Source organism: Leucopleurus acutus, assembly GCF_964270905.1.
Source record: "Leucopleurus acutus genome assembly, chromosome: 8".
Classification (NCBI taxonomy): domain Eukaryota; kingdom Metazoa; phylum Chordata; class Mammalia; order Artiodactyla; family Delphinidae; genus Leucopleurus; species Leucopleurus acutus.
In genome coordinates this window covers 108989966-109259177 of record NC_139151.1, presented here as the reverse complement: position 1 = coordinate 109259177, position 269212 = coordinate 108989966, and the positions used below count along the sequence as shown (strand labels likewise).

At 60.8% G+C, this 269212-nt stretch overlaps 16 protein-coding genes across 22 annotated transcripts in view; 9 read left to right on the top strand and 7 right to left on the bottom strand.

The window, feature by feature from the left end:
- DEAF1 (DEAF1 transcription factor) overlaps positions 1 to 18681 on the bottom strand; it is a 26168-nt gene extending 7487 nt beyond the window's left edge. Inside the window, exons 1-10 of the mRNA XM_082844451.1 lie at positions 18360 to 18681; positions 16096 to 16193; positions 14565 to 14694; positions 14133 to 14279; positions 13492 to 13631; positions 12543 to 12608; positions 8956 to 9082; positions 8092 to 8220; positions 7603 to 7731; positions 5749 to 5996 (exon numbers count right to left, since the gene is read on the bottom strand). Coding sequence (XP_082700577.1) covers positions 5749 to 5996; positions 7603 to 7731; positions 8092 to 8220; positions 8956 to 9082; positions 12543 to 12608; positions 13492 to 13631; positions 14133 to 14279; positions 14565 to 14694; positions 16096 to 16193; positions 18360 to 18648 — 1503 coding nt within the window. The 5' untranslated portion in view covers positions 18649 to 18681. The remainder of the gene's footprint in view (positions 1 to 5748; positions 5997 to 7602; positions 7732 to 8091; positions 8221 to 8955; positions 9083 to 12542; positions 12609 to 13491; positions 13632 to 14132; positions 14280 to 14564; positions 14695 to 16095; positions 16194 to 18359) is intronic.
- Positions 18682 to 20958: 2277 nt separating this feature from the next.
- On the top strand, positions 20959 to 24419 carry TMEM80 (transmembrane protein 80). Its single transcript, XM_082845155.1, has 4 exons — positions 20959 to 21607; positions 22465 to 22558; positions 22647 to 22739; positions 24079 to 24419. The coding sequence occupies exons 2-4, from the start codon at positions 22486 to 22488 to the stop codon at positions 24282 to 24284; spliced, it is 372 nt and encodes a 123-aa protein (XP_082701281.1). The 5' UTR covers positions 20959 to 21607; positions 22465 to 22485; the 3' UTR covers positions 24285 to 24419.
- A 2545-nt stretch (positions 24420 to 26964) lies between these two features.
- Positions 26965 to 44556, top strand: EPS8L2 (EPS8 signaling adaptor L2). Of its 2 annotated transcripts, none has more exons than XM_082845806.1 (21): positions 26965 to 27083; positions 29504 to 29596; positions 29734 to 29789; positions 30589 to 30653; positions 37611 to 37772; positions 38184 to 38333; positions 38423 to 38502; positions 38606 to 38748; positions 38831 to 38907; positions 39076 to 39202; positions 39395 to 39483; positions 39584 to 39658; positions 39870 to 40018; positions 40137 to 40269; positions 40384 to 40496; positions 41827 to 41932; positions 42559 to 42672; positions 42941 to 43010; positions 43136 to 43316; positions 43429 to 43561; positions 43648 to 44556. In XM_082845806.1, the coding sequence occupies exons 2-21, from the start codon at positions 29583 to 29585 to the stop codon at positions 43729 to 43731; spliced, it is 2121 nt and encodes a 706-aa protein (XP_082701932.1). In that variant the 5' UTR covers positions 26965 to 27083; positions 29504 to 29582; the 3' UTR covers positions 43732 to 44556. The 2 variants fall into 2 exon arrangements, with proteins under 2 accessions (XP_082701932.1, XP_082701931.1); XM_082845805.1 differs by having other exon boundaries at positions 29504 to 29626.
- Positions 44557 to 60787: 16231 nt separating this feature from the next.
- Positions 60788 to 69565, top strand: TALDO1 (transaldolase 1). Its single transcript, XM_082845847.1, has 8 exons — positions 60788 to 60904; positions 64467 to 64590; positions 66237 to 66344; positions 66573 to 66704; positions 68478 to 68653; positions 68742 to 68939; positions 69133 to 69278; positions 69361 to 69565. Exons 1-8 carry the CDS (start codon positions 60808 to 60810, stop codon positions 69391 to 69393), a joined length of 1014 nt encoding a protein of 337 aa, XP_082701973.1. The 5' UTR covers positions 60788 to 60807; the 3' UTR covers positions 69394 to 69565.
- Positions 69566 to 70728: 1163 nt separating this feature from the next.
- GATD1 (glutamine amidotransferase class 1 domain containing 1) lies at positions 70729 to 77441 on the bottom strand (the record flags this gene model as incomplete). Of its 3 annotated transcripts, XM_082844657.1 has the most annotated exons (8): positions 70729 to 72546; positions 72629 to 72740; positions 72909 to 73002; positions 73705 to 73799; positions 74709 to 74816; positions 75182 to 75287; positions 75740 to 75816; positions 77364 to 77441. In XM_082844657.1, 8 exons carry the CDS (start codon positions 77425 to 77427, stop codon positions 72540 to 72542), a joined length of 663 nt encoding a protein of 220 aa, XP_082700783.1. The 3 variants fall into 3 exon arrangements, with proteins under 3 accessions (XP_082700783.1, XP_082700784.1, XP_082700782.1); XM_082844658.1 differs by lacking the exon at positions 70729 to 72546 and having other exon boundaries at positions 72625 to 72740; XM_082844656.1 differs by lacking the exons at positions 70729 to 72546; positions 77364 to 77441 and adding an exon at positions 76671 to 76785 and having other exon boundaries at positions 72625 to 72740.
- Positions 77442 to 85177: 7736 nt separating this feature from the next.
- CEND1 (cell cycle exit and neuronal differentiation 1) lies at positions 85178 to 85618 on the bottom strand (the record flags this gene model as incomplete). The annotated part of the gene is made up of 1 exon (XM_082844722.1): positions 85178 to 85618. The coding sequence occupies one exon, from the start codon at positions 85616 to 85618 to the stop codon at positions 85178 to 85180; it is 441 nt and encodes a 146-aa protein (XP_082700848.1).
- A 2368-nt stretch (positions 85619 to 87986) lies between these two features.
- On the bottom strand, positions 87987 to 92386 carry SLC25A22 (solute carrier family 25 member 22). Its single transcript, XM_082844450.1, has 9 exons — positions 92251 to 92386; positions 92029 to 92154; positions 91746 to 91801; positions 90868 to 90958; positions 89985 to 90103; positions 89695 to 89869; positions 89458 to 89612; positions 89290 to 89365; positions 87987 to 89212 (listed from the first exon to the last, which is right to left on the bottom strand). The coding sequence occupies exons 1-9, from the start codon at positions 92268 to 92270 to the stop codon at positions 89062 to 89064; spliced, it is 969 nt and encodes a 322-aa protein (XP_082700576.1). The 5' UTR covers positions 92271 to 92386; the 3' UTR covers positions 87987 to 89061.
- A 3697-nt stretch (positions 92387 to 96083) lies between these two features.
- On the bottom strand, positions 96084 to 100988 carry PIDD1 (p53-induced death domain protein 1; the record flags this gene model as incomplete). Its single annotated transcript, XM_082844172.1, has 14 exons — positions 96084 to 96451; positions 96650 to 96849; positions 96959 to 97072; positions 97151 to 97269; positions 97347 to 97470; positions 97564 to 97931; positions 98047 to 98194; positions 98273 to 98452; positions 98608 to 98733; positions 98805 to 99006; positions 99169 to 99223; positions 99309 to 99518; positions 99835 to 100248; positions 100685 to 100988. 14 exons carry the CDS (start codon positions 100986 to 100988, stop codon positions 96193 to 96195), a joined length of 2823 nt encoding a protein of 940 aa, XP_082700298.1. The 3' UTR covers positions 96084 to 96192.
- Positions 100989 to 104153: 3165 nt separating this feature from the next.
- On the top strand, positions 104154 to 106352 carry RPLP2 (ribosomal protein lateral stalk subunit P2). Its single transcript, XM_082843771.1, has 5 exons — positions 104154 to 104295; positions 104481 to 104604; positions 105110 to 105158; positions 106029 to 106127; positions 106232 to 106352. The coding sequence occupies exons 2-5, from the start codon at positions 104482 to 104484 to the stop codon at positions 106306 to 106308; spliced, it is 348 nt and encodes a 115-aa protein (XP_082699897.1). The 5' UTR covers positions 104154 to 104295; position 104481; the 3' UTR covers positions 106309 to 106352.
- A 2356-nt stretch (positions 106353 to 108708) lies between these two features.
- Positions 108709 to 114607, top strand: PNPLA2 (patatin like domain 2, triacylglycerol lipase). Of its 2 annotated transcripts, none has more exons than XM_082844339.1 (10): positions 108709 to 108816; positions 109572 to 109909; positions 111695 to 111927; positions 112010 to 112075; positions 112432 to 112641; positions 112888 to 112948; positions 113064 to 113240; positions 113354 to 113486; positions 113693 to 113815; positions 113910 to 114607. In XM_082844339.1, exons 2-10 carry the CDS (start codon positions 109723 to 109725, stop codon positions 114178 to 114180), a joined length of 1461 nt encoding a protein of 486 aa, XP_082700465.1. In that variant the 5' UTR covers positions 108709 to 108816; positions 109572 to 109722; the 3' UTR covers positions 114181 to 114607. The 2 variants fall into 2 exon arrangements, with proteins under 2 accessions (XP_082700465.1, XP_082700464.1); XM_082844338.1 differs by having other exon boundaries at positions 113064 to 113249.
- Positions 114608 to 117544: 2937 nt separating this feature from the next.
- CRACR2B (calcium release activated channel regulator 2B) lies at positions 117545 to 120626 on the top strand (the record flags this gene model as incomplete). The annotated part of the gene is made up of 9 exons (XM_082845451.1): positions 117545 to 117709; positions 117788 to 117899; positions 118326 to 118509; positions 118974 to 119120; positions 119249 to 119339; positions 119479 to 119571; positions 119781 to 119947; positions 120140 to 120211; positions 120443 to 120626. The coding sequence occupies 9 exons, from the start codon at positions 117545 to 117547 to the stop codon at positions 120624 to 120626; spliced, it is 1215 nt and encodes a 404-aa protein (XP_082701577.1).
- Positions 120627 to 121755: 1129 nt separating this feature from the next.
- Positions 121756 to 126547, top strand: CD151 (CD151 molecule (Raph blood group)). The gene is made up of 9 exons (XM_082845154.1): positions 121756 to 121868; positions 122826 to 122894; positions 123758 to 123842; positions 123934 to 124125; positions 124552 to 124626; positions 125095 to 125199; positions 125302 to 125460; positions 125617 to 125703; positions 125788 to 126547. The coding sequence occupies exons 3-9, from the start codon at positions 123759 to 123761 to the stop codon at positions 125845 to 125847; spliced, it is 762 nt and encodes a 253-aa protein (XP_082701280.1). The 5' UTR covers positions 121756 to 121868; positions 122826 to 122894; position 123758; the 3' UTR covers positions 125848 to 126547.
- A 1266-nt stretch (positions 126548 to 127813) lies between these two features.
- On the bottom strand, positions 127814 to 129283 carry POLR2L (RNA polymerase II, I and III subunit L). The gene is made up of 2 exons (XM_082845804.1): positions 129106 to 129283; positions 127814 to 128067 (listed from the first exon to the last, which is right to left on the bottom strand). The coding sequence occupies exons 1-2, from the start codon at positions 129198 to 129200 to the stop codon at positions 127959 to 127961; spliced, it is 204 nt and encodes a 67-aa protein (XP_082701930.1). The 5' UTR covers positions 129201 to 129283; the 3' UTR covers positions 127814 to 127958.
- A 436-nt stretch (positions 129284 to 129719) lies between these two features.
- On the top strand, positions 129720 to 149298 carry TSPAN4 (tetraspanin 4; the record flags this gene model as incomplete). 3 transcript variants are annotated; one of them, XM_082845675.1, is made up of 9 exons in its annotated part: positions 129720 to 129829; positions 134109 to 134203; positions 137527 to 137606; positions 145162 to 145353; positions 146615 to 146689; positions 147581 to 147682; positions 147780 to 147911; positions 147982 to 148065; positions 148822 to 149298. In XM_082845675.1, 7 exons carry the CDS (start codon positions 137544 to 137546, stop codon positions 148888 to 148890), a joined length of 717 nt encoding a protein of 238 aa, XP_082701801.1. In that variant the 3' UTR covers positions 148891 to 149298. The 3 variants fall into 3 exon arrangements, with proteins under 3 accessions (XP_082701801.1, XP_082701802.1, XP_082701800.1); XM_082845676.1 differs by lacking the exon at positions 129720 to 129829 and adding an exon at positions 130681 to 130803; XM_082845674.1 differs by lacking the exons at positions 129720 to 129829; positions 134109 to 134203 and having other exon boundaries at positions 137325 to 137606.
- A 2253-nt stretch (positions 149299 to 151551) lies between these two features.
- CHID1 (chitinase domain containing 1) lies at positions 151552 to 174293 on the bottom strand. The gene is made up of 13 exons (XM_082845673.1): positions 174244 to 174293; positions 171558 to 171711; positions 170900 to 171049; positions 170509 to 170641; positions 169909 to 169953; positions 169026 to 169132; positions 168551 to 168612; positions 165614 to 165706; positions 160553 to 160654; positions 159867 to 160022; positions 152082 to 152162; positions 151863 to 151905; positions 151552 to 151707 (listed from the first exon to the last, which is right to left on the bottom strand). Exons 2-13 carry the CDS (start codon positions 171666 to 171668, stop codon positions 151609 to 151611), a joined length of 1182 nt encoding a protein of 393 aa, XP_082701799.1. The 5' UTR covers positions 171669 to 171711; positions 174244 to 174293; the 3' UTR covers positions 151552 to 151608.
- Positions 174294 to 182756: 8463 nt separating this feature from the next.
- On the top strand, positions 182757 to 246284 carry AP2A2 (adaptor related protein complex 2 subunit alpha 2). Its single transcript, XM_082845664.1, has 22 exons — positions 182757 to 182914; positions 207657 to 207725; positions 216277 to 216419; positions 217788 to 217981; positions 221458 to 221587; positions 224690 to 224791; positions 228690 to 228798; positions 230110 to 230260; positions 231094 to 231262; positions 232395 to 232532; positions 233443 to 233625; positions 234207 to 234304; positions 234694 to 234925; positions 235033 to 235206; positions 238324 to 238484; positions 241087 to 241169; positions 242713 to 242804; positions 243461 to 243582; positions 244537 to 244653; positions 244743 to 244812; positions 244957 to 245091; positions 245885 to 246284. Exons 1-22 carry the CDS (start codon positions 182848 to 182850, stop codon positions 245960 to 245962), a joined length of 2817 nt encoding a protein of 938 aa, XP_082701790.1. The 5' UTR covers positions 182757 to 182847; the 3' UTR covers positions 245963 to 246284.
- The last annotated feature ends 22928 nt before the right edge of the window (positions 246285 to 269212 follow it).

The following is a 269212-nucleotide window of genomic DNA, read 5'->3' as shown; positions in this document are numbered from 1 at the left end:
GCATTACGGGGACTCTGAGATACTACTAAGTTAGCTTGTCCACTGTCCCTACTTTAAAGAACAAAATACTTACAGGAAAAAACCGAAGTCTGTAACCACACATAGAAATTCCTCCAGGGAGAGCAAAGGTCTCACAGTTAGTGGGAGCAGAGGTGCGGCTGCCCGTGAGGCTGGAGGCCCCATGGACCCTCCTGCCTCTCAGCTTGGAAGTCCTCAGGGAAGCGGCCTCCTGTCACACCCTGTCCCCCACGAGCCCGCGAGTCCCGCTCACCTGGACCTGCCATGTTGGTGCTCCTGGCACCAGCACAGTTCTTGGAAAACAGCCACCGCTCAATAAATACCTCTTAAGTGCATGAAGAGCCTGTGTCATGAGCAGACCTTGTGGAGCGGGAGCCGCTCTTGTGCGGCAAGAATTTCCGACCCCGGGCTCCCAACACATCCCCTTGGGAATTACTTCTTAACCCAAGCTAACCTGGGGCAGGAGATCTGGCTCAGACACGCCGGCTGACACACAGACAGAGACGGACGGGCACAGAGACCCTCGGGGCTGTGTCTGCGCACACCGGTTACAACCCACACGGCTCCGTGCTGCCAGCCGAGAGGGCCCGGATCTTGGTTCCTAAGAGCATTCGTTCTCCAATAAAGGAACCAGGCTCCCTGGAGAAACGGCCGATTCCAGGGCTGGGGTGGGGAACCCCCAAGATGGGCCTGGAGCGTCTTCCAGCACCAGACAGGAGGGAGGTGCTCTGAGAGGCACTTAAGGGACGCGGGAGCCGACAGAGCTCCAGCCGCCAAAGCCAAACCGGATGTGCAGAACAAGTAACACGGGTGCCGTGAGCCCCTCTCGATAGAAACAAAGGCACAAACAAATGTACAAGAGGCAGATCCCCCACGGAGAAGAATTCTGGAAATATTCCTAGATCACCGCTGTCCAGGAGGGGGAGCGCCACCCCGGGTGACCAAGGGAGGAAAAGGGGCAATCACTCCACAGATGGAACCCTCCGACCTGCCCCAAATGCGCATGTGCTGGGCCTGGGCCCTGGGGCCCTGGAGTGAGACGAGTCCGCGACGGGGGGTCGGGGGCTGATGAGAAGAGAGAAGCCAGAGACCTCCCCCCGCCCTGGCTCGGCCAGGAGGCATGTCTGCAGCCTGGAAGAGGTGTCACCGGACTGACCCGTGGGCACCGGCTCTCTTCCAACGCTGAGAACAGCGTCTGCGGTGCAGCCAGAGGCGCCGCCCAGACCGCCCGCCACTGCTACTCTTTGGGCCACAATTCCCTCTAGAAAAGGATGTTGGGAAGATCATCGAAGGGCTGAGAAGGAGCCGGGAGGCATGAACAGAGGCCAGAGCACAGGGATGGGGCCCAGAGTGCGCGCGCTCCCCCAGCCGGGGCCGTGGCAGGCGGCCCGGCGCCCTGCAGCCACGTGGCTGGCTTGTGCTGGATGGACACAGCGCCCTTGACGGGAAGGGCGTCTGGTCTTCCGCCCTGTTTAATCTCTGCTGAGCTAACTATATACACACAGCACAAATGCCCCATGGTTAAAACTGGCAAAATCTCCTTAATAGTTCAGCAGGGCTAAAATGTGACTTTTCAAGAAATTCCACAGACAGCGTCCAAGCAGGCAGCCCTGCTTCCCCCCCCCTGGGCCGCCAGCACCTGCGCCCTCCCAGGGAGCCAGGGAGCGAGGGCTCAGCCTCCTCCTAGGGGTCCCGGGGCCTCACTCGTCCGGTCCTCCCCACCAAGCCCCAGCACCCTAAGGAGGCTGCCGTGGACAGGACCTTCCAGAAGAGTTCTCCGGGGCAGCCCTCCCCCAACCACCCAGCTGGGGGGCTCCGTCTCACCCTGGCGACGTCAGGGTGTCCAGCAGCCTCTCCACAACAGCCACCGGTGCTCCCCACCTGGCCTCCTGGCTCACTGTCCCCCGGGCCCCGCTGGCCACTTCTCGCTGCCGCCACCTGCTTCAGGGACACGTTTTGCGTCCCCTCACTCACATGTGACTGAGGTCGGGGCCTCTCAGCCCCCCCGAGCCCCCTGAAGCCCCCAGAGGATCCTGGGGAACAGGCTCTCCGAGGAGTCTGGTTCCCAAGAACCCAGTGTCGAGGAGCTGTGGTCATCACGGGGCCACAGGGATCAGACACATTGCCGTTACGAAGGGTAAACACACAGGGTGCACAGGGTGGTCAACCCACGTCTGCAAGCAACTTAACCAGGTCACCCGAGGAGCCTCGTGACACCAGCACACACAAAAGGACACTGGCGTCCACCCACCGGTGGCACTCGGACAGGACGGATGCCTAGCTTCCCCCCGCCATGTGATCAGCTTACAGGAAAACTACTGGAGGACACGTCACACCTACAGCTCCGGAGAGAGGACAAGCACACCTGTAAGAGCTCCAGCCATTTTCAAAGCTCCGGGTGTGGGAACGTGTCGGATGCCTTGGCGGGGGAAGTGGGCTCAAGCCCCTCACTAAAGGCTGAGCATCCTTCCGCCAAACAGGATTTTAAGGATAAAAGGATTTCACGTTGTATTTCTTCCTTAGAAATTCATAAAATTACAAATGAAATGCAAAGCCCAACCTTTCACGGTGGGGAACTCAGCGATCCAGCTGCGGCAGACGCTCCTGGCTGACCCGACGGACACGCACGTCAGCACGTGTCCCACGGTGGGTCGAGGGGGAAGTTCTGCACAACAGGAATTCAGCTCCTGGACCCTTAAATGTGGGATGAGCGTGGCCATGACTGTGGGCTATTCCTACGTGAAAGACAAAACGCACGCAGCTGACTCAACACGGTGCCCTGAAAGTAACCTCGGGACCGACCAGGTGGAAACACCTCACTCCGTCTTTTTCATGCCACCTGTCTTTGGAGAATTTTCACAGAGGGGAAGGGATGTGTCTGATTTACTTGTAATTTTATTCTGTGAAGGAAAGGTCCACAAAAATTAATGAAAAACGTAAAACTGAAAGTTAAACCGCTTTCCCGTTGCACTTCCCTGCGGGGATGAGGTCCGGCTTTCTGTGCTGTCGCCGCCACCCCAGATCCGAGCCACCCGCCCACCCGCTGTCCAGCCGGCCTGATGGGGGGACCCTGTGGTCTCCTCCACTCCCAGAGTCTCGGCAAGAGGGCATCCTCGCCACCCCCGGGGGAAGTGAGGGTCGCCCCCCCGCCGTGCTCATCAGGGACAGGTGGTGGTGAGGCCGTGGGCAAGGCACACGGCACACACGGTGGTGGATGCAGGATGGGCAGCCGCCCTGGCAAAGTCTGGTGGCTCCTCAGAAAGTGAACCCTGAGCCACCGTGGGACCCAGCGGCTCTGCTCCCAGGTACGCACCCGGAAGTGACAACACACGTCCACACAAACGGCTGTGCAAAAATGTTCAGGGCACTGTCCACAAGGGCCAAGAAGTAGAAACAACCCGAATGTCCACCAATGGCTGAGTGAAAAAACATGCGGTGCGACAGCTAACGTTTAGCCATAAAAAGGAATGAAATTCTGACCCAGGCTACGTGGACGGACCCTGAAAACACTCTGCTCTGTGGAAGAAGCCAGACACAAAAGGCCACATGTTGTGTGACTCCGTTTCCAAGAAACATCCAGAACTGGCAAAGCCACAGAGACAGAAAGCAGGTTGGCGCAGCTGGGGCCTGCGGGTGGTGGGGAGTGACGGCTCCTTTGGGAGGGGAAACGATCTGGGATCAGATGGTGGTGGTGGCCGTACAAGTTGGGGAACAAACTACTGGACTGTGCACCTTAAAGGTGTGAATTCCACAGTATGTGAACATATTTCAACGAAGAAAAAAATGCCCTTTCGTTATGCACATTGGGGACTTTTCTGAAGTGTATGATCAGAAACGTGTGAACATGAGTGCATTCTGCGATTAAGACGTTGGTTATAACCGCAAGAACCAGATACGGTCAAGTATTTTAGAAACAGGACTAGTGAACTGTTGACAAACATGGAGCACGCAGACATTAAATGTTTGAAGAGCCGGCGGCTGAGCAGGAAGACCGCACTCCTGCCGCGCGCGCGGCCTCCAGACCCAGAAAGGAGGGAGCAGCTGCCCTTCCGGCGCCCAGAGCAGTCTGCAGGGCTGAGCCCCGGGGAGGGGCGGGGAGAAAGGCCCAGGCAGGTGGGACAGGAGTGGGGGGCGGTGGAGCCAATCCCGGGGGGGGGGGGGGGAGGCCCCCCGCAGGCGGGGCAGCCTCAGGGCCTCCCCTGCCCACCAGGTGTGTGGGGTCACAGCAAGGGGCCGTAGTCACCTGGGCTGGGGGGTGGGCAGAGGGCTGAAGATGGAGCTGCCAGATGGCTGGAAGCCAAGGGAGACCGAGATCAGCACAGATGGCCACAGGCACCTGCCGCCCCCATGCAGCCAGCACGGGGCTGAGCCAACAGAAAGAGCAGCCCAGAAGGCGGCGCTGAGCAGGGATCTTGGTGCCCCCCGCCCCCAGAAGGGCCTGCATTCCCGCACGTGACCCAGACCAGGACTAGAGATGTGACGGGCAGAGGTAACCGAGACAGACTCCCCCTCACACAATAGAGTTCAGGAGACCAGCCAGGAGCTCAGCTGCTTCTGAGAACCAAGTCCAGCACTTTTCAGGGGAAGAGAGAGAATCCAACAGAACTCAGAGCTTCTGCCGTGAATAACCCAAAAGGTCCAACAATCAAAATGACTGGAATGTGAAGGAAGGAACAGAGCTTCCAGTCAAGAGGAAAGGAGCGAAGAGAGGCAGATCCTGAGCTGACCCAAAGGTCAGTTATTAAAGAAGCGAAGATGAAGGAGGTCAGTGAAGTGCAGGAAGAGGCGACCATGCGGAGCGGCTGGCTGGGCGCAGCAGAGTAAAGGCAACTCCATAAAAGACGCACGTAGGCTTTCAATCCACTGCCTCTCGGCAATGAGAGCCCCCTACTTACGATCCAGCAAGCCAGGCGGCGCGGCCAAAAAAAAAAAAGAAGAAAAAGGAAAACTGCACCTGAAAAGCTCTTCTTTCCCCTTTACCTATAAAAAGTAGTACTAACTGAAATTCTTTTTCTTATATGGATTTGGTGGAGATAAACCAATTCGACTCACCTACAAACCAAAGTGACACTGAAGACGCATCACTGTCCATCCTCCCGCCTCCAGCCACTCCCAAGAGGGCTCTGGGTACCAAGCAGCCCGGCCCGCCCTCCTCCGGCCCCAGATGAGCCCTGGGCAGTGAGGACACACCTCCTCTCGGCTTGGGCACCTGCTCCACATCACCTGGAAGACTGCATCCCAAAAGGCGCCACACGGCTGAGGGACCCTGTGCTGCAGGAAACGCTCTGGGCGCCAGGCTTCCCGAACCACGGGGACCTCATCAGCAGCGAAATACCTGTGACGGCTCCTCTGGGGCTGAGAAGCCAGTCCCCGTGGGGCTGAGATGCGGCCACAGAGCTGGGTGCCTGGAGGGGCTGGTGACCGCAAGACACACACCTGCCCCGACCTCTGCCCCAAAGACACACCAGAGGACGCTCCTCCAGATTTGATAACACACGAGACCCGTTTCCCCGGGAGGAAGACGGCCTGACCAGGTGAGTGACATCTACAACAGGCGGGCACTCAAAAACAATGGCTGGTGCGTGTGAGGGACAAAAACGCCCGACAGGTAATGGTGGCCACTTGTCTATCAGAGAAGCTTCACTTGTACATGGGCCTCCAGGTCCCCCTGCCCAGGAAGGTGGGCGGGCTCTGCAGGTGGCAGCCCCAGACCCGCTGCGCAAATGGTACCTCTTTCCGCTCTGCATCCGCCTGGACTCTGGCCTGGGCCGCGGCGGCTTCTCGGTAGGAGCTGGCCTGCTTGGCCTGTTCAAACAACGTCTTCAGCTGCTGCGCGGTGCTGAGCAAGGAATTGACCATCTCCTCCAGGTACAGCCAGCTCCGCTGTTCCGACATCTCCAGCCCGCTGACCACAGCGGGAGACACGGCTTTGGTGGGGGTGGAGGGAGGCACCGCCAGGGCGGGCAAGGATGTCAACACTAGCGTGTGGAAAGCAAAACACAACAAGAACTTAACCCATCTCCTGGCTTCAAGGTGCCTCTGCACGCTCATCAAACGTGGGAAAGTAGGGTGGCGAACAGATCACACCCACGGCCCCCCTTCAAGCCACCCGTCCATGGATGACACAACAGCTGCAGGTGAGGTGACCATAGAGCTTGTGCAGAGCCAGTGTGGGGCGGGGGGCTGTTACATCACATAAAAAGTAAAGCAGACGGAAGAACTAAAACCTCCTGGTTTCGTTTCTGCTCACACAGAAAGCCTTCGGGGATATCTGTGGTCCCCGGGGGGCTGATGAGGGATGTAGGAGACAGGGTCCCCTCAGCTGGAGAAGAAAGTCATGGAGGCGGGAGGGAACCTCAAAGGGACGCTGTTCTGGACGGGAAATGGAGACTCGCACACGCGGACGCGCAAGGGCTCCCCACTCCTGTCCCAGGGGGCCTGGGGGCAGAGACACCCAGGCTGTGCTGCTGAATGTCTAACATCCTCCCAGAGAAGAACACCTGACGGTAGCATCGCCCGAGTCCTCGGTGTAGAAGCCCCCAGCTAGAGGTCACTGGACACAGGCTGCAGGAGACACACGGGAGCCGGACGAGCAACGCCTGCCCCCTTGGCCGTGCCCCGCCCCCGCAAGGGCAGGGCCCTGGGCCCGGACATAAGGAAGCAGGCAGCGTGACAGGGTGGACAGAGGACGCAGCAGCCGCTCTCGGGGCCCCTGCCAGCCAAATCAGGGACCATCCCAATACAAATCATCCCAGCAACAGGTTGCAACGCCCTGAATGAAACAGGAAGCCACGCGTCCACGCTGAAACAAGCAAACAAGCAAGCAGACGGGGGACGGGTCGCCCAGACCTCGCAGTCCTGCTCAGGGCACGGCCGACCGCATGGGGCGGGCACTCCCCATCCAGGCCCTGCCCAGACCCCGCAGTCAGCAGGGCCACAGCCCGGCCAGGAGGCTCACCGGGCCCGGGGCCGGGGTCTGAGGCAAGGTGTGGGGAAGAGGCAGAACAGAGGCGAGCTTTAAGGGTGGGAGGGGTGTCACAGCAAGAGGAGAGAGCGGTGAGACAAGAAAAGGAGAAGGAGAAGGGGCGTTTTCTAGAACTCGGGGACAAATTTCTATCTTGCTGTCTTGTCTCTGGCGGAAACTGTAAAAAACACAAAGGTCCACCAGCTGGGATTACGATGCTCCCTGTAAAAAAGTGTCCTGACATAGCAATGTGTCCAAAACGTGCCGTCAGTGACAAATCGCTCAAAATGCACACGTGGGGCCACGTCCCCATTAAGCTTCAGGCGGGGCGAGTCGCAGACTCGCACACACCCTCTCGCCTGAGGCCACCTGGGCGAGCGCCCTCACGGGACAGACCCCAGGCACAGTGTCCTGGTCAGAGCCTAGCCGAATCGCAGGCTCTGCAGGCCAAAGGCCGCTACGCGAGCAGCCTCACCCCACACAGAAATGAGCAGCAGCTTCCAGTGAGACCTGCTGTACAAACACAGGCCTGACGCCCCGCACCCACTTCACCTCGCAAGCCTTTCAGAAGGATGATTCTGCACATGACGGCCACTCGTGGAGAACTCTTCCACACTGACCTATTTTGGGATGAGATGTCGGCAACGCGGCCTCCGGAAACGGTGCGATCTGACAGCTGTCCTGATACCCTGGGTAGTGGGGCTCCGGGTGGCCGACCCTGCATGGGGGCTGCACGCCTGCTTCTTGTACTGTCAGGGGAGAGGGACATGATGGCGTGAGACCCAGCTGTGCTGCACGTCCAACAGGGCAGCTCCTGAGCCACGGAAGTGGAGGACGTGAACTGTCAGAGGGACAGTATTTGGGATGTTCTGCATGAAATAAAACACAGTACAAAAGCCAGTTTCCGCTGTTCCCTTTCACTTTCCGGAGGCGGCTACCAGAACATTCCACGTGCACATGGGGCGTTTCTGCCCCCCGGCGCCCGTCTAGGCTCCGTGAGCAGCCTCAGCTTCTCAGGCCCTGGTCCCGCCGCCCCTGCCTGCGGGGGTCCCCACAGCTCCTGCCAGCGACCCGCTGGGGCCGCGTTGCCAGGCGCTGAGACAACTCACCTGTGGCTCCCGCAAAGACGTCGCCCTGGGCCGGACTCTCCGAGATGACCGCGGTGGCCTCCACGGTGGACGCCCGGTCGAAGGTCAGCGCGCCAGAGGTAGTGATCTGTCCTGAGGGGGTCACGGTGACTGGAAAAGCAGGAGAGCTGTCACTGCGTGCTGGGCCCACTGGGCACATTGCAGAAAAACCCAGGGGTCGGGGCGGGGTGCACGGGGGCCACAGCAGCGTCCGCCGGCCCACAGCCACCTCCGCAGGGGCGGTGCCTGGGGGGGGCCAGAGACGCCTACCCCAGCAGACGCAGCTCCTGCTGTGTGTCCTGAGCACCTGGATGTACTGTCTCGTCAGAAGGCAAGAGATAAAATTTAAAAGAACGTAAGAAGGACTTTGTAGCTTGAATTAAGAAAAAGATTTTTGTCAAAGCTGAAGAGAAAACACAGCGGGGCCCCCGGCATTCTGGGGGCTCTGTCTCCTCCTGCCGACCAGCCCCAAGGACATGGGGCGCCTCCCCTGCAGGAGCCGTCAGGCTGCTGACAGCCCCTAGCGGACCGGGCGCCTCCCAGGCCTCTCCCACCGCCGCAGCCCAACTCAGCCCAACTCGCCTCCTCCCAGTTTCAGAAGCAGGCGCCTCCCCCGCCTCCGCCCTCCCTACACGTGCCCCAGCCGCGCCTGCCCCCGGGGCGGCGAGAGGGCCTGAGGGCTGCGCGAAGTGAAGTCCGTGCCAAGGACAGGCCGGGACCGAAGAGGCCAGGGAGCCCCATGAGCGGCAGCCGTGCCTGCTTTTGAACCAGACCCCTCGGCCACACGCGTGAGCAGGACACGCTAAGAGCATGTCGCGTGACGACAGCTGCTTCACTGTGACTCACAGGTGGTGGCGGCTGCGGCGGGAAGCAGGGTGATGTTCTTGGGGGCATCCTTCTTGACGGGTGTGGCGGGCAGCTCGCTCTCCTTCTTGCGCCTCTTGTAGGGGACGAAGAGCCTGACGGGCCCGCTCTGGGGGAGGGGGGGCGGGAGGCAAAGTGAGATGCGTGGAAACGCCACCTGGGACTCTTCTCCAATGGCGACCTGCCTGGAGACATGCCCAGACTGCGGCCAGAAGACGGAACCGTGCAAAGCTCCCTTAGCTCCCTTTAGGCCCCAAACGGCTTAAAATAACAGAAAAGGTACTTTCAGAGAGAACGTGTGAGTTAACAGCACTTCCAACAGGAGAGTAATATCAACACCGAATTTTTAGGAATCCCCGGGAGACAGAAAACAAGTGGGGACCAAGGAAGGAGAAGGGAGAGGGCCCACGGGGAGCAGGGGGCGTCCCGCAGACCCTGAGGCCCCGACACGCGGGAGGAGAGAACCTCGATGGGGCAGAAACAGCAGGAAAACGTGAAGATCAGGTGAGCCTCCCAGCTCACGGCCAAGACCCCTGTGGGCTCGCTGGCCCTTCCTGCTGCCCATTCAAACCTGCTGTGGACCCGCAAGTGAGCTTCTGTCCTACGCGTCAACCCCAGGATCTCCCCCGGGCTCTCCGCGGTGGCTCCTCCCTTTACTGATTTTCTCCACGTGTTGAGACATTGCCGTCACCTTCTAGGCTGAACTGTGTCCTCAGGACCACCTGTGAGGCCCTGGCCATCAGGGTGGCCGTATCTGGAGCAAGGAGGCAACGGGCTCTTGAGGGTTAGGGCCCCGGCCCGCCGGGGTTAGCGCCCTTGTGGGAGCATCTGAGTAAGCGAGGGCCCACAAGCCAGGAGGAGCCCCGCCAGGGCCACACCAGCGCCTTGACCTGGGCTGCCTGCCTCCACAACTGTGAGACGGTCAGCGCCCGCTCCTGAAGTGCCCCGCAGACCGAGACCCGTGCTGACGACGCTTTGACGTGTCTCCTTCAGCCCCGAAGACACAGAGGCTGCTTGGAGGCCTCGTCTGCTGCCCCCACCACGGGCAGTGCCTGCGTCTGCTGCTTTGCTTCTGTGTGGTTCACATATCCCTGGCCCTTTACAGGTCTCACAATTTTTGCTGAAACTGGACATTTTAGGTGCTGTACTGAGTGGCTGTGCAGATGACTCCCCTCCCTCCAGGGCTTCCTGGCTGCAGTCCTGGACAAAGGCCTCCAGGCGGCAGTGACCCAGCTACCGCACCAGCTGTTGGACTCAGCCACCTAACTGCTCTACCCTTTGCAAACGGCTCCACTGTCAGATCGTCACGTTAGGCTCCTGTACTGGGTGGCTTTCAGGACAAACCTTTGAGGAGGCTTCTCAGGGTGATCACTTCCCGGTGGGAAGCTGAGCCGGCTGCCCTCCTGCATTGCCGGCCTCCTCCCCACGGGCTGCCCTGGAGCAGGGCAGAAACGGCACTCAGGCCGTCAGCCCTGCTCGCCAAGCCGCTTGGTCTCGGCTGGCCTCAGCTGCGTGGACCTCCACCCTAGGGACAAGCGGGGCCCGGGACGATGGAGCTTCCCTGGGCTGAGCCAGAGGGATGCAGGGAGGGAGCAGGGCCTGACGCGAACGCCAGACTCACAGGATTCTCCTGGATAAGTGTTTCTTTTTTTGTTGTATGCCCCCAGGACAATCCCCAGAGACCTTAAGTGGTTGCTTTTTATCATCTTCACCAGTTAGGGTTACTTGTCCGGGGAGTGGGTCCCTGGAGCCCTGCACAGCACTACTCCTGAGGCAGAAGCCGCAATGTTTCAATTTGATGAAGTCTGACCTATGAGTTTTCATTTCATGGACTGTGCCTTTGGTTCCATGTCGAAGGTCTAACCCTAGATCAGGGTAGATTTTCTTCTACAAATTGTAGTTTAGTTTTGGACACATTTGGCTGTATGATCCATCTTGAATTCGTGTGTATATAAAGTGTGATGTTTAGGTCAAGGGTCACTTCTACGCCTGTGAGTGTCCGACTGTTCCCACACCTGCAGGTCCGTGTGTGGACGGTGGGTCTGCTCCTAGATCGATGGGTCCCCCTCTGCCAAACACGGTCTTGGCCGCAGAAACAATACAGCAAGTCTGACAGTCAAGTGCTGTGATTCCTCCACTTGTAGTCTTCGTCCTCAAAACCGTGTTGCTACCCCTTTCCTCTGCCTTTTGATATGAATCTTAGAATCAACTTGTTGATGTCTACAAGATCCTGCCGGGGCTCTGAAGAGACCCGTGTTAAACCCACAGACCAGTGTGGGGAGAAGGACGTCTTCACTGCATCGCGGCCTCCAGCCCGCAGGTCCACGTCTTCTCGGAGTTCTCTTGCTGGCCATTTCTAGCTTCAGTACACATGTCCCATACATGTGCCGTCAGGTGACACCTGAGGGTTTCGGCGTTTGGAGTGACCGTAAACAACCGTACCAGGTACTCCATGCTTCCCGATGGGGCTGACCCCCCACTCTGCTCCTCTTACCCCTGAAGATCTCCAAGAATGTCACCTACCAATCTTCGCAAGCAAACTTTAAAAGTGTCTTATTCTCACACAAATATTCTACTGGTCATTCTACTAGACTCATGTGTGATCTACACATGAACTAGACAATTTTAGAATATTTGGTTTTCCCACTCAACAACATCTCTCCAATTAAGTTTTCTTCCATAGCTGCTGCTAATTAACCATAAAAAAAGAAATCTCATTATGCAGCTTCCTAGTTAATTTTAGGACATTTAAAAATAATACTCAACAATAGAAACATTGAAACAAAACTGGTAGTCCACATATAACAAATTAGTGTCACACTTTGAAAGCTATAGAGCAATATACGTTCAAACGAATGCAAATATCTCTTTTATTTAAAGTTAAGAATTTAGAATAAAAAAGACTTCAAAAGACATTAAAAGTTCTCTATATAAATCAGCTCAGTGTAGTTTTTTTATAACGTGACATTAAAAATGAAAAACATAAAACAGCACATATATACTTGTCGTCACCACAAAAAAAAGTACGGTTAAGACGATGACATTATAGGGATTTCCCTGGTGGTGCAGTGCTTAAAGAATCCACCTGCCAATGCAGGGGACATGGGTTCGAGCCCTGGTCCGAGAAGAGCCCACATGCCACGGAGCAACTAGGCCCCTACACCACAACTACTGAGCCTGCACTCTAGAGCCCATGAGCCACAACTACTGAAGCCTATGTACCTAGAGCCCGTGCTCCGCAACAAGAGAGGCCACCACAATGAGAAGCTTGCACGCCGCAATGACGAGTAGCCCCTGCTCGCCGCAACTAGAGAAAGCCTGCACGCAGCAACAAAGACCCAACGCAGCCAAAAATAAATAAATGAATAGATTTATAAAAAAAAAAAAAAACGGTGACATTATAGGAGCTTTCCGTTATTTAAGAAAGTTTCCCTTAACGTTCTTTGAGCAGCCCCAGGGCCCACTTGAGGCCTCACTCATCAGAGTAATGGTCAAAACCCAGAATTTGAGGAAGAAACTAAGCTGGAAGCAGCTCTGAGAGGAGCTGATGGGAGCAGGGGCCCACTCACCAGGGTCATGTCATCACAGCAGGCGGCACAGGTGCAGGAGGCGGCATGAGGGTTTAGGATCCCATCCTGAAATTTAAAAAGTACCGCAACACGTGAGAAAGTCGGCTCTGAAGTGAGTCAACAGCCCCAGATCTCAACCAGTTTCACCCCGATCCCCCTGTGAAGGTAAAATCCCACCATTTCCAGAACCTTCTCTCATACACATCTCTGCTGGTGGCAGCATCTATCTCTGCCCTGCCAGGGAGTGTAGGCGTGATTCCTCTATCAACCTCCTAGAGCTAAACCGGAAACAGCAACGAGGAGCCCTCTCCTCTCACAGATGAGCTCAAGGAGAGAGAAGTTAGGTGTCTTTTAAAAAGTCACGGGCAGGGCTTCCCTGGTGGCACAGTGGTTGGGAGTCCACCTGCCGATGCAGGGGCGCGGGTTCGTGCCCCGGTCCAGGAAGATCCCACATGCCGCGGGGCGGCTGGGCCCGTGAGCCATGGCCGCTGAGCCTGCACGTCCGGAGCCTGTGCTCCACAACGGGAGAGGCCACGACAGTGAGAGGCCCGCGTACCATAAAAAAATAATAACTAATTAATTAAACATCACAGGCAGAGTTACTCAGTTTTCCTCAGTCTCTCCCATGTATACGTGTTATTAAACTTCCGTTTGATTTTCTCCTGTTAATAAATAAACAAAAGTCACACGCACTCAAGCGGAAGCTGTTACGCTGCCTCATCCACTCCTCACTGCAAGGTGTGGAGCAAACACCCTCAACATCCCATCTGGAACATCAGGAAGCAGATGGAAAGGTGACGTAACTCACACAGCAAGTGAGCGGGGGACTCGAATCGCATCTGACTCCAGCCTGTGAACCCTGGAAAGCCCTGCGGCCGATGCTCCAGGAGCCGGGCCTGCGGCTCGCGGCTCTGAGCAGGGAGGGTGGGGAAGCGCGGCACCTGGGTACCTGGATGAGGCACTGCAGCGGCCGCCCCGCATAGCGGATGCTTCTCTTCCAGTCTTTGCTGCTGGCCCTTCCTGCCATGGCTTCAAACTCGGTAGGACTGTACCAGTTCTCCCCCTGCTTAATGCAGCGCCCCCGGCCTCCTGAAAGGACGAAGCCACCCGCTGTAGTTCCCGCTGACACTGGGCCAGGCCCATCTCCCCTCCCGCCCACCCCCCCTCAGTGTCCTGGGCCTGCCTGCTCTCAGCCGCTCCCTCAGTGCCCCACGGCGAGCCCACATCTGCAGGCAGCGCTTCCCACCGCATGCCTGAGCCCCGACCTGCCGTCCACGGTCACCGCACACTCCACCATATCCCACACGGAGCTCATGACGTCTTCCCACTTGCAGAGCCTTCTACCTACGGGTCACCCAGCTGACCCAGGACCTTAGGGAACATGGTCCAGCCCTGCTCCTACCACGGGCCACCCCATTCCTCGACCTGCCCGTTTGCTTAACTAGTTTATGCGTCATTATGGCCATCCTTGGCCCCAACTTACAGTGGGGGATGCAAAAGGAAGGCGATAAGCAGCAGCCTGGGCCCACCCCACGCAAGCCCACCTGGGCCCACTCTGTGCACACCTGGGCCCACCCCGCACGCGCCCACCTGAGCCGAGCCTGCTCTTATACAAGGTGCCACTGATGTTCCGACAGCGCACAGGCAGCTCACTGTCGTACACCGATGGGTCCCAGTTGTACTTAGTTCCACCTTTCTCTTGGCCGGGAGCCAAAGGAGTCGGAGGAGACTGAGGGCCTTGAGCAAAGAAAGCATCATGAAAATGAGAGACCTGAACGCACCCCGAATAACAGAAAGGCACAAAAAACATCTTGATTCTAACAGGTTCTTCCCCCAGCTCTGCAGCATCGCCCCCTGTAACTCTGGGCAACTCTTCTGTTGCCTGAAAAAATCCACTTTTTATACTTAAACTAACTAGTATTTGAAATTTGAAATTCACCACAAGATAAAGTTCACCCCCAGGATAAACTCCACCAGCTCTCAGAGCGTTTTGCCCCCGAGGCCTGGAGCAGGAGGGCATACCGGGGGTGAGAGGGGCAGTGGGTGCCTTCAGCCCGGCGGTCTCCACGATGCTCCCGTCCGTGTGCACGACGATCAGCGTGGCCTTCTCGGTGTTCAGACTGTCCCCGATCTGAAGGGCTGTCCTGCCCGACTGGGGGAAAGAACACCAGTAGTCTCAAGTGACAGCGGCTGGCGCACACCTGCACACCGGGACATGGTCCTACAGAGAGGTTCCAGCTGACACCGCCACCGGGGGCCCACCATGCCTCATGCTTCTCAGATGCAGAGCCAAGGCCAAGAAGAGGCGACACTAGGTCTGCATGGCTCTGAGCGAATGCTCACATGGCTTGTCCAAGTTAAGGGATAAATGTGTTCCTGGAACAGGAAATGCCCTCCCGTCTGCCTGGGCAGCCTCTGAGGTTGCAGGCCTCAAGGGAGGGTTTCCGAGAGGCCAAGCTCATAAGCACAGCCAAGGCCCAGTGCAGGACCCCTTCTCATGCCCGAGCCCAGCCAGACACAGGGCTTCCCAAGCCACGCTGCTTACATGCCTCTCCACTGGGGCTGGATGCTGCCGTGACCGCGCCTGCCTCCTCTGGGCCAGCCAGATGCCCCTTTCTTATCCCTGCGGGCGCTAAGCCCACCCCAACTGCCCACAGGCACACGCTCATAGCCTCACTCAGACAGCCCTGGAGTGGACTAGAGACCCCGGCGCATCCCGTCCACACCAAGGCCTGGGACACTCTCGTGCTTTCACGCTGAGGATAAAACTAAGACAAAGACCTTTTCTTACATCTGAAAATGTGGCCTTCAAACCAGGGGAGGTGAGTAGAAGTTTATCGTGGGATTGCGGGCCCTCCACCCGGCGTGCGCATGCACACACCTGGCCTGCTCTCACAGGCCTGCAGGGTCAACGCCTCAGTAAGGGCGTCTACACTACCTGCATCTGAATCACTGCACTCGTACAGCTCTCGACCGGAACAACAGAATGTTTTGCGTTCATTCGAGAACCACAAAGTATTTTTCTCATGAAGGCATGTGAGACATGTCGATACTTGAGACCCCCTCTCCTTGTCAGTTTCCAGAAGGATCACACTAGTTTCTGGGTCTTCTTGTCCTCAGAGCCCGCTGACTTGGGGCCGCCCCTAACTCCCCGACCCTCTGGCTCCAGCCCCTCCTAGAAAACGAGAACGTGACAGAGTCTGCTGTCAGGCAGGACACCGGCCAGAGGCACCACGTCACTGCCTGGCTATCAGCTTGCGTGCATCCTGATACCAGAAGAAATAAACCAAGACTCTTAGATCTGCACCCCTGAGCCCTTCACCAACCTGCTGCCCTTATACTCAGGAGCAACACTTTTCTGTCTGTCACTATCTCAGTAACAACAACTTTGCTTTCAGGTGTACAGCGTCCCAGGTGCGTGATCCAGGCTAGAAGGAAACCGTGAGATCTCCCCTCCCCTCCCCTCCCCAGGCAGTAGGCACAGGGCAGGCTCAGGGTCTCTGGGGGACGGGCCACCCCCCTCGGGGCCGGAAGCGCTCCCGTGGCGGCTTACCAGCACGTGGCCCGAGAGCGAGGCAGCGTTCGCCACCGACGTGGTGAAGACATTGTCCGCCGAGGCGCCCACGTTGGCCACTGTCACGGTGGTCACCTCTGCAACACAGGAGCCTCACTCAGGGCCCAGCCAAAGGCCACTGGGGACAGGGCGAGGGTGGGGGGCAGCCCACGGTGGGTCCAGGTCAAGTACCTGAGCTACCGTGGGAGGCCTCACGCTGTACACGAAACGCCCGACCAACGTTTCTAGACCAGTCTGAATGACCTGGTCCTTCCAAGGACAAAAGGCCACCTCTCCCTCTCCACAGAGCCTGCCACGCACAGTGTAGACCACAGGGCACGCCTGCCCTCACGCACCCACTGAGCTGGCCACAGCTCTGCCCTGGCATCTCGCTCCCTTCTACTTAAAACCATATCCCAAAGAGGCCCCTAAAATCCTAGAGTTCCCTCCCTTCCGGGTGGGGATCCTCCTGGCCCCTCTCCTGCAGGTCAGTGCAGGAAGGCTCATGTCTATCCCTCCCTCCCCTTCCTTCACCCCTACCTGCCACGGACCTCTTCCTCCTGAAAAGCGGCAGACCTGCCTGTGCCCACCCCACGCGCCCCCCAACTCTAAGCCCGGCCCCTCCTAGCAGCGTCTGTACATGGGGGCGCCGCCGCGCCCCGCCCCCCGTGCTCCCCCCACTGCCCATGGCTCACTCCTGATGGGCTGCCCCGGACAGCCCTCCCTTGATGCTCCCCCAGCCACCAGGGGTGGCGCTGCCTTCCGGAATGTCCCAAACCTAGAGCGCCTGTGGCCTGGGGGAGGTGCTCAAACTGACCGAGAGTCCTGCACATTCCATCAGCCCGAGCTCACTTAAACTGCTCTAAAAACACCTGCTCCCCATCTGTCTCCTCCACCGTGTCCCAGGGAGCCCGGGCCCGAGGGGTCTGAACACAAGCTCAGGTCTAAAGAGCTCGCCAGCAGCCCGGGAGGCAGCCTCAAGCCAGCACCCTGTCCTGCTGAGTTACAGAAACCCGGGAATCACCTGGCCTCGGTAATTCACAACCAACAAGTTTTAACACACTGGAAAAACACAAGGATAAAACTCTGCAGGAAAGAAACACGTGATGTCAATACGTGTCTCCAACGTGTGAATAGCATCACATTCCCTTTCTGCATTCAGAAAAACCCGTGCAAAAACAACACAAAGCTGAAGAAAAACTTCACCATCCAAGATCTCAACTTTAAACCAGAGTTTAGCAACGAAAATGGAACCCTTTAAGGGCCACAAAGCCTTCTTTCCCTGCCTTTTGCGAGGATCCCGGACAGACCACAGGCACCGGGGCAGTGAGAGAACGGGCTGCAGGCCCCACGCAGCTCCTCCAGGGCCGGAAAAACCGGAGCACTGGGTGGGGAGGCCGCTGTCCAGTTCTGAAACCCATGAAATTCCCTAGGGGAGAAGAGCCTTAGGATGCTCCCCAGGGGTTCCAGTGCCCGGCTCTGCCGGCCACACGGGAGCCCAAGTGGGAGGGAACAATGCTTAGGAAAGTCTCTACCTCCTTCGGGACGGTGCCCCGGGGAGACACAACCTCTAAAGGGCGCTTTGGGGCATGGCTCACGAACCTTGAAAATGAGAATGTTCTGTGCGGCAAGAACAAAAGCGTGGGCCAGCAGCCCGGGTGGTGCCCGAAGAAGGGAAGATCCATAAAGGAGGAAATGGGGGCCCCACGGACAGGCCAGAGGGGACTGCCCCCAAAGGCTGCGGGCCCTCCCAGACTAAGTGAGATGCCTTGCTCCCCAGGGCTAAGGTCACACCTGAGCAGGCCCTCAGGATTCTGGGTGACCAGATGCACCCAACCCCGGGCTCCTCCAGGACAGGACCCGTGTCTGACCCCTGTGTCACCAGCACCCAGGACAGAGGAGGAGAGGACACGCAAGGCAAGAGGCAGGTACTGAGAAGGTTCTGGAAGTAGCGCAGAGCACTGAAAGGAAGGAAAGGAGTTCAGGGAGCAAGTATGCGGCAGGGCAGGGCCAGGATGCTCCCATGGGGCAGGTGTGCAGGGACCACACGGCACACAAGGCCGGTGCGAGGCATGTGCTGGGGGAGGATGGGTGTGCCAGTCAGCCAGGCGTGGGCAGGGCAGGTGCGCGTGGAGGACAAGTGTGAGGAGTGCGCGCGGAGCAGGTGCCGCCAGGTCGTGTGGGAGTGTGCGGGGCAGGTGTGCAGGGCAGGTGTGGGGCAGGTGCGGACAGGTGCGCGGGAACCGCGGGCGGGCGGCACTTGCCTGCGAAGGCGGCGGCCGCGGCGGCCTCGTCGGGGCCAGGCAGGGCCTCGGCGCCCATGTCCATGTGCCCGGGCTCGGCGGCCATCACCGCCACGGCCGTCACCCGCCGCGTCTCGCGCTCCGCCTCCGAGTCTCCGTCTTCCTCCGAGTCCTCGTCCCTGCTGAGCACGGGCTCCTCCGCCTCGCCTCCCGCCGCGGCCGCGGCCGCCGCCGCCACAGCGGCCGCGGCCGCCACCGCCGCCGCCTCGGCCAGGCCCAGCTGCTTGGCGGCCGAGTCCGAGTCCTCCATCCGGACTCCGCCGAGCCCGCCCGAAGGCGCCGGCCGGGGCCGCCCGAAGGCCGGGACGGAGCCCGAAGCGCGCCGCCCGAGCAGGCCGCCCGAGCCGGGCCGAGACGGGCCGAGCTTGACCGAGGAGGGCTGCCCGAACCGAGCCGAGCTGAGCCGAGCCCGCCCGAAGCCGGCCGCCAAGCCGAGCCGGGGCCGCCCGAACAGGGCCCGAACCGGCACGAAGCGGCCTGCTCGAGTCGAGCCAAGCCGAGGCCTAGAGTCCGGAAACGAGGGGGGCCGAAGTGGTCCGAAGCGCGGAGCCGAGTCGGTCCGAATTGGTCCGAGGCCGCACGAGGGTTTCCGAGAGGCTCTGCGCTAGCCCTCCTCAGGGCCTAGAAGGCCGCGTCGGCCGTGGTCCCCAGTCATCGGGGTCCCCTACTGTGAGGCCGATTCCGCCGGACTCCGACGCAACGCGACCCGGCCTAGAGAACCTTGCGCTGCAGGCTCCGCCTGCACCCGCCGCCCGCGGGAGCCGAGCCCGCCCGAGAAGGAGCCGAGCGGAGCCGAACGGTCCCGAGCCGGGATCCTCACGAGCGAGCCTCGGCTCTCCGCCTCCTCCTGTCCGAAAGTGCCCGAGCGCTGTCGGACGGGCTAATCGGGCCTCGGCCACAGTTCGGGATCAAGTCCCGAAACGCGACGCCGTCGAGCCCGTTCGGGAGCAGAAGCGAAAATGGCCGAAGGGACGCCGTTTGCGTCCGGCTCCGAGAGGATGCCGGGATCGCGGGGCGGGCCGCGGGGCGGGCCGCGGGGCGGGCCGCGGGGCGGGCCGCGGGGCGGGCCGCGGGGCGGGCCGCGGGGCGGGCCGCGGGGCGGGCCGCGGGGCGGGCCGCGGGGCGGGCCGCGGCAAGATGGCGGCCTCGCGGCGAGGTGAGGGGCTGGGTGCGTTTACGCGGAGGCCTAGGGGGTTCTCGGAGGTCGCCCCGGGAGAGGGGTTCGGTTGGTTCGGTTCCTCCTGTTGCGGGGAAGGCCGAGCTGCGGGCGCAGCTCGCCGGGGTCGTTAACCGGTGGACTTCATGTGTCCACAAGGTGAGATCCTGGCCCGGAGAACCCGTCCCGGGTCCGCGCCGCCGCTTCCCGTGAACGCGCGGGGCAGTGGAGCCACGGCGGTGAGGTCACGGCCCCCCCGAGGGGACGGTCGGCGCCCCCCGACCCAGTGGGCCGGCAGCGAGCGGGACGGGCTCGTCCGGGGCCGGCAGGAAGGGGACACCCCGGTTTGGAGTGGGCCCCGCCTGCGGGCCCAGTGGGACCGGCTTCTGGAAAGAAGGTTTGGATTTTCGCCGGGATTGCCGGCTCACGGGCTCGTCCTGTCTCGGTGGCGCCCTGCGCGGGGCGGCGGGGGGCCGGCCGGTCGGCAGCCCATTCGAAGTCCTGACCGCTGGGTGTGTAAGAGCCCGCACCGCACAGGTCGTGGAACCAGAGCGAGGTACGCGGGCGGCCCCGGGCGCTCACTCGGCCGGATGGAAAAGGCCAATTTCCACATCTCAGCTGTCAGGCTCCGAAATTACTCGTGCGAGGAGAGGCTGGGACTAGACGGGAGCGGTGAGCTGGCCAGCTGACAAAGAAGCAGACTCTGTGGTCTGAGCTTCAGACAGAGTTTCCCGGCACCGGGGTTCCCAAGCGCCAGACCTTTGTGCAAGGCCACGGGTACTGAGGTTCGCGCGTTTTCATTTGGTGGAAAATTACGTTTACACCAGAGCTGTCCGCTTCACACCCTCGTATATCACCCAAGGAAAAACATTCTTTCTCTTTGCTTTCACATTTAACTTATGACGGCCACATTGTTATTACAGTGAATCATTGACAAAAAATGCGAAGTTCTAAAAGCCACGGTTATCTTTAGTCAGAATGAGCCTCTTTCTGTAGGTCTGAAATCGTTAGCGCAGCATATCTAATTGTAGCTACCCTTCCTGTCAATTATTTAAATCCCGTGGCGCTGAAGGTTTTTCAACAGCGTTTTTTCCCTGAGCCCCATCATCTCAAGCATAACAATGGGTAGCTGGCAAGTAGATCTGAAGTTCTGAAGCGAACTGTCAAGAGAAGGGTCAGAAGGGAGCAAAATCCCGATCAACGTGAAAGCCACTCAAATAATGACAGGTATCGAGGCAGCCTAGTTTAGCTTGGGCCTGGGAAAAGAAGGGATCGGGTTTAGAGAGCACTCTTCCCATATCGCGATGAAGGTTTATTAATGATCTGTGCTCAGCACGTGCTGCCTCTCCGTCACCCGTGTCCTGTGCTGACCCAGGTAAGACCCCCACCTAAGTGAGACTCCCAGAGGACCTCGAATCTGCCAAGGAAGCGAAGGCTCACCCAGGCTGGGAGTTTCTCTCTTGCCCCCTGGGGACTAAGGAGGAAATGGAGTAGGAGAGAGCACCGTCCTACTCGCTGCTGGCAAATTCGGAGTCGTTACTGGCGCGTCACCGTACACTGTCATCTGAAGACGCGGGCAGAATGTGTAACTGCTGTGTGGCGGGAGAGGGTTGGAAAGGGACTAGATGGCTGGCTTAGGAGATTCTTATTCGGGGAGGGATATTTGGGGCCATGAATAGAATTCCAGAGGAAAGCAAACATCTGTTATCCATGACAGAGACTTGTAACCTGAATCAAAAAACGTTTTCATCTATGTACGTGTGGCAGATATGAGATGAGAAAAGCTGTGTGTCTGGTTTCTCTCCTGGCATCTGACCTCAGGTGTGGATCTGGGCTTCGCCTGTGGGTACGCCCTGACTCCCAGCCTCAGGTTCAGAAAAGCAGATGGTTAGATCCTCCCTGGAGGGACAGTGGGTGCAGAGGTGCTGGAAAGGAACCTAGCTGCGGGCCATAAATCCGCGGCAACAGGAGAACAGGCCGCTGGAGCATCCTGGTAGGACTTGGGACCTCTCTGACTATACCTTCTCTTCCAGGGAGAGCTTCCTCCACAGTGGTATCCCGCTGCTGCATCCCTGTGGCCCTCCATCAGCCCAAGACTTAGGCCTCCCAGGCCCCTGAAGTCGGCTCTCCTGCTGCCACATCCCTGTGGCCCTCCAGGCGCCTGAAGTCGGCTCTTGGCCCCTGCCTTTTGCTGCTTTAAGCCCCCAGCCCCCAGCCCCACCTTCCCTATAAGTTCTGAGTAGTCATTCCACTGAGTGGGAAGGGCGTCCACTAACAGGTGGAGAGAGTTGATACAACCTCCTCCGCTGGTGCCTCCTGCCCAGCCCCTCGCCGAGGGGTGGCTGCCTGACTCCCTCCGGGCCCAGGGGGGCAGGAGCGCGAAAACCCCTCACTTGGAAAACTTACAGACTTGTTTTAGCGTAAACAAATACGAAGTGTTCAGAGCTCAGGCAAGTTGCTAGTGGGTATTAAACTGCCCCCCAAAAGAGAGAAAGACATTTTCTTTGAAGAAAGTGAAAAAGGTCACTTTTTGCTCTCAATGTTATAACTGGGACCTAGGTCAGGGTGATGCCACCTGAGGAAGCCGGGGTGCCGAGGCCGTCCTGCCTGCAGTCACCAAGGATGTGCCCGGTCCTCTTGCTCTAGGCTAGGATGTCCCCTGGGGGGGAGCCCCAGCCCCACCCCGGAGCCCACAGGAGCCCTGCCAGGTGTGGTGGCACCAGGAGGGGTGTCAAAGGAAGCCAGGCAGGGGGCTGTCGGCCACGTCTTCGTGGCCATCCGCAGGTGCCTGGGCTGGACCCACGTGTTTGCAGGGCCTCTGGACAGGTGGCGGAGCAGCCCCTTCTCCCCAGGTGGGTGCCCTCGGGCAGGGTCATTTGCTGGGCCTGAGAGTCCTTAACCGCTGGCCAGCTCTCATCGCTCCCTCTTCAGATGCTGCTCTACCTGAGTGGAATGTACTATGCCCTGTATTTCCTAGCTACGCTCCTGCTGGCCGTGTATAAAAGTAAGTCTCGTGCGAAAAGGCAGCTCAAAGGTGTGGGTACCCTGCGTCCTGCAACAGGGGCTCAGCTTTGTTGCCCGTTTTTCTCCAGGCCAGGTTTTCACTTACCCTCACAGTTACCTGGTCCTCGACCTGACTCTGCTCTTTCTGATGGGGATTCTGGAAGCAATTCGGTTATACTTCGGTGAGTTGACTGAAAACCACATAGTACTTGAGATTGTTGCTAGGTTCATGTATGAACCTTTACACGTTGATCATTTTGTAACGTGGTTCTTAGAGACACTTCTGATTTAAACTGCTTACGCGTGGTTTTGCAGGCCTCACCTTACAGTGTCATTAAGTATTAATTTGTCCAGAAGCTTTGTCCACAAGACGAAGAATATTGGCCACGTCCTTGGTGGGGATGCTTCCTGTTTGGAAGCATGTTGTGCACAAGCTGCTGGGTAACAAACAGCACTGAGGTTAGAACCCAGTGGGTTAGCCCCAACCCTGGGGCCCTAAAACACTCACCCCCACCCCCTTCCTCCCCTTCCGTTGGCCTCAGTGGTCAGGAGGAGAAGGATCTGGAAAGTTCTGTCAGGACCCCACCAGGGCAGCAGGGCCTGGAGGGTGAAGGCTCCCTCGCCTCCCCAGTGCGGCTCCTGGACGCCCCCAGCCAGAATCTTGCTCGGCCGAGTCCCCTCACGTCCTGAAGCTCAGACAGTATAGGAGCCCCGAGAGAGCTCCCCCGCTCCCTCCACAGCTCACCATCAGGGCCCACGTCTCCCCATTCCCAGCCACAGGCACACAGACGTGAGCACATCTCTTCTAAACGGGATCACGCTGTGTGTTCCGCTGACGCGTCTGAGAAACGCTCCTGCCCCTGGAATGGCTGATAGAACAGCCGGCACATCCCGGGCCCCTGCACACGCACACCCCCGACACAGACAAGCCCGTGCCCATGGGAGGGTGGCAAACGGCACTAGAGTCGCTGGGCATCCGCAAGTCCCTCACGCTCCAGGGGCACCCTGGGCACCCGTGGCCGGGACAGCTGGAGATCAGCGTCTTCCATGCTGACCCATTTGTTTGTAAAACGTGCAGTTGCTTTGTTTTTTGTAAATGTGCGTGAAATTTTCCACGACGACCTTAGCCCAAAGTGAACTATTTTTGGAAATTTTAAACAAAATCTTCCCAGTCAATGTGGAATTAGGAAAAGGTGTCAGAATACAGTTGGAATTGTCTTTAGAAAACCAAATTCCCTCTCCCACCCACACAACTGACCCAAAGACCAAGAGTAGAACATCACAGCCTCGGTTGGCTTTCTTCCTCACTAAGGAAGACATGCCCCTTTTTGCGTTTGCTTTCCGACACTTTGAAGAGTCCCCTGCAGTGGTCACAGTGGGATCTTTCACTCAAGTCCTCAAGCATCACATGGTGGTCAAAGCTGGCACAGGTCTCACGGCCACTCTTGAGGGGGTCAGCGCTCCCGGGCCCGTGCGTCCCAAAGCCCGGCGCTCACCCAGCACGTCTGTTCTGCTTTCCAGGCACCAAGGGCAACCTGATGGAAGCCGAGGCACCGCTGGCCGCCAGCCTGGTCCTCACGGTGGGCGGTGCCCTGCTGTCCGTTTACTTCCTGCTCTGGCAGACCCTGGTGCTGTGGGCAGACTCGGCCCTCAGCGCCGTGCTCCTGGCGCTCCACGGCCTGGAGGCCGTCCTGCAGGCGGTGGCCATCGCCGGCTTCGAGGGCTAGGTGGGTGGTGCCCGGCCCATGGGACAGCCCTGGGCAGGAGACCCTCCTCAGAGCCAGACTGTGCCCCAGGCATCACCTCCCCCACTGACAGTTGCTGAGCGGGAAGGACATCTTCGTGCTGACCTGCCTCAGTGTTTGTTAGAGGGTCAGATGGTGTGGAGGGTCTGTGAGGTGGAGGTGGGGTCGGGAACCAGGGCAGAACAAGGTGCTGGGCAGGGGCTGGGTGTGGCGGAAGCGGGGGTGGGGCTGTCCCCGCCGGTCTGCGGGGAATCGCTGGGACATCTCGGGCTGGTGGGGGTCTGGCTTCAGCAGCCACCGACATCCGGGGTGCAGAGGGGAACGAGGCCTTCGGAAGGCAGGCAGCCAGGCCAGTGCCCTCGCGGTGTCCGTGGCATCTCCCTCTCAGGCCGGGATCGGCCGTCTCTGCTTTCCCTGCAGCTTCGGGGTGGCACAGGGACCAGGGGTCCTGCTCTGTGGGCCGAGCCCCGGGCAGGTGGTGCGCTCTGCCGCGCACAGGAGGCACCTGCCGAGGGCCAGGCACCTCGGGGCTGGGGGGTTTCCTTTCCCTTGGGGGCTCTGGAGAAAGGCAAAGGTGACCTGGAAGCCCCAGCGCAGAGCGGGGGAGGAGAGCTGGAGAGGCCCCCGTAGGGGTGCTGTCCGGCTCCCAGGCCCTCTGCAAGTGCTCCTGGAAGGGGTCTGCGCCGATGTTTCCTAGTGACTTCCCTTGGTCTCAATTTCACATTTTCTAAGTCTCGAGTAACGTTGTGTTTGAGCATCTGGATAGTCTCTCTTCACGGTATTTTTAAATAAAGAAGCTTCTCTACCTCTCTGAACTGCTCCTGGCTGCAGCCACCTGTCTCCTCCAGGGTTCTCCCTTCATCCCTCAGGGCACAGGCCGCGTGCCCGCTGCAGGCCCCACGCAGCAGCCCTGGAGCTGCGCTTCCCCAGCCTGGGCCTCCCCGGGGCTGGCCTCAGTGAGGGGGACTGGTGGTGTCAGCCTCGTCAGTCTTACCCTTAGGGGGCCAGTGGGAGCAGAGAGCTCTCTGCTCCACCAACTTCTTTAGCTCAGGACCAGCGTGCGCCTCTAGCCCCGAAGGCCAGTGGGGGCGTCCCCCTGCTTACCCTCCTATGCGCTCATCAGGGCTCCACCCTCTCCCGCCCACATGGGCTCGCGGAGGCCGTGATGGCCACACCTGCTGTCTTTGGGAACCTCAGCCCCTCCCCTGCAGACCCAGGCAGCAAGATGCCTGTTGTCCTCCCGGTTCACAGCCTGCCCGAGAGTCTGGGCCAGGCCCTTGGCATCCCCATTGCTTTGGCCACGGGGCATACCACACCCAAGGTGGCCACCGAGCAGCCTGGGACTCGAGGCCCCCAACTGTATTCTTGAGGGCATCAATGCTCCCAATCACGTTGATTTCAGAAGCAGAGAACTCCCACCTCAGCTGCTCCCCTCCCTGCGTGTCTCCCACATTTTGCCCTTTCAGGCTCAGACTCCTGGAAGGGCTGGCGTGCCGTCCCCTGTGGGGACGTCGTCAGCAGAGGGGAGACGGAACCAGGAAGCCAGGCCTTGCCAGGGCTCTGCGGCAGGGCGGGGCTGGAGGACGAAGGCCACTCCCTGTACCCCTGTGCGAGCTCACCAGTAACACCCCAGACAGGCAGGAAGGCCCTGGCGATATGGGGAGGGACAATGCCGCTGGCCTTCCAGGACACTGTGTCTCCTTAGCTGGGGCTCCTGGCAAACACCAGCTGCGCGGCCTTCTAGGACCACGTCCTGGCACACCTTTCCTGCTCCCCCCACCCCAGGACAACAGCGGGAGCCTTGGGGTGCCTGGGGGTGCCCACCACCACCTGGCCTGCCCTCCTTACCCAGCTTGGTGGGCACGGCCATCCTGGGGGTCAGTTCAGCAGGAGGAAAGACAGAACGGCGGGCAGAGCTTGGGGCCTGGCCTAAAGCGGGGGTCACTGCCCGGAGCACCCTCACACCAACGCTGCCCTGGCACTCAAGGACAGCATAGGCCACAGGCGTCCCGACGCCCCCCTCCCCGGCCGTGGGATAACCCCGCTCCTCAGGGGGTGCCCACACTGGGCTGGGCGACACAAGGAAAGAGACTTCAGGAGTTCCTAGATCGTGGAGGAGGTATCCCCGCCCCCGACCTGGCAAGCTCAGGGAGCTGGACTGCAGGACCTCTGGCCCATGGTCCTACCTTTGAGACTCACTCAGACTAAAGCCTGGCCCTAGCGCTCCCTCCAGACCAGAGGGGCCCCAGTGGAAGAGGATGGGACTCGGCCCCGGGTCCTGGGGCACCTGAGACTGGGGGCACCTGGCAGGGGCAGGTCTGACCTCCCCAGGACTCCACGCCACTCCTCTGGGGTGCAGGCAGCTGGGCTTGCCCCGGGTAGATCTCAGAGCAGCGTCGGGGCGCGCTGTCGCCCAGAGCACCCCAGCGAGGGATGGACTCCAGGCCCCGCCCACCCGTCCACCAGCGCCCCCGCTTTAGGGGTGGGGTTTGCGCAGAGGGACCCGGGTGGCTGTGGGGACCGTCCGCGGGGAGCCGCGGTGGGGGCGGGGTCTGGAGCGGGGGCGGGGTGGGCGGGGCATCCACGTCCCACCTCCGCCCCTGCCCAGTGCCCGCCCGCGCACGGTGACTCTAACCTGCCGCTCAGGTTCCTCCCCGCGCCCCGCCCCGGCTCCTCCGCGCGTCCCTCTCTCCTCTGGAACCAGGCTCCGACAGACGGGCGGACGGACGCGCGGACTAAGGGACCAGTGGGCGGCCAGGCGCGGGGCCGCGAGAGGAGCAGGTGAGTGCCCCGCCTAGCGCCCGCACCCGCTTCGGCCCTGGAGCCACAGGGGAGCCGAGCGCACGGAGGGCGGGCTGCCCGGGCCTCAGTTTCCCCAGGTGGCAGCGCGACGCGGGGCCCTGGCCTGGGTCTGCAGGCCGGGCCGGGGCGCATGGGGCATCGGGCGCGAGGGGCCGCGCCGGGCCCGCGGGCTTTCCCTGGGCTGGTGGTCGCAGCCGGGTTCCTGCGGCCTGGCCCGCCCCGTCCGGTCCTGGGGCGGCGCCGTGCGCTGGGGATGTTTGTAAGCCAGTGGCTTCTGAGTCAGCCGGCCGCCTCCCAGCCCTGGGGCTCGGTGGCGGGAACCCCCTCCTCCAGTGAAGCGGTGTTGAGGAGGTCAACCCCTGCCCCTCAAAGGATCTGCACCACTGTTGCCGGCGCAGGCTGGGGGCTCCTCTGACGTGCTAGCCGGCTTCCTGTGGGTCAGAGGCAGGCTGAAACGCAGGGCCAGGGAAGCATCGGGCCGGGGTCAGGCTCTCGGTTAAGGTTGGGGTGTGGGAGTTTCAGGGAGGAGGCTGGGGGCCGAGCTGCCGGGGCCTGTGTGCCTCCAACCTGGGCTGGGCTGGCCTGGGGCAGCCCATGTGCCTCAGGTGTCCCGGTGGCAGGGGAGGCGGGTGAGCAGGGATCCTGGTGCTTCTGAAGTGCGCCACCGACCCCCTGTGCCCCACCCAGATGTGGTCAGCCCCAGCTGCGCTGGGAGGCCCAGCCCAGCTGGCGCCGCCTCTGCTCCCGCACCTCCCCCACGGCCTGTGGCGGGGCCTCTCCTGGCCCTGCCCAGTGCAGTCAGGGGTCCAGCGCCGCCCAGCTCTCCGCCTGCCTCTGCCTCCCAAGTGCAAGCTCGGCGCCCTGCTCCCCACCTACAGCGTCCCAGGCGTTTCCCTCCCCCAACCTGCAGGGCCCAGACCTGGGCACAGCCAGAGCCCCAGGGTCTCCCCCATCCCGGGCCCCACCTGGCTCCCTGGGCCTTAAGCTGACTCCTCCCCAAGGTCGGTCAGCTGCGAGCTGGAATTTGAACTTGGAGCTGGTCCCTCTGCCCTCCCTGCCCTGCTGGGCCTCCTCCCCCTCCCCTGCCTGACCAGGCACCATACTCGGCCTTCCTTTGCACCCGGAAAATGACCACAGTGAAACCAAAGTGCAGCCTGGGCCCTGGGGCCCTCAGGGCTAGTGTCATCCCCACCCCAGTCAGCTGAAGAAGCCCCTTACTCCCCGCTGGAGCCGGCCTGTAAGTGGCCTCTCCCCCAGCTGCTCCCCAACCCAGATGCCTGGACCCACCTCCCTGGCTGGCCCTGAGGCCCCCCACCCCGCCCCCTAGGGGAGGCCGAATGTCACGACCTAGGTGTCTGTGTGCTCACAGGCCGCGGTTTCGCCCAGGTGTGTGTGTGTATCTGGACACACGTGCCCAGCACCCTCGGCTCAGCCCGCCAGGAATCCCATTAAGCAAACACTCGGGCTCACCTACTGAGGTCATGAGCATTCCGGACATTCTCCACGGACAGATGGACAGAGGAATCTGGCCAAGCCGGGACCCTCGGTGGCATGTGGGAGGGGGTAGCCTGAAGCCCCCGGGTCCCTCACACCTCCTGGGAGCCTTCCCTGTAGGTAGTACCTGGTCAAGCTACCAGGCACTGGTACAAGCTACCAGGTACCAGGTACTACCTGCCCTGGATACCAGCACCCCTGGCTTGCGACCCAACCCTGCAGCCCCCTAAACACTGAAGCCGCAGATGGATGGCATCACTGGTGACATCTGATGCGGCACAGTGTGGACCCAGAGGTCCCCACAGAGCACAGAATCCCACAGGACATGTCAGCCTGGCCCAGGGGCACCAGGCTCTGCTCACCCCTCAGAGGGTGGGCTCTGTCTGCGCTTCACTCTGGGCTCTGGGTCCCCGGGCCCCCTACCCTTCGCCCTGGGCTCCAGCCTCATCTTTTGCTGCCTTTCTCCCTTGTCTGGCTCCCACCTGCCTCAGGGCCTTTAAACATGCTGTTCCTTCTGCTTGCAAGGTGCCTCTTCCCCCAACCCCGCTTCAGAGCCTCCAGGACATCTTCCTCGCAGCCCCACTCCAGACAGCCTCTGGGGGTGGGACCCCTCTGCTGGCACGTCCTGGGGGTCCCTGTAGAGGACCGAGGGTCCAAGGAGGGATGGGGCTGCAGTGAACACCAGCTGGGTTGTGGAGCAGGGGTGGTCCTGGTGTGTCCGGAAGGCAGGGCTCTGCTTCCTGAGGACTGCCTGCCCAGGCACCCTGGGGAATCTGGCCAGGCCATCGGGGCTCCAGGCCCTGGATCCAGGGAGGGATGGGGAGGGGACCCAGACCCTGTGCTGGGGTAGCAAGGCCCCGGCCAGGTCACGATAAGGTGTCAGCTTGGCTCCCCTGTGCACTCAGGTGTGGGCCAGGCACTAAGCCCTGGACTCAGGCCACTCTGAGGTCTGCCCTCTCACCGCCAGCCACCGTCGAGGACGCCATGAGCCAATCAGGGTCCGTGAGCTGTTGCCCGGGTGCTGCCAAGTGAGCCCCCACCCCCACCCACTAGGCCCCCACCACCCGCTACCCACCCGTAGTCCCCAGGGAGGGGTGCGGCATGGGCCCCACCCTCACCAGCCCCTCCCCTGCAGTGGCAGCCTGGGCCGGTCTGACGGTGTGGCCAAGATGAGTGCCAAGGACCTGTTTGGTGAGTGAGGTTTGAGGACAAGAGGCCTTGGGGGCCAGCTCGGCTGGGAGGGTCTCGCCCACTCCCTTCCCCAGGGCTGTGCCAGGCCCCCACCCGGGGAGACGCAGGTCAGCCCTGGGCACCCAGAGAAGGCCCCAGGACCCTAGTCAACCAGCAGGTGCTCAGGTCCCTCCCCCAAACTCTGGCCACTGAATAGCCCTCCCCACAGTGAGCCAGTAAGGGGAGAGGCCTTACTAATAATTCAGGGAGCATCAATATTGATTCTCTGTGCTCTTCTCCGCCACCCGATCCTCCAGGGGCGGGGGCTCCTGCTGGACTGACTGCCAGGTGTCTGCTCTGGGAGGGCGGGGCCTGGCTGGCCCCCACCTCCCCCAGTTCTGACCCTCCCCCAGCCATGCAGTGCCACCTCTGGAAAGCAAGGACCCCCAGGGAGGGACAGGGAGAGGCAGGGAGATGGGAGCTGGGAGCTCTTGGAGTTGGGGGAAGCCCTGGACCAGACCCCTCCCCAGGAAGGTGGGCAGGGGGCCTCCAGGAAAGGAGGCTGAGCCTCCTGCATCCGCTCCAGGACAGACCCCAGACACAGTTGTGCCGTCACCACTCTGAGCTGGGGGTCCCTCCTGGGGCCCGAGGGAGCTCCATGTTCTGCCAGGAGGGGCCATCCCTCCATTCTGTGCCCTGTGTCCTTCCTGGAGGCCACAGAGGGCCCACAGAGCAGCCCTCCTCCCCTGCACTCTGCCCTCCCTGCGGCCCCATCTGGGGTCCCGCCGTCAGGGGTGAGTGACCGTGTCTCCTTATTCAGAGCAGAGGAAGAAGTACTCCAACTCCAATGTCATCATGCACGAGACCTCCCAGTACCACGTCCAGGTGAGCCCCTCACCCCACGGGGCACTCCTGTCCTCTGTGCTCTGGGGTCCCCGGGCCTGTGGGGAAACTGAGGCCGGGGGAGAAGTGGTCCCACAGCAGGCAGCCTGTACTGGGCTCACCCCCAGAGCCTCCCTCCAGTCCTGGGGAGCTCCCGGTCTGAGGGGCACAGGAACCCTGGGGCTACATCAGGGAGAGGGATGCCAGGGGCAACACAGGAAGGCAAGGACAGCTCTGGGTGCCCCTGGAAACCCCAGTGGGAGGGAAACTGTCCTCCTGGCCTCACAACAGGGAGCCAGACTAGGAGGGAGGAGTTTCTGAGCTCCTGCAGGGGCGTCCTCGACGGCTAATCCCACTCAGCCTGGACAGTCGAGATGGGTAGCTGCACTCTAGAGGAGCCGCCAGCTCCGAGGCCTTCGCTCCTAGGTCACTTTTAATTCACACTTAGAACTCAGGAAATACGTTTTTAAAATGACCTTCCTGCTCGTGGCAGCCGGCCAAGTTCCTGGTTCCTGGTCATCGTCCAAACCTGCAGGACAGCAGGGCTGGGAATGGCTGAAGTGGGAGGAGGCAGGGGGACCCAGGATCAGGAAGGTGGGGGGCCTGGACCAGGAAGGTGGGGAACCTGGACCAGGAAGGTGAGGAGCCCTGGACCAGGAAGCAGGGAGCCCTGGACCAGGAAGGTGGGGAGCCCTGGACCAGGAAGGTGGGAGGCCTGGACCAGGAAGGTGGGGGGCCTGGACCAGGAAGGTGGGAGGCCTGGACCAGGAAGGTGGGGGGCCTGGACCAGGAAGGTGAGGAGCCCTGGACCAGGAAGGTGGGGGGCCTGGATCAGGAAGGTGGGGGGCCTGGACCAGGAAGATAAGAACGTCCCTCCCCTTAGAACCCTCCATGCCCACAGAAGCCAGGTGAGTCACTGCTTTCTGAGCCTCAGTCTTCTCCTCTATACAGTGGGTGCAATGAGGCATGGGAGTCCCTAGGGCTCTTGCATTGGGCTGTGTTGCCGATCAGCCCTCGCTGCCAGCCTGGGCAGGCAGGGGCCATCTTGTGTGGTCAGCTCATGACTGCTGCAGGCTCAGCGTCCAAGGGCCGCTCTGCCACCTCTCTGTGGGAAGGACTTTGCCCTCCTTGGTGAGGAGCCACCTGTGCCAGCGGGGCCTCCCAGCCCTTCTCCTAGACTTTGGTCCAGGCTAGCCTGTGGAAGGACCCCAGGCTGGGGCCACCTCTCCTGCCTGCCCAGCAGCCAGCAAGGCTGGGGATGTGGGCAGGTTTGCTCACCCCTCCCGGATGATGAAGCTAAGGCCAAGAGGGAGGGTGAGAGGTGGTGGCAATGGGAGGGGGGGCACCGAAGCCTTGTGGGTTTGTTTATTTATTTATTTATTTATTTATTTATTTATATGGCTGCGTTGGGTCTTCGTTGCGGTGCACGGGCTTCTCATTGCGGTGGCTTCTCTTGTTGCGGAGCACGGGCTCTAGGCGTGTGGGCTTCAATAGTTGTGGCGCACTGGCTCAGTAGTTGTGGGGCAAGGGCTTAGTTGCTCCGTGGCATGTGGGATCTTCCCGGACCAGGGCTTGAACTCGTGTCCCCTGCATCGGCAAGTGGATTCTTAACCACTGCGCCGCCAGGGATGTCTCAGCATTTGTTTTATACGATTGAATTTTTGTGTAGTGATTGAGTATCCTGAGACCTTGCTGAATTCATTTACTTGTTTCAGGAATTGCTTATAGATTCATTGGATTTTTTTATGTACGCAATCATTTTGTCTGAAAATACAGTACTTAATTTCTTAATTTTAGCCACTTTGTTTTCCTTGCTTTATTGCCCTGGCTAGAACTACCAGGACAGTGCTCAATAAAAGTAATGATAGTGGACATCCTTGCCTGTGTCCAATCTTAGAAGAGAGTATTCAGAATTCCCCGTTTTATAAGCTGTATGTTTTTGTAGATACCCTTTACTAGAATGGGGAAGTTCCTTTCCATTCTTTGTTTGCTGAGAACTTTTATCATGAAAGTTGTTGAATTTTATCAAATGCTTTCTCAATTGAAATGTATTTACTATAGTTAATGTAATGAATCATGCTGATTTTTTAAAATGTTGAACCAACCTTGCATTTCTAGGATAAACTTCATTTACTAATGGTTTATTATCCTTTTCATGTATTGACTTGACAAGACTAATTTGCTACTATTTTGTTAAGGTTTTTTTTTTTTTTGCGGTACGCAGGCCTCTCACTGCTGTGGCCTCTCCCGTTGTGGAGCACAGGCTCCGGACGTGCAGGCTCAGCGGCCGTGGCTCACGGGCCCAGCTGCTCCGCGGCATGTGGGATCTTCCCAGACCGGGGCACGAACCCGTGTCCCCTGCATCGGCAGGCGGACTCTCAACCACTGCGCCACCAGAGAAGCCCATTAAGGATTTTTTTGCATTAATATTTATTAGAACATTGGTCTACAATTTTCTTTTCCTGCAGTGCCCTTGGCAGGTTTGGGTATCAGAGTTCTGCTGGCCTTATACAATGAGTGGAGAAATGTTCCTGCTCCTCTAGTCTCTTCAGAGAGAGTTTATGGAAAGTTGCTGTGATTTCCCTCTTAAGTATTTGTTAGGATCCACCTGTGAGGCCCTGAATACAGGGCTTCCTTTGGGGGAAGTTTTCTTTTATTATAAACTCACTTTTATGCCCGTATGATCTGTAGTGATGTCCCCTCGCTCCTTCTGGTTATTGATCATTTGTGTTTTCTCTATTTTTTTCTTGGTCAGTCTTGCTAAGTGTTTATCAATTTCATCAGTCTTTTCAGAACCAACCGTGGGCTCTGTTGATTTTTCTCTGTTGTTTGTGTATTTTACTAGTTCATTGGTTTCTGCTCTTAGTTTCCTTCTTTTCACTTACTCTGGGCTTCATTTGATTGTCATTTTCTAGCTTCTGAAGAGGAATGCCCAGACCATTGATATCAAGTCTTTCTTCTTCTCTGCCATTCATTTAAAGCTATAAAGCCCCTCTTAGTACTGCTGTAGCTATCTTCTTCCACAAGTTTTTTTTTTTTCTTCCAGAAGTTTTGATGTGCTTGTTTTTATTATTGTTCAGCTCAGAATATTTTCTTTTTTAAAATTTTATTTTATTGGAGTATAGTTGATTTATAATGTTGTGTTAGTTTCAGATGTACAGCAAAGTGATTCAATTATACATATACATGTATTCCTTCTTTTTCAGATTCTTTTCCATTATAAGTTATTACAAGATATTGAATATAATTCCCTATGCTACACAGTGGGTCCTTGTTGGTTATCTATTTTGTATATAGTAGTGTGTGTACGTTAATCCCAACCTCCTACTTTATCCCTTCCCCACCTTTCCCCTTTGGTAACCATAAGTTTTTTTTCGAAATCTGTGAGTCTGTTTCTGTTGTGTAAGTAAGTTCATTTGTATCATTTTTTTTAAATTAGATTCCACATATGAGTGATAACCTATGATATTTGTCTTTCTCTGTCTGACTTACTTCACTTATTTATTTTTTTTAATAAATTTATTTATTTATTTACTTATTTTTGGCTGCGTTGGGTCTTCGTCGCTGCGCGCGGGCTTTCTCTAGTTGCGGTGAGCGGGGGCTACTCTTCGTTGCGGTGCGCGGGCTTCTCATTGCGGTGGCTCCTCTTGTTGTGGAACGCAGGGTCTAGGCTCATGGGCTTCGGCAGCTGTGGCACGCAGGCTCAGTAGCTGCAGCGCACGGGCTTAGTTGCTCCGCGGCATGTGAGATCTTCCCAGACCAGGGCTCGAACCCATGTCCCCTGCATTGGCAAGCAGATCCTTAACCACTGCGCCACCAGGGAAGCCCCTGACTTCCTTCACTTAGTATGATCATCTCTAGGTCCACCCATGTTGCTGCGACTCAGAACATTTTCTAAATTTTCTTGTAACTTCTTTGACCCATGGGTTGTTTAGACTTCTCTTCTTTTTAAGCATTTAACCATGTAAGCATTTATAGGTATAAATTTCCCCTTAGTGTTGCTTTTGCTGCATCCCATAAGTTTTGATATGTTGTGTTTCTATTTTCATTTGTCTCTAGATATTTTCTTATTTCCCCTGTGATTTCCTCTTTCACTCATTTGTTGTTGAAAAGTGTGCTGTTTAACGTCTACAAATATGGACCCATGATTTATTTAGAAGTGTGTTGCTTAATTTCCCATTAATAGGGATTTGTAGTTATCATTCTGTTATGGATTTCTAATTGAATCCCATTCTGGGCAGAGAATGCGCTCTGTATGTTTTCAGTCATTTGGAACGCACGGGCAGCATGGGTGGGATGGTTTGGCTGTGCAGTATTTTGCTGACGATGCGCCTCATGCAGACAGACCAGCTGCCTGATAGTCATTGCACGTTTCTGCCCACTCTCTTTCTTTTCTTTTCTTTTAAAAAATATTTATTTATTTGTTTATATGTTTATGACCGCGTTGGACCTTAGTTGCTGCACACAGGCTTCTCTCTTGATGTGGCGTGCAGACTCTAGAGCACGTGGGCTTAGTTGCCTGCGGCATGTGGGATCTTAGTTCCCCGACCAGGGATGGAACCCACGTGCCCTGCATTGGAAGGCAGATTCTCAACCACTGGACCACCAGGGAAGTCCCTCTTTTTTTTTTTAATATTTATTTATTTACTTATTTATTTTGGCTGCACCAGGTCTTAGCTGCAGCATGTGGGATCTTCGTTGCGGCATGTGGGATCTTTTAGTTGCAGCATGCAGGCTCATGGTTGCGGCATGCTAACTCTTAGTTGCAGCGTGCATGTGGGATCTAGTGCCCCAAACAGGGATCGAACCCGGGTCCCCTGCATTGGGAGCGCAGAGTCTTATCCACTGGACCACCAGGGAATTCCCCTGCCCGGTGTCTTTCTAACCTGCCCATGGACATGTAGGTTGGCCTCCAAGAGTTGTGCAGGGAGCAGCCTTGTACCCGTGCCACATTCTGCACGTGTGCAGGTTGCCTTGATATTGTAAGAGGGAAGCATGTGGGCTGGTCCAGTGTCATCAACTCCTCCCCAGAGCAGCCAGGCGAGTGTGGAGCAAGGGTTCCTCCTTCTTCACGTCTTAACCAGCCAATGTAACCCACAAGGGCTTGATAGTGCTGGGCAACAGAATAAGCGAAAACTCATTCCGAAAGTCATAGTCTCCAGCTTCAATTTGCAATTCTTGTATTGAATGAGTCTGCATATATACGTGTGTGTATATATATATATACTTTTGGCCGCACCGTGCAGCCTGTGGGATCTTAGTTCCCCAACCAGGGATTGAACCCGGGCCCTCAGCAATGAAAGCGCAGAGTCCTAACCCCTGGACCACCAGGAAATTCCCCTGTGTATAATTTTCTATATTAAAAGGTTACTTATATTTATTTTCCTACAGACTCTGTGTTCATACCTTTTGTCAATTTTTCTATTGAGCTGTTAATCTTTTACTTATTTACATATTCTTTCATTCTTTTTTCATTTATCGTTGGTATCCTTAATTATTAAACAAAATAGGGCTTTTAACAAAATAAGAACTGTCATTGTAATGCATGTTGGCCTTTTCCTGTATCAAGAAAATTAGCCTACATCACCTCCATTATATCTATTATTATATCTGTGGGGTTTTTTTTATATACTTTGTATGTGGTACTTTTTCTCAGGCCGAAATTTTTTTTTTTATTAAGTCAAATTTATTGGTCTTGTATTTTTATTACCTTTTTTTTTTTTCGTGGCCCCACCGCGTGGCATGTGGGATCCTAGTTTCCTAACCAGGGATCGAACCCACGCCTCTGCAGTTGAAGCTCAGAGTTATAACCACTGGACCACCAGGGAAGTCCCGGCCTTGTCTTCTGAGCATCTGGATTTTCTTCCTTGCTTAGCAAAGTCCCCCAGTGAAGAAGGCCTTCCTGAGGTTATCAGAAGTTACCTAGTATTTCCTACTAGCACTTTCATGCTTCCATGTTCTGTGGTTAAGCCTTAACTGCCTGGAGTTTCTGTGAGTATTCACCCAGCTGCCCCAGCATTGTCTACTGAATTCAGCAAAGGTCAGCGAGGACACATGGGGGATCCTGGAAGGAGGAGGGGCCTGAGCCAGCCTTGGAGAGAGAGGAGCGGGGCGGGCCAGGGGTCCCCATGGGCTGCTCGTTCATTCCCATCACATTCACTGGGGGCCTGCTGGGGGCCCAGCACTGTCACAGGCGCCGGGGAGGCAGCAGACAGAAAGCAAACGAAGAAGCATGTCGTGTCCAGCATAGAGTCGGATGATGATAAACACGAGGGCAGGTCAGGGGCGTGCTGACGGTGAGCCCGTGGCCAGGCAGGCAGGAAGGTAGTGTCCGCGCACAGTCTGGAAGGAAGAGCGGGCTGGGGGAGACGGGGCTCGGGCAGAGGTGGCATGTGCCAGGGCCCTGTCGTGAGCCTGCACCAGGGCTGCTGGAGGGGCAGGGAGCCTGCTCCCGGAGCCCAGTGGCAGATGTGGGTGGGCTGGGGGCTGTGTGTGTAGGGCTGCCAAGGGGGTTGCCAGGGCACGTCCATGGCCCCCACAGACATCCCCCAAGGAGAGCAGAGGACCCCCAAGGTGGGGCTTTGTCTCTTCAGACCCCCAGGGCAGGGATGTTCCCCTCAGACCCCCAGGGTTAGTTGTGAGCCCCTCAGACCCCCAGGGTTGACTATGACCCCTCAGACCCCCAGGGTTGGCTGTAGCCCCTCAGACCCCCAGGGTTGACTGTGGCCCCCTCGGACCCCCCAGGGCTGGCTGTGGCCCCATCAGACCCCCAGGGTTGACTATGACCCCTCGGATCTCCCAGGGTTGGCTGTAGCCCCTCAGACCCCCAAGGTTGGCTGTAGCCCCTCAGACCCCCAAGGTTGGCCCTAGCCCCTCAGAGCCCCAGGGCACAGCCCCTTGGCCCTGGTTCTTGGCACCAAGAGGGCTCCACCCAGAGTGACCCCCTGCCTGCCCACCCAGCACTTGGCCACGTTCATCATGGACAAGAGTGAGGCCATTGTGTCCGTGGAAGATGCCATCCGGAAGCTGGTGCAGCTGAGCTCCAAGGAGAAGATCTGGACACAGGAGATGCTGCTGCAGGTCAACGACCAGTCGCTGCGGCTGCTGGACATCGAATCCCAGGTATGGTGGCAGCAGGAGGGAGGGCGTTCGCCCATTCTGCAAGGCAGGCACAGGCAGTGACCCAGACACACTGGGCCTCTGTGGGAGAGGGAGCAGGCCGAGGGCCGAGAGTACAGGGGAGCCACGTCACACAGGGACACGTCCACCTCGCAGAGCTTCTCCACCGGCTGTACCGAGGCGGGGCCCGTTGTGTGCACGTTGCCCCGTGGGGTCCGTGTCCATGTCCAGGGCACGTTCCTTTTCCGTGCCATATCCGTGGCGTGAACGCCACAGGCCACGCCCACAGTCAGCCCGTTTCCCCGGCATCCGCTCCTCGGGTCTTCCCCGTGCCCATGGCCGTGAGCCCTCCTCCGTGTCTGGGACTCTCGCCATGCACCATGGCGAGCCTGGTCCCAGCCGCCTGTCCCCCAGGAGGAGCTGGAGAACTTCCCGCTGCCGACCGTGCGGCACAGCCAGACGGTGCTGAACCAGCTACGCTACCCATCGGTGCTTCTGCTTGTGTGCCAGGACTCAGACCAGAGCAAGCCCGACGTCCACTTCTTCCACTGCGACGAGGTGGAGGTGAGGGCCGGGCAGTGGGGGGCGGGATAGGCGCGGGGCGGGGAGCCCAGATCCCTCCGGAGAGCCAGCCTGATGCCCCGTCCCCCCAGGCGGAGCTGGTGCACGAGGACATCGAGAGCGCGCTGGCCGACTGCCGCCTGGGGAAGAAGATGCGGCCACAGACCCTCAAGTAGGGGGGGGGGAGGAGGGGCGGGGGGAGGAGGGGCGAGGGGCGGGGCCGGGCCTGGGGCTGGGGCTGCGGCCAGGCTCAGCGGCCCTTCGTCCCACTTCAGGGGCCACCAGGAGAAGATCCGGCAGCGGCAGTCCGTCCTGCCCCCGGCCCAGGGCCCAGCCCCCATCCCCTTCCAGCGCTACGGGAGGGACTCGCCCTCCACCAAGAACCGAGTGGACCTGCCCATGCCGCTCAGAGACCCAGGTGGGCCGAGGAGGATGGGCTGGGGGCGGCAGCAGGGTTGGGGTGGGGGGGCTCAGTCAGCAGCCGCTCTGCTCCCGAACAGGCTTTCGCACTTGGGAGTCGCAGGCGCAGGACGAGGAACCGAGGGCCGTGCTGGCTCAGAAGATCGAGAAGGAGACGGTGGGTCTCGGGCCGGCAGGACCTCCCACCCACTCCGGGCTCCTGGGGCCAACCCCCAGCCAGCACCCACCCCCTCCCCCAGGCCAGGGGCCAAGAGGCAGCGGGTGGGGGTGTCCCTGCAGCGGGTGGGGCTCCGGAGGCTGACCCCTGCCCCTGCTCTGACCCCAGCAAATCCTCAACTGCGCCCTGGATGACATCGAGTGGTTCGTGGCTCGGCTGCAGAAGGCTGCTGAGGCTTTCAAGCAGCTGAACCAGCGCAAGAAGGGGAAGAAGAAGGGGAAGAAGGGGCCGGCAGGTGCGGGGCAGGGGGTGGGGGGCACCGGACAGGGGAGGGGCATCGGGGTGGACACAGGAGTGGAGGTGGGGAGCCCAGTGGCCACTGAGTGGAGCAAGGCCCAGTCTCAGCGGGTGGGGAACACTAGACTGAGGCCAGACCCGCCGGGGCAGCGACGGGCCGGCCAGGCTCACCCCCCAACCCCCTGTCCAGAGGGCGTCCTCACGCTGCGAGCACGGCCCCCCTCCGAGGCTGAGTTTGTTGACTGTTTCCGGAAGACCAAGCTGGCCATCAACCTGCTCGTGAGTACAGCGGCCCACCCCATCCCTCCGAGCTGATGTTGTGGGTGGGGTGCCTTGTCCCTGGTGCCACCCCACAGGTCGGCCTGCTCCCTGCCCACAGGCCAAGCTGCAGAAGCACATCCAGAATCCTAGCGCAGCCGAGCTGGTGCACTTCCTCTTCGGGCCTCTGGATCTGGTGCCTGGGGCTGGGGGGAGGCAGGGGCTGGGGCGAGGGAGCGGGGGCCTGGGGGGCTTGCCCCTGACTTGGGGGGAAGCAAGTGCCCACCTTGGGCAGTGGGCTGGGGCCGGCGTCTGCACTCGGAGTGGGGGGCGCAGTGGGCAGGCCAGTGGTGTTGCAGGCAGGCGCAGGGTGGGGGGGGGGCCTCTGACGCCCCGCTGTGCCCCAGATCGTCAGCACCTGTGGTGGCCCAGACATTGCTCGCTCCGTCTACAGCCCCCTGCTCTCCCGAGACACTGTGGGCTTCCTGCGCGGCCACCTGGTCCCCAAGGAGATGGCGCTGTGGGAGTCCCTGGGGGAGACCTGGACACGACCCCGGTAGGGTGGTGGCATGGGGCGCACACCAGGATGGGTCTCTCGGCGGGCGGGCTGGGGGTCCTGGGTGGGGCCAGCTCTGGTGAGTGGGCCCAGCTGACCCCAGGACCTCCCACCCCAGCTCCGAGTGGCCTCGGGAGCCGCAGGTGCCCCCCTACGTGCCCAAGTTCCAGAGCGGCTGGGAGCCACCACTGGACGTGCTGCAGGAGGCCCCCTGGGAGGTGGAGGGGCTGGCGTCAGCCCCCAGTGATGAGGTCAGAGCGCCTGCAGCCCCACTTGCACTCCACCCCCGCCCACTGCCCTCACCACCCCGCCCTCCTGGCTCAGCCCCTGCTTCACACCAAGTCCCAGTGTCCGCTTCCCCACAGCCAACTCCAGTGAGCCGCACGTCCTTCAGAAACTCCCCAAAGCATGGCCTCGCATCTGAGCCCACACCCCAGGGAGACGTCCTCCCCCAAGTCAGCTCCCCACATGCTCACAGGTAAGCTCTGCTCAAAGTGAGGGAGTGTGACGCTCACCCCTCAAATCACGGAGGCTCTGCTATGGGTACACTGCCACCAGGTGGCAGCAAACGCGTTTTTCACGACGGTCAAAATACTGCTTTCCACGCTAGAGCCGGGTTTCCTTTCAACTTTGTGGTGTACAGTTGAGGGGAAAATGTCGAAAGCACCCATAAAGTGCTTAGATGACGTACCTAATACGTCATCTCTTTTTGTTTCTCCACGTTTATGCTTTAAAATCATGGTTAGAAATGTACTAAACCACTGAACTTAAACGGTCTCCACGATCCCAGTTGCCCTGGTGGGGCTGATTTAGGCCCAGCCTCAGAGCCGGAGGAGGAGACCGATGGTCTGGGTGGGAACGGCCTCTCTCCCTCTGGCCGCACACATTTCCACAGACCATGTCTTACAGCCCCAGGGCCTGGGGGAGTCCCCATCCTTCCTCCCCTCCCCTCCTACTTTCTGTTCTCAGCCCTGGCCCAGGACCTGCCTGGGGAGCTCATTACCCACCAGACCCCAGGATTCAGTCTCAGGAGGGGAGGAGCCTGGAATCCATGTCCTGAACAAGTGTGGCCCTCTCTGTGCCCCACCAGCCTGATGCCCTGGTCCCTGGCCTAGGGCCACCTTCAAGAAACATTTTCATCCTTTTACCTCCAGCCCCTGACCAGTCCACCCTGGCCAATCCTGACACAGCCCCCCACCAGGGCCCCAGAGGCTGCCCCAGCCCCAGAGCCCCCACTTCCCCAGGGTCCCGAGCCCTGCACCTGTATGAGCGGTGCCCTCGTGATCAGGGGCCAGACTGACCAGAAGGGATGGCCCAGCATGGGTGGCAGGCACAGGCCTGCTCCGTGCAGGAGCTGGGACACCCTGGGACCCTGCAGCCCACGGGCGGCCCTGCATCGTGTCTGCAGTGCCAGAGGGACTATGGCTCTGAAAGCATCTGGCCCTCCCCCGATGGTCAGCCACTTTCCAGGGACGGCCTGTCCTTTCTCGGGTACACGCCTGGCTCTAGATCCCCTGGGGGGCTGGACCTGGAGACCCCTAGGCCTCCAGGGCTAGGGGCTAGGGCAGGGCAGGCCTTGCTGTGCCCACAGACCCTTGCATTCCATCCGCCTCCGCTGCCCCCCCACGCAGGGGGCCCCAGACGCAACGGGGCTGTCACAGTTTCCATCCCAGCTGACAGCCGCAGCCGCTGTGCCGCAGAACAGCACGCAGCCGTTCACCTGGGAAGCTGCTGCCCCTGGCCCTCCCCCAGGCCCAGGAAGAGACCCCAGCCCAGCCCTGAGCCTCAGCCCCTCCCATTCCACACAGGGGCTACGAACCCACACCGGCCATGGCCAAGTACGTCAAGGTCCTCTACGACTTCACAGCCCGCAACGCGAACGAGCTGTCGGTGCTCAAGGACGAGGTCCTGGAGGTGAGTGGGGGCCGGGGAGCGGGCGGTGGTCCAGAGGTGGGATCTGCCTGACCCCAGGGCTCCACTCTGGGTCAGCAGCCTGGCACCTGCCCCAGCACAGCCTGGCTGAGGGGCCTCCCTGTCTTGGGGATCTTGGAGGGAGCCCAAGGGCCCCTGGGCTGGGCTGGGCTCGGGCTGAAGGGTGGGGTGGGCCCTCCCTGTGCCGAGTGGGGGATCCCCCAATCCAGCAGGGGCTTGTCATTCATGCCCACCCCGGGAGCCCCCTCAAGGCACTTTCCGAGTTTTGTGTCCTGAATCCAGGCCACCCGCTGGGGGACAGAAAGTGGAGCAGCTGGAGGGGGGGTGGTCTATATCCACAACCACACTAGAGGCTTAGGAGGCTGCTGGGAGGGACGGGGAGGGGGGTGGCCCCTATGGATGGGTGGGAGGCCAGGTGGGATATGGAGGGGGTGTGTAGAATGGGGAGGGGGGAGCAGGCTCAGGGGGGACTCTGGAGCTCTCTCTGGCCCATCGGTAAACAGGGGCTCACACGGGCGGTCCCAGCACCCAGCACTGGTGCCTATGGCGGGGCCGGGGCGGAGCGGGCGCTGTGGGTCAGGGGTGATGCGGGGGTGCGGCGCCCACAGGTGCTGGAAGGCGACCACCAGTGGTGGAAGCTTCGAAATCGCAGTGGCCAGGCAGGCTATGTGCCGGGCAACATCCTCGCCGAGACCCGGCCGGAGGACGCCCTCCTGGAGCAGGTGAGGCGGAGGTCGGCTCCGTCCTGCTGCGGGGTCAGGCCGGGTGGCGGGGGGTTGGCGGGGGGTGGGCAGAGAAAGACCGGCCCGGAGCCTGGACCCCGCGGCTATAGGGGCTGGTGCGGGGGCTCCCCGGCTCAGGGCTGAGTCTGGGAAGGTGGGGGGCTGGGCAGGTCCTGGGAGGTGGGGGAGGAGGGGCGGGGAGGGGTGCCGGGAGGGATGATAAGCTGACCTAATGGCGCCCCCACCGCCCCTCTTGTTCACCCTGCAGGGCGTGAAATACTGGGGTCCTGCCAGCCCAACCCACAAGCTGACCCCAGGCTTTGCCGGGAACAAAGGCGGTGAGGGATGGGGCCGCCAGACCCTACGGGCGGGGGTGGGGGGGCCCAGAGCCAGCGGGGGAGGCGGTGGGGAGGGGAGCCCCGGGTACGCGCGGGGCAGGCCTGAGCCGCCTGGCGCCCCGCAGAGCTGATGCATCACATGGACGAGGTCAACGACGAGCTCATCAAGAAGATCAGCCACATCAAGGCGCAGCCGACGCGGCACTTCCGCGTGGAGCGCAGCCAGCCGGTGCACCTGCCGCTCACCTACGAGTCCGGCCCCATCGAGGTCCGCGCCTGGCTGGAAGCCAAGGCCTTCAGCGCCCGGTGAGCCGAGGGGCGCACGGGGCGGGCAGGGGGCGGGCGCGGCGGCCGCCACGCCCACGGCCAGGGCCCCGCCCTCACGCCCCCCTCCCCGCCCCCTGCCCCCCGCCCCCAGAATCGTGGAGAACCTGGGCATCCTGACGGGGCCCCAGCTCTTCTCGCTCAACAAGGACGAGCTGCGGAAGGTGTGCGGGGAGGAGGGCGCCCGCGTGTACAGCCAGCTCACCGTGCAGAAGGCCGTCCTGGAGGTGAGCCGCCCCGCCCTTCGCTCCCCGCGCGCCCCGGGAAGGGGGGCTGGCGGGACACTGACCTGCGGGTCCCCCGGCTCCCCCAGAAGCAGCAAGGTGGGTCGGAGCTGGAGGAGCTCATGAGCAAGTTCCATTCCAAGAACCAGAGGCGGGCGGAGGAAGACAGCTAAGGCCCGCGGCGGGGCGCACGGCCCGCGGCGGGGCCCGCCTCCGCGGCTGGAGTATTATTTTTGTACGTGTACGTATTTCGGACCGTGGACTCGGACGGAGAGTCGTGCCGGCTGGGGACCGGCTCGCCCGCCTCGTGGCACGTGGGGCCTGTCCTCCAGCTCAGCGGTGCCCCGGCCCACACTCCCCACCTGCCCCGATGCCCACCGTAGCCAAACTTGCCACCAGGTGGTGCCGGCCCCTCGTCCGCCCGCCCGCTGAGGCCAGAGCTGTGCCGGCCCCAGGCCCGGCCCTGCCCTTCCCCACAGCTCTCCCTGAGGCCACAGAACCCACACACGCACCCTGGGAGGGGGCAGGGGACTTTCCTCTGGCCGCCTCCGTCCACACAGGGGTTTCTCCCAGCGCAGGTGACTCAGGCCCTGCCGCCGTCCCCACGGCCCCCTGCAACCTCTGCATCCCCATACCTCCAGCTGGCCGGCTGCAGGCCGCCAGGGCAGCAGACCCCAGCCACACAGCTGCCCTTGGCTCTGAACTGGGTGGGCTGGCGGACTCCGGCCCCACTGGGGTGGGGGGCATGCCGTTCTCCCGTCACCACCTGGAGGATCAAGGATGGACTGAACACCACTCACCCGAGCTCTGGCCTTGGGCGCCCCTCAGCCCCAGCCCAGCCCTGCCCGCTCCGCCCTCCGCAGAGCCGGAAGGAGCTTTGTCTGAGCAGGTTTCAGGCCAGTCTCGCCTGGCGTGCTGTGTGCGGGGGGGGCTCGGAGCCCTGGACCCTGCAGGTCGCACCCCAGCGAGGAAGATGCCCACGGCTCAGAACCCATATCATTAAAGCACTTAAGCCTCCCAGCAGCCCTGTGTCTGTCTGTCTGTCTCCTGGAGCCCCCCGGGATTGCGCCTTTGGAAGAGCTCCCGAGCAGAGGCAGGCTGTGGCCAGGCGGGGCTGGGGATGTTCCCAGTGAGCTGCTCACCCCCGGACCCAAGTGGGGGGCCCAGGACACCCTCCCCTCCACACCCTTGCGAGAGGGCCCAGAGGACACTCCTGGGAGCTGGGGGCTGAGAGGGGGGCCCTGCCCACTGATGTCCGTCCGGAAGGCCCTAGTGGGAGTAGTGGGGAGCAGGGCTGCCAAGCCTCCAGGGAGGGAGGGGGCGTGAGTCACAGGAGCAAGACGGAAGCTAGATTTAGAGAGCTTAGCCCAAGCTGAGGGAGTTGCCCCAGAAGAGGGCGTGGGCCTGCAGGGCCGGGCAGATGGCCAGCTGGGACGGGGTCTGTGCAGGAGCGGAGGGGTCCCTGAGCACACAGTGGGCAGCCCTCTGCACCACGCAGGCGTCCGGCCACCTGGCCATGAGCGAACTTGGGCCCCACCCTTGGAGGCCTCTGGTGCTCTCTGCTGGCGGCCCTGCCTGTTGTGGTGTGTGACGGCCGGGGTGCCCTAGCACCTGGCTAGGTCAGGGGCGTCTGACCTGCATATCCCCAAAGCAGCCGGTGGACCCACCCTGGATCAGGGTGTCCAGAGGCCTCGGTTCCGGGGTCTCTACCTGATGGGCAACCACAGGAAGCTTGGACCCAGAGGCAGGCTGTACTTTTCACGGTGGGAGATGGTGGGCCGACTGTCCCTCTCTGGGCCAGGCCTCGGAAGCCCCGACTCCCAACTGGGACAGGCCGTGCTGGGCCTAGTCTGTCCAGCAGAGCCCAGTCAAGGGCAACTGGGGGTGTCTGGGGCCTTCTGGGCTACACCGAGACTTGACCACCACGGCCCCCTCTCCCTGGGAAAGGAAGGTTCTCCCCACAACCCCAGGCCACGAGAGGAGGCTCTGTCCTCCCAGGCCTGGGCAGGACCCCACAGACAAGGAGCCCAAGATGACAAGGGAGGGCTGAGGGCACAGACCCTGCTGGTCCAGAGCAGCCAGCAGTGGGGATCCCGGACCTGACAGCCTCCCCACACCCTGCCCCGCCCCCTGCTTGCCTGAGCCCCTGCCTCAGAGCGGGGATGAGCACCTCAGTGCCCTCTCCCCCGGGGCCCCAGGCCAGACTTCACTACCCAGGAGGTGCTCTGAGATGCCCCGGCCCCGCCTCTCTGCTCAGGCCTCTGGGCTCCCAGGAGGGGCTTCCCCACCCTCCCAAGAACAAGGCACAGAGGGGCCAGGTCCCCTGCCTGGAGCCCCAGAGGGGGTCAGGGCCTGGGTTCCAATGCAGTTTGGCCTGATGCGTGTCCCTAACCACTCACGTCCCCACCTCCCACCCTGCCCTGGTCAAGCAGGGCAGAGGGAGGGTTGGATGGCAGCAGCCCCAGCGGAGGCTGCGGGGATCTGACCATGGGTGGAGCGGGGAACGTCACATTGGGGAGCTGCCCGCCCAGCACCCGCTCTGCACCCGGCTGTGCCGCCAGCAAATGTCCCCCCCAACAAGGCCGTCTCTGTCTTGGGGACAAGCTCGTCTTTGTGGCCCTCCTCCCACCTGCGTGGCATGGCTCTGTGTCCCCTCCTCTCCTCCTGTACACAGGCCCGGCCAGGAGGCCAGAGCGGCTTCCCGTGACATTTTGGGCGGAGCTTCTTCATTTTCCTTTCTTTTTAACGTTTTCAAAATATTTGATTCACCAAAAGGTTACTGCACAAAATAGCATAGGGTGTGAGATGTCTTCACACCTACATCGAGCTGCTGGGAACAGAATAGAGGTGAGGGGTACACCTGTCACCTGTGCAAGGTGCTGCTCGGCGGGGTCGGCTTCACAGGTGAGGACGGCACGAAAGCGTGAAAAGGGTCCCGACCAACCACCCGGCCCCGCCGCGATTGACATCCTGGCTAACGCGAGAGGCAAAATTAGAGCTGAGACGCTCTCGACCTGTTCAGTAGTTAAACCGCACGGCGCGGCGTTCCAGGTGGGGCCCACAGGTCCCTGGGGGGCCCTGGAGGCTACACCAGCTGCATAACAAGACAGCGGTATATTACGGGTTGAATTGTTTCCCCCCAAATTCATATAGGATAGGGTGATGAGGGTGGGTCCTGACCCAACATGACTAGTATCCTTATAAATAAGGGACATTTGGACATAGACATACACACAGAGAAGTCTAACCCGAACCTGAAGGTGGAAGCAGAGGTCAGGCCGCTGCTTCTACAAGATGAGGAGCATCAAAGGTTGCAGCAGGGCTTCCCTGGTGGCGCAGTGGTTGAGAGTCCGCCTGCCAATGCAGGGGACACGGGTTCGTGCCCCGGTCCAGGAGGATCCCACATTCCGCAGAGCGGCTGGGCCCGCGAGCCATGGCTGCTGGGCCTGCGCGTCCGGAGCCTGTGCTCCATGGCAGGAGAGGCCACAACAGTGAGAGGTCCGCGTACCACAAAAAAAAAAAAAAAAAAAAAAGATTGCAGCAAACCACCAAGGCTGGGGGAGGGGCCTGGGCCAGATGCTCCCTCATAGCCCTAGACGAGCTAACCCTGCCGACACCTGACCTTGGACTTCCAGCCTCCAAGACTGGAAGACAGTGAATTCCTGGTGTTTAAGCCGTGCAGGTTATGATACTTTGTTACCTCAGACTCGGAAGCTAACACCAGGTGAGCTGCCGTTTTCACTGGGCTCCCGTGGCACAGATGGCGCAAAAGCCCCAGTGGGTGAAGCTGTTGGCTCAGCAAGGATCCCGGGGTGGCCATGGGGCAGGGCCCCCCGTCTTCCCCACACACTCTCCCAGGGAAAGAAGCGCTTTCAGCAAACGCTCCGAATTTAACTGACCTCAGTCTGGGCCGTGGCGCAAGCGTCCCGCTGCGCTGGGCTCGGGTGACGGGCGAGGGGTGAGAACCACTGACCGACGGGCCATCGTTGTTCACACCGGGGTTCTCGGCAGACGTTTTCTCCAAAATGAGAAAAACAGCAGACAGTCCTTGTTGCCACGGTAAACTCGAGCTCTCTAGTGGGAATGAGAATTTTGGAACCTGCCAGCATCAGCGAGACAGCTTCCAGACCTGAAGGCCTTTCTCTGAGCTTGTGATGTTGGTGTGAGTTCCACGTGGACACGGAATGGGAGACTCTGAACCAGCGTTTTCCAAACGACCGATGCGCCATGTTACAGCATCACGGCGGCCAGAGACCCGTCCACGGAGCGAGATGGACCGAGGGTCCCCGGGGCCCCAGTGAGCGGTGCACGGGGTGGGCTCCCGGTCCAGACTGCAACCGCCCCAAGAGATGCCACGTGCTGGGGTTTGGTGTCGGAGCAGAGGAGAAAGTCCGCGAGGATCCCAAAAGGCTGTTCATGTGCTCCTGCCTTTCCAGCTGCAAGTCTGGGCGAGGCTGGATTTTCTCCGGATGCTTCGACCAAGACGACATTTCCCAACTGACCGAAGACAGACGCGGTGACGACGTCCAGCTGCCGCTGAGAAGCCTGACGTCAGGGAGATTCGCAGAAACGTGTATTCATGCCACTCTTCTTACTGAATTTTTAAAAAACTATTTCTCAGGAATCTATTCTTTATGTGTTGAATGCTGGCTCCCCAAAATGCTACCGAGGGACAGATCGATAAAGCTACGCGGCTTAGCTACCTTGAGAGTCTTAGCAGGATCTGGGGGGCAAGGGTAAAGTGTGTGTGAGGTTTGGGGTCTGGATTAGAATTAGGCAAATTCAAGACATAATTCGTTCAGGATTGGTGAGCACTTAAAGGGTTGGAAGTGAGTTTAGAGGATCAGCTGAGGTAAACCATGGTATAGATGGCTTCTACAAGTCTGTCATCATTATTTTAAAAGGAAGAATAAATGCAGGTCTTTAAATTTTCATAGTTTTATTTTCTAATACAGTAAATATGGATGGATAACACACATAAGTAAAAGTTCTTTGGTGGCCTTAGTAATTTTTAAGTGTTTAAAAGTGTCCTGAGGGGGCTTCCCTGGTGGTCCAGTGGCTAAGACTCCACACTCCCAACGCAGGGGGCCCGGGTTCGATCCCTGGTTGGGGAACTAGATCCCACACGCATGCTGCAAAGAAGATCCCGTGTGCCACAGCTAAGACCCAGTGCAACTTAAATAAATAAATAAATGAATAAATATTTTTATAAATAAATAAATAAATTTAAAATAAATAATAAAATTGTCCTGAGGCCCAAAAGCATAAGAATCGTTGATATGGAATCTACTGGGAGACTGACAACCAAGGACAGAGACAGGAACTGGGCAAAGCTGGGGAGGGTGTTCTCTGCGACTGTCCCTGAGCAGAGACTTGAACTCGGCCCTCAGAAAAGGCACAGAAACCACTTTCACCTCTCAGATGGGCAGAGTGGATGCGGGCTGAGGCCCAGGGTACCACCAGGCCGTGCTGGGATGTCCCCAGAGGACACCCCCAGGGGTGTGGGGAGCGGGAGAGACAGAAGCTGCAGAACCCACAGGAGAGGTGCTCAGAGACAAGAAAGAGAGACCCCACTTCAGCCGCCAATCCAAGGTCACCTGTGCTTCTCACGAACTGACTACAGATCGGAAGTTCCCATGACCCCCTCCTTGCTAGAGCGGCTCACAGAATTCAGGAAATCAGTTTACTTACTAGATCGCGGGTTTATTATAAGGGATATTAAAGGATATGAATGAACAGCCAGGTGAAGAGATATGTATATAGGGCGAGGTTTGGAAGGGTTCCCAACAGAGGAGCTTCTGTCCCTGTGGAATTTGGGGCCTGGCACATGGAAGGCCCCAACCTGGAAGCTCTCTGAACCCCCATCTTTGGGGTTTTCATGGAGGCTCCAACCCTCTAATCCTGGTTGGTTTCCCTGGCAACCGTATCCCCATCCTTAGGGGATTTCCAGTAGTCACCTTATTACCATAAACCCAGTAGTGGTGGAAAGAGACTTGTTATGAATAATAAGACACCCATTTCACTTCGTGGCTCTGAGGGATTTCAGGGACTGAGGCCAGAAGACCAAATATTGTAACAGAAGATGCTGCCGTTGCTCAGAGCAGGGCTCTGGGAGCTGTCTGCCAGGAAATAGGGACACGAAGTATGTATTGATTATAAATCACAATATCATATACGGTTGTACCATGTGTCTTTTATCCATTCATCCATCATCAGACACCTGGGTTGATTCCAACTTTTAGCTGCTGTGAATGATGGGTGAACATGGGTGAAGACAGAGCTCGAGGCTCTGCTTTCAAGTCCTTTGGGGATTGTGGGAGGAAAATGAAAGTGGGGTGGGGTTTGCTAAAAGCACACTTGAAAATTGAGCCGGGGAGCCACTGAGGTAGCGAGGCTTATGCACATCTCAGCCTGGATGGAATCGGACCGTTTGACCACTCGCTGTCCTCATGCAGACATCAGAGCATCTGCCAGAAACTCAGGTACTTATTGGACCCTCACCCTAGGATAACTCGTGATTCCTGAAGGACAAAGATTTCCTGCGTCACGCCAGAGTCAACCACAATTCTCAGCAGACAACTGCACAACCTGGTGGCTTTCGCCTTCATAAGGCCCTGACTCTCCCTCTTCCCCAGAACACTCTTGCAGTTTTACCCGAGCCTGTATCTCCTGAACTGCAACCTTTAAGACCCACATAACTCTCTTTTCTAATTTGCAGCTTCCTGCGCTGTTTTTTGGTCGATAGGATACTCCCAGAAGTGGGATTGCCGGATCGTGTGGTAGCTCTATCTTTTGTTTTTTAAGGAAACTCCATACTGTTCTCCATAGTGGCTGAACCAGTTTACCTTCCCACCAACAGTGCAGGAGGGTTCCAATTTCTCCACATCCTCGCCAGCACTTGTTGTTTTCTGTTATTGTGAGAATAGCCGTCCTCATGGGTGTAGGTAGTATCTCTCTGTGGTTGTAGTTTGTGTTTCCCTGGTGATTGGTGACGTCGGACATCTTTTCATGTGTTTATTGGCCACCTGTGTGTCTCTGGAGAAATGTCTAGTCAAGTCCTTTGCCCATGTTTGAATCGGGTTGTTTGGTTTTTGTTGTTGAGTTTTAGGAGTTCTCTATACCTTCTGGATATCAATCCCTCATCAGATATAGTGATTTGATATTTTTTTCTCCTGTACTCATGGGTTGCCGTTTCTTTTTTTTTTTTTTAACATCTTTATTGGAGTATAATTGCTTTACAATGATGTGTTAGTTTCTGCTGTATAAAAAAGTGAATCAGCTATACATATACATATACCCCCATATCCCCTCCCTCTTGCATCTCCCTCCCACCCTCCCTATCCCACCCCTCCAGGTGGACACAAAGCACCGAGCTGATCTCCCTGTGCTATGCGGCTGCTTCCCACTAGCTATGTATTTTACATTTCGTAGTGTATATACGTCCATGCCACTCTCTCACTTCGTATGGGTTGCCTTTTCACCCGGTTGATTGTGTCCTTCGATGCGAAGTGTTAAATTTTTTAAAATTTATTTATTTATTTTTGGCTGTGTTGGGTCTTCGTTGCTGTGCAGGGCTTTCTCTAGTTGTGGCGAGCAGGGGCTACTCTTCGTTGTACGTACTCTTCGTTGTACGTTGCTGTGCACGGGCTTCTCATTGCGGTGGCTTCTCTTGTTGAGGAGCACAGGCTCTAGGCGCAAAGGCTTCAGTAGTTGTGGCGCACAGGCTTAGTTGCTCTGCGGCATGTGGGATCTTCCCGGCCCAGGGCTCGAACCCGTGTCCCCTGCATTGGCAGGCAGATTCTTTTTTTTTTTTTTGCGGTACGCGGGCCTCTCACTGCTGTGGCCTCTCCCGTTGCGAGCACAGGCTCCAGACGCGCAGGCTCAGCGGCCATGGCTCACGGGCCCAGCCGCTCCACGGCATGTGGGATCCTCCTGGACCGGGGCACGCACCCGTGTCCCCTGCATCGGCAGGCGGACTCCCAACAACTGCGCCACCAGGGAAGCCCGGCAGGCAGATTCTTAACAGCTGCGCCACCAGGAAGTCCTGAAGTGTTACATTTTGACGTAGTTCTGAGGCAGGAGGTAGACAGGCCCACGGCTGAGCAGCTGGAGTCTGTCCCCTGTGGACAGATACTCCAAGATAAAGAGAATGTCTGGAGCAGAGAGGAGCTGAGTCCGGTCCAGATAAGAGATAAAGACCACATATTCCTCATTCTCGAGGTCCAGGAGACCTTCCTGACTCCACACGTGCAGAAAGGCTCCTCAGGGGCCAAAAAGGGAGGGGGCGCCACCCTATTATAGGTGGTGTCAACCTACCCACATGACTCTGCGCCAGAATCCATCTTGGCTAAGAGATGCGCACACAGGGGAGGAGCCTGAGATAAACCAAATACAGACTCAGAGCCAGGCAAAGCAAGGTGACTGACCAGAGGAAACCCGGAAGAAATGCCCCATATAAGTGATTCAAACCACCACGAGGGCATGACTCTCCCTCTCAGCCCGCCCGCGTGTCCATCCACACGCACTCTTTTTCCTCCTAATAAACACTTTTCTGTACTTCGTCCCTTTGTTGAAATTCATTTCTACAAAGCAGACAAGCCAGGGCCTTGTCACTGGCCATTGGCCCTCATGGTCTAGTGGTTAGGATTCCACACTCTCACCGAGATCCCGCTTCAAGCCTCTGCAAGGCCGAGGCCACCTGAGATCAGTTCCACTTACCTTTTTTTTTTTTTTTTAATTGCCTGTGCTTTTGGTGTCATATTTAAGAAATCGTGGTGCTCCTGTATTCTTGGCCCGTAGAAACCGAGAAAAAAGAAATGTTTGCTGTTTTAAGCCACTCTGCTCCAGGACAATTTCTTAGGCAGCGTCGACAACTGAGCTCTGGTTCCCGTCCATCGCTGTTACGATTGACTCACCTTCCACACCCGCCCTTGCTCACCTGACTCAACCCCCCACCCGACCCCTCCCCCAGCACCTGCCCTTGTCGCCTCACCCGCTGTGCCCATATGGCCCTCCTCTCCCTGAGCAGCTCCCTTTCCCCCACTGAACCCCAGAGGTTAGATCCACCTTCCGGCTCGCCCATACCTGCCCAGCAGAGCCGGGAGGCTGCACCTACCAGCCACACCCAGGTCTGCCCCATCTCACCGGCCCACACCCCGTCCCCCTCCCCCAGGGCCCCCACCGTCTTGGCTGGTGGACTTGCTTCCTGCAACATCCCTGAGGATGCAGAGTGGTCTGCAGAGCCACCCCCCACCCCCTGTGCCACAGCCGTCTCCCCACTGCCCGTCTCTGCCCAGGTTGCTGCCCTTCCTCCCAGCACCCCTGACGTCCTGTCTGGTGACAAAGGCCACGCTTGCATGCGTGCCCTGGATCCCAGCGCTCACTAGCCCTGCTCCCTTCACAGCAGACCCCCAAAAGCCTCGAGGGTCCACCCCATCCCTCCTTCTCCCTCCCACCCTCCACTGCAGCTGCCCTGGGCAAGGTCAGCACGGAGGTCCCAACTGGAGGCCACACCCCAGGCCCTGGAGTGCCCCTCCCCCACCCCAGGGCTTCCAGTTCTCCAGAAGCTCCTCCCAGGTCCAGGCTCCACCTTGCCCTGGGCCCTGTCCTTCTCCATCTCCTCCCCCCTCACCCTGGGTGGTCCCTCCAGCCTCCAGGCTTCAGATGCCCCACCCAGTTCCCCTCAAACATGTTTCTCCAGCCCAACCCCTGCCCTGAGCTCCAGACCACTAACCCCACTGCTGCTTCGCATTCAGCACCAAGACCCCCCGAACCAGAGACCCCTGCCCCCACCTGACGCCCTCCCTTCCCAACAGCCTGCGGGACTGCAGCAGCTGGCTGTCCTGGTGTTGCAGCGAGGGGGACCCCTTCCAGGGCCCGAGAGTGGGCTCTCGTCTAACACCAGGAAATGGATTGTCCGAGGAGACACACGTGCCAACAAAGCAAGAGACTTTATTGGGGACGGGCGCCCGGGCGGAGAGCAGCGGGGGTAACGGGGTGAGGGAGCCCAGGAGGACTGCTCTGCCACATGGCTCGCAGTCTCGGGTTTTATGGTGATGGGGTTAGTTTCCGGGTTGTCTGTGGCCAATCACTCTGACTCAGGGTCTTTCCTGGTAGCGGGCCCATCGCTCAGTCAAGGCAGATTCCAGCGAGGAGGCTTCTGAGAGGCCGGTAGGACGTGTGGACTGGAGTCTTCTCTCTCCTTTTGACCTTTCCCGAGGTCTTCCGGTTGGTGGTGGCTTCTTAGTTCTGCATTCCTTACTAGGACTTCCTGTTGTGAGATAACTTGTGCAGGTGGTTACTGTCATGCCTGGCCAGGGTGAACGGGCAGTCAGGGGCTGCCTAGAACATATCCTCTCCCCACCGTGCACCCACTCCATCATGACCAACCTCTGGTCCCTGTCCCTGCCCCCAAGGAGAGCAGTGGCCCCTCACGGTTTCCAGCTTCCACCCTTGTCCCTAAGTCTGCTCCCAACACAGCACCAGAGGGACCTTTAAAACCTGAGTCCTATCCCTCCTCCGCTCCCAGCCCCCCAGGCTCCTGACACGAGTCTTCAGGGAGGACTGGGACCCCCCCCCCCACTCCTCCAGACCTCAACCTCGTACACCTCTTACGACAGGGGGCGACTCTGGCCTAGGGCAATTGCACTGGCTGTGTCCCGTCCGCAGCGCCCTGCCTGGCTCTCCCCAAGACCCTGGCATCTGCTCAAAGGCCAGCTTCTCAGGGGGGCCTTCCCTGATGCCCCCACCACTCACAGGCCCACGGCCTCTGCCCCATGTGCTCCTCGCTGGCATCTAGGCAGCCGCTTCTCTTGTCCCTGCCACCCTCTCTTTGCCTCCAAGCATCCGACCGGCTTCCCAGTGGATGGTGCCATGGCCCTGGCTGGGCCACAGGACAGTCCTGGTGCTGCTGGAACAGGAGTCCTGGAGCCCTCCCTGTACACGCCGGCCCTACGGCTGCAGTGAGGCTGGACCTCCCCAGGGCAGCCTCCTGCCCACTGACCCAGCCTGACCCTTGGCCTGTCCCCAGGGATCGGTGGGGGGGCACCAAGGCTCCTGGGAGGTTTCCTGCAGCCCGTGCAAGAGCACCTTGGGGTTATCCCTACCTTCCACCGCCTGGGAAGGGGCTGAGCCTGGCACCGGGCCCCCTCTGGAGCAGTCAGAGCCGGCCAGCTGGCCCCCCGAGGCCCTTATCCCCAGCCCCCGCTCTCGCTCCACACTTCGCTCCTTCTGTGACCCTGAGGCTTTAGCTGTACCTCGTCTCCCCAAACTTACACCTGCCACTGGCCTCACGCAGCCACCGGCTAGGTTTGCGTTAGAGCGTCCATGTAGTCATACAGCACCTGTGGGTTTTCCAGGCTCCAGAGGCCCCCTTCCTGAGCCACACCAGCACCCTAAGGTCATGGAGTCGGTGGAGGGGGACGTCAGCCATCACTCCTCACCATCTTCACAGCCACCCCCTTGCTCCTGGCCTCCTGCGGGGCACACTCTCAGTCCAGGCCTGGCACTGCCGGCCTTCCAGCGAGAGTTCGGACCCACAGAGCAGCCCGAGCCCAACATACGTGGGAAGCGAGGCTCTCAGTGCCCCTGGGATGCACCCCGGTGACTGGCAGTGTTGGTGGTGATTTGGGGGTTTTAATGGCAAAGCCGGTAATCATGGGGATGAGGGAAGCTGTGGATGGTGTTTGAGGTTTGCACACAGATGCATCCCACCTTCTCCGATTCAGTGCATGGTAAACACCAGCCAGGGTGCAGTTCCCTGGACAGCACAGCCCTCCACATTAGTATCAATGAAAAAATTAATCAATAGTCAATCTAAGAATGACATAGAAAAAGAAATTGTTTGAGCCAATCTGAGAATTATAACCCAGGACACAGTCTTTCAGAAAGCTCTGAGGACTGTTCCGCCCATTAGAGGTCAAAGCACAGTGAGACCTCTTGAAACTTGAAACTTTGGCTCAAGTTTTTGAAACAAAGGGTTACATGATGTGTTGACAGTTTACACAACCCAGATCTGCAGGGCTAAAGCGTACAAAGCAAGTAATGGGTCATAGGTGACCTTTACAAGGTTAAGAAGGAATGTGGGCTCCTGAGGAGGTCTGGTTAATGCAGATGCGCAACGCACCTTAAAGGGGAGGGAGGAGGCCCGAGCAGGTACAGAAGAGTTTTATCTTTACATTTTTCTTGTCCTGCCATAAAATATAAATTGTATTTCATCACAAGGTTGGAAGGAACTTCTGGTGTTCCCTGAGTCATCACGGCGTCAGGGGCCAGGTTCCTCGGCACCTCCCTCCTGGCCCGGGTCCCGCAGCGCCTGGAAGTGACCGTGGCCCTGGGAGCCCCGGCCTGGCCAGACCCCCTCCCCCTGCCTGGCCCAGCTACTCATCTGCACCTCTGGGAAATGGGCCACCATCAACTGAGATTCAGCCCACAGAGATCTGAATCGGGCTGAGGCCAAGGAGTCTCCCCTTTCCCCCCTCCCCTGGGTGGGGCCCATGTGGGAAAAAGGCAGAGAGAGGGACCCCTGGAGAGACGCCCCGCCAGGCAACTGCCCAGCAGACTCTGCCCCACATCTTTGCAACCTTCCACCCCAGGATGTCTTGTATTGGGAACCAGTAGATGCCAGGCAGGTGTTGTTTCCGAGGGTCTGTATTTTGTTGTGTTTTGTTCCTTGTCTACTCTGAGTGACCAATGTCCTTTAAATATACAGAGCTGAGGTTCTCAGACCCTGGCCTGCACCAGCAACAGCAAGGCCTTGTGGGCGGCCGGAAAACAGACTTTTCAGACAGTTCCCAGGGGGAGGTGATGCTGGTGGTCCTGCCTCACTCTGAAACCTCAACTGGAGAACACTCACACCACCCCAGGAAACTCCCTGGTCCCCCTTCTGAAACCAAGCAGGACCCTGCGGGCCCTCCCGGGTACAAAAGCCCCTCCATGTCCCTCATTTCCTGTTTGTAGAAAAAGGCTCTAGCCTCCCAAGCCCTTCCTGAGTTCAAAGAGCAGGGATAGGCAGTTACTAATTAGGGAAGTGAGGGAGAAGCAGGTAAACAAGAAAAGTAGAGACGACAGTCAGCTCAGGATAAAACTGAACCTTAGCTCCTCCTCAAGGGATTTTCACAACAATCTGATGGAATTCTTTGAGTTGTTCTTCAGGAACTAAGACGCTCGCAACCCGGGTGGATGGTGACTTACTTGCAGACCACAAGCTTGTAGACCCCGGACTGGTTGGAACCAGAAGGTTGATGACTGAGATTTCTGAAATGTCACCCTGTTACCTCATCACCAACCAATCAGAATAAAGTCCACGTGCTGATCCGGCCCCCGGAGAGCTGGGGTCTTTGAGCAGGAGCTGCCCGTTCTCCTTGCTTAGCCCTGCAGTCAACGCTGTACTTTCCTTCACCAGAGCCCCGTGTCAGATGATTGGCTTTGCTGCTCGGCAGGCGAGCAGACCCACGTTCGGCTGGATAACGCTTTTTCTCCTTCTGTTCTGGCCTCCCCTGAGCCAGCCACTGTGGGGACTGGTATTACCATGAGCAGTCAGCCCGTTCTTGAACTTTACAGAAATGGAATCCTTAGTGTCTGGCTCCTTTCACTCACCAGAACACTTGTGGGATTTCTCTGAGTTGCTGCAGGGGTCACTAGCCCATTACTTTTCATGGTCAGGTAGCTCCCCGGCATGGAGCTTCTGCTGATGGACATTTGGGTTGTTACCCGTTTGGTGCTTTAATCAGTGAAGCTGCTGTGATTATCTGTGTGCAAATCTTTGTGCAAATGTTTTTCTCTGAGGAGTGAGAGGACGGGTTCGCATGCTTAACTTTTTTTTTTTTTCTGACCATGCCGCAAGGCTTGTGGGATCCTAGTTCCCTGACCAGGACCAGGGATAAAACCCGTGCCCCCTTCAGTGGAAGCGTGGCGTCCTGACCACTGGACTGCCAGGGAATTCCCAGTACATGCTTAACTTTATGAGAAAACACCCAATTGTTCTCCGAACAGTTCTTTTTGTGCCATTTTTCATCCCCAACAACGGCATGTTCATTCCAGTTGCGCCATGTCCTCACCAGCACTTGGTATTGTCAGCTTTTTAATTTTCACTATTTGAGGGAGAGAATGGAGACATCTCATTGTGGTTTTGATTTGCATTTCTCTGATGAATAGAATTTCTCTTCTTCTGTGAATTGTATTTCCCATTTTTGCATTTTAGTGGAGAAACGAATGTCCTTTCAACGAGTGATAAGACAAGTGGAGAAAAATGACTCTTGACATCTACCTCATAACACAGACAAAACCAATTTGAGATTCATCAAAGACCCTAACATCAAAGCCAAAACTGAAACGTCTCTAGAAGAAACCATAGGGGGACTTCCCTGGTGGCGCAGTAGTTAAGAATCCGCCTGCCAAAGCAGGGGACACGGATTCGAGCCCTGGTCCGGGAATATCCCACATGCTGCAGAGCAGCTAAGCCCACGCGCCACAACTATTGAGCCTGTGCTCTAGAGCCCACATGCCACAACTACTGAAACCTGTGCTCCTAGAGCCCATGCTCCGCAACAAGAGAAGCCACTGCAATGAGAAGCCCATGCACCGCAACGAAAAGTAGCTCGTGCTCACCGCAACTAGGGAAAGCCCACAGGCAGCAACGAAGACCCAACACAGCCATAAATAAATAAATACATAAATAAATTTATTTTAAAAAAAGAAACCAGGGGCTTCCCTGGTGGCGCAGTGGTTGAGAGTCCGCCTGCTGATGCGGGGGACGCGGGTTCGTGCCACGGTCCGGGAAGATCCCACATGCCGCGGAGCGGCTGGTCCCGTGAGCCATGGCCGCTGAGCCTGCGCCTCCGGAGCCTGTGCTCCGCAACGAGAGACGCCACAGCAGTGAGAGGCCCACGTACCGCAAAAAATAAATAAACCATAGGAACATATTTTTGTCCCTTTGGCGTACACAAAGACTTTTTTTTTTTAAAGAGAAAATACAAAAAAAAAGCACTAACCATAAAATTAAAAATTGATACATTAAACTTCAGCAGCATTAAAACTCATCAAAGACACTGTTAAGAAAATGAAAAGGTAAGCCACAGACTTGGAGGAAATATCTGCAATACATACACATCTGACAAAAGACTTAATCGAGAATATACAAAGAACTCAATTCAAAGAAAGAAAGACAACCAATCTCGTAACAACCAGCAGTTACATTTCCTATGACTGATTTCGTACTTAATTCTCTTGGGACACCTTCTGTTGATGAAAAATTAATCAGTTGATCTAAGAAAGAAATGGAAAATTTTATTTGAGCCACATTGAGGATTATAACCTCAGGAATAGTCCCTCAGAAAGCTCCAAGAACTGTTCCACCCATTAGAAGTCCAGGCACAGTTTTACAAGTGTTTTGAGACAGAGGGCTGTATATTAAATGATGTATTATCGACAGTTTACACGATCCAGACCTAAGTGTCATTGTGGCCCCTTACAAGGTCAAGAAGAAATGTTATCTTTTAAGGAGTTGTCTTGCTGATGCTAGGAGAATGTTGCTCTTTATGGTTGAGCAGGTATTTCTTTCTTTTTTTTAAAAAAATTAATTAAATTTTTGTCTGCGTTGGGTCATCGTTGCTGCGCACGGGCTTTCTCTAGTTATGGTGAGCAGGGGCTACTCTTCATTTTGCAGTGTGCGGGCTTCTCATTGCGGTGGCTTCTCTTGTTGTGGAGCACGGGCTCTAGGCACGTGGGCTTCAGTAGTTGTGGCTCACAGGCTCAGTAGTTGTGGTTCGCGGGCTCTAGAGTGCAGGCACAGTAGTTGTGGCTCATGGGCTTAGCTGCTCCGCAGCATGTCGGTCTTCCTGGACCAGGGATTGAACCTGGTGTCCCCTGCATTGGCAGGTGGATTCTTTCTTTATTTATTTATTTTTGGCTGTGTTGAGTCTTCGTTGCTGCACGTGGGCTTTCTCTAGTTGCGGCGAGCAGGGGTTACTCTTCGTTGTGGTGCGCAGGCTTCTCATTGCGGTGGCTTCTCTTGCTGTGGAGCACGGACTCTAGGCACGCAGGATTCAGTAGTTGTGGCACGTGGGCTCTAGAGCGCAGGCTCAGTAGTTGTGGTGCACAGGCTTAGTTGCTCCGCGGCATGTGGGATCTTCCCAGACCAGGGCTCGAACCCATGTCCCCTGCATTGGCAGGCGGATGCTTAACCACTGCGCCACCAGGGAAGTCCCTGAGCAGGTATTCCTGCCTATGGGGGAGGGTGGTCCATGCCTAATGCAGATACACAATGCACACTGAGGGGAGAGAGGGGGCCAAAGGGCAGAGAAAATGTTTCGTGTTTTAATTTTTATTGTCTTGCCATAAAACGTGAATTTTATTTCACACTTCTGAACTTAGTACTACTTCTCTGGGGCAGATTCCCAGATGTGGGTTCCCAGAATCAAAGGCCCATCCTGGGGCTCTGGAAAATGAAACCACAGGCCCTGATTTCAGGCCACCTCACCTCTCCCAGCTCCTCCCCAGGCACCAGGCCCAGTTTGACCTAGGAGCGCTTGGAGGAGCAGCCAGGCCTGAAGGGAGGACGTGCACCCTGCGCGCCCCAGGCCTCAGGAGGGCTGGGAAACAGGGGGGCAACCCAGACCCAGGCCCACACCCCCAGCGGCCCTTTTCATGGTCCCCGAAGGCCTCGGTCCAGATGCAGGGTCTGGGGCGTCTAGGTCTCCCTGTAACTCTGCTTAACCCTCAGCCTTAACTCCTCGCGGGGGGTGGGGGGCGAGGAGCATCCCTGGGGGTGCTTCGCTCCAGGGGGGGCACCGCTCCGGAGGGGGCGCATCACTCCGGGTATCACTGCCCCGAGGGGAGCATCACTGGAGGGGTGAATCACTGGAAGGGGGCATCACTCCGGGGTCACAGCTGCGGGGGGCCGCATCCCTCCGAGGGAAACCAACGCTCTGAGGGCACCGCCCCGGGAGCGGGGCACCGTCTCCAGGACGCTTCTCCCGGCGGGACTCGTCGCTCCGGGGGCGCCGCCCTGGGGACACATCGCCCCGGGGAGCGTATCGCTCCGGGGTCACCGCCCTAGAGGCGCATCTTCCGGGAGACCTCAGCCGCACAAGTCAGGTACAGCTCCGGGGGCGGGGGCGCCGTCTCGGGGGCGGGGCCTCGCCCGGGCGCAGGCGCGCAGGCCCGCCCTCCGGCGCCGCGCTCGGATTGGCCGCGCCCGCGGGGAGGGCCCGCGGGGCATTGTGGGCCGTCCGCTCCCGCCACAGCTCGCCATGTCCGGGTCCCCGGTGAAGCGGCAGAGGATGGAGAGCGTGCTAGAGCAGCTCAAGCAGTTCACCACCGTGGTGGCCGACACGGGCGACTTCCACGGTGAGGCTGCGCTGGCCCCGAGCTCCGAGAGAGGGGCTTCGTGCGCGCTGAGCGCCGGCCGGCCCCGGGGTGAGGGGAGGCGGGGCGAGGTGCCGGGGGCGCGAGCTTGCAAGTGAGGGGCGGTCCGGGCCACCAGGCCTCCCCGGCCGCGAAGTTGGCCCCGGTTCTCCTCGGCGCCTCTTACCCGGTCCCTCCGCTCCCTTCTCCCTCGCCTCCCGCCCTCTTCACCCCGGCTCCCTCCTTCGCCCCCACTATTCCCGGTACCCCTTCTCTTTCGCCCCCCGCCCCCCTTTTCGCTCTCCCCCCCGTTCCCGGTGCCCCGACCCCTCTTCGCTCTCCGCCCCGCGTTTCCCGCCCCCTTTCTCCCTCGCTCCCCGCCCTCGGCACCCGTGCCCGGCCCCCTTTCGCCTTCGGCCCGGGGCCGCCGTCCCCTCCGCGCTGCTGGTAGCTCGCGGGAGCCCGCCGTGAGCCGCCAGTGCGTCAGGGGACAGTGTCCAAATGCTTTGATTTGGGGAGAGACTCCAGGTCCGCCTTGGAGCTGCGGACCGTTTGTGGTTACACGGGGTAGTTTTGTTGCGCGAATGTTGACCGCTGAGCAGGAACATGAGTTAGTTCTGGACCCAGAAAGACCAGAAACTAAGAATGACACCACCTGCTTTTGAAACCTCGTGTTGCACACACTCTCCACCCCTACCCAGGGGACAGCTGTGCACGCTGGTGCCTGCGGCCGCGTGCGGGCCAATTAGACGTTCACCACGTTGGGCCAAGGAGCTGCGGGGATAAAACCCCATGCGCCGAGGAAAGCAAAGCTTGTCCCAGATTCAGATTTTCCTGGCTTTGAATCACGTTCCTTGCAGGCAGCTGGGGGACTTAGCTCTTCCTCCCTCTGCAGTGGAAACCCAGACTAGGTGAACCTCCATTCTGTTAGGCTGTGAACAATTAAGATTTTCAGGAAAATAATGAAATTCTCTGGGTACGAGTGCTGTGGGGCACACAGTACGGGAGGGACTTCCTCTCTTTTCTGCTTTCTCATGGTGACTTGAGAAACAGGCTTTAATTCCTCTTTGGTAAGAGTAAGTCTTTATCTAGCAGAGTCTAGGAGAGTGAGTAAGCATGTTTAGCTGCTTCAGTATAAACGCTGGAAACAGTGATGGGCTTGAGTCCAACCTGTACTTTAAACCATCTGCCAGAAGGTCCCCGCCTGGTCAGAGCTGGGGGCCCTGGAGATTCCAGCTCCTGCTCACTGGGAGGCCACGGTCTTCTTTCTACCCCCTCCCTCCCTGATTCAGGCCTCTGGCAATGACATCACTAGGATAGAGCGTGCTGGAAAAGTGGCGGCATGTATTTCTGCACCTTCTTAGCATGGAATATTTCCCATCTTTGTGAGTTGACAAAGCCCTGGTCTATATTGTTTCCTGTCGGGTCTCACCAGGCGGCAGCCGCAGGATGGCTGGTCTTGTTACACCTGTCAGTGTAGGGCCAACAAGGCAGGAGGGACCCTGAGGAATGCTTGCTTTTTTTTTCCCCCCTCTTTCTTTTTAGAAATATCTAAGCCCAAGTGTTGACATTTAAGATTCCTAAGCGAGGGCTTCCCTGGTGGTGCAGTGGTTAAGAATCCGCCTGCCAATGCAGGGGACACAGGTTCGAGCCCTGGTCCGGGAAGATTCCACGTGCCTCGGAGCAACTAAGTCCCTACACCACAACTACTGAGCCTGTGCTCTAGAGCTGGTGAGCCACAACTACTGAAGCCCACGTGCCTAGAGCCCGTGCTCCACAACGAGAGAGGCCACCGCAATGAGAAGCCCACACACCACAACGAAGACCCAACACAGCCAAAAATAAATAAATAAATTTAGAGAAAAAAGATTTCTAAGTGAATGTTAAGAACTTTATTAAAAAATACATTTGTTGATAATGTATATCCATAAATCTTACATAGTTGTAAATTTGTGGGTTTTTTGTTTTATTTGTATTTTTTGGCCGTGTCGCCTGGCATGTGGGATCTTAGTTCCCCGACCAGGGATCAAACCCATGGCCTCCTACATTGGAAGTACAGAGTCTTAACCACTGGACCACCAGGGAAGCTCCTGTAAATTCGGTTTTTGGTCACTTTATGAACTGAAGGTTCTTACCTTCGGGGAGTCGTGGGCCTCTTTGAAAATACAGTCAAAGCTGTGGATGCTCTTCCCAGAACGAAGCCCCACGCCCGGTTTTGCGTTCAGTTTAAGGGTCCGTGGAGTCTGAAGTCCATCTGTTGACCCTAGATAGGTCTTGGTTTTGTTTTGTTTTGTTTTTAATAAAATTATTTATTTTTGGCTGCACTGGGTCTTCGTTGCTACACGTGGGCTTTCTCTAGTTGTGGCGAGCGGGGGCTACTCTCGGTTGCGGTGCGCGGGCTTCTCATCGCAGTGGCTTCTCTTATTGCAGAGCACGGGCTCTAGGCGTGCAGACTTCAGTAGTTGTGGCACATGGGCTCAGTAGTCGTGGCTCACCAGCTCTAGAGCTCAGGCTCAGTAGTTGTGGCGCACGGGCTTAGTTGCTCCGCGGCATGTGGGATCTTCCCGGACCAGGGCTCGAACCCGTGTCCCCTGCATTGGCAGGCGGATTCTTAACCACTGTGCCACCAGGGGAGCCCCCTTGGTTTTGTTTTTAATTTTGCTAAAAGCTTTATCAAGGTATAATTTTATATGATGAAAGGTACTATTTTCAGTGCATTACTCTGGGTTTTAACACATCTGTGTAAGTTCTGCTCCAGAGTACTTTTTCTTAACTTGTCATTTTGAAATAATTATAGACTTTTAGGAAGTTGCAAAATTAGCCCATAGAGTCCCATCGTCCCCCAGTGGTGACATTTTGTGTGGCCGTGGTGACATCAGAACCAGGAACTTAGCACTAGCATGACACCGTGAACAGGCTTCAGGCCGGCTCCATGTCCACCGGTTTCCACCTGCATAGAGGAGGGGGCATCCCCTGTGGCAGTTTTATAGTTCATAGGTTCTTGTAGCCACCAGGATGGGTAGGACACAGCTGTTCCCCGGCCACAGAGACCTCCCTCGGCCCTGAGAGCCGTCCCCCTTCCCTGTTCCTGTTCTCCATCTCTGTAGTTTTGTCATCAGAAGATACTTTGACAATACTAACTTGCCCAATCAGCTTACTGAACCAGCTAATCCTGGAAGCTGAGTTTGGTGAACGTGAACTCTGTGCTACCCCGTGAGCCTGGGCCACGAGACTCCTTGGACTTCCTAGCCTGGTTACCAAGAAGGTGCTAGTGTGTTAAAGGAGAATACAGACCTGGTGCCGACGACGCTGTCAGGCAGCCACTGCCCTTCTTGCTCTGGGCCCTCGGCACATCTGCTTCCTGGCTTTAGTCTCTGTTGCTTTCTCATCGTGCACGCAGCTGCCTCTTGGCCAGCCTTCTGTGTGAAGTGCGGCCACACCCTGGCTCAGAAGACATGCTTGACTCTGTTTACACGTTTAGGGCTTACAGGGGTTGGCCCGGGTTGCTGGCTGGAAGCGAGCACTCCACTTAACTTCCCTGCTTTCCACAATTATTTCCCTATAGCCATCGATGAGTACAAGCCCCAGGATGCCACCACCAACCCGTCCCTGATCCTAGCCGCGGCGCAGATGCCCACCTACCAGGAGCTGGTGGAGGAGGCCGTCGCCCACGGCCGGAGGCTGGGCGGGTGAGTGCGGGTCTGGGCAGCAGCCCTCAGCTGGTCTGGTTGCTTCCTGCCCTCCCTGAGTTTAGTTCTCAGGTGTCTTAGACTCAGGGAGGGAATGCTGTCTGCTTTCCTGTTTCTTTTTGTCAGGAAAGAAATAGCCGACATGTTATTTACACGTAGCAGGCAATACCCATTGTGCGAATACAGTTCACTGAGTTTTGTTTGCAGGAACATGTAGACACCACCCCAGAAGTCCCTCCCCGCTTTTGCAGTCAGTCTCCCCAGCCCTGGCAACCATGGACCTGCTTTCTGGCTTTTTGTTATGTTTTAGCAGTTCTGCTGGAGTGAGATTCATTAGTGCGCTGTCCGATTCATTCTGGTCAGTTTATGCAGTGCTGCAGCATCTGCACCTCCTAGAAGGTTCCCTGGAGCCTCTGCCAGTGACCACAGACTGGCTTTCCTCTCCGTAGATTGGCCTTTGCTGGATGTCATTTTAAATTTTCATCTGGGCGATACAGCTCAGCTGAGAGTGAGCCTGCAGGGAACAGTGGCCTCTGGGAGGAGCCACGCTGGGCTGGCCTGTCCCTTTCTGGTGCTCCTGTGTGCTGAGGTCAGGCGGTGTGCAGGTGTGTGTGAGATGGCTGCTCCTTGCACTGGGCCGCCCTGCCCCCGCCATCCTGGCTGCTTCCCTGTCCCTTCTTGGTATTCCTGGAATCGGTGACAAGGTGGTGCCCTTAGTGGTCACCAGACTGGCCCTGCTCCCGTGTCCAGCCCGTGACACGCGGGCTGGAGATCTTTCTGGTCCATTTTGGAACAGCATCATGTACCTTACTCATCTGCCCAGGCAGCTTCAAAGAGATTGGAAAGACTGTTCTGTTCACGTCCCCAAAGATGAAGGGGTTCAGTTTGGGAGGATGAAACGTGGAGATGGAAGGCAGGGATGGTTGCACCACGATGTGAATGCACTCAGTGCCCCTGACTAGTCACTTAGAAATGGTTAAGATGGGGCTTCCCTGGCGGCGCAGCGGTTGAGAGCCCACCCGCCAGTGCAGGGGACACGGGTTCATGCCCTGGTCCGGGAAGATCCCACATGCCGGGGAGCAGCTAAGCCCGTGCGCCACAACTACTGAGCCTGCGCTCTAGAGCCCACGAGCCACAACTACTGAGCCCGCACGCCTAGAGCCCGTGCTCCACAACAAGAGAAGCCACTGCAATGAGAAGCCCACACACCGCAACTAACAGTAGCCCCGGCTCGCCTCAACTAGAGAAAGCCCGCACACAGCAGTGGAGACCCAACACAGCCCAAAAATAAATTAGTTAAAAAAAGAAAAACCCAACAAACCTCATTAAAAAAAAAGGTTAAGATGGGGCAGTTTCCTGGCGGCCTAGTGGTTAAGACTCTGCAGTCTCACTGCCGTGGCTCAGGTTCAGTCCCCCGTCAGGAAACTAAGATCCTGCAAGCTGTGTGGCATGGCCAAGGTTAAAAAAAAAAGGTTAAGATGATAAGTTTTATGCTATGTGTGTTTTACCACAATTTAAAAAAATTATTTTAAGAAAAAAGATGAAGGGAAAAGAATTTGGGAAATGAATAACAGAATTTGTTTTGTAGAATCCTGTGCATTTAAATCTAACAAGCTTCTAACCTAATTTTTTCCCTGGAATTTCAGATCACAAGAGGAACAGATTACAAATGCTACTGATAAACTTTTTGTGCTGTTTGGAGTAGAAATACTGAAGAAAATTCCAGGCCGCGTATCCACAGAAGTGGATGCAAGGTAAGGACGCAGGGCTGACACAGGTGACGCGGGCAGAGGGCGGCAGCTGCTTTCAGTCCGCGGTTCCCCGCGTGGCGCCCAGGTGCTGCTGTGGCTGCTGGTCCACGATGAGCTGCTCGTCTCCGGGTCCTGCTTGAATATCAGTCCTGCTAAGGTGCTCTGAGCTGGGCATGCCACGCACCCCCTGGCTGGCTGCTGGGCACCCCTGTCACGGCCCTGCCCCCGCAGGCTCTCCTTCGATAAGGATGCTATGGTGGCCCGCGCCCAGCGCCTCATCGACCTGTACAAGGAGGCTGGGATCAGCAAGGACCGGATTCTGATAAAGCTGTCGTCTACCTGGGAAGGAATCCAGGCTGGAAAGTAAGTGTCCCCGTGAGGAGGGAGCTGGTGGGGACTGCCCGTCCCGGGTGGGCCTTGGGGAGCAGGCCCCGTGCGATGCCACACGTTGTCCTCACGTCGTCTTCCGTGTACAGAACGTAAGTCGTTTCCCAGCAGCTGTGCTCAGTGCGGAGGAGGTAGAAGCAGGTACAGACAGGGAGCTGCTCTGGCGCCGGCCCCGCAGGGCCATGCACGGCTGTCCTGGAAGCGCCCCTTGTGCACCAGCGGGGTCCCTGTGTTACCTGTTCCCCTCCTGCGACCTTCTGCCTCTGGACGCACCTGTCTGGACTCTTCCGCGTGATGGAATCGTGCAGCACGTGGCCTTTGTGTCTGGCTTCCCTTGCTGGGCATGTGTTCAAGGTTCTCACATGCTGTGCGTGTGTTGGGGCTGCATTCCTCTGAAAGCTGTGGTTCGCTCGTGTGTATACACTGCATTTTCTGAGTCCATCCTTCAAGGGACGCGTGGTTGTCCTGCCTTTGGTGCTGTCGAGGGTAGTGCTGCTGTGAGCACGTGTGCTCGAGCTCTGGTGCCGTCTCTGGTGGGCGCACACTGGAGGGCGGAGTTGCTGGTGCTTTGGTCATGGTGTCGGCTGTCGAGGCTGCCTTGTGACCCCCTCAGATGCACTTCTTGACCACCTTTCTGCGGCCAGGCAGCAGAGGTGCCTCTGAAACTGTCCATTGGGACAGGGACTCAGTTGTCACAGTCCACGTCCCGGCATGTTGCAGAGTGGGGCCGGGGCCCTGTTCTCACAGTCAACCCCGGGACGTCACGTGGGTGACTGACTTTCTGCAGGGTGACCCAGAAGGGCGAGGGGGAGCAGTGGGGCCGGGGAGGCCGCGGGCTCCGGGCGGGACTGAGGCAGGATGGCGCTGTGGTCGGAGCTGATTCTGTGACGAGGTGAGGGACCGGGCCTGTGGCTCTCAGGGAACCTCTTGCCTTTGTCCCTGTTTTGAATTGCTGGTTTGATGAAGGAAGTTCTGGTCACCCACAACTCATTAGCCAGAGAGAGCCCTGGTGAATGTTCCAGAGTTTTGTTTTGTTTTGTTTTGTTTTTAGTAAAACGAACTAATTTCAGCTCCACACATATTTGTTTTTAAACATCTGTTTATTTTTGGCTATGCCGGGGCTTTGTTGAGGCCTGCGGACTTCTTAGTGGAAGCATGTGTGCAGGATCTAGTTTCCCAACCAGGGATCGAACCTGGGCCCACTGCATTGAGAGCGTGGAATCTTACCCACTGGACCACCAGGGAAGTTCCTCCAGAGTTTTTTGGGGGGTTTTTTGTTTTGTTTTTTCTTTAAATAAATTTATTTTATTTATTTTTGGCTGAATTGGGTCTTTGTTGCGTGTGGGCTTTCTCTAATTGCGGCAAGCGGGGGCTACCCTTTTTTGCGGTGCGCGGGCTTCTCATTGCGGTGGCTTCTCTTGTAGACGAGCACAGGCTCTAGGCTCATGAGCTTCAGTAGTTGTGGCACACGGGCTCAGTAGTTGTGACTCGCGGGCTCTAGAGCGCAGGCTCAGTAGTTGTGGCGCACGGGGCTTAGTTGGTCCGCGGCATGTGAGATCTTCCCGGACCAGGGCTCGAACCCGTGTCCCCTCCGTTGGCAGGTGGATTCTTAACCACTGAGCCACCAGGGAAGCCCCAGAGTTGCTCTTGACGAGGATGGGGCGACCCTGTTCCTGCCTTTGCAGTTACTGAATCGCGAGCGTTTCTCGCTGTGTCCCCGCTGTTCATGCCGCCCTCCCCCGCCCACAGGCAGCTGGAGGAGCAGCACGGCATCCACTGCAACATGACGCTGCTCTTCTCCTTCGCCCAGGCCGTGGCCTGCGCTGAGGCGGGGGTGACGCTCATCTCCCCCTTCGTGGGCCGCATCCTCGACTGGCACGTGGCCAACACGGACAAGAAGTCCTTTGAGCCCCTGGAGGACCCCGGTGAGGAGCACTGGGAGGCAGGGGCGGAGGGGTGCTGCGCTGTCTGCTGCCAGCGGCCGGCGTGGCAGCTCCGGGCATGTCTCCCCAGGAGTGAAGAGCGTCACCAAGATCTACAACTATTACAAGAAGTTCGGCTACGAGACCGTCGTCATGGGCGCCTCCTTCCGCAACACGGGCGAGATCAAGGCCCTGGCGGGCTGCGACTTCCTCACCATCTCACCCCAGCTCCTGGGGGAGCTGCTCAAGGACCACAGCAAGCTGGCGCCCACGCTCTCGGTCAAGGCAGGTAAGAAGCCCCCTGCCCCGCTCAAGGCCCCCATGGGGACACCGGTGCCTCCGTCACCTGAGGGTGTGGAGCCTAGAGCCGCAGGGCCAGCCTGCACTCACCTGCTGTCCAGCCCACCTGCCGTGGGGGCCGCGCCAGGGTGGGGCCTTAGGGCGGCTCTGAGCCCAAGGCCCCGGCGCATGCCCTCCCCCAGCCCAGGCCAGTGACCTGGAGAAGGTCCACCTGGACGAGAAGGCCTTCCGCTGGCTGCACAACGAGGACCGCATGGCCGTGGAGAAGCTCTCGGACGGGATCCGCAGGTTCGCCGTGGACGCTGTGAAGCTGGAGCGGATGCTGAGGGTGAGAGCCCGGGGTTACGGTTGGGAGGGGCCGGGGCGGGGCGGGGGAGGACAGCGCACCAGCTCACACTGCCCATCTCTAGGAACGAATGTTCAGCGCGGAGAACGGAAAATAGCTTGGCACCTGAGGCTGGACCACAGATATGCCGCCGACTTTGAATTGGGGCCTAATTGCACATATGCCTTGCGACGAATCTTGGATTTTTTTACTAATCGGAGCGGGGATTAATCACAGATTTCTGATTTTATGTAAAATTCTGCTCAGCGCATTAAAGGTGTCACTTTTCATTCCGTGTGTGCGTCCTTTCTCGCTGGCTGCAGCCTGGCCCGATGGAGGCGGGGTTGGGTCAATAGCCCCCTGGGGGCCTCCAGGCAGGGGTGACAGCCCCTCACCTGCTTCTGGGAGCCTGGACACAGAAGGCAGGGACTGCCTGAGCACTTCCTCTGTGTCTGGAGCCCGACGGCCCCGGGGCTTGTAGGCTGTGCTTGCGGAGTTGGGTGGGAGGGTGCCAGGGGCCCGCTGGAGCTGTGCGGGGGGGGGGGGGGGGGGGGGGGCGGGCCCGCAGAGAGGAGCCTCTGCGTCAGAGCCTCCGGCTGTCCGGACCTGTTGGGACGGCCCCCATGCCTCCGAGCCTCTCCACGCTGCCCTGGGGCGGAGGCACAGGTGGGGCGATAGCGCCACCTTGTGGCGACAGCGTAGCGTGCGCTGAGCAGGACTTCCAAGCCTCAAACCCCGAGCAGAGGCAGGGCACAGCTTGTGAAAAGACACTTCACTTGCACCCTCTGGATTTTTCTGGGAAGGGGTTGGTGGGGGGCGGTGATGGGTGGTCCACAGGGGAGCCCCTTCCTCTCCCCTGGGACCAGCCTCTGTTCTTGGGAGAGCGAAGCTGGGGGTGGGGGGGACACAGGGTCTGGGTGAGACTGCCTGGGAGCACGAGGTGGGTGGAAGGGGCCCTGGCGGACCCTCCAGGCCTGCGCCAGTGGAGCCAGGTGTCAGGACAGTCCTGTGGGACGCTGCCCTGGGTCTGGCTGAGGGTCAACGGGGAGCCCCTGTGCCCCCCACCCCCACCCTGGGGGCGCCTGCTGGGCTGGGCTTGTTCCCCACGGCTCCCTGCAGGTGAGTGGGGCTCCTGGAACCCCCGTCTGCTGGCGTTGGAGCAGGTGGCTGGGACTTGCGGTTCTGAAGCTGCCACCCTCCCCAAACGCAGGGGCAGTGCTGAGCAGCCGGGTACAGGTGCCACCCTGGGCCACACCCCTCGGGCCACCTAGCCTGCCCAGGCTGCCCCCCCATCCTGGTGCTGAGGGGGTGGCCTTGGGTTGGGTGCCGTAGCACAGGGACCTGCTGAGGTGGGCAGGGCTTCTCGCCCCCAGCCCCCCAGCTGCCTGGCCAGGTCTGGTCAGGGGGCTAAGGCTTCCTGCAGCCCCCTCCCCCGAGCTGATCAAAGGGCTGTGTCCTAGGAGGGCGTGGAGGTCTCAGCTCACCATCTTGCCTGGCCTGGGGCCTCAGGATGGAGACTGTGGATGCCAGTGACGGACATGAAGCCCGCCTGCTCACAGGTACAACCCTGTGCGGCCAGCACCTTAGAACATGCTTGTCCCCCGATCTGCCCCCATTCCCAGCCACAAATTACCGGCCCACGCTGAGTTTTGGGGTTTTTCGTATCTGTCTGGTTTCCTTTGCTGAGCTTGCTTCCAAGGGTCCACCGCATGGACGTTAATACCGTCCAGTAGTAAGAATGCTCCTTTTATGGAAGCTACAGCTTATCGCGAAAAACACCACAGATGTTCACGCACTGTTTTTGTAGAGTTGTAGGTCTTTCTTTCTCTTGGATAAACCTCAGGGTCTATTTTAAACACCCCGGGAATGTGGGGAGCCCCCGGGGGCACAGGCACCTGCACCCACCCAGTGGCCACCCCAGTGCCCTGGACCTGGCATACCCAGGACCAGCCAGTGGGGCAGACTCAGAAAGCATCAGCGACCAGGGAGCAGGGCTGTGGAGGGGCCCCCGCAGAGCCCGCCTGGGTCTTGGTCTGCACAGTCAGAAGGCGTCATCATTTGAAAAAAACTTTTTGTCCAGAGACGTCCATGACTCCGTGATGTGGCGACTGCAAACACGGGATGAACGATGGGGCTGCCTAGGCCCCATGTGTGCACAGAGCAGGCCAGCAGGTGGCAGGGGCCCTGACGCCGGGAGGTGCCGGACAGAAAGGAGCACGTGGGAGCATCGCCTCCGACTCGGGCGCCCTGCTTCCTCCTCCTTTGTCCTGAGGGGTTGGATGCGGCAGAGCTAGTCAGGCTGAGACAAGGATGGTGACACACGGGGCCAGAGCGGCTCCAGGAGGCCCCAGCCAAGGGCCACAGGCCAGGACAGGTGCCCTGGGGAAGCTGGAGAGCCTCCAGGCTGCACTGGGACTCGGCTGGCTGGACAGCCACCTGCCATCCCCAGGACTGTCCGCCGCCCCTGCCAACCCAGCCCAGCCAGCCCCACTCAAGGCCTCCTTCCAAGTGGAACTCGGCTCCGTCACATCCACCTTGAAACAGGCAGAGCAGCTGCAAAACCAGGCTCGGCCGTCAGGACCCGAGGCCACCTGGGCAGGGCCGTGTGTTGTATCCAGAATTAAAAGTGTTTCTCAACATCAGAAGGGACGTGGTGACACTGCAGCATCCACCCCAAGGTCCATCCTGGCCTTAACACGGGGTCTCCATCACATTTGAAACCGTGCACTAGGCAAGGGTTAGGGTGAGAGCAGGTTCTTCAGCAGCAGCCAGCGGGCCCCTCCCCACCCAGCCCCCACCAACGCCCAAAGGCCTGGGGAGACCGCAGGGAGGCCTGGGAGGAGCCTCAGCACAGAAGCGGGACCCTGGGATCCCAGCCGGCAGCCACCCAGCTTCCAGGAAGGCTCAGCCTCTGACCCCCCCGCCCCCGCCAGGGTGAACAGGGACGGGCAGAGGAGTCAAGACCCCAGCCCGGACCCCACAGCCGACCCTCTGCGGGGCACTCAGAATGCTCCAGGGCCACCCGGCCGCCAGCGGGCCCTCGGTACTCCCCACCCCTCCCTGAGGAGACTCTGCAGGGTGGGGGGCTCAGCCCTTCCCCCAGAGCCTTCACCCCTCAGGGAGGATCCTCAGAGCCCCCAGCAAGCCAGGCTGGGGTGTCGTGCAGACGGGGTTCCCGGAAGCCTGAGAGTCCAGCTGCCTCTCGGGACACCCGGGACATCTGGAGGTGGTGGCATCCGCTGGCGGGCTCAGTTCGGGGCCACCTCACTTCCTGCGGGACGGAGGCCAGGTCAAGGCAAAGGGGCCAGTCACAAGGCAGCGTCCCACCTGCCACCCAGGCCAAGGCCCCTCACCGGCTGCCGCAGAGGAAGAGCAGGTTCTGCACGGCCGGGACGGTGGAGCTGGCGTTCTGGCCAGTGACCAGGTGGCGGTCCAGCACCACGTGCACGGCGTCAGGCTCGCTGGCTGCAGGAGACCCCCGGGGGCTCAGGCCTCAGGCCACGTGCTGGGCCAGCTCCTGAGACCCTCCCGCACCTGCCCTCCCGGGCCGGGGACTCGTGGTCAAGGGCTGGCCCCCGAGGTCCTTTGGACACTCAGCCCCTGCAGGCGGGCCTGGCCAGGGCCCCCACTCACCACTGAAGCAGGCCCCCGCGTCCTTCACGAAGTCCTCCACGACCAGGGGCAGGTGGGCGAAGCCGGGCGCCCGGACGAGCTCGTACACGGAAGGCTGCGGGGAAAGGGCACCCAGGCTCAGGGGGCCACGCCTACCACGTGGGGGCTGCTGAGGGTGGAGGGCCCGCAGCAGGGGCCGGGGCTGAGGCTCTCCCGCCGTGGGGTGGCCTGAGGTGACAAGGCCACCGTAGGGCGGGAGCTGCCTGTCACCGCCTCGCCCAGCATCGGGGCACACGGGTGACCAGAATGAGCCGGGCAGGTGACCTCAGGGCAGAGCCCTTCAACGAGCAGAAGGGCTGGGGGTCGAGCACAGAGCCACGCGAGGGGTGGTGACCGAGGTCCCCCCCAGAGGAGAGCCCCTGCCCCTCTCCTCCTGTCCTCTCCCAGCCACCGGCCAGGCCGGCCCCGTGCAGCCCCTGCACCTAGGCCTCAGTCCTCGCCCGGCAGATCCCCCCAGACCTGCCCCAGGACCCGGACTGGCTCCACGTCCAGCCGGGCCCTCTGCCCAAGTGGCGGCACCGCTTCCTGGACCCGAAAGGAGTGACATACTCAACAGGCATGAAAAGGCCCCGAAGGGCCCCTGCTCCCCACCCCTGCCCCATGCTGGTAACCAAGAGCCCCAGCTGGGCAAATGACTGCTGCCCCCACCGGAGGGGACCCTGGGCCCCCCAGCAGGCCCCCAGCCAGTCCGCCTGCTCTCGATGCGTGTGCACATCTTCCATACCCATCCACAGCCCAGCACCCCTGCAGCACTCACCCCCGTGACGCTGTAGCCTTGGAACACCCAGGACCTGTCCTCATTGGTGGCACAGCAGAGGGCGGCAACGCCGTGGCCCACAGCACAGATGGGCTCTGGAAGCAGGGCCAAGGCCAGAGTGAGGCACTGGAAGCCGCCCAGGCCCCTGCCAACATTTCCACTTCCCTGGCTCCCCTCCCCAGATACAACTCAGAACTAGGATTTGTTTAGAACCCAGACCCCCTCAAGTCGTTCTCGTGGCCAAGAAACAGGTACAAGGAGGAAGTCGGGTGCCAGGCCACCTGTCACACCGGAGCGCCACCACCCTCTGCCCCGCAGAACCACCCGCCTGGCTCCAGGCCCCGACCTGGCCTCTAGGCACCGCGGGGCAGCCCGCCTGGGAGACGGCCCCTCTGAATGCGGCGGGGGGAGGCCCCTGGCTCTGAGGCTCCCTCTCAGGGCAGCCTGGCATGAGTGCGTTCCCACGGCTGAGGCGGCCCAGACAATCACTGCCTGGGGACAGGAGGCCCCGTTCCCACCAACAGAGGACACGCCCTAACGAGCGTCCCAGCCCCATCGCAGCCACTTGCCCATCACCGCCAATGCCAGGCCAGGGCAGCACGCCACGTCTCCACAGAGCAGAAGTCCTGCCAGCCTCCGAGCCCAAACCCCACCGGGAACAAAGCCAGCATCCTGCCTGCCCATCTGGGAGGTAAGCATCCCAGCCACGAGCCCCCGAGGGAGCCAGGCAGAGGGACCACAGGGGCAGCGGCCTGATGGGCACAAAGTCGGGGAAGGAGGGATGGGGAAGGGATGCCCGTCCTGAGTGTGTGTGTGTGTGTGTGTGTGTGTGTGTGTGTGTGTGTGTGTGTGTGTGTGTGTGTGTGTGTGTGTGTGTACACATGCCGTCTAAACTTGTCCACGCCCCTCACTGGGCATCTCCCCGCCTCTCCTCCCTGTTGGTGGAGCCCCGTTTCCCACGAATCTGCATACACACCCCAACCCCAGTCCTGGGGGCCACCTACTGCTCTCGGAGCGGAAGTGCTGCAGGATGCGAGCCAGGGACCCGCTGCTGGCCAGGTCAGCCAGGGCCCCAGGACAGCTGGGAATCAGGAGGGCGTGGTACCGGGCACCTGGCGGGAGACCACAGCCCAGTCAGTCACAGACAACGAGGTCGCCAGCTGGGAGCAGGCCCTACACGGCCACCAGCCCAGCTCCTCTCTGCTCCTGCCAGCCACTGTGTCACAGGATTGTGTCACTTACCCCCACGTGGGCTAAGGCTCCCGAGGCTCCCAACCACCTCTGTGTGCCCGCCAACTCCCTCCCCCAGCCCGAGCTGGAGAACTCTGGCCACGGGACGCAGGGCTGGACACGGCCCCGGATGGCCACAGTGCTTCGGGACAAGCCCCTGGATGCTCCAGGAACAGAGTGAGCGAGCGCTTTGGGGCCATGACCCCAGCCGGAACCACCCCCCACCCAGGCCCCCCAGGCCCCGCACCGTCGATGGACTCGAGCTTGGCGGGGCTGGCGTAGGCCTTGAGGCGGAAGTCCTGCACCCAGCGCGCGTTGCTCTCGTTCACGTCCACGAAGTCCATGGTCTTCCCCTGCAGGAGCCCAGCATGAGACGCCCCCGCTATTGGCTCAGGAAAATGCTGACAAGGGCTGGGACTGACAGCAGTGCCTCGGGACAAAGGCACCCGACCACCCAGCCCCTCGGCTTCCTCGCCACACCCAGCCCCCTCCTGCCCCTGAGTGGCCTCAGTCTCCTGTCTATAAAGTGGAAGCAAGTGTCCCACCCACTCAGGGTGACCCTTGGTGCAGTGAGAAACACCTGATGGGTCACTTCTGTGACCCTGAGTTCCACACCATCCAGGGCCGGGAAGTCCTCCCAATGGTAGGTCTGTGCCACCCTCACTCACACGTGACCAAAGGTCTCAGAAAATGGGGAACAGAACTAGCTGGTGCCACCGGGGTCCCGGGCCCTCAGCCCAAGCTGGCTCCCGGCTCCTCCCAGGGGGTGGAACACTGTCCTGGAGGAGAGGGTGGCTGGACTTACCCCGGGGGTGGCCACCTGCAGATTGAAGGCGGCGCTGGCCAGTGTGAAGCAGTGGAGGAAGGACTGGGCTGACACGCCTGCGAGGAGATGCAGCCCGGTGGGTGCAGGGCTCCTCCCGGCCCCGGACCACCCTGGGGAGCAGCCCTGCACCCCATCTCACCCCGGGGCCCACCCCTCCCATGGCTGGGGTAGCAGCCCTAGCCCCCCTGGCACCCCGAGGGGGGCTGTCTCCCCAGCCTGACCACTAAAGGCCTTTCCAGAAGGCAAACCCATGCATGAGGTTCCCTGACACTCTGCTTGTCTACGCACCGAACCACAGGGGCTGGGCACCAGCCCCACCCCCGATCGCAGCCACAGAGGAGCGGCAGTGAGCGAGGCCTGTGGCCGTGGAGGTGGGGCCGCAGCACGTGTCAGCAGGAAGCGCGGTGCACAGGCCGGGGGGGGGGGGGGGGGGGGGGGACGCTGGCTCCCTTCCTCACCGAGCTCGCGTATCCCGCCTACCGCCCCGGCCCCGGGGCTGCGTGCAGCCTCTTCTGCGCATGCCCAGTCCGAAGGCTCCCGGCCACTGGGGGCCGAGGCCCCCCCACCAGAGACGCCTGCTTCTAAAGGGACGTGATCTGCATCCCTCCACCTTTATTTAGTCGAGGGACCCAGTCCCGAAACCTCGCCTTCACCTTTATTCACTCTTACAAATTAATACACATTCATCGTAGAGTCCACAGATTGGGCAAAGACGGTCTCCCCAGTTCTGCCCAGTTCCTCCAGCCCTCCCACCCCCACCTGCTCCGCCCCAGGCTCCCCTGAAGGGACTCTGGAGGGCCCGCTCGTCCTGCCCACGGAGCGCAGGAGCCTTGTCAGCGCTGTGCCCCCACCCCATGTCCTCAGCATCCCTTCCCCGTGGCACAGCCAAGCCAGTGCGACCCCTCCTCACCCTTACTGCACTCCGACCAGCCACCTACGTCTTCAGGACTGAACCCCACTCTCGATGGCTCACCCTTGAACTCCCCATGCGGAGAGGGGCGTCCCTCAGTTCCTCCATCCCTCATTCTGGGGACAGCTCAGGGGCCCTGGGGCTCAGCACACTGTGACCCCATGACCCGCGGTCCTCACTCCCTCGCCCACCTGGGCAGCTACAGAAGTCAAGGCGGGAACAGACTCGGACCCTTGGTCCCAACCCTGGTTCTCCACCTCCCGCCGTTCGACCTCGAGCTCATCACTCCTCTGCGATGCAGGTAGCAAGGGGAGGACCCAGGAAGTGCGCCAGCCACCCTCACCGGCTCGTTCCTCCCCTGCTGACCCTGAGCACCCGGGGGCCTTGGGCGAGAACCGGGCCCCACCAGCCACGGCGCCCGCGAGCCCATCGGACCCGTCCCTTCCCCACCCTCGTCCTCCGGGCCGTGTGCCGGGCCGGCGGGCAGCGGGGAGGGTGCGGGGAGGAGACACCACTGCCCTCGCCGCCCCGCCTCCCCGGCTCCCCCAGAGCGGCGGCCCGGCGTACTGACCAGACCCGCGGCGGGCCGCCATCCCCGGTCCTCGACTCCACAGAACCCCGGCCCGGGCGGAAGCATCCGCGGCGGACGGCCCCCGCCCCCGCCCCCGCCCGCCCCGCCCTCTCGAGCCTCACCTTCGGCGGCGCCGCTGGCCACGAGGAGGCAGGCTGGCCGGCTCGGGAGCCGCTCGGACGCCATGGGCCCAGCCACGGCCTGTGCGGCCTGCGCGTGCGCGGAGCGTGCCAGGGGCAAGGTCAAGGGCCGCGGCGGCCTGGGGGCTGGGCTGAGCCGCGCCGGGCGCATGCGCCATCCCGCCTCCCGCCCCGCCTTTCCCTCCCAGCCCTGGTCCGGGTCGGAGTCCAGGTCAAGGTCCGCCCGGGCCACTCCTCTGACGCCGTCCGCCTCGTGGCCCAGGCGGGCCCGCACAGAGGTCTGAGCTTGGGCGCGGGGCCGCAGGAGAGGCCTCCGAGGGTCTTCTCGGGCCAGATCCCTCAGCAGCCCTGAGCAGCCCCCTGGCCCGACTCCTAACCGTGGTCAGGAGCACAGTTCATTCCCCTGCCCAAGCCCAGTCCAGGGCCGCGCAGGCCAGCCTGCGAGGGTACGGGTCCCACGTGGCATGTGGAGTTGGGAGGCGCACCCTGCACAGAGGCAGCGGTGGTGGCATGGGGCCTCACAAGCCAGAAGCCTCATTCTGGGTCTGGCAGTGGCCTGCCTCTCCGTGTCTGCCCCCGGGTCCAGTGGGGAGGACGCACACAAGATGACCTGTCATGGTGACTGGGGTGCCCCCCAGGTGGGGTTGCAGTCTCGCTGCCCCTTCCTGAGTGGGTTCCCATCCCAGGGGGCGGCCCCTGTCCCTCACACCCCACCCCCTGCGTTTGAGGTGGGGCCTGTCACTCAGGCCTGGCCTCGGGGCCCACACCTGGGCCAGGTGGCCGTGCACACCCGGGGGTGATGGCGGCTGCTGCAGGGGAGCGACTGGCAGGTGACTCCTCCTCTCAGAGCAGATGCAGGAGGGCCTGGGGACCAGACAGATCTGCAGCCAGCAGCCCAGGCCTGGTGACTGTCTCCTGGGAAGGATCTAGACCTGAGAGGTTGGGGCTCCCCCTTCAGAGCCCCCACCCGTCCTGCTGAGCCTCATCCCACAGCTCTTGCCCTGGGTCACACCTGAGGTGTAGGCTCACCCACCTCCCCCTGGCATCATCTACATGCTATTCAGGTACCTCCTTGTCCAATAGCGCCTGGGTGGGGCAGGTGAAGGTGGGGGAGGCCTGGGGGCTGGGCACAGGGGCTCTGCTGTTGGGGGTTGTGACACCCTTGAACCTGGGCTCTTGCACTTGTTTGGGACCCTGAGGCACAAGGTACGTGGGGATCACAAGGTCCTGTTGTCCTGCGCCAGCATTTCATTCCTGTCTCTGGAACTTGCTCACCCTGGAAGCCAAGGCTGGGTGAGTGGGGGGCCATTCCTGGGGGGCTTGCTGACCAGTGCTTCAGGTCACCCCTGCTTTTGCTCCCCTGGCAACTTCCTCTTTTCAGAGCACGCCTGAGCCTTTCCCTGGGGGCCTTTGCACTTCCTATTCCTACCTCTGGAATGCTGGAGTACCTCTCTGCCCGTCAAACTCCTAACCATCCGTCAAAGCCCATGGGCACTAAGGCACTGTCTACCCAGTTCTCCCGTTCTGAGAACACCCCATGCAAGGACTGCCCTGAGTGCCCCTTTGCTAGCTCAGCCTGACTGCCCAGTGGGCCTCCCATATAAGGACTTGGGGTTGGGGCTCTCTCAGGGTGGGTGTGTCACGGGCAGGCCAGCTACCAGGCAGCGGGCAGAGTGGCCATGTCCCAGGCCCAGGATGCATCCCTCTTCCCAGCAGGGCTAAGGCCCCTCAGTTCCAGGTTCTCTTTTGGCCGAGGCTGGGCAGGGTGGATCCAGAGACTTAGACCTCAAGCACCTGTGGGTTATGCAGACCCTGCACCAGCCCCTAAAGGCTGGGGCGGCTGAGGCCAGGGCAGCGGGCTGGGCACAGGGTCCCTCTGCCTCGGGTGGGACTTCAGCAGTACTGTTGAGAGGACAGATCAGCTGGTTCCACTGTCTGACCCCAGGCTGCCAGGGCCTGGCTGGAGGACATCAGGCAGTTGGACAGGCAGTGGCGATCTGTGGCCTGGAGTGGGGTGATGTGACAGGGAGGTGGGTTCTGTCTCAAGCTGGCCCATCCCAATGCCCAGGACATCAGGACAGGAAGCAGCAGTCACCTGGGAGGATCCAGGGGAGGGTCTGCATGGGGTTCCCCTCAGACACACCTCCGGGTACCACTGGGCTGAAGGCGGGGCCGACTTACACCCAGGCTTTTTGTTGCCATGTGCCGGGGTGGATCCCAGAGACGTTCCCTCAGCGCCCTCTGCAACACACAGGCATGCACTTCTCTCCTGCCGGGACAGGTGCCTGATGCCGGGGCCGGGGGGCGGGGGCCGTGGCATGTGGACGTGGTGCGGCTTTCGCTCTTCTCAGCAGCCCTCGGACAGCCAGCACCGGCTCCGGGGGCCGAAGGCACCAGACAGGAAGCCCAGGCACGGCAGGACCAGTCACTGGGGCGCAGGGAGCCTCTGCCTGCCTGGCCCTGGGACCTCCCTGAGGTCAGGGAGCCTCGGGGCCAGGGGTGCGCTGAAGGCCCAGGAATCAGAGAGGCCTGATGCAGCAGCCAGGGGGAGGGTCCACAGCAGCGAGCCGCCCGCACCTCTGCCCTCCGCAGGCCTCGGTTGTTCTGCCCTGCTGGAGGAAGAGCATTTCCAAAGGCCCCTACCTGGCCATGCCCATATCTGCGGAGGGCAGGATCCTGAGGCATTGGCATCCCCACCCCCGGGCATACTGAGGATGCGTGCCACGGTGGGGTCCCCAAAGGGAAGTTACTCTCGGGAGAGGAGAGGGTGCTAGAGAGGAAAGCACACTGGACCCCTACACTTTTTGCGTCCCTATACGGTGACCCCACGTGTGACACAGCTTATCCTAGCAGCCCCTCCCTCAGTGCCCAGCCCACTGGTGCCTCCGTCCCTGGAGATGCTGCTGCCATCTGAGTTCTCCTGGTTTTCAGGTGTCCTTGTAAGTTCGAGTGGGATTTACAGTGTGTACTCTTTATACACTAAATACTTTTTATAGCTGGTATTTTGTTTAGACCTTAAAAGTAGTTCTGGGATTTCCCTGGTGGTCCAGTGGTTAAGCATCTGCCTTCCAATGCAGGGGATTCGGGTTCGATCCCTCGTCAGGGAACTAAGATCCCACGTGCCGCGGGGCAACTAAGCCCGCACATCACAACCACCGAGCCCGTGGCCTCTGGCGCCTGCACGCTGCAACTAAGACCCGATGCAGCCAAATAAACAAACAAACAAATAAATAAATATAAAAGCAGTTCTGTAACAAAAGTAGCTTAAGTTAGCCTGGGCGTCCCCGAGAGGTTGTGTGTGTGTGTGTGTTGTTTTTCTCATTTTGGAAGCATGCCTCCATTCCTCAAGCTTAGAGATGCTATGAACGCGAAGCTGAGCCTCAGAAGAAACAGGAGATGGCTACAAAGTGATATCACAAAACTACAGTGTGGCCTTGTGGCAGGTGCAGGCAGACCCAGGCTCAGGATAGGCCCTGGCTGTGTGGGAAGTGACAGCAGGAGACAGAGTCACCGTGGGGCTAGGGGGACCGTCCACTGCCTGTTGCTGGCTCATCACACCTGCTGGTGAGAAAGAAAGACCACAAGCTCTCCAGCTTACTCCACACAAAACCTAAGGTCCAGATGCATTAAAGGCCTAAACGTGAGTAAATGCCAAGAGTATTAGACTACAACAAGGGAGAACATCCTTCTAACCGAGGTTCCAAAAGCTTGCATGGTAAAGAGAGCAACAGCTCCGTGTGATAAGCTGAGATTTTGGAACTTCTAGATGCAGGAAACAGTGAGGTGTAAGCCAGCCACTGAATGCAGATAGTGCCATGTGATGAAGGCTTGCAGTATAAAACACGTGAAGAGGACTTCGCTGGTGGCGCAGTGGTTAAGAATCCACCTGCCAATGCAGGGGACACGGGTTCGAGCCCTGGTCCGGGAAGATCCCACATGTCACAGAGCAGCTAAGCCCGTGAGCCACAACTACTGAACCTGAGGCCACAACTACCGAGCCCGCACACCTAGAGCCCGTGCTCCACAACAAAGAGAAGCCACTGCAATGAGAAGCCCGCGCGCCACAGCGAAGAGTAGCCCCCGCTCGCCGCAACTAGAGGAAGCCCGCGCGCAGCAACCAAGACCCAATACAGCCAAAAATAAATAAATAAAATCTTAAAAAAAAAAAGTCAGAAAAGGCAAGGCCCAGATGGCCAAGAACCTGGTGAAAAGTAGCAGTTGGATCAGTGCAAACAGAAACAACCAGAAGTGGCCAGCTTCCCCTGTTCAGACGGACTTTATTTTTATTTATTTATTTAATTTACTTATATTTGGCTGTGTTGGGTCTTTGTTGCTGTGCGCGGACTTTCTCTAGTTGCAGCGAGGGGTGGCTACTCTTCGTTGCGGTGCGCGGGCTTCTCACCGCGGTGGCTTCTTGTGTTGCAGAGCGTGGGCTCTAGACGCATGGGCTTCAGTAGTTGTGGCTTGCGGGCTCAGTAGTTGTGGCTCGCGGGCTCTAGAGTGCAGGCTCAGTAGTTGTGGCGCGTGGGCTTAGTTGCTCCGCGGCATGCGGGATCTTCCCGGACCAGGGCACGAACCCGTGTCCCCTGCACTGGCAGGCAGATACTTAACCACTGCGCCACCAGGGAAGTCCCCAGATGGGCTTTAAAACCTTGAGTGCTTCACCTGCTCCTGTGTCACCAAGGGAGGGGAGCTCTGCTCTCGTGGCCGACCCATGGGCACGAGACAGGGCAGCCGAGTTTAAGGTGCATACACAGTGTGGCCTACGTCTGGGTGAGTCCCAGGAGAACCGTAGGGAGGGCCTCAGGTATGCACACACCCGTGTTCACAGCAGCCTTACAGGAAGAGGCAGCCCAGTGCCCATCAGCGAATGACGGACACACAAAAGGTGGTCCATGCATATAATGGGATAGTCAGCCTTAAAAGGAAGGAGATCCTGACACAGGCTACAACATGGATGAAGCTTGGGGACATTATGCTCAGTGAATAAGCCAGACACAGAAGGACAAATCCTGTCTGATTCCACTCACATGACGTCCCCAGAGTCGTCATTCACAGAGACAGAAAGTAGATGGTGAGGGCGGGGGGGTGGGGTGGGGGGGAGGGAATGAGGAGTGAGTGTTTAATGGGGGCAGACTGTCAGTTTGGGACGATGAATGATTTCCGGAGGCGGATGGTGTGATGCTAGCACAGCAGTGTGGATGTGATTAATGCTAAAGTCCTGTGCACCGAAAAGTTTAAGATAAAATGGTAAATTTTATATAATGTACATTTTACCACAATAAAATAAAGGTCAGATGTGCACGCAGGATGACCAGAGAAACAGGGCACCGGGGCAGGACAAGGATTTCCATTACTGCTTTGTCTAAAGTTGCAAAAATTCTGAAACAATCTAAATATCCTTTAATAGAGAATCGAGGGGGCTTCCTTGATGGTGCAGTGGTTGAGAGTCCGCCTGCCGATGCAGGGGACACAGGTTCGTGCCCCAGTCCAGGAGGATCCCACATGCCACGGAGCGGCTGGGCCCGTGAGCCATGGCCACTGAGCCTGCGCGTCCGGAGCCTGTGCTCCGCAACGGGAGAGGCCACAACGGTGAGAGGCCCGCGTACCGCAAAAAACAAACAAACAAACAGAGAATGGAGAAGTAAAATGAGGCAGCAACACGGGGAGAACATCACCGCATCGGGAGGACCGAGCCCTGGGTGTCCAGCTGAAGGTGACAGATCTCACCTTCACAGGCACCTCCGTCCCGCCCCAAGTCCCCTAAAATGGCAGAAGGATTTTCGTTTGTTTGCATTTTAGGTGCAAGCAGAACACAGAGAAGGGGAGAGGGGCCTGGCTGGCTGGAGAAGGTAGGCAAGCCCCGGCGCCTGTGGGGCCGGCGGGCTGGAGGCTGCGGGTGTGGGCACCGTCCGCCTGCTCTCTGTGGCCAAGCTCAGGCCAGATGGCTCAGGGTAAGGGTGTCAGGTCTGTCTGTTTGGAGTGTGTTCACTCCAAGGAAGGGCTCTGGACTTGTCTGGGCCTGAGGTATGGGTGCACCAATGGGGGATGAGTACCTGGAAAAGAAGGGAGAGACGTGCCCCCAGCCAGCTTGAGGAAGTCCGTGGGGCCCAGGGTGACAAAGCCCGCAGAGCACTTCTGGAGCCCAGGGGGCCTTCCTCCCCACGAGCCCACGCCCGCGCGACTCCCCCAGTTGGACACCTGGCCAGGGTGGGCAGCGAGCTGCGGGTGGAAGGTGATGAGAGGAGGGACCCCCCTCCCTGCAGCGACCTCCCCACCCCCCCTGGAGTGGTGAGCTCACTGCAGAGAGGGGTCGAGAAAGCGTCCCCAGCTGGAGAGGACGACTGAGGGCCAAGGTCCCCATTCCCCTCCCAACGTGGCTCCAGTACAGCTCGACCCCATGCTGTGGCCAGCAGCCTGGGCCTGGGGGTGGGTCCTGCAGCCCCTGGGTGTCCATCTAGCGTCAGGGCCTGCAGGAAGGCCTGGCTGTGGCTGTCTGGGAGGGGCCAGGCCCTGGGCGGGGCTGTGGGTAGAGCTCACCAGGATCAAGGGCACGGAGGTGGCAGGAAGGGCTGGTGAGGGGCACCTGGGGGTCCCTGTCCCTCCCTGGAAGGCCCTCGGTGTGGATACATGACACCCCACACACCCAGACAGGCAGCCCCAGCCTGTCCCGGCCGCGTGCAGGTGAGGACGCCAGCCCAGCCTTTAGATAATTAGAGTTTATTTCAGACTCGGCCTCCACTCAGGCCTGGGGTTCCAGTGGCCAGCTGGCCAGGCAAGGGCACATCGGGCTCCCACAGTGCCCACTGCCACCGTGCCGTGGGCCCAGCAACGCATGGTCTCCCTGCAGGCACAATGAGGCAGCGGACGTGGGTGACGGTCACCCGCCAAGCGGTTCTACTCTACCTGTGTTATTGCATGTATACGCTTGTTAGAGCCCGAGGACGCTGGGTGAGGCAGGAGGCGCCGTCTGTGGGGGGCTAGGCCGGCACAGCCGCCTCCCTGCCAAGCTCTCAGCTGCCCGCAGGACAACTGCCGCACGGTGGGATGGGGGTCAGGGCAGGAAATGTGGGGCCCAGCTAGAAGGTCAACTTGGGGAGCCCCCTCCCAACACCAGCCTTCGGGCTGTCTGTCCACCCAGCCAGGGCTCAGGTGACCGGGCAAGTGGCTCGGAAACTCCGCCCGTGTGGCCGCCCGCCTGAGGCCAGCCCCCCGGAGTCAGCCCACCCAGATGAACGCCCCACCCCAAGTTGCAAGCAAAGAGCAGAAATGGGGAGAGTGAAACAGCCACACCCTTTAATGTCCCCACGTGGGCTGGACCCAGGTCAGAACCCATCCCAGACCCCTGCCCAGCCCTGGGGGCACCCACCCTGGGGGCTCATTGGGAAGTTGCTGCCAGGAAGCCCGCAGAACCACTGGGGCCCTTGGGACAGGCTGGCACGCTTGAGCAGGCGGGCCACACTCAGCCCACTCCTTCCTCCGCCCTCAGGTGCCCTGGTCCAGCCTAAGCCGCCACCCTGTCAGGGCTCCAACAGTGCTGCTCTGTAACCCACAGAGCCAGGGCTCCTTCTGCCCCCAGGTTCAGAGGGGTAAGTGCTGGGGACTGACCGACCAAGGGGGCTTGGTTTCCACTGCTGGCAGGGGGCCTGTCCCTCTCTCTCTTCCTCTGCGTGTATATGGGGGGTACACAAGTATATGTATTACGTATGTATAGATAGCTGTGTGTGAACTTGGCATGCACTAGATTCCCGAGGTCTGTACAGGAAGTGGCTGTGCCCCCGCCTGGGCACCAGCCATCATTTTTTTCGGACCAGGAAGGCCACACCGAGAATCAGGGCTGCAGCTGCCACAGCCATGCCCCCAGCCACAAACAGGGGGGTCAAGTTCTCGAAAGGGCAGGGGCCTTGGCCCCCTGGGCCCCCGTCGGGGGCCTCGCCCTCCTCAGCCCCATCCCCAGGGCCCTTGGGCTCAGGCGCTGCATCGGGGCTGCTGGGGGCTGCGGGGGTCGGCTTCAGGTTGCTGTGGTTGTTGAGGAGGGCAGGGTCTGCCTTGGCCGGGGTCTTCTTGGCAGGCGGCAGGGTGGGGGCCGCTGGAGGCTCCGGCTTCTCCACTTGGGCCTCCTTCTTCCCTGGCTTAGCCGAGGGGGCTTTCCCGTCCGCGGCGGTGGGCGCTCGGGCCTCAGCAGCAGCCTTGGTGTCGGCCTTGGGGCTGCTGGTTGACTTCCCTCTGGACTCCATGGTGGGTGTGCTGGCGGGCTGCACGGGGCGTGCGTGGACAGGCAGGTGTCTAGACCGCAGCAGCTCAGGACAGCTCACCTCTGGGCATCCTATGAGCCTGGGGGGTGGGGGAGACCCAACGAGGCTGGGACAAGAGACTTGGCGTCCTGTCCAGCTCCCAGCTCCTTGTCCCTATAGAGACCCTGCTCAGTTCTCTGGACCCTCTTCTTCCAGGGCTCAGCCTCCTTCCGGCTTCACCCACCTTCTGAAAAGCCCCTCCAAGCACACAAGCAGGGGCTGTGGGCCCCCTCTGGGCTGGGGTGTCGGGATGAGACCAGCCAGAGGCTTCAGTTTCCTCATCTGTGACACGGTCTTGCCCACATGTGTGCCATGTCCATCACGCTGACCCAGGGTGGGAAAGAGAGCCCACCCAGCCCTGAGAAGGGTGTGCGGTCACAGGAGGTGGACAGCAGCCCCGTGGGCCTGGGCAGAACTGACTGCATACCCTTCTCAGGGCTGGGTGGGCTGCGGGGAGGCAGGGCAGGGTGGGAGCCCAGAGTCTGGGCTCTTGGGCCTTGGTGGGGTAGGAATGGGCCCCAGGCCGCCAGGACCTGGATGTGACAAAACCAGGGTGTCTTCTCAGAAGGCTGGAGAAGGCAGGGTGGCAGTGACAGGCCTGTGCCTCCCAGCCAGCCATCTACTCCCCCCAGCGCCGGGCACCCACCCCCATGACCAGCCTTGCCTGCTCCGGCCTAAGAGCAGGGAGTCCTCCGTGACCCTGAGGCCACGCCTGCCTCTGGGAGTGGAGGGAATCCCTGGTGTGAGTCTGGGGTCGGCAGGCGCCCTGTCATCAGCCTCAGCACCCCCGAATCTGGGCCAGGCAGAGGATGGGGGCTCTGGGCTGTAAGGAAGGCCTGGCCCAGATCCTCAATGTTTGGGGAGGGCAGGGGGACTGGGGGCCCCGTCACTCTGGACCTGAGTCTTCCCTCCCTGGACACCCGGACACCGGCGGTCCGCCGCTTCTCCAGGAGGTTGAGAACTCCCACCTCAACCCTCAGGGAGAGGGAGCCTGCGTGGGGGGTGGCAGCCCCAGGTCCCCACCCTGGCAATGCACACTAACCACAGTGAAGGTCGCCTGAAGGTCACGGCGTGATGTGGGTGTCCTGATGAGAGGCCCAGCTGCTGTCCTACTTCCCGGGGAACCCCAGCAGCCCCTCACCCCTGCCACTCTGGAGGGGCACCCAGCTGCTGGGCATCAAGTTTGCAAAGGGCAGGGGGTCCACTCTCCACCTCCCCCAGACCCTTGGTTATTTCTGGCTCATACTAACGTCACCCGGCTACCCCTCCCCCTGCAGGCCGCTGTGCCCAAGAGAGCAAGGGCCCCGGAGGGCCCCCGGTGACCTTCATAGCGGAGAACCGCTGCTTCTTCCTGCGGGGCCCAACGCCCCCACCCCACCCCAGACCCCAGGCCGCGGAGTCGCCGCCGCCTTACGCTGCTGCTCCCGGCGCTCCCACCTCGGCGCAGCGCGCTCTCCGCGGGACCACAGCGGGCGGCGGGCGGCGGGCGGCGGGCGGCGGGCGGCGGGCGGCGGCTGCGGAGGAAGGACTGGGAGTTTCCCACAATGCACTGCTTCCGGCGCAGGAAGGGGGGCGGGACCGCATCAGCGCTGGCCCCGCCCACCTGCTCTCGGCCACCACAGCGCCCCGAGCTGGCTGAGACCTCTGGGGCCCCCAAACCCAGCTCCGCTTTTGATCCCAAGGGCAGCTTAGAGTCAGGGAGGTGAGGGGCTGAGGCTGGCAACCCCATCCCAGACTGTGAGGGAGTCAGGAGGCCACTCCGCCCAGGACCCCCTCCAGCCAGTGTGCCCGTCAGTGGGTGGGCAGACGGACCCAGGACTGCCAGGTGAGGGGAGCCAGTTACCAGAAGAGGAGGGCGCCCTTCCCCTCGTCACCCCTACCAGAGTCTCAGAGAAGAGGCATCTACTTAGAATATTTATTTATCTTCTTACATGACAAGACACAAAAAGTTACAACTTCTTAAAACTCTTGAATTCGAAAGAAAAAATATATAATTCTGTAAGCAGCAGCAGCAGCAGCTTCCAAGGTACAGATGTGACGGGAGAGGGCAGCTCCCAGGAGCAACCGCAAACTGCGGGGCCCAGGCCTGAGCCCCAGGTAGTGTCACTGGGAGGGGCCTCCAGGGATGGGGCCCGGGGGGTGGGGGAACACAGCACCGGCACGTCAGACCAATCACCAACACGATCACGTGGCTGGGGACAGGGCAGGGCAGGGTGAGCCTCTGCCTCAATTCATAATATCAGTGGGCGGGGGTGGGGGGGGTGGGGGGGGAGACGCTGGGAGGGTGGAGCTTTACTAATTGTTGGGGGGGCCGTATGCAGAGGCCCAGAGAGCAGTGTGGGCACTGGGAAGACTGGAGGGGCAGCTCCTGGCACCCCTGCAAGAGGAGCACACGCTCCCAGGCTCCAGACTGGTCCTCGTGCCTGCCCTCCCCTATGGCCAATCCTGCACCAGGGTGGTGGTCTTAGAAGAGGGGTCTACTAAAGGTGCAGCAGGAGGGGGCAGGCCGGAGAAATGAATTTCTGGACGGGGGCAGTGGGGAGTCTAGGGCACACACAGCACATGTGCGCGCACGCACGTGCACACACGCACACGCACGCGCACGCGCCTGGCCATGTGGGGAAAGGCAGCAGTCTCCCCGGCAGCCCCATCCCTGAGGGGCCAGGCCAGCAAAGGGCTGCCACCAGCTACTCCCCACAACATTCGTACATGCGCCCCGACTTCACACGCTCTGGGTCCCCAGCCTGGGCTGGAGGCCGAGGGGCCTACCAGGAAGGAGGCTGGGTCCCACGGTGGGGGCGGGGAACCTGTCCTGGGAGTCAGAACGCAGGGTGACCCCCAGCCTAGGATTCCTGGCTCAATATGGGGGGCAGGAGAGCCCAATCCTCCCGCAAGGCTGGCCAAGGCGAGAACAGCAGCAGGGGAGGCTGGACGGACAGACGGAGGGATGGACAAAGCCACTTGTGCTCAGCAAGTTAATAAATAGGTTTGTGCAGGGTCCCCTCTGTGGACTAGGGGCCAAGCCTCGGGGACGGGAGCTGGTAGACTGGAGGGGAGGGTCCAGCTTGCCCAGCCCAGGCCTGGGGGCCCCCAGTCCAGAGACCAGCTCTGTCCCTGGGGGTGTTCGGGGGGGGCCAAGGTGGGCAGGGCTGGCTCCAGGAATGTAAAGATTTCTGAGTTTTCTACATAAGACATTGATCCCAGCGGTCGTGCAGGCAGAACCCCACCAGGCCCACGTGTGCACACCGTGTGGACCCTGCACCCCTTCCTCTCCCCCCACCCCCACGTCCATGTGGGGAGAGACTCTCGCATCATCCGGGTGCGTTGCCTGGCTCTGGCCCCACTCTGGTCCCGCTCAGCTGGAGGGCGTGGGGTGGCTGCCGGGCTCAGGGCTGGACTCGCGGCAGCCCCAGCAGGGTCTCGGCGATGCCCAGGAAGTAGACCACCTGAGCAATGCCGAACAGCGGGGCGATGACCAGGGCGCGGCAGTAAGCACCCTTCAGGAAGGCTGTGGGGCCCTCGTTCCGCAAGATCTTCCTGTCGGGGGAGGGGGTCAGAGCTGCAGGGCTGGGGCCGCCCTACCCCCGCCCCACACCCCCCGGGGGCTCACCCACCTGGCGCAGTCCAGGAACCCCGAGTAGGTGTCCTCGTTGACGCCGCGCTGGAGCGTCTGGAGCCGGGTCTTCACCACTGCAGGGAGCGTGTGGGTCAGTGTGGGCCCCTTACCGCCGACCCCACTCCTCAGCCCCGTCCCCAACCCGGGCCCAGGCCTGGGCACTGACCATCACAGGGGTTGACAGCCACGGCAGCCGCGCTCCCAGCCACGCAGCCGGCCAGGAAGGACACGTAGAAAGGAGACTTCTCCCCAGATGCCGGTTGGCCCAGCTGGTTCAGGTTGGCAAAGAGGGGGAAGTAGACGATGGAGAAGGGGACATCTCTGCGGAAGGAGGGCGGTGGTGACTGGCTGGGAGGTGGGGGGCAGGTGGGCGGGCCGCCCCCAACCCTCCCTGCCCCCCTACCTGAGCAGCGTGGCCCCCAGTCCCTTGTAGAGGCCGGCGATGCCGCGGCTCCGCAGCAGGTCCCGGGTCAGCTGAGTGGCTGTGGGCCGGGGTGCAGCTGGAGGCTCCACGGGGGGCTGGGCACCCCCCCGGCCAGAAAGCTGGGCCTGGCCAGATAGGGTCTTCCTCTGGGCGGCTGGGGAGAAAGGGGCCGGCCTGCTGGTCTCCCTCTCGGCGCGAGGCACGCGGTGGCGGCAGGGCAGGGGCCTGGCTAGTTCCCCCGCCCAGCTGCCCTGCCGCCCCGCCCTCACCAATGCGGCCCGCGTCCTGGAGCTGGATCTTCAGCATCTCCATGGGGGTGGTCACGATCACCTGGCAGGTGCCGGCCCCGCAGCCCGCCAGCATCTCCTTGAACAGGGTCAGCTTCTGCCTGTAGCAAAGAGGGTGGGGCTGCAAGGAAGAGTCAGAGGCCCCGGGGGCCTCCCAGTGCGCCCAGGAGTGAGGGGGCATGGGAGGGGTGGAGGCGGAGGCAGCCCTGTGGGGTACAGACCTCCGCAGCCTCAGACACCCTCCAGGCTCTCCAGCAACAGACGCTGAGCCCAATTGACAGATGGCTCCTGGCAGGGCCAGGGAAGGGCCAAGGGGCCGTTGTTGAGCAAAGAGAAATGCAGTGGGGGGCGGTTCCAGTGCTCCAAGGGACTACTGGCCCCTCAGCCCCACCCCTGGGTGATGAGGAAAACTGGTCAGTGCCCCCCAGATCCCAACCTACAAGGGGCAGCAGGCAGTGGCTGGGGGCCAAGGACCCCTGGGGCCTGGGCACCACTGACTCAGCATCTGGGGACAGAGGAGGAGGAGGAGGAGAAGGAGGAGGAGGGGGAGGAGGGGGAGGGGAGGGGGAGGGGAGGGGAGGAGGGAAAGGAGGAGGAGGGGGAGGAGAGGAGAGGGAGGAGGGGGAGGAGGAGGAGGGGAGGGGAAGGAGAAGGAGGGGAGGAGAGGGAGGAGAGGGAGGAGAGGGAGGAGGGGGATGAGGGGGAGGAGGAGGAGGGGGAGGAGAGGGAGGGGAAGGAGGAGGAGGGGGCCCTGCAAGGCCAGGGTGAGGGGCCCCCAGGAGGACAGAGCCTTCGTCCTTTGTCTGGAAGCACAGACCCCTCCCCCTCACGACCCTGGCCCCCAGCAGCCGGCCGAGCCCCTCACCCGTCCTTGGAGAGCTGGTATCGGAAGAAGTCATTGGCTGCCAGCTTGATGGCCTTCTCGGGGGTGACGAGGGTCAGGTTCACGGCGGCTCCTGTGTGGTACACGGGGGAGCACAGACAGGTCAGTGGCCTGGGCTGGGGAGGCTCTCCACCAGCACTCGCCTCCCAGTTGACAAAGCCCGCCCCCCGTCACTCCTGGGCTGCGTCCTGCCCTCTCGCCCACATCTGTGCCTGGCAGGGGCGGGACCGGCGGGCCAGGCAGTGCCTTCTCCGGGCTTTCTGCTCAGCCTCCCCCGTAACCCTCCCAGTCCAGTGGGCGGCCTCCCTGAGGGACACCTCCCCTGGGCTACAGACGTGCTCGCGTTGGGGTTCTGGGTAAGGCCACGTCCGGCCTGGCGCGGGTCAGAGCTGGGGAGGCAGTGGCGAGCCCCTCTCAGCGGCGAGGACTCAGGGCTGCACAGCATCTGGGCAAATCCAGGCTTGGAGATTGTCTCCTAAGCTGCTTTGCAGTAACGACCCCATCCCTCCCAATCTCCTGGCACAGACAGGGTCCCACCCGTCCCGGGAGGCAGGGGAGGGGGCTGCGGCCACTGTGGTAGAGACAGTGTCCTGCCATGCTGTGCACTGGTAGTGAGTGGGGGACGGGGCTGAGAACTGCCGTGCCCCAGAGATCCCACCCCCCGTCCCCCCAGCACCCAGGGCCTGGCTGATGACCCCCGGTGCAAGTGCAGCAGCCCCCACAGGACAGGTCCACACCGTCACACCCGGCACAGGTACGCCGCCCTGCCCTGGCTTCCCACCTGCCTCCCCGCCGCTACGGTAGGACCCCTCTGGGGCTGCAGGAGGGTGCTACCCAGGCCTGCCCCGTCCCAGCCTCACCGCGGTACATCCCGAAGTAGCCCTCTGAGCGGATGGTCTTGATGAGGCAGTCAGACCTACAGCGGGGGGGGGGGGGGGGGGGGGGGGGGGCGGGGAGCGAGCAGGGGATCAGTCTGGCATCCAGCAACGGCCCCAGCCCTGACCCAGGGAGGCGCTCCCCCAGCCTGCCCCCCTCAGTTTCCCCTTTGGTTTAACGGGATGGGGGGACACAGGCGCCGAGCGCAGAAGTCTGCCCCACACCCATGGCTCCACGCCTGCTACCCACCCCCCCCCGCAGGCTCACATGCTGGTGTACAGGCGCTGGCCATTCTGCTGGTTCTGCAGCCTCGTCTTGGCCAGGTCGATGGGGAACACGCAGGTGACCCCGATCAGCCCAGCGATGCCGCCATTGATGAGCTTGGCTGGCAGACTGTGTGGGCGGAGGGAGTGTCAGGACGACCTCCTGGGCCATAGGTCGGCGGGGAGGGGAGGACAGGGGTGGGGTGAGGCTGGGTGGGGTTCTGACCTGATCTGCTTATCGGCCATTTAACTCGGGAGCACTCAGGTAGGAGCCGCAGAGGTGGATGCCAGACAGCGGAGGTGGTGCTGGAGGAGGGGGAGGGGCGGTCCTCTACTTCCAGGGGAGCTTGAAAACCAACACTTCTGTCTTAGAAGAAAGAGGGAACTGGGATCAGCGGGGGTGGGCAGAGCCACGGCTCAGAGGCACCCCAGAGGAGTAAGCCCCCCCAGCCTCCCTCCCAGGTCTCCTGAAGGGGCACCGAGCCCTCCCCCCAGCGCCCCCTCCCAGGCTGGGGCCCTCCGCACGTCCTGGGCGCGCAGTGTGCGGCGAACCGTTGCCCCTTGGCCCCATCCCTGGGCCACCCGGCTTCCCCTCAAGGCGCCCCCACCGGCTGCGTGCTCCCAGCTGGCCTCGCTCGCTCGCTCACGTGCGCGGAGCCCTTTAAAGGGCCAGGCGCCGCTGAGGAGGCAGCAGCAGGGGACGGGGCCAACACGCCGGGCAGGGCGCCCCTAGACTGGGCTGTGACGGCCCCCATCCTTGAGCAGAGGCAGCGGGCACCTGCCCTCTTCAGGAGGGGGGTGAGAGTGCCCCAGGGTCCACTCTAGGGCTCAGCTCACAGCTGCCCGGTAGATGCCCCCACTCCCGTGGCAACTCCACGCTGGACCCCCAGACCATCCGCTCCCCTGGTGACCGGAGAAGCGCCAGCACAGCCACAGCCAGCCCTGTGCCCACCCTCCCAGGAACTTCACCCCCAGACTCACACACAACACACCCACACACACGGAGGAACCCAGCGACCAGGACCTCTGGGAGGGGGATGGCTGACCTTCCGAGGCTCCCTGGGGCCAGTCCCCCAGCCACTCCAGGGGTGCAGAGATAAGACGCCCCTCTCCCTGGGGGCAGGGTTGGGGAGCCAGAGCCAGCCTCGGGGGCCTCCTATGCAGGGGCACAGCCATAAAAACTGGGCTGTGGGGTCCTCCCCCCCACTGTGGCCCCCTCAGAGGCCAGCTATCACAGGCTCCCACCCGAAGCGCTGCCACCCAGGGTCACACGGCTGGCTCACACCTGTCGCCCCCCCGAGAACTGGTGACCTTCACCCAGCTTTCCTGGGCCGGGATGTCCCCTGCCTCCTCATCAGCCCCTCCGCCCCCCACCGCGGTCCCGCTCACCCCAAGGTGCACCGGACCGGCTCCTCCTCCGCGACTACAGCCCGCGGGCGGGCGGAGGAGATCCAGTGGCCGAGGGCGGTGCCGGCTGCGGGGATTGGCTGTGGGGCGGGGCGGGGCGGGGCGGGCCTGAGGGGGGTGGTGACTTTCTCTTTCACTTTGGGCGGGATGAGGCTCCCTGCCCCTGTGGGAGAAGGGACCAGAAGGGGGTGTGACAGCTTCTGGGAGGCTGGGACTGGCCTCGAAGCCCCCGCCAGCCCGTGGGGCAGTGGGTCAGACTCGGGCTGACCCAGCCAAGCCACGCAACCGGTTCCCAGGGACCCCAGCCCCTGACCACCGTGCCCCCAGCTGCCCAATGGGTTTCAGTCTGCAGCCTGCAGGCTGGATCTGCCTTGGGCCCCGGGACCCCAAGGATAGGGCTCTCTCTGTGCCCAGGCATGGGGGATCTGATGCCATGGGGTGGAGATGGGTCTGTGTCCACTCGTGCCTGTGGGACTTGTGGGTCTTTTTGGGGAAGGTGAACTTCAGGGAAAACTCACGCTGGAGCAGAGAAAGACATGCTTGTCTGCTGGAAAGGCCAGGGAGGGGGTGGCTGGGCCTCAGAGCCTACTGGTTGCCACCCATGGGCCTGTTCACCTGGCAGGTCCAGAGGGCATGGGAACCAGCACTCCCAGAGCCCTCTGCCCAGCCAAGCTGCACCCCCCCCACTCGCCCAGGGCCTCAGTGCCAGGACCTGCTTCTCCGTGCCCCAGCCTGCAGAGAGGAGTCTGACCTCTGCACTTCAACCTGACCCTCTCTTCCCACCCCCACCCTCCCCCACCCTCCAGGTGTAGACTGGCCACAGCCGTCTCTCTCCGCTGTCCCAGACCCTTGGGGGCAAGGTCCACATCCTGCCCTATGGGGACTGAGTGAGCCCTGCCTCCCGTCTGGGGTAAGGGACATCTGGGTGATGGGGGCCCCGGAAGTCAGACTATCCAAGGTGGGGAGGGGAGCAGCTGTCCCAGGAAGACAGGCAGCCCTGGGGTCCCACATCACACTCTGCCGGCTGGAATGGGGAAGACGGTTGCAGAACTGAGAACAGTGGGGGCAGTGGGCTCTGCCGGGAGACGACTGGCAAGGGGTCCTCTGGACCCTGAATGCTCCTTTTTCTGTCCTCACTCAGTGTTCTCACACCCTGCTCATGAGACAGCTTGGAGGGCCCTCCCCTTGCGCCCCCATGTTGCCATAGAAACCTGGCAGCCCCAGCCAGGACTGAGGCCCCAGGGCTGTCAGCCCTCCCTGTACCCCCTCCGGTTCCCCGCAGCCTGGTAAACTGGGATTGCAGGCAAGGCTGTGGACACCGCCGCTCACAGGGACCACCCACAGGACGATGCTGCTGCTTCCAGGCCCTCCAGAGGTAAAATCTCCCACAAATGAAGCCAATGAGCTCCCCCACCCCCAAAAAAGGCAATGGGGGTGAGGCTCAGAGTCTGCGACTGGCCATTTGCTCCCCATTCAATCTTCCCCAGCGCCTTCCCCCCCGGGGAGGTGCTTTCTGTCCAGCCGTCTGGAGGGGCGCCAAGCCGGTGACAAAGGCGGCGCGGGGTGGGAGTTCAGGGCTCCGCTTGGAGGCTGGCTCAACTCCCCGTCTCGCTGGAGGGGGTCCGGACGGGGCCCGGACCGCCACGCTGTCCCCCTCCAGGCGATGGCGACTCCAGCCAAGCACGTGTCCCCATACGTCCAGCAGGGCCCCACGTGTGTCCCCCCTACGGCCGGGCTTCTGTTCCTTGGCCACCGGCCCCCGTCTCCTACCCCGCGGGGACACGTGTGCGCGGGGAGCGCGCCCGGCACCGCCCGGGGCCGAGCACGGCCTCCCACACTCCAGCGGCAGCGGGTCGCAGCATCCGCCGGCGCGGGCCCCGCAGGAGCCGCCTCGTCCGGGCAGATGTCACCTCCCACAGCCGTCGTGGTGCCCCTCGCCCCCGCAGCCGGGCTACACTCGGGTGGGCGCCGCGGATGGGAGCCGCCCCGCGGGCACTCACCGCGCGCTCTGCCGCCGCCGCTCTCGCCTCCCCGCCGCGCCGCGCGCCCGGCTTCACCTAAGCGCGGGGGCGCGTCCGCTCGGCGCCGCGCGCGCTCCGCCCCCGGTCCTCGGCCCGCTCGCGGCCTCCGGCTCCCTCTCCTGGCCGCCGCGGCCACTGCGCCCGGCGGACCACAGCCCAGCGCCAAGCCCTCACCCTAGGTCCCCAAGGGTCTTCCCTGCGTGTCCGGCCTCGCGCCCGTGCATGGGCCAGTGACCAGGGACTACTCCCGTCGGGCCAGCGGATGGCGAGGTGCGCTGGGACGAGGTGTCCTAGGGGAGGAGCGGTGCTGGGAGGGGACTGAACTGGCCAAGCCCCCGCCCCTCACCGCCACCAAAGGGCAGATGTGCAATCCCGCACAGGGTGACTTTGTATCCATCGGGGCTGCGGCCCTTACTTTGTAGCTGGGGCCCCCTGTCTCCCAGAGATCAGGACCAAGAGGAGGCGCTGGGCCGGAGACAGGCAGGAGCGAGGGCTGTGGGGAAGCCTGTGCACAGGCCCCCTCACAGCAGGGGCCAGGCCTCTGGTCTGGCCTCCCCGTGCCTTCCACCTGTCTCTCCACCCAGCAAATAAACTGAGCTCTGAGACAGCAGCCAGGATGGTGCACGTTTGTTACACAAGGAGGAGAGGGTCACTGGCCCCATACCCAGGGCAAGTTTGAAAGTGGGAGCCTCTAACCATTGGCCAGAGGATGTCAGGGACCAGCCCAAAGTCGGTAGGTTCTAGGTCTGGGCAGGCTCGGGGGATCGTGATGCTGAAGAGCCAGGTGGGCCGAGGTCCCCGGGGGCCAGGCTTGTGCGCTGGATGCCCTCCTGGTACTTGCGGCGGCCAAGCTCCAAGACAGCTCGCACCTCTTCGGCCACGTCCCGCCGGTCACTCTGCTCCAGGGCCTCCACGAGGAGCCCCACAGCCCCTGGCTGCCCGGCCTGGCGCTCAGCCCAGGAGAAGAGCATATGGCGGATCTGCCCATCCAGGTCGTCCCTGGGGGGACAGGGAACGGTGAGGGAGGGGCCCGGCCCAGGACCACCCTCCCAAGATGGGTTCCTTCCTCCCTGGGCCAGGGGCGGCAGACCCTCCCTTTCCTGACTGTTTGCCCTGCCCCCACCTCCCCTGGACAGAACTTCAGCCCGCCTCCAGTAGGCAGGCCAGCAGCGGGAAGGGAGGCGCAAAAGAACGCACCGGAACTCATGCCGGATGCGCTGCAGCTCACGGTACGGCAAACCCAGGTGCAGGGCCACGGCTGGCCAGTCAGGGCCCAGGCGCCCGGCCACATTTAGCAGGTTGCTCTGTGTCAGGAACCCAGTCTCAGCGTCGCCCAGGTTCAGAGGTGCCAGGGAGAGGCCAGCCCCCTGCCCTGGGCCCTTGGATCCCCGCAGTCTCTGTGGGGAGGACGCAGTGGCAGTGAGCCCCGGCCCCGCCCCCGGCTCCAGCCCATACCCCTGGCCGCCCCCTTCCCCCTTCACACACGCTCCCCCCGCCAGGCTGCACCGGCAGCTTGAGGGGCAGAGTGGCCATCCACGGGGCGTCTGCACCCCTCTTCTGCCGAGCAGCCTCCGCCTCCTCAGGCACCTCCTCTGGCACCTCTCCTCGGTAGAAGGACACCTGTGGGTGGGATGAGGTGGGCTTCAGTGCTCTGGCCTCGGCCCAGGCAGCCCGGGGGGCCCTACCCCGTTGGCCCACCTGGCCCCTCACGGCCTGAGCCCGCCGGTCCAGCGTTGTGGTCACGTACACCTCCTTCAGGTTCTTCAGGTGTGAGTAGAAGACGAAGCACACCCTGCCCTCCACACAGTCTGGACGGTCTGGGGGCAGGGGGTGGGCTCAGCAGGGACTGTGGGGGCAGACCCCAGGGTCCCTTCTCTGGGGGCAGGGGGCCTACCGGCATCCACGTTGATGCCCCTCTCGAAGGCAGCGAAGAATTTCTCACCCTCAAACATCTCCACGGTGTCTGAGGGCTCCGGGCCACGGTAGCGCTCCAGCAGCCGCCGCAGGGTGCTGTCCACCTGCAGGGGCGACCCACTGGCTGGGAGCCCAATGCCCTGACCTGGCCCCCTGGCCCCCACCCCCCCCTCCCAGCCCTCTGCCCCCGCCCCCACCTTGTTGCGGGGCAGGCACTGCAGCAGGACCTGCTCGGGGTCCCGGCGCCTCTGCAGCGCGATGAGGCTCACGCGGTGCAGCCGCAGCCGCTCCCAGGCCTTCCGCGCCAGGCCCCCCACGCAGGTCTTGGTGGTGTACCAGAGCCAGTACCTGGGAAGGCTGGGGGTGAGCGGAGTGCACAGGCCAGGGCAGGGGTGGGGGACCAAAGAGGCGGAGAGAGGGGGCACTGACCAGGAGAAGTGCGTGACCTGGAAGCGAGCATACAGGTGGGTGAGCTCCAGTGCCACCTGCGCCGTGATGTCGTCCCAGGTGGCCGCGGGATGGGCCCGGTACAGCAGGTGCAGGTGCGAGCGGTCCAGACTCAGGCCTGTGGGTGGCAGGGGGCCACAGGCTGAGGCCTCCCTGCCCGGGGTCCCCCTTCTGAGCACTGTTCCCCCCACCCCGTGGCTACAAGTCCAGGAGGCCACACAGCCGCCTCTCACCTGTGACGCCGGGGGGCAGAGGCAGTTGCACGGTGACTGGCCGAAGGAAGCTTGGGGGGCCGCTCTGGGAGAGGTAGAGCAGGGGGCTGGCGGCCGCCTCAGGCTCTCCCAGCAGGGCCGGCAGTTCTCTGCTGCCCACACGCACCACCTGGAGCAGAGGGCACCCGAGCGATCACCTCTGTGCCCAGGCACCACCCGCCACCCGTGGCAGCTGCCCTGCCCGTACCTGCATGCGGGCATGACGGGGCTCCTCAGTGGCCCCAGGGGGGAATGTGACCTTGACCCCAGGATGTCCTGAGGAGCACAGCAATGTCCCCTCTGGTGGCACCAGGCAGGCGTCAGACACAGGGCGCGAAACCACGAGGAACCAGGAGAAGTGAGGCACCTGGCAGCGAGCCCAGAGCCGCTGGGCGTGTGGGGGGCAGAGGGACAGGGTCAGGGGCCTCGCCGGGCATGGGGGGGGCAGAGGGACAGGGTCGGGGCTTTGCCGGGCATGGTGGGGGGGACAGTTGGGCAAGGGCAGAGATGCTCCCTTCCCAGATGGGCCTGGACAGCCCTCACCTTGGGCGCCTCTTCCTCCAGGTGGGTCTCCAGGTCACTCCAGCTATTGTCATTCAGGGTCCTGACCACCACCTCACGGCAACGCCGGGCCCGGGGGGGCACAAAGAGCAGCCACAGGCCCACGTCCTGCCAGGCAAGGGCGCTGTGAGTGCCAGGGCCAAGGCGGGGCCCTCCCCCCCGCCCCGCCCCGGCCGCACCTTCTGGAAGGCCACCCCGTGGGGCTGCAGCTCCAGGACACCACTGAGCAGAGAGTCGTGGGGACCCAGAGGGACGAGGCGGGGCTCTGGCAGCCACAGTCGATAGCGGATGGTGACAGGGGTAGCAGTGGCTCCCACAGGGAACTGCAGGCGGACACCGCAGGCCAGGGTCACAGAGCAGCCTAGGGGGGTCACGGCGAAGCTGAGGGAGACAGGGTGGACATCGGGTCAGACGCAGCAGGGTCCCACATGTCTGAGTCTGGCGCCCTGGGCAACTCTAGGAGACCCCCACGGCACGGGCAGGTGGACAGGGTGACAGGGTGGACAGACGCTTTTGCAGCCCGGCCCCTCCTCCACACCGTACCTGTCCAGATCTGAAGTCAGCAACAGTCTGGGCATTTCTGGAACCACGGGTGTCCCTGTGGAAGGACAGATGGGCTGTTAGGATGGTGGTGACACCTGCATCCTGTCTGTGGTCTGCCCCGTCCCCACCAGTGAGCCTACCTGGAGGACTGTGGGGGCCGGGGCTAGGCCCACCCAGGGGGTTTCCTTGCAGGCGCACGAAGGGGGCATTCAGTAGCTCGGGGGGCACGTCCCGGAGCTGGTTGTCCCTCAGGTCGAGCCGGGCGAGCAGCGGGAGACGGGCCAGGCCAGCAGGTACCGAAGCCAGAAGGTTGCTGTGCAGAACGAGGAGCCGTAGGGACCGCAGGCCCGCTGCAGGGGCGCCAGCTTAGGGCCCGCGGAGGCCGCACAGGGCCACCCCAACCCTGCAGTGCCAGGCCAGGCCGCCCGCGCTTTCAGTCTCCGCCCTTTGGCTGGACGAGAGAGCTCGGGCCGGCCTGCACAGGGAGCCTCAGCAGCCAGGGAAGTGGGGGGCAAGCAAGGGCCGCGAGGGGGGCGAAGGCTCGAGGTGGCAGCCTGTGCGCGCGAGGCCCTGTGCAGGAGAGAGCGCTGTGGGGCAGGGCAGGCTGGGCAGTGGCCGACGGGCCATCAGGCCCATCAGGCCCAGGGAGCCAAGGCTGCGACTCACCAAGGGAGGCAGGGAGGCCCTGCAGCCGGTTGGAGGCGAGGTTGAGCTCGGCCAGGCTGCTCAGGCCTCCGATCTCAGGGGGCAGAGCATCCAGAAGGTTCTCGGAGAGATCGAGGCGCTGCAGGCTGGACAAGGACCCCAGTGCTGCGGGCAGCGTTTGCAGGCGGTTGTGGGTGGCAGCGAGGAAGGTGAGGGCGGCGAGGGCCCCCAGGGCCTCAGGCAGCTCTGAGAGGCAGTTATGAGACAGCAGGAGGGAATCCAGGCCACACAACTGCGGAACACAGGCTGGCAATGTCTCCAGGCTGTTGAAGCTCAGGTCCAGGTGGGCCAAGTGGGCGAGGCCACTCAGGCTGGCAGGCAGCGTGGCGAGGGAGCCCCGGAGGCAGGCACCCAGAGCGTCCCGATGTTGCCCACCTGGGTGGGGGAAAGGCAGACATGGCTCTCAGAGCCAGAGTCCCAGGTCCCAGCTCAGCCCTGCCAGCCAGGGAAATAGGTGCATGGAAACACAGACCTCCACCCCAACCCCGCTTAGACAGCGAGAGATGGACACAGATACTGGAGAGTCACCAGCAAATGAAGGGAGCAGCGAGAGACAACGCAGGCTCGTCTCAGCTGACAGTCACCTCCCGTGACCCACCCCAGGAGAAATACCCACACTGGGGTCTGCTGGAGACCCCACTGGCAGCTGCCAGGTCCAGGAGCCCAGGCTCAGCCAGCTTCCTCTCGGGGTAAAAGGGGTCGGGTAGCGCTGTGCAGAGAACAGCGATGAGGCTGGGACCGGGGTTTGCCTTTCAGGACCAAGAAGCAGAGGCAGGAGCCAGCGATGAGGCTGGGACCAGGTGGCGCTCACCTTTGAGGACCAGGGAGCGGAGGCGTGGCAGGCTCCAGGGCAGACGGGCCAGGGTGGCCTGCAGCAGCTGAGGGTCCTCGTGGCCACTCAGCTGCAGGAACTCCACCTCCAGCAACTGACGGACCTGCTGGGCACACAGGTGCAGCAGCCGGTGGCAGCCCCTGGGGTATAGGTCCAGGCTCAGCCGGTTCCCAACCAGGAGAGGGGGTGCCCCCAGCCTTGCATCCACAGCATCTGTAGCATCTCCTGCAGCATCTTCTACAGCCGCTGTCTCGGGCTCCAGCCCCTCCGCCTCTGCAGCCATCGCCCAACGGCTGTCCTCGGGGGCCAGACATGTCCCAGCTCGCCAGGCAGGCCTGCTCAGGCAGGGCCCAGGGAGGCTGCAGAGTCAGGGGGAGGAGCGGGTAGGAGGGGGCTGGGCGTCCTCTAGCCAGAGGAAGGGGGACTCTGGCTGGGGAGAGCTCTTGAGCCAGGCCAGCTGGTCCAGAGCCCAAAGCCTAGGCTGCTGGACAGATGATCGCTGAAATGGGGCCGGGGAATAGGACTCCCCAAGGCTGGGAAGGCAGCAGGCAGGGAGACCTCTGTGTGCAGAGGGGCCTGGGGACATGCTTGAGGGAGAGGGGAAAAGTGAGGCTTCACGTCCCAAATCTGGAAACTTGACAAGGGACTCCTAGAGGTGTCAGGTCCTATTCCACCCCCCACCCCCTCTGGGTCCAGCCCCACCTCCAACCTTCACATTCCTCGGCTTTGAGCAGAGGTCCCGGCTCTCATCTACCACGTGGGGCCAGTGTTCCAGGCAAGGGCCGGGTGATCGTGCCCGCGTATGTCAGAGCAGTGAGTGTGAGGGGGTTCCTAAGGACCGGACCCCACTTCCTGGCGCCTGGAGGTGGGCTCCCCGCCACTTCCAGCTCGCACCTCGGTCCGCGGAGGAGGTCGGTGCACCGCGCAGTCGCGGCCCCCACCGCTCGGTAGGGTCCCGGGCGGGAGAGCGCGCCCTCCCCGAGCCGCCCTCCCCACGGCGCGCCCGCGGCCCGCGCGTCACCTGCTCCCGGCGGCGCGTTTCCGGGTCCCGCCGCATCGGAAGCTCGCCTCATGTCCGGCGAGGGTCCGCAGGCCGGGATCTCAGTGTCCCTCCCGCCCCGCCCGCCCGCCCTCCGCCGGTCGCCGCCCTGCTGCACTCAGCTTCCTGTAGGCCTGCGTGCCTCTGCCGTCCAGCCTTCCGTGGGAGGGCCCGCGTTGCGCGCCACCAAACCCAACCTTCGAGGTTCTCTCGGGCCCTGGGCCCGCTCAGCTCTAGGGCTGTGCATTCCCGGCCCCATGCTGAAATGAGCTAGTGCGATCTCTGGCTGCAGGGGGTATCGGGTGCTGATCGAAGCTGCTGCCCCACCCACCTCCTGCCAGAGGACAGCTCTGAGAATGGCCCCAGCCAGCCCCAAAGGCCTCCTCTCAAGCCCTGCAGAGCCTGGGCCCCAGCTGCAATGGCCCTCCTTTTAGGGTGATCACTGTGGGGCACATGCCCCCAGCAGTGGACTTCCTCACATACTGCCTCCTATCTTTCCGCATCTCACAAGGAAGGAAAAGGCGGCTCCGAGAGATCAGATGTTGCCCAAGGCCACTAGCTGGTGAGTGCCAAAGCCAAGGATCTCAAACCAGGTCTGCCTGACTCTCAAGAGAACCTTCCCCACTCCCGCTTCCTCACCCCGCACAGTCGATGCCTATAAACGGACACATGAACGCATCTGCTTCTGCTTGTTCTGCCCCAAATGATACCATGTGCACCCTCTTTCCTCCACCCTCGCCAGCTACCGCCATCCCTCCTACCCGGATGGGCAGTTCCCACCAGGCCTCCATTCTCCCCAGTTCCTATCCCCCCTTCAGTTTCCACATAGCTGCCAAAATTTAAAACAAACAAAAAACCAATCACAGGAACATTATTCAGTCTTAAAAAGAAATGAAATCCTGACACATGCTATAAGGTGGATGAACCTTGAGAGCATTACTCTAAAGAAACAAGCCAGACACAAAAGGACAAATGCTGTATGACTCCACTTCTGTAAAATCTCTAGAGCAGTTAAATACATAGAAACGGAATGTAAAATGGTGGGGGCCAGGGGCTGGGGGAGGGGAATGGGGAGCTATTGTTTAATGTGTATGGAGTTCAGTTTGAGAAGTTCTGGAGCTAAATGGGGGTGATGATTGCACAACAATGTCAATGCACCTAGTGCCCCTAAATTGCATGGTTAAAATGGTAAGTTTTACGTTATGTATTATTTTACCATTTAAAAATTTAAATAAAAACAATCACAACACTTTCTTGTGTGATTGCAGTAAAGTCCCATCCTTCCCAAACGGTTTCCCCACTTTACCGCAGCTGTGTGACCCCGAGCAAGAAAACCTTTCTATGTCTGACTTCATCTATACGATAAGGGTACCGTGTGGCTTGCGTTAACAAACCAGTGCTTGGCGCTAACACGCGGGTTCACCTGCTGTCAGAGCCCGCATGGGCTGGCTGCTGCCTCTGAACCCATCTCCGGCCACCTTAGTTGGGCCTTTGCATCTGACCCCTGGGGGCTGATGCTCGCCCCACATCTTCGCAGGGCCGGCTCCTTCTCATCCTTCAGCCCCGTGACAGTGTCAGCCTGGGACTGCCTCGTTTATTTACTTTGCGTGTCCGCGCACTAGAACCTGAGTTCTGCGGAGGCAGAACCGGGCCTGTTCCCTCTCAGGACTGACGCCAGCCTGCAGCAGGGTTCCTGACACGGAGAGTGAACGAGTGACGTGTGCTACGTGTGCTACGTCCGTGTGGACCCTGAGATCTGTCCCGAGCCGACAAGGCCAGGGCAGGGGGTGGGGGGGGAGTCACGCGGGCTTCGGCACTCCTGGCTCCGCTCCTCGGGGCGGCGGTGACAGGGCCTCCCAGCTTCGGCCGGAGCTCCCACCAAGGCGCTGGGGGGAAGCAGCGGCTCGGTTCGGCGGTGTGAGCGCGCGGAGCATCTCGCCCACCCCACTGGGCGGGCCGGACAGCGAACTCCTGTTCCCGCGTCTGGGAACCACCTGAGACCCGGAAGGGCAGCGGGCTGGACCAGTGCAATAGCGCCCGGGCCACGTGTGGCCCGCGCAGGCAGCAGCGTAACCGCGCTTCCGGTAGCCATGCACCATGGGACTCGTAGTTTGCCGGCCGCGTCAGCCTCTCCCGCAGAGATGCGTCCTGGGCGTGAAGGCTGCGCTGCATGGTGGGAGCTGTAGGCGCCGCGTGGCATCCTGGGAGCCCTAAAGGGAAAAAAGCTGCACTTCGGACTCGCGTCTTGCTCTGCCCCGCTTCCCCCAGGGATCTCGAGGGGCACTCACCCCACTGTATACAAGAAGGCGGCCCGGAACTGCCTTTCGCCTTTGCGGTGGTGGCTGCGGGACAAGACGGGATAATGGCGTCACCTGCGTCCTCCTGGGCTACGCACCGTCTGACATCACTAGGAGGCGCCCTCAAGGGGCGCTGCGCGCAGGTTCCGGAGGCTTCTGGGTAGCGAATTATCCCCGCCCCCCGCACCGGCGCCTTCCTTTCCGTGCCTAACGCCGCCGAAGTCGCACGCGCGAGGCTTCTCCGCCGCCGCCAAGTTAGTGGGGTGGGCAGGCCGGGGCGCGGGCCGGGCCGGGAGTGCCGCCGAGGGAGGGCGGGCGGGGCAGGGCGCGAGCTGAGCCTCTGCGGGGTCCCCGGACCGAGCCACGCGTGGCCGCGCACGGGCCGGGGTGGGGGCGGGAGGCCTCCCCGTAACACCGCCGCCCTCTCCTCGCGCAGCAGGATGCGCTACGTTGCCTCCTACCTGCTGGCCGCCCTCGGGGGCAATTCCTCCCCCAACGCCAAGGACATCAAGAAGATCCTGGACAGCGTGGGCATCGAGGCGGACGACGACCGGCTCAACAAGGTAGCCGCCTCGCTGGGGCCCGAAGCCCCCGGTCTGCTCTGTACTCCGTACAGGGGGACCCCTCCCTTACCCGACCCGGCGTTTCCCTTTGGGAAAGTGTAGGTTCCTGCTGATTTCTGCCAGCCCATATGGTTTTGGGGTTGCCTTGATGTACTGGTACAGCCCCAAAGAAGAAAAAGTGGGGGTGAAGCCAAACCTCAGCGTGGCTCAGTAGAAACACAAGTCACGTGTAACTGAAGGTTTCTTAGTAATTTTTTTTTTTTTAATGAAAGCGGTGACGTTTATCTTGATCTTGTTTTTTTTACCCAACTTGGTGAAAGTTACTTTGACACGTGTTGAGTGTAAAGTGAGATATTTTGCATCCTTTCTCAGCAGTAAGTTTTGGTGTTAGTTTTTACATGCAGGGCGTCTCAGTTCACCTGTCCTGCGTCGGTCGTGACGGCTGTGCTGGGTCCAGGGGTGTGATGGTAGGCCTCTCGTAAACTAGGCCACTCCTCTCTTTTAGGTCATCAGTGAGCTGAACGGAAAGAACATCGAGGACGTCATTGCCCAGGGTGAGGTTCTGTCCTGGACTTTCGTTTTCACGGTCCATTCTAATTCCTGCCGGTCAGCCTGTGACCTGCCAGGTTTCGCTTGTGGACCAGAGCACCCTAGAAGCCTTACCCAGAGGAGTGAGCGGGGTTTCAGTGGGCTCAAGCCGTGGGCGCTTCTAGACAGCTCCGGGACAGGGCGCCCGTGCTCTCACTGGGCTTTTGTAAACAAGTCTCTCCACCCCTTCTTGGGGTGCTAGGGCTGATCACAGGCCCCTGCCCTGTGGTATCAGACTGGAGTATGTGGGATTTGTCTGGAAGTTGAGCTCTTGGGGAGCTGTTTCTGTCCTTGGGTCCGTGACGGGGCAAAGCCAGTTCAGCAGACAGTCTGGTCTGTGAGCTCGCTGCTGGACACTGGGGCAGCGGACTTTACCTGCTTGATTGTAAACATGTTTGTCTAGCTTACCTCCAGGGTAGGGCGCTGTGGTCTTGTAGCCCTGCTGGAGGGACTCCTAGAAGCCAATTTCTGGCAGTGGCAACAGACTCCTGTGTCAGAGAACAGGAACCTATGACGTGGATCCTAATACATTGGGCTAACTGTCTGGTTACTTTTTTTTCTTTTTTTTTTTTTTGCGGTACGCGGGCCTCTCACTGTTGTGGCCTCTCCTGTTGCGGAGCACAGGCTCCAGACACGCAGGCTCAGTGGCCATGGCTCACGGGCCCAGCCGCTCCGCGGCATGTGGGATCTTCCCGGACCAGGGCACGAACCCGCGTCCCCTGCATTGGCAGGCGGACTCTCAGCCATTGCGCCACCAGGGAAGCCCTCGTTACTCTTGAGTAACGTTGAGGCCGGGCTCCTGCTGTGGTCTCACCTCTCCCTTCTGATTGCTGTAGGTATTGGCAAGCTGGCCAGCGTGCCAGCTGGCGGGGCTGTGGCCGTCTCTGCTGCCCCAGGAGCTGCAGCTCCTGCTGTGGGTTCTGCCCCAGCCGCAGGTAAGTGGAGGCTCAGGCAGCTGTCTCTGCAGACACACTGGGGTCTTTGCTGGGAGTGTGGCCTGCACCGTGGGCATTTCTCACCACGCTCTTTCTCCCCGCAGCAGAGGAGAAGAAGGAGGAGAAAAAGGAGGAGTCAGAAGAGTCAGATGACGACATGGGGTTCGGCTTGTTTGACTAGAGCCCACACCCGTGCAAATAAAAACCTGTTGACGTATTTCTTGAGTTGCCTGTGAGCCTTTCATCAGAGTGTGGTGTCCGCATCCTAGTCTCATCCCGGCACGAACCAGGGCCCTTGCGCGATGAGGCAGAGCCGGTTGCCTGAAGAGCCAGGAGCGGAGTGCCTGGACGGGGGCTATTTTCTATTGGTCTTGAGTGTGGCCAAGCCTTGAGTCCCCTTCTTAGGCATGGTCCTGGCTCCTGTGGACTGCCAGGGCCTTCCTAGGAAATGAGGCCTTCAGGGGGACACCCACGAACACTTGAAAAGCAGGGGTGGGTGGTCTCTGCTCTGCGAAGTGGGTCAGGCCAGTTGAGGTCAGCAGCTCCCGCAAGGCTGGGAGAGCCTCAGTTACACACAGGAGATGTGCTGGTGGGTGTGTGGTCCCCAGATGTCAGTGTGGGGGTCAGTGCCCCGGCTCCACCTCTCCCCTGAGCAGCTTGGACTTACCTCCTCTGAGCCTGTGTCCCCAGCTGTCTGGTGGGCCAGTACCTTGGCTGGGTAGATTCAGAAGTGGTGTGGGCAGCAGTGTTGGGCTGCGTGCTTGCTTGTCGGGCCTGCCCGTGCTCTTTCTGCCAGGCTCTGGCCTAGAATGTGGGGCATAGAGGAGAGGCCCTCCCACTGCCCACCCAAGCACCATCCTGGCCCTGCAGTGCAGCTATTGGCAGCCGCCCACCAGTGCCAGGCCACCCAGTAGATTCTCAGCTTTGCTTTCTGAAAGCTGTGGTGTGGTGGGCACCTGCCATGTGCCCACCACATTGTAGGCCGGTGTGAAGGATTTGCTTCTATGGGCTTGTAGTTCTGGAGGAGAGTAATGAGTGTGGCACGAGACAGCAGGGCTGGGTGCGTGGGGGGCCTCCCTCAGGAAGAGGCCCCGGGGCAGGGGTGTTCATGGGTGGAGGGAGAGGGCTGAGGGCCTTTTTGCTACCCAGAGGAGTGGGGATTAGAAGAGGGCCTCGGGGGAGGGGGTGTGGGACATGGGGCTAAGGGGGAATGAGGAGTCCTAGCAGTGTGGGCTGCAAGGGGAAAGTATGAGTGGGATGAGAGGTGGGGCTGTGGATACCCAGAGACACAGGTGGCAAGGGGCCGTGGTCCAAGGTTAGGGTAGAGACGGCCCACCAGAGGAGTGACGCAGGGTCCAGGGGCAGAGCTCGCAATCCCAGCCTTGGAGGCTGAGGAGAAGGGCCCTCCCTATGTGGGCCAGAGGACACCGTGGGAGTGGGGGCATGACACCTCCCTGGCAGTCAGCAGATACCAGGGCTTCTCTGTGCAGACGGGGAGGGGGGCAGGTCCACTCCCACCCCCAGCCAGGATTCTAGGAAGAGCCACCCAGTTCCTGGCTGCAGAGCTCCTGGGGCCTGGTGGGAGGGAGGGATATGTACCCAAAACAAGTCAGCTAGGGTGTGGAAATGGGAGCAGAGGTCTCCCGGCATGGGGGTAGTGCCGCCCTCCAAGCCCCACAGCCCCTTGGAAACGGGGAGGGCACGGGCTCTGCCCTCCCCTCGGAGCAGGTTTTAGGGATGGCCTGCTTAGGTTCCTGGCTCAGCACCGTCCCGGTCCTCCTTGGCACCCTGGTGAACCCCTGAACTTTGCAGGCTGGCCCTGGGGGTCTGTTCCATCCCCACTGTGTCACACCCCTTGTCCCCTGCTGCATCCAGCAGCATCCCCAAGGGCTCAGTCACCCTCATGGGGCCACATCCTCTGTCCTGCGCCTCCATCCCATCCAAGCGTTTGGGGTTCTAAGTCAAATTCCCTCATCCCCTTGCCTTCCCCATTCCCAGCACCCACAGCACCCAGACCTGGGCTCCCCTCTCCTAATTCCCCCACCCAGGGCCTTTGAACGTCCTGTAGGTGGGTGGCCCTTTGCTTTCCCATGTTAATAGTGTCCACACGCCTCTTCGCCCTTCTCAGTCCTTATCTGAACTTAATAGAAACCATCGCTCCCACTCCCTCCCCCAAGTGGGGCAGGGTCTGTGTTGACTTTGCTCACTGCCCACGGGCACCCGTGCTGGCCCCCATGCCAGGCGCACATGGTGCTAAGCATGGGTGGCTTGGAGCACAGAGGCTGAGGACTGAGGGGCATGACGCCAGAAGGCCCTGTGCTGGGGAGGCCCTGCTCTGGCTTCACCTGGGCCTCGGGGCTGGGGGTCGTGCAGCCCCAAGCTGGGTCCTGAGCCAAGCTCCAGCCAGAGGAGCTAGTGTTCCTGGGGAGACAGATGCACACTGGCTGCCCACTGCCCAGCACAGACAAGCCCCTCGTTTGGGAGGTGGGGTGAGGTGCAGGGCTGGCCCCTGGATCCAAGCCAGTTTAGGCCTGCCCTACAGTCCAGGAGAAAAATGCGGAAGAGGGCAGGAGGTGACATCACCAGGAATGTTCCACCTGTTGGGGCAATTAGGCGGGACAGGGCTTGAGTCATACCCACGTAGACCCCACAGCCTGAGGAGCTGGGGCAGGACGCAGGTCGAACCCAGGTTAGTGCCAAGGTGGAGCTGGGCGCGTGGCGGGCAGGGCTGGGTCGGGATGTCCGGTGTGGTCTACCACGCCGGTGTTATCTCTAGAGGTCTGTGTGTGATTCGCGTGCGCCCTGTATGTTCATGGGTAAGTAAGTCTGTGGATGAGTCGGTGGGTCCTTCAGGTCCCTGACCCTCGGCGAGCTCCGCAGTGTCCCGGGTTGGTGTTGTAGGCCGACCCCCGAGGGAGGGGGCGGATGCTGCCCAGACAGCAGGGCCCTCCCCTCGTGGGTATCCAGCTCAGACTGCGGTCGTCCTGGACCTGAGCTCGACCATCCCCACACCTCTGGGCCACTTGGTGTCCCCTCCCGCCGTCGACGATGGCGGGGTGGGGAGGTGGGGAGGCAGCGGGAGGTCAAGGTTTTGGACTCTCGTCCGGGCCTGGCCAGTGTCTTTGGCGGGGCCGCAGGTGTCGCGTCTCAGGGCCCAGTGGCCTGGACAGCGGGCGGCGAGGTGGTGGTGGTGGGGGGCGGGGACGGGGGTCTCAGAGCCTGGGCCGGGGCTCCGGGCGGGGTCTCTGGGTCGAGACGGGCTTCCGGAGAGGGGCGTGGCCTCGGGGCCGGGCTTCGACCTGGGTGGGCCCTCGGGGCCAGGGACGGGGCTCCAGGGCCCGCCCCGAGGGCGCGGCCGTTCCCCGCGCGCCCCAATTGGGCCGCGCGTGCCGGCTCCGCCCCGCCCCCCGCTAAAATCGCCGCCTCCGCCTCCTCCCCCGGCAGCTTCTCCAACTCCGCCGGCTGAGACCGCGAGTCACAGCGACTGCGGGGCCGGCCTGCCGGCTCTGGCCCCGGCTCCAGAGCGAGCGGCGAGCGCGCGGCGCACAGCGAGGCCGGCCGCCCGCGGAGCCCGGAAGCCCGGCGGGCCGCCGCGATGTTCCCCAGGGAGACGACGTGGAACATCTCGTTCGCAGGCTGCGGCTTCCTCGGTGTCTACCACATCGGCGTGGCCTCCTGCCTCCGCGAGCACGCGTCCTTCCTGGTGGCCAACGCCACGCACATCTACGGCGCCTCGGCCGGGGCGCTCACGGCCACGGCGCTGGTCACCGGGGCCTGCCTGGGTGAGCGGGGCCGGCGGGGGCTGGCGTGTGGTCTTCGTGAGCGCGGAGCGCCGCGCTCCGTCCGCACAGAGCAGCGGGCCGGGCCGCGGGGACCGTGGGGGCCTTGGGGTCTCCGCCCGGGACCCCGACCGAGGCTCCAATGCCGGACGCCGACGAGGGGCGGGGCCTGCCTTGTTTTCCTCCGAGGGTGCCCGGGGATTGGGGTAGGGCCCTGCGCGCCTCTGAGCGGAGGCTGCCGCCTAGGACCCGCCCCTCGGGCGCAAAGGTTGGGGGTCGGGCAGGTGCAGCACGAGCTCTTTCGTTGGAAAGAGAAAGTAGTTCGTGGGCGGGACCGCGAGAATCGGGGGAGAGGCCTAGGCCGTCCTCCTGCCCCGGGCATCCGGCCGGGTGGCAGCGGTCACTGTCTCCTGGGGCTACGGCATTCCGGACTGACATGGCCCCGGGGCTGGGAAAGGGTTGGTCTCTGAGGAGCGCGTCCGGGCACTGTGGCCTGGTGCCTCCCGAGGGCGCCTAGAGGAGGAGCCGGCAGGTCAGGCGTGGGCCCGTCCAGCGCAAGCTCTCTGCCGCCCTCGCCTTCCTGGCGCACGGCCCACTGTGGGCCTCGGGCCCTCTGTGGACTGCGGCCAGACGTTTTTGCCCACCCCGTGGGGTGAGAGGTGCTTTAGGACTCTGCAGCCCCGGAGTCGGCTTCCTCCACCCACACGCTTCCGGCGGCCAGCGCGAGTGATGTTTACAGCACACGGAGTCCTCCAGGAGTCCTGGGAGTGCTGCCCGGCCCCCAGCCGACTAGGGCAGCCAAAGTAACAGAGGGGTCATGAGCTGCTGGAATGCCCTGCCCATCAGGAGCCTGTCCAGTGTTCTCCTCTGCACCCTGCCGGTGGCCTTTCCCCTGAGGAGGGTGGGGTGGAGGGAGCACAGCTCTGCATTCTTGGGACCTGGGAATTCACCACTGTGGCCCTGCCCCTCCTCCTCACGGAGGCTTTCAGGCCAGTGCTTCCCAGACCGCCGTGCTGGTCTCGGGTCCGTGGTACCTCGTTGAGGACATGGTCCCATGGCGCCTCCCCCTCCCCACTCCCAAGAATCCTCTTTCTCACGGGTGGGAGTGGTCTTGGGCAGCTGGAGTGCCCACAACTTGGCGGGTGGTGGCTCCACGCTGCCCCCCTCCTGACCTGGGGGATGGTCCTCAGCTCCTCCCCCAGGCCTTGCTGCTCCCTGGCTAGCCCTGGGCCTGCTCCCACCCTGGCTTTGCCCCAGGCCAGTGCCCATGGGCCCCCAGGAGGAGTGTCGGGGGGTTGCTTGCTCTTGGCTGCAGTGGGATGCGAGTGTGCTTCCCCAGGAGTGATGCGGCCCCGCTACGTCCAACCTCAGGCCCCTGGGCCTGTGGAGCCCCTGGGCTGCGCTGGGGTCGGTGCATCTGGATCCGGCCAAGCGGTGAAGGCTGAGCCTGGTCAGAGCTGAGCCTCTGCCTTCTACCCTTCCCCGGGGTGGGGGCTGGGCGCCATGTCATGCCAGGCCCAGTGACTCACAGATCAGGGCGGGCAGTTGGGAAATACGGGCAGAGGGTAAGTCGTGGCCCCAGCTGTCTGCCCTCCCAGCAGCCCCTCTCTCCCCAGGAGCAGGTGGCAGAAGCCCCAGCTGTGGGCCAGGCTCCACGGTGGACGCTGAGACTCCTCTAGGGTAGAAAGGGGTGCCGAGAGTCTGTGCCGTGGACCCTGGGTCTGGAGCCCTGGGGAGTGTGCGAAGCCCAGGAGTGCTGGCCCCTGACCCTTGCCCCTGCTGCTCCAGGGGAGGCTGGCGCCAACATCATTGAGGTGTCGAAGGAGGCCCGGAAGCGCTTCTTGGGCCCACTGCACCCTTCCTTCAACCTGGTGAAGATCATTCGGGGCTGCCTGCTAAAGACCCTGCCTGCTGACGGCCACGAGCGCGCCAGCGGCCGCCTGGGCATCTCCCTGACCCGCGTCTCCGATGGCGAGAACGTCATTATAACCCAGTTCAACTCCAAGGAGGAGCTCATCCAGGTGGGCCCTGGGGGCCACACTGGGGGTTCAGTAGGGACCCCAAGGCCCCTGCTCACTGTCTCCCTCTGTCCCTGCCCCACAGGCCAACGTCTGCAGCACTTTCATCCCTGTGTACTGTGGCCTCATTCCTCCTTCCCTCCAGGGGGTAGTGAGTATCTCCTGGGCACCTTCCCTGGGTGACAAGAGTCTGCTCCTCTGCGGGCTGTGGGACAGGGAGGTGGGGAGGAAGCCATCTGTGCCTCCCCACGCCGGCCCCTCACTCCTGCCTCTGCCCGTTGCCTCACTTCCCCCAGAGTTACTCAAGAGCCAGGCCAGCCCTGCGCAGATGCACCTTTCCTGTGGCTGTTCCCCACCCCCCACCGTCTGGCCATCTGCTCAGTGGCCAGTGCCCAGTGGGTGAAACGCCCAAATGAAATAGCCACTGGGGGGGGCCTGAGGTGGCTGGGGGGCAGCCCAGCTCACCCTGCAGGCCTGTCCCCGTGTGACCCCGTGTCCCTGCCACAGCGCTACGTGGATGGCGGCATCTCAGACAACCTGCCGCTCTACGAGCTCAAGAACACCATCACAGTGTCCCCGTTCTCGGGCGAGAGTGACATCTGCCCACAGGACAGCTCCACCAACATCCACGAGCTGCGCGTCACCAACACCAGCATCCAGTTCAACCTGCGCAACCTCTACCGTCTCTCCAAGGCCCTGTTCCCGCCCGAGCCCCTGGTGAGGCCAGACCTCCCTGCCGGGCACCGGGGGCGCCAGGGGCGGCTCCCCGGGGGCCTCTCCCGGCTACAGCCCGCACAGCCTCTCCACTGGGGCAACCCGTCCAGCCTCTGTCCACCCTGGACCTGGTCCTGAATCCAAGTTAGCTTGCAGTGGGGCAGGGTGGGGTGGTGGTTCAGGGACACTGGGGACTCTATCAGGCACGTCTGGCTCCCCTGCCCCAGTTTATGCATCCCCCTGCCTCAGGTGCTTCGAGAGATGTGCAAGCAGGGCTACAGGGATGGCCTGCGCTTCCTGCGGCGGAACGGTGCGTGGGGGCTGCCTGGGCAGCCGGGTGGGCTCTGCGTGGCCGTCTTCTGTGGGCCAGCCAGCCTCAGCCGTGCTGATCGCCTATCGGGTCCCCCCCCCCCGCCCCACCCCAGGCCTCCTGAACCGGCCCGACCCCTTGCTGGCGCTGCCTCCCGCCCGCCCTCCTGCCCCCGAGGATGAGGACGCACAGGAGGCCGAGGTGGCCACGGAGAGGACCGGAGTGAAGGACCACTTGCAGCCACCTGGGGAGGATCACATCCTCGAGCACCTGCCCTCGAGGCTCAACGAGGGCATGTGGGGTTGGCGGGAGCGGGGGGACCTGGGGGGACGGGGGGCAGAGGGGTCCTGGGCTCCACCTCCCTCCCCTGCTGACCTCGCACCAACCTCCCTCCTGCACCCACAGCCCTGCTGGACGCCTGCATGGAACCCACGGACCTGCTGACCACGCTCTCCAACATGCTGCCCGTGCGTCTGGCCACGGCCATGATGGTGCCCTACACTCTGCCGCTGGAGAGCGCCGTGTCCTTTACCATCCGGTGCGGGGCAGGGGGAAGGGGTGCAGGGGACGAACTCTGGATCCTCCCCGGGTGGTGGGCGCTCGAGGGAAGAAAAAGGCGGCCGGTTTAAGGGGCTGCAGAGATGCCACGTCGGGCACAGAAGCCAGGCACAGACGGAGGTGGGGTGGGGCGGGTGTGAGGTTTGGGCCGCAGCCCCTGAGGCCATGCCTTGTGCCCCGCCCCAGTTTGCTGGAGTGGCTGCCCGACGTTCCCGAGGACATCCGCTGGATGAAGGAGCAGACGGGCAGCATCTGTCAGTACCTGGTGATGCGCGCCAAGAGGAAGCTGGGCAGCCACCTGCCCTCCAGGTGAGCTCCTTGCTGCCTTGTCCACCCCGCCTGCAGCTTCAGGGGCCCCCACGAAAGCCCTCCCTCCCTCCCTCGGTCCTTTCCCCGCCCGCAGGCTGTCGGAGCAGGCGGAGCTGCGCCGCACCCGGTCGCTGCCCTCCGTGCCGCTGTCCTGTGCCGTCTACAGCGAGGCGCTGCCCAGCTGGATGCGCAACAGCCTGTCGCTGGGGGACGTGCTGGCGAAGTGGGAGGAGTGCCAGCGGCAGCTGCTGCTGGGCCTCTTCTGCACCAACGTGGCCTTCCCGCAGGACGCCCTGCGCATGCGCACCCCTGCCGGCGCGGCCCTCGTGCCCCCGCAGCACCCGCCCGGCTCGCCCCCTTGCTGAGAGCCGCCCGCTCCGGCCTTCCCCGCCCCCGGTGCCGAGGGCCGGGCCCCCCAGCTTCCCTGCCCCGTGAGGCGGGGCCCCGGGGCCAGCAGAGAGAGGAGATGGGGGTCCCTCACGCTGCCCGAGGGGGCTTTGCTGTCAACCAACCACTAACTCGCTGCACTGAGGAGGGAGGGGAGTGGAGTAGCCCTCCCCTCGCAGAGGGCCCCCTGTCTGTGCCTTAACCTCCCCTTGCAGGCCCCGCCCTGGGGCTGGGGGCTCCTGCACCTGCGGCCCCTGCCCAGCACCCACACCCGCGAGTGCAGTATTACTGCTGAGAACTTTGCACCTGTTCCTCCCTCTACATTTTTCTCATTTGGCCGAAGCATGTGTGTGAATTATTTATTTTTGCCAAAGCAGATGTAATAAATGCCGCCGCTCAGCCTTACCTCCTTCACTCGTTGGTGACGCCTCCCCACCCCCGCCGCCCCCAGCTGACCCCCACAGCGTCCAGCCTCAGGCCAGTACTTCCTGGGCTCCCGCTCTCCTGGAGCCTGGCACTCCGGCCCTGCCAGCCGGGCCTGGGGCTCCCCCCTCAAAGCACTGCGGGCTTCCTAGGCTTCAGCCTGCTCCTCTGCCTGGGACCCTTGGGCACAGCTTTCTAAGGGCCAGTGGAAGTATCGGGGACCAAGATCCTTGCAAGATAAAAACAGAACTGTTCAGTTTCTTACCGAGGTGGTGTCTGCACCTCTGGTCCATGGTGCCCTGGGGGCGTGGCGCTGATTTCCCAAACTGAGCTCTGGGGGCCTGCTCCACTGGGGGTGTTTGGCCCAAGGCTCTGTGGGTGGTGCGGGTCTTGCCCTTGTCACCCATGAGCCTCACTGCGAGGTGCACACACCTCGTTCCCCTGTCCCCCCCCCCACTGTGTCCCCAGTCTCCTGCAGGTATACAGGAGGGATCTGGCATGTTGGGCGGGGCGAGGTCTGCGCCAAAGGGGGCTGGATCCTGTTCTGGGGGGGATGAGGTTTCCCGAAGGCCTTCTCTGCCCTGCCTGGGCAGTCTGAGGGGATGTAACCAGCCCTCCTTGGTGATCACAAGGGCCCATGGGGTAACGGGCGCCTGAGCAGAGCTGGGCACTTGGCTGGAGGTCCAGAGCGCTTAGTCCTGCCGGGTTCAGCCGGGGCACCTGCCCTCCTGCCCTTTCTCCTCGAGGCACGGGGCAGCGGCAGTAGCCCCCAGCCAACAATAACGGTCGGTAGTGCGACTGCAGGACTGGGAGAGCCGGCTCAGCAAGTCCCCGTGCACCTGTGCCAGGGGCCACCCCCACCTTGGTCTCAAGGTCCTGTCCTATAGGCCCAACCTGTTCTAGTTGAGCAGGATCCCAGGCCCCTGAAGAGGCAGAGGCCTCCAGCACCCCAGCGCTGCCCGGACAGCTCTGCCAGGCCAGCCCCTCCAGGTGGGTGCCAGGCTGGGGCCGGGGAGGAGGACCCCTGGGAAGATGACGGGATTTTTCTCCCCCCCACCTCAGGAAGGTCACACACAGGCCCCACCCAGAACCTTCTGGCAGCCCTACCCCAACAGGAACCTGAGTCAGGGTTATGCCCCCAAAGGAGTGCTTGGGGCACCTGCTGAGACGAGGACCTCCCTCTGCTCCCCCCACCCCCAGCCACTCACCCTCACACGCACAGGCATCTATGCCGCTGATTTAAGTACCATTTTCTTGTATAGTACGCGTTTATTGTTTAAAAATGGAAAAAGAAAATTGGAGAAGTATAGGGAAGAAAGGAAAGTCACCCCACTTCTAGAGAAAAGCGTTGAAAATATTTTGGTCTATTTCCTGCCTTCTTCGTGCACACACTTTGGCGCCTTAAATCGGGATCCTGAGGACTGCCCCCCAACTTTGGCCCTGTGCAGGAAGGGTCCCCAGGGTCATCCCCCCACTCTGCGCTCGGACTCTGCCAGGACAGACACTCGGGGGTCGGGCCGTATGCGGGGACGGGGCGGGCTATGAGGCGAGCGCTGGGCCACCGGGGCAATGCCGAGAGGCGGGGACACGGTGGGGACGCGGCGGCGGCTCCGCCAGGGCCATCGCTGCCGGGGTCCCGGTGCCCGCAGGAGAACAGCCTGGTGTGCAGCAGGTGCGGTGGCAAAGCTCGCAGGTAGCCGCCCGGCCCGTCCCCCCGCCCGCATTGGCCCCCGCAACCCCCGTCACCGCCAGGCGCGCCGATCCCCGCGTGTCGATCCCCGCGTGTCGTGGTCAGGGGCTCCGGGGCCCCTTGGGACACGCACTGCAGGGGCAGAGTGGGCTAGGTCCCAGGGTGCGGGGGCTCAGGCAGCCCTTCCCCCCGGCTCCCCGGCCTGGCCACAGCGCAGCTTCTGGCTGGGATGGTCCCCCGGTCCCGTGGAGCCCGCCCGGGGAAGGCGACGGCGTGAGGCGGAGACGTCTTCGCCCCTGTGTCCCCTCCTCTCCGCCTTTCTCAGCCCTGCCCTCTTGGAGGTCGCCTCCCGCATCCCCCAGGAATGGGTGGGGAGAGAGAATCACAGTCCTGGACTGGGGGGCAAGGACCAGAGGGTCCCAGGCGGGGGGCTGTCGCCACGCTGGGGGTTAGCTTTGGGAACTCTGGGGTCCAGGTGTCGTGGGAATGACAGATGGTCTGATTAGGGGGCAGGGCGCCCCCATGGGGAGGGAGGCCAGTCTGGCGGAGAGCATAGTGCCAGTAGGAGAGCCTGTTAAGCTAGACTCTGAGCTTGCTGCTGACAAGGGCCACAGAAGGCATCGTGGCCCAGGCTGGACCCTGCACCTGCACCCCTTGGGGCCTGGTGCCGGTGGGCGGGGCTGCAGGCAGGGAGGGAGGAGCTCCCCCGCCTGCCAGCTGGCTGGAAGCAAGGCCCAGAGGCCCAGACTCAGAGGCTAAGGACTCTATCAGCCAGGATAAGCTGACACTCTCACTGGCCCAGCCCGGCCTGCCCAGTCTCCAGGCCCCGACTCCAGGACCCGTTCAGCTTCTCTGCGGCTGACCATTCTCTCACCCAAGCCCCCACCTCCTCATTTTCCATCACAAGATCTATAGCTGCCCCCCCCCCCGCCCCCGCCCCCCAGCACATCCTCTCGTGCACCGGCTGGCTCCCTGGGTGGCCCTGAGCCTGCAGGCTCCACCCATGCCACCTTGCGCCAGCCCCACCACCTGCAATTGGGCCACACCTCCCCCAGCTGCCCCTCCTCTCTGGGCCTCCACCTTCCCATCCCCACTGCTCCACCTTAGCCCTCAGCCACCTTTGCCCGTCACCCTCTCTGCCTACACTTCTCCTCTCCCCTCATTTCTCAGCTCTGCTCAGGCCCTGACTTCTCCTTGGCTTCACAGTGCCCAAGGCTGAGACCCCCGCCATGGCCAGCCCCGGGAAGCCTGGGGCTGGGGAGAACCAGGAGGAGGAGGGGTGGGACAAGGGGCACGCCCCAGGGCCACTGGCAGCGACACTGGAGCAGGCCCAGGAGCTGTTTCTGCTGTGCGACAAGGAGGCCAAGGGCTTCATCACCCGGCACGACCTGCAGGTGAGCCCCCAGCTCCAAGAGGCCTCCCACCCCAGGGCTGACCTTGGCTACTCAGCCTTGCCATCCTTGCCCGGCCAGGGCCTGCAGAGCGACCTGCCCCTCACGCCCGAACAGCTGGAGGCTGTGTTCGAAAGTCTGGACCAGGCGCACACCGGCTTCCTCACCGCTCGGGAGTTCTGCCTTGGCCTGGGTGAGCCCGGCCCCTGAGCCCCACCCCCTACCCCGCTGCTCAGACACCCTCCGCTGGCACACATGGGACTCTCTGGGGCCCACAGCCCACAAGGGTGGCAGGCCGTGCTTCTTCCTGGCCTCCCTCCGGAGCACAGGCTGGTGTCTGCACACGCAGGCACCACGGGAAGCCCCCCAGATGCTGTGGCATATGTGGAGATGACCTGCTCCCTGACCCAAACCCAGGTGGGACTGGGAGCCAGGCATGCCTCATTTTGGCCTGAGCCCAGCTGTCACCTCCCATTCCCAGGACAAGAATCGGACCAGAATAAGGAAGAAAAACAGGAAACTGGGCTCAGAGAAAGGGCAGGATATGCGGGGGGCGGGGGTGGGCTGGGCTGGAGGTGCTGACCCAAAGCCCGGTGATCTCTCCCTCCCACGCCCACAGGGAAGTTGGTGGGGGTGGAGCCTGCCCCGGGTGCTCTGCCCTCCCAGGCTCCTCGGGCTCCAGAGGAAACCTTCGAGGCGGGCTGGTCGGATGTGCGAGGCCCCCGGGGCTCCCTGGAGGAGGAGGACGAGGAGAGATTCTGCTCTGCGCTGGAGCAGCTGGGGGTGGCCCGGGTCCTGGGCGAGTGAGTCGGCACTGGCCCGGCTCCCGTCACCCTCACCTGCTCTCTGTCCGCCTGCATGCTGCCTGTCCGCGTCGCCTGCGTGTCTGTTCCCAGGCAGGGTCCCTAGACCAGGTCTGGGCCGCTCCTTCCCTCTCAGCTGCAACTACTGCGTGCCGGGCCTGATTTCCCACAGAATTTGCATTTCAGGAGGCAGCAGCCAGGGCTGCGCCCAGCACAGGCACAGCCCTGTGTACACAAGGACACAACCCCACGCACACACACCTCCTGGCCACACAAGCCCCGCACAGGCACAGGCCCCCCACAGGAGTGAAAGCACCCAGGAGAGGGATGCCCAGCTTGTGCAAGACTACGGGGGTCTCTGGGGGCTTCTTACCCTGCAGGGTGGGGTGGGGAGTCCCCGCTTCAGCTTCAGCCTCTGCCCTCCCACCCCCCACCCCCACGCCCACCTCCACCCCCACCCCCAGGCAGCGGGCAATTCGGACGCTCTGGACCCAGCTGCAGCGTGAGCGACCCGAACTGCTGGGCTCCTTCGAGGACGTTCTGATGCAGGCGTCGGCCTGCCTGGAGGAAGCGGCCCGAGAGCGGGAGGGCCTGGAGCAGGCGCTGCGGCGGTGAGGGCTGGGGGGCTGGGGGCGGCCTGAGGACCAGGCGGAGGGGCTCTGCGAGGTGGTAGGGGCGGGGCCGAGGGCTGTACCGCTGGCAGGTTCTAAGCAGCTGTCTTACTCCTGGTTTCCCGAAGGCGGGAGAGCGAGCACGAGAGGGCGGTGCGATGTCTGTACGAAGATATGGAGCGGCAGCTTGGCGAGCAGCGCCGGCGCCTGCGGAGTCAGGTGGGCCCGCAGCGCCGCCCCGCGCCCAGCCCAACCCCGGACGCGCGGGTCTCCCCGGCCCCGCCTTCTCCGAAGTGGTCCCACCCGCGCCCCTGCCGCTCCGCCGCCAAGGAAGCTCAGGTGTCCCCGCGCGTCCTAGGACGTCCCCCGGGAGGAGCGGAGAAGCCGCCTAGAGCTGGAGCTGCAGAGTCGCGAGCAGGAGCTGGAACGCGCGGGGCTGCGGCAGCGGGAGGTGAGCGGCTGCCTGGCGGTCCCGGCCGGGAGGCGTGCACAGCGGTCCAGCCCAGGCCTCATCCTCACCGTCCCCCATGCTACTCCCCGGCGTCCTTGAGGCCCTTGGGCCTATGTTCCCAGCCCCGGAATTGTTGGGAGTCAGGGGCAAACGCAGCATCCCGGGGACGTGGGGGGGTTCTCTCCAGCCTCGATCCCCCCACACCCCAGTTGGAACAGCAGCTGCAGGCCCGGACCACCGAGCAGCTGGAGGCGCAGGCGCAGAACGCCCAGCTGTGGCTGGCCAACGAGACGCTGCGGGCGCAACTGGAAGGGGTGCAAGAGCAGCTCCGCAGACTGGAGAGCGACTTGCTGGGCCGTCGGGAGCAAACCCAACGGTGCTGGGGGGCGGGGCTGGGGTTGGGCCCTCAGGGGCGGACTCCGAGAAGGGTCGCGCTTGGAGCCCAGGGCTTCCATCCCACCCCGTCCCAGCCCCGCCTCCAGGGTCTCCGTGGGGCAGGGTCCTCCAGGGGGTCGTGGGGCACCCCGAGGAGCCTCCCTGCACCCAAATCACCACCTCCGTCCTGCAGAGACGTGGTCGCCGTCTCGAGGAACATGCAGAAAGAGAAGCTCAGCCTCCTGCGGCAACTGGAACTGCTCAGGTGCGTCAGGAAGGGGTCAGCCCAGCTCCTAGCTCCCAAACAGTCCCTCTCACTGCCCCATCCCACTGCGAGGAAGTCCTTCCTTGTGTCTGCCCTCCATCCGTCATGCTGCAGCTCCAGGCAGACACCTCTCTTCTGGTCTGAGGGAGCGCCAGAGCCCGTGCCTGCATTCCCCACCTAGGAATGCTGCCTCTTGAGACCTCTCAGAACCCCTGGACTCCTATTCCCCAGGGAGCTGAACACGAGGCTACGAGACGAGAGGGACGTCTGTGAGGCCGAGCGGCTGGGCAGTGGCCGCAGGAAGGCTCTGACCACGGCCCCCCTGCTGGGGCCCACCTGCTGCTGTTCCTGCTGTTGTAGTAGCTGGGCTCGCCCCCCCAGACGCGGCTCTGGCCACCTTCCCAGTGCCCGCTGACCAGCCCGAGTGACTCACTGGGCGTTACTTGGTTACTCGGAGAAGCTGCCCCTTGAAGGCGACTCCTCATGGCTGGGGGCTGCCCATCCTGGCTGTGGGTTCTACCCAGTAGGCTGCCTGGCCTGCCTGACTTGCAGACGTGAAGGAACTAATCCTGGGTGGTCAGGGTCTCACCGTGCCTCCCTGCCGGTCCTCACCCTACCCCCATCCCATCAAAACCAGCAGAAAACTCCCTCTTCCAAATAAAGTCCACTGACTTCGACCTCCTCGGTCTCCTGTGTGTGTGTGTGGGAGCCACAACATTTGAGAGGTACACGCATAAGATTTCCATCGTCCACGCGTGTCCCCGGTCATGTCCCCAAGCCCTCACTGTCCGTCAAAGCTGTAGGAACCAAGGGACTGAGGCCACTGACTCCCAGGAAGCAGCAGGCGGGGTTCCCTGCCCACCCCCAGCCTCAGTCAGCCACCCCCTCCCCATGCCAGTCCTCACACAGTCCTGGGTGGGCTAGCTCAGCCCACTGGAGTCCTGAGTGGAGGCGCCGGGGGTAGGCCTGAGCTGTCCCCCTGCCCCTCCGCCCTGCCAGCGCGAGCCTCGGCAGGGAGCTGGGGATGAGTGCTGCCACCGTCCACGCAGAGCCGCTCCCAGCGACAGGGCCCACCTGGGACTCCCCTTCCCCTTCTACTCCCGCTCTCAGCGCCCCAGCGCAGCGGGTGGGCAGCCTCTGCCCTCTCTCCGTCACCTCCCCCCACCACTCCCAGGCGATGCCCTCCAAACTGGACTCTCACACTGACCCCAGGCCTCCCCTCCAGGCCGTCCTCCCAACGGCGCCCAGAGAGGCTCCTGTCTGCATCTGACCGCACCTCCAGAGACTCCCCCCAGGCCCGCTTCTGTTCCGTCGACTCCTGCAGCCTCCCGCCCCTCCCCCAGCGCAGCTCCTCCCGAGGGCATGGGCCGGCGGGGCTGTGGGCGCCCCCGGGCCGCAGCCCGCCAGGCCCCCGCCGCCTCGGGCGGACCCCCGGGGCCCGCCCCCGCTGGTGTTCCGCCCGCTCGCGCCGAGCACTGTTCGGACCTGCCCGGCGTCGCGGCCGTGGGCGGGGCCTCCGGGCCCGGGGCGGGGACCTGAGCGGTCCGGCGCGTCGCGCTCGCCAGCGCCCGGTCGGCCGCACATTCTCCGCGCTCCGAACCGCCGCCGCCTGCGCCGCCGCCACCGCCGCCGCCGGCCCGACTCGGACGCGTGGCCGGTGAGTGCACCGCCCGGCCCGGGCGGCCGGGAGAAGCCGCGCGCCTGACGGCCGTGCAGGCCGCTTCCGGAGACGAGTGCCCGGAGGCCGGGTGGAAAGAAGGTCCGCCGGGCGGCGAGGGCGAGGCGCCTCCCGGGTCTCCGGACGGGCCTGGCGGCCCCTTCCGGCCAGGGGCTCCTCCCGAGCACCCCGCTCACTGTGTGCAGACACCGGTGCCCTCCCCTCCGCCCGGTGCGAGTGGGCGGGCCGTTCGCCTCGCCCCGGCGTGGGGGAGGCGGCGGCGGTGACTTCATCGCGAATTCCTCACCCGGCCTGGCTGGAGCCGAGTCGGGGTCCCCCACCTTGCGGGGCGGGGCGGGGCGGGGCGCCGAAGGGCTGGTTGGGCCGCGGGGGACGTGGGTGGGGCGGCTCTGTCCCGGGCCGCCGGAGCTATTTCTGGCCAGCCCTTTCCCTTGGGGATCATCTCCGCCAGGCACTCCCGGAAACAGGGGCCCCTCCTCAGCCGGTCGCCCGCGGGCGGGCCGTGGGGGCCGGATCTGTGTCTGGAAGCAGCCTCCCCGGGACCCCAGGGCAGGCCCAGGTCTGCGGCACGTGGGGCTTCCACACCCCGGCTGTGCTAGTGGTCTGCGCCTTTTTCTTTCCAGGCTGCAGCTACTGCTGCTTGGTGGGGGCAAGGGGCAGTGACAGGTCTGGTGCCAAGGCTCAGGGGGGCCTGGAGAAGGCGTGCGGTCCCTCCCTGGATCGGACTGTCCAGAAATATCCTCTGCCCTGCCCCGCCCTGGCCCAGACCAAAATACCGGGCCTGGCCGCTCCCCTCTCAGCCACGGGCAGGGGGTGGACGCTGCCTGCTCTGGAAGGCCAGCTCGGGTCCAGTGCCTGGGTCGGCCAGAGAGAGGGGTGGCGGCATCCTGACCATCCAGGTTGAGCCAGACCTGTGACCTGTCCCTGCCCTTCTAGCGGAGGCTCCTCGGGCGGGAACTTCCGTCCGCCTGCGTTACAGACGAGAGAGACATCCCCACCAGCCAGGTGAGTGCTGGGCGGGGTGGATATAAATTTGACTGTGGGCGGGCGGCGCTGTGTCTGTCTGGAAACATGGCCCCGGGCGCTCAGCTGCCATCTGTGTCCCACAGCCACTCCCCGCCCAGTGCGGACACCCCAGAACAGAGTGGGTGGGGTGGCCCTGGGGTGCCTCTGGGGAGGAGCACAGCCGGTAGCTCCACATCTCCCTGGGGTCGGTGTGGCTGTCCCCATTCCAGCAACGAGGACCGGCACAGGAGGAACCCCCCAGGTCTGGGCGGGTGTGTGTCTGCCAGCTCCACTTGCCCCCGCTGGGAGGAAGGCAGGCCTGTCCTTTCACAGAGCCCTGAGGGGCTTTCCTAAGGCCGTGGGACTAGGCTAGCGAGGGGCAGGTCGGTCTGTCTTGGAGCGCCTCCTCCTCCCCAGCAGCTGGTGGGTTCCTGCCAACCTGTGACGTGGGCCCCGGGGAATGCTTGGGACGGGGTGGGGAGCCTGCATGAGCTCACCCCGAGGTGCCTGCTGGGGCTTCCTACCCTGGCTGCCAGAGGGGTGAGTCAGCCCATGATGGTTGGGGGTCCTCCAGGCCCCCTCTCACCGTGCCCTGGGCTCTGGTCAGGGAAGCCTGGCCCCCCAGCCTTCAGCTAGGCTGTGGGCACCCCAGCTGCCCTCGCTGCAGTGGGATGGAGGTTCCTGAGCGGTCTTCGCAGGAAGCATCCTGGTTGCCGTGGACATTCTCCCAGAGCCCTCACTCGGGCAGGCACTTGGCTTGGCCCCCACCTGGGGCTGGTCGGGACATCTGTGTCCCCTCCTTCTGTCCCCACTGGTGTCTGGCCATCCTCCCAGTCAGGCCCTCCCCCGCCTCCCTGCCGCAGGATGGGCGAGTTCGGCGAGAAGACGACGACATGTGGCACCGTCTGCCTCAAGTACTTGCTCTTCACCTTCAACTGCTGCTTCTGGGTGAGGCACCCCCTTCCCCAGCCCGGAAAGGAGCCTGGCCTGGGGCTCTGACCTGGGGCCAGGGGTGGTGACGGCTGTGTACTGCCCACAGCTGGCTGGTCTGGCCGTCATGGCCGTGGGCATCTGGACACTGGCCCTCAAGAGCGACTACATCAGCCTGCTGGCCTCGGGCACCTACCTGGCCACAGCCTACATCCTGGTGGTGGCGGGCGCTGTCGTCATGGTGACCGGGGTTCTGGGCTGCTGCGCCACCTTCAAGGAGCGGAGGGACCTGCTGCGTCTGGTCAGCAGGGTGTGGCTGGCACTGGGGGCGGGGGTGGGGCTGCGGGTACCTGCCAGGGCTCCCTGCCAGGCTGCCAGGGGCTGGCTCTGGGTCCTTGAGGGAGTTAGAAGGGACTGACGGGGGTCGAGTGTGACACCGCAGGATGGACTCTGCTGTGCTAACCTGGGGGAGCGTCCCTTCCCACCTGCCCAGTCCTGTGAGTGCCCACCTCCCAGCTGGGCCAACAGAGGGAAGACACCTGGGAGTGAGCACTGGGGGTCCTGGCGGCCCCCCAGCGCTCGCCTGCTGCCTGGAGCCCTCACCGTGTGGCTGCTGGGAGCTGAGGGCAGTGGCTGTGCTCTGTTGTGCCTGGGCCCGGGGAGTCCTCACGGACTGGGGGTGTCCGTGTCCCGCCCCGTCTCACGGAGCCCCTGCACCGCCCCCCAGTACTTCACCCTGCTCCTCGTCATCTTCCTGCTGGAGATCATCGCGGGAGCCCTGGCCTACGTCTACTACCAGCAGGTGAGGGGCACAGACGGGCCGTGGGCGACGTGGACGTGCCCGGGCACACACGGGGACACGCACGTGCGAGATGGATGCGCACACGCAGGCGACGTACATACACACGGGGACACACACATCCACAGGCAGGGCGCGCACATGCACACAGGACCCCACGCGCTCCAGCGCTGAGCATCGTGGCATCAGGCCCAGGAGGTGGGGACTGGGTCCCAGGGGGAGGGCGGATCACAGGGATGGGCAGCCTGCCTGCAGCACCCAAGCTGCCTGCTTGGGGGCCCTGGCGGGGGAGGCAGGTGTCCGCAGGTTCTGGAGCGCCCTCCCTGCCCGTGGCCCTCCCCGTGGCCATCCGAGCCATGCGTCTGACCCCAGCCCTGACCCTGCGCCTCTCTCCCGCCTGTGCCCATTGCATTCTGCCCCACCTTGGAGAGTGTTAGATTTTGTGGCTGAAGCTGTCACCCCTCACCCCAGCTGAACGCAGAGCTCAAGGAGAACCTGAAGGACACCATGACCAAGCGGTACCACCAGCTGGGCCACGAGGGCGTGACCAGCGCTGTGGACAAGCTGCAGCAGGAGGTGGGTGGGTGGCGCAGGGAGGCACCTCCCCAGACTCGTGCGGGAGCCCCAGCCGCAGGGGTGGGCGCTCAGGGCTCAGCCTGGGCCGTGTCCTCGCTGCAGTTCCACTGCTGCGGCAGCAACAACTCGCAGGACTGGCGGGACAGCGAGTGGATCCGTTCGGGCGAGGCAGGCGGCCGCGTGGTCCCTGACAGCTGCTGCAAGACCGTGGTGGCCGGCTGTGGGCAGCGCGACCACGCCTCCAACATCTACAAGGTGGAGGTAGGCCGGTGGGGGCTTGCTGAGACGCCCAGGGCCCTGAGGGCAGTGGCTCTGCTCTGTCGTGCCTGGGCCCGGGGAGTCCCGGGATGCTGGGGGCTGGTGAGGGGGCCCGATGACTTGCTGCCTTCAGCGCGCACCCCTGGCCTGCTCCTGCAGGGCGGCTGCATCACTAAGCTGGAGACGTTCATCCAGGAGCACCTGAGGATCATCGGGGCCGTGGGCCTCGGCATCGCCTGCGTGCAGGTGCGGGCACGGCAGGGCGGGCCGGCGGGTGCTGGGACGCGAGGTGCTGGCGGCCACGTCCGCTCATGCTGGCCCCATGTTCAGGTGTTTGGCATGATCTTCACGTGCTGCCTGTACAAGAGCCTGAAGCTGGAGCACTACTGATCCTGCCCGCGGGCCGGCCCTCCATGTGCACTGCAGCTTCTTGCCACGCGTTGACTACTGACGGCCAGGGAGCTGCGGTCCAGCACGGGGCCCTGCCCTTTGCCTGCCAGGGTCTCCCCCTGGTGTTCTCATGCCTGGGCCCCCCCTGCCCCCCGCGCCGTGCCATCACCGTGACCTCTGGGGAGCCCCAAACCCCGGAGGCAGCTTCAAGTGCCTTTAGCTGCACACCAAAGTCCCAAGGCCTGGGGTCGGCCCTGCCTGTCTGCCTGTCTGCTGGGCTGGGTGGGTGGGTTGGGGCCGGGGTCGTGGCCTCGGGTTGCTCCCTGAGGCCTGGGTTCAGTCAGAGGGGCCGAGTTGGGCAGCAATGGGCTGGCCCAGCGGGGAGCCGGGCGGCAGCAGGTGAGGAGCCCCGTGTGCCTGCCCTGAGGCCCCTCAGGTACTGCGGGCTTCTCCTTAAGCAAGCCACGTCCAGCCCCTGGGGAAAACCAAGCAAGAGTTCTCCCAGGGCCAGGCCTGTGCCGCTCCCCCCGCCGTGTTCCCGCTGCTCTCACCACCATCTAGAGGCCTCGCATCACTAGTTCACTGCTGTCACCTCTTCCCTGGAGGCAGGCGTCCTGCAGGTTTTATTCACTGCCGCCTGATGATGCCTAGGACTGCTCCTGCTGTGTGGTAGGTGCTCAATAAACGTCTGTGGAGCGGATGGCTGAACTTACTATGTTGGTGACACAGTCCTGGTCCCCAGGGCCGTCACGTCCAGCAAAGTAGACAGATCCCCCCCACCCAGGGCCACAACAGAGGAGGACAGGGGGCCAGCTGTGGGCCAAGGGGACTCGAGGGAGAGCTGGCTGGGGACAGGCCTTGATGCAAAGCTGGTGGTGTGGCCAGAGCCCCAGAGGAAGTGGGGCTAGACCTCGGGGAGTAGCCGGGACTGCTTGTGGTTTCCAGGGGCCCTTCTGGCCACGGCGCAGGAATCAGGAACGGGAGAAGGTGCTGGGGCTGGTGTCTCAGGAGCGAGTCCGGGGTGTGTCTGGAAGGATGTGTGCTGGCAGTGGGAGCTGGGGCTGGAAGGGGTGCTGGGCCTGGAGGGGCAGCCAGGGCGTGGCCATCGTGCCCTGTCGCCCAGGGGCTGCCCAGCTCCTCACACCGCTGCACAGACCCCATCTCCCTCCCGTGGTCCCCTCACGTGCGTTCAGGGAACCCCACTTCAGGCGTCCGGGCAGCTGGGCCAGCCCTGAGGAAGGTTCCCCGGGGAAGGGCGCCTCCCTCGCTAACTGCACGGCCCTGCCCTCTGCCCGCTGCGGGGCACCAGGGCCTGCCTGACCCCCGCCAAGGCGGCAGCTTCCCGTTCTGAGCCTCAGCCTGGCCACAACAGGACAGAGGCCTCCGAGAGGCAGCGCTCCGCTGGTTCACAGGGTGGCATGTCAGTGCCGGGGGCACCGAGAACCCATCCAGCCCAGCCGGCAGGGTCCCTCCCACCCACTGTGGGGATCTGAGTTGTCTGTGGAGGGGAGCGGGCTGCTGGCCTTGGGGGCAGCCCGGAAGCTGCTGGCAGCAGGACTGTCAAGACGGGCGTCTAACCACAGCGGGCACTCTACTCAGGGCTCAGAAAGCCTCGAGGTTCTTCAGATACCGGGGAGGAAGAGGTGAGGGTGTCTGTCCTGAGCCTAAAGGGCGCCCGGAACACCGCTGTGGGGACACCAGCGCCCCCGTGCCCCCAGCCCAAGCACTCCCGACATCTGTGCCTTGTGTGGAGCCGAGTGTGAGCCCTGGAGGAAAGCAGCCCCCGGCTGAGCGCCTCCCTGGGGATGGCCCTCCCCCCTCCCAGGCCTCATCCCTGGGGATGGCCCTCCCTCCTCCCAGGCCGTGAGGGCCGCACCCACCCCCAAGCGGCCTCATGCTCGAGGCAGGACACAGGAGCGGGCAGCAGGGAGCCTCACAGAGCCAGGCCAACTGTCAGGACCTCCTTGTGGTCCTCAAAACCATTTACTGGACGGTTCTTTCCAGAGAGGGAGACCCATGCCGACAGGGCCACGGGTGGGCGGGCCTTGCTTCCAGCTCCCCACACCTCCAGGGAACGAGCCGTGGGCGAGACGCGGCCTGCCGGGCAGGGGTCACTTCTCCAGGGGTGCGTAGTTGAGCAGCTTCTCGATCAGGTCCACGTGGGCCAGCAGCATGCGGCGGCAGCAGTAGCGCTTCAGGCCCAGCGCATCCAGAGCGTCCCTGAGGGCGAGGAGAAAGCTGGCTGCAGCCTGTTTGTCCTGGCAGATGGAGGACCTTGCCCCGGCTGGAGCAAGCCCTGCTCAGCTGCCACGGGGCTCTGCTCCCCATGTCGGGGAGGGAGACACCTCTCTCATTTCCCAGAGACGCCGCCCGTCACCCTCAAGGCCTCTGGTGTGCAGACGATGCGGTGGCTTGGGAAAGGGGAGGCCAGGTCGGGTGGCCCCTGCTTGGGGCATCCTGGGGAGGGGTCCCGTGCAGGCTGCCAGCTTTCACTTGCACTCTGGTCCTTTCAGCAGCCTCCTCGGAACTTGGCGCAAATACTAAGGCCATCTATCGCTTCCCCGTTCATCCGACACACTTGCACTAAGAGCCTACGCCTCCCTGGCACATCCCGGGACCCAGAGGTTCAAATGTGATGAGGATGGGGCTGTCCACACAGGGGCCCAAGGTCAGACTCCAGTCCAGGGTAGAGACTCCGACAGGCACGGTGGTAACTGCAGTGCTAAGGGGTAAGTAAGCACAGAAGAGGGACCCCCACAATAGCCTGATGATGAGGCCTATGTGGTCAGGAAGCTTGTCCTATGTCCTAAAAAAGCCAGTGAGTCTGCAGTACACGGGGGTGGGCCTAACAGCGGGGAGAAGTTAGGGAGCAGGTGGACAGAGGCGGCTGAGGGCTTATTTGCCGTGGAGGTGGCGAGACTCGCTAGGATACCTAGGAGTCCCCAGACGGCAGCAGCTTGACGCCCGACTCCCTCCCCTCCCCAAACTAAGAGGTCGGGGGGGGGGGCGCTTTCCTGAGAACAGGTCCGGAGAACAGGGATGGAAAAGACTCCGAGACTGAAAGCTCCCCCGCCCAGGGTCACCTGGAATCTGATGTGAGCAGCCCCCGCCCCCGCCCTGCAGACTGGGACCCCCCGACACCGGCCCGACACACCGACCCCGCGGGCCGGGACCCGGCCCCCCTGCCCCGCAGGCTGGCGGCCCGGGGAGCCTTCCCGACCACGCTGGAGGCCCTCCCGGGCCGGCCCGGCGCCTCACCCCTCGGTGTACTCGGCCTGCAGCAGCCCCAGGTAGGCCTCCCACTTGTTACCGACGATCTTGCCGCACGTGAAGCAGCGCACAGGGATGATCATGGCGGCACCGGAGCAGCCAGCGGCCAAACTCCTTGATCCTGCGGCGCTTCCGCCCTCGGCTCCGGCCCCGCCCCGGGCGCGCCCATGGCGCGGGGGGTGCCCGGCCGTCCGCTTCCCTCCGCGACGAGTTTCCGAGGCCCGTGCGGCCGCGGCAGGAGCAGGCGGCGCCCCCCGCCTGCCACGTTGGTACATCCCGGCCTACGGCGTCCGGGCGGGGCCGTAAGGGCCCGGCGGCGGCGTTCGCGTTTCTCGTGTCCGCATGACTGACAGCTGCGCGAGGAGCTGACTGCCCGCAGGTATAGCGCCCCCGGCGGGGATGCAGTCCGGGTCCCGCTGCCCGCGCGCCCGAGCCGGGCCCAGGCCCAAGCCGAGCCGGCGCGAATTTCAGGCCCCGAGCGCAGAGCACGATACGAGTCTCAGCAACAAGTTGCGGGCCGGGCCGGGGCGCGGCGACCCCGCTGCGGGCGAGGAGAGCGGCTGACCGGCGGCCAGTGGGGACCAGGAAGGGGGGAGGGTCTCTCCACCTGGAGCCGCTGCCCGTGGACACCCGGGGGTCTTTGCGCTGAGTTTGGAGGACCCTCGGAGTCGCCGCCCAGCCCGATCGCCCGCACAGTAACGGTCCCGGCCCGGTAGTTGCCCGTATCCCTGATGGCGGGAGGGCGCGGTGCAAGTGACCCGGCGGGTGGCGGGCTCAGCCGGCCGCTCCAACCCCCAGCGCCGCTTCGGTCCGCTTCGCCCCTGTCCCTCCTGCCTTTTTCCCGGGGGAGGGGCTGCGAGGGGGTGCGGGATGGGGCTGGCTGCACCCGTCCCAGGCCAGGCTCTGATGAGTCGGGCGCCTGCGATCTGGGAGCGTCGGGTCTCTGAGGAGCGGAGGGTGGTCAGGGGGTCGTCGTGGAAGTGCTGTCCTTTGAGCTGAGCCTTGACAAGGGATCCCGAGTGTGTGTGAGGGAGCAGGACAGATACCGGCAAAGGGGACCCATGGGCTGAGGCCTGGAGTCTGTACTTGTGGGACAGAGTAGGTGTCGGAGCTGGAGGTGATGGAGCAGGGGCCATGAAGGATTTAAAGGGAGGGGAGGCTGTGTCTCTGGAAATGGCCTGGGGTGAGCCCCCTGATCCTGTGGCTGTGTGCCGTGAGAAGCAGGGAAGTCTCCCTGGAGGAGGTGAGCTTTGGGCTGAGAAAGGTGGATGTGTCTCACAGTGGCCCCTGTAACTTAGGCACCTATGCAGAGTCTGGGCACATTTGCTGGTCTAGGGCGTCTGGATTTCTGGTTGGGGTGGGTGGGGCCTGACAGTCCTCTCAGGGTGGGTGATGGAGTCTGGATTTAGTTGAGGGGCAGGGAGATGGGGGTCCCCAGTGTCCTGGAGAGGTTGATCAGAGCTTCTGCCCGCCTGAAGTCTGGGCCCTGACAGCCTCCCCAGTGACGTTTGCCATCCCCCACCCTGCCACGTGTGGAGCCATGAGCAGAGGCCACCTCCCTGCCCAATGCCCCCCCTTCCCAGGCTGACGGGACACATCCTGTCCCCGGCGGGGGCAGGGGCCTTGAGTCACAGTGGCCTGGGGTTGGAGCCGGGCTCAGCTGTAGAGGCTGCCGCACCTGTGGAGGTGAGGGAAACAGGGGAGGGATCTGGGATGCCATCTGGGTAGCTCTTCGGTAACGGGAGCGGGTGTGGGCAGAAGGCTTCCTGGAGGAGGGGCCCATGGCCCGCCTCATCCTGCTCTGGCCCCAGAAGTTGTTTACTCCCAGAGACTGAGGGGCCCGAGAGCCAAGTTGACATTCCTGGAATTCTGAGAGCTGTGTGTAGATTGGGGGGAGTCTCTTCCCTCCGGCTCCCTGATTTCCCAGGAGAGGCCGTGGGGAGCAGTGTGGCTGCCTGTCTGCAGGTCCCCTACACACATGTGCACAGAGGCCCCTTGGGGCACTTGACCCTCCGTCTCCACTCTGCCCTGGCTCAGGCCTGGCCGGGCTAGACCTGAGGACCAAGGGGAGCCTCAGAGGTCAGCCCTGCCCCCTGCTCAGCTGGCCCCCTCGTGTGTGGGGGGGGGGGCAGGCTGGGGCGTGGGCCTGGCTCTCCTCAGGGTGGGCAGGGGCAGGAGGGTGCCCCGGGAGCCCAACACACAGGGTCGGGGGAGCGGGGCCAGGCCTGCCTGCAGGGGCAGTGGGGTGTGAGCACAGATGTGGCCCAGACCTCTGGGAAGGGCCGGAGGTTGGGCAGGGAGAGTGAGGCGCTGGTTTTCCGAGAATGGGGTGTCCTGCCCCCAGGGGCGGCGGCACAGGGAGGGAGGGCTGTGCTCACATGTGGTTTGGAACCCAAGAGCCCTGTTTCCTGCTAGAGGAGGGTCACTTCAGGGCAGGCAGGGGACAAGGGGAAATCAGCGATTGAAGTTTTAGCTGCAGACAGCCTCTGGCCCTGAGTGTTGTCCTGGAAACAGGCTGGGAGTCAGCTGACCCTGGCCCCTGGTCCTGGATCACAGCCTCCGCTTCCCCATCTGTGAAGCGTGGGTGGAACCAGACACTGCCCAGCTGGAGGATCCCCATACTGGCTGTGTGGGCCTGGGGGTCCCAGGCTCAGCCCGGAGCCCCGGCTGCCTTGGGTAGACTCGTGCTCACGCGGTGGGGTGAGCGGGGTGCTCGGACGCTTCCCCAGGGTCCGACGGGGTCACCCGCCTGCAGCATCTACGGTAACCCTCTGGGCCCCAGCCCCCGGGGTGGTATTCGAGAGTGGTGGTATTTGCAGGCAAGCTTGAGGCTGAGCTGGCCCAGCCTAATGACCCTGCGGACAGGCCGGGCCCGTGGCCTTTGGGAACGTAATCATGTGATTTTCTGCCAGCCTGGCCCCACATGGGGCTCCCCGAGGGCACCGCTCAGGAGGGGGCGGGTGGGGTGTCAGCGCTGAGGTGGGGCACGAACACTGTGGGCACCGGAGAAGGGCGCTCCCGGGGCCTGGGGGCGGCGGGAGCAGCAGGCTGGCAGGGGAGGGCCCTGAGCTTGGGGTTGGCCTCGGTGGGCCCAGGGAAAGCCTGGGGCCCCCCGCGGCCTCTTCCTCGGGGACCCCTCCCCTGGAGGGGGTGTCTCCCAGCCCCAGGGGCTGCAGCTTGGGTGGGGGGAGGCGGGAGGGGGTGCGGGCCTGGGTGGGCTCTGGGGCCTGCGGGGGTCGGAGTGGCAGCAGGAAGGCCGACACCGCGCGGCCTGTGCTGCCCACTGGGGTGTGTGCTCCGGGCCGGGCCCTGCTGCCGTCCACCCCCGGCCTCCAAGGCCTCCGGGGCAAGCTCTGTTCTGGCGTTTGGGGAGGTCCTTCTCTGAGTTAGACCCTGGTCTGGTCAGGTAGGCACCCACGACCTCTGTGTGGCTCGCGCTCCCCCAGGTCCCTGCCTGCCCCCGCCCTGGGGCCCCGGGGAATTCAGAAGGCCCAGCCTAGGGCTGGACGGCTGCGGGAGGGTCTGTCGCGGGCTTCTCATTCAGCCCGCATCCTGACTGCCGGCTGCACGAGCCATTCCGGGGGACGCAGGCATGTCGGAACCTGTGCTCAAAGGAAGCCCAGAGCAGGGTGTGGGGCAAGGAGGCTTCCTGGAGGAGGAGGCTGGGCCTGGGTGAGGGAGAGGGCCAGCCCGGTGCTGTCGGGCCCTGCACCCATACCCTGACCGCAGGCTTGTGGCTGGGCTGCCCAGGATGCGGCTGGGGGCCCCGGACTCATGGAGGGGCCTTGTGGGGGCCGGGAGGCGGGGAGGTTATTCATGGAGGGTCCAGGGGTGCCTCTGGGGTGGGGGCCAGGAGGGGTGCTGGTGGAGCTGCCCAGTAGGGCCTGACGCCCGGGTCTGGGCGTGCGGGGTGTGCAGATGCAGCCTCAGGCCTGGAGGGGTGGTGGGCTGCGATGCGTGGTCTTCTGCTTCTGCGCTGTGGCTATGGGCTTTGGGCCCCTCAGCTCCTGGGCAGGGGTTGATCAAAGAACACGGGAGGGGCGCGTCCCTCCCACTCATTGCCCTCGATGTGTCACTGGGCCTGAAACCCCTCCACGGACGCGTCTTCCCCGGGCACAGCGGTTGCTGGGGGGGGTGGTCCCGGGCCCTGGGCCCACGTGCCTCCTCGCCCCACCGTGGTGGGTGCTGTTCGTTCCCCTAAATGAAGGGACAGGTCTCACGTTGCCGGGGCCTCCATCCGCTCAGCGGCTTCATGTCTGCCCCAGGTGTGGGTTTGAGTGGACTGGCTGGCAGTGGGCTGCCCACGAGGGCATGGCTGTGACGGGGTGGGAATGTGCCAGTGTGGCTGTCCCGTCCTGCCCCTGAGCCGCTGGAAAGACACCTGATCCACCCCCAGGCTGCAAGGAGCCTCTGGTCTGAGGGGTGAGGTTTGATGGGCGGGGCGTGTGAGCTTGCCCCCCCCCACCCACCCGCAATCCCTGGCTGGTAGGGGAGGACAGAATCCCCCTTCGAGCGCCAACGGCAGATTCACGGCCCCGTGTGAGTCATCGCCTGTTGGCTCCCTGGGCAGAGCGTAAGGCTGGTGGCTCATGGCATCTGTCTGCTGGGAACCCAGGAGGGCGTGGGGTGCAGGGCACCTCAGAATGAGTGGACAATGCCGGCGGGTCTCAGGGCTCCAGGACCGCTGGGGGCTGGACGGCCCTCAGTCCGTGTGTGTGTCCCCAACTCTAAACATGTGTCTTCTCTGTGTGCATGTCCGCATGTGGGTACTCTTGTGTCTGCCAGGGCATCTCAGAAGGCTGAGTGACCAGAGGGTGGGGATGCAGCCCCCTGGTCTGGGCCGCTGTTGGTGCTCTGGCCCCCTGAGTCTGAGTGCACCACCACCCAGCCCCCAGCTGCCCCTGCAGGGACCTGGTCCTGAGTGGAGAGCCCCACAGAGGCTGGGAATGGGGTGCAGCACGGCCTCCATTCTGCCCGTCTTCCTTCCACAGAGCTCCGGCTTTGGCCTTGCTGACTGCCACCTGCTGCCTGGCCAGCCTTCAGGGGCGCCGGGCACCGCCTACCTTCTTCCCTGCCGCAAACCCAGGTACGTCGCGGCCTGTGGGGCAGCGGGGGCAGCGCTGGGTGGCCTCCTGGTCTCCCCCACGCCTGGCCCAAGGGCCTTGCTGGCTGGATACTCTCCTGGTCCCGGGACAGACCGAGGCTGAGCCAGCCAGCTGTCACCCTCTCAGCATGTCTCACCGGGGTCCCCTTGCTGGAGGAATGGCTGGACTTTGAGGACAGGGTTCCTGGGGGCTGGGAAGCACCCCACTGGTAGCCTTGATGTGCTCATGTCCTCATTGCCATTGTCCCTGGCGTCCTTGGTGGTTTTCTGGTTTAATCTCAACTCAGACTCACAGGCTCGCCTGGGGTGATGGGTGCAGGTTTTAGAAACAGAGGGCTCGGCAGGAGTTCTGGGGGCGTTGGCATGGTGTTGGCTGAGTGAGGCTGGGGAGAGGGCAGCCTGGGTGCTGGGCCCCATCGTGGGAACCCAGGCCACCCTTCCACCCCCGCCCTGAGCTGCAGTGTGATGAAGCGGAGGACGGGCAACAGGGGGAAGACCCCACCCTTGTCCTCAGAGGCCCTGCCTATGACCAGGCTGGGGAGACAGACATGTCCTTCAGCCCTCGTCAGCTCTCCTGTGTCCAGTGTGCATACTGAGCGCAGGCCCTCTCGTGCGTTGCGACCCTCGGGGCCCTGAGTGTCCATCCCTGGCTTGGGTGTGTGGGGCTGGCTGAGCTGGGCCAAGGGAAAGATAGCAAGAGGCTGCTGGGGTTCCCCAGGATCTCCAGGGGTCACCGGCTGCCACTTGCTCTCTGGGCAGAGCTGCGGCCAGTGGTCTCTACGGGGCCCAGATAGGGGCCCTGCAAGGCTCACTTCTTCACTGGGCCCCTGGTGCGTGGGCACCGCTGTATCCCTTTCCAGGGGTCCAGACACACCAAAGAATCCTTGGCGGAGGACAGGGTGGAGGGACTGTGGGAAGCCCCAGGCTGGCTGGCATGTGGGCAGGGCAGGGATGCTGGGGCTCTCCTGTCCCCACTCCCTACCAGGGCCAGCTGGGCTCAGGGAGGACCTTGCAAGGACACCGCCCTGGGGCTTGAGCTGCAGTTCTCCTCAGAGCCCGCCGGGGCAGCGCAGGACTGGTGCAGTGGTCCTCAGGGCCCCGCAGGGCTGCCAGACCTCACTGGGCCCCCAGCCCAGCAGACATCCCCCAGACATGCTACCTCGGGCACCTCTCACTCTCTCAGTCTGTCACTTTGTCACTGACGGGCCTCCCCCCTCCACCTTCCTCCTCCTTCTTATTCCCCGACTTCTTTTCCTCTCTTCTCCCATCTGAGTTCTGCTGACCTTGGGCGAGTCCTTCCCTCTTTGCACTTTAGTTTTTGGGACCATCCGATGGTGTGGACGCCACCAGTGGGCGGCCTCAGTGACTGGGAAGACCCAGTCCAGGGTGCAGGCTGCATCCAGGCCTGTGGCCACTCTCCCCCAAGCCTGGCTCCCCTGCTGAGCTGAGAGGCCCAGGGCAGATGGGGAGGAGGCATCTGGGCCCCATGCTGAGGTCCTCCCCACACGGCCCAGGGCCTCCACCAATGGGTGGGCTGTGGAGGCACAGCTGAGGGGAGTCTCCCCACCTCTGACTTCTAGGCTGCGCCTGGCGTGTGTCTGTCTAAACGGCAGCACGTGTGCATACCACACCGCCGGTGCAAGGGGCCTTGCAGCATCATGTGTCCCTGTCACCTGGCTTGTGTGGATGTGTCTGGGAGGGCCTGGTGCCAAATGAAGTTCAGGGCCTCTTGGTCAAAAATCACGGAGAGGGCTTCCCTGGTGGCGCAGTGGTTGAGGGTCCGCCTGCCAATGCAGGGGACGCAGGTTCGTGCCCCGGTCCAGGAGGATCCCACATGCCACGGAGCGGCTGGGCCCGTGAGCCATGGCCCCTGAGCCTGCACGTCCGGAGCCTGTGCTCTGCAATGGGAGAGACCACGACAGTGAGAGGCCCGCGTACCACAAAAAAAAAAAAATCATGGAGAATTTCAAGACAGTGGCAGCAGAGCGTCAAACCAGAGAGGGGTCCTGTGTGACATGTGTCACGGGCACATGTCACATGCCGGTGAGGCCGGGCCTGCTCCCTGCCCAGGGAGATGGGACCATGGCAGGACAGGGGGGCCTGCGTGAGCTCTGGGCCTGGAGTGGGCCGCCAGCCTTGCATGCGGCCTGTCTCTGGGTGCCCAGTGATGACTCCTGCACTCCTGTGTGTCCGGCCCCTCCCTTTAAGTCTGAAAACCTCCCCTCATGCCTTACAGAGTGACCTGCCCTCTGGGCACCCAGGGTGCCCCAGAGCACCCTCCCCGCTTGCTCTCCCTCGCCCTGGCCCCTCTGAGGGGCTTGTCCTTCAAACCTCAACTCTGCTGCCTCTCCCAGGACCGCCCACCAGGTTGGATCCCCCAGGCTGACCCCTGTCCTATGTGAGCTGCGGAAGCTTTGGGGTCCCCGCGCAGCGCTCGCTCAGCCCAGGGTGGGCCGCTGGAGAGTGTGCACCCCCGGTGGGTTCCAGCTGCGTTCCCCGCGCTACTTCGATCTGGGCCAGGGGCCCGGGCCGGAGATGCCGCTAGTCGCCACCAGACAGCAACTGGGTCACCCCTCATTTGTATAGCGCTTTGTGTTTCGCTTGCGGTCGGAGGCCTCAGAGCCCGGCCGGCATTGGGGTCCCGGCGCGCTGCGGCTTCTGGGCAAGGCCCGGGCCGTCGCACCCGGGACTGAGAGCTGCTTGGACGCCCGCCCCCAGTTCCCTACCGCGCTTCCCGGGCCGGACGGGGAAGGGGAAGGGAGCGAGGGACGCAGGCGCGGGCCGAGGGCCGAGGGCCGAGGGCGGCGCGGGGACGCCGTCCCGGGGCTGCGATTGGCCGGCGCGGGGCGGAGCGGTCGGATCTGAGGGGCGGGGCGGCGAGGCGGGGGGGGGGGGGGGTCCGCGCGGGGGCGGGGCCTTCGAGGATTGGCGGGCAGGCGGGCGGGCGGGCGAACGCGGGGCGGGGCCGGGGCCGGGGCCGGGGCCGGGGCTGCGGCGGGCCGGCCGGTGTCCCGGGCCCGCCGCGGGTCCGAGCGGAGCGGCGCGCCCGGTGCCACCGCGGGCCGGGGCGCGGAGCGTGGGGCGGCCCCGGCGGCTCCGCGCGATGCGCCGCTCGAGCACGGACGAGTCCACGTACCGGCGCAGCCCGTCGCCGCCGGGCAAGGAGCCGGGCTTCGCGCGCGGCGGCCCCTTCTTTGGCCTGCACGCCAACCCTGGCCCCAAGGCGGCCCAGGCGCGCTACACGTCGCCCAAGGGCAGCAAGTACGTGGTCTTCTACTTGGACCTGTCCTTCATCTTCCTCCTAGAGCTGAAGCGCTGCAGCATGGCGCGCGGCTGCCTGCAGGGCGTCAAGTACCTCATGTTCGCCTTCAACCTGCTCTTCTGGGTGAGTGGCGGCGGGGCCCCGGGGTCGCTGCTCGCGCTGGAATGGGGGGGTGTGCCTGGGGTCGCCGGGGGCCAGGGCTGGACCGGCCCCTGGGGAGGGTTTCCGGTGCCGCTGGGGTCCGCCGGGCCTCTGCCCTGTGGGCGGCCGCCCCGCGTCCTCTCCCCTCTCTGTCTCTTCCTGAGACCGGCCGTGTCCCGCACCTGCCGCAGGTCGGCGTGGGGCCCTGCGCCTGGCCTCTACCGGGTGTGAGCTCCTGTCCGTGCGCTGAGCCGCTGGTGCCTTCCTCTCCCGCCCCTTCCCTCCCTCTTCGTGGGCGCAGACCATGTCCTTTCTGCACTCGCCTGCCCTGCAGACCGGCCTTCCTGGCTCCAGGGACCGCACTTGGGGAGGGGCTGGGCGGGGGGTAGGGGAGACGGTCCCCAGCCTCCCGAAGCAGGGAAGGGAGAAGGGTGTATGTGGGTGAGCCCTCCGGCTGGACCAGACCCTGGGCGGGATGAGGAGTCGGCGGGAGACCGGGGCTTTCATAACTTTCGCTGAGGTGGGTTGGGTTTGCTCAGAGGAGGTGCCTGTGTCCAGGGTAGAGGTATTGGTGCTACAGGGTGGCCCCCGTCCCCCCAAACCGGAGGACACAGTTGCCACCCAGACCCAAAGGGCAGGGAGGGTGTTGGACTCGGGCTGTGGCAGGTGTCACACCTGAGCAACTAGAGCATGCCTGGCCAGGCCTGGGCCCTACTGGCTGGGTTGGGGGAGGGTTGGTGGAGAGCTGATGCCAAGGTCACTTTCTGCTCCCACCCTTCTGCCACAACTGGGAATGAGGGGGCGTGGCTTTCTCTCCTGCCTGGGCTCTGGACCCCAGAAGGAGGCTGTCAATTGTCAGCTCATTTGCATGAGGTCCAGTTAAGGCGAAATGCTCCGAAACCGGGCCGCATTTCTGCACATCCCTTCTCTCCTGGACTCTGGCCTGGGAAGTGGGAGGGTTGCTGGGAGGGGTGGCCAGCCTGGGGGGCTCCTGCCCCAGTTGCCCCCTCCCGAGGCAGTCACCCGAAGAGTTGTTCTCTGCAAGGGGCTCCTGGGAGGGGCAAGGCCCGGGCCCAGAGCGGAGGAGCCCCCCGAGAGGCCAGGAGCTAGCAGCAGAGGTGGGTACAGCTGGAGCTGTGTCCAGGCATGTGCAGAGGTGACTGTTTTCTCTTGGCGGGGGACATCGACCAGATGCAGTGGGCACAAGCGTAGTGAGCAGTGAGCTGCTGGCAGAGTCAGTGTGCCTTAGGCAGTGTGACAGAAGGCTGCAGGTGACAGTGGGACCAGAGCTGGCAGCTGTAGGTATGATGGTGGTGAGCAGTGAGGGTGGTGGACTGACTGGGGGATGGGCAGTGGGTGTGGGGGATGGTCCCAGGTGATGGGCAGGACCTGCTTCTCCCCTTCCCTGACCTCCCCAGTGACCCGGGTACCTGTTTGCCCGGTAAACGAGAGGGGGCCCCTCGAGGGGGCCTGTGCTCTGAGAGCAGCCCACCCTTATGGGCCCCCAGGCCGAACTGTATCTGCCCCGTGAACCCTGAAGGAGCCTCCGTACCAGCTGCAGGGCGGACACACTCCACTGATTCCTGCCGTGGATGACGTCCTCATCGCAGGAAAGAACAATTCAGGAAGCCCCTGGGATCCCCTCCTGGGCTAGAAAATCCAGTTCCCTTTTATTATCCAATTACACTCCCCAGCCAAGCAAACTGGGCCCCTGCCAGTGTGCTGTCTTGGTCTCTCCACACCCCACCTTTGTGCCCAGAGGGGTTCGAGGCCTGGGGGGTCAGAGAGGGGGCCCATGGGAAACACGCCGAGGCCGGGGTGGTGAGCATGGTCGGGGGGTTGGCGGGACATCCATCCCCCGGGCCCTGTGCAGCTGTCAACTAGGCCCTTGCTGCTGGTGACGGAGGCTGCAGGTGGGTGGGGTGGGGCTAGAGCACCCCTTCCCCCAGAGCCTGGCTCGTTTGCTGTCTGGGGGTGCAGAGTCCCCGCAGGAGGGGTAGGTTTCCCACCCCCCCCCCCCATTTCCCACTTGGGAGGAACTGAGGGGAAGTGGGAGTGAGGATTCCGGCCCATGGACCTGCTTGGAGGTCAAGATGCAGTGACCTCCCCGTGGCTTCCTCCTGCCCCCCAGCCCGTGCTGGGCACCCCTTTCCTTCAGGAGTCACCTCAGAGCCCCCATTGTCCATAGGCAGATCCCCCGCAAGGCCCTGTCACCCACACCTGGCCCCATTGGGCACCTGCACGCCTGGCAGGTCTCTCTTCCCAGGCCTAAGCTCGCCTCCTCCAGCAACGCCAGCCCGCCCCTCCCCCTCCGTCCCCAGTGCGGGGCAGCGCCCCCGGCTGAGGAGGGGGGAGGGGCGGGCTCTGAAGTTAGTTGACTCTGTGCGCCCTGTTTGTGGGGTTTTCCCTGGGGGCTTCTGGATGGGGACTGGAAGGGCAGGGTTGAGGCCTCCAGCCTCAGGTACCACTGGCGCTGGAAAGCATCACCCATCTGTACTGGGGTGGATCTGCCTGGTCCTGCGTGGCCTGTGGGTCATTGGCCCATCTCGGGAGAGGAAACACGCCTGCCCGTTGTCACCAGGGACTGCAGCTCGGGTGCCCTGAGACAGGGAGCCAAGAAGGTGCCGGGAGGCAGCAGGGGGCGCCCAGGGGAGGAGAGGCCCCGGTGCCGACTGACCCCCGGACCTCCACCTGCCCTCCTGCGGCATCCAGGCCCTCACAGGGCAGGGACAGCTCCACTGGGGACACAGCTGCCCTCCTGCAGGCGTGCACAGGTGGTGGGCAGCTTAGGGCCAGGGTCCTTGAGTCAGGGGTGTCTCCTGGTGAGTAGGGCTGTGTGCGCCCCCTGGGGCGCTCTCCCTCCCCCTCTCCAGCTCTGGATGGGTGCTCAGGGCTCCCCCAGGGGCAGTTTCTGTGGCCCCAGGGGCGGTCTTGTTGGTCTGGGGGTGGTCCTGGGCAGAGGCAGGGCTGGCTCTGAAAGGGGAAGGTGCTTCTGGGCCCCCCTGGCCGGGGGGCCGCACCCAGGCCTCAGCTGTGCAGCCCAGCCCGCACCTGCCCAGCTGAGGGCCCGGCTCCCTGCTTCCCTGGCAGGCGAGCCTCCTGGTCTTGCATCTGGGCCCCTCCCTGCTCCGCCTCCCCCTGCTGTGTGGCCAGGGTCTGTCTGTGTGGCTGGGCTGGGGGTTGAGCCCTGCCTGCCGCCCAGGCTTCTGGGCAAGTCCTGCCCTCCTGGGGTCCTCAGTTTCCCCAGCAGCACCACAGGGGGGCCTTGGTTTTCCCCTTTGATGAGCTACAGACCGAGGCCTGGTCTGCTGTCGCTGGCCTCTGGGCAAGACGCCGAGACTGGTGGAAGATGCTGGCAAAGGGCTGTGCAGGGCTGTGGGAACACCTCCCCCAGCCCCGCCGCAGTCGGGGAAACAGGCACGTGCAGGGTGCCCTGCCGGAGGTCCCGGCGCAGGCCGGGGGCCTGCAGACCTCAGACCCCGTGACTCCTCTTGGCCCCAGCCTTCTGGAGGTGCTGAGGGCGTCTGTGTGTTCTGGCTCCGGTTTCTTCCTGCAACAGGCTGGGGCAGGGCAGTGGGGGTCCTGCTGCCTGGGGACCCCGAGCCGGGGTGGGTGGGCAGCCCAAAGCGGGGGTCCTTGGCCGTCCTGGTCAGGTCAGGGGTCAGCATGCCACAAGATGTCGGTCCCGTGTGAGCATCCCTTTCTGAACTGTCCTGCTCCCATTAGGGAGTGGGTGGCAGCAGGTGGTCGGGGGCCCTGGGAGTTCTGTCTGGGGCAGAGAGGTGTGGCCTCAGCCACTAAGCGGGGCTGGGGGCAGGGGAGAGGCCTGGGGGCCCGGTCGCACCTCGCCATTTTAGGCCCTGCCCCCTGTCTGCTCCCCGGCTGCCCTGAGGCACCGCTCCTCCTCCTTGGACACCAGCCTCAGGGGGTCCCCGGTCAGTGGGGCCGCCTCCCTGATGGGCTGGAGCCTGGGGGGATGTGGGGCTTGCTGGAGCTTAAGGAAACTGATTACAGTCAGTTGCATAGATGTCAGTGGGCAGCTTGAGGCGATGTCACCTGGGGAACGGCACCCAGCCAGGATGGTCCCTGAGCCCTTGCATTCAGTCCCCCCAGCCCCGGCCTTGGGCCCTTGCAGACGTCACTTCTGGCACAGGGGATACATTTTGCCATTCTTGAACTTCGTAGAGATGTGTTCTCCCCGTCTCCTGTGGCTGTTCTTGGCTGGGAGGGGCGTGTCACCCCACCATGCCCGGCCCCCACCCCAAGATTGTGCAGGCTGCCGGGGGAGGGGCTTCTGGACACAGGCTTGGCCCCTGTGGGCACCCAGCCCTCCACCCCGTTCCAAGGACCTGGCCAGCTGCCCGGCCATCTGCCACCCTGAGCCATGTGGCTGGAGGAGCAGCAGTAGAGGGCCGGCTGGCACCCTCCCCACATGGGCTTCACCAAGTGGCCCCACCTGTCAAGACCTAGGCCAGCCCCCAGAATGTGTGAACAAGAAGAGAGACAGCAGGAAGTGGGGAGGACATGCCAGGCAATGGGCTGGGTTCCGGTGGGGACAGGTGGGCAGGGTGTGCGCCCCAGGTGTGTGCGAGGGAGACAGGGAGGCCCCGGTGACCGCAGGGCTGGGACGGGGGACCCCGGTGGGCGGGCTGGGCTCGTCTCCCAGGCTGTCGTGGGCTTGGGGTCTGCTCCTGGGCCCCGCCTGGGCCTCTGTCTGGCCCAGGCAGCGATGAGTGGGGCTGGGGATGTGCAGCGTGGGACACGGGGAGGGTGGGGGTGGCCCCACTGCTGACGTCCCGGCCACCGTGTCCTGGGAGGGACCTGGAGTGCCCAGCCTTCCCAGGACTTCAGCCCCACTTGTCCTGAGTTGGATGTCCTGTCTGGGTCCAACAGGGCCCATCTTCTCCTGTACTTGGAGGCTGTAATCTTCCCGCCAAAATGTTTTAAAAGCTGCCTACGCAGATTGCAAAATTACAGGTAGTTTTATTAGCCACGCGCATGCGTCCCGTGAGTGCTGGGCTTCTGGTGACTGTGATGTGCTGGAACAAGGGGCGCCTGGGGCTTCGGGGCAGCGCGTCGGTGATGCGTGTGCGTGTTTGGGTGAAACTGTGTGATGGTGAGGGATGTGGGCTGTGTGTCCGCGTCACAGTGCGTGTGACGGCAGCACCTGGGTGACAGCCGGCGGGTGTCTCTCCTGCCACCTCGGAGCTGGAGGTGAGGATGCTTTGTGGAGTCTTAATTGAAGAAATCTTGTTTCCACCAAGGCTGGGGGCAGCGCCCAGCCCCTCCAGGATACCCCCGACCCGGACGCCCCCCCCACCGCCTCCACAGTGACTTTGCCGTGGTATCCTCCCCGTGCCCTTCCACGCGTCCCCACGGGGCCAGGGAGCTCGGAGGGGCTCATTTTCCTGCTGACTGGAGCCATCCGTGCTGCCCTTGAAGGCAGAGCCAGCTGGGCAGCCCTTTGGTTTTAAATAACAATTCTCCTCTCTGCTCAGAGGCAGCCCCACCCACCCCGCTGGGGCCCTGGCCTGGGGGCTCAGCCCGGAGACGTAACCCTCCCAGAGGGGCCGCTGCTGGGCTCTGCAGGGGACGGACGTGTGTGGGCTGGGCGAGGGCCCAGGACAGCCTGGCCGGTCGCTGTTTCCTGCAGCCAGAGTGGCCCGACTTCAGCTCCCTCCAAGGGGAGGCTGCCCCCACGCTCGCCCTCCCTGGCCTCTGCCCCAGGGTCCCTCCCCTGCCCCAGTCCCGGCCAGAGGCCAGGGGAGCCCTCTGCCTGCGCAGGTCTGCAAGGGCCCTGCTGGCTGCTCCCAGCTCAGCCTTCCCCCCGGCGTCCTTGGAGAGCTCCCCGTTCCTCACCTGCAGGTCGGGTGGGAGGGTTGAGGGAGCCAGCACGTGTCCCAGCCTCTCTGTGTCCCATCACGGCACCCCCTGGGCAGGTGTGGGTGCCCAGAGGCGCTGGTGGCCAGCCTTGCTCCCTCATGGTGGCCTTGCCAGCGGTCAGCACCGTGGACAGCTCTGTCCCCGCACCGCTGGCCGGGGCCTGCCACACGGGGGTCATCCCCATCCCACAGGTGGGGGGCACACACATCTCCGTACAGCCAGCAGACCCCCACCATACCTGGGGCTGTGCCCAAGCCCAGCTCTGCGGTGAGGCTGGATCCTCTGGGCCGTCACCCGCTGCCAGTGCCCCCAGCCCGGCTGCTGGCCCCCCCCCCCACCCCACCCCCCCCCCCCCGGGCACACGCCCGGAGCTGCAGCCCCCACCCCGCCCCGAGGAGGGCTCAGATGGGATGCAGGCCAGGGCACGAGAGCCCTGTCCTGTCTGGGATGCTTAGCGCTGCCACCCAGGCCCCACCCTCAGCCAGGAGCGTTCAGAGTGGGTGGTTTATGATTTTTAGACAGAAGCTCTTGTTTTTGGTGGAAGGTGCAAGGGGGGATGGGGTGGGGGTCAGAGAGGAGCCCTGTGTTTGCCCTAAGCTGACCAGACCCCCACTGGGGCTCTCCTGGCCTGCTTAGCCAGCTCCGGGCGAGGCCCAGAGGGACCTTAGACGCCAGCGGGAGGCCTGGGCCAGAGCCCCGGGCGCGCCCACCCCTCGGGGACCCCGCGGCTGCTGCTGCTGTTGGGTGGGAGCTGCACCACCGCCCCCCGCCCCATAATTGCGGTCTCTTGCCGGCCCGGCTTCACGCACGGTGTGTGCTCCCCGGTGGGTTAGTGAGAGCGGAGCAGCGTCCCCCATCCCCACCCCTGTAGCCAGGGCTGCCTGCTGGTGGGGGTGGGGTGAGTGAGTACACGAGGGGAGGCCCACGGGGAGGCGGAAGCCTCCTCAGGCAGGGGTCTCAGGGCCCATCCGGCCTGAGCCTGGGGTGGGGGGTCCCTGCCAGGGTCAAGGCCAGATGTCGAGGAGGCTTCTGGGCCCAGGGGGTGCGGGGCCCCATGTGATGCCCAGTTTTGAGTGGGGCAGGGCCCCCAGGGCTGCCAGCCCGTGGGCATCAGTCCCCAGGTGGTCTCCCAAAGCCCAGGTTGCTGTAGGTCCAGGGGTTGGTCAGCCATGTGTGGGGGCCGCCTGCCCGCGGCCCAGCCTGGACACGTGCTCCCGTTTCATCTGGAGACGACCCAGAGGCTCAAGAGTCCCGGGGTCTGGAGCCATAGCGCCCTCGGCGCCCTGCTGGCTCGCCCCTGCCCCCCTGCCCCCACCCCCGAGGCCAAGAGCCGTCCCCAGATTCATCACCGCCTGCCCTTCTCTGCCTCTTCCTCCTGTCTCAATCGATTTTTGTAATAATGAGCAATTATGGAGTTCAATGAAAGCTCCAGTGGTCGAGGGGAGGGGGCCAGGGAGCGGGCCGGCAGGAGCTCCAGGGACTGCACCTCCTAGGGAAGAGCTGGGGCCGAGGGTGTGGGGGGGGATCCAGCCCCCGTAACAGGATGAGACTGGGAGGTCAGCAGGGCAGCGGGGGTGCCCGGGCTCGGCCACAGGGATCTGGTGGGCTGCTCACCTCCTGCCCCCCTGTCCCTTTCGCCCTGTCCTGGGCCCAGCTGGGAGGCTGCGGCATCCTCGGCGTCGGCATCTGGCTGGCGGCCACGCAGGGGAACTTCGCCACCCTGTCCTCCTCCTTCCCGTCCCTGTCAGCCGCCAACCTGCTTATTGTCACCGGCACCTTTGTGATGGCCATCGGCTTTGTGGGCTGCATCGGGGCCATCAAGGAGAACAAATGCCTTCTGCTCACTGTGAGTCCGGGGGGAGGGGCAAGCCGGGCGGGCCGCGGTGGCGGGGGGGCGGTGCTCGGGGGAGGCCTCCCCTGAAGGACACAGACACACACACGCACACGTGTGCCGGGCAGGGCCCCTCCAGCTGATAACTGGGCCTGTTTCCTCCAAGACCCCCTCTCCCACGACTCCCTCTCCAGCTCCTGTCCAGCCCTCTTGGCCCCCCAGGACCCTCAGCTTTGGAGATGGATTTAGAGGCGGGAATGTTAATCACAGATAATGGAGGAAAATGATCCCCGGGCCGGGCTCCCTACCTATCAGTGTGCCCAGCACAGAGGCCTCTGGCTGCCACCCAGGTCCTAAATCACTTGCTTCAAATGGGGCTTTCGTCACGGGTGGGGCCTCCAGAGGGTCTCAGAGGGCACGTCCCCCATCTGTGCAGCTTCCGCAAGTGTCCAGCACGTGCCAGATGTTCCCGTCGGGGCTTGGACCCCTCGGAGCAGCGGGTAGGGTGTGGCTTCGGCCCCTTGGATGAAGGAGGAAGCTGGGGCGCGGGTGGGGCCCCGACCCTGGCCTTTCCCACGGGGTGACTTGGAGTTCGGAGGCTGGTGCCTGCTGGGGCAGCGTGGGCCCAGGTTGAGGGGGGACAAGATCAGGCACCCCAGGAGAGGACCGGGCCCACTCCCCTGGCCCTGTCCCTTCTCCCCACTCTGTCCAGGGGCCCCATGGGGCCAGTGGGGCTTCAAAGAGCGGTGTGCCCCACTTACCCTGGCTTCTGGCCCTGCCCCCCGCCCTCCTTTCTGGGGGAGCGATGTGGCGGGAAAGGAGGTGCCGGCAGGCTCCACTGCTCAGCCTGGTTGTGGCGTCAGGGCTGTGCCTCTGTGGGTGCCCGAGTGGAGTCTGCCACTCTGTGAGCTGTCTGAGCAGTCGGGTCATGGCTCCTCCAGCTTGGTCCTCCCTGAGTGGGCACTGCCCCCCGGCTGCCCTTGGGGACGTGACCTGGGGGCTGGGGGGGTCACTGCAGTTGGACCCACTCCCTGGATGGGGCCTCCCAGGGCGTCCCTCCACCCGGCTGCCCATCACAAGGACACAGGCACGGGCCACACACACGTGCTTAAAGGTCGAGCGAGAGACGACGGCCCCTGGGATGGAGACGGGAGGGTTCCGAGGGAGGTGGCGCAGCCGCCAGGGGCCTGGCGGTCCCCAGGCTGCAGACCTGGCTGGGGGCGCCTGTCGCGGGTTGGGGGCTGGCCCGCTGAGGCTGTGGCCTCCCCACCCTCAGTTCTTCGTGCTGCTGCTGCTGGTGTTCCTGCTGGAGGCCTCCCTCGCCATCCTCTTCTTCGCCTACACCGACAAGGTACGGCTGCCTCCGCTTCGGGTGTGGGTGTGGGTGTGGGTGTCCCCCCCCCCCCCCGCCAGCGAGGCCCAGGCGCCGGGCGGCGAGGAGGCAGGAGGGGCCGAGAACCCACGCCAGGGACGCCCAGCTCTGCGTGGACAGACACTGGGAGCCGGGCCGTGGGTTTGCTTCTAACTGCAGCCCCAGGAGGCCGGGCCTGGAGGCTCCAGAAAGGTGTCTGAGCTCCCAGGAGGCCCGGGCTGGGTCCCCCGCTGTCTCAGCTGCGTGTCAGCTGGAGGGGAAAAAGCTCCCATCCCCCACTCCCCTTCAGTTGCTCACTTACACAAGTGAGGGCTCATTTATGTGTTTTATCCTCTGGGTTATACTCCAAGACAGTTATTTTTTTGCTCATCCGGTTTGGCTTTGGCGGCTGGAGCTCTGTCGGCTCCCGCATCCCTTAAGTGCCTCTCAGAGCACCTCCCTCCTTTCTGGTGCTAGAAGACGCTCCAGGCCCATCTTGGGGGTTCCCCGCCCCAGCCCTGGAATCGGCCGTTTCTCCAGGGAGCCTGGTTCCTTTATTGGAGAACGAATGCTCTTAGGAACCAAGATCCGGGCCCTCTCGGCTGGCAGCACGGAGCCGTGTGGGTTGTAACCGGTGTGCGCAGACACAGCCCCGAGGGTCTCTGTGCCCGTCCGTCTCCATCTGTACGTTAACTAACGTGTCTGACTTGGATCCCGTGCTCGGCACCACGGGAGGCCCAGGGAGACCTTGGGGCAAAGGCCAGAGCCTGGTGGCACTTCTGGGAGGAGGTGACCGCAGGGAGGGGGACAAAAGGCACAGGGGGCCGGGGCGGGCCGGGGTCGGGACGAGGCAGGTGGAGCTGGCCACAGGGTGGCCCTGCTGTCCTGCAGATCGACAGGTATGCACAGCGGGACCTGAAAAAGGGCCTACACCTGTATGGCACCCCGGGTAACGTGGGCCTCACCAACGCCTGGGGCATCATCCAGACAGACGTGAGTCGGGGCGTGGCCGGGCGTATAGGCGGGGGGCGTGGCCGGGGCAGGGGCGTGTCCCCCTCCGACGCACAGTCCCTGCTCACCTCTCCCTCAGTTCCGCTGCTGCGGGGTCTCCAACTACACTGACTGGTTCGAGGTCTACAACGCCACGCGCGTGCCGGACTCCTGCTGCCTGGAGTTCAGCGAGAGCTGCGGGTTGCACGCGCCCGGCACCTGGTGGAAGGCGGTGAGCCTGGCCCCGGGACTGGGGGTGGAGGGCCGGCCTCGTGCCCCCGTGACGCCTGCTCTTCCCGCAGCCGTGTTACGAGACGGTGAAGGTGTGGCTCCAGGAGAACCTGCTGGCCGTGGGTGTCTTCGGGCTGTGCACAGCACTGGTTCAGGTGCGCGGGGACCCGCCCCGGCCCGGGCCCCGGGCCCCCAGCATGTGTGTGAAGGCCCTGAGCCCAGGGAACAAAGCAGCAGACGAGTGTGGGTCCCCAGGCGGAGGTGGGGCTCACAGGGGGATAGTCAGGGACGATGTCCACGGGGAGGTGACCTTGGACGCCTCAGAGGACAGGCTGCCCCAGACTCCTGAGCAGAGGGCCTTGCCGTCTCCGCGTGGACGGAAGCACAGACTGGACGCCTCTACTAAAGGCCCACGTGCCAGCCCCATTCCTGCAGGCCCTACCCAGTGGCCGTGGTGGGTGGTGGTCACAGGACTGCCCAGTGCAGAGTGAAGTGGGCAGCCCAGGCCCTGGTGTGAAGTCCAGCCAGCCCGCCTCTGCTCCCCAACCCCCATGCAAGACCCCAGTGCCAGGACCCTGGGGGAGCTCCTGTTTGTGGGGTGCAGACAGGGGTCCCAGACAGACACTCCCTAAGGGGTGAGGGGCAGAGGGCAGCTGCGGGGGGCCTAGCCTGGAACCCGTAGGCCCTGAGACCACCAGCGGAGCCCAGGGTGGCCAAGCCCAACCCAAAGGGAAGGCGGGTCTGGGGCTGAGCCCAAGGGGCCGTGGGCCCGTGGGGGGCAGGCTCTACCCGAGGCTTCCCCAGGGAAGGGGGCTCCAGGCCACCTGGGAAGCTGTGGTTTGGGGTTGGGGTGCCTGCCGCGGGCTGTCGTCCCTGGAGCAGCCCTGCCCAGCCCCCGCCTCTCCCCACAGATCTTGGGCCTGACCTTTGCCATGACGATGTACTGCCAGGTGGTGAAGGCTGACACCTACTGTGCGTAGGCTGCCAGCTGCCCGCCACCCCTGCTTCGCTTCCGGAGGACGTCGCCCCTGGGGAGATGACCGTGTCCCCACCTGCGTCTCCCGCTACAGGACCTCTCACCAGCCCAGGCATGGGGGCGGGAGGACCGGGCAGCCAGAGCCCCCAGGGCTGCCAGCCAGGCCTGTGAGCGCCGCCGCGCGGCCGGGGCTGCAGTCGGGAGGGGCTTCTGACGCTTCTTACAGAAGTGTGCTTCTTCCAGAGCAGTGTGCTCCCCCGCAGCCCTGTGCAGGGCGGGGGGCTGGGGTGGGAGGTGGGGGACTGACCACTGGTCCTGGTGCTCGAGGCGGGTCTGCAGCCCCGTCCACCCACATTCCACAGCGGGGCCGCGGCCGGCTCTGCGTGCGTCTTAATAAAGTGTGTGGGCAGCAGCCCCCGAGCCGTGTCTCTCACTGCCCTGACCCCGGGGGGGCCACACCAGGCAGGCCCTGTGTGGCCGTGGATCCTCCGGCCACCGATACCGGCCTGGTGCCCGGAGTGGGGCTCCGGGATGTGCGTGGGCCCAGCGGGGGGAGCTCCCTGGCCAGGCAGACGGTGGCCCCTGCGCCCGCAGAGGATGGCAAGAGAACCTCAGTGAGGCTGGCTCCAAGCCGTGGCAGAGAACAGCCCTGAGCCTCACTGACCCGCCCACGGCCCGTGCTGCAGACACCCCTCTCCCAATGTGGGGTGGCCCCCATCCAGCCTCAGGGCCTCCCCCTCCCCCAGGGGTGTCCTCCCAAAATGGAGCTCAGCTCCCTCTTTCCTGTTCTCTTTCTATTCCTGTTTCGTTCCTGGGAACTTTGTCCCTTAAGTATCATCACTCACGGATTTTGCGAGTTAAGTAGGCTGTTGGCAGTGAAGCAGTTGTCACAAGGCCCAGAATCAGAGAAACGGTCAGACTGTGTCAAACCACCTCAGAGGGGGGGCGGGGCTTCCTGAGGACAGAACTGACGGGGAGTGAGGACGGTGGTGGGTCTGGGGGTCCAGGCTGGGGGGTGGTCCCCTCCCAAGGGCCTCACAAGCTGTGGGGCATCTGACCCACCAATTGGCACCCCATACTCTCAGTTTCCAGCCCATACTCCTGCCGGCCCCGCGGCCCCACCCCCTCTGCATCCTTGCTGTGTGGCAGACCTGCCTGGTGATGCCTAGCCAGGCACTGACCCCGGCACAACCCAGACCACCAGGGTGCCCGGCCCCTCCTGGCCCTTGGACCCCCACCCCACGCCCCACCGGCCTCCCCTGTCCTCACTCCACGGAAGCCACCAGAACGCCGGGGACCGTTCCAGCAGAAGTCAGAGTTAGCGGTTCACGCACCAAAACCAAACTGTCCTCAGGCACGACAGCAAACAAGCAGGAAGGAAGTGAGCACAGTCCGGCCAAGCTGTCCCCCCAGCCCTGCCAGCGCCCTCTGCCCTCTGCCCAGGTCCCCGTTCGCACCTCTCCGGCTCTGCTCGGGGAAAGCCGCTGCTCGCCTGTGCTCGGTCATCCCCGCGCGCCTCAGGCGCAGCCTTGCGGGCACCAGACCCTCACGCCCAGCCCTGGCTCAGCTTCTCTCATGGCCCCCAAGCTGCCTTGGCAGCCCCGGCTCCACTCAGGTCCCACTGGGACACGCGGGGCTAGCCCCGCCTGCTGCCACGTGCTGGCCCGCGCCTCCGTGGGGTTCCCAGGCCCCCTCCCCCCTCGCTGGTTTCCCCGTTCTCCAAGCTTAGGCTGAGGAGCCTCCCAGGCACCCGGCATCCGGTCACCCAGCTGGCTCCACAGCCACAGACACCGAGCACGCTGTGGGCCCACAACTGGCCTCGCCCCCTCCTGCCCCAACTCCTGCAGACCGCCCCGCACCACAGCCCAGCGCCCACTCCCAGCGCGACGGCCTCCTGCTCCCCTTCCGACCAGGCCCTGACCCCGAGGACAGATACATGTCCCTTAGGACCCTCCCCCAGTCACGTCCCACAGCCGCTGCACCCGGGGCTCACGCACAGCGTCTGACCAGCGGGTCCAGCCAGCAGCACCATCACGTGCAGATCCATCTGCTTGGAGCCAGCGGGCCCACCGAGGGGGCGAGGGCTGGGGGTCCGCTGTCCTTCAACTCCTGGCAACCCAGGGCTTCTCCCACTGCTCCCTCCTGGGAGCATGGCCGTTCCCAGCAGGCAGCGGGCCTGCGGCAAGCTGTCGTTCCACAGTGACCACACAGCCCACAGCACCACCGTGGGACACGGCCAGTCTCTCGGAGCCCCAGTCTCCGCCGTGGTGTCCCCGCCCTCGCTGTGTGGTGCCCATCGGGCTCCCAGGCAGGCAAGCTGAGCCAGCACCTGCAGGGGGAGGCCAGGGCCCCTCCGCACGGCCCTGGGGTGACGCCCACTGGAGTGTCCAAGTGTCGGGGAGCCTGGGGCTGTCCCGGAGCCTCCAAACCCACAGCGATCTGCAGGCCGTGCAGGACTCCCTGCCAGCCTGTGGGTCTCGCCGTCACCGGCCACCAGCGGGCAGACAGCCAGGGCTGGGCCAGAGGGGCCTGCATCCTCAGGGCCTGCTGCCCCCCACCCCCCGGACTGCCCGCCCCATCACTGATGAGGAGCCTGGGGTCCCAGGCCGCCCTGACCCCGCCCGAGGCCGCAGTGCACACAGCACGGAAAATGGAAGAGTCTGTATTTTGCCTGTCACTCTCTCTGTCTCTTGGAAAAGCTCAAGCCGGCTCCAGGCCAGGCCTACAGCAGGTCGTAGAAGTAGTCCAGGCCCTGGCCCAGCTCCCAGATGGACAGCCCGACGCCCAGCTCCCTGGCCAGCTCTAGCCGCACCTGCAAGGACTGAAGCAGTGGGAGTGTCGGCCCCGCCCTGCCCGCCTGCCCCACCGTGGGTCACCTGCCGACCCCTGCCCACCACAACCAAGCCGAGGGCCAGGGTTGCCGGGGAAGGGCTTGTGTCTGCTGCCCCCATGCCCAGCGCCAGGACCCACACGTACCTTCAGCGTCGGGTAGAAGACGACGTGCCTCCCACCGCGGCTTCTGCAAGACAGCAGAACCCTCAGTCCGCCAGCCCGACTCCCACCTGCCTCTGCTCCTCCCAGCCCCACCCCCCTCCGGCCAAAGCCTCAGGTGCCCCTCCTCGGGCCAGGCCGGCCCTCAGGGGCAGAGGCCGAGCTTGAGGCCCGCATCACCTGGGGCTGCCCCCGGACACTCACTTCTTGTACTCGAAGAAGTGCTCTGCGGCCTGGCTGTCCCATACCATCTGGGGCCGGTGGTCCTTCAGCGTCTGGATGTACCTGGGGGAGGCCGGGTGTGGGTGCGGGGGCCCTCCCCTGCCCACCCGAGCACAGGGTGGAGGTGGCCTCTGCCATCACGGAAGGGGTAAGGCCACCAGAGGGCAGCAGGATGCGGGGTGTCATCCCATCCCCCAATGGTCTGCGGAGTGCCTGCAGCACACTGGGCCAGGTGGGAGGGCCACGCGTGTGGCCAGACACGAAGAAAAGTCAGGAAGCAGGACCATGGGACGGGGTCTGGAACACTCGGGCCAGGGCTGCAGCAGCTGGGTCCTCACTGGGGGTAGGAGGAGGACAGAGACCCCGAGAGGCTGCTGAGGTGTAAGCAGGGGCTGTGGCCGTGCTTCAGAGCTCACGCCGCACCTTGAGCTGGCGGCATGGCGTGCGGGTAGAGCGCGGGCCCTGCACTGTGGGCGCAGCGCCTGCTGGGCCGGTGGTGCGGGCAGGAGCTCCTGGGGTCGGCCTGAGGGAGACTGCACCTGCTGCAGGAGAAGCAGCAACTTCTGCAGTTGCGGGGGAGGTTTGGGGCCAGCTGCAGGCCTGAGAATGAACGAGAACTGGAGGCAGCCTCGGCACTGCCCCCCCCGCCCCCGGCAGGCGGGACAACAGTCCAGGGCAGTGGTTTCCGGGCCCTTTCAGAGGCCAAATTGTCCTCGGCCTGCCTCCTTGCTGTGGACACAGCTGCCCCAAGCCCACGGCAGGCCCCACCTCACTGCCAGGAGCAGGGGTTGAGAACCCCTCCCCGCCCAACAGAGGACACACAGAGGACAGGCCGGTGCCTAAGGTGCCGCATGGCCAGGACAACTGGGGTCTCCAGCTCACCCCGTGTCTTCCTGGCACGCAGCCGATGACCAGACAGGCCAGAGACCTGCAGCCTGGGCCCAGGGAGGGGGCTGCGGTGCTCCAGGCTGCACCTTGCACATCGGCAGTGGGTCAGGGCTGGACAGAGCCCCCCATCAGCCAGCTCGAATCGTCCAAGATTATTGCGTTATACTTAATTAGCACAACGCTCTTGGGATGTTTGATGTCATCTGCAGCTTCTGATCCAGCGTCGGCTACGTGGCTGAGACAGGTGTGGCATGTGCGGGGATGGGATGTGTGGGGAAGGGTGAGGCATCCCGACCCAGCCTGTCCCTGAGCCCCTGAGGCCCAGGGCAGATGCTGGCGGGCAGGTGGCTCTGGGCCCTCACGTCTGGGGAGCTCTGGCTGTGCACTCCTCCTCCAGGGCTTCCCCTCAAAATCTGCTACCTGCTGGAGGTGGTGAGGCTGCGGGGGCGGCTGAGGCTGGGGGTTCAGCCAGACCCCTGAGAGCACCTGGTCCCTCCCCTCTGAAGGCCGAGGCTTGGCGGTGCCAGGGCGGGGACCACACAGGCCCTCACACTCGCCTGGGTGCAGCCCCGGGAACGTGGAGCAGCAGAGTGGGGTGTGAGCCAGGGTGCGGGCGGAGGAAAACCTGTGCAGGCGGCTCCCAGGCAGGCGGTCCAGGAGGAAGAGCAGGGCCACGGGGGCTGAGAGTCGGGGTGGCAGGGGCCTGCCTGGGAGGAGGAGGAAGCCGGGGCGGGGTGGGGATGAACGGAGGGAATCGGTACCAATGGGCCCTGAGCGTTTCCCTGAACTAAAGCGGAAGGCCTCGGCCACACGCCGGGTGACTCTGTTTCCACGAAATGTCCGGACGAGACGAGTCCACAGGCAACGCAGATTAGTGCCCCAGGGGTGGGGTGAGGTGGGGGGCTGCTGCCAAGCGTTCTGGAATTGGAGGTGGTGGCTGCACAACCCTGAGAACGGACCAAATGCCGCGCAGGTGTGCGCTTCGCAGTGGGGGGTGTGCGCTTCGCAGTGGGGGGTGTGCGGTGCGTGACTCATACCGCCCCCACTCAAAAAAGTTCTCGGGCTTTGGAGTGAAGGCTTCAAGGAATGGCAAACAGAATCGTAGACGAAGACACACCAAACGGGTGGGTGGAGGATTCAGGGCACCGAGACGAGGTGCACGTCCCCCAGTTTCCAGAGGAGCGAGCAGAGACCAGACGAAGAGAGGTGATCAGGCTGTGTGGGTGAGGTGTGGGTGAGGGGGAAGAAGGGAGCTGGGGGGCGGAGGAGGAAGGGGACACCCCGCCCCAGGAGCAAAGCCTAGCGAGGCCTCTGCCTCGGCTGGCGGGGCCTGCGGTGCCCTGTGCTCTCCGCTGTGACCCCACGAGAACTGAAGGGCCTGACCTCATCTGGCCAAGTCTGAGCCACCTGTGTGCCCTGGGTGGAGAGGCCGCCGGCACCGTGACCCACAGCTGCAGCCTGCCCCGGATGTCACTGCTTCCGAGCCGGCCTGAGGGCCTGGGCTGGGCATGCCCCGGGGGGCACCTGACCTGCTGGCCCACCTTCTGGGCAGGTGACCTTCCTGGGCACCGAGAAGGGCAGTCCGCCCTGACCCGGTTTCCCCTGCAAGCCCCTGCAGCATGCGGCCAGGACTCCACGGCCCCTGGTGATGGCCTTCCCAGGCTGGGCTGGAAAGGGGCGCGTGGAAGGGGTAGGGCCCCCCCCGCCGGAGGCCCACACGGGGGGCCCAGTGGGTGCCGCTGTGGCTGATGTAAGGAGGTGCCCCCGCCCCCGGGTCCCAGGCCCCCACCTGCAAGCAGTGGGACCGTTCCCAGCTGTGCCTCCGACGCAAGGGCTGGCAGGTACCCTGAGCAGAGGCACTGTGAAAGCGGGCAGGGTCAAAGGTGCATGGGGAGACCCCGGCTGGGAAGCAAGAGCAGGATGCTTGGAGAGGACCAGGACAGGCTCCGAGATCACACAAGCCAGTGGAGAAGCAAAGGACCTCAGCAAAGAGCGTGGCGCAGGGACGGAGAAGGCCCAGAGCCACGGGGGAGTGGCGACAGGCAGCCCTGGGACCAGGCGCCACCAGTCGCCCCTAGGCAGAGCGAGACCCCGGTGCAGGACACACAGGGAGAGCTTCCCCGAGCCTCTGTGCCCTTGACCTCTGGTGCCCTGGCCCTAAAAGAGGCCTCTGAGCAGGGGCAGGGGTTCTGCCAGCCATGGCCTGCCCTCGGGGGTCCGTCTGGCCGTGCTCTGCTGGGACTGGCTCTTCTTGAGGCCCCTGGGAGGCAGGGGCAGGAGAGGCCAGGCGGGGTGGGGCTGTAGGTCCCAAAGATGCAGGAGCATGGGTACACACTTGGCTTGAGGGCACTCACGGGACTAGCCGCGCACCCTGGCCGCCAGGGCAGTGGGAGGGCCTCCCAGAATGGGGGCTCGGCAGCCGTGGGGACCCACGGATCAGCACGCAGAACTGCACGTGGGGTGATGTGAGCCTGCAGGCGGGGGAGCCCTGGCCCCTCCTGGGGTGTTTCACAGTTGCCCAGACTCCTCAAAGTTGGGGAGTGACGAGGCCACGCACACAGGAGCCCGGCCGTGGTCGTGATGGGGTCTGCTGTCACCCAGGGAAGGCCGACAGAGAGGCTGGGGGGTCAGTGGAGAACCCAGAATGTGCACACACAGCCTGCCCTCCGCCCCTCCCCCTGCGGCAGGCACAGAAGGCGGGCCTGGCTGATGGAGGCCAGAAGGCCAAGCCCCGGCCTGACAGAGCTGCCGGCCTCCCGCCCCTGCTCTGCGGGGCGGGCGAGGGAGCAGATGGTGCGGCCGCTAATCCCCCACTGCCTGAGGGGGCCGGGGACACCTGCCACAGAAGGCCAGGGTCTCAGCGCTGGAGACGCTGAGACGGGAGAGCAGATAATCCCGGGCCAGGCTGGCCTGAGCTTCTGTCAGCGGAAGAGATGGAGAGACTCCGGCGGCCATGGGGCTCACCTGCCCCTCACACCTGGCCTGTCATCTGCTCAGGGACAGAGGCTGTTGTAGTGAGTTCCGGGGTGGAGACCGGCTGAGGGGCGCATCCTGGTGAGCTGTGTTTCTGGGGGGCCGGACCTGGGTGAACACGCTCACTCCCTGCAGAGGCAGCCCTCCCCTCTCCACCCTCCCCTGAACAGGCATCCACCCGCAGGCGGCCTCGTTAAGCCTGCCCATCTGGCTCCCTAGATCCGAACTACCTGGCCCTGGGAGGGGGAGGGCTGCTGACCAGCCCTGGGAGAGGCCTCTCCCCATGACCCCCAGAGCCCCAAGGCCCTGAGCCCAGGGGTCAACCCTGCCCTGCCCACCGGGGAAGGGCTGGAAGAAATCAGGCTGTGGACAAAGGAGGTCAAGTGCAACCCCAGGGGCCAGCCGGGGGCCCCACCCCCTGTCCAAGGCTCACCCAGGGTGCGGGCAGCAGGCGGCAGATGGCCGGCCAGGACCCTGGGAGGGAGGAGGAAGCGGTGGGGTGGGGGCACTCGGGCCGCGGGAGGGTGAAGCCTCGGTGCGGGCGCCGGGTGTGGGGGGTCCTGCGGGCCCACCCACCACGGGATGAGGAGCGTCCGGGAGCCGCCAGACCTGGTCTCACTGCACCCGCCCGACCTCGGCCCCATCCCGTGGGAGGGCTGAGGCCTGGGGAGGAGAGGAGCTCGGCGACGTGCCAGTTCCCCAGCTCAGGCCGGCAGCAGCCCCACCGCCCACGCATGGGGGGGACTCCGGGCATCCCCACACCACGGCACCCCCCAGATGCTGACGCGACCCCCGGAGACAGCAGTCAGCCCTTCATGGGCCTGTCGACTCCACCCGGGCCCCCCTCAGCCCCTCCACAGGACAAACTCACCGGGTAGGACCCAAGCGGGCGCCGCTGCCTGACCTCCATGTGCCCCTGAGGCGGGGAGCCGCAGCCCTGCCGCCCGGCACTCAGCCTGCTCGGCCCCTTGGGCGGCCCTGCTGAGCCAGCACCTGCTTGGTCCAGGTGAGGTGGGTGGCAGACTCCAGGAGGTCTGGGCTGGGCGGTCCCTGACACACAGCCCAGCCATGCCCCCGGGCCTGGGGGAAGCCTCTCTACCGCCCCGGCACAGGCCCACCTCCCTCCTCTGCCTCCAGGCCCGGCCGTCATCAGTGGGGGCACGTCTGGTGGGGGGACACGCTCAGCTGGGGTGGGGCCCGGATGGGGCGATGCAGCCTTCCGTCCCTGGCTGGGGGCAGCCTGTATGCGTGTGTGTACGTGCGCACCTGTGCTCTCGCTAAACACACATCTTCATAACCAGACTCCCCCCTCTGCCTCCCAGCCCCTCCTCAGAACCAGCAGGGGCCACGTGGTGCCTTTGTCGCCGGGCCCCACGAGCTGGGTTAATGGCTGCAAAAACTCCACCTCGTGAGCTACTGCTGGGCCCACATTTAGTAAGGAAATTACAGCTCTTCACTCCTCAGGCGGTGTTAGAGATGAACCGTGTCCCCCCAATTCATATGTTGCATCCTAACCCCAGAACCTCAGAATGTGACTATAATTGGAGATGGGGCCTTTAAAGAAATGTTTAAGGTAAGATGACTGAGGTACCCTGGGGTGGCCCTAACCCCACAGGACTGTGTGTTTATAAGAGGAAGTCAGGAGACAGACCTACACAGAGCAACGACCCCGTGAGGACACAGGGAGGAGACGGCCGTCTACACGCCGAGGAGAGAGGCCTCAGGAGGACCAGCCCTGCCCACACCTGGGTCTGAGACTCCAGCCTCCAGGGCTGGAGACGACACTTCTGTGGCTCAAGCCCGGCCGTGGTACCTGTGTGGCGGCCTGAGCAGAGGTGGGTGGCACCTCCTGCCCTGCCTGTAGGCCCCAACATCTCCTACCCTGCCCGTAGGCCCGGGCCAGCAAAGCCGGGGGCTGGAGCAGAGGTGGGGCCCGGGGTCCCTCTGGCTCTGCCTCATGCGGGTGACCCTGCCTACCGACCCCACCTCTGCAGCAGGAGAAAATGCCCCCCTACTCCAGCTCCTGAAGCCCTAGGGCCTGGTGCTGGGAGCCCGAGCTCCAGACGCAGCTCTGCCCGATGCCCCCCGAGCCGGGCACCCTGTCAGGGATGCTCCCAGGAGCCCCACGTCTGGAAAGGCTGTGGTGGGGACGGGGCAGCACACAAAGAACAGACAGCAGCAATGACAGGGAGGACAGATGGGCGGGGCGGATCCAAGGCACAGGCACCGGGGGCCGAGAGCCCCTCTGCTGCGGGGACATGGGGTAGGCTTGGGCTGCTCCAGGGCAGCGCCCGCCAGCCCGGCTCCCGCCGTCCACAGGGCTCCCCCAGCAGAGGGGCAGGCCCCAGGGAGGAGGGGCTCCCAGGCCTGCGCTGGAGCCCAGGCCCTAGTGCCAGCTGTGCGCACCGGGCAGGGTCGGGGAGGCACGGCTGACTCCGACGTCCCACCCCTGGAGGGGCCCAATCCGCTTCTCCTCGTCCTGGAGGCCCTGCCTCCAGCACAAAAGGGACCCAGGAAACGGGAGCCCTGCCCCACTGCGGGGGCAGGCCGGAAGCAGCCCTCCCGAGTCCAGGCACGGGCCAACCCAGCAGCCTCTGTCTCTCCCCCAGGGCAGACCTGAGGGAGTCACTGTGGACGACGGGCGCGGACAGCCCGGCGGGCAGCTGGCATTCGGCGCCTGACCCCTGCCTGGGCTGACACGCGTGTCCCTGCGGCAAGCAAGCCTGCAGGTGACCCTGCAAACAGTGGGGAGCAGTGGGCACACGCGCTCAGGTCACAGCCTCGGGACCGTCTCTGCTGACGGAACCAGGTCCCTCAGAGAAGCGTACAACTCTTGGTGTCCAGGGGACGTGACGGTACCCAGAGTGAAAGCAGAGGGTCAGGAACCCCAGATGCCCAACACCTAGCCAAGCGAACGAAACTCACAGCGTCCAGCCCGGAGCAGAGGCCCACGGAGAGCTGGCTCGACGGGACCACGGGAAGGGGACAGTGCTGACTGGACCCCAGGCGGGCCCAACGCCAGGCAACCGTTCTCACACAGTGCTGAGAGGACACGCAAAGGCTAAGCCCCAAACGCACTGCCTGACAAGAGAGCTACTACGACACGTGGGAAGGAAAAGCCCCGGACGAGACGCGACCAAGAAACGGTCTGTGGGCTTGAAGACAGCAAGGAAAACTGAACAGAAGAAAACAGAGGCCAAAAAAATGAAATGAGTGTCAGCGGATGGGGGGACAAACAGACTGGCCTAACACACGAGTACTCACGGGCCCGGAAGAAGAGGAGAGAAAGGGAGGGACAAGAAAAATCCTGGAAAAAATAGACTATAACCTTTCCACGTATGATAAAAAGGATAAATACACAAATCTAAAAAACTCAACGGAAACCAGGTGGAAAAAATGTAAAGAAGCCTACGTGGAGGCACCTGGTAATCAGAGCGCGGTGGTGCTTGGTGGTGATACGTGTGGAGTAACCGGGTGACGAGTGTCTTGTGGGACAGAATGCACGGGAAGATGGCGAAGCAACACCGTCGAGGTCCTGGAACAAGCTGGCAACCCAGAACCCCACATCCGGCACAAACATCTCCCCAAAACCCAGCAAGATAAAACGGAAGAGGATTCAACACTGGTAGAAATGCATAGCAAGCAACACAAAGGGCGTCCTTCAGGCTGAAGGAGAGGAGGCCGGGGGGCCGCGTGCTGCTCGGGCCAGATGGGGGCCACACCCCCGCCTACCCAGGGGAAGAGAGGGCACTGGGACAGCACCCTGCAGGTGCCTGGTACGTGGTCAGACCCTGCCAGGCCTCCTCCTCGCCGCACCCCCTCACTTCTGGGAGACACACACCTGACACAGGGTGCCGTGGCAGACGGCACAGGAAGCCACCTGGCATGGGGCAGCCGCCGGCTCACCTGGCCCCGATGACAGGCTCGCGGGTGTCCTTGGAGGCGGAGTAGTCCATGCCGTAGAAGTTGAGTCCCAGCAGGATCTTGCTCCGCCACTTGGACTTGGGGTCCAGGACCTGGACGCAGGCTCGCACCCAGGACAGCGGTGCGCTGGGGCCGGCCCTGCGGGGCCGAGGAGAAGTGGGTTCAGCAGCAGGCAGAGGCCTCAGGGCGCCCCAGGTTGGGGTGGGGCCCACACACGGAGTGGGAAGGACGGCAGCAGACAGGCGGGCCCCTGCAGTCAGCTGAGAGGCTCAGGTGAAGCCTGAGATGGACAGAGGCAGCAGCACGACGCCCCGGCCACGGGAGCACCTTCTCCTGGGCAGCGAGGCAGGCCCAGCACCACAGCCACCATGTGGCGGCCAGGATCGCATAGGCGTGGGTGGACACCCGGGATGGCATTCCCGTGGGGGTGCCCGCTGCCCTGTGTCACGTGACTCCCAAAAGGAGAAGGTCGCCCAATGCAAGGCCAATTGCGGGCTTTGGGAAGACGAGACCGGGCCCTTCATGTGCCTGGAACCGAGAGCTGACAAAGCGTGGCCCTGAGCAGGCTCGTGGGAAGCTGGACTTTGCCTGAGCGTCCAGGCCCCCGGTCGTGGGAGCATCTCTGCGCCAAGCCAGAGCGCACGGGGCCCCGGGGTGCCCCCACTCACTGCTGCGCCGTCGAGTAGTCATAGGTCATGAGGCTGAAGCCATCCAGCACGGGGGCCAGCTGCTCAAGCTCCTTGTGTGTGAACATGCCCAGCTTGTTGGTCCTGCAGTGAGACGGCGTGGTCACCACACCCAGCTCGCACAGCCCCTCCAGCCCCGCCCCAGCTGGCACCTGGGCTCAGCAGAGGGCACGGCAAGCCGGCCGTGTGGGCTCCCAGCTCACGCCCCTTCCTCCCACGCCAGGAAGACACCTCAGGTCACTTTCCCTGCAGAGTGGCCCAGCGCTCGGTCACAAGGGATGGCCCGCAGCTGGGTCCTGACGGGCAGAGCCTGCCGCTGGAGGTCCAGCAGAGACCCGGCTCCCCTCCTGCCCAGTGCACTGGAGACCGCGGTTAGCCCAGCTCCGGGAGGGCCCATCCATACGTGGGCACAGGTGCCCCAGGCCAGCCCCGCTTCACCTCAGCTGCGAGCACGCTGCTATGAGCAGAGCGCCCTCTCTCCCAAGGCCTCAGGCCTGGGGCAGGCGAGAGCCCAGGTGGCCTGTCTGCTGGACACACCTGGTCTGCTAGCCCACCCGCTCTGCCTGCAGCAGCCCCTAGGACTGCAGCCTTGTCCCAGAGCGTCGGGGCCCTCTGCTGCCCCCAACATGTGAGCAGAAAGAGAATCCCTCTTCTCAGCCAGCACCTCCAATCCCTGGGCAGGGGCAGGGGGGCCCACCGTGTGGACCTCAGCCATGGTCACTGGTTCCACAGGGTCCAGGCAGCCCGGCCCAGGCCCCCCCCGAGACATGAGGCACCTGTGGGACCTGAGGACCAGCAGCACCAGCCAACGACCCCAGGACCCCAGAGCCCGCCCCCGAGGGGGGTAAAGTGACCCCAGGACCCCAGAGCCCACCCCCGAGGGGGTAAAGCGACCCCAGGACCCCGAAGCCCGCCCCCGAGGGGGTAAAGCGACCCCAGGACCCCGAAGCCCGCCCCCGAGGGGGTAAAGCGACCCCAGGACCCCAGAGCCCGCCCCCGAGGGGGATAAAGCGACACTCGGTGGTGGGCACCTGCCGCGGCAGGGAGCTCGGGGACACACCTGGGGAGCAGATGCCCTACCGGGCAGTGACAGCCGTGCTCCCTGTGGCCACACTCCAGACTGGCCCTCTAAAGTCAGCTAGAAGGCGCCAGGCCCGGCAGGCGGCGTCTTCCTCCCGGCTCAGCCCCAGAGATGGAGACGGGCCTGTGTGAGGAGGGCCTGGGACCTCGGGGCCTGGCGCACCCCACAAAGAGCGGATGCCATCAGCTCCAGGAAGATGTTTCCACAATTCACAAGCTCACCCGTCCGCAGGTGGGCGTTCGCTCAGGAACCCACGGACGCCCAGCCCCACCGCTTCTGGATTCCATGGCTCGCAAGGGGAGGCAGGGTTGCGAGCGGAGCAGCTCAGTGGCCCAGCAGGGAGTATGCCCCTGTGTCTCACATCCTGGTCACTGCAGCACCGGGGCCTTCCAGGAGACATTCCCTGCTCAACTGGGAGAGGGGATCCCACCCCCAGGGGTCCTGGAAGCGCTGGTGCCAGGTGTGAAGGGGAGGCCGGCGAGGGACAGGACTAAGGCAGGCAGAGGGGCAGGAGCAACGAAGTCAGCGGGGGAGCGGGCACCAGGAGGCCCACTACCCTGCTGGCCTCACTCACCCCATAAAAAGAAAGCCTTCCGCTCAAACCTGCTCAGCACAGCAAGCAGCCTCACTTTCACTGGCCGATTATTTCTTAGACAAACACTCTCAACAACGGCCACGGGGGCCAGGGAGAATGGAGTTTTCCAAGCCCCTTCTCCCAGCCACACTGTTCCAAGAAGTCCGCTGCTCGGGGAGGAGCCTGGTGCAGGCTCCCATCCCACACGACTCCCCGAGCCGTCACCTTTGCTGGTTTCAGCTGCAGCCCCGTCAGAGGCAGGCTCTGCTCTGTGCAGCCTGCGCCCACTGCGCTGGGGGCCGCGGCTCCTGCCAACATCAAGTGCGCGGTCCAAAGGGCTGCAGGGGCCGCCCTGGCCCACCAGCCCCTCTGCTTCCCAAGGCTCTGACCACCTCATGGCCTCTGGCCACGCCTCGTGTCTGGGCACCCGGGGCTGCCAGGTGCTTCTCACTGAGTTACTACCCGTCTGACTGCAGGCACCCCTCCCCTCCAGAAGGCCGGCCTGCCCCACGGGATCCTTCCCCCCGAGACCCTGAAGCTGCCAGAGGCGGGGCTAGGGCAGCGCCCGTGTCTCCTCGGGGCGTTGCAGGATGAGGTGGCCCTGGTAGACGTCACGTGGCCCGGCCTCCCCTCTCCACGTGGTCACGGACAACAGACACGGCGTGGCCTATAGACCAGGGGTCCCCAACCCCCGGTCCTCGGACTGCCACTGGTCCGCGGCCTGTCAGGATCGGGCCACACAGCAGGAGGCGAGCAGTGGGCAAGTGAGCGGAGCTTCATCCGCCACTCCCCGTCGCTCCCACTACCGCCTGAGCCACCCCCGCCCCCTGCCCGTGCAAAAACTGTCTTCCACGAAACCGGTCCCTGGTGCCAAGAAGGTTGGGGACCGCTGCTCTAGACAGTTTCCCCCCAGACATGAGGAGGCTCGCCCAGAGAAGGACCCCCACCCATCTCCTTCCTGACTGTGGGGAGATGGCCTGCCCGAAACCATGGGAAACCACGGGGGTGACTGCAGCACCCGTCAAGGTGGGCACCTGCCCGTGAGGATGCGAGCTCACCGCAGGGCAGGTCCTGGGAAGGAAGCCAGCCCTCCATGCCTGAGGCCAGTACTTTCCTGAGGGTTCCGGGAGTGCTGGATTCTCAGAAGATACAGCCTGAGAAGCCGGGGTGAGAACTAACTCAGAGCCCCCTCCGGAGCGAGGACGGCCCAGGGCTGATTAAACCAGCCGACTGGTGCTGGAACGTCAATGGGGGCCGAGCCGCGACCTCGGGAGCAGGGCTCAAGGTCAGAATGGCCGCTGTGCCAGCAGCCCCTGGAGGGAGGCCCCAGACCAAGGCGCACAGCGGCAAAGGCACGCCGGCCCTGGCGCCGCACACGCAGCCCCTCCTGGGGCAGCTGTTCCCGTGGGGGGCAGCGCAGCCTTTGTGAGGCGACTGATGCTGCAGAAAACCCCGGAAAGACTGTTTACGTCTCCCTGGCTCCTCTGCTGGGGCTGCTATCCAGAAGCATGGCAAAACAAGTCAACGATGAGACAAATTCCGAGGCCGCCAGAGCCTCTGGAGAGAGCAGGGCTTGCTCGCCAGCCGGGGGCACGCAGCCCAGGCCTGAGCCCCCCAAACACACCCCTGGCTGCCAGCAGGGGCAGGCCAGACTAGGCCACAGCTCAGCGGCAGTGCCCAGGACCCGTGCCTCCAGCCCTGGCCACGGTCTCCTCCCTCCAGTCACCTCCTCGACTGCCGCGTGGAGGGTACTTCCTCCCCTGGCCACCGCAGGGTGAGAGAGCGGCCCTGGCTCACCCCATCCACTTCCTGCCTAGGGGACAGGAGCTCAGGCTAGACGGCTGGGCAGAGAGGGCGCCGGTCGGAAAGCTGCACCCCACCCTGCCCCAAGCCCTCCCGCCCTTCCAGGCCAAGCCCAGAGACCAGCCCCTCCACACACACACACACTCTCCAGCACATGGGCTGGGAGTCTGCTCTCTGCTCCCGTCAGAAGCTGCGAGGCCCGAGGCCCTGGGGAGTGGCGGGGTGTCAGCAGGGAAGGGCTGCAAGCAAGCTCTCTGGGTCCCACCCCCGGCCAGGCAACCAACCTCTCCCCAGCCGAGACTGAAGGGCTGCCCCAGCTTCCGAGGAGCTTGTCTCTGCCGACGGCCCCTGACTACAAAGGGCAACCGGGGCTCCATCGGCCACAGCACCCCCCCCCCGAACCGTCACAGAAACCAGCAGACCCCGGAAACGGGTGCCCACGTCTGCAGCCGAGCCCACCGGCTCTGTGAGTGTCTGCCACCCCTGGCTCTTCCAGAACGGGGCCCCCCATCCTAGGAGGACTGGCGGCCCCTGCTACTGCCAGCCTATCACACGCGTGTGTCGCACACAGGAGCACACACGAGGCTGAGGGCCCTGGAAAGATGGGGAGAAGAGTCGGGAGGGAGGCCGAGGCCTTTGGGCTTGGGTGGGACCACCGCCCAGGCCTCTGGTGACGCGTGGGGGCTCTGGGGTCACGAGGGCCAAGCAAAGGGCGGGCAGCCAACCTGGGAGCGGCAGGTGCCTGCTGTGGTGGCCTTGGCCTTGGCCTTGGAGCGCCCGCAGGCTCTTCTGTGTGGGGCTATCGGCCTGTGAGCGTCAGGGTCGCCAGATAGCTCGGGTCCCAGAGCTGCCCACCTGCTCCTGTTAACTGGCCCGCACCGCAGAGCGAGCCGACAGCCGGGGTGACAAGATGCATGGACAGCAGTCCTTCCAGAGCAGTGCACTGAGGGCCCAGGCTGCCCTGGGAGCCAGCGGAGACCAGGCAGAGCGCAGGCAGCACCCCTGGGCCTCTGTGCGCCATTGACCCGCCACTTGGCTCCGAGCTGCCCTCAGTCCTCACTGTGCGATCTGGCCTCCTCCGCGCCCAGCACAGGCTGGACGTGGGAGCCAGGCCACCTGACTTGGCACTCGGGCCCCGCACCTCCCTGTCCCGGGGGTTCTGGAAGAGCTGCTTCACCGGGCTCTGCGTCCCGGTGTGTGCAGGGCCGGGGGTGGCTGTGCGAGGGGGCTGGGCCGGCCGCCGCCCTGGGGTGGGAGGTCAGGGACCCCTGGGCACAAGCCCTCATCTCAAGGCAGGATATGAACAGCTGGGCTCAGTGTGGGAGCCGTGACCTCCTGGGGCCTAAACCGGCACAGGCCCTGCACCGCAGTGCCCGGGGCCTCGCCAGGGACCAGCGGGGGCGGGGAGCGAGTCTAAACGACACGGTGTCAAGCGCTCAGGTGTAAGGACGCAGCCTTGACCCGCTGACGCATGAGGGCGCGCTGAGGCCACCGAGGTGTCCGAGTGTGCTGATGAGGGTCCCTGTCACACACGCGGTGGCCAGCGTGTACCTGGACGGGGCTGGGCAGCAAGCACGGCACTCACCCAGGGGCGACAGCGGGTGGGATGACCAAGAAGGCTAGCAGCCGGGCCTGGTGCAGTGCCTCGGCCACGTGGGTGAGCAGGTGAATGAGGCCCCTGCAAAGAAACAGAGGACAGGTCAGGGGCAGCTGGGCCGAGACCCGCTGCAGGCAGACGCCCCTCACGGCCACGCTCTGCCCTGGAGGTACGGGCTCCCGGGTGGGTGCACCAGGGGGCCTGGAAGACACCGCGGGGATCGCCCTCCACCTAAACTGCCGGCCCAGCCCCCATCCTTCCTCACATTCAAGCCCCCTCCCTCCCCACAAGAGTGGGGTGGAGAGCAGAGAGGGATCAGTGTGCTGCCCCATCACCTCTGGACCCTCCCAGACACACAGCCGGGCAGGGAGTCAGGAAGGACCCATGTGGACCTGGCATGCTGGCCTGCTGGTGGCCAGGTCAGCCTGGGCCACAAAACACCTCAGGCCGTGCTGAGAGCCCTGCTGCACCCGGAGGTGCCTTGAAATGAGGACTTTGGGGCGGCTCCACTGATGAGGCCTTGTGCCCAGGGGGCCCTGACCTCCCACCCCAGGGTGGCGGCCGGCCCAGCCCCCTCGCACAGCCACCCCCGGCCCTGCACACACCGGGATGCAGAACTCTGTGTGCCTTGGCCCCAGGGGGAAATAAGGAGGGGGCACCGGCGCGTGCTCGACCAGGAGTGCCTGGAGGCGGGGGAGCGTCTCTGCAGGCAGCGGGCCACCAGGCAGGGGGCAGAGGAGACAGCAGTGTCACGGGGTCGCCTGGACCCTAGGCGTGTGGTAGGTGGCAGTATCTCAGAGCTGGCGGGCAGCACGTCCGGCGGGACAGTGGCTCTGGCACCGCCTGGGAGCACTCGTCAGGACACCCCAGTCCCGGAGGCCACCGTCACCGTGCCTGGGAGGCTGTGGGCCCAGTGACCGACCTGGGTCCTTCGCTGCAGCCCGTCAGGAGCCCCCTCCGTCTGGAGAACAGGCAGCAAGTGCTCCCCGCCACTACCAAGTGCAGGAGGGTCAGAGGGGCTGCCCCGGCCCCCAGCCCAGAGCAAGTCCGCAAAGAGCGAGGGGTGGGGCGAGCACAGCTGCCGGCCATCCTGCCAAGGCCGCCGTGGGGCCCGGCGCGCACTGACCCCTGGGCTGCGGCAGCCTCTCAGAGCCCCCCAGGCGGCCCCACTCAGCGGTGGGGCGATCCCGGCCACTCCGCTCTGGCTTGGACTGTAGGTGGTCAGGGGCGCCCCCGGGGGAGCACACGGGCTGGAGGGGGCCGGCACCTCCCTGAGGCCAGAAGCTGTCAGCACCTGTCACTGCTGGGTGCCTTCCTGGCTTCTGGGACCACCCAGGGGATTGCCTCTCTGTGAGAGGGGGGAGGCGGCCTCATGGCCCAGGGGAAGCACCTGCTCGGCGGGGACCGGGGGCAGTCTGCTGGGACGGAGTCCTTGGGGTTTCCCCTCGGCTGCCCGCCCGCCCGCTCGCCCGGTGTGAATGCAGGAGACGGGCCTCTCGCCAACGCTGGGCAGCCCCGCACGCTCCTCCCCGGGAGGCTTTCACGAGAGGGCCTGGGGGACCCGCAGCCCAGGGTGGCACGTGGACAAGGTGCCATTGCCTCGCATCACACCAAACAGGCCTTCCCAGGGTGACCTGGCGCTTTGGGTAGGAAACAGAAGCCTAAAGAGGGTGACAAGTGGGCACAGGAGCATGGACGCCCCTGTCATGCCCGCCACGGCCAGGCCTGTCCTCGGAAGCAGCTCCCAGGCAGCAGTGTCCAAAGCCATCTACCAGGCTGGCCAGCCTCCGCCCTCCTCCGGGCCCCCCGCCAGGAGCCCCCGGGGTACGGAGGCGCTGCCGGCTGCTCCGGCACCTCCTTGCCCAGCTGCACCCCCTCCTCAGAAGGCGCCATAAGGCCTCCTCAGCAGGGCCACCACCCAGCAAGGACGGAGGCAGAGCCGAGGGGGTGGGGGGATTGTCTCTCGGCCAAAAGCCAGGGCCCCCGACGTGCAGGTGCCGCGTCGGCTCCCAACAGACGTGGGTATCCTCCACGCTCTCAGCCTGGCTGTCTCCACCCATCCTCCTCCTGAGCTCCAGCCTTGGGGCCCTCCCAGGGCAGGTGGACAGAGAGGGAGCCTTTCAGAAGCACCCACTGGGGCGGGGGTCTGAGCACCGAGAAGCAGGCACCGTGGCCGGGGGCCTGGGTCCAGGCCACCCCTGTTCCCGAGGCCAATAGTGGAGTCTCCCTACCCCCACCCAGGCAGAGAGGCCCCGGCACGCCTGGCTCCATGCACAGCTTCCTCTGGGTCTCGGGCAGGAGGCCCGTCCCCCTGCACAGACCCCTTGACGATGCGCATCCCCCTGCATTGAGAGGCAGGAGACCCCACGGACGCTGTCTCCGAGCAGGCAGAGCACCGCCTGCAGCTGCAGGAGGGTAGGAGAGGAGCCCTGCCCAGGGCTACCCCAGGGGTTTGGGACACGTACAGAACCAGGAGAGCCGCTCCTGCAGGGGACCTGCCCCTCTCCCGCCCTGCCGGGTCACTCTGGCTGTGAGCCTCATGTGCAGGGTGGACGCTGCGAGGGGACCACGCGGCATCCTCCCAGGCCGGCTGACGCAAAGCCTGTGGGCCTGGGCGGCAGATCCCTTTCCCAGAGGACTCTGTGGCCACCTGCTCCAAGGGCCCCTGGCCCTGCACGGCCACCTCTTCTCCAAGTCCCCTGGGGGCTCCATCAGGCCAACCACGTGGGTGTCTCAGCTGGCCACCTGCCCGCAGCTGCCCCCGGGCCTCTTGGAGCCACTGTCCGACTTTCTCGGGGTGCCATCCCCACCCCCAGGTGCAGACTGTGGGAAGCAGGCCCTCCTCCCACACGAGGTCCCCCCACATCCTTCCTCCAGCCTCTTCCTGACCCCTGGGGGCCCGCACGCTGCCCACAGCCCACTCACGCGTGCTTCTGGATCAGCAGCTGGTTCCAGACCTCCACCACCAGGCCGTCAAAGTGCTGGCTCTGAGAGGAACGGGGGCTGCTGAGGAGGGCCCCAGGAGGAAGGGGTGGGAGGGAGGCGCAGAGGCAGCCCCGCTTCCTCCCACCCAACCAGGCCTCAGCCCGAGGGCCAGGCTGCAGGCCTGGAAGCCCCTCTCTGAAGGTGGCGGTGTGGGGGTCCCCAGAGGAGCCAGGAGCAGAGGAGCTGGGGCTCTCGCGTGCCCTGTCCACTGGTATGCCTCCCCCAAACCTGACCCCAGGGCCCTGAAGGGTTCTCCCCTCCCCGCAGCCCAGCACCAGCTACCAGGGTGGGTTCCCTCCCAGGAGGGTAGCTGGCAGCTGGGCACTGCCCAAGGGAAGCCCCTGCCCCCGAGACGCATGGTGGCCAGAGGGAGCCCACGGCAGCCGGTGGTGGCTGTGCAGGCACCGGGCGTCACCTTGGCCACCTGGACGACGGTCCTGCTGAGCTCCTCTATCTCGTCCTCGCTGTCCAGGACATTCTGAAAGTCCTCGTACGTCCAGTCCTCGAACCGGAGCCGAGGCACTGGGGACAGACCCGCAGAGACTGTGACCCTCTGTGCCGGCTCTGCCCACAGGCTGGCCCTTGGCCTCCAGAGCAGAGTGACCACAGCCAGGCACCCAGTAAGGTCATCCCAGTGCAAGGTGGCTGGGTGAGGGAGGGGCACCAGGGGGCGCTGGGGAAGGACGGAGGTGCGCACCCTCTCCTCCCGGCACACCAGGCCCCCGAGTGCCTGGATGCTAGCCCGCCCGCCGCCTCCTGCCTGCCTCCGGCTGGACCAGCCTCCGCCGGCTCCCCGCTGGCCCAGCTGCAGGCCCCCTTCCTCCTGTTCAGCTGTTATGTGCCCCTAGACCCCCAAGCCTCCCTCCCCAGCCCCACTGCACTTTGCAATGGGTCCCTTCCTCGCCAGCCACGAGCTCCAGGACGGGCAGGGCAGGGTGAGCGTCACCCTTGGGCGCAGCCCCCAGGTGCCCTCGATAAACACTCCTGGGTGAATGAAGCGATGGGAGGGCAGGACCACAGGCGAAGGCGGGGCTGGCCTTGGCGGGCTGAGCTGGGTGGGCGGGAGGGCCAAAGGGCTCTGGCCGGACTGAGGGCCCTGAATGCCGGGCTGGGGCGGCCTCACTTCTGAGCCGTTGGGAGAGTGACCAACGTGCCAGGCAGCACAGCCTGGGTTACCAGGCAGGCAGGTGTGAAGACCCCGGGGCCACTGACCCACCCACAGGGAGCTCCAGGACCTCCACCCGTGGCGTATGGCCTAAGGGCCCCCAGCCCTGACCCCGCAGGCCCACTGGACTCACCCACACGCAGGCCCCTGGCCTGCTTCCTGACGGCCCGCATCCACCCTGTGGGACGTGGAGAAGCCAGTCAATGTGGGGACACAGCCGCCTGCCCACGTGAAGACTTGCCCTACCCGCCAGGAGGAGAACAAAGGGAGGGGGGCAGGGGAGAGTCTGCGGGCCCTGCACTGCCCCTCCTCCCCCTGCAGGACCGCCAGGGCCAGGGGCAAGTGGCTGCTCTGGGGGCGACGACTCCGAGGCGCCTGGGACCATCTCTCAGAGCTGAGGGGAATCCAGGGGCCAGGCACTGACGCTGCCCGGCCGTGTCCTCCAACACACTGCCCCCCCAGCTCGGGGAGCCCCACCACCAGCTAACACCTCCTCTCTCTGAACCCAAAAGGGAGGACATCTGTGCAAACACAGGTGCAAAACATGGCTGTCAGGACAGCCAGGCCTCGCGCCCTCCTGGACACTGTCTTGGACGCCTCCTCCCTGGACGCTGTGTACAAACCCCCAAGGGCAACAGGGATGCGGGTCGATGCTAGGTAGGCACCACGCTCGCACACACTCACACCCTCCCAGACCCCTGGGGTGAGCGCAGACGAGCAGCGGGGCGAGCACCTTGGTCCACGTCGTCAAGGCCCGTGACCTCAAACATCTCACGGCCGTGCCTCTTCAGCTGCAGCCACACGGGCGCGACGTGGGTGAACTTGCCCCCGAAGATCTTGGCGACATCGTAGCCGTGCCTGTTCCACTGGCAGAGAACGGAGAATGGTTGAGCCTGCTTGCAGCTGGGGCAGAGGGTCTGAGGCCACCTTGGGATGGGGGCACTGCAAGGCTGCCCGCACCATGGGGAACAGGACGCTTGGCGCGATCCCGGCCACTCCTCTGGGAGGCATGGCTCCCGCCACACCCCCATGGCGGCAGCGGCCAGGGGAGGTGAGAACGCAGACAGACCTGAGCAGCCACCTTGCCCTTGGGACCTCCCTGCCCACCCCAGGGCCCGGCTTACTGGCGTGACGTAGCCCAGGATGTCCCCAGCAAAATGCCTTTTGTGGGCCTTCGCTGAGCAGTAGCTGCGATGCTCGAGAACCACATCCTCGGCTCTGAGGTCTGTCACCACCAGACCCCGCTCCTGCACGGGCTTGCTTGAAAACTGAGTCTGAAACAGAAGGAGCAGGGAGAAAGCTGTGAGGGTTCGTCCCCAGGCAGAAGCCCAGGGACAGCAGCGGTCCTCTTGTTCAGCAGGGGTGTGTCCCAGGATCAACACGGAGCTGCTGAGCAGGAGACCGCAGGGAAAGGCCTGCCTTGAGGAGCTGACAGGCCCCGAAGACTCACTCTGCCTCCCCAGGGCTGCCCCAGAAAAAAGGCACAAAGACACAGCCAAACCCGCGTGGCTCCTGTCTGATCTGCTCAGTGAAGCGGGGAAGAGCGCAGGGGTCGAGGCAGGGTGAGGGCGGAAACGTGGCACGTCACAGAAGGTCGGCCCAGCGGGGGCAGGCGCACCCTCGGGCCCCAGCACCAGAAGCTGCTCCCGCCAAGGCCAGCCAGCCAGAGCCCTGGGGCAGCACAGCGCAGGCTGCCCAGAGGCCAAGCTCTCGGCTCACAGCCCCAGCGGGCAAGGAGGCGCAATGGCTCAGCCCTTTGGCCCATCTCCAGACTGCCCTTACCTTCTCCAGCAGCGTCTTCGAGGCAGCCTTTTTGGCATCTGACTTTGACAGGGTGGCGTGAACAGAGCCGCAGGCCAGGGCAAGCCAGAGTGTGCCGAGGAGCACCTGCATGGTGGGCGTGTCACAGCAGGGTCCAACCTCGGGGTCCAGGGGGCTGCAGAGAGAGCAGAGCCCGTGGAGACCCCCAGCAGGAAGGGTGTCCCCTCTGCCTACTGTGGCAATGGTCCTAATGGTGCCTGGGGCCTCCCAGCCCTAAGCTGGGCACTGAGCCAGCCCCAATGGCCAGAGTCCAGCTGTCAGCACCGCTGGGCCCTGGCATCCCTCAGACACCCAGGAAGGGCCTTCCTTGCTGCAGGCTGGTGAGCCCTGCCCCACTGCCTCGGGGCCGCCCTAACCACAGCCGGCCAACTAGGAAAAGATTGGCTCTCCACCCTCCTCAAACCCCAAAATATTCTGGCTACGAGCTACTGGCTTAAGTGCAAAATAACAGGGCTATGGAAAGGACTAGAAGAAAACTTGGGTGCCTGTGTACGTAGACTCAGGGACAGGGGCTGGAGAGGGGAGGCTTTTCCACCTAAGTCAGCAACAGTAAAGGTTATGATAGGAAACGTCAATAGAGTTTACTACGTAAAAACGTGAAGCTTTCACCTAGGAAACAAAAAGCAAATTTATTTATTTGCTTAAAAAAATATTTATTTAGGTTGTGCACGGTCTTAGTTGCGGCACGCGGGATCTTCGTCGTGGCATGTGGGACCTTTTAGTTGCAGCATGTGGACTTCTTAGTTGAGGCATGTGGGATCTAGTTCCCTGACCAGCCATCGAACCCGGGCCGCGGCACAGGGAGCACGGAGTCTTACCCACTGGACCACTGGGGAAGTCCCAACGAAAAGCAAATTTAAAGAAATAATACACAAAACAAGAAAATACTTGGAACATACTTGACAATGAATTTCTATTCCTCATCTACACGTGACATGCAAAGAACTCTTACAAACTGAAAATAAAACACTCCAATAAAAAATGCCCCACTATAAAATACAGAGAGAACGTGAAAAGGTGTCACACACAGAGACACCCCATAATACAGACCCCCCCATAACACACAGACCCTACCTCCACCATCACCAGCAACCAAAGGAACGGATGCTGAGATAAGACAGCGAGCTGTGTGTTTTGGTCCCCCCCACCCCCAGGCACTGGCAAGGACTAACAGATTGATGCGACCTGACGACCTGGGGCAGCTTCACTCTCAGAGCTGTTCCTGAGAATTCATGTTGATCAGACCTTTTCGGGTGACAACGTGGTCACAAATATACTTTCCAACATGTGTTTCTTTTTTTTCAAAAATCCCACTTTGGGGGACATCCCACTTTTGTCGAAAACGCTCCAAGATGCTCACTGCAGCGCTGTTTAATACCCTGCACTCCCAGACGCCAGAATACGGAGGGCACCACGGTGCTCATGACCCCCTAGTACAAACGTCACAAAGTGCACACGCACAGCAGGGTCCTGTTTTATTATAAATTTATTTATTTATGGCTGCGTTGGGTCTTCGGTGCTGTGCGTGGGCTTTCTCTAGCTGCGGCGACTGGGGGCTGCTCTTTGTTGCGGTGCGCAGGCTTCTCATTGCGGTGGCTTCTCTTGTTGTGGAGCACGGGCTCTAGGCGCACGGGCTTCAGTAGTTGTGGCATGCAGGCTCAGTAGTTGTGGCTCGTGGGCTTCAGTAGTTGTGGCACGCGGGCTCAGTAGCTGTGGTGCACGGGCCCAGCTGCTCTGCAGCATGTGGGATCTTCCCGGACCAGGGCTCCAACCCGTGTCCCCTGCGTTGCCAAGCAGATTCTTAACCACTGCGCCACCAGGGAAGCCCTCCACTTCATTCTTAAGATACTGGTTTTAAACCATCAAACCCGTCTCTGCTCAGTGATGTGCAATTTGAGAAATGCTGACCATCGTGCCCTGAGCGACCATCACTAACACCTGGCAGGACCCCGAGCCGACTGTCCCGTGAACAGAATGCTGCCGTCCCCACAGCGGGGGTAAGGTCCGTCACAGATTCTCGCCCGTGAGCACAAATTCTGGAGCTAGCTGTGTTCCTGCGGGGAGGGCCGAGTGCACTTGGAAGTGAAGGCGTCGTAAGAGCAGGAAGACCCCAGCCCCGGCGGACGTTAACCTCGGGTTCTGTCCACACTGTGGGCCACCGTCTTGTTCCCTCAGCGGAGGAACCCTGAGGCAGCCTGCCATGCGCAGGGGGAGCGGGGAGCGGAGGATACTAGCGGGTGGAGGTCAAGAAGGAGCCAGCCCGGCGCGGCCCATCGTGCCCCGGGTCCCGGCCCCACGCCGGCCACGCCACGTGCTGCCGCTCGCGCCCGCAAGCTCCCGCCCCGCGTCCTTCGTCCACACCCGCTCTTACACGCACTCACTCACACCCGCTCTCACATCCCCTCTCGTCCACTCCCGCTGTCACACCCACTCACACACCGCCTCTCGTCCACACCTGCTGTCACACCCCTTTCTCGGCCACACCGATGTCACACCCGTTCTCCCTCGTGCCGCGCCTCCTGCTCTCACACGCACCCCCCGCGCGCTCACTCCGCGGAGAGGAACGGAGGCCGTAGGAGGCGGGGAAGCAGACGCCGGAACGCGGGACGCGGACACCAACCCGGCCAGCCGCCGCCGCGGCGCTCACCTTCATGTCCCGGAGACCGGACGCTCGCGAACGCCGTCGGAAGTCCCGCCTCAGAAAGCCCGCACGCCGTCGCCGCCGCGCCACGCCAGCTTCCGGGCCGCCGCCACGCATGACACGCTGGGGGCGGGGCCGAGAGGGAGGGTGGGGGGAAGCCGAGGGGAGGAGCCTAGACGGGGAGGGCGGGGCCGGGGCAGAGGGGCGGGAATGGGGGCGGAGCGAGGTCGAGGGGCGGAACCGGGGCGGGGCGGAGCCTGGTGGACAGGGCGGGGCTGATGATGTGGGCGGAAAGGGGCGGGGTGGGCCGGACTGGCCAGGGCGGGGAAGCGGGCGAAAAGGAGGAGACCCGCCCGGGGCGGGTGGGGTCCAGACTTGGGCGATGGGAGGATCTAGAGGCGCGCGCCGACCCCGGCCTTCCGCGGGACCCGGAGTCGCCCGGGAACCTAACGCCCACGCTCGACAGCTGGCGCGGGGGTCTGGGTTCGGGGGAGCGCGCGGTCCCCACGCCCCGGCAGCGCACGCTCGGTGGAGGGCTGGGCTCCCGGTGCGACGTCCGCGTTGCGACCACGTGGGTGACCACGAGGGCGCGCCGTGGGTTCCAGGGCCGCAGGTGGCCCGGAGGGCCGCGCAGGTTCGACATCCGGAATTCCACGTTCTCTCTTGAACGCGGGAATCGCCTCTCCAGGCTTTCCTCCTACCGCCTGGTGGCCGCCCGCCAGCCTAGCCCTCCTCCGTCAGCCCCCATGTCGCCCTGGGTGAGCTCTTCTCACTCTTTGGTTTTGGTCACCATCCAGGGGCCGGTGGTGCCCACAACGCTGTCTGGAGCAGGGACACGTGCTCCAGGCCCTCTGGATGGCCCCTGAACATCGTAAATCCCACATATTCTAGAGTCAGTGCTCTCTCTGTCCTCGCCTCCAGGAACTGTGGCACTTCTCACATGCAAATCCCACAAAGCTGGAACCCTCCAGAGGCTAACAGTAACCGCCCCCGTCCCCCAACCTTTCAGCCCCAGCAAGGGGAGTCAGTGCGCCTCTGGGACAGATTGAGGGCACAGTGGCCAGCGGTTTTAATCACAAGGCATTTTACACCTGATACATGCTGACAGATCCTCCACCCATCCCTAGCTGTTCCCAGCAGTTTCCTGCAGAAAACCGCATAGCCCGTCCCTGCTCGGCCAGCCCTGGGACTTGCTGCACGGCTGTTTCCCCATTTCTGCTGCTCAAGAGGTTACTCCCTGAACTGAACTTCGTTCTCTTTCTTCCTACTCAGGTTTCCTTCTTTCTTTTCCTCCTATTTCTACCAGACGACCCCCACGGTCTTCCCAGGGGCTGGGGGCTGGTGGGTGTGATGAGGCATGTCACGTACCAACCGTCAAGTGTCACTGGGCATCTCTGTGTTCCTGGCACCCAGCTCAGCCCTGAGGCCTGACCTTTGGGTAGTGACCCCAGGTCAGGCAGAGCTCTGGAGAGAGCCCCAGGAGGCAATGCTGGATGCAGCCCTAGGAATGCCAAGGAGATCCCAGCAAGGGCAAAGTTCTCTGAGTGAGGAAGATATTTAGTCGCCTTAGGATCCCTTGAGAGCAGAGATATTTGGAGCTAAAGGACTGCAAAGTTGGACTTCCCTGGTGGTCCAGTGGTTAAGAATCCACCTGCCAATGCAGGGGACACGGGTTCGAGCCCTGGTCCAGGAAGATCCCACATGCCACGGAGCAACTAAGCCCATGCGCCACAACTACTGAAGCCCGCGCGCCCAGAGCCTGTGTTCTGCAACAAGAGAAGCCATCGCAATGAGAAGCCCGTGCACCTCAACGAACAGTAGCCTTCACTCGCCGCAACTGGAGAAAGCCCAAGTGCAGCTACGAAGACTCAGGGCAGTCAAAAATAAATAAATAAATAAAAATTTTAAAAAATAAAAAAAGAATTGCAAAATCCACTCAGGGGTCACTCTGGTCCTGCACGGCAGACCCCGAGAGCAGGCGGGAAGGAGGGACACCAAACCTGGTGCCAGACCTCCTCTTCAGAGCCCCCACTGGGCAGGGTTTGGGGGTCTTTGGAGTTGTGAGCACAAAGCTGTCAGCCTCCCAGCTGGCAGAGCTGGTGCCAAGGGGCCCCAGCACCTAGGTTGAAAGCTGACTTCTTTAAATGGGTCCAGCCACAGGAAGATTTAGAATGAGGCACAGGAAGGTTTAAGAGAATCTGAACCAAAGTGTTAGCATTTACAGATGAGGTGAAACTTGAACACATTTGGTAGTGCGTGTTCCTGGAACATTTGAGACAACTTGGGGTTCACCATTTTAAATATTGAATCTATCGAGTGTATGAGTTCTTGAAGCACCCGAGATTTTGTTGTCAGTTCAGACAAGCTGGAGTACATAACTGGAAGTGAAAGACACTTAATTCATGAGTTCAGTTTGAAATGCTGAAAATGCTTGAGATTGTCGCTGGCACAGAATATTATGCAGAGGCCCCTTAAAAACAACCATAAAACCTGCTAGGCTTGTGAAGGGCATAAGGGCTTGTAAAACGGAACTTAGCAGGTTAAAAAATGAGGTTTTGAAATTATAACTTTAATAAGTCGAATCCTAATTGTTTAAAGTTAATGTAAATCTGAGTATAAACTCCTTGCTCAGGCCCGAAACCCTAACCCTCAGCCCCCATCCCTGGCCCTTCCTCAGGCCCTGGCAGCCCGAGGAGCTGCCTGCCCTGCCAGGCCCACGCCCTGCGCTGCGAGCCCAGGTCTGGCCCACGCTTACTCCATCCTCCTCCTTGCCCCCGCCTGTCGCAGTGGGCACCAGAGGACACGCAAGGGCAGGTACAGGCCCCGTGGAGGGGCCTTCAGAGGCAAGCTCTCCTGCTGCCACTGGGCCCCTCCCCCATGTTCTGGGGACACCTGCAGGGCCAGAGCACCCCACTTCGGGGCCACCCGGCCAGCCGAGGATCCCCAGTCTGAGGCTGCCTCTCCAGGAGGGCCTGGATGGCATCTCTGTCTTACTATGGGGAGCCTAGTACCTGGTCGACACCCCAAGAGCACTCATACTTTGTTGCTGGAGGTGCCTGGTGGCCGTGGGGCTTCTGGGGTCAGGCCTGTGTCTTCCCTGGGGTGGCCAGTGCTCCCGGGTAGGGTGAGGATGGGGTCCCTGGCCCCGTGGGCAGCCCTGAGCCTCTCTTCATTTGCCAAGTCAGCACAAGGTAAGTTGTTTTCCTGGCAGGGGCCACCCGTGACTTGTCCTATTTTAATGGGGAAGGCTTGGCCGGGGGTCATGCCAAGGGCAGGGCCCAAGCCACTATCACTGTCCTATCACTCCTGGGCCAAGAAACATTCAGCTTTGAGGCCGGAGGGCCAGGAAGAGGGACGCATGCAAGGATTTCCTGCTGCCGAGCCCTTCTCCAGCTCATGGATGGAGACACCCTCCCTTGGTGCTGGGATAAGCAAAGTCCAGAGCAAGAAGGGAGAGGGAGCAGGGCGTGTCATGTGCAGCGGAAGCTTCCAGATATGGCTCCAGAGCCAGCACAGCAGATCTGCTGTGTCCCACCCCCACCAGCCCATCTGGCCGGGACCGGGGTGACTGCTGTGACTTGGGCATCTTGTGCTGTCTGGCATGTAGGTGTCCAGTCAGTGGCCAGGCAGGTGCTAAGCTTCTGCGATGGGCAAGTGGCCGTGCACAGGGTTGCGTGCTCTGTGGTGTCAGTCATGGGTTTTAATGCTTCTCGTCATTCCACAACCCACGTGAAAATACCCCATAATGAAGGGGAGGGGTGGTATGTGTGTCAACGAAGCCAAATGGGCAGCATTTCTTGGTGGCTGTCATGGGGCACGTGGAGTGGTGGACCCTGTCCACGTCCCTGCCGCAGCACCAGTGATGGTGACCTTTTTTGGAAATAGAGTCTCTGCGGATGTGACTTAGGATCTCGGGAGGAGTTCATCTTGGATTTAGGGTGAGACCTCAGTCCAATGACTGGGATCCTTATAAGAGGAGAGAGAGGAAGGTCCAACATACAGGCGCAGGGGAGAAGGCCACGGGCTGAGTGGTCCCGCAGCCACCAGAAGCTAGACGAGGCGGGAAATGGAGTCCCCGTCAGAGCCTCCAGGGGCACCAACCCTGCACACATCTTGATCTTGGACTTCCGGCCTCTAGAACTGGGAGAGAATCCATTGCTGCTGTTCCCAAACCATCAGCTTCGTGGTTATCTCTTATAGCAGCTGCAGGAAACTACTCTAGTGGTGCTCAAAGGCCTGAACTGATATTTTTAGGTATGTTTTCCTTCCTAAAGTTGTTTTTCTCAGGCTAATCTTAAAATTGGTTTGTATTCCATCAGCCCACCCTGGCTGGGCCCTTAGAGGAAGGAGCTGCAGTGGGTGAATGTCGGCCTGAGATGCCACAAAACACCCTACAATATGAGGCCCATTCAGCGCTGGCTGCCTGGCTGCCAGCATGGCTGACCCGGCCTTTAAGGTCAAGGGGTGTATTTTTCAGCAGGTACCTTAGGGAGACCGGAGGTCATGGTTCCCTGCTCTGGGGGTGAGCAGGATGCCTGAACTGGCAGCGTCCTGGGGGGATGCTCCACCCCTCCCGGGTTGGCGTCATCAGCTGCGTTGCTCCTGAGGCTGATGATTGACAGTGCTTGTCAGGCCCCTTCAAGCCCAAGGGGAACGGACGTGAAGTGGTCTTGATGACAAGCCACAGGACAGGATGGTGGGGGCATCCCGACATGTCCTAGGCCCCTAGAGCACCAGAAACCCCAATGACACAGAACCCTCGGGCATGGGAATAGGTGTCAATTAGTATCTAGGTTCGGCCGGTGTAGCAGAGCCCCCAGCCACTGTGGCACAAACACGGGCAGCTTGCGAGCTAGCGCAGTGCAGGGTGTGGTCCAAAATGGAGCTCCAGCCATCAGAACCGTGCTCCAAGTAGGTAGGATGGAAAAGGAGGGGCAAGGATTCAAAATCATGTCACCAAACGTGTGTTTTGGGTTGAATTGTGTCCCCTGAAAGTTCACATGTTGAACTCCTCAGAATGGGACCTTATTTGGGGTCGTTGCAGATGTAATTAATTCAGATGAGTTCCTGCTGGGTAAGATGGGCCCCGGGTCCAACATGACTGGTGTCTTTGTTAAAAGGGGAAATTTGGACACAGAGAGAGACATGCATCGAGGGAAGATGGTGTGAAGAGACACAGGGCAAAGACGGCCGTCTACAAGCCGAGGACAGAGGTCTGGGTCAGATCCTCAGTTACAGCCTCAGAAGGAACCAGCCCTGAGGACACCTTGATCAACAACTTCCAGCCCCCAGAACTGGGAGATAATATATCTCTGAATTCCTTTCTCTACATCATATGCAGGAATTTCTGGCATCTCAACCTTGTTTTAACACAGGGCCACTGAGTCCAGCTTCCAGGCAGTCGGCTGCCCAGGCGGACTCAGCTGACCCAGATCGCTGGGTGCCCTGTGGGACTGGTCCACTCTCTCAGAATCCATCCTACACACATTCTGCAGAGTTCGGTCAACAGAAACTCAACTTCCTGCAGTTCTCCTGGCAGCTAAGCCTTTCCAATCCGGGTCTGACTTTTTTTTATTTTAATAAATTTATTTATTTATTTATTTATTTATGTATGTATTATTTATTTATTTATGTACGTATGTATGTATTTTTGGCTGCGTTGGGTCTTCGTTGCTGTGCGCAGGGGTTACTCTTTGACTCTTTGTTGCAGTGTGTGGGCTTCTCATTGCGGTGGCTTCTTTTGTTGCGGAGCACGGGCTTTAGGCATGCAGGCTTCAGTAGTTGTGGCACGTAGGCTCAGTAGTTGTGGCACACAAGCTTAGTTGCTGTGTGGCATGTGGGATCTTCCCAGACCAGGGCTTGAACCCATGTCACCTGCATTGGCAGGCGGATTCTTAACCATGGTGCCACCAGGGAAGTCCCTGGGTTTGACTTTGTGTTGGGACTTGACTCTCCCAGGTCGTAAGGGATGGAGCCGGGCCAGGGAGCTTTGCGGGGAGCTGACTTTTCTCTTACAAAGTAACCCCTTCAAGGGATGTCATGACATGGTCTTCAAGTATGGGGACAACTTTGCCCAGAGAGGGGAAAGGGGCTGTGAAGGGTGATGGGGGCTCCTGGAAAGTAGGGGTTGGGGTCCCCTGGTCTGCCATATTCCCCCTAGCCCCCTTCTCTGGGCCCCGCCAGTGTGCCAGCTTTTACTGAGCGCAGCCGGGGAGGCCATAGATTCACCTTCTGTGTTTCTCTTTTTTTAAAATTAATTAATTAATTTTTGGTTGTGTTGGGTCTTTGTTGCGGTGTGCAGGCTTCTCATTGTGGTGGCTTCTCTTGTTGCAGAGCACGGGCTCTAGGTGCATGGGCTTCAGTAGTTGCAGCACACAGGCTCAGTAGTTATGGCTCATGAGCTTAGTTGCTCCGCAGCATGTGGGATCTTCCCGGACCAGGGCTCGAACCCATGTGCCCTGCATTGGCAGGTGGATTCTTAACCACTGGGCCATCTGTGTCTCTTTTGTAACAATCCGAATCTGCCGTGTGTGGCTCTGGGCTCAGTTTTATGGCTGCGAGAGAGGAGACCCGCTGTCATAGGCAGGTTCCCACCTCCCTAAGGTGAGCGGTCAGGGGCTTGAGCCCATCCCTGTCTGCTAGGTGGTTGGGCTTCCTTCAAAGTCCCCACCCACCACAGAGTTCATATCATTGGCATATCATTCCTGGTCAACACAGGTAGCCACTGGGGCCCCAGGACGCCACATCCTGTCCCTAAACACGCATGGCTGCTCAGAGCCTCTAGCCACGCCTGGACCAGGCTGCCAACCCCAATTTTCTGGAAGGTTATTGTCTGCAACACACTCCAGAGATTATGGGAAGGAAACTGGGTCACTCATAAACCTGACAGGCCCAGGTACAAATGGAGACACAGCCAGCTAACGCCACAGGAGCCCCCTGGACACCATGGCTCTGGGCTCTGGGCTCCCTGGCTTTCATTTCTTCTCCTTTACGATGCAAGTGTTGGGACCCTCCCCTCCCGCTAGACACGGAAGGAGAGCCTGGGAACCAGCAATGGCTACAATGGGACACATGTCCAGTTCACACAACCCAAGAAACGAAGAACTGCATGCTGCCGAAAGTGACCTGTCCCTCGCTGAGGAGTGACCGTGGTCAGGGAGGGCCGCATCGACTCAGGCCCGAAGCCTGACGACTAAGTGATCTGCAGGGCAGTGAAGGCGGGGCAGGAGGCAGGAGGCTGGGGGCTTTCGCACAGCCAGCTGTGTGTCTCATCAGGCTCTGGGACCACCCCACAACATACACACACGCTGGTGGGAAGCAATCCCAGGAGGCTTGGGAAGCCCAGGGTCAGCAGTGAGAGGAGGTGGGATGCCTGCCAATCTCCAAGCCCCTCCTCCTAGAAGCCCCTGCACCCTGGGCTGAGCTTGCCCTCTGTCCATGCCCTGCATGAGCCCCTGCAGCCTCTCTGCATTGCCCCGCCCTGTGAGTGGCTGCCAGGGGTGGGTCACAGTCTCCTCCTCTGAGTCCCCTGGCCTGGCTGTGGTAGATAATCTCCCGGCCTGGGGAAGCAGGCCCTAGGGGTCTCTCCCTCAGGAAGCCCTCTGCTGGCCAGCACTTCGGAGGGTCTTGGAAGGTGGTGAAATTGCCACCTTATAAGGATTCGGGTCTCCATGGCTTCTGGCTCCCCCCAGGGGTCCCAAAGGACCAGAGCCTGGGGGCTTCGTCCTCCTCTTCAAAGCCATTCTGCTTCATGAAGGAGAGCTCGGCAGGGCCCCTTGCTCTCCAAACAAACTCCCTGGATTCTGTGCCTGCCTAGGGCCCTGCAGTGTGCTGCAGGTGGGCCGCAGTGGCCGTCCTCACCTCCACCTCCCCAGGCTGCAGAGGTTCGTGGTGCCAACAGTGGCAAAGGGTGTGGTTGGTCAGTGAGGAATCGGATTCAAGACTGGGCCCTGGTCACCTGGTGCTGTCGAGGGATGGCGGTGGAGAGTTTTCTCGGCTCGCCCTCTGTAAAGAAAGGCGCTGGCTCTGCACAGCCCAGGTGATGTGCCGCAGGCCCCCAGAGCTCTGATGGAGACTGGTCCCCCAAGGCCGGCAGCTGCCCCAGGACCTCGGCTGGGCAGGGCGGTGAGAGGTCTGGGGGGAGGGTCGGGGCGGTGGGGTCAGGGCGGCGGTGCGTCCCGGTCAGGGGTCGGGCGCTGAGGTCTCTGGTGGGAGTCAGGGTACTGGGGATCCGGCTCGGTGGAGCCTGGTGGGCGGGGTCGGGGCGTCGGTGGCCCCGGGCAAGAGAACCCGCAACTCCCAGCGCAGCCCCGCCCGCGGCGTCGGTCTTCTGGGCCGCCCCGCGCCTGCCTTTACGGGCCCGCCACCGACGTGCTCTCCCCCGCGCCGCGGCCGCCATCTGTGGCCGCGCGAGCGAGCGTGCGCGTGCGTGGGGCTGCGAGCGTGCGTGCGTGCGCGCGCGCGCGGCGGCGGCCCCGAAAGCGGCGCTGCAGCCTGGGGCGGCTCGGCTGAGGCGGCTCCTCCCCGCTCTCGCTCCCGCTCCCGCTCCCGCGGCCCGCGGCTCGCTCCTGCTCCGGGCCCGCCTGCCCAGGCCGCTCCCCGGGCCCGAAGATGCCGGCCGTGTCGAAGGGGGACGGGATGCGGGGCCTGGCGGTCTTCATCTCGGACATCCGCAACTGTGAGTGGCGGGGAGCCGGACCCGGCCTGCGTGGGGTGGGGGCGCAGGCCCGGGTGAAGGGCTGGCCGGCGGGGGCCTTCGGGGGCTAGGGTCCGGGGCGCGGCCCTGGCGGGCTGGGGTCCGGGGCGCGGACCTGGCGGGCGGGAGTCCGGGGGTTGGGGGCTGGGGTCCGGGGCGCAGACCTGGCTGGCGGGGGTCCTGCGGTTGGGGGCTGGGGTCGGGGGCGCGGACCTGGCGGGCGGGGGTCCGGGGGTTGGGGGCTGGGGTCCGGGGCGCGGACCTGGCGGGCGGGGGGTGGGTGGGGAGCGAGATGAGGACTTGTCGTGGGGGCGGGGTCAGGGGTGCGGGGGTGAGGGCGGCGTTCCGCAGCCGCGCCGGGTCTGTGGCACCGCTGAGGGGCTTCTGGCGAAGGCGCCCCTCCCCAGCATGATGTCATCTCGAGCAGTCGGCCCGTCTTTCTAGCAATGGAGCATTTAACCCAGCGGTTTCCAAAACAGCGTGGCTTTTCCCGGGGAGTGGGACTAGCGAAACCCGCGTCTTGCCGGGGAAGCAGCTCCTTGACCTGGGTTCTGGCGGCTTATTAGGCCCTGATTAAAATGACTCGTTCCCGAGGGAATCTGGACACCGGGCGGTGGGGGGTTGGGATGGCTTAGGGGAACTGCTGCTCTGCTCGCTGTCTTCTATCAGGGACAGGGTTCTTAGCGACCTGTGTCCCCTCGGAGTGGAAAAATCCACCCCAAAAAGTGCAACGGCCGGGGGGCCGGTGGGTGTACTGTTGGTCCACCGATACATTTGACTTTGGTGCGCGGAAACTCCTGTTGCTTTTCAGGTAGCTGTCCCCTTTATCTAATTAAAAAAATAGACACAAAGCCAGCTTCCTGTCTGGTTTTATTTCTTGTTTGTTATCCACCAGACGTTTGTGGATTTCAACACCTGAGGTTTCGGTATATTTTAAAGAATGCTTGTGACTTGATCTACTGGTAAATGCTGTTGTCCTGAACCCTCCCTTGATCCCGTCATCTCCTTAGACTGGGATGGAGGACCCAGACTGTGGAAGGTTAGATTTTCTGTCCCTTCCCTTTCTCTGCAAGAAATCGGTGTGGAAACACACCCTGAGGTCTGTGCTGTTACAAGTCGGGCAGTATCCTTTCTCTCTTTCTTTGCTGTGTAATGTGATTTCATAGACAGTAATATTTGTAATCGTAATGCGTCTTGGAAAGCTAAGTGTGGGTGTGCTACTGTTTCAGGAGACCCCTTGGGCCAAAGCTTAGCCGCCTTAAATTAGCCATCACGTCTGTCCTTCCATTATGGAAGAAAATTGCATTGGGCAGGTCATTGAGATTGAAACCCATTTTCTTGGACAAGTGATCATCTACAAACTAGATGTGTTCTGTGCTGGGTCTGCCGCATAGTGGAGACTTGGCTGTTGACTGAGTGTAGACAGACTCTCCACCCCGCACGGGGGCGTTTGGGGCTGATCACTTGTGCGGTGCTGTCCGGTGCTCTGCAGCACCCCTGGTCTCTACCGCCTAAATGCTGCAGTTGTGACAACCAAAAATGTTTCCAGCTGTTACCCTGCAGGGCACAACCCAGCCTGAGCCCCTGGTGTAGGCCCGTGAATAAGACAGTGTCTTCCTTGACGGAGCGTCTGCAAGAAGATGCGCCTAATCCCTTGGAGGGCGTGGGGGGGGCAGCTGTTTAATACGGCCCCTCCTCAGAGCCAGCTTTCCTCGCTGTCCTGTTACCCCCTCATCAGCTGCGGCGCTGTCCTCTCCCCTCAGAGCAGCGTCAGCAGCTCGTGGCCCCGTGGCCTGCCCCCCCCCCCCCCGCAGTGGAAGCCCCACGGGGTGGGGGCCACGTCTGTCTGGCCCACCACATCACTCCTCCTGGCTGGCAGTGTGGCGTGAGACGACACCCAGTGGATGAGGAGACAGCGCCCAGCTGGGGCCTGCTCTGGCTGAAGGGCATTGCGGGCCGAGGCCGGCGGGTGTGCCCACGGCAGGGAGGAGGAGCAGGTCTGGCTGGAGGTGGGATCGGACAGCGAGCCCTGGTGGGAGCTGCCCTGAGCCGAGCCCTTAGTAGCGGGGAGAGGGGTCCCTGCTGCCCCCTGCCTGGCCGGCTCTGCTTCCCTGTTGTGAGGGTGAGCCAGGTGGCCGGGTTCTGTGGGGAGAGGGCAGCCGGGGCCCTGGCCACGGAGCTCGGTCTCCTCCACTGACACGGACGGGTGGGTTTGGAGCTGAAGTATCACTGAAGCGTTTCAGCTCTAAAATCGCAGCTCCATTTTCCCTTTCCGCACAACGTAGTCTCTGAAATGTCCCCCTTAGCAGCGAGCTCTGCCTCGGGTTGCGCCTCACTTTGGGATCCGCTGCGGTGGACGGGCTTGGAGGGCTGCGCCTCTTTGCGCTGGTGGCAGTGATCGTGCCCCAGGATTTGAGAGGTGCCCGTGTCCTCGTGTTCCGTGGAGCTTTGTGGCTCAGGTAGAGAACCAATTCAGTGCCCCCAAAATTAACTTGGGGACTTCCCTGGTGGCACAGTGGTTAAGAACCCGCCTGCCAATACAGGAGACACGGGTTCAGGCCCTGGTCCGGGAAGATCCCACATGCCGCGGAGCAGCTAAGCCCATGAGCCACAACTACTGAGCCTGCGCTCTAGAGCCCGCGAGCCACAACTACTGAAGCCCGCACACCTAGAGCCCATGCTCTGCAACAAGAGAAGCCACCACAGTGAGAAGCCCGCGCATTGCAACAAAGAGTAGCCTCCGCTCACCGCAACTAGAGAAAGCCCGCGCACAGCAACGAAGACCCAATGCACCCCCCCCAATAAAAATTAAGGTTCATTTTACTCTTGTCTGTACATTTAAAAAATGCTGACTTTTTGAAAAAATTGCTCTTCTTGCATATTTTCTTTTGCACTCTTCTGCATAATTTACATTCCTTAGAAACCGATTTAGGAAGTATGTGACGAGGCTCCTGGGAGGGACGGACCACCAGGCTGGGGGAGGAAGGAAGGCTTTGGTCTGGTTGAATGTTTCTTCCAAGGCTGGTGGTTGCTGCTTCTAGGAAATACCTGTGTATTCTTCCCTGTGTTTCCCTTCTGGCTCTTCTGGAGGGGTGGGGGTGGGTCACTGCTTCTCTTACGAGACGTTGAAATGGCCTGGTGATAAGTGTTCTCATGCCACATACTCAGCATTACTTTTCTTTCCTCTTAAAATGATTTTCACTCTTTTTTTTGGCACCGACACGTGTCAGGATTTTGTAGTTGCGGAATTACTGGAAAGGCTGTCTTTGTGGGATTAAAAGGCATTTCTGGGCTTTAAAAAAATCTAATAGACCCGAGGGTAAGATTCAGGAGTGCCGTGGGAAAAGGCGTTTTGCGTTACTGTGACCAGAGAGAGGGATTCTGGCGGGAGCTCTGAGCAGAGGGGCTCTGTGTTCCTTGAATGTCACTTGCAGGTTCTTGGGCACAAGGCCGGCCTCCCAGAACTCAGATTTCAAAACTTCTAAGCCGCCAAGGATGGAAAGTCTTTTTGTGAGTCTGTGGCAGACTTGTCTGGCGCTGTGCTGCCACGAAGCTGTGTGGTCCCTTCCCTGTGAGCTGGCCTCCGGGACGCCCTGGGGGCCCACGGTCACATGCTGTACTTCCTCCGAAAGGCTGAGCGGTTCTGAGTTCCGGGACAAGGTGGGCCTCAGGTTTTGGATAATGGGTGGCATCTGGGCTTGTTGTGGAAATGCTGCTGGGGTTCTGAGAAATGGAGCACGCAGCCCTGGTCTCCTGAGGTGCTTGCAGACAGACAGACAGACAGGGTGGGAGGTGAGTTCCCACCAGCATGTCCGTGTGTATCGAGCACCTCCTGTGCTCAGGACTCCTGCGACAGGCACGCACCCCTCCCATCCTGCCCCTCCCTCTGGTCAGCACGGGCCTTGGACACGGTCGCCGCATTGGGAGCTACAATGTCCATGCCTTCTGTCAGCCTCTGGCGGCTGCAGCGCGGAGTAAGTTAAATGACTTCGCTGCCAGCTCAGCACGGTAAACGGGATGATACTCGCTGCAAAACAGAAATGAGCAATTTCCACTAGGCCACGTGACGCCTAGAATGTTGGATTACAAAACTGTATTTACTGATTTTGGCGTTTTCCCTCTTCAGAATCTTCCTGACTTTGGTATGAAGGTTGACACGTTGAAACGTGTCATTTTATTAGGAGGAGAATTGCAGGATAGGTTTCAGTGGCCATTCCCTCGTGGGGGTGGGAGCTGAGGCTGTGTGAGGAGATAAGCTCTCGCCCTCTGTGCTGGGGAGAGGGTTGTAAGGGTTCAGCCAAGGTGCGTTGAATAAAGACCTTGTGAGGAGGAAGCGGCCCTGTTTTAAAGCGGTGCCTTGGAGACCGACTTGGGAAGAGGACCTAGAAGGGTATGGGGATGGCGCTGTGGGGTGCCAGCAGGGGAGAGGCGAGGCCCAGCCCAGCCCCAGGCGCTGTCACTGCCCACTGGGCACAGCCTCTGCGCAGCACTGTCGGCAGCGGAGGAGGGCCAGGGCTCGTGACCACCTAGATGAGAGCGAGGGAAGCGGGGCCACCGAGGCTTCTGTGGGAGGCGCCAGCGGGGACGGCGGGAGACACTCAGCTGTGGGGTGGGCCCGTGGTCTGGCCCTTGCAGTTTGTGTGAGTCGGGGTGCGACGGATTTAAGGAGGGCAGTGATGCACCTGCAGCTGCCCTGTGCCCAGGAAAGAGAGGAACCCCTATGCAGGGAGGCTGACCCCCTCTTCCCTGGTGCGGCTCTGGCCCCGTGTAGCTCCCTTAGCCTCCTGGTACCTCAGGAAACAGGGAGTGGCTGGCTGACTGCTGGATGTGTTCATTAAGGCAGAAACTTCTGGCCAGCGGTTTGGGTCAGATCCTGATTCTGTCCCTTTTTCTTTCCCACTTTTGCAAATTGTGGCCCTAGACAGCCTGGAGTCTTCATTTTGCCCAACATTTAAACCCAGTGAGGGAATGCCCTGGCAGTCCGGTGCTTTCACTGACGAGGGCCCAGATTTGAGCCCTGGTCGGGGAACTAAGATCCTGCAAGCCATGCAGCGCGGCCATAACAAACAAACAGACAAACAAAAAAACCCCAGTGAGACTTGCAGTGGTTTTGCGTTCAGCCCTCTCCTTGTATTCGGGATGTTTCCCGTGTGCGGTTCTTTCCACCTGCCCCCATCTGCAGGATTGCTTAAAAGTGTGGAGACCAGAATCCGAATTGGGTTGCTTGGCTTGTATTTTGCATTGCAAGGTCTGTTTTTTCCTTTAAAATCCTTTCTGACGGCAGCAGAAGGGTGACGTGAGGATTAGTTATTTAGTGTACTTAGAGCACCTTGAGCTCCTTAGGGCGGGCCCTGCTGTGGGGATTTGTGTTTTGCTTTTTCTGTGGCCGGCCTGCCTTTGTGTGATGGGGTTGAGAGGGCAGTTATGTGTTTCTATTGCCGTTTGAACAGCATTGAAAAAGGGCACTATGTTGATGTTGAATAGTGTTTTAAAGCACAGTAGGAAAATTAGAGCAAGAAAATGAGTATTTTGGAATACTTTTGGATTGCATTTATTGCTATTGAAAAATACAGTTCAGTAGCTGTTTTTGGGGGGGAGGGAGTCTTGTACAGTACAACCAGATCAGAACCTTTTGAACCTCACTGTGCCTGTGAGAGCGAGAGTCTCCTGGGATGGAGCGCGTGCTGACTTGGGCCAAGTGGTCTGCATAAGCCCTCCTTCCCTGGAGCACGTTTCTCACAGTCTCAGGGACTTCTGTCAGTTAGCTTGCAGCTTCTGTTCAGTTCATTCCCGGGCTCAAACTGCCGTCGCCTCATTACTTTACTACAGTTTGAGTCGTCCTTGCCTGGAGTAGCACAGCCAGCTTTCCCAGCACTGAGAACGTGGAGGAAGACGGAGGTGGGAGGGTGCTTGTCTGAGGGTCCGTTGGTGCTGAGTCGTTCAGTTCCCGAGGCTTGGCTTTTCTGAGGTTGTCGTCCATGGGGTGGGGCCGTAGGTCCCTTGCGTCTATGGCTTCCTGAACTGTCTTACGGGAAGGCTGGTCACAGAGGAGGAGATGCTCTTTTGTTGGAGCTGATGTCTGTCTGATGTGCATTCTCTGATGTAGCATTTGCTGTAGATCTAATATAAATCTGCTTTGTGAGTAGCCAAGGAAACACTGTTTTTCATATTATGTTCTTGTTGTTTTGCTATAATTTTGATACAACCCCAAGAGTGAAGGGTGTTTTGAAGGTGTGTATTTCAAAATTTATTTCTTTATTTTTCTGGATTCTATTTTTTGACATAATTGTTTAATTCATTCATTCATTTGAGAAATCTTTTGGGTGCCCATTGTGTGCTGGCATTATTCTAGGCACCGGGGATTCAGTGCTTAACCAAATGGACAAAATCCCTGTACTTTCAGAAACTTAAATTCTTGTGAGAGTAGACAGACAGAATAAATGACAAGATGGGTTTTTCTCGTTTACTTTGTCCGCTCTCACAAGAGTGTGCGTTCTAGCCTCCTGTGCCCGTCTCCTCACTTCAGTGACACCTCTGGGCTCCATTTGGGTCCTCTGTCCCTAGGCAGTGAGCCGGGCAGTCGTAAGGCTCCTCTTGTCTGTTTCCTGACTCTCAGTGACCGCTGTTTTCCATAGTCTGTTGTCCAGTGTCTGAAAACTATTGTTTCATATAATTTTGTTCAGGTTTTTAGTTGCCTAAGGTGGGAGGGTAAATCCTATCCCTGTTTCTGGCCAGTAGGTTTTGGGGAGTTAGACAGCCAAGACGAATTCAGAGGCAAGGTCTGAGCTAGAGGTAAGACTACAGCTGCATTGTTTATAGGTGGCTTTTGATACCAGGAGACTGGGAAGCCGACCTGGGAAGCTGACAGAGGGGGTGGAAATATCACAGGCACTTTACCTTTGTTTCATGGAGGAGGGAGCCGAGGCCCAGGAGCCCAAGGCCCTGTCTCTGGAGTGGTTGAGCGAGGACCCAGACCCAAGCTGCTGGGCTCCAGGTCTTTCCTCTGAACCACAGTGCTGGGCCAGCTCTCCAGGCGGATGGCCAGAGCTCCCGACGTGCCAGCCCTAAGCAGCTGGGCAGCCTGGGCCAGCGAGGAGGGCTGGTCAGGTGGGTCACAGGAGAGGACTGAGCAGGGCTGAGCCCGACGGGGTGGTTTACAAGAGAAGAATTGGGAAACGAGAGTCTCAGCTCTCTCGGAGCTTTGCTGTAAAGAGGTGGTGACGCAGAGGGTAGAGGGCAGGTTGGCCCCTGTTGCTGCCCTGACACTGGAGCATGCTTTTAGCAGCGTTCAGTAGCACCCCTGTAACAACTCGTGTTCTGCGCATCAGAAGTGGGCACGGCCTGGCAGCAGCGTGCTCTGCCTGTCTCCCAGGCTGAAACCAGGGTCCCTTCTGGAGACTGGGTGACGCTGCTTCCACTCGGTCCCACGCGCCTTCTCTCGCGGCCCCTCCCCGGACCCCTCAGGGGAGTCCCTCTCCAGATCTGGATCTCCCTGACCTCTCCCTCCAGGCAGGGAGAGCCTCCGCTCGGAGGGCTCTTGCGAGTAGACTGGGCTGCTTGCATGACCCGGGTCATTCCCCAGCCTTAGTGACATCTGCAGAGTTCCTTTTGCCCTGGAAGGTAGCTCACGGGATCCTAGTATTGGGGTGTGGGTGTCTTTGGGGGGGCATTCTTCCTATCACAGTGGGGTCAGGAACGCTTTTTTAAGATTAATTCATTTGCTCAGCAAATTACTGGGTTCCTGTTTTACGCAGTGAGCAAAAAAACAGATAAGAGTGCTCCCATGTCGCTTACGTTCTAGTGAGGTAGACATTATAAATAAGTATAATGTACAGTGCATCACGTACTACATTAAGGGGAAAATAAAGGGAAAAATAAAAGGGGGTTGCAATTCAGATAGGGAAGCTGGGGGTCAGGTGTCCCTGGAGTGCTGGTGGGCAGGTGGGGAGGCCACAGGGGCTGGACTTCAGAGCCGGGGGACGGGGAGAGGTGCATGGTGAGGATCTCGGAGCCGGTTAGGAGAACTCTGGCTTTCACCCTGGGGAGAACTCCTGACTGCTGTGTTGAGAAGAGCAGGGGAGACCGGCTAGGAGGCTCTGAACCAGGCAAGAAAGGTGAGGACCTGCTAGGAGGTGGGAGGTAGACCGTGTTTGTTGGCTGATGGGAATGACAAGGGCCAGGGGGAAAGTGGAGGGGCAGAGGTGCAGGGGGAGGTGGTGCTGGTGAGGGAACAGGCGCCCCAGCCACCAGTGATGGGGGAGGGAGGAGGTGTGGGAGGAGAAGCTGTGAGGGGGCCCCTGGGAAGAGCTGACAGGGCCTCCCTGGGCTTCACATGTGAGGCCAGCCCAGCAGAGCTGGGGGGTGTGTCACCAGGCACGCTCAGCTCTCCAGGCTCACCTGCCAGTTGACCATGAATTGGACTCAGCAGGGAGGGGTTTGGCCAGCAAGTGCTTAGATGGAGGAGAAGTGTCGGGGCTTGGTTTATGTGATGGGATTGAGGCTGGTACGAGGGCGTGAGGACGGGGAGAGGGACAGAGAGAGAGTGGGTCGTAAGTCCTGGGGGCGGGGCAGTGGGGTTCAGAGTTTGCTTACCTGATGTAGTGAGCTGAAAGGACGGGCTGTGGGGTCCCTGCAGTGGAGCGTGGGGAGGGTGACGGTTGGCGCGGTGGCCCTGGCGGGGCCAGATCTTCTGAGGAGCCAAGATCAGGGCTAGTGGGTTTGGGGGTCGTTCATCTTGTAATGGCAGGGAGAGGGCTAGGGTTATAGTAGGTGCTTGGGCAGGTCTTCCGAATTATATTCATTTTTGCTATTTTCTTGTCCTCAATTAAATGTTTAAAAAAATGAAAATCAAGAATGTAGTTTAAGAAGTTTATTATAAAACACTTGACCCTCACCTCATTCCCCCATTCCTAACCTTGGAATCAGTTATTTTCATTTTTATCCATCTCTTCTAATATTTACTTTAAAAAATGTGATTATTCTAAATTACATACCATTCATGGGTGTTTTTCCCCATTTAGTCATTATTTATTAACTTCTTACTGTGGAAGATGAGGATTTAACTTAGCTAAGCTTTCCTTTTCCCATTGTCTAGTAGGTCACAATATTTTACCTAACTAATCTGTAACATTTAATTAATGTCTGAAAATATTCTTCTTAGCTGAGAATAACGGTTTGACTCTTTCTCTAATTGAACTATATTTGATTTACAATGTTGTGTTAATTTCTGCTATACAGCAAAAGTGATTCCATCATACATATATATTCTTTTTCATATTCTTTTCCATTATGGTTTATTACAGGATATTGAATATAGTTCCCTGGGCTATACAGTAGGCCATTGGTGTTTATTCATTCTATATATAATAGTTTGTATCTGCTAATCCCAAACTCCCAGTCCATCCCTCCCCAACCCCCTGCCTCTTGGCAACCACAAGTCTGTTCTTTTTGTGACTCTGTTTCGTAAATAAGTTCATTTGTGTTGTATTTTAGGTTCCAAATATAAGTGATATCATACGGTATTTGTCTTTCTCTTTTTTTTTTTTTTGGTACGCGGGCCTCTCACTGCTGTGGCCTCTCCCGTTGCGGAGCGCAGGCTCCGGACACGCAGGCTCGGCGGCCATGGCTCACGGGCCCAGCCGCTCCGCGGCATGTGGGATCTTCCCGGACCGGGGCACGAACCCGTGTCCCCTGCATCGGCAGGCGGACTCCCAACCACTGCGCCACCAGGGAAGCGCTTTTCCTGGGTTTTGAAGGCATGGCTCTACTCTCAGTTCCTAGTGGTTTGAAATGTTAACATGCTGTGCCCAGGTGTGGCATTCAGTGGCTTTATTCATTCTGGTAATTCATGTCCTTCGGGTTTGGGGAAATGTTTTTGCTTTATTTCTTTGATAATTTCTTTTCACTTTCTCCTTTCTCAATAATCCTCTAGCAATAGTTGAAATGTGGGCCTCTTGGCTTACATTTTCTTGCTCTCTTGCCTCCCGTCTTCCATCTCCCTGTCTTTGTGGCTCTGTTTTCTGTGGCTCTGTGGCTCTGGCCCTTCTGAATTTTTCTTTCTCCTATCACTTTTACAATTTGAGGGCTTTCTTTTTTATTGAATTATAGTTGATTTACAATGTTGTGTTAGTTTCTGGTGTACAGCAAAGTGATTCAGTTATACATATATATTCTTTTTCATGTTTTTCTCCAACATAGGTTATTATAAGATATTGAATATAGTTCCCTGTGCTATACAGTAGGACCTTGTTGCTTATCTATTTTGTATATAGTAGTTTGTATCTGCTAATCCCAGACTCCTAATTTATCCCCCCCCTTCCTGCCCTTCCCCTTTGGTAATTGTAAGTCTGTTCTCTACGTCTGTGAGTCTGTTTTTTTTTTGTAAATAAGTTCGTTTGTATTATATTTTAGATTCCACATACAAGTGATGCCATGTGATATTTGTCTTTCTCTGTCTGACTTACTTCGCTTAGTATGGTCATCTCTAAGTCTGTCCATGTTGCTGCAAATGGCATTATTTCACTCTTTTTCACGGCTGAGTAGTATTCCATTGTATATATGTACCATATGTATAGCCATACCTCTGTTGATGGACACTTAGGTTATTTCCATGTCTTGGCTATTGTAAACAGAGCTGCTATGAACATTGGGGTGCCTGTATCTTTTTGAATTAGAGTTTTCTCTGGGTATATGCCCAGGAGTATGATTGCTGGATCATGTGACAGCTGTTGTCCATAGTGGCTGTACCCATTTACATTCCCATCAGCAGTGGAAGAGGGTTCCCTTTTCTCCATATATATATATATTTTTTGGCCCCACGTGCGGCATGTGGGATCTTAATTCCTCGACCTGGGGACCAGGTATTGAACCTGTGCTCCCTGCATTGGAAGTGTGGAGTCTTAACCGCCGGACCGCCAGGGAAGTCCCCCTTTTCTCCACATTTTGAGGGCTTTCTCTCTCTCTCTTTTTTTTAATTGAAGTATAGTTGATTTACAATGTTGTGTTAGTTTCAGGTGTACAGCAAAGTGATTTAGTTATACATACATATATATCTATTTTTTAAAAGATTCTTTTTCTTATCGGTTATTGCAAAATATTGAGTAGAGTTCCCTGTGCTATGGAGCAGGTCCTGTTGGTTATCTGTTTTGTATATAGTAGCGTGTACATGTTGAGCCCAGACTCCTGATTTATCCCTCCCTGCTCCCCCGAGGGTTTTATTATTGTCTGAGTGCTGCTTTTTTGGTGGCATCTGGTTCTTAAAGCTGTGTTTTCTTTTATTTATAAGAATATTGATTGTTTTGGAGTTTCCTTCTCTACATAGCCTCTTTACTCTGAGTTCTTTCCCTGTAGGTCTGTTTTGGTCTCTGGCTCGTGCTGTGAGGCCATCCTGGATGTCTGCTGGTCAGTGTCTGTCCTCTCACGTGGACCAGTGTCAGCCAGCATGGGTACGGCTTTGGTGGAGGCCTCACTGTGTGGTGGTGGGTGAGGGGTCTCTGTCTCACGGAGGGAAGCTGTGTGTCAGACGTATTCTTCGGAAGCAGTTCCGGCTCCTCTCCTGCTCGGTGGGGTCAGGGAGTGTGGGGGTCTGTCTGCCGTTGTTCTGGGTGTGGGTGTCCCACCATGCAGGGAGTCTGTCGCTCACTTGTGTTTTCCGAGTGTGGAGCCTCACCCTAGCACGTGGTGGTGTCACCAGGCCTAGAGCTCCTGTGTTCCTGCTTTTCCAGCGAGTAGGCCTGTTGTCTTCTGCTGGGATTAGGGGTATAGGTGGCCTGGCCCTGGGGTCTGGTGGAGGGGCCTGCGGCTCCTTACGTAGACTTCCAGCTCGTCTTCCTGATAGCCCCCTCCTGAGGCACCTGGCGTCAGGTTCTGTGATGGACAGGGTTTGCTTTTTACTGGTTCTCCCTCTTGCGGGCGGCCGGGTCCCAGTTTGCTGTGTCAGGCTGAGTCAGTTAACCCCTTGGCCATGTCCTTCCAGTGTCCACAGCTGTTGTGGTGACTGCTCTTGCACTCTTGTCATAGAGTTTTCTCCTTTTAAATAAGTTTTTGACTAATTTTATATGTTACACACACACACACGCACGCACACGCACGCACACGCACACCCCCCAACCATGCACACCTTCATAACCTTTGGATTTATACTGCTTAGGATTAACCACTCCTTGAGGGAAGGTCTTGGGAGGGAACAGTTTCACTTTCTGCACTTTGACCTTCTACTGCCTAAGTGGAGCAATAATACCTTTTATTACTAAATTAATTTGGGTGGGTGGTTCTCACTATGCAGTTTGTTTGGCACGAGTTTCTAAGCAGAACTTTAAAGAGAACATGTGACTCTGTGGCACTAACTTCTTCCTTGAGGAAGGCAGGCAAGGGTGGGCCTTGTTCTCCGCTAACAGAACACTGCCGGCTGTACTTCTGCACGCCTACTTCTCATGGTTCAGGTTATAAGGCTCTGAGACCCAGAAATCAAAGCAGGGGAGATAGGCGTCTCATAGGATTTTGTTTCATAGACGTGGTCTGTGTTAATGAGGCAGTTTCTTGCCGGTAGTGGAATATAGTAAATGGAAATTTGTTTCTGTGGTGAAGTCAGTGGATTCTTTTATGGGTAATGATGAGTCAATCCAGGAGAGTTTGCATACCTAACTTTTCCGAAGAGTTACTTTAAACCCTGAACTGAAACTTTTAAAAACAGAAATATTTTTAGAATATACTTCATCATGGTGGAGGATGAAAGGGAGACTGCCTTAGGTGGGGTATTCATAGAGGGCCTCTCTGAGGACGCAGTATGTGAGCTGGGTCCTGAGGGGAGAAGGGCTTGCGGTAGTCTAGGGCTAGTTCTGCTTCAGGACCCGAAAGCCAAGTGCAGCTGGAGCGTCATGAGTGAGAGGGAGAGGAGCAGAAAGGAGCCAGATTGCTGGGCCTTGGAGGCCCTTCCCTGGCAGGAAGTCTGAGTTCCTCTTAGGTGTCCTGGAGGAGGCGTCTGAAGAGGATCAGGTGAGTGGCAGGTATACCTGTATATGAAGATCACCCTGGCTCCTGTGAGGAAATAGATCGGAGGAGGCCAGAGCAGAAGGTGAAAGTTGTTACAGTCCATACAAGAGACGTTGGTGGCAGTGGAGATGGTGAGAATAGTGTATTTTTCTGGAGGAAAAATGGACAAGACTCCTTGATGGATGGATGTGAGGGAGAGGGAGGGCCTCAAGAGAGAGTTTTCTGTTGGAGGTGAAAACGTCACCCGCATTGGTGGCAATTCTGGCGCTCAGTAAATATTAGTTGTTTCCTAGCTCAGCTGCATAAGAGCTCTTGGGGCAGTTTTCAGCACAGGTGCTCAGATGTCTGCTGCTGTCATTGAGCACACTCTACACTGGGTGTGCATTCCTTACCAGACAGCTATTGAGCACCTATTAAATGCCGGGGACTATAGTGGTGAATAAAACACACAGAACTGCCTGCTCCTAGGGAGCCTACATTCTGGCGGATGGAGATAGACAATAAAAAGAAAATCGTATCATATGTTCGAAGACAGTAAGTACAAGAGAGAAAAGTTAAGGAGAGAAGGTGATGGGGAACACTGGGGCTGTGGGTTTTCAACTTCAAATAGGGTGACCAGGATTGGTCTTGCTTTAAAGGTAACAGCTGAGCAAAAGACTTGAAGGCACTGGGTCATGTAGAAATTGCGGCTGGGGGGTACATCTTAGATAGAGGGAACAGCAGATACAAAGGCCTTCACTGGGGGGAGAGACAACCAGTGTGTGGAGGAAATAGTAGGAGGCCGTGTGTCTGCAATAGGGAGCCAAGAAGGAGGTTAGGTAGAAGGTTAGGTCGGGGGTATTGGAGGTGGGGAGACAGGGGTCACAGGGCCTGTGTAGCGCATTGTAGAGGTCGTGGCTGTTTTCTTCTCACATGCCAAACACTGAAGATAATGAGACATGATCTCTCTCCTCAGAGTAGCTCAAGCCCTTGTAACGCAGAGTGGTAAGTGTGTGAGATGAATGGTGAAAATGAGGGATGATCAGCTCAGCAGGATGCGCTGCAGACGGTCAGGAGAGGGTGGTCAGGCAGGGTAACATGGGATAATGCTGAGCTGATAGGGTGTAGGGGGATGCTCCACGAAACGGGGGGGCATCATGCTTCGCACTGCGGAGTGACATGAGTGGCAGCGGGACACACTCCAGGCGTTGTGGGTGGTTCCTGGAATGAGTAGTGCCTGGTGGGTCGGGAGATGTGGCAGGAGAACAAGGTGGGAGGAGCAGGCCATAGCCAGATCATGGGGAACTTCCTCTGTGGGACGTGGACCATGGACATATCTTAAACAGGAGAGTGACACTATACAATTTATTTTTTTATTAGTAGAATAGTAATTTTGAATGCGAAGGATGGATTTTAGACTAGGTTTAAAGGCAGGAAAGCCAGTTAGGAAAAGATTGATTGCTCTGGTCTAGAGGAGATAGCAAGGGTCTGAGTCAAGGCAGTAGGAGTGGAAAGGTAGGGGTGGATTTTGGAGATACAGAAATCATAATTGACAGGAGGGACGAATGGGTAAAGTACTCTTTACTCATAGTTGCTTTGACTGTATAGCAGAAACGCCATTTAGTAAGAATGGTGGAGTGAGGACCTCTGTAAATCTACTCCTCCATAAAAGCAGTGAAAACACTGGTAAAAATGGTCAAAATAAACTTTGTTGGAACTCTGGAAATGAACCAGAAATTGACATAATCTCAGGAAGATTTATTCAGGAAAAACTGCTGAACCTCCAACTTGACCTACTGTCATTCTCCTCTCCCATGATCTGTGGTAGCATTGAAAGCCATCAGCCTTGCAGCCATGGTAACTGTGAAAACCAGCAGCCTTGCAGCCATTGGAAGGGACAGATGAGATTTGAAGCCCCTCAAAAGTCCTCTTCTCAGAGTGTTGTTACTCTTTGACTGGCCTTGCAGCTTTCTGGAAAAGCCCCATTTGCAGAGCTGTCATTATTTGATCTCACTCACTGGGAAGAGCATTACCCTTAGTGTCTTTGTGGCAAACGATCAGTGGCAGTTAATATCACAGTTGGGGGCAAACAAGAGTCTGGCCAAAATCTTAGAAGAAAGATACAAAGAATGACATGCTCTTAGGGGCTTTGGAAAGCTCTGATAGACTCCTGTGGGTCTCGAAGGCTGCACAGAGGCAGGACTGTGTATATGCCTAGGAGAGATTTGAGAGGGCCCTAGTCTCTCACCTCTGTCTAATCTTGAGTCCCTCCACAAATAAGAAGTGAAGGCAAAGGCAGAGTTATAGCCCCCTGAGTGCTGAAGGCGTGCCTCAGCACTCGCACAGTTCCTTGGCCGTGTCTGGGACACTTATTAGTTCAACACATTTAAAGAAAGTCCTGACCAATCATTAACTGACCACTAAGCTAACTGAGCAAAGACTTATAGTAACTGTAAACTATAGGGAATTGTAGACTTTACAGAACTAGTTCAGTAAAGTCACTAAGCAAATAACTATAGCAATAACAGCCCCTGGGAAAGGGGCAGTCTGAGTTCCAGGGTTGCCACAGTGTATTACCTGAAATACTAGTTTTCAGTAAGAACTTATGAGATGCACAAAGAAACAGGAAAATATGGTCTATTCACAGGAAAAAAGTAGTCAATAGAAACTATCCTTGAAAGGGTCCAGATGTTGGACTTAATAATACTAGACAAGGACTTTAAATTGGCTACTGTAAGTATGTTCTAAAAACTAAAAGAAACTATGTCTAAATAATTAATGTATGAGAATATCTCACCAAGTAGAAGCTATCAATAAAAAGGTAGAAATTATTTTTTAAAAAACACCATGTAGAAATTCTGGTGTTGAAAATACAATAACTATGAAAAATAAAATAACTATGAAAAAATGAAAAATTCACTAGAGGGGCTCAGCAGTAGATTTGAACTGATAGAAGAAAGAAATCAGTGAATTTGGGAATAGGTTTGTTAATATAATTAAGTTAAGATCTCTGTTAAGGTAAGTACAGATCCAATCTGAGGAACAGAAAGTAAAAAGCATGAAGAAAAATGAACAGAGCCTCGGAGACCTGTGGAACACCATCAAGTGTACTGATATACCCATAACTGGAGTCCCATAAAGAAAGAAGTAGGAGAAAGATGCAGAAAGAATGTTTGAAGACATAAACTCCCCAAATTTGGTGACAAACATTAATGTACATATCCAGGATGACTTCCAAATAGGATCCACTCAAGGAGATCAGTACTTAGACACATCACAGTCAAACTGTTGAAAGACAAAGGAAAAAAAATCTTTTGTTTTTGGGGCGCGCCACACGGCTTGCAGGATCTTAGTTCCCTGACCAGGGATTGAACCCAGGCCACAGCAGTGAAGGCACCAAGTCCTAACCACTGGACTGCCAGGGAATTCCCTAAAATTAAGTTTGTATCAAGCTAGATTGTTTTAAGTTAAGTGTTGATTATAATCCCCAGGCAATTACTAGGAAAGTAACTAAAAAAAAAAGTAAAAGAAACAAGTGAATTGAAATGATGCACTGAAAAATACTTCTTAATGCAAAAGAAGACAGTGATGGAAGAATGCAGGAACATGACAGAAGACATATATAGAAAACAGCAAAGTGGCAGATGTAAGCCCTACCTTATCAGAAACTAACTTAAATGTAAATGGATTAAACCCTCAAGTTAAAAGGCAGGATTGGCAGAATGGATTAAAAAAAACATGATCCAACTGAATGCTTTCTTCGAAAGACACTATAGATCAAAAGATACAAACAATAGATACTAGTGAAAGGAAGAAAAATGATGTGCCTTGCAAATAGTAACCAGAAGAGAGGCGGAGTGACTATACCAGTATCAGACAAAATAGACTTTAAGACAAAAATTGTTATTAGAGTTATAGAACATTGTACTGTGGTAAAGCGTCAGGCCCTCAAGAAGATATATCAATTCTTTCTATTTTTGGCCTAGCCTCAAGACTTGCGGGATCTTAGTTTCCCGACCAGGGATTGAATCCAGGCCCATGGCAGTGAAAGTGCCGAGTCCTACCCACTGGACTACCAGGGAATTCCCAATCCTGAATATATTCATACCTAATAACAGAGCTCAAAATACATGAAGCAAAATACATGAAGAGGGACTTCCCTGGTGGCACAGTGGTTAAGAATCCACCTGCCAATGCGGGGGACACAGGTTCGAACCTTGGTCCAGGAAGATCCCACATGCTGCGGAGCAACTAAGCCCGTGCGCCACAACTGCTGAGCCTGCGCTCTAGAGCCCGCGAGCCACAACTGCTGAGCCCGCGTGCCGCAACTACTGAAGCCCGCGTGCCTAGAGCCCACGCTCCGCAAGAAGAGAAGCCACCGCAGTGAGAAGCCCGTGCACCGAAATGAAGGGTAGCCCCCGCTTGCTGCAACTAGAGAAAGCCCGCGCACAGCAACGAAGACCCAACGCAGCCAAAAATAAATAAAAATAAAAAAAATACATGAAGGATTGAAGGGAGAAATAGACACTTCAACAATAATAATTGGAGACTTCAATACCCTGCTTTCAGTAAGAGATACAAGTAGACAGAAAATCAGCAATGAATAGAAGAGTTGAACAACACTAAGTCAGCTAGACCTAACAGACATCTATAGACTGCTTCACCCAACAAGTGCAGAATATACACGTTTTTCTCAAGTGCATATGGAACATTCTTCAGAATAGACTGTATGTTAAGCCATAAAAAAAAAGCCTCAGTAAATTTAAAAAGATTGAAATCATACGAAGTGTGTTCACCAACCACAATGGAATGAAGTTAGAAATCAGTAACAGGAGGAAATTTGGGAAATTCACAAATATGTGGAAATCAAACACCCTCCTAAATAACCAGTGGGTCAAAGGAAAAAACACAAGGGAGATTAAAAAAATAAATGAAAATAAAATCACAACACACCAGGGACTTCCCTGGCGGTCCAGTGGTTAGGACTCTGCACTTTCACTGCTAAGGGCCCGGGTTCGATCCCTGGTCAGGGAACTAAGATCCCCGCAAGCTGTGTGGTGCAGTCAAAAAAAAAAACCAAACCAAACAACCCACAGTGACATCCCACTTCACACACACTAACTGGGATGGCTAGAGTAAAAGTGATGGACAACAGCAAGTGGAGCAGTTGGAACCCTCGCGCTTTTATAGTGGTGATGTAAAATGGTGCTGCCTTTTGGGAAAACGTCTCGTCAGTTCCTCACAGTGTTAGACATAGAATTGTCGTACGACCCAGCATTTCTGCTCCTAGGTGTCCACTCCAGAGAAATGAAAGTGTGCGTTGACACAGAGACTCGCACACGAATGTTCATAGCAACATTATTCATAAGAGCCCCCAGTTCATTAGGTGATGAACAGATAACAAACTATGGTATATCCATATAATGTGATATTACTCAACAGAGAAAAGGGATGAGGTACTGATTCATGCTACCTTGAAAACAATCATTGGGAATTCCCTGGTGGTCCAGTGGTTGAGACTCCGAGCTCCCAATGCAGGGGGCCCGGGCTCGATCCCTGAACAGGGAACTAGATCCCGCATGCCGCAACTGAAGATCCTGAATGCCACAACTAAAGATCCCACACACGGCAATGAAGATCCCGAATGTGGCAACTAAGACCCCGAATGTGGCAACTAAGACCCCACGCAGCCAAATAAATAAATAAATATTAAAAAAAAATCACGCTATCTTTTGTAGGTGGTGAAAGAAGCCAATCACAAAAGAACATATAAAGATTGTATTTATATGAAATGTTTAGAGGAGGTAAGTCTGTGGAGGTGGAAAGGAGGTTAGGGGCTGAGGAGGGAGGTGTTGGTGCATGACTGCTGTTGGGTGTGGTGTTTCTTTCGGGGGAGATGAAAATTTTCCAGAATTAGATAGTGGTGATAGATGCAGAACTCTGAATATACTCAAAGTCATTGAGTTTCATGCTTTAAATGAGTGAATGGTTTGATACGTGAATTATATCACACTAAAGCTGTTAAAATAAGATATACCTGTTAACGTTTGTCAGGGTCCAACGTGGCTTTATCTTCTGTGGCATAGCAACTTTTGATTTCTTTGAAATCTTGTTCCAGTCTGCTGCTGCTGAGGCTTTCTGTTTGGAGGCCCATCCTTCCTGTGCACAAATGAAGAGAAAACATAGAGAATAGTCCTGATGACGTTCACGACGGTCTCCCGTGGGCGGGCTGCTCTGTGTGTGCTTTTTTTTTTTTTTTTGCGGTACGTGGGCCTCTCACCACTGTGGCCTCTCCCGTTGCGGAGCACAGGCTCCAGACGCGCAGGCTCAGCGGCCATGGCTCACGGGATGTGGGAGCCACGGTTGTGGCGCACGGGCTTAGTTGCTCCGCAGCATGTGGGATCCTCCCGGACCAGGGCACAAACCCGCGTCCCCTGCATCGGCAGACGGACTCTCAGCCACTGCGCCACCAGGGAAGCCCTGTGTGTGCTTTTTGATGGTCGTCTGTGCAGCCCTCATCACAGCACTTTGTGGTGCCTCATGTGACGAAGGAGAACTGAGGCTCAGCGAGCTTAGATTGCTGGCCTGGGCACATGGAGTGGCATTCCAGGGCAGGCTTGCTTCCAGAGTTCGCTCTGCTTCCTGCTGTGCTGACCGCCTTCAGTATCATTTTAACAGTGATACCGTCCTTCAAAAATAGGCTTTTGTTTGCTCAATTTTGAGCTTTTGGCTTACTCAGTGAAATCATTTTATATAGAGACTAAACTTTATTTTGACCAAATTTTATTGTAAATTTCAGACTTCCTGCCGTGCGATTTTGGCGGTTTGGCGTGTTAGTTATAATAAGCTGTGATAGGCCCCTGTGCTCTTTGTCTGGAATCAGGCTGTTCCCAGAACACTAGCACTGTCAGTTGATGAGCTCAGCTTGCAGGAAAGAAGAAATCGTCAACCAGCATGTTATTCCGGAAGAACGACCAGGGGCGGTAATTCTAGAAATCCAAGGGCTTTTTTCAAGGCTTGTCCCCCTAGTGTGTGTTCTTTGCTATTTACTGGACGCAAATTGTAGCTTGTTTTTGGCAGTGGTTGTGGGACAGTCTAGGTTACTCATTAGCTACCAGAGCGCCGACATCCACTGTGGGAATTGCCTGTTAGAAGCTTGGTATTTTCTGTGGCTGACAGACCTGCTGCGTTTTAGGTGGAGACAGCACAGGGTGGCAGAGACCAGAACCTCTTCACTGTGGAACAGAGATCAAGCTACAGGCATGGCGAGGCTTGTCACCGCGTCCCAGCTACGCTGGCTGATGCTTCACCCTGTTGGAATGGGCTTCAGAAGTCAGGGCAGGGCAGTGACCTCTCCCGTTCTCCCAGAGCTGATTCTGCATCTAGAAAGATCGGATTTATCGCTACATCTGCTGCCAGCAGTGTGGGGTGGCTGGGCTTCTGTCGGGAGGGAAGTGCAGCTTGAGTGAGCATGAACTGGGGGTGGGGAAGGCCCCCAGGACCCCAGCGCGTGCGTTTCTCCCAGGTGTCCTCACCACCTGGAGGAGGATGGCAGTTCGGTAAATTTCGGGCATAAGTTTGATTTGAACGCGTTGATCTGTGTGTGGTGTCAGTCCCCCACGGCCATACTCGACTTTCTTTAAAGCCTTACCTTGGACAGGAGTGTGGGAACTGGAGCAATTCCCAAGGGTGTTCCCAGGGCTGCCGCTCAGGCACAGCCTCGCCCCGTCGGGTGGAAGCACCACCACCAGCCAGCGAGGGCCAGCGTTTGTGGGCTTGTGTCCTTGGCCCCCGAGGTCTTGTTTCCCCTGTGTGATGAGGCACTCAGGCATGGTCCAGTCAGTGGACCAGGTGTCCAGCCCACACCTGAGCCTGCACGAGTCTGAGGTCTGAGGAAATCTGATTTTCTTCCTTGTATCAGCTGCTTTTTTCCCCAGGTGTTCAAAAGATTTTTTTCTTCTTCTTCTTTTTTTCTTTTTTTTTTGGCTGTGCTGTGTGGCTTGTGGGATCTTAGATCCCCGTCCAGGGATTGAACCTGGACCTTGGCAGTGAGAGTGCAGAGTCCTAACCACTGGACTGCCAGGGAATTCCCAGGATTTTTTTTTTTTTCTTTAAAATCCAGTGGTTTTATTAGAATACGTTTTGGTGTGTGTTATTTGGGGTCGGTATTCCCAGGTATGTGGTGTGGTTTTTATGTGGTTTTAAATCTTTTATTTACTTTGTTTAATTTCAGGAAAGCATTTTCAAATGACGCGCTTTAGGCCGTTCCACTGCCCAGTTGGCTGTCTTCCTCCGGGACCCCTACTGCCCATATGCTGCATCTTTGTCCATTTTCAGTGTTCGCTATTTTCTCCTGTGCCCTTTATCTCTGTTCATTTCTTTTTGCTTTAACTAATTTTGTTTCTTTTCATTCTTTTCATTTTCTGTTTCTCTCCAGACCTCTGTTGTGTATATTTGTTCTTCTGTTCCGTTTCTTAATTTATTTATTTTAAAAATTTATTTATTTTTGGCTGCATTGGGTCTTCGTTGCTGCGTGCGGGTTTTTTCTCTAGCTGCGGCGAGCGGGGGCTACTCTTGTGTGCGGGCTTCTCATTGCGGTGGCTTCTCTTGTTGTGGAGCACAGGCTCTAGGCACGTGGGCTTCAGTAGTCGTGGCACACGGGCTCAGTAGTTGTGGCTCGCGAGCTCTAGAGCGCAGGTTCAGTAGTTGTGGTGCATGGGCTTAGTTGCTCTGCGGCATGTGGGATCTTCCCGGACCAGGGCTCGAACCCGTGTCCCCTGCATTGGCAGGTGGATTCTTAATGACTGAGCCACCAGGGGAGCCCTCCTTCTGTTTCTTATTCCTCATTTCTTTTTTTTTTTGGATGTGCCACGCAACTTGTGGGATCTTGGTTCTCTGACCAGGGATGGAACCTGGGCCCTTAGTAGTGAGAGCGCAGAGTCCTAACCACTGGACCACCAGGGAAGTCCCTCTTATTCTTCATTTTTGAAATGATTTTTTAAATTTCTAATTTACCTGGTTTCTCTTAACTAGCGTCTGAGTTTTTCTGTGGGTTTTTAAGTGTCTTCCCCGTTTTTCTTACTGCTCTCCAGCTTGTTTGGAGGTAGAGGCTCCAGTGTTGCTGTGGTCTGTGCGCTGCCTGTCTGCCGGGTGTTGACTTACTCTTTCTCCCCTCCCTTGTCGTCTCTGTGTGGAGTGTCGCTTGCTTGTGTTCCGTGGAGTTCGTCCTCTGGGCTGTGGCAGGGTTGGGCGGCAAGGTCCAAGGTGGCTCTCCTGTCGCACAGACTCCCTCCTCCACCGTCTTCACCAGGCGGTGCTCCCAGGCCTCCCTGGGCCCTGCCCACCGGTCTCTGTGGCCCTCCCTGCCCCTCGTCGCTGCGCCAGCCCGCGGCCGCGCTCCGCCCCGTGTAGCCCCCGGGTCTGTTCGGGGCTCCCCCTTCTGCCTCCCCTTGCCCAGGTGCATCGCTGTGAGGTCTTGTGGCTCTTAGTCGTTTCTCTTTTGAGGGGACTGTGCTCAGAGATGCGGAGTAATTTCCCCTTGGTTGCAGAGTGAATCAGAGTCTGCTTTTGTCCTTGGACCCCTGTGCCTCTCCTCTGGGGGAGCCTGACCTCCCCTGATTGAAACAAGTGTGTGTGTGTTTGCCATAAATTGGCTGATTTTAAAACAGCTTTGGCTGGAAAGCCCTAGCTTCTCGGCCCAGCCCCGGTCTTGTTGCCCAGAGGGAGTGCAGCTCATCCATTCGCTTCTGTTTCTTCTGCTGGCTACACCTAAACTCCAAACTACATGCTTTTGGTTTTATTTTGTGATTTACCCATCTGGGGTAGTAGCTACAGATCCCCGTAGTTTGTTTAGCATGTTGCCCCCTATCGAGTACCTCCTAATCTTTTTATGATTTCTGCTCTGGTTCTGACCCATCTTGACTCTGAACAACACAAGTTCCTGCCATGCAGGGGTCTCTGTTTCCCTTGGGCTTGGGCGGGTAGAGCAAAGTGCGAGTACCGGAGAGCAGCACAGACACACAGGTTCCTGCACCCTTGTGAGAAGCACACGCGCACACAAATGCGTACACGCGGGCACGCACACTTGCACACACACGTGGGCCCTCCTGTGCGCCGTGCTCTGTCCACACTCAAGCCAGGCCTTGGGCAGAAGGTGCCCATGACCTTGTTTTCGTGGCCCTTTCAGTCGGGTCAGAAAAGCCTACTTCAGCAAAGGTGTTACTTTTTCAGGAAAACTTAAGAAAAAATTTGCCCTTAACCCACCGCTCCGGGGCATCAGGCCCGCTGCTCTACATGGTGCCCCCTTGGGTTCTCGAGGCACCTCTTCCAGATGGGGAAGCTGGCACAGCTGGGAGCTGCCTCCCCGCAGTGCACTCAGGGCTGAGAAGGAGGGTCAGGATCCCCTCCCTGACCCCCTGATCCCCCCTGGTTCCCCAGATCCGCCTGCCGGGCTTGTTTTGTTAAAGTTCTGCAACCCCCCCTCCCCCCCACTTGGAACGGCAGCTCCTGAGGGCAGGATGTGTTGTTTTAACCTAAGTCCTGGCACCTTGAACAGCATGTGGGGGGTAGCCTGCCTCTGTGCCCCGTCTGGGCCAGGGGCTTTCTAGGGTAGGAGTGGCTCAAAAGAGGGTTCCATTACACTCAGGCAGATGTTAAACCCTGTTTATTAGCGAGTTAGTCGTGAAAGATAACTGGTGTTGTGGGAGTGCCCTGGGGAGTGGGAGGCTGCCTCACTGCGAGGTGAGATAAGCTCCAAGAGTGGCAGTGACAGAGGCTGGGCGGGTGGGCAGCGAGTCTGCAGGACGGCCTGGTGAGCCCAGCGTGTGGGCACCTGTGAGGCCCCAGCCTGGCAGTGCTCCAGTGCGGGCGGTTGCTGTGGCAGCCTTTCCTTCCCCTGGGAATAGAGTCACCGAGCCAGGGACTAGCCTGGGGAGGGCCTTTAATAGTGAACTTAATTCCTGCTTTCCAGAAGCGATGGAAATTTACTCAAGTGTGAACTTACAACTCACCTGCCCTGTGTGACGAACAGCTTCTTATATTTTTACAGTACTTGTTAAGATGTGTGGCCCTGGAAAAATCGTCTCTGCTCTCTAGGCCTGTTTCCACACCTAGTCAAAGTGGACTGAAGCTGAACACACATGCTGACGCTTGTTGAAGGAAGGCCGATTTAGCACTAGATGCAGGATGTAGGGGAAGTGGGACTGTCATGTATTTCTTTAATGTACCTTCCATCCTTTTTTAATATATTGGATGATTCCCAAACTTCATTGGATATTATAAAAGTGGACCTATCAGATTTTGTAGGTTGGCGCATTTCATAAAGAAAGAAAATTCGAAGCCTACAGTAGTTAAACCTTTATAATTTTTAAAATTATCTGTGGCAGTAAAAGTCAATTTTAGGAGTAAACTACTAGCTGATGATGATAGCTAGCACTGCTTTGAGAGTTTCCAGGTCCAGGACGGTGGCGAAAAGGCAGAGCTAAACATGTGATGTGAGGTGGCAACTCCCCTCTCTCCCGGGGGCTTCGTGGACTTGCCGGTCCTGATGGGGAGCAGCCGCACCAGACTGTGTCAGAGCCCGGCTTCTGCCTCACCCACCTCCTGCCTGGCTTCAGGTGGAGGCCGGTTGCTTCTTTCCTTGGGCTCCTAAGAGCCGTGATTCTGCATTTAATTCTGATGTGTCAGTTTTGTTAGGGAGTGGGTGTTTGTTTAGAGATCAGTTAAAGCAAGATGCATTTGTGTTCTCTTTTTTTAGGCAAAAGTAAAGAAGCAGAAATAAAGAGAATAAACAAAGAGCTGGCAAACATTAGATCAAAGTTTAAAGGTAAGTGTTTAATCTTTGTCATGAGATGTTCTTTTGTAAATTTTATAAAGTAGGGACTTAATCTCATCTTTATCTTTTTTCACTTCAAACCAAAGTTAAGGTCTCAGTGCAGTTACTGTCCTGGCTTGTTGGTGTTTAAAGTCAAGCCAGTGGTTATTCTGGAGTCGTTTGATGGTTTGTGTAGAATTGATCAGATAGCGGGTCCCCTCCTGTGACCAGCCTTTTCCTGGAGCTGGAAGGATGCTTGTCTAGAGCAGCTGTCTCCCCACCCCCGGCCCTGGACTCTGCTCCACAGGGTGCAGGAGCACGTGAGCCAGTGGACCTGATGCAGAGTGTGCGTCTCGGGTGGGGAACTGCTCTGCGTAGAAGTCCTGCACGGTCACCTGAGCTCTTCCCACGTGGACGTGTCTTCCTCTGCGTTAGTGAATAACACACCATGTTGTCTAATCCACTCAGGGAGACAGCCTCTCTGCGAGCCAGGTTTTGGGGCGGACACCTCCCCTGAGCATCCTCATTTGGCGGAATCGTCAAGGGTAGATTTTCAGTCTCGGGACATGTTTATGAAAGACCGGCTAATCCCTTAAGCCTTGATTTTTCAGTTGAGTTTCGCAGATTTGAGACCTCATTCAAGTCTCTGAGCAGATGTTAGCCACGGGAGTGGCTGAAATTGCCCAGAAAAAATGAGTAGAGGAGGGGGCCAGGACCGAGACCCGGGGAACTGGGGGCAGCAGAAGACGGAATTTCTTGGGGTCGGAGCTTTCTCAGGGTTTGAGAATGGACGTCCTGTGTGATCAGATGATGCGAACACTCGCGGAATTTGAGTTGTTACCAACATATATTCCCTCCTGAGCCCTCGGAAGGTACTATGCTTTACTGTTAACCAGGCCCAAGGATCCGCTAAGGTCTGTGAAACTCTGAAATTGTATGTGAAATGGTTTGGTTATATGTATTTGTGTGTGTGTGTGTGTGTGTGTATGTGAGGGGTTGTCTATAACTTTCATTGCTTAAAAATTTTTTTTAAATTTAGACTTAGGGCTTCCCTGGTGGCGCAGTGGTTGAGAGTCCACCTGCCAATGCAGGGGACACGGGTTCGTGCCCCAGTCTGGGAAGATCCCACATGCTGCGGAGCGGCTGGGCCCGTGAGCCATGGCCGCTGAGCCTGCGCGTCCGGAGCCTGTGCTCCGCAACGGGAGAGGCCACAACAGTGAGAGGCCTGCGTACCACAAAAAAAAAAAAAAAAAAAAATTTAGACTTAACTTTTTGTAGAGCAGTTTTAGGTTCCCAGCAAAATTGAGAGGAAGGTACGGAGATTTCTTGTACCCGTCCTGTCCCCACACATGCACAGCCTCCCCATTGTCTGCTTCCCTACCAGAGCGGTTCATTGGTCACAGTGGACCTGCATGGGCACGTCATCGTCAGCCCAAATCGATACCTCACGTTAGGGTTCATTCTTGTGCATTCTGTGCGTGTGGACGGACGTATGTATGCTGACAGTGCCCAGCGTTGTAGTCTCACACAGAGTGCTTTCACTGCCCTAGGAATCCTCTTTGCTCTCCTATCCATCTCTCCCTCCCTTCGACCCCTGGCAACCACTAATCTCTTTACTGTCGTGGTAGTTTTGCCTTTTCCAGAATGCCATAGAGTTCGAAGCATATGGTTATATGGCCTCCCCCGTTGCCTTCTTTCACTTAGTTATGCGCATTGAAGGCTCCTTCGTGTCTTTTAGTGGCCTGGCAGCTCATTTCTGTTTAGCTGGATAATGCGCCGCCGCCCAGTGTGCCAGTCTCTTTGTCCGTCCGCCTATTGAAGGGCGTCTTGGTTGCTCTCAAGTTTTGGCAGTTCTGAATAAAATGGCTAAAAACATCAGTGTGCAGGTTTTAGTGTGGACAAAAGTTTCCAACTCCTTTGGGTAAATACCAAGGAGCATGACTGCCCATCACGTGGTGAGGGTATGTGTAGTTTTGTAAGAAACCGCCCAGTGGTCCCCCACAGTGGCTGCACCATCCGCATCCCCACCGGAGCCGGGTGAGGGTCCCTGTGCCCCACGTCCTCACTGCATTTTGTGTTGTCAGTGTCTGGATCTGAGCTGCTGCGATCGTGTGTAGAGGTATCTCGTTACTATTTTATCATATGTGTTTCCCTGATGACACGTGATGTGGAGCATTCTTTCATGTGTTCATTTGCCGTCTGTATATCTTCTCTGATGAGGGGTCTGGAACGTCCACTACTTCCTAAAACGGAGCGTATAATGTGGTGATGAGAGCTAGGCTGCCCTGACTACCCCCAGCTCGCACTTGCTCTGATAGCCAGTTACTAGCTGGGTTACCCTGTTGAGTGACTTACCCCTCTGTGCCTTTAAATGGGGTGCTGATGGCCTCAGGCTGGGTTCTCTGTGAAGCAGACCCTGTGATGGGGTTGGAGGACAGAAGATCGACTAGAGAGTGACACCGCGGATTATAAACAGAGGAAGCAGGTTGGCTGGGGGCAGAGGAGGCCGCAGATAGAGGTGTTGGTCCGTCAGCGTTGTCACTAGCCCTCGAGGGAGCCTCGGAGTGCAGACTGTCTGGTAGAGGGTCTGGCATGGGCTGGGGACCTCGCTTGGCCATGGCTCGTAAGCCGAGGAAGGCAGATCCTGACCCCGACAGAGCTGACCCACTCCTGGCACCTCCAGGCCTTCGTCGAAGGGGCGGATGATGTCTGCTGCTGCAACAGTGTGCATGTGTGTGGAAACACAGGCGCGTTCCTGGGGAGGAACGCAGTGCCTAAGAGATGTTCACCATGTGGTTAGAAGAGGGTGAATCTTCAAACTGTCTTTAAATATTTGGGGACAAACAAGACTTCTGTAGTTTCTTCTGCCCCCGAGCCTGTCTCAGCTGAGCCCTTCTGGGTAGGGAAGGAGGCTCGCTCTTCTCTGTTAACCAGTTGGCATTTATGGAGCGTGTGTGCCCTGAGTGGCAGCAGACAAGGGAAAACCTACTCCTTGTTCTCAGGAGTATGTGCTCTGGGGGCTGCACTTGCACTTCTCCATCCGTGCTGTCCACCGGAAATGCAGGCACGTGCTGAATTCTCAGTTTGCTGGTAGCCACATTAAAAAAGAGTAAGAAGAAGCAGATGAAGCTAAATTTAATATATTTTATTTGATTTAGTGTACCTAAAATATTATCACGGCAGCATGTAGTCAGTAGCGAAGGTTATTGAGATGTTTTACATGTTTTTCATGCCCAGTCTTTGGAACGTCCCACGTGGAACACATTCAGTTCAGACCAGTGCAGGCCAAGTACTCAGTAGCCCCATGTGGCCGAAGCCGCCACATCGGCTAGCGCACATCTCAACCAACTCTTCCACTGGAAGCGGCTTAAAAAGAGACACAGTATTAAAAAAATCTTGAAAGCATCATAGAGCAAGAAGAGAAGAGAACTCCTGGCCCACGAAAGCAAGCAGAGCACTCATCTCTCTGTGCCGGGAGGGAGTTTGCTAACCCCAGAGGAGCAGCCCTGAAACAGAGCCTGGTTTGGGTGACCTTCAGTGTCTAGAGGGGCGGTTGTCAGTCAGGGTGATTTTGCCCCCAGGGGACAAAGGCCGTAGGGACTGGGGATGGGCGTGCTACTGCCATCTAGTGGGTGGAGGCCAGGGAGGCCGCCGGACACCCCACTGCACAGAGGAGAGCCCCCCAGAACCGCCTGGCCTGAGGAGGCCCAGTGCTGAGGTTGAGCAGCTGGGGTCTAGGAGGAGGGTCATCCCAGAGCCCCCAGTGTGAGGCCTTCTTCCATTTTAAACTGAGGCCCTAAAGGCAGCTGCCCTTAGGGCAGGAGTGACCCGGGAGTGAGCCCGTCCTGCCCCAGGCCTGCAGCGGGACTTCACACGCAGTCCTCTGGAGGAAGAGGTTACCATCACAGGCTGAGTGATTCCTCCAGGTAACTTCTCAAGGATGTTGTCCAGCACCTAGTCACAGATAATCAGGCACACAAAGAATCAAGACTGCACAGCGAGAACCAGCAGAGAAAACAGAAACAGAATCACAGAGGCCTCCGAGACCAGATTCAGATGACAATGAAGAACTAGGTTTACTGTTTTTAAAGAAATAAAAGACGAACTTGAAAATTTCAGTGGGAAGCTTGGGAAGTATAAAAAGTGACATAGCAGATTTTGAAATAAGACCAAATGGAAATTCTAGAACCGAAAGATGCAGAACTAAAATGAAGAACTCGGGTGGATATAGCCACAGGCACGTTCTGAAAGATGGGTAAGGAAACAGCCCGTCCTGAATGCAAAGCAGCAGGGTGGGTGAGAGACACAGGCGTGCGGTTCAAAGGCCTGCAGGGTTAAGTGACCTCCTGGGAGGAAGGGGGAGCTGGTGTGACAGAACTTTCCAGAATTCATGAAATGCACTAAACCTCAGACTCAATAAACACAGTTACAATAAATAAATAAGACGAAATCTGCACCTAGACACACTATTGTGAAAATGCAGAAACCCAAGACAGGAAATCTTTGAAGTTGCCAGAGGGGGAAGAGATGGGCCGTCTTCACAGGGTCCTCGTGGAAGCCGACTTGTCACAGGGACGAGGGGCAGCGGAGCGGAGGATGGTCCCAAAGTGCTGGACAGTAGCAGCTGGCTAACAATGTCCTTTAAGAATGAAGCTAAGGGGCTTCCCTGGTGGCGCAGTGGTTGAAAGTCCGCCTGCTGATGCAGGGGACACGGGTTCATGCCTCGGTCCGGGAAGATCCCACATGCCGCGGAGCGGCTGGGCCCGTGAGCCATGGCTGCTGAGCCTGCGCGTCCGGAGCCTGTGCTCCGCAACGGGAGAGGCCACAACAGTGAGAGGCCCGCGTACTGCAAAAAAAAAAAAGAAGAAAAAAAAGAATGAAGCTGAAAAAGACCTTTGCCAGACAAAAAAGGAGAGTTTCCCATCAGAAGTCCTGTGCTGAAGGAGAGTCTAAAGGATGTGCTTCGGACCAGAGACAAATGGTCCTGGACGCAGATGGAGGAAAGGTGAGGTGGGCGTGCAGGTGAGTGTACAGGCTGCCGGCGGCCATGGCGTCTGGTGGAGTCCTTGGCGGCAGACACACAGAGGTGGTGATGCTCGGGCAGGGCCCGGGGCCTCAGGGCAGTGCCCGTGTGAAAGCCTTGCCCTTGACAGAGCCGGGCCGTGCCCTCATGTGCGCTGTCGACCACTGAGGGAGGGCGTGGCGCCACCTTCTCGCCTAAGCTCGTCCCCCCCGGGCAGGCCCAGAGCCCCTTGTAGGTGGGGTGCCCACCCTGCCCTACCCTGCACACCCGCCAGCCTTCTTGTGGAAGCCACCGAATGGGAGGTCGTTAGGGCTGCAGTGGGCCTGCCCTCAACCTTGGAACCTCTAGAAAACAGCTGTTGTGTTGTCCTGCCCAGAGGTGGGAAAATGTCTTCTGGCTGGTGGCCTTCGGAGGTTTACCAGGTAACACACGCTCATTTGCTTATTCACTGCTGGGCGCTCACTCAATCCCAGGTGCCAGGGGTAGAAAGATGAATAAAAAGCGTTTCTGTAAAGAATGTATGTTTTTACAGGTAAAGAAAGACTTGAAAAAGCCACCCCATTTGATCGAGGGAACGCGAACGTATACGTATGGGGGGGGGCGCTGTTCCCTTCCCCGCCTGGCGGCCGTCACCTGGCTTCACCACTTGCCGTCATTTTGCCCGTGTTCTTTTTTTTTTTTAAATAAATTTATTCATTTATTTACTTTTGGCTGCGTTGGGTCTTCGTTGCTGCGCACAGGCTTTCTTGAGTTGTGGCGAGTGGGGGCCACTCTTTTCTGCAGTGCGCGGGCTTCTCATTGAGGTGGTTCCTCTTGTTGTGGAGCACGGGCTCTAGGCGTGCGGGCTTCAGTAGTTGCGGCTCATGGGCTCAGTAGTTGTGGCTTGCAGGCTCTAGAGCGCAGGCTTGGTAGTTGTGGCGCACAGGCCCAGCTGCTTCGCGGCATGTGGGATCCTCCCAGACCAGGGCTCGAACCTGTGTCTCCTTCATTGGCAGGTGGATTCTTAACCACTGCGCCACCAGGGAAGCCCCTTGCCCGTCTTCTTTCATCTTTTGCTCTTCTTTTTTTCCTGGGATGTTTTGACAGAGTAATTTTTAAAAAATTGGTTTTCTGAGATACAATTTGCTCACAATAAAGTTCACTTGTTTTAAGCGTGCGCTTTGAATTTTGGCAAAAATGCACGTGTTCGTGCACCCACCCCCACAGACACAACAGAGAACATTCCCACCCCCCAAAATGTTCCCTCGTGTCCCTTTGCACCTAACACCCTTCCCAGCCCCCAGCAGCCCCTGGTCTTCCTTCTGTCACCGCACTTCTGCTCTTCCTAGAAATTTCACATGAAGGGAATCAGGCAGTGTGAGGCCTCTGGTGTCTGCTTGCTGTGACTTACGTTTGCGTTTGGGGTTTGCCCGTGGGTTGCCTCACGGTGCGCTGGCTCACCAGGGTGGGCGTCTGGGTTTGTTCCTGTGCTGTCGGCTAGGCGTGGAGCTGCTGTGAGTCCTGGTGTGCGGGACTTGTGCGGACGCCTGGTGTCGTTCCCATTGGGAAGGTACCTGGGGATGGAGTGGCCGGGCCGCGTGGAAGGTGGATGTTTAACCTTTTAAGAACCTGCCACACGTTTTCCAGAGTGGCTGCATCATTTTGTGCCCCCGCCAGCCGTGTGTGAGTTCCCAGTCCCTCCACGTTCTTGCCAGCACGTGGTATGGTTAATCTTTTAAATCTCGGTGTTTCTAGTGGGTGTGCAGCGACACCTGACTGTGGTTTTAATTTGCATTTCCCTTTTTTAACAATTGAATTCAGTTAAGTGCTATGAGAATGAAGAAGACACCCCAGGTCTGTGGGGATGCTGGGGAGGGAAGAGTTAATACCCTGGTGCCAGCAGTTCTGAAGCATCTCACAGCCCGCGGCGTGCTTTAACTGAGCTCCAGAAGACGACAGGGGCGCCCTCCTTGTCCATCCTTGGCATCTTAGTCTTTTTACTTCTTTGAACATAAGAAGATACTCGTTGAGGGTTAGGGTCAGGGTTGAACGCCAGTCTCAGTGAGAGAAAGGGTGAAAAAGGATCACAGTTAAAAGTCCTCCAGAAGGATTCGGTCACCAGGGCTCAGACGCGTTTCCCTAGAGACACTGGCTCTTATCCCGTGTCACGGCAGCACCGGGGCCGAGACCCTTGACTGTTCTTGCCTGCGCTGTGGCCCTCACCTTCTTGTGTGCTTGGCTTTCAAGTGTGTGCGTCTGTAAGTCTCCCAGCGATGGGCAGGGCTGTGGGAGGGACGCTGGGTCCATGTCCTGAAGCAGCAGAGAAAGAGCCCCTTTGGCCTCCAGGCCGCATCCAGCACGCAGTCTGGCCGGCTGTTCCCTGGGCTCTGAGTGGCCGGGACCACTCTCCAGGGGGTGAGAGGAGGGGGCGGCACTCTTGGCTTGCTTGTCAAAGGAGGCTTTCAGAGGTGATGGCATTCAGGCTGGTTCCTGAGGGGTGGCCGGGTGGGTAGGAGACGGGGGCTGCTGCTTGCCGTGGGCTGCGTGTCCTGCGTCTGCAGATGCTCTCCCACGGAGACGGTGACGGGTCCCAGCCAGGAAGTGACAGAGCTGGGCTCCTCAGGTGCAGCGGGCAGATGAGCGAGTGGGGGTGGGGGTGGGAGCCAGACTTGGTCTGACATTATGTTGTTTGGTCATTGAATCATATGCCAGTCTGCTGCTCAGAAGGAGGGAGGGTTTCTCAGAGCTCCCCAGTGCCAGGTGTCCAGCTGGCTGGCCGACTCGTGATCACTGTCACCCTGGGGAATCTTGGTGGGGTGGCTCTTTCTTCTAGACAGCGCTTTGATGCCGGCCAGCGCTTGTCCCTGGAGCACGAGTGACCTGACCCCGTACCATGAGGAGCGTTGCTGTCATTGTCTTCCTGGCTCCCATGTCCGGCCCTTGACAGTGTGGCAGTGGCGTCACTGTGATGCCCAGCTCGGAAGACGGCAGCCTTTCTGGCTGTCATCTTTGTAATCTGCTAAGGAGCGTTTTACACTTCTCAGGGGAAATAAGAACCTCTGGTATTTAAAATGGCAGGGTTTAGTGGTCCTTTTTAAAATGGCATCTTATACTCTGCCAGCGACACGTCTTGAAGGTGCCTTGCTGTGATCTCCTGTGAGAGGCGTAGTCACGCTGTGATTAGGGTGAAGACACAGAAGCCCTTCTGGTCCTTTTGTGTGTGACTTTTAGGGTGGGTGATTTATTCTAAAACTGGGTGTAATGAAAGATTATTTAGAATGTGTTCACCTGCCTAAATTAGTAAACATGTTTAAAAGATTAAGTTGCTGGTTAAGACAGGGCGGCCCTGGCAAGGTTGTGGCCGGTGGGAACAAGGCCCTGGGGCCGTCCTGGGAAGGCAGGGGTTCCGGCTTCTGTTTTGTCAGGGAAGCCGGACGTTAGGATTCCGACGTGCAGCGCCTGGTTTAGCAACACCGCGCACTCACGACACTGGCCTCCTGGAGGCCGGCCCCTCACGTCCCGCTGTCTTGTTTCTGCCCTGCCCCCGCCTCCTTTCCGCAGGCGACAAGGCCCTGGATGGCTACAGCAAGAAGAAGTATGTGTGCAAGCTGCTCTTCATCTTCCTGCTGGGCCACGACATCGACTTCGGGCACATGGAGGCCGTGAACCTGCTCAGCTCCAACAGATACACCGAGAAGCAGATCGTGAGTGCGCGGGGGCGGGGGGTTCTTCCCAACAGGTGGTCGTTTAGTGTCCTGCTCTTTCTCTGCACCTTCCATCTAGTCTGGGGATTTCCCGTGGGTTCCGGTGGGAGCTGCACCAAACGCCCGTTCGACGTGAGGGGTGCCGTTTCCCATGGGTCCGCCTTGGAGGGCAGGGAAGAGCGTTTCCTTCCCCTCAGTGCCTTGCTGACGCGTGTCACAGATGAGTTCACCCAGTGGCCCCAGCGGCCACTGCCTGTTTCTGAACCAGGCCCCACACACCCACATGGTTTAAGAGCCAAGCGCAGGTGGCGGGCCTCGCCTTGCTCCCAGCTGGCCCAGTGCCTGGGCCCTGCCCACCCCAGGCTTTGTAATTGTAGCTCTGCATTCTCTTGGAGTAACCTTATTTGTGTGTTTTCTTGAGTGTTACAAAATAACATTTTCCTCTTGTCCAAAAATTTAACTTACAGAAAGTGAAAAAATACCCTAGATGCCCCAGGAGTTCTGTTAAGTATTGGTATTTACTCAACAGGAATTTATCGAGTGTCTGCCACGGACCCAGCAGTGTGCTGGGGGTCCCTGGGGACTTATGACCATAAGCAGATGTGGACCCTGCTCTGTTCCAGGGGGGAGATGGCATCAGACAGCCCTGTACACAGAGAATAGAGCTGTGGGCAGTGCCCAGTGAAAGAGGCGTGTAGAACCCTCCAGACCCCGAGAAGCGGGTGGCTAATAGGGAGGGCTTCCGGGGGGCATCCTGAGCTGAGACTGAGGCCAAGGGGTGCACCGGGGGCCAGGGCAGACAGAGCCGCAGCACCCAGTCAAGGCGCGTACGCGGAAGGGAAGGCGGTGAGCTCCTCCTGAGACTGACGGGGGCTGAGAGGTCAGCGTGTCCCTGCGTGGGGAGGGCGTGGACAGCGGGGGTGACAAGGGGCTGGAGTTTGGCCTGGTGGTAAGCGGAAGCTGGGGCCTGGAGACAGAGTGGAGAGAGGGGACAGCGGCAGTCAGCCGGGTTGCTGGAAATCGCCGTAGTGGCCCCGTTCCAGCTGAGGCGGGGCCTTTCCATCCTGTTCAGGCCGTGCTGAGCACAGGTGCCCATGGATGGGTGAGTGGGATGGGGGCACCAAGGTGTCTGATGCCGCTGGGGACAGTGCCTCTTAGGTTCGTCCCACAGAATCGTTCACAGTGGAATCCGGGGACAGAACTGGCATTTTCAGCAGAAGGCAGCTGGTCCCCCGTGGCCTGATGGCCGCAGCGCCCCGAGCAGATGAGCTGGTGCTGGGGCTTGCTGGCGGCCGAGCACGTCTGCCTGGTGTCCGAGGCACTCGGCTGGTCACGAGCGCTGTGCTCTCTCGCCCCTCTGGAACCCAGGGCTACCTGTTCATCTCGGTGCTGGTGAACTCCAACTCGGAGCTGATCCGCCTGGTCAACAACGCCGTCAAGAACGACTTGGGCAGCCGCAACCCCACCTTCACGGGCCTGGCCCTGCACTGCATCGCCAACGTGGGCAGCCGGGAGATGGCCGAGGCGTTCGCGGGGGAGATCCCTAAAATCCTCGTAGCCGGGTATGTGTCCGGTGCCCTGCTGCTGAGAGTGTGGCCACCTCTCACGTTAAACAGATCAGCTGTGTGACTGCTGAAGGATTTATGGAGTGAGCTAACCTCCCCGTCTCACGTCTCACGTGGTGGGGAGACGGGGAGGCCAGGTGAACCTTCCGTCCAGGCAGAGGGAGCACGGCCGTCCTGCGGGCACGGGGCCCCTTCTCGCCCTTTCGCAGAAGCGTTCACACACCCCAATCCTGAGACTTCCCAGCACCCCACACCCCCACCCTCTCCAATCTGGAGGGGAGCTGAGTGGGGCTGAGCAGGCAGGTCTGGAAGAGTTTCCAACAGCGCTGTGCCGGGCTGGGCCACGGGGCATGGCGGAGGCGGGCCCCCCTCCTGTTCCAGGACGCGCTGCACCTTGCGAAGGTGACACAGAGCCCACACCCGGGCAGCACGGCTGGCTGAATAGGGTCCCAGCCCAGGGGGCTCGTCAGGACTTAGGGGACTGGGTTCTGTGGGACAGCCAGTGAGCAGGTGGAGCAGGTGGAGCAGGACTCGGCAACTCCAGCTCCTCTGGCCGCGGGGGGTGGGGCCGTGGGGGACGGGGCCGTGGGGGAGTGGGAACGACCCTCAGACAGCGCAGTGGAGAGGCTGGGAGGCTGTCGGGAAGCACACCCACACCTCACCAGAGCACGTGGGTGTAGACGCCTGGTTCTCAATGAGTGGTGTTGCCCCAGCATGTTTGGTTGTCACCACAAAGGGTGTTTTCCTGGCATCTCATGGTGGAGCCCAGGCATGCAGCTGCACCCCCTACGGTGCACAGAGAATGATCAGCCCGAGGCGGCAGCTGTGCAGGATGGAGCACCTTGGCTGTGAGCAAGAGGCAGTGCAGTGGCAGGGTGGCCACAGGCCCGGGGAGTGTCGGGTGTGTGGCTGCAGGCCTGGAGGAGTGCCACCGGGGTGTCACACCAGAGGCAGACGGAGGAGCCAGGCTGGAAGAGAGGTCACGGAACTGCCTGATGGAAAAAGCGGTCCCGAATGTGAGAGCTCAGAGGCGGTGGACGCACAGTAGCACGAGCACAGGGGAGGGGTGGCAGAGCTGATTGGAAGCACGTGGAAAACCAAGGTGACACCGTTACACACCTGTGAACCGGAAGACGCAGAGAACATGGCGGGTGCCCCGAGAATTAAGTCACCGAGGTGGGAGAAAGACGTGGTATGATCAGAGTGGGCCGGAGGGAGGCGGGGCTGGAGGTTGGAGCCAGTCAGGAGGCAGCTGTGCCTCAGGGTCCTGACCCCGTCCTGCAGCCCCGCCCCTGCCCGGTGCACAGCTAACCTGGCTGCGGGTTGCCGGTCTCTGCTTTCAGAAGCAAGCTCCCCGGGATCAGAGCTTTTGCTCACTGAGACTGTTGCCTTCTTTCTAGCATGTTGACAATGCCTGGTATATAGTAAGCGCTCAATAAATACCTGTTGGATGAGTGGAATGTGAAATAGAGGTAATCTCTGAAAGTGTTCAGATAATTCCAGAACACTTCCCTGGAGTAAAGGGTGGATTGCACTGCAGCTTGAAAGGACACAGAAGGGTGTGTGCTGAGACACAGCCTGGAGGGGCGGAGCCCAAGGTGGAGAAGAGAGCCTGCAGCAGGAAGATTGCTGAGGGGGTGTGCGGGGAGCCGGCCTCGTTCTCTCAGTGTCAGCATCACAGGCAGCCGCTCTCGCCCCAGAAGCTCAGGTTGTGTGGACCTGCGAGCCCTCCTTGAAACAAATGACCAACGCTTGAAATCCAGCGACCAAATAGACTCAAAGTGGAGTTGTGGGGACGGAGGCGCCTGGGCGTGGAGCTGCAAGGCTGAGGGCGGCGGGGCAGAGCCGGGAGGTCGGGGAGGGAGGGACGATGGGGCGCCCTCCAGGCCGGGACTGAGCTCTGGGCCTTGACTGGAGACAGAGTTGAAGCTCAGGGGGCAGCGGTCTCCTTGCTTCGCACCGTCCTCCGGTGTTCCCACTGGCAGCGGCTGTACGGGTAGGGTGGGCTGCCAGCTGGTAGGCCCCGCAGGAGAAACCGGCCGGCTTCTTTCAGCCGCAGTGTGTGGGCGCAGACGGCAGACACCCAGGAGGCCGCGAGGCCTAGAGGTTGCCGCTGCCCGCCGCTCCTGGAGCACGCGGCGCGGGGCCAGAGAGAGGGACAGGCGTCTGCCCCTGCTCCCCAGAGGGTTTACATCCAAGAGAGAAATTTTTACTGAAGTAATTTTTCTTTGGCATGGAATGGGGGGCAGTTTAGGGGTTTGTCATATCCGTTGGGAGTTATTTAGGAACAAAAAAGCTAAAAGGAGGTAAATGGTAATGACAGCCCCCAAACCCTGCTCTTCCCTCCACGGAACGGGAACCCCACTGCTTCTGTCAGCACTTAGGGGACGTGGACAGTTCTTCTCAGACGTGTCTTGATGGCCTCCTCTGGAACGCTCCTCGGTGGGCCTGCTGCTTGCCCGGCTGCATGGCAGCGTTTGGCTAGGGTCTGGGAGGAGGAGGGGTAAACAGCGTTGGGGCCGTCTCTGTCTTCGGTCAGCACGAAAACCAGGACAGGAACCCTCTAGACGCCCCTTGCCCAGCGTAGCTGCGGTTGTTCCCCAGGGGCCCGCCGGGTGTGTAGGGGAGGAGATCTCTAGGTGGACACGGGGCGCCATGGCCGTGCAACGCTCTCTGATACTCTCCCCTTTGGACTCTGTGTTATTAAGTGAGCTTAAAAAATACTGCTATTGGGGGCTTCCCTGGTGGCGTAGTGGTTAAGAATCCGCCTGTCAATGCAGGGGACACGGGTTTTAGCCCTGGTCCGGGAAGATCCCACATGCCATGGAGCAACTAAGCCTGTGCACCGCAACTACTGAGCCTGTGTTCTAGAGCCCACGAGCCACAACTGCTGAGCCCACTTGCCACAACTACTGAAGCCCGCACACCTAGAGCCCATGCTCTGCAACAAGAGAAGCCACCACAATAAGAAGCCAGCACACTGCAATGAAGAGTAGCCCCCGCTCTCCGAAACCAGAGAAAGTCTGCGCGCAGCAACAAAGACCCAACACAGCCAAAAATAACTAAAAAAGAAACGAAAAAATATACTGTAATTCAGTTATTAGTTATTGGAACGTTAGCTGTCAGCCTGCGTAGCTGAGGTTGTGCACAGCACTTGGGAATTGCTGCTTCGGCGAGGAGCAGGTTAGCGGTGGCAGGACCCCTTCCCGTCCACCGCGTTCGGGGCGACGTCCGTGGAGGTGGCCCCTCGAGCAGACAGCTGTCTGTCACTGTGCAGGCGTGGTCCCCACCAAGACCATCGCGAGAGGTGGGCCTGAGCTTGTTGCGTGGAGAGCTTGAAGCGGCCTCGTCCTGAGTGTCCCTCTAGCCCCTGCACGGGTGCACCTCTGCTTCTGTGGTGACTGGGGTGTTGTCCGTGGGCTCTGCGCCGGGCTTGCCGCTGTGCCCAGGAGTGACTGCTGTCTGTCTTTCAGAGACACCATGGACAGCGTGAAGCAGAGCGCCGCCCTGTGCCTGCTGCGCTTGTACAGGACGTCTCCCGACCTCGTCCCCATGGGCGACTGGACGTCCCGCGTGGTGCACCTCCTCAACGACCAGCATTTGGTAGGTGCCTCTGGGCCAGTGTGCAGCCCCTCCCGTGGAGCAGCCTCTTTCGGGCCAGTGCGGTGCGAGCAGCTGTGTGTGACTTCCGAGATGCTTGGGGCGACGTCCACGACCCGTCCATCGAGCCTGGGAGCGCCTGTGGTTAGGGGTCGGGAGCCCCTGCCCTGGGGACAGGGTGGACTAGACAGGGTCTCTGGCTCACCCTGTCACCAGGCGTTGGAGGGTCTCCAGCTTGCCGGCTGCAGGGACGAACAAGGCACAGCCCAGCATCTTCTGGAAACACTGCGTCCACTGAGGGCTTCACAAGGCGTGCCTGTCCTCACCCTGTTTAAGGCTGTCAGAGGGCTGTCCTGTAGCCCCCCAGGCTCTGGCGTGCAGGCTGCCTAATGCACATAGCTGGTGCACGAGCCGGGCCCGAGCCCTCCCCGTGTCGCAGGCCAGGGCAGGGAGATGTGGAGCGATTCGCTGGCTGTGGTTGGCCGTGAGTCATGGGCCCTTGTCCACGCTGACACCGGGAGGCGGGGCCGAGTAGGAAATGATGCTGGACAGAGTGGCCTTGTCCTGCCGGAATCCCGTTGTACAAACGAGAGAATCGAGGTTCCACACAGAATTTCCTGCTGAGCTGATAGGTGTTAGCACATTAGCTGGTTACTCCATTGTTTCCCAGAAGAGAAATTTCCCTTAAAGATTAAATGAAATTTCCCTTAAAGATTAAATGAAAAGTAACCCATCGGCATATGTAGACTCAGAGACGAGAGCTGGTGGTTGGGCGGCTTGCCTGTTGGGCTGCCCGGCGAGCTGGCCCTCCGTCGTTTCCCACGCTTACCAGGAACGTTCGAGTCTGCATAGGGCAGCCCTTCCTCGGAGGGGAGGGGGCGTCTGCAGGCCGTGCTGCGGGGGCGGGGGCCTTGGGCCGCAGTGTTCACATGCGGGCCTCGCGTGCCGGGCCATGCTCCACCTCTTCGGGTTCAGGCCCTGCCGTGGAGTCAGGCGGCCAGGCTGGAGGCCGTGGGGCGTTTTCCAGTTTTGCAGACGAGGAAACTGAGGCTCAGAGAGGTTGGACGGCTTCACACAGGTCCGGGCTTGAACCCGAAGCCGACGGCAAGGCAGGGCCGGGGCAGGGCCGTCCAGAGCCCAGGTGTGGCAGGGACGTGGCCCAGTGCTCTGAGCAGGCGTTATTGGTTATGGTTCGTGGCATTTTACCAGGAGTTGTCATCACTCCTGCCTTGTCGGGGGAGCCTTCTGCAGCCACATGCCGACAGGTGCCGAGGCCCAAGGCCAGCGACGCCCACACTGAGCGCTTTCCAGGGTGGTGGAGCCGTGTCTCGCCGGCCAGGAGGCTCTCCTCCTTGGACGCTTCTGTGCCCGGCTGTTGGGTTCGCTTTTGTATTTTCACGTACCCGGCTCTGTTGCCAGGTGCACTGCTTGGCGCCTTTGTGGTTCTAGGCCACAGGAGCCCAGCTTGCGTTGGGCGAGGTGGAGGGGCGTCTCAGCCAGCCCAGGGTGAGGCCGCGTCCACCGGCCAGCTCTCCCTTCACCTCTGCTGCTCTCTGCACCTGCTCTCTGCCCTCCGCGGGGCTGTGGCTTCTTGTCGCACACCTCCTGACTTTGCCACCAAAGGTGTGAGATTTGGCTTCTTTGGTCTCAAGGTCAGGAAACCTCAGGAAGAGTGTCACTCGCCCACCCAGAGGGACCAAGCCCTTCCGAGAGCAGCGGAAGAGGCGGGAGGGCTGTGATGTGCAGAGCCCTGCGCCAGGCCTGGCCCTCCCTTAGTCGTGTGCGGCCCGAGCGGTGTCCCGAGGGGGGAGAGGAGGCGGCCCGGGTCGGGGGTTGGGGGCTGGGGCCTGCAGAGCCACGGCTGCGTGGGCCCCCCAGCCCTCTCCTCACACCGCCTTCCTGCAGAGACCCTGCGGGCGCGCAGGGAAGGTGAGAAGCTGCACCTCGGGAGCCAACCAGCCCCAACTGACTTCTGTCAGAATGTTTCCTGATTCATCCCGCAGGTGAATCTTCCTGGGGAAGCAGGCTGTGTCCCAAACACTCAGAAGCCACGGTGAAAGAGACTCTGCCCTGCGTGTTGCAAACGCCTGTTTGTTAAAGCTCTGCGTTTGGCCCTTATCGCCCACTGAGATGTGGACAGTGAGGCCAGTTAGACCCGTTTCTTTAGCGTGGCTTTCGTGTTTCCATCAGAAAGACGAAAGAACAGCACAGCGGTGGCCTCTGATGAGGTCGCTGTGGTGCTGGACCTGACCCCGCCTCGGCTGCAGAAACTCTGCCACCTTCTCCCGCGGGCTTGGGAGTGGGGGTGGGGGAGGGGCTCGGGAGTGGGGGTAGGGGAGGGGCTGGAGGGATTACTGATGATTCGAGGGGGCTTTGTTTGCATCTTTACACCTGTTTTTGTCAATGGGTGTCATTCGTTTTGTCTTTTCTTTCTTATATTTGCAAGAGACCTTCTCTACCTAACCAGTGTCTCCCTCCAGGAGACATGAGTTACTGGGAGTAAATACTAGTGTCCCAGGATGACGATAGAGACTCCCCTGGGCTGCGTGGAAGGTCCCCGTGTGCTGAGGCCAGGGTTCCGCGGGGCTCCGTGGGGAGGGTCAGGTCTCGTCCAGGCCCGGTGGTGCTTTCAGGACAGAGGGCAGAGACACGGCTTGGACGACCCTTCAAAATGGGGAAAAATGGGCTTTTCAGTTGCTGTTTTACACGATCTCAGTTTGGGGTTGTAAAGATTGATGTGAGTCTGAACACGGTGTGTCCACCCGGAATGATCTAGATCGGGGCAGCGAGCGCAGAGGCAGGCGACGCGGGGGGGAGACTGGGGCCCGGGGCCGCTGCCCCGCGCTGGCCTTCACTGAGGCAGGGTCTGGGCTAGAGGGGTGCTGGATTTCCCAGTTTTCAGAGAGACACTAGAACAAGAAAACAACCAAGTGTGTACCTTGCTTTCTAAGCACATTGGGAGCTGATCAGAGTGGGCCCGAGGTGGCCCTGGGCTGCCTCTGCGTTTGCTCTTCTGAATTTAAAGTTCTGTTTAGAAAAGGAGTTTAAAATGAGAGGGTGTCGTCAGGAGCTTTGGCGTCTAAATGTGTGTGTGTCTCCTCTCAGGGTGTGGTGACTGCCGCCGCCAGCCTCATCACCACCTTAGCACAGAAGAACCCGGAAGAGTTTAAAACCTCTGTGTCTCTGGCCGTCTCCAGGTTAAGCAGAGTAAGTCCGTCGAGGGGAACGGAACTCGGTGGGTTTTGGTCTTAGTTATTTTCTCTAATTAATGTATGTACTTTTTGGAATGCAAGATGTTTGGGTCACTTTGTAAGTTCAGGGGTGGAAATGTGTCTTGGTTCATAACTGATTGGCTTTTCTTTCGACCTTTTTTTAAAAAAATTTTTTTAATTAAAAAAAGTTTTTTTAAATGTTTTTAATATATATTTTTTTACATCTTTATTGGAGTATAATTGCTTTACAATGGTGTGTTAGTTTCTGCTTTATAACAAAGTGAATCAGTTGTACACATACATATGTTCCCATATCTCTTCCCTCTTGCTTCTCCTTCCCTCCCACCCTCCCTATCCCACCCCTCTAGGTGGTCACAAAGCACCGAGCTGATCTCCCTGTGCTATGCGGCTGCTTCCCACTAGCTATCTGTTTTACGTTTGGTAGTGTATATATGTCCATGCCACTCTCTCACTTTTTCACAGCTTACCCTTCCCTCTCTTTCGACCTTTTTGTCAGAAATGCCCTGTTCGCGCGGCCAAGTGCACAGAGCAGAGCAGCTCAGCCCCTGGCCCCGCTACAGGGAGGGAGCGTCCTCAAACTGCGTTCAGCTCTGCATTTTAAATTTTGTGTGACAAGATCACACAGTATATGTTGTTTTATGATTGGCTTGCTTTGCTCGACATGGGAAGTTGGCGAATTGTTTCGAGTGCCGATGGTTGATCCCTGCTGCCGTGCAGTGTCTGTGCCTCGTCTTGTCCAGCACTTAGCCATCCCCCTGGAGGTGACTGTGACGGGCCTGCCCCCTGCCCAGCGCCGGGGGCCACCTCGCGTTGTGATCTGGTCTACGCTTTCCTGCTTATCTGCGAGCTGGGGCAGCTTTGCACGTCTGCTAGCTTTTTGAATACCTTCTTTTGTGAAGAGCCTCTTCAGTCTTTTCACCTATTTTCCCATGGCGTTGTCTTTTTTGTTGTTTTATAGAAGTTCTTATTTTATTTTGTTAATTTACCTTAATTTTGTATTTATTTATTTGTTTGTTTGTTTGTTTTTGGTATGCGGGCCTCTCACTGTTGTGGCCTCTCCTGTTGCGGAGCACAGGCTCCGGACACGCAGGCTCAGCGGCCATGGCTCACGGGCCCAGCCGCTCCGCGACATGTGGGATCTTCCCAGACCGGGGCACGAACCCGTGTCCCCTGCATCGGCAGGCGGACTCCCAACCACTGCGCCACCAGGGAAGCCCCTTGTATTTATTTTTACATTTATATTTACTTATTTTTTTGGTCACGTCACGTGGCGTGTGGGATCTTAGTTCCCGACCAGGGATCGAACCCGGGCCCCCTGCAGTGGAAGTGCTGGAAGTGAGGAGTCTTATCCACTGGACCGCCAGGGAAGCCCCCTTTATATACTGTAGATATGAGCACTTTGTTGGTTAGATTGGGTTGAACCAAACAAAATTGCCAACTTTTAATCATTATTGATCTACAAAAATGCCACCTTCATATAGTTCAGCCTACTCTGTGTTTAAAAATCTTGTCCTGCTATGTAACTTGCCGTTTCAGTCTCTTATGAAGTCTTCTGTGATCAGAAATTCCACATTTTAATATAGTCAGACTTACTAATCCTTTCCTGCATGGTTAATGTCTTCGTGTCCGTAAATGTCTGAGGTTGTTCCCTGTTCTGAGGGCTCGCGTGCAGGTTGACGATCCCCCTGGGGCAGGTGTGTCTGTGTGGTGCCGCTTTCTCCCGGCAGACTCTGCGCTGCCCTCGGTCCCACACCAGCAGCGGGTCTGTGCTGCACTCCGTTGGTTTCTCTGTACATCTTTGCACCAGTGGTGTGACTTTGGGCTAATTTGATGTTTAGTGGGGCCAGTGTTCCCCCACTCAACAGAATCCTACTGGGGCTGCCTTTAATCTGTAGGTCAGTTTTGGGAGAATTCAGATCTATGTAGTATTGAGATTTTCAATCTGTGACCATGGTGTTTCTCTCCATTTACTTAATCTTTAATTTCTCTCAAAAATGTTTCAACTTCTCGAGTAGAGGTTCTTTTATTTTTTATTCAACTTGTCTTTATATACTTTATTTAAAAAATACTATTCTCAATGGTACCCTAAAAATGTTATTATACGATAGTATAATATAGTATAAAATGCTTGTTTGCACAGTTGGTTTTTGTATATTGCCCTTGATGTTGGCAATTTTGCCAAACTCACCTATTAATTTTGGTAATTTATACGTGGATTGCTTTGGGCCTTCTCTGTACCCCGTCATGTGGTCTGTGGACAATGGCAGTTTTCCCCTTTCCCAGGCCATGTTTATTTATACTTTCTGCTTTACGGCTCCAATCCCCACCTCCACTGCAGTGTTGAATATGAGAGATAATCGGTGTCTTGTTTCTGCTCTCGAAGGGAAGGTCTGCGATGTTTCACTGTTAAGCACGACTTAGGCTGGTTTTGTCAGTGTTCCTTCTCTTTGCTACATTAAGGAAATTCCTTTCTATGTCTTTGCTAACATTTTTATCATTGGTTAACTGATGAAGCCATTTGAATTTAGGGTTTTCTTTGTGAGACAACTTCTAATTATGCATTCAATTCAGATTCAGTTCTTGACATTTGCTAACTTGTGTGAATACTCAGACAGGTTGGCCGGAAGTTACTCTGTGTGCCGGCTTCACGGTGAGGCCTCCCTTCTCCATTTTGACGCTGGGTGTTCGCCCTTTTCGTTCTTTGCTTGATTAATCTCACCAGGTGTGATGCTGTGTAAGAATTAATCTCGTCAGGTGTGATCCTGTGTAAGAATTAATCTCGTCAGGTGTGATGCTGTGTAAGAATTAATCTCGTCAGGTGTGATCCTGTGTAAGAATTAATCTCACCAGGTGTGATCCTGTGTAAGAATTAATCTCGTCAGGTGTGATCCTGTGTAAGAATTAATCTCACCAGGTGTGATCCTGTGTAAGAATTAATCTCACCAGGTGTGATCCTGTGTGAGAATTAATCTCGTCAGGTGTGATCCTGTGTAAGAATTTCTTTGGACTTTGTTGATCCTGTTTTGACTTTTCTACCTTATTACTTTCTGCTTATTATGTCTTTATTGTTTTCTCTGCTTTCTTTGGCTTAATTTGCTGGTCTCTTTCCGAACCTTTGAGATGAATTCAATGCTTTTGTTTCTCTATTTGTTTCATTGTGTGCATTTAAAGCTGTAAGCTTGTCTCTAAGTGTGGTGTTAGCTGCATGAGATGTGTTTGAAAGGCTGGCTGTGTCCATGCGATGGCGCGGTCCTTCTACCACTCGGTGCGCCTGCACCTGCTTCTGCTGGTCCCGTCAGTGCTTTACACGGCTTGGAGTTCACCCACTGCAGGAGTGGCCGCGTCCCAGGTCACTCATGACCTAGTGTCGCTCGCTGCTGCGAGCTTTGTGACAGGAGCCGCTCCGAGCTCCCAGACGCAGGACGTGGGGAGGTGCTGGGCTGCGTGTTGGTGGGCGTGTGCTGCCTTAAGGGACAGTCCCGTGTTCACAAGGCTGAGGGGGTGTCTGTCCTGCCCAGACTGCGTGGGACAGGCGGGTGGCAGCGTGATGGGAGGCCGCTTGCTTTTGGGCCAGGCGGGGCCTGTGCTCGGGGCGGTGTGGGTGCAGGGCTGATGACTGAAGGCCTCCCTTCTGCGTTGAATGCACTTTCCCAGTCTAGGCTCCAAGAACTCTGTACTGAGTGCAGCGTCGCTCTTGTGCTCTCGGGGTCGGGTGCCCAGGGTTTGTGTCCTGCAGGGGAGGGGCGTCATCGCGCAGTGGCTCCTCCTGGGGCCTGGGCGCCTGTGCTCCTGCCCTTCAGACACAGACAAGTGTGCCGCACGCTCTCAGCACACCTGCCCGTGGTGTCTCATCCCCCTGTGCTGTTTTGCAGATCGTGACGTCGGCCTCCACAGATCTCCAGGATTACACGTACTATTTCGTCCCGGCTCCCTGGCTATCAGTCAAACTTCTGAGGCTGCTGCAGTGCTACCCGCCCCCAGGTGACAGCCGTGCAGCAGAGGCCTCTCCGCAGGGGTTTCCTGCAGCGTTTTAGGGTTAGGGCTCTCGTTGGCTACCTTTAAAGTCCTCTCCGGTGCTGGCTCTTGTTCTCTGGATCTTTCTGTGGTGCTGCCATGGCTCTTGGCTTTCCCCAGCAGCTGGTAGAGAAATCACAATTTTGGTACGGCTCGGGGTGATCTCTGCTTTTACGAATAATTCTGGAAACTGTTTGAAACCTTACATCCTAAGTAGTTAACAATCTGTAACCTTAAAGTACACATCACGGATGTTGTTATGTTCGTGTTTTATTCTAAAACGTTACATTTGACTAGTATGGTAGGTATCTAGAAATAGAATTTCCTGGTTGAAGAATGCACAAGAGAATTTGCATTCAATACTTCCAAATTGCCTCTACAAAGATGGTTTTGTTGTTGTAACCTTTACATTTTAATCTTCATTTGTGTTTGTACAAGGTATGTCTTTGTTAACTTCCAGTAACTTTCCATTCTGAGTCTGTTCTATACTAAAGCGTGAGTTGCACGCCCTGCGGCAGAGCCCTCGCGTGGGAGCGGGACCCCGCCGTTGCCTCCCACTCCCGCCCACCGGCTGCCCCCATCTCTCCTGCGGCAGTAGTTCTCTCCGTGGAACTGACCTCTGCCTCCTTTATTCCGAGATCTGGGGCGACTCCGACCCCCGATGGGGGTGGATCTCATCACCCTCCTCCTCCTTTCAGGCCCCTGCCCCCAACCCCGGGGCGGCTTTGGGAGCCCTGCCCTCCGTCCGCTCGGGTGCGCAGGGCCCGCCCTCCCTGAACAGCTGGTGGTTGGGCAGGTGCCTTAGATGCGCTGCAACAGTTTCTGGAGTTCTGGTATTTTTATTGCTTTCTCAGTCTTTTTCTTGGTGCATTATTTCTTTTCTTCCGGTTTGACTAGAACTTAAATTCTTTCTTTCTCATTTATTGCTCTTCAGACTGTTTTCTCTATTTCTGTTGGTAATACAGGTAGAGGAAGAAACCTTTTGCCCCCCCCCTTCCCTCAAACTTCGACATCATGTGTTTTGTCCACGTCTCTGAGATTTTATTTTCCTTGACTTACATAATCTATATTTCAGCAAAAACTTGTGTATGTTATTTGTGTTAAAATGTATGAGTAGTTACCCTGGCTGGCAAATCCTCTTACTTTAAGCAGCCACACGGTTTGAGTAGGGGTCCTCGCCCTTCGTTTTGGGGTTGTGAGATGAAGGGTACCAATACTCAGGCGGGGCGGCCGCGTGGGCCAAGGGGAGCCAGGCCAACGTCTGTCTGTCTCGCCCAGAAGACCCTGCAGTGCGAGGCCGCCTGACCGAGTGCCTGGAGACGATTCTGAACAAAGCCCAGGAGCCGCCCAAGTCCAAGAAGGTGCAGCACTCCAACGCCAAGAACGCCGTGCTCTTCGAGGCCATCAGCCTTATCATCCACCACGACAGGTGGGCCCCGCGGCCTGGGCCCCGCGCCACCCTCCCTGGCGGGCCACCCTGCGCGCACTCCGGCCTCAGACCCTCCACGCCGTGAGCGTGACTGCCGTGGTCTTACTTCCCCCAGACGGCTGCCCTGCTTCTCTTGGGCATCCTGCCCGACCCGCTGCTCCCAGGGCCACCTGGGAGTGCAGCATGAGCATGTGTGTCCTCTAGGCTTTGTTGGTCCGAGGCCGTGGTGGGAAAGTGTGTGGAGGTGGCATGGGGAGGGGAGGGGGCGGGGGGCGCTCCTGCGGCCCCGCCTTCCTGCAGCGCTTCCGCCGGGTGCAGCTGCCGGAGCTCTGCGGTCCACGGGGCTGGGCACCGGTGACGAGACTCTCCCTCTCGGAGCGGCCTCCCTGTCCTTGTTAAGTGTTCAGAGGGCAGAGTAAAGAGCGAGCAGAGACGTAACGCCGCGTTTCACGTAGTCGGTGCTTAAGTAGCCAGTAACCTCTGTTGTATCACCTCCGTCTGTGCGTCTGTCTCTCGGTGTCGCGGCTTTCGTCCAGCTGTCGGCCAAGCGGGTTCTCTGGCTGAGGCTTGGTGAAAGCCGGGTCCCCTGCCGCCCCCGCCCCGCCAGCTTGGCGTGGAGGCTGGGGGTCTCAGCTGCCCTCGACCCTCTGGAGTCAGGGGTTCTGCAGATGCACTCAGAAATGCTCTGGGGGACGCAAGGCACGGGTCCTTGTGTGGTACCAACTAGAGTGAGCGTCAGGTCTTGCGTCCCGGGAGGCCGCGGTGGCCGTGAACGTGGCACGGCCTAGGCCGAGTGGAGGACCCCTGCCCACCCACCTCTCCCGTCCGCACAGCGAGCCAAACCTGCTGGTCCGCGCCTGTAACCAGCTGGGCCAGTTCCTGCAGCACCGGGAGACCAACCTGCGCTACCTGGCCTTGGAGAGCATGTGCACGCTGGCCAGCTCCGAGTTCTCCCACGAGGCTGTGAAGACACACATTGAGACGGTCATCAATGCCCTGAAGGCAAGTGTGCTCTTCTGGGGCTGCCTGGCCACGGGGGCGCCTTGTCCCTCATGCTGTCACTCATGAGCTACCAGGGGGTGGGTCCCGCGGTCACTTGGGGTCGTGCGCTCGGGCCCTGGGCGATCTGGCGGGCTGCGTGCATCCCCAGGCGGTTCTGCCCTCTGCCCGCAAGAGACCATGACCACACAGGGCATCTCCCACTGGGCCTGGCACGTGAGCAGAGTCGCAATAAAAATTGGGATTGATAGAAACTGTTCGTTTTGGTAGAAGGATGAAATATTTTGGCCACGTCTCCGAGAAAACTCGCTCCTTGCAGAAGAATATTTGCTTTTGTCAGGGAATTGAAATTCCAGAGCTGGAAGAGCCAAGCTGAGGTCGTCTCCTCTAATGAGGGTTGGTTCCTCAGGGTCAGACACAGCCACATCCACTGCGTTCCTACGTGTTAGAAAACTGAAGGCAGGTGGGGAAGCTACAGAACCCACTGTCTTGGTCCTGGGCTTCCTGCTGAGAACACGTCTGACCCTGTTCCTTTGGGTTTGCGCGTGTTTAATAGACGTTTGTGGTGTGTGTTTTGAACAGGAGCCGTACAAAGGTTTGGAATCGCGCTTTCTGGTGTTTCGAATTCCTCCTGGGTGGTTTTCAGTCACTGCCTGGATCAGAAAGACTTGCTCTTGCCGTGCCTGTGGCTGGGCCCATGGCAGTGCCTCTCATGCTGTCCTGTGCGGGGGAGCAGCTGTGCTCTTGTTTCTGAGGGTCCGGGGTGGGGCTGGGAGCCAGCACGGGGACAGGCTCTCAGGCGACGCAGAAGGGGCCGGTCTGTGACCACACAGCAGGCGGCCTCTGACCCACCCCCTGGGGATGGAGTGTGATCGTGATCTTGGCCGGTCCAGAGCTGCGGGGTCTGAATGCCGGAGTGAGGGGGGCAGTGGGGTGGCAAGTGAGGGGCTCTCGGGGTCCTGGATTTGGGTGCTGAGTGGGCAGAGCTCTGAGTGAGCATTGGGACGGGGGCGGGGGTGGGGGTGCCTGAGCCGCCCGGCTCGGGACCGTGGGAGGGCATGTGTCACAGTGGACTGCCACCGTCCCCTGCCCAGGCTCCTTTCATGTGGCTGTTGGCTCTGTGCTCGTTCCCCAGACGGAACGGGACGTGAGCGTGCGGCAGCGGGCCGTGGACCTCCTCTACGCCATGTGCGACCGCAGCAACGCCCAGCAGATCGTGGCCGAGATGCTGAGCTACTTGGAGACGGCCGACTACTCTATCCGAGAGGAGATTGTGAGTTCTGGCGGCCTGTGTGTCGTCGCCGGCCCCGATGCCTGTGTGTCTCAGCTGAAGTGCGTCCTTGTGTCGTCACCGGCCCCGATGCCTGTGTCTCAGCTGAAGCGCGTCCCTGCAGCCTTGTTGAGAATCTACTACGGACTGGACGAGAGGCCTTTGCTTTAGCTTTTTATCAGCATGTTCAGGGGAGCCTTCCAGTCTTCCAGAATCACTTGGCAGAGGCCCTACCCCTCCCCCCCCGTGAGGAGGTCCCGGGAGGCAGGTGCTCAGCACAGAGGGAGCAGGGCGTGCATGGGGGGTGGGCGCAGCGGGGACACAGGCCGGCGTGGCAGTGAGGGGCCCCCAGCGCCCAGCTTTGGGCCCAGCTCTGGGCTTGAAGGACTCGAAGCCGAGGGCGGTGACGAGGTGGGTGTTCTGGAACGGTGCTCTGGGGTCATTACGGAGGGTCGACTTGGAGGCCAGAGGGTGTGCAGAGCAGGTGGATGGGGGATCTGGGGCGCGGTCAGGAGGTCACGCTGGGGAAGGTGGGCGTGCGGGCGGCAGCGTGGGGGGCCGGGCTCCAGGTTGGCGACCGATGCTGCTCAGGGCAGGCTTGGTGCAGGAGGAGGCTGTACCCGGGGGAGGTGAGGGGCCTGCTTTCCGCGGCCCGGAGCAGGTGCCCTGGGGAGCTGGGAGAAGGGCTGTCGGAGCAGGAGGCCCAGCGAGCGCGGGCGGCACTTTGCCAGCGGGCTGCCTGGGCTGCGGGCCGGGTGGGGGGGGAGGGCGGGGCTCGCTGTGCCTCTCTCGACACGTCCCTCCACGTCTGCTCCTGGAACCTTAGACTTACGGGCTCCTTTGACAAGTGGGGGTCGCTTTGACGTGGGTTCAGGCCCTTCTGAGGCCCTCCCTGAGTGGCCGTGCCCTGCAGGTGCTGAAGGTCGCCATCCTGGCGGAGAAGTACGCCGTGGACTACACGTGGTACGTGGACACCATCCTGAACCTGATCCGCATCGCTGGAGACTACGTGAGCGAGGAGGTGTGGTACCGCGTCATCCAGATCGTCGTCAACCGGGACGACGTGCAGGGCTACGCCGCCAAGACGGTGTTTGAGGTGTGGCCCCGCCCCGCCCCCGCCAGCCTTCCCGCAGGCCGGGCTCCGGCACTGCTCCTGCCTCCGCTGGAGTCTCGGTGCCCTCTGTCCCTGATTTCAGCACAGCGACCCCGGGTGGGAGGCTCTCGGTCAGCGCGTGGCCTCCTGAGCAGGCTGCCCGGGCTGGGGCCTCGGGCTGGCCTCTGTGTGTCCGAGAGCAGGTGTGGGGCCGCCACGGTGGGCTTGTGGTCTCTGTCGGCGAGGGCCGTGTGCCCCCACCCCTGCCCAGGGCCCACGCGTCAGTATTTGGGAGCAGCTCTCGTTCCAGGGGTGGGATCGGCCGTGGCCCTGCCCGTGGGGCTCCCCTGCTACTGACCCCTCTGCCGAAGTGGCCAGGAGAGAAGATGGCGCGGGGAGTGCATTCGGGAGGGGCTCAGGAGGCTCTGGGGGCTGCGGCCGCGTGCAGAGCAGGCTCCCTGGGAAGGCAGCCTGAGCCCGCTCTCCTGGCTCGTCACATGGCTCAGTGGCTTTCTCCGGAGGCCGAGCACTACTGGTGCTTCCTCTGCCTGGGCACCAGGCTCACCGCGCGTGCTCTTCCGTAGGCGCTGCAGGCCCCAGCGTGCCACGAGAACCTGGTCAAAGTCGGTGGCTACATCCTAGGGGAGTTTGGGAACTTGATAGCAGGAGACCCGAGATCCAGGTGAGTCACCCGGGAGCTGGGAGTCCCGCATCCAGTGCCGGGCCTGTGCCCGCTGGTTCACACCCGATGGCCTAGTAGAGGCCAGCTGATGTCCTGAGCTCCCCAGGACAGCCCGTAGCGAGGGGACATCCGCTCTGGTTGGCTGTACAGAACACAGGGATTCTGGGGGGAAGGAGGCATGGCTGATGGCTGGCGCTGTTCAGAGGGAGCCTGGACTCGGCCTGGAGCGGGAACGCACAGCTTCTGGCTGAGCGTGGGCTCACCCCCCCGAGTCACTCCGCACTCACTCCCCGTCTTGTGGGGACACACGGGGGTCAGGCTCGGGCGGGGTGGTCCAGGCGGGGAGTGAGGCGTGGAGGTGACGCTGTGCCCCATGTGTGCCCCCCCAGCCCCCTGACCCAGTTTCACCTGCTGCACTCCAAGTTCCACCTGTGCAGCGTCCCCACCAGGGCGCTCCTCCTGTCCACTTACATCAAGTTCGTGAACCTCTTCCCGGAGGTGAAGGGCACCATCCAGGACGTGCTGCGCAGTGACAGCCAGCTGAAGAATGCTGACGTGGAGCTGCAGCAGCGCGCCGTCGAGTACCTGCGGCTCAGCACTGTCGCCAGCACCGACATCCTGGTGCGCCACGCTGCTCTATTACCCCCCGCCTCGCCTTGGCCACCCTTCTGGGGGCCGGAGGCCATGGGGCTTCGTGCTGCGCTGACCTAGGGCTCCTTTCCCCGCAGGCGACTGTCCTGGAGGAGATGCCTCCGTTTCCAGAACGTGAGTCTTCTATCCTGGCCAAGCTCAAGAAGAAGAAGGGCCCCAGCACGGTGACCGACCTGGAGGAGGCCAAGCGGGAGAGGAGCGCCGACGTCAACGGGGGCCCCGAGCCCGCCCCGGCCAGTGCCAGCGCTGCGGTGGGTCCCCTCCTGAGGGCCGTACCCTGCGTGAGCTCCTGGGGCAACTGGTCCCCGAGATCCGTGACCCTGGACTGTTGTCGTTGGGGGGCAGGCTGACCCAGACGCCTGTGTCTGTCAGCCAGACTATGTCTGTCGGATGGTTGTCTGGGGTCCGCGGTCAGCTCCCACGTCTCCCCTCGGCTTTGGATTTAGAAGACGTGGTCACCCGTCTCTTGCACGACTGCTGTATAGTCCCGCACCCCTCGCTGGTTTCCAGTGGACCCACCTCCTACTGTCCTCAGAGGTTTTTCACTAGTGAGCGCGTTAGAGCGAGCGTCCTGTTCACGCATGATGCCCTGAGAACATGTCCTTTGACGTTCGTCGGGGAAGATGCCGTTTTGAGAGTTGTGTTTCCTTTCTCGGCTCAGTGGAGGGAGCCCGGGGAGCAGGTGCGTTAGCCCTGCTGGGCAGCAGCCCCTGCGGCCCTGCAGGCGGCTCCCGAGGACCTTGGTCTTTATGCTTGGCCTGTCGGGAGGCAGCCTGGAGAGCTGTGTCTCCCCTCCAGGATGCCGGTGCGGCACCATGGACGGTGCTGCTTACGCTGCGCGGCGGCCTCTGTGAGGGCGGGCCCCACTGGTGGCGCGTGCCCGCGTGTGGACGGCCCGGGGCCCGGCTGGTTTGCTCATCCAGAGCGTGCTCGTGTCTGGGTCCTGCTGCTCCTTGGGGGGCGCTTGCCTGGCTCCACGTCTCCTAGTGTGCCCCGGGGCCTCGGGCCCGCCGTGAGGCCTGTGCCCAGACCTGGCCTGGCCCTTGACTTGGGGCCCCGTCACAGCCAGGACCTCTCACCTGAACCCTGATACCTTCTCTCCAGGGGCGCCCTTCGTGGCCCTGTGGATGTGAGTTCCCGTTTGTCCTCACGGCTCAGGGAGCTGGGGCAGGGGGAAGGCCTTGACGGGTCTGGGGAGTTGAGGCAGAAGCAGCAGGACAGGAAAGAGGCTGGGGTCCCTCCTGGCTGGGATTCTCCTCCTGGTGTCTTCTCTCTCCTGTCTTCAAACTCAGAAGGGAGGCCCCGCCGCAAAGTGGCATTGAGATGTCTGGATCTTACAAGAACACCTGGGATGCCTTTTACTTTGGGCAGTAGTGGCCAGAATGCCTTTTATTTAGGGTCGCAGGTCATGCCAGGAGGTGATTTTCTTTGTGGCCTTCCTGGGCGCTCGGCTCAGCTGTGGCTTTGGAGTGCTTGTCTGTGCGCCTTGAGGGTGGGTGTCTGGAGGCTGCCGGTCCTCCTGGGGCTCTGGGCTGGCGGAGGAGCCCAGAGCCACCCTGCGCCCTGTGGTGTGCGGCGCTTCGAGCAGGTGTAACCTGTGCAGAGCCGGGTGCCAGGCTGGCTCCTGGGGGAGGGTCTCCCCGAGTCCTGAGAAGAGGGGGAGGCGGCGAAGCGGCGGGGGGTCCCGGTGCTGCAGGGTAGAGCCTGCACTTGGGGTCTGGGGAGGGAGCAGGCGTCTTAGCGGGGCCTCCCTAAGGAGCAGCCTTGCTTTTGTCTGTCCGTGTTTGACTTAATGGGACAGAAGGGCTTGCCTACTTTAAAAAGCATTTGCACTGTTCTTTGGGAACCAGTGGAGACATTGTGCAGTAGGTGGCAGAGGTGCAGTGACCTCGTCAGGCTGCGGGTTCTGTTGCCCAGACAGAGGCCTTTCTCGCGTCACTCACAGCAGGCTTGGGCCCCGCCCCCCGGGAGCAGCTCCTAACCTTGGGTGGCCAGGCTCCCGAAGATGGCCTCGCTGGCCTTGCTGGCGGGAGGCTGTTGTGAGGGGCTGTGTGTGCGGGAGTGTCATCCCAGGTGCAGGGCCAGGAGCCCCCGTGGCCATTTCATCGACTCTCCCCAATGGCGCAGAAGCTTCTGAGGAAGCGCGACAGCTCCTCTGGGGGCCCCTCCCCTTCTCCTGGGGAGCCCGGCCTGGCCTGTCGGCTCTACCCAGGAGCCCCTTTCACCCGGAGCCGCCCGCTTCCGGGCCGCTTCCAGCCGCAGGGTGGGCCTGGCGCGCTGCGTGCCCTGGAGCCCCAGGAAGGAGGGCCTGGCGCACGGAGTGGAGCTCTTGGCCGGCTCAGGCCCACGTCCTCTCTGCGGGACGGGACACGTGTTCTGTAACGCCTCTTTTGTCTCAACGTGGAATCCATACAGAAGATCATCTGCCGAAGCGTGTAATGTTTTAGAAATTCAGTGCAGTGCTCTAAATGTAAAAGGGAAGTAAGTAGTTATTTATGCTAATGTAATGATTCCCACGTGTACGTCCTCCGCATGGCCTGAGGGCAGGCTGGCCAGTGCCTGGGGTGGGTGCATCCACACTCCTGAGAACGAAGGGGCGTTGGCCTCCTTGGGCTCTCAGCGTGGCTGCCGGCGTGGCTGCGTTCCTGGAAAGATGAGTGAGTGCGCAGTAACACCGAGCAAGGTGTTCGCTGCAGTGACGAAAAGCAGCTCTCGGATGTAGTCTCAGGTGACTGTAAGTGGATATTTGCCCTCGGGAGGGTCCAGGGGGACATTTAAAAGTCACTCCAGATGAGTTCTCACAGGCCTGGTTCTCGCTGCGACAGGAACCTCTCGGTCCTCAGGACCGTGCACGTTTCTGGACTCGTGCGCCCAGGCAGGGGCAGCGCCAGCTCTCTGTGCAGCTGGTGGGGGGCGTCTGGGGAGGGAGCGTGTGGTGAGCTGCGCTGTTGTGTCTCCTGTGAGCTTGGAGAGGGATTTTGGAAGGGCTTTGTTGTGTTCTTTGTCTCTCGCCTAGGATCGAAAAGCAGCTGTTTAGGCACAACACTGTAAGTCAGCTATACTTCGATAAAACAAAACAAAGCAACGAAAAAGCAGTTATTTAAAATAAACCCTGTTCTGCTGGCATTTTGTCTGCCTCCCTCTGTAGCGAAGCAGAACACAGATGACGAAGGCTGCGCCCTAGTAGCTGCTGGCTTTACTTCTTTCATCTTTCCAGACTTCTTCACATGGTTGACAGTGACACGCACAGTCTTGTCTCTGAAACCAGACACTTCTTTTCGGGGTGTGGGTGGGGTGCAGGCCTTTGCGCTTGCCTGGCGCGGTGCCCAGAAGGGTCTGCGCTGACCTTCTCCTTCCCTGTCTTCCAGTCCACGCCTTCTCCGTCGGCAGACCTACTGGGGCTGGGGGCTGCGCCCCCCGTCCCCACGGGACCTCCACCCTCCTCTGGCGGGCTGCTCGTGGACGTTTTCTCAGACTCACCCTCCGCGGTCGCTCCCCTGGCTCCCGGCTCCGAGGACAACTTCGCCAGGTAGTCTGCCTCCTGCATCCCGAGGACAGGGGCTCCCCCCGCCCGGCCAGGCCTGCGCCCTGGGCGCCCAGGGAGGGAGGAGGCTCAGGCGCTGGGCAGGTGAGGGAGTGGTGGGCGCCCTGTGTGCTGTCTGCTCCCGTGGGCTGCGCCTGCCCTGCAGGACGCTTGTGCTCTGCTCTCCGTGCTGTGCCCCTGGGCTCTCTAATCACGCCCTGTGTCTGCCCTCCAGGCACCTAGCTTTTTCTTGAAGAGACGCTCTTCAGTTCACAGTCACTGCTTTGTCCTGTGGGGTCTGCTTCCAAGCCTGCTTCCTGCTCCTCCGCTGACCTGTTCCGTCCTTGTCACCTCTGTCTGACCGGTGTCCCGATGTTCACACCCCTGCTGTGGGCCAGCAGAGTCCTGCATGCGGTCGACTTGGCCCCGTTTCCCCACTTTGAAGGCGAAATCCCAGGCTGCTCTTCCCCGCGCTTCGCTGCGCGGATCCTGCCCCTTTTCCCTGCTTGCTGTCTGTCCCTCTGTCTCTGCTGATCTAGATCCAGCCAGGAGGTGGGGGGCTCCCCCTCCGAGAGGAGAGCGGGTGTGAGTTCTGTTGTCTCCAAGGAGCGGCTCTCGTCTTGGTCTTTGTGACCGCGGAAGAGTTCTTGTGGTTTTATGGTTTCTCCTGTCTCTCTCCGTTCGCCCCGCACACTGACTCGTATTTCCTGTCGCTTGTTGGAAGTGACTGGGGAAGGGCGGGTTTGCAGTGCCGCCAGTTGTCCGTCTGTGGCGGAAAACACTCTTTTTCTTAAACTGAGGTATAGTTAGTTGGTTTACAACATCATATTAGTGTCAGGTGTACAACGTAGGGACTCAACTTTTTTAGGTTATATTCCGTTTAAAGTTATCACAAAATAGTGGCTGTATTTCCCTGTGCTGTACAGTATATCCTTGTGGCTTATCTATCTTATGTGTAGCAGTTTGTACCTCTTACTCCCGTACCCTGTCTTCCCTCTCCCCCCTTCCTTCTCCCTGCTGGTAACCACTAGTTTGTTCTCTGTGTCTGTGAGTCTGTTTGTTTTGTTATATTCATTTATTTTTCAGATTCCACATGTGAATGGCAGCATACAGTATTTGTCTTCTCTGTCTGACTTATTGCGCTTAGCATGACACCCTCCAAGTCCATTCATGTTGCAAATGACAGAATTTCATTTTTGTATTGGCTGAGTGTGTGTGTGTGCGTGTGTGTGTGTGTGTGTGTGTGTGTGTGTTCCATCGTATATTATACCACATCTTTATCGACTCATCCGCTGACGGACACTTAGGTTGCTTTCGTATCTTCACTTTTGTAAATAATGCTGCTGTGAATATTGGGGTGCATGTATCTTTTCAAATTAGTGTTTTCATTCTCCTTGACTATACCCAGGACTGGAATTGCTGGGTCATGTGGTAGCTGTATTTTTAGTCTTTTGAGGAACCGCCATACTGTTTTCCAGTGTTTCACCAATTTACATCCCCACCAGCAGTGTGCAAGGGCTCCCTTTTCTTCATGCTGTCATCAGCATTTGTTATATGTGGTCTTTTTGATGATGGCCGTTCTGACAGGTGTGAGGTGTTGTCTCTTTGTGGTTTTGATCCCCGTTTCCCTGACGGTGAGTGATGTTCAGCATCTTTCATGTGCCTGTTGGCATCTGTATGTCTTCTTTGGAAAAATGTCTGTTCAGGTCTTCTGCCCGTTTTTTAATTGGGTCATTTGGTTTTTCGATATTGGGTTGTATGAGCTGTTTATATGTTTTGGAAATTAAACCTCTTATTGGTCTTACCATTTGCAAATATTTTCTCCCATTCAGTAGGTTGTGTTTTTGTTTGGTTGATGATTTCCTTTTGCTGTGCAAAAGCTTTTAAGTTCAATTAGATCTCGTTTATCTTTGCATTTGTTTCCTTTGCCTTAGGAGCAGATCCAAGAAAATATTTGCTGCAGTTTATGTCAAAGAGTGCTCTGCCTGTGTTCTCTTCTAGGAGTTTTATGGTTTCAGGTCTTACATTTAGGTCTTTAATCCAGTTTGAGTTTATTTTTATATGTAGTGTGAGATGTTCTAGTTTCATGCTTTTCCATGTAGCTGTCCAGTTTTCGCAGCACCAGGGGAAGGGAGAGCAGGGAAGAGGGGAGGGGAGGACAGGAGGGGCAGGGAGGGCCGCCTGGGTGTGGGCGTGGGTGTGCGTGGCCTGCGGACAGCCCCGGTGGAGGCCTTTTGGAGGCCACTGCCGCGTGTCAAGTGGCCGAGCCTGTGGGCCGACCTGAACAAACGTGTGTGCTTTTGCCGTGGCGCCGTGTCCTGCGTCAGTGGGAGCTGTTCACGGTTGAGCAGCGCCTTCACGGAAGGCAGACAACCTGCTCCTGTGGCCATTCCTTGGTTGTGCCGTGTCACCCTCTCAACTTACCTCCCATCTCTAGCGGGCGCTTTTAATGGTGTCCGTCGGAGTATTTGCTGCTTTTCCCTTCCCTCCTGTCCCAGAGAGGTTTTTCTGGTCTTCGTGTTCTTTAAACCCTTTTTCGAAACTGATCTTGGTATTTTTGGTGGGTGGGTGGCTTTGAGTGACTCACATGCTGTCCCTTGTCCCCCAGGTTTGTCTGTAAAAATAATGGTGTGTTGTTTGAAAACCAGCTTCTTCAGATTGGACTGAAGTCTGAGTTTCGGCAGAATTTAGGTATGTATTTTACTTTACTTAATGAAAACTTCTCTTAGAAGTTATGAGGAGAAAGTATTTCCAAATCACAAATCTCAAAAGGGTCTAGTTTCTAGAATATATAGAGGACTCCAAATCAACAACAGAAAAACAACCCCGTTAGAAAATGGGCAGAAGTCTCAGACATTTCCCTAAGGAAGACATTCAGGTGTCCAAAAGAGCATGCAAAGGCGCCCACCGCCACCAATAGTCTGAGAAATGCAGTCAGACCCATCGAGGTACCACCTCATACGCATCGGCACGGCTGCTATAAAAAACAAAACGAGGGTTGGCGAGGACGCAGAGAAATTGGAAGCTTGTGCGCTGGGGGGATGTATTTGCTGCTGTGGCAAACAGTCTGGAGGTTTCTTAAAAAACTAAAAATAAAAAAAAAATAAAAAAACAAACAAACAAACAAAAAAACTAAAAATAGAACTCCCATATATATGACCTAGCAATCCCACTTCTGGGTATTTACCCAAAAGAATTGAAAGGAAAGCAGGGACTGGAACAGGTACTCACATGCCCATGTTCACAGTCACCAAAAAGGTGGAGGCAACCCAAGTGTCCATCCATTTGAGTGGATACACAAAATGTGGTTTAAACACACAATGGAACATTACTCAGCCTTAAAAAGGAAGGAACTTGTGACACAGGCTACACAGGGTGAACCTTGAGGACATCACACTCAGTGAAATAATCCAGTCACAGAAGGACTAATCCTGTCTGATTCCACTCCCTAGGGGTCCCTGGAGGAGTCAGATCCACAGAGACAGAAAAGTAGACGGTGGGGCCCAGGACTGGGGGAGGGGAGGGGAGTGAGTGTTCATGGGGACAGAGCGTCCGTTCGGGAAGACGGAACGTTCTGGGGATGATGGTGGGGAAGGCAACACGACCATGTGAATATGCTTCGTGCCCCGCCCTGTGCGCCTAGAGATGCGGAGACGGTAAATTGCAGGGTATATGGTGTATGTTTTACCACATTTTTAAAAAAAGCTTTCTGTTCCCCCCAGCCCCCCAAAATTGTGCCCACTGGCTACTGGGGCTGTTGCCGAGGGGCCCTGTGGGCTGCTGGCCCCGCCTCCCTCTTGGCACCATCGTGGAGCCTTGTCTGCGGAAACGAGTGGAGGGTGGGAAGGCAGCGCATCTGCCCCGTGGGGCCCCTCAGACTCCTTCTCACTGAGGACGGACGGAGGTGTTCGTTTCTCATTGGATGAAGGGGTTAGACTCCGGGCCACGGTGGCGTCACCCAGGAGCCGTGGTGTTTCTTAGGCTGTCGGGGAGGCATGCCTACCTGTGCGTCCTCTCAGGAGATTTGAAGTTCACGTTCCATTCTGAATTCTGAGGGTGTAAAGACGTTCACAGAGGTCTGTGTGGCGGTTTCTGCTGTGCTGGCTCCGAGCCCCCCAAGTGCCGAGGCCGAGGGCTCGGGCGTCGCTTGTGTGGGCCGGGGGCTCTGCTTTCCTCCGTGCAGCTCAGGAGGCTGTGGCGTGTCGTGGGAACAAGCTGCTTTGCTTCCTTCTAGGCCGGATGTTCATATTTTACGGTAATAAGACCTCCACGCAGTTCCTGAGCTTTACTCCTACGCTCATCTGTTCGGACGACCTCCAGGCCAATATCCTTGGTTCCGTTGCCCCTAGGCCCCTGGCAGAAGCGGGTGGAGGAGAGACTAGGAGGGCGTTTCCAGGTGCTGTTAATGCAACCTCGGGGTACCTTCCCACACTCAGGTTGCTTGTTTATAACGCTGGTGAAGTACATGCAGGCCTGTTCTGGCCTCCACATCTGCTGGGGCTCTGGTCTCCTTGGGGAGTCTCCCAGGGAGCTGCTGCCCAGGCAGAGCGAGTGATGGGCCACCTGGGACGAGCTGCGACCGGAGACGGTCCCATATAAATGGCAGAACTGGGACGTGAGCTTCTCCAGCCCGTCAGCCTTGCCATCCAGGTGTCCTGTTCCCGCGATGATGGGCCACCCGGGTAAAGTGAGGGCAAAGGAGGCCCAGCTTGACCACCAAGGATGCCGCCTTCCCTGGAAAAGCCGTGAAGCAGGAACCTCCTTACTACAGGCCAGATCTATTTCTATTTTAAGATAAACACGCTTTAAACATGGACCGTTAAAGCTAAATGTTTAAGTTATTAAAAACACACGTATGGCAGGTTTCGTCCGAGGTCAGGATGTGAGCTCCGACTCCTGCCGGGCCCCTTCTGGAGCCTCTCTGAACTCGGGGCTCAGCCCATGTTCCCAGCGTCGCCACAGCTTCCTTGACACATGCACATCTGAGCCTGCAGACCAAGCCTGTGGACCCCACCGTGGACGGGGGCGCGCAGGTGCAGCAGGCTGTCAACATAGAGTGCGTGTCCGACTTCACCGAGGCGCCCGTCCTCAACATCCAGTTCAGGTGGGAGCCCCGGCCGAGGCACCAGCCGCTCTTGCTGGACGCGGGGGTGTCAGGCTGGGCCGGCACGTGGCTGTGACGTGGGACCTCTGCATCCTTCCTTCAGAGGGTGTGGTGAGGACCGAGGGGTGACCTGCCGTGCACACTCCAGAGGCGTCTGCTACAGGGGGGTGTGGGAAGTGGGGGAGGGAAAGGGTGCCCGGGTCTGGGACGCCGGGTGGGCGGGGCCTTCTTCCCAAGGCCTGGGGCTTTCAGGCGAGAGACCGAGGGGCCTGTCCCGCTGCGGGCGCTGCGCAGCCTGTTGCTCCAGAGGCCAGCCGCCTGGCGCTGGGCCCACCAGCGCCTCGTCTGGGGTGTGAGCGCCTGTGTGTTGTACTCTGAGCGTACACGTCGGCCTGACTGTTTTTTCTGACGTGTCTGTGTTGCTTCTCGGCTCGTTCCTGCCATCTTTCAGCGACTGTGGTAGAGTGTGCTTCCCAGCCTTCCCTGTTGGGTATTTGTAAGGTTAACTTTTGACAAAGCACCTTTCCAAATACAAAGTATACAGGGACCTGCAGATGGTGTACTTTGTAAAATTTAGGGAAATAGACGTGCAGAATTTTTCTTTCATTCCGTAGGCACACCGTTTTCTTTTAGTCTTTTCATGGAAAAAAGAAAAAACCCACACGATTTAAACTTGGAGTTGTAGGACACGGACTGCTGGGGAACGGGAAGAGGCGGCGCCTGTCCCCGGCGCTGCGACCAGCCCAGCAGCCTCGGCCGGGGGTGGCGGGGGCACGTTCCCCGACGTCCTTGGCCATCGATGACGGTGCGCCGGAGATGGACCAGCCTCCCTGGAGCCCTGGGCCGCCCTTCCAGATCTCTCCGCCCCGCCTTTTGCACGCGGCCCCCCTGTGCCCTGGAGGTGGCACACTCGGGACGTGGACTCTTCCCAGCATGCCTCTGTGTTGCTCACAGGTATGGGGGAACCTTTCAGAATGTGTCTGTGAAGCTGCCTATCACACTCAACAAGTTTTTCCAGCCCACGGAGATGGCGTCTCAGGATTTCTTCCAGCGCTGGAAGCAGCTGAGCAAGTGAGTGGCGCCCTGTCCCCCCCGGGTGGGTGGGGGGCCTCGGCTCTGGCTCAGCTGATGGCACTCGCGCTGGCCTCGGTTTCCCACAGTCCCCAGCAGGAAGTGCAGAATATCTTCAAGGCGAAGCATCCAATGGACACAGAGATCACCAAAGCCAAGGTAAAGGTCTTGCTGTGGACGTTCCCAGGGTCGGGACACGACCGGAGTCCTCAGAGGAGGCTGGCGGATTCTCGCCTCGGAGAACCCTCCACCTCTGCTGGCGCCGACGCAAGGGGCTCCTGTTTCTCCTGGTTCTTCCCACAGATTATTGGCTTTGGTTCTGCACTCCTAGAGGAAGTCGATCCTAATCCTGCAAACTTTGTGGGAGCTGGTATCATACACACCAGAACCACCCAGATTGGATGCTTACTGCGTCTGGAGCCGAATCTGCAAGCCCAGGTCAAGCCCCTTGAGGGAATCGCTGAATACGCTTGCTTTTTTTTTTTTTTTTTTAACTGTGGTGTAATTCACACACAGTGAGATATGCAGATAGATCCCAGATGTGGTAGTTTGATGTGTTTCGACAGATGTGTACACCTGTGTAACCACCACCACCCACCCGTTGGTGTGTGTAGCATTTCCATCGCCCCAGAAAGTTCTCTGGCACGCCCGCGTCAGCCCCGGCCTCCCTAGGAGGCAGCGCCGTGTGGCCCAGCGTGGGACCCGCCTGGCCCCAGGCTCCAGCAGTCACCGTGTTGCTGCTGTGTCCACGGTGGGTCCTCGTGGAGCACGTGGCCCTCCTTTGTGGGGAGTTGCCACTCTGGTTTGCCCAGCCCTCCTGTCGATGGACATCAGGCTGCCCCTGTTTCAGGAGGCATTGAATACGGCTGCCGCAGACATCCGGACATGCCTTTGCGTGGGCATGTTTTCATTTCACGTGGGGAACACTCAGGGTGGGATTGCCGGCTCATGGGGTCTGGGCACGGTCAGCCTTGCTGTTCCGACAGCGATGCGGTCTCAGACGCCCACCAGCTGCGCATGAAGTTTCCAGTTGGTCCACATGCACACGAGCACTTGCTGATGTCAAACTGTTTTATTTTTGCCACTGAGAGCGTGTTCGTTGCTTGAACCTGTCAACAGTGGCACCTCCAGGGACGGGCTGAGCAGGGGGCCTTGAGGGGCCGCTGGGCGGGGCTGGCCCCGCGGTGTCTGCCCTGGCACCGCCACTGACCTTCTGTGTCCTCTGTTTCAGATGTACCGACTCACGCTGCGGACGAGTAGAGAAACCGTCTCTCAGAGATTGTGTGAATTGCTTTCGGAACAGTTTTAATCAACAAGGACGGAGGGTCAGGCTCCTGTGTCTGCGTTTTTCTTCATCTCCACTGTCGTCTTCGTTGCCATGCCGCAAGTCCACGCCCTGTGTAGTGTTGCAGCCCCAGGTGCCTCCCAGCCCTGCTTCTCTGGCCTCGTCCCTTGTGGGGATGGATGGGAGCCTGTGTGCCGTCGAGGAAGAAGAGGCTCAGCCTGGACCCAGCCGTCCTGCCAAGTCAGGAGGAGAGGGGCGTGGATCCCGGGATTAACTCTTATAGAAATCAAGACAGTTCTGTGGCTAAGTCTACAAATTAAAGGGAATTTAGAAGTTTGAATGAAAATGGAAAGTTGTTTGAAATTTTATCAAGATGCCAAGGCTGTCTTATTGACAGTTCATCTCTGATGCTCTGAGAGGAGAGGCAGCGTTCTGTCTGCCATGGCAATAGATCTTGGCTACTTGGATGGGAGACGGGGAGGCAGCCCAAGGGTATGTCCACACGGGGCCCAAGCGCCGACCTCGGCCAGGGTGAGAGCACAGTGCCAGGGGGCTTGCTGGGGCCGGGTTCTGAATCTAGAAGTTAGACAGGGTTGTGTTCTCAATGACGATCAACAAAAACACGTATCCTGGCTGGATTTAATTCTATTTTCCTTTTTCCCAGCACTGTGTTCTTAAAGCGAGATTTGTAAAGCCATCTGACTGAGACCTTATGTGTGCAGTGCTGGGGGGTGGGGGATTCCTGGTGGCTCTGGAGGGGGTGTACCTAACCTCATGCATCTTTGGGTTTCAAATGAGTGCACTGTCACCACAGTGGCCCAGGACTGGTTCCCGATTGTGATGGCAGGGTTTGTTGTGGGCCAACAGAGAAGATTTCTGGAAGGTGAGCTGGTCTCTTCCCTGTGCAGTGACCTAAAGGTGCCGGGGTCATGATTGCAGGCCAGGGTGCTGTGGACCTTGGCCTGTGCAGTGGGAGGAGGGAGGCCTGCGTGTGGTCAGGAAGCAGAGAGCAGAGTGGGGATGAGCTGGCACCTGTCCCCCCACCCCTCCGTGTGCGCGGCTCTCACGTGCTGTCCCCTGCGCCTCGAGATGCCGAGGCGAGGCCTGTGTCCTGTTAGCGGCAGATGCGCCAGGTGGGTGGCAGGCACAGGCTGCAGGTTTGTCCTCGACAGACACGTCTGCTTTCGACACTGAGGGGCCCAGGAAGAGCTGGGGCCCTTGTTGGTTACCCTGGTTTTCCAGCAGGGACCGGGCTCCCTGCCGTGCGGTGGGGAGAACCACGTGGGGCAGGGGAACACAGTGGCCCTGTGCCGTGGTGCGGGTCGCGGGGAGGCAGCTTCTGGGAGTCGCCATGTGGGTACTTGGGGCCTCCCACACTGCGGACGCCCCACTCAAGGTTCCCACACCCACCACCCTGTGCAGCCCCTGCAGTGCGCAGTGGTGGAGGCTGAGGCTTTGCGCATGTGGTGGCAGCATGGCCGCTGGTGGCACTGCTGTGCACTGCAGATGGATGGCGTGGCCGTCGTGCTTTTGTTCAAGGTGCGGGACGGTACGCGGTGCTTGGGCTCCAGTGTTTGGACTGCCAGCCCGGGGCTGGTTTCTTATGTCAGCCGACGCCCTCCCTCCACCCATCATTCTGGGTAAACAAATGCTGGGGTGGCGGCTGGAACGTGTGTGGTCTTTGGAGGAAAAGGCGCCCGGCATACGGCTCAAGGTCCCGTCCCGTGGGGCTGCGTGGGGCGCTGAGAACCGATGATGCGGGCCCGTCGTCCGGAACCTGTTCCCCAGTCACGGGGGTGGAAGCTGAGGTGTGTCGAGGTGACGTGCCTTTTGCTCTGCACTTGGGTTCAGGACGTGGGCTGAGTCTGTGGGACTCATCCTGGTGGGGCCTGTGGCCTGGCCTTGGCTCCCCCCACTCCGTGGTGCGCGTCGGGGGCCTGCCTTCTAGGGGCCTGCGTCTAGGGGCCAAGTGGGCCCAGGGGTTCCTTCTTGGGGGGTGAGCCCAGCCACAGGCAGGGTACAGGGTCCCACGGGACGGAGGGCCTCACAGGAGAGTAGTGCTGAGCTGGGAAGGGTGAGAGGGCCTGCAGGGGAGGGGAGGGGAGGGAGGGGAGGGAGGGGAGGGGAGGGGGGACGGGGGGGAGGGGAGGGGAGGGGGGGGAGGGGAGGGGAGGGAGGGGAGGGGAGGCCGGGGGCCCACAGTGGCACCCCTTCTTGGCCCATGCTTGTGCGGGTCCGACCCCGTGAGCTGGACGCGGGTGTGGGGACTCACAAATGCCCGAGGGGCGCGGGAGACGGCAGGAGCAGAGCTCAGGAGCCTTTGTGCCTTGACAAGTGCTAGTTTATTTGTTGTCTGTTCATGGTGGGCTCATGGTGCACAGGGCCTGGTGCCCCCTCCCCAGGGTGAGCTTTGCTGGTGGGCAGGCGGTGACGCTTGCCTCTCCCTTCCCTTCCCCGACTGCAGGGCCCCTCTCCTCGCTGTGACCCGAGCCTCTCCCCCACCCTTCTCTGCTTGGGCGGCCCCTGTTTCCCCAGGAATCCCCTCTGCAGCAGCCTTCCTCACTCCTGCCACCGGGGGTGGGGTTCTGGTCCCAGCAGGACTGGAAGGCTGCCTTCGAAGGCCGGGAGGCTGTGTGGATGGGCGGTGGGCAGTGCCCTGTGCAGTCCCGAGGCTGGCAGTGCAGGGCAGCCTGCTGGGTTTGGTCAGGGTCTGCAGGACCTTTCTCTTCAGATGCCTGGGTGAGCTGCATCTGAGGGCTCTTTGAGGCCACGCCCTGTGCCTAGGAAAGGGGCTGCTGGGCACAGTGAGTCGGGGGGAGCGGGTGCCGGCGGCGCGGCTTGGTCCTCACTCCCGGGGCCAGGTCTCTAGTCTCCGCAGCGCTGGGAGCGGCACGTGCAGCTGCTGAATACCTGTAGCGTCAGCGTCAGCCGCCGTCCCCTCACCCTGGGGTCTGGGCAGGGCAGCACGAGCTGCTTCTCGTGGGAGCCGAGGGGGTGGCAGCAGCTACACTTGGTGTCCACTTGCATGGTGTCAGTGTTGAAGCTGCGGAGGAGCGGCGGCGGGGAGCGCAGGTCAGGACGGCGGCCTCGGGAGTGCTCCTGCCCCTCCCCGGTCGCTCGGAGAGGAGGACCAGGGCCCCAGGCTGCGCCTTCGCGGAGGGGCTGGCCTTGCACGCTGGCCTCCCCGGCTCCCGGCAGGTGTGGTGGAGGTGGGTGCGGGCCGGGGCCACCTGATGGGGCAGCACGCTGCCTGGGCCGGGACCTCGCGGTGGACCTTCCCCAGCTTCCACTGGGAGCGCCTCTGTCGAGCAGGGCGGGTTCCAAGTCCGGGACCTGGACAAGGGCCGCACGGGGCCGACAGCTCACCTGGCCGAGGAGGCGCATACGCCCTCGCAGCGGGTCACCGTCACGTTGGCCGTGCACCCCTGGTAAGTGACCTCTTCCTCAGACTCCCTCACGCTGCAGGTCCCTGGGAGCCGAGAGTCAGGCATCAGATGGTGGCCCTGTGGCGGGGCTGGAGGACAGGTGTGGCCTCTGGGGGCTCCGCACCTGGCCTGCTTAAGGGCAGGAACTGACATACGTGGCTCTGGGCCTCGGGTTTTAACCCCCTTTTCCTGTGGCATGGTGGATAGTGCCGGCGCCGCCAAGGGAAGGCTGCCAGCTGCCTGACAGCTTAGATCTGGGTGCGGCTGTGTGGGCGCCGCCAGCACGTTAGTGCCCACGGTGGCATCTTCCCTGGGCCCCCACCCTGCACTCGAGCCCCTGCCCCAGGCCATCTCCCCTTGTCCGAGCCCCACTGAGCTCAGACCTCATGGCTTTGCATGGGAACAAAGCCTGATAGCAAGTCTCTCACTGTGTGTTTTCTTCCTGAAAGTTGGCTACACTGGGAGTCCCCAAGGGTCAAGGGTTTTCTCAGAGGACGAGGCAGATTCCCAGCACTGGCCCCAGCCTCCCTCTCCACCTCCCCTCCTGGCCTGACACCAACCTGCGGGCAGAGGTGTTTCTGGTCTGCTGGGCTCAGTACCTGCGGTAGCGATGGGGTATGATATCAGCATCCCCTGAGGGGACGTTTGGTATCACAAGAGCTCCCTGCAGGGGTGTGGACCTGGCTGTGAGCTCTGTCCTGCATCTGTCCCAGTGGACAGACTGTAGTGGGTGCCCTGACAGCTGGCAGAGCAGTGTTGCCGTTAGAAGCTGCCAGTGTGGGACTTGAGTGAAAAAGCAAAGGCTGGACAGTCTCTCCTGCCTTCCCACCTGCCCCCTTCCAAGGTCTCCCTGTGGCCTCGAGCCCTGCCTGCCCTGCTTTTCCACTGGAGGTGGGACAAGAGGCCTGGCGGGCACGGGGGTCTTCCCTGTGGCTCCCACTGTCCCCAGCCCTCCTCCCCTCCTGCTCTCCTGCTCCCTTGCCCCACACCCTGGGTCGCCTCTTCCTGGGCAGCCTCCACCCAGTCCTTGTCCCACAAGAGGAAACACTTTTTTTTTCAATACCGTCCTGCAGTGGTGGACAGCCCTGCTGGGGGAAGGCTGGGGGTGTGAGAGGGGGCGGCTGCCGGGCAGGGGAGGGGGTGTCCTTGGAGGACGGGGGTGCTTAGGCAGGCCTGGAGAGGGAAGGTAGAGCAGAGCTAGAGGCGCCTGCAGCACTGAGACCTGGGTGGGCGCCAACCCAGGAGTGTAGGCACCCCGGCCGCTAGTCCCAGCTCGGGCCCCGACGATCACCTGGGGTGAGGCGCGTGCCTGCTTTCTGCAACTGGGGGGAGGGTTGCGAGAGTTGAAACTCCAGGTCCTTCTGAGCTCTGCAGAGGGTTGCCGTGGAAGGCTGCTGAGGGGGGTCACCTCAAAGGGAGGCCAGGACTGCAGCAGGGACGTGGAGGGGCGGGGGGCTGAGGGAGGCAGGTGCAGGACAGTCAGGCCCTGAGGTGGGGAAGGGGGCGACCTGGGAGAGGCCAGGTGCCCATTTAGGCCAGACTGGAATTCACTGGAGCTGTGCCCTGAGAAGAGGGGAGAAAGGATCTGGGACCTGGCCAAGAAAGGCCGAGGAGAGGCCCCGAGAACATGTAAGCAACATACAGCAGAGGACAGGCTGGAGAGGGGGTTGGGGGAGATGTGACTTGGCCACTACCTGCTGGTGGGGCCCTGTCCTTCTAGATACCCCCAGGACGCAGCTGAAGCACCAAATCTCAGAGGCCTGGAATGGCACTCCAGGGCTGGCCAGAGGCCAAGCTGCAGCTCCCCCAGCTGTGCCCACCCCCGCGTCTGCTCAGTGCCCTGCGCTGCCTGGCCACCCCCAGGCAAGGGAAGTGAAGGCTCTAGGGGGAGGGAAGGAGACACACCTGCTGCAAGGGCTGGGCCAGCCTCTGTGGGTGTGTGCAGGTCATGATGGGGCGCAGCAGAGGTGGGAGCAGAGGCCAAGAGGCAGTGCCCATAGGGTCATCAGGAAATGTGAGGGGACAAGAAAAGGCGGAGATCCCATGGGAGTGACCCAGAGTATTGTCCAGAGCGGAGAGACAAGGCTGAGAAGAAGCGTGCACCACAGGTCATGAGGTGGCTGCAGAGATGTCACTCACCTGGAGAGCTGGGTAGAGATGTGACGAGAGAGGAGGTGGACTGGCCCCTGGTGGAAGAGGACCCGGCAGTGGGGAAGGAGGAGCTTCCATGCGCAGTGATGGAGCCGGTCAGGAATACGCTGGCCGGCAGCCCGGTGGTACTTGGCTGTCTGGTGGTGAGGTTGGTGGCTGGGGAACTTGGGATGGCTGTCACTCCCAGGGTGGAAGACAGGAGGCCCTGCGTGGGGGCTCGGGTCGTGAGAGAGGTGGACTTTGAGGTAGTGGACCGAGAGGACAGAGCTGAGGAGGTGGGCTTGCTGGGTGTGGTCTGGGATGTAGACAGGACCATGGTACTGGGAGTGGGGAGAGGGGACAGCGTGGGAGAGGATGGGGGTGAGAGGGAGGGCCTGACGGACACGATGGTGGCTGGGGAAAAGCGGCTGGCAGACAGGGGGGCTGTATGTGATATGGTCACGGGTGCAGAGGGGGAAGGGCTGTGCGGAGCTGAACTAGTGGTTGGGATGCTCTGTGAAGTGGAAACTGCTGAAGGTGATGGGGAATATGATATAAAAGGAGGAGTGGTGTGTGAGGACACGTGAGAAGGAAGAGAGGAAGTAGCGGGCAGGGAGGAGAGCGTGGAGGTGCTGGATGAAGACGAGGGGTAATGTGGAAGGTTCGACACAGAAACAGAAGTGGTGAAAGGACTTTGGCTTGGGTTTAGAGATGGAGAAGATAATGTAGAACTAAAGCTAGAGCTTTGTGGTAGTACTGTGCTGATTGAGTTCTGGGCTCGGGTGGTACCTGTTGTGGTCTTTGTCAGTGGTGGGGCTGTGGGTGTGGTGGTCCCTCTTGTGGTCTTTGTCAGTGACGGGGTTCTGGGTGTGGTGGTTCCTGTTGTGGTCTTTGTCAGTGGTGGGGCTGTGGGTGTGGCGGTCCCTGTTGTGGTCTTTGTCAGTGGCGGGGCTGTGGGTGTGGCGGTCTCTGTTGTGGTCTTTGTCAGTGGCGGGGCTGTGGGTGTGGCGGTCTCTGTTGTGGTCTTTGTCAGTGGCGGGGCTGTGGGTGTGGTGGTCTCTGTTGTGGTCTTTGTCAGTGGCGAGGTTCTGGGTGTGGTGGTCCCTGTTGTGGTCTTTGTCAGTGTTGTGGCTGTGGGTGTGGTGGTCTCTGTTGTGGTCTTTGTGAGTGGTGGTGTTCTGGGTGTGGTGGTCCCTGTTGTCTTTGTCAGTGGTGTGGCTGTGGGTGTGGTGGTCTCTGTTGTGGTCTTTGTCAGTGGCGGGGCTGTGGGTGTGGCGGTCCGTGCTGTGTTCTTTGTCAGTGGCAGGGTTGTGGGTGTGGTGGTCCCTGTTGTGGTCTTTGTCAGTGGCAGGGCTGTGGGTGTGGCGGTCCCTGTTGTGGTCTTTGTCAGTGGTGGGGCTGTGGTTGTGGCAGTCCCTGTTGTCTTTGTCAGTGGCAGGGTTGTGGGTGTGGTGGTCCCTGTTGTGGTCTTTGTCAGTGGTGAAGCTGTGGGTGTGGCGGTCTCTGTTGTGGTCTTTGTCAGTGGCAGGGCTGTGGGTGTGGTGGTCTCTGTTGTGGTCTTTGTCAGTGGCGAGGTTCTGGGTGTGGTGGTCCCTGTTGTGGCCTTTGTCAGTGTTGTGGCTGTGGGTGTGGTGGTCTCTGTTGTGGTCTTTGTGAGTGGTGATGTTCTGGGTGTGGTGGTCCCTGTTGTCTTTGTCAGTGATGTGGCTGTGGGTGTGGTGGTCCCTGTTGTGGTCTTTGTCAGTGGTGGAGCTGTGGGTGTGGCGGTCTCTGTTGTGGTCTTTGTCAGTGGCGGGGCTGTGGGTGTGGTGGTCTGTGTTGTGGTCTTTGTCAGTGTTGTGGCTGTGGGTGTGGCGGTCCGTGCTGTGTTCTTTGTCAGTGGCAGCGTTGTGGGTGTGGTGGTCCATGTTGTGGTCTTTGTCAGTGGCAGGGCTGTGGGTGTGGCGGTCCCTGTTGTGGTCTTCGTCAGTGGTGTGGCTGTGGGTGTGGTGGTCTCTGTTGTGGTCTTTGTCAGTGGCGGAGATGTGGGTATGGCGGTCTCTGTTGTGGTCTTTGTCAGTGGTGGGGCTGTGGTTGTGGCAGTCCCTGTTGTCTTTGTCAGTGGCAGGGTTGTGGGTGTGGTGGTCCCTGTTGTGGTCTTTGTCAGTGGTGGAGCTGTGGGTGTGGCGGTCTCTGTTGTGGTCTTTGTCAGTGGCAGGGCTGTGGGTGTGGTGGTCTCTGTTGTGGTCTTTGTCAGTGGCGAGGTTCTGGGTGTGGTGGTCCCTGTTGTGGTCTTTGTCAGTGTTGTGGCTGTGGGTGTGGTGGTCTCTGTTGTGGTCTTTGTGAGTGGTGATGTTCTGGGTGTGGTGGTCCCTGTTGTCTTTGTCAGTGATGTGGCTGTGGTGGTCTCTGTTGTGGTCTTTGTCAGTGGCAGAGATGTGGGTGTGGCGGTCTCTGCTGTGGTCTTTGTCAGTGGTGGGGCTGTGGTTGTGGCGGTCCCTGTTGTCTTTGTCAGTGGCAGGGTTGTGGGTGTGGTGGTCCCTGTTGTGGTCTTTGTCAGTGGTGGAGCTGTGGGTGTGGCGGTCTCTGTTGTGGTCTTTGTCAGTGGCGGGGCTGTGGGTGTGGTGGTCTCTGTTGTGGTCTTTGTCAGTGGCGAGGTTCTGGGTGTGGTGGTCCCTGTTGTGGTCTTTGTCAGTGTTGTGGCTGTGGGTGTGGTGGTCTCTGTTGTGGTCTTTGTGAGTGGTGATGTTCTGGGTGTGGTGGTCCCTGTTGTCTTTGTCAGTGATGTGGCTGTGGGTGTGGTGGTCTGTGTTGTGGTCTTTGTCAGTGGTGATGTTCTGGGTGTGGTAGTCCCTGTTGTGATCTTTGTCAGTGGCGGGGCTGTGGGTGTGGTGGTCTGTGCTGTGTTCTTTGTCAGTGGCAGGGTTGTGGGTGTGGTGGTCCCTGTTGTGGTCTTTGTCAGTGGCGGAGCTGTGGGTGTGGCGGTCTCTGTTGTGGTCTTTGTCAGTGGCGGGGCTGTGGGTGTGGTGGTCCGTGCTGTGTTCTTTGTCAGTGGCAGGGTTGTGGGTGTGGTGGTCCCTGTTGTGGTCTTTGTCAGTGGTGATGTTCTGGGTGTGGTGGTCTCTGTTGTGGTCTTTGTGAGTGGTGATGTTCTGGGTGTGGTGGTCCCTGTTGTCTTTGTCAGTGATGTGGCTGTGGGTGTGGTGGTCTGTGTTGTGGTCTTTGTCAGTGGTGATGTTCTGGGTGTGGTAGTCCCTGTTGTGATCTTTGTCAGTGGCGGGGCTGTGGGTGTGGCGGTCCGTGCTGTGTTCTTTGTCAGTGGCAGTGTTGTGGGTGTGGTGGTCCCTGTTGTGGTCTTTGTCAGTGGCGGGGCTGTGGGTGTGGCGGTCCCTGTTGTGGTTTTTGTCAGTGGCAGGGTTGTGGGTGTGGTGGTCTCTGTTTTGGTCTTTGTCCGTGGTGTGGCTGTGGGTGTGGTGGTCTCTGTTGTGGTCTTTGTCAGTGGTGATGTTCTGGGTGTGGTGGTCTCTGTTGTGGTCTTTGTCAGTGGCGGGGCTGTGGGTGTGGCGGTCCCTGTTGTGGTTTTTGTCAGTGGCAGGGTTGTGGGTGTGGTGGTCTCTGTTTTGGTCTTTGTCCGTGGTGTGGCTGTGGGTGTGGTGGTCTCTGTTGTGGTCTTTGTCAGTGGTGATGTTCTGGGTGTGGTGGTCTCTGTTGTGGTCTTTGTCAGTGGCGGGGCTGTGGGTGTGGTGGTCTCTGTTGTGGTCTTTGTGAGTGGTGGTGTTCTGGGTGTGGTGGTCCCTGTTGTCTTTGTCAGTGGCGGGGCTGGGGGTGCAGCAGTCTCTGTTGTGGTCTTTGTCAGTGGTGGGGCTGTGGGTGTGGCGGTCCCTGTTGTGGTCTTTGTCAGTGGCGGGGTTCTGAGTGTGGTGGTCTCTGTTGTGGTCTTTGTCAGTGGCGAGGCTGTGGGTGTGGTGGTCTCTGTTGTGGTCTTTGTCAGTGGTGGTGTTCTGGGTGTGGTGGTCCCTGTTGTGGTCTTTGTCAGTGGCGGGGTTCTGGGTGTGGTGGTCCCTGTTGTCTTTGTCAGTGGTGGTGTTCTGGGTGTGGTGGTCCCTGTTGTCTTTGTCAGTGGCGGGGCTGGGGGTGCAGCAGTCTCTGTTGTGGTCTTTGTCAGTGGTGGGGCTGTGGGTGTGGCGGTCCCTGTTGTGGTCTTTGTCAGTGGCGGGGTTCTGAGTGTGGTGGTCTCTGTTGTGGTCTTTGTCAGTGGCGAGGCTGTGGGTGTGGTGGTCTCTGTTGTGGTCTTTGTCAGTGGTGGTGTTCTGGGTGTGGTGGTCCCTGTTGTGGTCTTTGTCAGTGGCGGGGTTCTGGGTGTGGTGGTCCCTGTTGTCTTTGTCAGTGGCAGGGTTGTGGGTGTGGTGGTCCCTGTTGAGGTCTTTGTCAGTGGTGTGGCTGTGGGTGTGGTGGTCTCTGTTGTCTTTGTTAGTGGTGGGGTTGTGGGTGTGGTGGTCTCTGTTGTCTTTGTCAGTGTTGTAGCTGTGGGTGTGGTGGTCTCTGTTGTGGTTTTTGTCAGTGGCGGGGCTGTGGGTGTGGCGGTCTCTGTTGTGGTCTTTGTCAGTGGTGGGGCTGTGGGTGTGGCGGTCCCTGTGGTGGTCTTTGTCAGTGGTGGTGTTCTGGGTGTGGTGGTCTCTGTTGTGATATTTGTCAGTGGTGGTGTTCTGGTTGTGGTCGTCTCTGTTGTGGTCTTTGTCAGTGACAGGGTTGTGGGTGTGGTGGTCTGTGTTGTGGTCTTTGTCAGTGTTGTGGCTGTGGGTGTGGTGGTCTCTGTTGTGGTCTTTGTGAGTGGTGGTGTTCTGGGTGTGGTGGTCCCTGTTGTCTTTGTCAGTGGTGTGGCTGTGGGTGTGGTGGTCTCTGTTGTGGTCTTTGTCAGTGGTGATGTTCTGGGTGTGGTGGTCCCTGTTGTGGTCTTTGTCAGTGGTGGGGCTGTGGGTGTGGTGGTCCCTGTTGTGGTCTTTGTCAGTGGCAGGGCTGTGGGTGTGGCGGTCTCTGTTGTGGTCTTTGTCAGTGGCGGGGCTGTGGGTGTGGTGGTCTCTGTTGTGGTCTTTGTCAGTGGCGTGGCTGTGGGTGTGGCGGTCTCTGTTGTGGTCTTTGTCAGTGGTGGGGCTGTGGGTGTGGCGGTCCCTGTGGTGGTCTTTGTCAGTGGTGGTGTTCTGGGTGTGGTGGTCTCTGTTGTGATATTTGTCAGTGGTGGTGTTCTGGGTGTGGTCGTCTCTGTTGTGGTCTTTGTCAGTGACAGGGTTGTGGGTGTGGTGGTCTGTGTTGTGGTCTTTGTCAGTGTTGTGGCTGTGGTTGTGGTGGTCTCTGTTGTGGTCTTTGTGAGTGGTGGTGTTCTGGGTGTGGTGGTCCCTGTTGTCTTTGTCAGTGGTGTGGCTGTGGGTGTGGTGGTCTCTGTTGTGGTCTTTGTCAGTGGTGATGTTCTGGGTGTGGTGGTCCCTGTTGTGGTCTTTGTCAGTGGCGGGGCTGTGGGTGTGGTGGTCCGTGCTGTTGTCTTTGTCAGTGGCAGGGTTGTGGGTGTGGTGGTCCCTGTTGTGGTCTTTGTCAGTGGCGGGGCTGGGGGTGCGGCAGTCTCTGTTGTGGTCTTTGTCAGTGGCGGGGCTGTGGGTGTGGTGGTCTCTGTTGTTGTCTTTGTCAGTGGCAGGGTTGTGGGTGTGGTGGTCCCTGTTGTGGTCTTTGTCAGTGGTGGTGTTCTGGGTGTGGTGGTCTCTGTTGTGGTCTTGGTCAGTGGCGGGGCTGTGGGTGTGGTGGTCTCTGTTGTGGTCTTTGTCAGTGGTGGTGTTCTGGGTGTGGTGATCTCTGTTGTGGTCTTGGTTGGTGGTGGGGCTGTGGGTGTGGTGGTCTCTGTTGTGGTCTTGGTTGGTGGTGGGGCTGTGGGTGTGGTGGTCTCTGTTGTGGTCTTGGTCAGTGGCGGGGCTGTGGGTGTGGTGGTTCCTGTTGTGGTCTTGGTCGGTGGCGGGGCTGTGGGTGTAGGCTCTGTTTCTGTGACAGGGACGTGTGTCGATGTGGGTGGGGTGCCAGTTGGCTTTGGGCTGGAGGAGGTAGCGTGGGGCTCCGTTGATGTGGTGACTCGGTGAGAGGTTGGAGCCACCAAGGAGGTGGCAGATGTTGACGCGTTGGGGGGAAGCGTCTGTGGGTGTGATGGGGTGGGGTGGGTGGTGGCGGTCCAGAAGGGTGTTCCCGTGGGCGGACCTGTTGTGTGGGTGGTAGTGGGGACAGAGAGGGTGGGGGTGGAGTGAGTGGTGAAGGGGGTGTGTGGCATGGGGTGTGTGGCCGTGGCGGTGTGTGTTAGGGAGCTGGATTCAGAGTGTGTGGTGTGACTGGTGTCCGCCTCGGCCCTAGCAGTGGTGGCTCCTGACAGTGGACTGGTGTGCGTTGTGCTGTGGCCTGTGGTGCTCTCCTGGGGTCGTGGGAGGTCCGTCTGCTGTGTCTCCTGGCTGACAGGGGCTTCAGGGGTCCAACGGTGTGTTGAGAATGCTGTAGAAAACAGTGGTGGTCAGTTCACTCCTCCTCGTTACCCTGCCTTTGGGTGGGACCCATTCCTCACCCACACTTTCTACATCGTCCTCCTCACATGTGGCTTCTGTGTGTCCCTGGTGGTGTGTCCAGGAGTTTCCTGAATGACTATCTCGTTCCTTTCCCAAGCCCCACCCCAGCATTCTCTGTGGACCCTTGTTGCCTCTCAGCTGCTTGTAGTGGGCTTTGGGGTCCCTCCCCGGCAGCCCTGCATGTCTCTGTTCCCTCGACGCTACTCTCAGGGCGGCCGTTGTTCGGGTGGGCTCGGCTATCCCTGCATGGCTCCCCTGCCGCTGTCCTCGGGAAAGGCTTCTCTTCTCGCCTGCTGTCAGGGTAATCGGAGGTTTGGGGCGCTGCCCCAGAGTCGGGGCCTGCACTTGGGTCGGGGGCCTTTTGGAGCCCTTGATCCCCTGGGGCCTGTGGATTCCCTTGGTGGGGGTGGCCGTGTGGATGGGCGCTTGGGTACTGTGGCGGGGGAGATGTGCAAAGAGGAGCGTGCTGAGTCAGGCAGGCTGCTGCCTCCCTTGGGCCTGAGCCGGTCCTGTGTGGTCGTGGGGGTGGCCCAAGGCTGCTGTCTTCCACGCGGCCCCACATAGCTTGGGCTGGGTACTGGGGCTGCCCTGCTGAGGCCCCTCTGTGGGGACGGGCAGTGGTGGCATGCTTACTTGCGGGGGACACTGTGGAGGTCCCTGATGTTGCCGGGGTTGGTGGGGCTGCTGTGGTTCGCGCCGTGGACCGAGCTGTGGACCGCGTGGCTGTGTCGTGGGAGGATCCTGTGGGCTGTGTTGTGGCTTGGGTCACGGTGGGTGCCATGGCTGTTGGCCTTCGAGTGGCCGTGGTGGCCGGCACCGATGTGGCCCGTGTGGTGACGGTGGAGGTGGTTTGAGGTGAATCTGCAGGGAACAGTGCCCGACATCCCCTTCAGCCCCGTCCACACTGCCACGGGTGCTTCCTCACCCACCCCGGGGCCCTGGCCCGGGGGCCCTACCTCCTGAGGGGACTGTTGGTTGTGTCTGGGTGGTGGGGGCTGGGGCTGTGGCCGTTGGCGTGGCCGGAAGGCTGGGTGTCCGGGTTGGGGCCTCAGGTGTGGCCGGGGAGCTTGGCGAGGGTCTGGTGGAGCTCAGCGCAGTGGTGCTGGGGGTCACTGTGGTGCTGGCCGCGGCTGTGGTGGCTCTGATTTCCGTGCTGTGGGAGCCTGAGTGTGGCACACATGCTGTTGTTGTGGGGTAGGGAGCTGCTCTGGCACACCCTTTGGGAGGAGCCCTTCACTTCCCTGCTGGGCCCCCAAGCCACGCGGGCTGGGCAGCGGCCCTCATGGCAGTGGGGGCTCCCGGCAGGGCATGTGTCCTTTGACCCTGCTGTGCTTGGTGGCCAGGCAGCAGGGCCCAGTGGGGCCTACCGAGCCCCTCCCGTCTGACTTCCTGGTCAGCACCTGCCGCCCCCACCGTGCCGAGCAGCCCAGGGCCAGCGCAGCTACACCCTGCCCCGCCCCACGCCCGCAAGCCTGGCTGCGGCCGCTGGGCGGACAGACACAGGCTGGGCTGGCTGCAGCCTGGCTGGTGGAGCCGGGGAGGAGCCCTGGGAGAGAGCCTGTTCACCTCAGCCCTTGCATGTGTGCAGTCACCTGCCGTGGGCAGCGGCACGGTGGGTGATGACGCCGCAAGAGGAGGGGCGGTTGGGGGTGCTGCCTCCCCGCCCCGTCTCCGCCTGCCTGGGTCCTTCAGAGCCTTCGGCTGTGTCCCCAGGGTGGGAGGCAGAGGACACGGGGGATGGAGCTACCGCAGAAGTGCCGGGACCCCTGCTCCCCGTCTTCTCTCCCCTTCTCCCACCTCTGCACCGATGGCCTGGCAGGGAGTGGAGGGGCCAGCCGGGGTGCTGCCCAAGGGTAGCTGCAGGTAGTGTCCAGTGCCCACCGGGCCGCCTGCTGCTGAACTCCCAGGAGGTCCCTGCTCTGCACCCACACACCCCAGCAGGCTGGCGGGGCCTGGGTGTGCCCTGTGGCTGCAGGCTGGGTGAGTGGATGTTTGGGGAGGGGAAGGGAGGCGAGGGCCAATCCCTTTCCCTGTGTCTCTGGCTGCCCTGGTCTCTGGCTGTGCCCCTGGGGAGTGGGGGTGCTGGGAGGCTGGCCAGAGGTTTGGTCAGGAGCTGCGAGCTCTGGGCGGGGGCGTGGGGGGTTCTTGGGCAGTGGACTGAGCTTACTGCACGGCAAGCACATCCCCTTGTCGTGATCGAAGTACTCGTTCTGGGAGCAGTTGTAGCAGCCTGAGGGGGGTGTGCAGAGAACAGCCAGACCTCAGTGTCCAGAAGCAGAAGCCCCTTTTCCCCAGGCCTGGTCACCACCCCAGCCCCGGCTCTCCTGGCCTCTCCCCCGATCCCCAGGCACAGGTGCCTGCCTGGGTCCCCACTGTCAGACACCCCCCCACATCCCACCCGCCAGCAGGCCTTCCCCTCCTCCCGTCTCCTTCTCTGTGCCCAGTACCTTCGATGTTGGGCCCCGGGAAGCTCTGCAGCAACGCGGGGCAGAGGCACGGCTGGTAGTGCCATGTACAGCTGGCCTCCTGGGCGCACTGGCACTTGCCGCGGCCCACCTGCGTGTGGGTGTTGTAGAAGTCGCAGTAGATGGCTGCGGAGAAGGACACCGTCAGGCGGCAGAGCCGGCCCGGGAGCCCGCACCTGCCAGCGGGCTCAGGGTGCCTCTGCCTCCCTGGGGGTGCTGCCCGCCCCCCGCCCCCTGCCCGGGGGAAGCGCTGCAGCCGGACATTCCACCTGTGGCCCCGCGGAGGCCTTTGGGCAGGAGTGGGACTCACGGCAGAAGTCTGGGGACCGCCAGTCCACGCACACGCCCTTGTCCACGCAGGCCTTGGCGTAGGCGGCCACAGCGTCACACAGGCACTCGCAGTCCCCGCCGGTGTCACACCCACACGTGTCGCGCACGCAGGCCTCATAGTAAGGCAGGCGGTACACCTGCGGGGGCCGACTCTCAGCGTCAGGGCGGGGCCAGGCTCCTCCCGGCTAGCCCCCCCCTGACGGCTTGGCCGCTGAGCCCCGGGGCGCCGGCCAGGGTAGGACCGGGCACTGGGGGGGCACCTGGCCCTGACGGCTTGGCCACTGAGCCCGGGGCGCCGGCCAGGGTAGGACCGGGCACTGGGGGGGCACCTGGCCCTGACGGCTTAGCCGCTGAGCCCGGGGCGCCGGCCAGGGTAGCACAGGGCACTGGGGGGGCACCTGGCCATGGCAGGCGGCGAAGGTCTGGCTGTTGATGATGCTGCACTTGCGCTCAGCCCAGGAGCGACGGAAGGCGTTGAGGCTGCAGGGGTCCTGCGTGAAGGTGGTGTCCCCGCACAGCGGGTTCTCCTTCCAGGAGTTCACGAACTCCAGCTCGCTGGACGCCAGGTACTTGCTGCGTGTCTGGAAGTCGTCCTTCATGTTCCCGTTGTAGTTGCCGCACAAGCCGCAGAGGGCGTCCTGCGGGGGCTGGTGTCAGGCGGCCGGCAGGCAGGGACTCACCACTCCCTGGGGCTGTGGGGCAGGGGCGGCGGTACCTGGGAGGCACGGGCGATCTTGATGAAGATGGTCATGTGCTTGTTCCAGATGAGGGTCAGGTTGTACGTGCTGCTGACGGTGGCGTCCAGCACCAGGTGCAGGGAGCCAGCCTTGACCCGGAAGTGCACGCCGGGGTCCTCCCCGCTGACTGTGTAGTTCCTATCCGCCAGCACGATGGACAGGCCCTGTGGGGTGCGGCTGTCACAGGATGCCTGCCCACGTCCTGGGTGGCCACTAAATGCCGCTGGGCTCTGCCTCCCGGCCTGAGCTCTCCATGGCAGGGCCAGCCCTGGCCTGGGGGGTCTGCCCTCATAGAGCCTTCTGTCGTTAGAAGGTTCCAGAACATGCTGGAAACTGTGTCGAGGGCTGAGGGTCAGGCTTGTGGGAGAACCCCTACCTGCTGTACGGTTGTCCAGTTCCGGGGACACTGCTGCCGTGATGTGGGCATGGAGGCCAGGGCACAGGGCCCTGAGGGCCCCGAGAGGCCAGGCCCTGGGGCCCTGGGGGGAGGTTGGGAAGGCCACCCGCCTGCTCACCCCCAGGAAGATCTTGATGGCCCGTGAGCAGGTGACGCCCGACTTCCCACACACGACATTCTCTGTAAGGATCTTGAAGGTGGGCTGCGAGTCGCTGGCGCCGCAGCCGTCCTGTGGGGAGACGGCGCTGAGGAGGAGCCGGTCCTGTGGCCCCCCAGGCCCCCTGTGGCCCCCTGTGGCCCAGGCCAGCACTCACTGTGGCCAGGATGTACTCGCAGTTGCCATCAAACACGAAGCGCTGCCCATCGAAGGTGACCACGTGGCCCTCCCCGTAGAGGGTGCAGGTGGATGGGCAGTGGGCACTCTGCTGGCACGTCCACGTCCCCCTAGAGCAGATGCTGTGGGAGGAGCAGGGCATTCTGGGGTGACTGGGGCACACGCACCCCCGCAGGACCCTGACCTCGTGGGTTGGTAGGGGCCCCTGCCCGCCCCAAGGTCTCAAGGACAGTTGGGCCACCAGGTCTGTGGGTAGGGCTGTGGCTCACCAGCTCTTGCAGTCCGTGTGGAGCTCGGCGCCCTGGGGATAGGAGACGCCTGCAAACTCGCACGGGCACTCCTCGGGGGGCACGCACTGTCCGCTGGCGTTCTCGTAGAGCCCCTTGGCACAGACACAGCCAGGCTCACACTTGGTGGGCACCTGCAGGAGGAGGGTCAGTGGCCCCTGGAGGGTGGCCCTGCTAGCTGCCCCCGCAGCCCTGGGACCTTCTGAGACTCCCCAGCGTTCTCCCCAGACCTGCTCCCTGCGTCCATCCTGCTCTGGGCCTTCTCTTAGCACAGCTGCCCCTCTCTGAGGGGCATCACCTCTGCGGCATGGCTGGGCTGGTGTACCCTCACCCCAAGCTGGCAGGGCCCACGGTCCTCAGGGAGCCCACAAAGGAGCACACCCGGCGGCCACGCCACCGGTCACGCGCATCATGGGACGGTGGGGATGGAGCGTGGCCCGCCTTTCGTGAGGGGTCTGTGGGACTCTTCTTGTGGGCCAAGGAGAAGATGTCGGGGCGTCCCCGGCACCCCGGGCAGTGGAGCCTGCCCTCCGCGGAGCACTCCTGCCCTCGCTCCACCTGGTCTTACACAGGGGGTGCCGGTGGCTAGCATCTGGCAGGTGGGAGCGCAGGCTGCCCCGAACTTGTCCTCCGAGGACTGGCTGCAGGACTGGAACGTCTTGGGGGCCGAGCAGGTTGCTGCAGAGACAAGGGGCATGGGGTGAGGCAGGCCCAGAGGGGCCGAGGCACCCACAGTCCAGCTCCGCCAGCCTCGGCTACAGCTACGTACCCAAGAGCATCTGAGGCTGTGCCGGGCAGCTCAGCCGCCCGTTGACGCAGTAGCTGCAGGAGAGAGGCCCGGTGAGCGTGCCGCCTGGGCTGGGCTGCAGGCCGGGCGGCCACCCTCTGGACCCCTCGCTCACCAGATGATGCCATTGACCATGGTGGACTGGTCGGCCAGGATGAACTTGGAGCTGTCCAGGAGGCAGGGACACTGGGCCTCACGCACGCACTCAGCCTTGTGGTTCAGGTAGGTGCCCTCGGGGCAGTTGCAGCCGTCCACGGGCACGGCGCTGGGGTGGCACTCGACCTCGCGGTCGGACAGAGACAGGCACGTGCGGTCACAGGCCTGGCTGTCGTAGCTGAACGTCTGGTTGCCTGTGCAAGGGGTGCCTGTGGGGGACCCGGAGTCAGGCCCGGTGCGGGGGTGTGGGGGGCGGCACCAGCCCCGCCGGCCCATACGCACTGCAGTTGTCCACGCTGCTCCTCCAGCCCGGGAGCAGGACGCCCCGTGAGGTGCACGTGAGGGCGTAGTCGCCCAGGGCGGCGCAGATGCGCGGGAAGGTCTCCTCGTAGTTGCAGGCCTGGTACACGCACCTCTGTGGGCAGACAGGGGCCGTGGGTGCCCACCCAGGACCCCGAGGGTGCCCCCTGCGCCACCCCCGCCCCGCTGCCCACGGGGCCGCCCACCTTGTAGAAGGGCTTGGGGTCCACGGCGGCGTGGCACCTCTCGAACACCGTGCCCTTCTTCACCAGCATCGCGCAGTGGGTCTCCGCGCACACCTCTGGGGGGCAGGCCGGCGTGGGTCAGCCGTCCGCCGGGGCCTCCCGCCCACCCCGCAGCCCTCCTGGATGGCACCCACTGTTGAGCTGGCTCATGGAGCAGGGGTCGGTCTCACGCTCGCGCGCGGCTGGGCAGTTCCCTGCCCGCCAGGAGTCCACAAAGAGCGAGGCGGTGCCCTCGGTGATGCCCATGCTGGTCATGAAGTCGTCCGTCGTGTCCCCGTTGAAGTTGCCGCAGAGCCCTGGGCCGGCCGGACGTGAGGGTGGACTGGCCCATGCCCCTGTCCTGCCCCGCCCTCCCCAAAGCCCGTCTTCTCCCCTAACCACACCCCGGGCGAGAGGCCATGGCTGGCTACACCCCTGGGAGGACCAGCCGGCCAGGTGGAGCCGGCCTGGGCCGTGAGTGCCCGACACCCTGGGTCAGAGCAGGGCTCTGCCGGGCCCCTCCTCTTCCGGAGTGGCCGAGCTGGGTGGGGACGGGGCAGCGGGGGAGGGACTCACCTCTGGTCTGGCCTCTGAACTGGGGCCCGGCAGTGATGTACACCTGGAACAACGGCCACAGCTGGATCACGAGCTCCAGCCCGAAGGTGGTGACCATTTGCAAGTGGGTGGATGTCTGCCTGAAGACCGTGATGTTGCCTGAGGGGACAGGGGCCTCAGCAGGCGGCCTGCTTTGGGGGCAGGCTCATGAGGCCCCGGGTGCTGGGGGGAGCTGAGGACGTACGAGTCTCATACGGCAGCCGCTTGGTGTCCCCGTTGTTGGTGATCACCTCGTCCTGAGAAATCACAATTTTGTCCTGCGGGGAGGGTGGCTGAGTTATGGGGGGCTGGGAGTTGGGGCCAGGCAGGGTGGAGGGGGAGCTGGGACGCATCTGCTTGGGGCCCCGGGTGGGCGCAGGTGGCAGGTGGGGTGGCCTCACCTGGCTGGACACGTAGATGACAGCGACCAGCGATGTCTCCGAGTGCGAGTACCCAGACTTGTCGTACACGGCCATGAGCGAGCCCCCGTCGGGGAGCTGGGGGCTCTGGGAGGAGGGGCGGCTCAGCACAGGGGGCCCGGGCTGTCACGGCGACCCGCCGTGGCGGCCCCCAGGCGGAGGCTGCGTCCTACCTGGAGGAGGATGTAGGTGCAGGTGCCGTGGAAGCGGTAGGGCCTGGCGTCGAATGTGGTGACGAAGGAGCCGCCCTCCAGGGCACAGCGCCTGGGGCAGGGCTGCTCCACGCACTCCCAGCGGCCCCCAGAGCACCGGCTGTGGGCGAGGAGGCGTGACCCAGATGGCCCCCAGGGCTGAGGCCGCCGCATCCCCGTCCCTGCCCCCAGCCTGCCTGCACGCCCCTCCTGCTGCCCTGCGCTCACCAGGTCTGACAGGCGGCTGTCGTGACCTCCCCAGGGGCGAAAACTACCCCGCTGAGCATGCAGGGGCACTGGGGGACAGGCACGCAGCTGTGGTTTTTGGAGATGTCGTCCAGAACCATACCTGCGAGAGAGGGGCTTCCTGGGGCTGCGGGCGCGGAGACCCCTCCCGCCCTCCTGCTGGGCAGCCCCTCCCCCACCCTGTCCCGCCCGGGGGGAGGGGCTGGGGGTGCCCCAGGAGAGCCTCTGCCTTCAGCCCCGCCTGCCTCGCCGCCTCCCGCCCCCTCGTGCTAGGTGCCGCTCCTCATTGGGCAGCGGGCCCTGTCCAGCGCAAACCCCGCCTCTGCCCACCACCTTACTCCCTGCCGACTGGCACATGCGGCCGTGGCCTGGGGCGTCTGTGAGCACCGTGAAGGCAGAGCCGTCCCCGGGCCAAGCCCCCGCAGAGTGTCTGGGGGTTCCGAGCATGGGTGTGGGCGGAGCGGATGCCCTGTCTCCAGGCTCCTTTGCAAGGGTCCTGGGAGAGCAGCTGTCCTCACCTTCCGGGCAGAAGCAGCCGAAGGTGCAGAAGCCGGAGCAGCTGCGCCGCGGGTTGGAGCAGGTCTGCACGCAGGTCTCGCCGCACTCCCGGTACACCTGGTTGGCTGGGCACTGGCCCACAGCTGCAGGCCCGTGTGGCCCTTGTGAGAGGGGTCGGGCGCCCAGGGCCTGGCCACCCACCCGACCCTGGCCGAGGACTCAGGCCAGCCCCTCGTCCACCTGGGTCTTCTCTGTCTCTCAAACAAGGGGAGATTGGGGGCATCGTGTCTGGGGCCCTGGCCCTCCCCCCAACCCTCCCCAGGACTCACAACAGAGGCCAGGGCCCCGCCAGCTGTTGACGGGCTGGCCGGCCATGCTGCACTGGCGCGAGTACTCAGATAGCGTGGCACAGCTGCAGTGGTGCCGGCCGGGCTGGGCACACGTGGCCATGTCCGCCTGGCAGCTCAGCAGGAAGGGCTCCTTGGGCACGTTGCACTCGCGGGACACCAGGGTCAGCAACTGGATGCAGGTCTGGGCCTGGGCACAGGGACACTCAGGGTCATAGGTGTCAAGGCCACATCCCACACCACGCGTGTGACTTGGCAGTCTGGGGGTGTCGTTGGCCTCGGGACCCTGCCAGATCCCGTGAGCCGGCCCCACCCTGGCTGAAGGGCCCCCTTGGCCCCGGGGAGCCCGACCGCCTCACGTACGTTCTCTGCCTGCGGGACCCGGGGGCTGGGGATGGCCTCATAGGCACAGATCTCGTTGGGGTCATCCAGCTTCTGGAGGGCGGCGTACTTAGGGGGTTCCAGGAGTTGCCCTGGGGTGAGGGGTGGGGCAGGGTCAGCACCATGGTTGCTGGGCCACAGAGGGGTCTCTCCACCACTTCCCCCCACCTACCGTCCTCGCTCAGAAACTCATTGGCCTTCTCGCCGTCGAAGTTCCCACACAGCCCACACATCTTGCCCATGTGCTTCTTCTCCACCAGGACCTGGAGGGGTTGGACACCGCCGTCGGGTGGGCGGGGAGGCGCACAGGACTCCCAGGGCCCCAGGACCCCTCGGAAGCTGCTCACGCCTGCTCCAGGGGCCCAGAGCACCCCTCACGGGGAGGGTCCTGGCACCATGCCACCCCAGGGTCTGTCCCCTGGCTCCTCCCAGGGGACCTCCATTCGTGCTCAATGGAGGGAACTGAGCCAACAAAAAGCCCAGGCTCCTGGCCCCAATCCCCAGGAGGGCAGCTCCGCCACCCAGTCCCCTGCTGTGTCCTCACCATGAGGTGGGCGCCCGGACCCCACATGACCACCAGCTCCAGCTCCAGCTGCTTGGCCACCAGCCGCACGCTCTGGCCAAAGGGTGTGATCTGGAGCCCGTTGCTGGTGTAGGGCAGGCTGACGACCCTGCAGGGTGACAGCAGTCAGCGGCCGCCCCTAGGGGCCCCAGCCGCCCGGCCTGGCTCTGCAGCCTACCCCACATCCTTGATGGAGATGACCGCCTTCTGCACAGTGACCACAGAGGCCCCCAGCTCCACGATGACCCGGGAGATGTTCCCGCTCGGCCCTCGCCGAAGCTGCACGCTGAAGGTGGACGAGGCATCCTTGCACATGGCCGCAAAGATGTAGTTGCAGGTCCCCGAGAAGTCATACGTGTGGCCGTCGAAGGTGGTGAAGTGGCCGGGCCCCCATGTGGAGCACCAGCCCCTGTCTGGAGCTGCGGAGGGAGCGGGCGGGGTCTCGGGGCCCTGCGTCCTCCCGGCTGGTGGGGCAGGTCTGGGGCCCCGGGGAGCCCACACTGGCAGACAAGAGGCCTCCCAATTTCCAGGCCCTCCTGGGGTGGGCGGGAGAAGGGCCCCGCGCCCCACACCCATCCCCTGCCTGCGGGAGCGCAGGCCTCTGATGTGGTTGGGGTCTGTGGCCCCATCAGCCCTGGGGTCTGTAGGACATGAAGCTGCAGCTTAGCCCCCATCCAGCAGGGGCAGCAGGGGCAGCAGGGGCTTGTCTCCCCCAGGTGAGGGTGGTCTGAGGCTCTTCCATAGCTGGAGGCCCTTGTGGAAACACCAGACACAGCTACCCTGTAGCAGGGCCATGGCCGGTGGACACGGGGACAGGGGGCTGCCGTGACCCTCACCTGTCTGCGGGGAGTCCTTCAGCCTCCGGAGGCCTGGGGGCACCAAGGAGCTGTCGTCCAGACCTGCGTGGACAGGGCCCGCGGTCAGTGTGGGGCTGCCCAGCTCTGCTCGAGCGCTGTGGCCGGCAGCGTGTTTCGGGTGAGCCAGGCCCGGGGCACGGCAGGGAGTGCAGGGAGCGCCAGCAGGGCTGCTCCTGGGCTGCACAAGCTCCGCCGTCCCCGCCGTCCTTTCGTTTGGTTGCCTCAGAGGGACCTCTCTGAGCTGTCACCTGCTGGGGCTGGGGACACGGTGGGGATGAGGCCCCGCCCCCAGGCACACGCACGCGTGGAAGGGCAGTGAGTGGGGGGCGGCCGCAGGCGCTGGGAGCCGGGAGGTCCCTGGGGAGATGGGGTCCTGAGAGTGGGGCTCAGGGCTGGGCGAGCTGGGCCCCGGCTGTCCGTGGCGTCGTCTGTCCCGCGGCACCTGCAGGTCTGCCCGCCGGGCTCCAGGCACTGGCTCGCTCCCCAGAGAAGCCTGGGCGCCGCGCACGCAGGTGGCGTGTGATAAAGGGGCTCCTGGCTGCGCTGGCTCCCAGTGGGCTCCCGTGTGGCCCTCACGGGGGGTAGTAGCTGCAGGTGGGGGTGAGGAGCCCTGAGCCCAGAGGGGTTCGGTGGTCTGCAAGTGGTGGGAGGGCCAGGGAGAGCTGGGCAGGGGTGCCTGGGCGTCTGTGGGTGACTTGGCCGGTGGCGTGCCGCTGTCCGGCTACACCCGCCGAGTTCCCAGCCCAGCCCACCTCGGGTCCACTCCCTCTGGGGTCCGTGCGCGCTCTGCCGCCAGCTCAGAGGCTGAGTGAGGCTGAGGCCCGCGGAGGACTTCTCCCTCTTCTGGGCCCTAAAAGGGGCTGTTTCTTTGCTTCCTTCCTCCCTGTCAGCTTCCCGGCGCTCTGGCCGTTGCCGGAGAAATGCCCGGTGACGCTGCTTGCGGCGACTGTCGGGGCAGGAGGCACGGGCCCAGCCTCGCCTCCCCTCTCCCTGCCCTGCTGCAGTCCTCCCTGCGGCCCCGTGGGCCCTGTGGGAGAT

What these genes read in the sequence shown, in the direction of transcription:
- CD151 (XM_082845154.1), top strand. Translation starts at nt 123,759, where the DNA reads ATGGGCGAGTTCGGCGAGAAGACGACGACATGTGGCACCGTCTGCCTC. An exon ending in CCTTCAACTGCTGCTTCTGG is followed by an intron (nt 123,843 to 123,933) that starts GTGAGGCACCCC and finishes TACTGCCCACAG; the next exon opens with CTGGCTGGTCTGGCCGTCAT. An exon ending in CCTACGTCTACTACCAGCAG is followed by an intron (nt 124,627 to 125,094) that starts GTGAGGGGCACA and finishes CCCTCACCCCAG; the next exon opens with CTGAACGCAGAGCTCAAGGA.
- TMEM80 (XM_082845155.1), top strand. Translation starts at nt 22,486, where the DNA reads ATGCTGCTCTACCTGAGTGGAATGTACTATGCCCTGTATTTCCTAGCT. An exon ending in CCTGCTGGCCGTGTATAAAA is followed by an intron (nt 22,559 to 22,646) that starts GTAAGTCTCGTG and finishes GTTTTTCTCCAG; the next exon opens with GCCAGGTTTTCACTTACCCT. An exon ending in AGCAATTCGGTTATACTTCG is followed by an intron (nt 22,740 to 24,078) that starts GTGAGTTGACTG and finishes TCTGCTTTCCAG; the next exon opens with GCACCAAGGGCAACCTGATG.
- CHID1 (XM_082845673.1), bottom strand. Translation starts at nt 171,668, where the DNA reads ATGCAGGTGCTCCTCGGCACACTCTGGCTTGCCCTGGCCTGCGGCTCT. An exon ending in CCTTGACGACGTGGACCAAG is followed by an intron (nt 169,954 to 170,508) that starts GTGCTCGCCCCG and finishes CACGTCCCACAG; the next exon opens with GGTGGATGCGGGCCGTCAGG. An exon ending in CACTTCTTCGAGTACAAGAA is followed by an intron (nt 151,906 to 152,081) that starts GTGAGTGTCCGG and finishes GCTGTCTTGCAG; the next exon opens with AAGCCGCGGTGGGAGGCACG.
- EPS8L2 (XM_082845805.1), top strand. Translation starts at nt 29,583, where the DNA reads ATGAGCCAATCAGGGTCCGTGAGCTGTTGCCCGGGTGCTGCCAA. An exon ending in TGCTGGACATCGAATCCCAG is followed by an intron (nt 37,773 to 38,183) that starts GTATGGTGGCAG and finishes CCTGTCCCCCAG; the next exon opens with GAGGAGCTGGAGAACTTCCC. An exon ending in GGGGAAGAAGGGGCCGGCAG is followed by an intron (nt 39,203 to 39,394) that starts GTGCGGGGCAGG and finishes CCCCCTGTCCAG; the next exon opens with AGGGCGTCCTCACGCTGCGA.
- POLR2L (XM_082845804.1), bottom strand. Translation starts at nt 129,200, where the DNA reads ATGATCATCCCTGTGCGCTGCTTCACGTGCGGCAAGATCGTCGGTAAC. An exon ending in CAGGCCGAGTACACCGAGGG is followed by an intron (nt 128,068 to 129,105) that starts GTGAGGCGCCGG and finishes CCTCGCCCTCAG; the next exon opens with GGACGCTCTGGATGCGCTGG.
- AP2A2 (XM_082845664.1), top strand. Translation starts at nt 182,848, where the DNA reads ATGCCGGCCGTGTCGAAGGGGGACGGGATGCGGGGCCTGGCGGTCTTC. An exon ending in CCGTCTCCAGGTTAAGCAGA is followed by an intron (nt 224,792 to 228,689) that starts GTAAGTCCGTCG and finishes GCTGTTTTGCAG; the next exon opens with ATCGTGACGTCGGCCTCCAC. An exon ending in AGCCGAATCTGCAAGCCCAG is followed by an intron (nt 245,092 to 245,884) that starts GTCAAGCCCCTT and finishes CCTCTGTTTCAG; the next exon opens with ATGTACCGACTCACGCTGCG.
- TALDO1 (XM_082845847.1), top strand. Translation starts at nt 60,808, where the DNA reads ATGTCCGGGTCCCCGGTGAAGCGGCAGAGGATGGAGAGCGTGCTAGAG. An exon ending in CACGCTCTCGGTCAAGGCAG is followed by an intron (nt 68,940 to 69,132) that starts GTAAGAAGCCCC and finishes GCCCTCCCCCAG; the next exon opens with CCCAGGCCAGTGACCTGGAG. An exon ending in AGCTGGAGCGGATGCTGAGG is followed by an intron (nt 69,279 to 69,360) that starts GTGAGAGCCCGG and finishes GCCCATCTCTAG; the next exon opens with GAACGAATGTTCAGCGCGGA.
- RPLP2 (XM_082843771.1), top strand. Translation starts at nt 104,482, where the DNA reads ATGCGCTACGTTGCCTCCTACCTGCTGGCCGCCCTCGGGGGCAATTCC. An exon ending in CGAGGACGTCATTGCCCAGG is followed by an intron (nt 105,159 to 106,028) that starts GTGAGGTTCTGT and finishes TGATTGCTGTAG; the next exon opens with GTATTGGCAAGCTGGCCAGC. An exon ending in GGGTTCTGCCCCAGCCGCAG is followed by an intron (nt 106,128 to 106,231) that starts GTAAGTGGAGGC and finishes TTCTCCCCGCAG; the next exon opens with CAGAGGAGAAGAAGGAGGAG.
- SLC25A22 (XM_082844450.1), bottom strand. Translation starts at nt 92,270, where the DNA reads ATGGCCGATAAGCAGATCAG. An exon ending in GGCTGTCAACCCCTGTGATG is followed by an intron (nt 89,366 to 89,457) that starts GTCAGTGCCCAG and finishes CGCTCCCTGCAG; the next exon opens with TGGTGAAGACCCGGCTCCAG. An exon ending in GGGTTCCTGGACTGCGCCAG is followed by an intron (nt 89,213 to 89,289) that starts GTGGGTGAGCCC and finishes CTCCCCCGACAG; the next exon opens with GAAGATCTTGCGGAACGAGG.
- PNPLA2 (XM_082844338.1), top strand. Translation starts at nt 109,723, where the DNA reads ATGTTCCCCAGGGAGACGACGTGGAACATCTCGTTCGCAGGCTGCGGC. An exon ending in CCAAGGAGGAGCTCATCCAG is followed by an intron (nt 111,928 to 112,009) that starts GTGGGCCCTGGG and finishes CCTGCCCCACAG; the next exon opens with GCCAACGTCTGCAGCACTTT. An exon ending in GCTCAACGAGGGCATGTGGG is followed by an intron (nt 113,250 to 113,353) that starts GTTGGCGGGAGC and finishes CTGCACCCACAG; the next exon opens with CCCTGCTGGACGCCTGCATG.